Genomic DNA, 288,358 nt, shown 5'->3' with positions numbered 1-288,358 from the left:
GAAACTGACTTAATTATATTATACAGGAGGACCCTATACCAACCTTCCCTGACTGCCCTGTCTCGCACAGGTGCCAAGTGTGCCCCTGCCGTGCCTCTCAAATATACCTGCCCTGCCATCGCATCCTCCCACTGGTACGTGAGTGCTGAAACATCCCTTCCTTCACAGCCAGCATCACCCTTCTCCTTCCCACTTTCTTGCCCATCTTGCAGTGCCCTGCACCAGCAGCCAACCCCAGCCCCTGTCACACCTCGGCACAGGCTGCTTCTGGGCCACTTGGTACTGAAATCTCTCTTGAAAGTACTGGTTCTGCAACCAAAGAAGAATTTTGTTGATTAATAATAGGTACAAACATAACTAAGTGGGTTAAAATGATATCTTCTCCCTATTAATTTTGTCTTATTTATTTGGAAAATATCTAGAACAATCAGAAAAGAAAACCTGCCCATGATACATCCTTAGCCGGCAAGGCTACCCCTCTGCATGCTCTCAGGGATAGAAGGCAATGCCATAGAGGGGGAGTTCAGACAAATCCTATCCTTCAGACAGGAATTACCTTGAAGGTCTAAAGATCGAACAGATTTCTTTAGAAGACAGTCTCAGACTGAATCTCAAAATACCTAAGAAAGACCTTTCAAAAAGTGTATGAGAAACTACATGTCTGCATTTGGATTACAAGTTAAGAATATGGTTTATTCCTCAGGGTAATTTAATTGCTTTGTTACCAGGGGACACCCAGTCATACAAATGGCCTAAAGCAGCTCTTTACAGGAGGAAGGAGTAAATATGATCATGCAGCTGAACTTCTACATTTGCTGCTGGATGCCCAGAAACTAGAAAAGAGAACAGCAAACCCTACATGACACACAAGCCCCTTTCAGTAAAGGAAAGCCCTTGTTTATGTAAATACCCATTTCTAGCAATTTAGAAGCAGCTGCTAACCACAAGCGTTTTAATTGCCACTGCACTATTTCAATTACTAATCTCTGCTTTGTTCCTATCTCTCTATGGACATGCTGTAAATTATTATAATTTGTTATGATGGACAGCATTAGAATAGCATCTATTAGCACTTCTATAGTTGAGAGACCCTCATAATGTCTATTAGCAACCCTTGCAGGTGACAGCAATGATGGAGGGGAGGGACACCATCATATATCTACTGTGAGCAGAAATTCAGGCAACTGAGTTCTGAATAATTGCTCCTTTTTTTTTGTCTGTCTTTTTCCCTTTTTCTTTGTCTCTTTTCCAGACATAAATATTGAAATATGTAAGTAAACTCAGTCATGCTACAATCCCTATAATAAGGTTCTGCAATATTTTACTACATTCAAAACTATTTAAAAATCTAGCATTTTACAGACAATGAATTCCTTATATGCTTAGTGCTGATTTTTGGTACTTTGTTTCAAATATTGAAAGAGAGTAAGTTAGCATTTTAAAAGGTAGCAGGAGGCTTATTATACAATGAGTGGAAACACAGAGTGGGCTAAGGAGAGAGACAGCTTCTCTGTAACCTTGGTGACCCCTGCAAGCTGTAAAAATCAATAAGAGAATCAAACCAATTAAGGGGTACCAAGAAGTTTACAGAGGCTGAAAATGGAACTAAGGGATGCAGTCATTGATTTATTGTCATGGAGTAATCCCAAATAATAGATTTATAATTCCATTGTTTGCCATGGGATTCTTTTTCTTCTTTAAAGCAATAAAATATGAGGCCCTCTTCTGATGCAGGTGCATTAGGTAATTATCCTTGTGAAAGGTGCTTTTGTCCTCCTTGCTCTTTAAAATACTTGAAGATTCATTGAGACAAAAACCAAATGACTGAAAAGGGTTTATGGCTCAGCAGGTGAGAGCATCATTCTCACTCTATTTCTGTGTGGGTGGGAGGAAATGTAAATGTTAAAAAAAATAATCTATAAGAAATGGGCTTCCTGCTATCACTCCTTCCCTAGTCATGAATACTTTAGAGAGCAGTCTCCTGAGAGGTGTCCTGGGCTTGAATCCATGCAGAGAAGAGCACCAAACCTCACTCACCTCCACTGCATGTCTGTTCTCCTGGTGTCACACCTCTTCCCTCAGCTGCTCTGTGCTGCTGCCCTTCCAGAAGGCTCCTGTTTTCTCATATGTACCCAAACAAGATGGTTTCACTCTGAACCAAAGGGAACATTTTGCAGCAAAGCAGGTGCAAGCTTTTCAGGATTCTCTAGTTACAACAGTACAAGGCCAAACGCTTGGTGAAGGTGTACTGCTCCAGGGCACTGGCTGCCTGATGTTCAGTTCAATAGCACTGGTACAGGGTGGTGCCCTTCTTTGCTTAAAGAAAGGGACCACTGGCTTCACACTGCAGAAATTTAATCTCTTGAATTTTGTTTTTAAATAGATAACACCCTTGAGTGAAAAGGTCCTTCCCTTGGTTACACAGCTAGCTATGCAGGAGTGATAGCTGCTTGCAGTCAAGATATCACAGCCATTACACAAGGCAGCTGCCTCATTTTGCTTTGAATTAGCTCCAGATTTTGGGGAAATTTTCCAGAATTATCTCATGTTTCAAATTACTTCTCTGGCATCCCTCCTGGGTAATGTACTGGCTGTCCTCTCTCATTTCTTGGAAAATGGGATGCTCCAGCCCAGTGCAGGTGCCCTCCTTAGATGCGAGTTGCTCATATGTAGTTTTTGGTCCTCCAAACTTGGAGCCGCTGTGGGATACAGCTGAGCAATTCAGGAGCACTTTGGGAACTGAATGGCTCCAGCCTTTGCAGAAAGCCCTTTCTTCAGTTTGGTTTACATTAAAAATGTATAGCTCTACCAAAGAGGTAAGACACAAATATGTGATCCATGTCTCACTGCCCTGATTGCTCTGGTATATGACCAGGGGACTCTGTACCTGGAGTCCTACACCAAAATGCAATTTCTCCACTGAACTTTTTCTATGCTCCATTCCTGCTGCTGCCCTGCCAGTGTCCTTTTTCTTTCCAAACAAGATCTATTTGTAGTATGCAATTTCTCTGTCTTGTTAACACAAGCACAGGGGGCGTATAGAATAAAATACAGCATAGCTGACAATTGCAGTGCAGGCAAATTTAATTATTTAATATCCCTCTAAGGGAGAGGGGCTGGTGAAGGTGTTGGAGAAGCAGCTGAACTAGGATGAAGGTATGGCTGGGTTTGGGAATGAGGAAAGAGGAACAGTGAAAGGTCATTAATGCAATTGCTCTGCTGCTGTAGGTATGTGAAAGGGGGTAGTAAGAGCTTTTGGGAAAATGTAGCAAAACTCTTTTGAAAGTAATTGCTTCTCTGCCAGTCTTCACCCCTTCCTTCCTCCACACCAGCTGTTACCAGTCTGGGTCCTAGGGCCCGGCATGGGCAGAGCAGGCAGCAGGGCTGTGGCTGTCTGACAGCCTCACAGCGACCCAGGCAATTATTCACCTTGTCTTTGGGGGTCCTGAAAGTTACTCCTAAGGACACAGACAGTTCACAAGATCAAACTGGAACTTGTGTGTACAGAGAAATCCCTCATCTTAATAGAGTTTTTTCTAAAAATCTGAGCTGTTGCAGAGACCCTGAACTCTTGCCAAAATACATGAAAATGCTGCCTTGAAGGTCTAGAAACCATTTGGCTATGCATGATGGGAAGTTCTGAAGATTATTTAGTCAAATCTTTGCAAACACTTCAAAGATAAAAAATGTTGATTATATGTTACTAGCAGCAGTAGTTATACTTCTATCTTGTTCTCTTTAGTAGGGAAACAGGTACTTTAGTTAAAGCTGAGAAAGAGAAGGGAAGTAAGTACCGATGTATGTACAGATTGCTGTTGATAGCACCCCACCACTTTGCATTTACAGTCAGCCGAGATTCATTTCCTCATCTTTCAGTGATTTAACTATGTGACTCCCCCAAAGCCAGATACATCACAATAAAATTCCGGTGCATTTCCCTCACAAACTTCTCCTTAAATAAATGCTTTACCGTTTACTAAAATACAACCATTCATAAAGAGTCAATTCATCGATCCCAGTGACACTGTGCAGCTTCAGCCGTGCTAGCAGCTAAGTGGCACTAATGTCATACTGAACTTGGGAAGCAGCTTATTTGCATGGAAAAGCCTTGTTGCTCAGTTATATTCTGTAGACTGTGGAAATCAGGCAGCAGCTACTGTATGTGAAGGCCTATGAGCTTTGTATCTTGCAAAGCTTTCACTTCAAATGTGCTAGGGCAATACAAGAGCTAAAATAGATGCCATGTACCAGGTGGTTTCACAGAGCTCTTGTCCAGCAATTGGCATCATCCTGTTTGTAAAAAGACAGATATATTTGGTCTTTCGTAACATACAAATGAACTAAAGAAGGTAAAATATCCCACATTCTCCCAAACACACCAAAAGGATTAAAACCACCTCTTGAAAATAAACATCTTACAAAAATGGGGTTATGACTTGTTAAAACAGTTCAGAGTTATGACTTCATTCAGTGATATTATACGAAATCAATAGGCATAGCATATTCCTGGTGATGAACTATTTACAGTTTCCTGCTAGATACTGATAATGGTATGCATTTTCTTCTAATTAAAATGACAGTAGCTATTACTTTAAAACTATCTTAACATGACTGATGCAGTTTCATGTTGGCTAATAATATTCCTTGATTTGTTTCTCACCCATTTATATGCTACCACTTAGTGTTAGTGAAGCGTGACACTGCCAGATGTGCCTGCAGAACTGAAACGAGGGCACACAAGCAGTGAAAGCCTTGCAAGCCCTTCAGCTAATTGACATTATTGTGTGTCCAGGAGGATGGAGGGGGAACAGCAAAACAGTAGTTTGTTTCTTGGCCAGACTTCCACTGCAAAGCCACAGTCACAGCATCCTGCTGAACTGAAGGGCCTTTGTCAGGAGACATTCCCTCTGGTTTAGTGTGAACTTTTAAAGATGCAAGTTCTTTATTGACAGGAGGATTTTAATCTTTACTATATTTACATGTTTTATTAGAATCCAAGTAATTGTCCTGGGTGAGATTATTAAATTTTACCTTATCCGGATACAAGTTTTTTGAAAGAGAGAGCATGAGAAAGACACTATCCTCCCTCCACACGGCCCCCCCCCCCGCCTCATTCAAAGGACACTTTATGGGAGAAAATGCCAAATAAGAAAGACACACTTTTTGAAACCAGTATGACATGCAATTGTCTAACTTCTTGTGTTTTCTCTTTTTTTACTTCTTAAATACACAGCTGCCATCAGCTTTACATTAGAAATATGTGTGGGCACTGATGCTGAAGTCCAGAGGGGTTATTCATGTTAGGTAGCAGCTCTTCACACAGGCAGTCCCCAGCTCCAAGGGTGAGAGATGGGTCTGTGTCTACACCCATGTCTCAGAGCATGGTGGTAACACTTTCTTGACTATATGCATTGCTTTTCTCTGGGCATCTAGCCAGATGATGCCACAAGGATGCCCGCTGGCGATGCAGACAGGAAATCATCTGATCGCCTGCAGAGTTAACACACCGCCTTTGCTCTTGCTGTGGTGCTCATGGCAAGGAGCTTAATCCTCAGACTACTTCCTTCCTCCCCCAAAATTTCATGTGTTGCATGCGGCAGGGATGGCGAAGGCCAGGGTTGCAGCAACAGCCTGTGCATGAGCTGTACAGACATGACTGGAGGCCATGGAGAGGAGCTGCTTGGGGCAGCGATGGGACATGGATGGGGCACCCGCATCAAGACAGCCCTGCAGCAAGCCAGTGCTAGCTGGCTGCTACAGGGATGCAAAGGTGAGCAGCTGAACTGTTCAGCAAACTGAACAGATTTGAAATGAGGCCTTTTTTAAATAGGGAGAGTAATAAGCCATGAGAACAAATTGTTACAGATGAAGTGTCCTTGCTGCCACCACTTGAAAATGTAAACAAATCTTGGGTTTCTTTTAGAAATATTTGCCCTGCTTCCTCCAGCTATTGCAGGTGTTATGCCTGGGTAGTACAGATACTAATGAAGGGGGGGATCTTTCTGCTTTGCAATATCCACAGTCACACAACAGCGAGCACAGCAGCCTCCTTCTGCCGTTACAATAGACTGATCTGTCAGTCCCGTGACACCCATCAGTTACCGGCCACATCTCAAACAGACCTGTCAGTTTCTCATCTAACATGATTTTTCCTGACATGAGGAATGAGTGGATAACCGCTGTCTGTGTTGGCAGGAGGAACGGCACAGCAGCGGCAGAACCGATGAGTGAAGCTGTTGGTGCCAAGGGCCAGATGTCCACACTGCCTGCACCTGGGGGCTGCTTTGGGCCACCCCCAAACACCCAGGGCTGGCTGAAGCACCCAGGGTGTGCCTGCAGAGCCCAGCTTCTGCTTGGCTTCACCCACAAGGAAGACACTTTGCACACTCTTGGATTATACCACATGATAGGTGGTGATGGTTTGCATTAAACAGTGCTCTCCTCATCAGAACCCTGGTGGTGATGTGGACACACAGCCACTAACATGGTACAGAAATGATCCAGTCAAGGAGAAGCCCTGCCTATGACAATAATCATCAGTTCTGGGTCCTCAAGAAGCAGGAAAAAAAAATCACATCTTATGATTCCCATGGCCAATAGTTTAACACTTTAATAAGGAATTGCGCTTAATCAGCCTTGACATGATAGCAGGATCTGGCTACCTGAATGAGGGACATGTGTCTTTTTGGATCTCTAGGACATATGGTTTAAGTCAGTTATGTAAAAAGAAAAATATTTACATCAGCAAAACTAGAAATGCTGAAACATATGGAACGTTATTTCTAACAACCTGAGAGAAAATGTTGCCTAATAGCAGTTCTTGTCTTCTCTTTAGCAAGCCTAATCTTAGCCTTCATTTGTTTTCCAAATGACATTATTATTCACTAAATAGAATATGAAGCCAAGGAATAGAAATTGCTCAGTCCCTGGCAAACTTTCTTCTCATCTTGCTCAATAATCATGATTATAATGATTTTATTCATAAGTCACATTAAGTTTTTCCCTATGGTAAAATTAAATGCAATGGGAAGTGAATGATATGTTCCCTAAATGCAAAACTGAAAGCAATACATCTTGCTCCTACATAAAACAACCATATTTATGCTCCAGATAGTCAACGACTGAATCAGAAATAACTATTCTGATGAACCCTGGCATTCAACTCTTCCTTTTCTTTTTGTTTAATAGCAGAACAAAATGTCAATCTAATAAATTAAAGCACCGAGATCTCTATCTATGGAGACCCCAGAATGTAAGAAAATTGACACTAAATTGCTGGATGCAGAGTAATCAATGTCATCTGAGAGATCAGGATCCAAGAGTCAAGCACGACACTGAGCAGATGGATTTGTGCCCTGTTTTATTCTAAAACATGTGCCATAAACTCCTTACATTTCCACCAGACTGAAGGGGACCAGCTTTAGGACTAAAAAGATACTTTGTTGTGAAAATTTTGCTGAATTGTAAATATAAATATGTTTATATAATGTGAATATAAAAGCAGAGGCTGGACATAATTTGCTGAGATTTTCTTTTAGTAGAAAGTAAGTTCTTACAATGGGGGGGAATACTCTGAAAACCAGACACGTGAGGCAAGTACCTGGCGTCTGAGGTTAGCAAGCAAAATGTAAAAAAAATGCACCCTCTTAGTTCACTATTGCCTAGTCAAGGTATGTTGGGCTGCGCCAGGACACCTTCTGAGGGAAGCAGGATAACTGTACTAAAGCCAAATAATCTTTTCCCTTTGGAAGTGAACCAGCTGATTTTTGGAGGAGGGGGGCAAGCAGCAGCATGCTCAGTAGGGGCTTGACACATTCCTGAACCTGACAAAGGACACAGAGAACAAGAAGTAAGAAAGGCTGCAATGAGTCAAATCAAAAACTTGCAGCCTTGGGAGGTGAGTGACTGATGTGCTGGGAGGTGAGTGACTGATGTGTTGCAAAAGGCACTGCAATTGTTTTATATTTGCTTGGCATTTGTGGAGGGTCAGTATTCTGGGTTTATACCTGTCACCTACAGCAGGCTGAGGAGGTTTGAGGGAAGAAAACTTACTAATAAATCTGCTAAGGCTGTATGAGTATAAAAGGTTCTGTAATAACACAGTGGCAGCATTTATCTGAGGTATCTGCATTATTTTGGAGAAATGTTCACATACAATTTATGGTTGTGATGTTCAGCAACTCACCAAGCCCAAAACATGTTTGATTATGCTTGAATAATATATATTGCTTTAATCAAGGCTATGGCATGTCCATGACACAACTCACGGAAAACAAATGTCCCCACCAGTATTTTGAAGGCAAAATTAGTTAAATGCATGGGATCGTTAAGCGTAAAGAGGACGTGTAGTCCTATTCAGGTTACCATAATACAATAATAAAAGGAGTCTATTGGAGAGCAAAGCAATACAGTTAGGCAGGCTACATTGTGTCTGTCTCGTGAAGCATATTTTCTGTAGTACGCTGAATTTTCCTGAAGTTTTGCCAGTGAGGTCCTTTTCAGGATTGCCTTTTGTTAGCTTTGGAAAATTGATGGTAATTCCCTGGGGTAGTGTGAGACAGGGAGGCTTATGAAGACAGCGCAGAAGCATACCACCATGTCACCCTACCCTCCTACTAGTGAATACGGTGGACAAAAGCAGCTCTGAAGAAGTAGATGTAGTATAGCCTGATCTGAAACACATGGGGCTAGGAAGCCATGCTTAGCCCCTAAGGGCTGAAATGTCTTAGGTAGGCAAAAGGAAATTAGAGACCAACACCATCAAAACTGTGCTGGCCCCTGAGCAGTACTGCAAAAATAATCTCTTGGCTGGCTCAGGACTCTGCTGCCCGAGAATAAACCTCAGCAAATAATGACATCTATTTCTTTATTCATTTCTCTCTCTTGTTTCCAGCGGACTAGACATCAGGAATCCATGGCTGTCTAGTTTATGCTGAATTATTTCATTTTTATTGATGGTGGCCAAAGGAAAATGTGATCAATGTTGAAGCCACATTCCCCCAAATAAAGGAGTTAATCACCTAGTTCAACATAAAGCACCATGGAAGCAGCACATTTAAAAGAAATAAAAGGGTTTGAATAACTTACTTTCATGTATGTGTATGCATATGTGTGTGTAGTATGTGTAAGAGCTTGTATTTATTTATACCTGGTGTGCCTGTGGAGTACTAGATACCTCCTGAAGGAAAGAATATGTCCTCTTTTTGTGAAGTGAATTTACCTCTTGAACTACACGTAGAAGAACATTAAGATTTACAAAGCTATTATAACTGACAGATTAAATTTCATGGGGATATGTATTTTAATTGATAACCATAAAGGCAGTGCAGTAAAGGTTATCTTGCAACTATATTTGGAAATAGCTTTCGTAACATCACTTAATTCCTTTAGAAGTTATCTTTAATCAAAGAAACTCTTTGCTGATAGTATTACATATATTTTATCTGAAAGTGATCCTATTTTGTCTTGCTGTGACCTTATCTTATGCATGATCCAGCAAGAATGGGAACTCATTTACTTCCCACAGATCCTTTTACTTCATATATCTTGCACAGATTTTCTATTCTCAGCTAGACTAACCCAAGCATATAACCACTTGGTATGATATACTGAAATCCCTGCTCAAAAAATGGCTGGCACATAATGGTGTCCTCGAGCAGCTGACTACAAAACGTTAGAAAATTGTGACTGAAAGCTGATTTTTTTCCTCATGTTTTTGGAAAATTAAGATTTTGCAAGGGGAGGTGTGTTGGCAGAGAACCTAAATAATATTGTAGTGTCACTTAGTACATAGAAGATAGAATGGCTTTCATCATTAAAAATAGAAGAAAATAAAGACTCTAGTTTTTGTCTTGCAACACTAGGTCATGTCTCTCTCCAGCCGCAGGCAGACAGCCTACCTTCCTCCATCAGTGGCACAGTTTGCCTCCCCTCGCACTATCGGGTATCCACAACCTGAATGATGGTATTGTGAGAAACAGCAATTTAAAAATCTCCCTAGGCTGTATAAGAGCATCACCATTTCAGGGAAACATAACATCTTGGAAGGTAATTTGACCGGCAGCTTCGGCGTTTCAGTCTGTGTTTTCCCTCCTTCCTTATTAAAACGTACCGGCTGTTCAGATGTGCGGGGCTGCAGGGGACGCAGGAGCGTACGAAGGCTGTAGGGGTGGCTGTAGGGGTGGCTGCGTGACCACTGGGGAAGTCAGGGCGAGCCCATTTCCAGCTACAGGACAGACAGGAGATCCTGTGGTTTGCTTTTGCTGGGGCTGTTGTTATCACACGGCTCCTGCTCTGATGCACAGCATTGAAGAAGAGCAGTGAGTGATAAAGGTGGAGGGCCAGCACCCTCTCCTGATGCTGCTGAAGAGGGGGCAGAAAGGCAGACACCTGGGGGTGTCAGAGGCACGATGGGCAACAAGACTCTGGAAGAGGTCTCCAAACCAGGCGTAAGACACGCAGTCTACAGCCCTGGGGCCTGTGGAACGTTATGTGACGGTGTCTCAGCGGCTGGTGGGGTTCAGCCCGGTGGGTCTTAGCAGGAGCCAGGAGACCACCACTGACGTGCTCTCAGCAAGGCACTGCCAACCGTCACTTCGGCACCTCACAGTTTTTCCATCCCACCAACGTTCTGTCAAACTGATTTATTGGTGTGGGGTATCAGCAGACACACCACATTATTGGACCTTTTTCTACCCCATTTGCAGGACAGGAGGATTTGTACCATTTTCCTCACACTATTTTTTTTCTTTTTTTCAACATGACAGTTACTGTACTCGTTAAATAACATATCAAATCGTTAACAAAGAACAAGTGTGTGTTAGGAAGTGTATCCATATTGTGCATGAAAGGACAAGTGTTAGAATTACTTTCAGAAGTGAGAAGATGCGAAACAAGAGCCTTGGTAATGCTCAGGTTATTTTACCTTCAGTGCTTCTGTACAGCATGTGCCCCATACAGCCTGTGCTCCACATGCTGGTTATGAACCATCAGACTGTACTAGGGACATCTAGTACCAAATACATGTGCAAAAAACTATCATGAAAGGTCAGTGGGAATAGTTATGGAGCAAATACAGACAAACTGAACTGCAACAACTTGCTGAGACCTGGTGATTTCCAGCCAGCATCAATAGATCTAGACAACAACATACATGATGTCATGTATTTAGATATCCAAAAGTTATTTGACAAGGTCCCTTATCAGGGGCTTGTCAAGTAGTTCAGCTGTCAGGGAGGAAGAGAGATGGCCCTGGCCTGAATAAATTAATTGGTTAAAAGATAGGAAAAAGGGGATGAGAACAAATTGTCAGTTTTAACAGTAGAGGTGGTTACCAGTGGGGCCTGAGTGGTGCAGCATAGTCATAGACAATCTGGAAAAGGGGTGAGCAGGGAGGTGACATGGCCTGCTGGTGAGACAAAGTTATTCAGGGAGAAAAAGGCAAGGGCTGATTGTTAAGAGCAGGAGAAGAACCTGCAAGTGCTGTGGGACTGGGCAAAAAACTAGGGAATGAGGTTGAATGTAGATAAATGTAAAGCACAATGAAAAAAGTTTGAACTGACTTGAGCAAAAACTTGGGCTATAAGTATCCCATTAAAACTGTCGGCTCAAAATTCAATAGCAGTCAAAGAAATGCATCAAGCATGAGGAGTTACAGGAAAGGAACAGAGAACAAATCAGAGAACATGGTTGTGCCTCTCTATAAATGCATGATGCATTTGCATCTTGACTTGTTTATGTAGTTCTGGTCCTCAGAGCCCAGCCCACAGGGGACATACTGGAACTAGAAGAACTTCAGAGAAAGGGAGTAGCATGGTTATTGGTATAGTGCAGCTTCCATTTAAGTACTAAGTACACTAGGATGCTTTTGCTTGAAGTAGCAATAAATGAAAAAGGTACTCTCTAAAAGCACGAGTGACCTGGACAGGGTAAATGTAACAGTGAGGAAAGAGTAGATGGACTTCAGATCAAAAAAATCATAGGCTCAAAGCAAATCAGATGAGGTTGTTTTTCCCATGATGTACAGTAAAACTGTGTTACTCCTTGCATGCAGAATTGTGGCTTCTAAGCATTGTTTCCATAGGACCAAGAAGACAAATTCCAGGGAGAAAAATCCACTGAAAGATATTAAATATAAAGTTATTTCTGCCTCAGGAAGTTTCTGAGGTGCAAATTTCAGAGGCTGGAATGGTACAGCCAGGATGCCTCATTCCAAGTTTGCCTTATGGTTTTACTGCTCTCTAGCTGCTGGGCGCTGCTCAGGGCAAAGTCTGGGGCTGCCGGTGGTTGTGGGCTGGCCACTATTACTGCTTTTGTGAGAAAAAGTATCAAACAATAAATACACTTTTCCACATTTTACAATAATTATTCAATACAAATATAGAAAAGAATTGAAAAAGTGGTAAACTGACAAATGTCTCAGTGCAGTAATGGATCCCATGGTAGTTGCTGTCCTGCTAGGGTCTATCTGGGAGATACGTTTCTATACATTTCTGTATGTCTGTCCATCTATAGTAGACTTGAACATTTTCACCAATGATCAGACTGAAAAAACAGGGACTTTCTGTGGAGTAAACCTGCACTCTTCAGCCTGGCAAAGGAATGCAAATTTGTATTTTATAACTGACCCAGCTCCATGACTCCATCTCCAGGTACAGAACTGATGGGAGGCTGGAGGACCACCATGCTCACATTAATTTACCAGCTAGGATAAATAAAAAAATTTTGCTTATATAAGATTACCAAATTAAATCATTGCTGGCCTTTATGCTACTGTTTGCAGAAAGTACGCTGGGGCTTCATTATTCTTCTGTTATTTCTTAGGAGTGATTCAGATTAATCAGAAAGCTCCTGAAACCTTTACTTAGTATTAGAGAGATTATGCCAGTTCATCAGCATCTTTAGTCTGAGTTTTCTGACTGCATAACAAGTATATATCCTTTCACTTTCCCCTCCGGGAACTGCACTTTCAGTGAGTTAAACACATGGAGACTGAAAAGTTCAGAAAAGTAGAGATGTATTAGGGGAAAAAAGAAAACAAACAAAAATGAGTACCTGCTAAGTGACTTCAGAAGCATATAATCTCCCTTTTGTCCCAGGTTAAAGACGAGGCAGTCTTGGTGAAAACACATATGACTTGAAAGAGCAACCTGCACACTGAGAAAAATCTGTTGTAAAGAAAGAAAGGAGGTGTTGCAACACACCTTTTGGGGGAAAAAGATGTGTGTTTTAGATATGAAGAAATAAGTGTTCTCCCAAGGCTGATACTTTTACTCATCTTTTGGCACCACATGCTATGTGGTATATTTAGCATATATCTTATCTCACAATTGCTGTGGGTTCAAAAACCTTATAGAAACACATCCTACTAAATTCTGAAGAGCTTTTCCATAAAATAAATATCTTTCTCTCCCAGTTGTTTTCTTTGTATATGTCTTCTTTAAAGGTTTGTGTTTGACTAAGGCTTTCTCCTTCAAATACCAGGCATTGAAAAAAACAGCATTGCCAAGAAATCCCAATCAAGATTTAGAAGATCCTGTTGCTATGGAAATAGCCGTGGTATCATGTGTTCAATACGACTTCTGCTGCCTTAAAAAGAGGCTGAAAAAACCAGAAAACTCTGGCCTGAATAAAATAAATCAACAGAGTAAACCAATCGAGTGAATTATATCAACAATACGTTAATGGTGAAAATTTAGCATTTATTAATTATGCTTTCATTGGTTCTTTTTACCTGCAGGCAGAGGGACTGCCTCCCCAGGCAGGGGAATTGAGCAGAGAGGAATTACTTGCACCCAAGCACCCAAAATGAGTTTGCTATTTTGCTGAGTATATGTTTAGTTGGGGTGGTTGTATCTACTCTCTCGTTCGGCAGTGCTGACACCAAGGGTTGAGAGATCATGACTTAATTCTGCAAAAATTAAGTAGTTTTCAGAGAGCAAACGCACCCTGCTCTAGGGGAGTGTGTGCATGCAGGCTGCAGTCAGGGCTGCCAATTATTCTCACAAACTGGCAGGGCCCCACAAAATCACAGCCCCACAAAATCTCAGCCCCACAGAAAGCCTATGGCAGTTTATTCTACATCCCAAATTAATCCTGACACACTGTCCAGGTATCATCTCTATCCCATCAAAGTCCAAGACACAGTAGCCTGCCTTTCCAGCCTGCCCGTCTGACAAGCCCCCTGCACCAGTTTTGTCCTCTCAGCTCCCCCACGTCCCATCCATTCACTTAATTTTGGCCTTCTAATATTCAACTGCTATGCCACTTACATTGAGGCAAAAGCACCATGCTGTGCTGCAAAAATTGACCACAAGTTCACGAGTAACAGGGTCTAATCCTAAATCTATCATCACATCAATTCTTGAGACTGTAATAGCCCTCCTTCTGTTTAGTTTGATCTCTAGTTAAAAGATTACTGAATTGTCATTTGGGCCTGGAGAGTTAATGGCTTTGGAGGTAAGTCAGAGTGATTTGAACCTCTCTCTGGTCCTGACTCAGGATATTTTCCATTTCAGGTAGGTGTCACCACTTTGGCAATGCTCAAGTATGTGGAGTCAATTTAAAGATGAAAGCTTAGGTTGGGGAACTAGGGCTGAGTGGCTCCTGCCAAGCAAGATGAATAGATGCACATCCATTTTAGGGCTGTTCGTGGACATATGGAGATTGTGGGTACAATGGTAACTGAGTTCCTTACAGAATTGACTTTACAGCACTTCCACATACTATGCAGGATTGCCCTGTGCATGTATAGCTCAATTGTATGTACAATGTGCAAATGTTGCTTTTCTGGGTACCCTGCACCTGAATATCTGGTTTTAGATGTGGGCAATCATCTGAATGCTGCAAAACCTTTCTGCAGAACTATGTACTTTTGGAGAAGGATGTGGTATTTGATGTACAACATGGAAAAGCCCATATTATACAGGATGCCTAAATCTAGTGCTGGCAGATGGATCTTGAAAGTCTTTGGCCTGTGTGCTATGAATCCATGCCTTAACACCAAGATGATCCAACTTAGCTCCTTGTAAGCCTTCTTATTCCAGTGATGACTACAGGGAAACTACTTTTAAAAACTAGAACAAAATTGTCTAGTTATCTCAACTGAAATTTCGCACCTTTTAATTTAACCTGATACGGCCTCAGGAGGAAAAAAGAAACAGGAAGAGTTAAGTCCAATGTTGGTAGAAGGACATGCTCTAAAAGCCTGATTATCCAGATGGAACAGATAAATCTGTTACTCTTTCTCTAAATATCAACATTGCATAATTAGCAGCTGCTAAAATAATAGAAGCCAATTGAAGAAAAACATGGTATGCTCTACATTCATTTATTAAATACCTTATGTTTCCAAACAGAGCTTTCCATATTTGCTGCAAAACTATGTAGCTTCATGCTCTACACAACCAAGCAAAGATGACAGCACTGAAATGAGCTATTACTATTTCCATCAGGAAGATATGGGGAACTAGTCTGTGTCTTTGAGGTGAAAATATATATTCATCAAATGGAAAAGCTTTAAAAAGCAGCACTATCTAAGATATCAGCATCCCGTCTCCCTTGGAGACAGCTAAACCCCACATTTATCTAAATTATCTTGGTAATATGACAGAGTGATTGCTCACTAATGGTCAGTAACAGTTTTCTTTGTCATTTTCCTAGTCATTACCTCCTCAGAATGAACTCCAGAATAAACTGCTGATGTATCGTGACTAGAATATAAAGCGTACCGTTACAACAGAGACCATTTCTATTAAACTCACGAACCCATACATTGGACTTGTGACATTTTCATTTACGAAAAATAATACCCCTCTATTACAAACCCTGATGAGCTTAGAGATATTTTATGCTTAAAACAGCAGTAAAGTAATATTTATTTTGCACAGCTGTCTTCTATTTTCTTCCTTTTTCCCCCACAGCTACTCATACACAGGAGCCGCATTCTCTGCAAAGCAAAGAACACCATTCAGAGAAGGCTAGTTTTGTAGATACTGTATTTCATGGCCCATTCAGCTGCATTTTTTAATTTGGATGTTTAAGTCTATTTGCCCTCTTTCAGGAGCTGGAGAGAATCACTGATTACACAGTCTGCCTGAATCTCATTTCCCCTGCTGAGTCTGAGAAAAGCCCTCACAGAAAGCTTGTGCATGTGGCAGCTGCTTATTGACTCCTTCTTCTCCTCTTGAAGAGTGGAAATTTTCTGTGCTGAGATCCATTGTCTTTATTTCAAATTAAATGGAGCTGATCTGTTGAGCTGCAAAGATGGAAGAAACAAAAAACTCAAGCAGAAATAGTAAAGGAGCCATGATTTTAAAATACTGCATCAGCATAGAAAAACAGCGTTACGGCGACTATAAATGAGGATTGTGTCTTCCCCAGTGTCACACCAAACAGATGCATACTAATCCTTCAGGGAGTCCTAAAGGTTGAAGGGTTGGGGAAATGCTGTGGAGCTTCTACGCTGCATCGTCTGACCTTTTCTACAAGAGGGAGTCCTGCCCGTTTGCTGTGCAATGGGCATTGACAACATGGGCAGAGACAGAGTGACAGGGGTGCTTCATCCTGTGAGCTGTCAAATGTTCTTCCAACCTTGCCAAAAACACATGCACAAATAAGCTGTACCTACAAAAAGCTATCAATACTTTTTTTTAAACCTCTCATAATTAGGAGGGAGGAGAGGATCACAGCACACTCTGACCCCAAAGAAAGAGGGACCCACCTGAAAAGGCTGATGTTTCTAAATCATTAGGGCACAAGGACTCAAAGAGTTAGACCAAATTTCTCTTCCTCTTAAAACAGGCCAACAAGCCACATAATTTCCCTTGTTTTACAGAAAATGCCATGTATTTGCTAGCCTAGCTTGACCACGGAGTTCAGGTCAGGACCGTGGAGGAGTTCAGGTCACCTTGACCATGGAGTTCAGGTCAGGTCCTCAGTTTAGCTAATCCAGAGGTGCACAGCTTACAAAAGAAAAACAAGGCATAGGTTATGTAGAAGAGTGCAGCATCTTGTGAGGTACCTTTCACAGCTGACCCCCCAAGAATAGGCAGTGGCTATTTAAATGCATTCAAGTTCTTCCAAAAAGTGCCATCCAGCAGCATCAGGAGTCCCCCTACCCCCAGAGCACGGGAGCAGAGCCCTGGGAGGAGCAGCCCTGACCAGGGCTTCTGCACTGAGCCGCATCCCAGGGCTGTGCAGCGCTCCCCTTGCCAAGGTTTTGGCTTGTGTGTGACAGCGGATGATACAAAAAGCTTGTTGCCAGCAGCTTTCAGGCACAACTTTCCAAGCAATACAGATGTATTCTTTCTCTTTTAAAGGGAGAGAAAAAGACATGGAGCTGAAGTCTGACCATGATCAGACTCTTTGAGTCCAGGCTGCCTCATTCCTATTGCCTTCCCTGAAACACAGTGTTGAAGATTTGCATATGTCTGTGTATATGCAAACAGTAGATCTCCTTGGCAGGCAATGGATTTACCTGAGTGGACAATGAAAGACTGGCACAGAAAGAAAACATTTTTCCCTGCCAGTGTCGATGCATCATGGCTTGTCATGTCTATTCAAATTCTGTTTTCTTATTTTCAAAAAGCCGTCTACCATCTGAATGTGATCAGTCTCCTTGTGGGCTAAGAAACAAAACGGTGCATCTGTTCCACATGCTGAATGGGCCATGAGGCTAGAGCTGGGAAGTCATCCTGAACCATATGAGTCCTGCCCCCATGGGATGAGGGAGTTATGCTTTCAGCGTATACAATAAGAATTCCCACTACATCCATGGATTAACATGGACTTACTTGTTGTCTAATATTCTAAGAATAGATGAATTTCTACATTTTTCTAGATGCAGGATAAGAAACACAACAAGAACCTGAGAGTGTAAGACCCAACAGACTGAGCTGGACAAAAGCTCAGGTTAGCTCATTATCTTATCTCCAGTGCCCAGCATTGTGTGGGTATCCACATTTGGCATTTTGTGGTAGCAACTGAGTTCCACAGTTTAATTATGCATTCTCTGTCAAATTGCTTCATTTTTTGAGACTTACTGGAAATGTCATTTAATGCCCTTTAGTTGCTGCATGTGAGAAACAGTCACTATTTTTTCACCTTCTCTGTACTTCTCTATCTTCTCTCTCCCAAGTCAAGTTTTTTTAAGCTGCTCTTATATGGAACATATTCCCATAGACAAGATTTGAATGTTAAATGACTGATTTGCGAATGAAGTAACTTAATGAAATGTTTTAAAATAAAGCTAATATGCCTAAGAAGAATAACTATTTGAAGACGGAGATCAGTTCAGATAGTGCTGAGATGGGTAAAATTATTTTCACTGTTTAGTCATCTGCTCTTGGAACAAATTTAAACACTCAAAGATTTGAAAATGAATATATTGCAATAAAGAAGCAGTAAAAATATCAGCAGGAACCACCTAAGTATGTGTGGGAGAAGTGAGAAGAGGCAGGAGGAAAGGGAGAAGGAGTTTAAACTAGCATAGAAAATTCCCTGCCCAAAATCATTTGAACACAATAAGAAATTAATCTATTCTATATATTTTCCACTATAATGAGTAATTTTTGCCTCAGGCTGCCAATCAGCTCTGCTGACAAAGACCCCAAACCTTCAAATGTCTTGCCTCACACTCTTACACGAACTAAAAATTTGCACTTAAATGCAACAGAGGATTAGGAAGACATACTGTAAAACATTGCTAAATCTATTGACTAGAAAAGTGGTAATGGCTTTTCTTATAAATTATAAGAAAATAATTTAATTCTCCAAGGTGATTTAGTCTCTCTGCCTTTTATCACTGTGTCTAAGAACTTAGCAGGCTACGTAAGCAAAATAGCTCTTTTCAAAATGCACAGTGGATCTGCAGACAGATGTTTTGACCCTTATGGAGATTTTAATCTATGTTTGCACAATCCCGAACCCAAGCTTCCCAGTGGCCTTGCCTGAGGAGGGAAAAGAGGTAAAGGAAATATAGTAATATTACAAAGAAACACCACTATCCCAAACTGGCAAAAGGAGAAGTCTAGTAAGAAACTAGCACAAGCCTGGGATATGTCCTGCTGGCGTGAGACCAGGGTGCCAAAGGGGATTTTCACTCATGAGCTGAAGGCTGGGGGTACCTCAGGACATCCCCTTGGGAGGTGAGAGCACAGAGCAATCACTGCTGATCACATGCGGGATGCTTCCCTTACCAGATTGGCCTCTGAAGTGGACAAAAGGTATCTTAATTTTTAACATTACGCATATGGTTGTATTTGCAGGGAAACTGAATTTTTAGGAAAAGAAGTTTTGGTATTTTGACAATGAATGGGAGGCCTTTTTGACCTTAAATGACATACACAATTCTCTAATGCGCTCAGAAGCACCCTTGTCATGCCACACAAACAATTTAGACGAACTCCAGGCCACTCTAAAATCAGGGGGCATATGATTAGTATTAAACCAAAAAGCATTTTAATCCTGCTGCAAGATTAAAAAGGTGCTGAAAAACAAAGTGGTGTTCCTGTTTCCCTCTGAATGAAATATTTCATTCGATAACAACAGGAAGCTCTAGAGAAGAAATGCCTGCACATTGGGGTGGACGAGAGTGTGGCTGGAGGGCTTTTCAACTTTTATACAACCAGCTATCAGCTTCAGGGAGGTTGTTTCAAATGTGCATCGGTGTTGCTGAGAGCAGACCCTGCTCTCCCGCCCTCAGACCTTGCTCAGTTCACGAATGGCTTATCTGTAGCTCCCTAATAGAGAGGCTTACAAATAAGTAAGTGGCTCAGCTTGGTAAAAGCCACTTTATAAGCTGCCTGCTACAATACAAAGCTTCCTTCTTTGATTAAAAGGTACTAGATTTATAGAAAGACAGCAGTGGTAGGCCTTCCTGTCGCTTAATGAGAGCACGCTGTTTTATGAGAGCAGAGAAGCCAATAAAAATGTATAGGTAGAGTCAAAAGTACTTTGATGGAGCTGAAGAATATGATTTTAGATATTTGTAAATGATGAATTATAACCTGGACCTGGAGACACAAATTGAGCATTTTTAAAAATCTCTCTATACTTACAAACTGTGAACAAGGGGCTGAAGTTATCTTATTTAATTATGACAACGGGCTGACCATCATCAACCCAGGCTACCTCTCGGAGCAATGGGATCAAAAGTGCTCTGAAGGTGACCATTTCTTTAGGCAGGACTGAGGGATCCTGGTTGATGAGGCTTCTAATTTTTTGCAACCCAGAAAATTACCTGAAGTTCCTAAATCCAGGCCGTAGGCTGAAAATACAAGGAGGTGTCACTGCCATCCTGCCATTCCTTTCTTATTTTATCTGTTTAACTGGGTCTTGAACCAAGACTGGACAGGGATTTTTCCCTTACTATCTATCTGTTTGTGCAGTATCTATAATACATATAACAATAAGAAACAAAATCCAGAGTGCTGTGCTAAGATGGAGTACCTACATTTATTCTCCCATCCATTTTCCATAGTTCATGGCAAATTTCCATTCCAGCTAATGGAAATTATAGTATATTGATGGAAGATGATAATTCAACATCTTGCAAAAGAGGAGACAGAAAAATCAAAGGGAAACTTGCAGTTTCAGCATCCTTATTACAATATAATACTAGCAGAGCATAGCTTTTCTTTTTAAGACATTTCATTAACGTTACTTGCTTTGGATCCTTGGATTTAAGAAAAAAAATCTTAACCAGCACTTGATGGGAAATGTGCTGCAAGAGGAGCCCTGATGCTATGGTAACAGAGCTGCATGCCCGTGTGAGTCACACTGATGTGAGAGCCCTGAAACATTGGCTTTGCTCGCATTGAGTTCAATGAGAAGAGCCTCCGTGATTTCAAGTGTCTTGAAATCACTCCTTTTGTTTCTACGTCACTGCAAGATAGTCTTTCTCCAAATAATTTCCCTTCAAGGTAAAATTTTTAAGGGAGCATGTATACAAAAGCTATATGTTAAAATGACTTTGAAAAGACTTCCTTTGTTCAGGGTTGAGCACCCAGATACCTACTTCTGCTTCAGCTGCATCTTAGATTTACTTATGGTTCTATTACCCTACTTTGCAAATAGTACATGAAATGTAAGGAAATAAATATGTATGCCAAAGATCTGAAAAAGACATACACACCTTGCCCTGTATTTACCAAGTGGCCAGTGGCCTCCCGAGTCTGCATTTTCAAGGTTTGATTTCAGGCACTGTAATAGGTATGTACAGGCAGAGAGCAATTCCTTCATATTAAGCTTCAATGATCACTAGTCATTTCTGAAAATGTAAGCTGCTGACTGCGTGCACGGAAGTGCTGGTGGGATCAGGGTCCAGTGGTGACTGACAACAGATACCTTCTGAACAGCCCCCAAATCCTTAAGGAGATTGCCTGACTTGAACTATAGATCTCTTCAATTATTTCTCAGTCTGCGCTTACTTTCAGACCCTGAGATAGTTTTACTGAAAACAAACAAACTGAAGTTGCTAATTTTAAACTGATTGCAAATGCAGCAGTACAACTAATCATGGCTAATGTCATAATTCGATAAATGGGTCACGGCAGAGAAGGGGAAGCATATCTGGCAGCTCAGTGTTTCTAGGGTGAGTGTGAGGTGAGACTTAGTCTTTACTTTAGGAATTTAATTTGGGCACTGTGTCCCCAGTATTTTAGGGGAGGGATTGCCAAATCTTCCTAACTTCTGTATACCCATGGAGAAAGTTACTGTAGGTAGACACCCAGCCCACCCCGCGTGGGAGCCTCGCTCCCTGCATGGACTGGTTGGGGAGGTCTGAGGGACCGCAGGGGTCCTCCAGGCCATTGCAGTGGGGGGGTCACCCCTTCCACCAACTCAAATAGCCGGAGAGGTATGGTAGGTGCCATAACCCACCATGGGTTTGGTCTGCCTGGACCTCTTATGAGGGCTGTGCGCTAGTTAGGGCACTTCTCCAGGGCTGCAGGACTTGCTCAGCTTGGGAGGGATCAAACTCTGTCTCCCACATTTTAGGAGAGCGTTGAACCCATCAGAACAAGGGATGCGCTGATGAAATGACTTTTCTTTTGAGTGCGATCCCCTGCATGGAAACCCATGAGCCATGTAGCCCAATGAGGCCCACAGAGAAGAATGCCTGGTTGAGGACATTGGCTGCCTGAGGCAGGTGGTTGGGCCCTGTTCCCAGCTGTGCTGGTTTTGGCTGGGGTTGAGTTAATTTTCTTCAGAGTAGCTAGTATGGGGCTATGTTTCGGATTTGTGCTGAAAACAGTGTTGATGATAACACAGGGATGTTTTCATTACTGCTGAGCAGTGCTTGCACAGAGCCAAGGCCTTTTCTGCTTCTCACCCCACCCCACCAGCGAGGAGGCTGGGGGGGCACAAGGAGTTGGGAGGGGACACAGCCTGGACAGCTGACCCCAACTGACCAAAGGGATATTCCAGACCATATGATGTCATGCTCAGCATATAAAAGTGGGGGGAAGAAGAAGGAAGCAGGGAACGTTCGGAGTGATGGCGTTTGTCTTCCCAAGTCACTGTTAGGCGTGATGGAGCCCTGCTTTCCTGGAGATGGCTGAACACCTGCCTGTTGGTGGGAAGTGGAGAATGAATTCCTTGTTTTGCTTTGCTTGTGCACACAGCTTTTGCTTTACTTATTTAACTGTCTTTATCTCATCCCACGAGTTTTCTCACTTTTACTCTTCTGATTCTCTCCCCCATCCCACCGAGGCACGGGGATGTGAACGAGTGACTGTGTGGTGCTTAGTTGCCAGCTGGGGTTAAACCACACCACCAGCCTGGCTTGCTTTTCATTCATTCATGGTCCCATGCAATCTGGGAAGCTGGGACCAGAAGCCCAGCAGAGGTGAGCAGGGTATAAAGTGTAACTTTATTGTTGTTTTAACACACCTTGTTAAAGAGAAACTTACAGCCTCATGATTTTAAAATTGCTCTAGAGCAAGCCTTCTTTCATCTTTTGCCAGACAAGATAATGATTGTGGTGGTCATTTTTCCCCTTTAAAAGAAGAAGCCAAATGGAGACTGCAAATAATACTATGGCCCTTAAAAAAAATGAAGACATAAATATTGAACAGATGTAACAGCACTTCAGTAAAGATCTCGAAGTACATGAAAACCAGTCCCAGCATAATATTGGAGACAGTAAAGAAATGGGATTAGTCTTTTTCAGAGAAGTTCTTTGAAGGAAATTAATCTCTTTTTGTTTGCAAATTGATCCTTGAAAAGCTTTGACTAGGCCTGTGTTCAGCAGTAGTACTTAGGGTATCATGGCAGCGCTTTCCTCAGAAGTGAAACACAGTTTGAAAGCAATTCAATTTGAAAGCAAAACATTCGAGCCGCAACACAGCAAGTATCAATGCAGAGATGCAAGACAATAATAGGATGTTGCTCATGCAACTTCCTTCAAGTGTTTTTGCATGTTATTAGAGAACAAAATTTGAGCTCCAAGACCCTGGTGGGACTTTTCATTTGCTAAAAGTTAAGCAAATGCAAGGAGTGTAGCAAGAAGTGGGCCCATGTCAAGATAAGAATATTATAGGACATCTTGACGATATTTGTAATGACTTTCAACCCTGCCTATGTTTACGGTAGGTGCTACCCTCACTGTCTTCAGTACCCTTCTTGTACCTCCCTTGTTTCCTCCTGCAGTGCTCAGGCAGCCATCCCTCTCCTGCCTCTCAGGAGTGAGAAGCCTAGAGCAGGCATTGAGAGAAGTGCTGAGCTACTTCAAAAAGTCACTCAGAGAAGGAGCAGCTGAGAGCAGGTTCCCATTACTCAAATGCGTGTCTGATGTACTGATCTAAAAATAAACCTGTGCAGTCTGTGAGCTGTGACAGTCCTTTACAGTCTCCACCTTGCCTTTGCTTGCTGCATCCTCATAAGTTATGGAGCAGCAGAGCTTCAGAGTATCACCCGAGCTGATCAGACTAAGCCTGCCTACACCCCGACAAATAACACAAGTAGCCACTGAAAAATGAAGGTAGATCTTTGTGTGTGTGTGTGTGTGGTAGTTCAGTGCAAATAGTTGTCTAGACAGCAGCCCAAGACAAATCAATACCTGTAATAAGGCTCATCATGCTCCAATAACTGCTGCAATCTGCATAGAAAGACTCGTGCTGGACAAAGAGGCAACCTGTGCTCTTGACGGAGAAGGTACTTAGGAATAAATTCTCATTAAGTGAAAATTATTTGCTGATGAAAGATTAAGCCAGTTGGCAACTGGACAAAAGATGGTATATGGCAGGGAAAGAGCACATAATGTTTCCTAATAGAAGTAGCCAAGTTTGTGGCAGTGGTGTTCAATGTAAGCAGCAGAAAATACTGCAGCTTTGCTCCTTTCCTGTCAAGCACAGCTACTTTTTAAGAGTTTGCCTGCTATTCCTACAGAAGAAATGAAAGACAGACCTATCAGAAAATAACCAGAAAGATTATTTTTCTATCTTTAATTAACTATTATAAAGAAGTACATTTCCGAGAGAAAAATGTGCTCATATTGTAGTGTGGGGTTTTTTATCCCCAAATGTGTGGTTAGGCTATGAGAGATAAGAGCATTGATGATTTTCTATATAGATATCTGATGGAATAGCTTTTTCATTTACATTTCAAAGAAGGAATTGGATGGGTGAATCATGCAAGAAAAGAAAAGAGAGAAGAAAAATAAAGAAACCAAAGAAAGAAAAGCATCATACAGCTACAAATACCTCCTAGAGTTACCCTGGAAAGAAGAATGTTCACAGCTCACTGTAGCTTCGTGACTGACTAAGGGCAATTAAAATGCAACAATTTTTGACCCTTTTATTACAGGAACAAGAGCATGCATTGTGTGTTTGGGGGTTGAGGGGGAGGGTTTCTAATGCTTTAATTACTGAGTGTTGGCTTCACACCGCCAGTTAATGCCTCTACGTGTGCCCCTGGCAAACAACTCTTCCTTGCCAAACCCAGGGAGCAATAGACCCGTGCCAGACAGAGCCCGACTCCCATCGATGTCCATGGGTCCTATCGATGTCCTTGGGAAGCTGGACCTGACATCCCCTGGGACCTTGCAGAACTGATCACCTCTGGCACCGTGCTCCCACATTCAACGAGACTCTGTGCCATGATTGCTGGGGGAGCTGGCACAGGGGAAAGATTTGCATTCCTTCTGCTTGCTCTTGCCACAACGAAATAACTGAAACCCACGGTGGGGAGGGTGTCTGCCTCCAATGCTCTGCCTCCTGCCACCTGATCTCCCAGCCATCCAGTCCCTCACTCGGCTTTCCAGCCAGCAGCAGGCAAGAGCCAGCAAGCCCCAGATGGAAAGGGAACAGCCTGGCGGAGACAGAGTGAGTACAATGATTTAAATGGAGAAAGTCAGACAGTTGTCAATGGAAAGGAAATGAGTTGGAATCTAAATCTACCTAAAAGAAGCTACCCAGATTACCGGCACTGTAAATTGGATTAAAATTAAGTCCTACAAGAAAATCAATGGAAAGCGATAAGGAAGTAAGTCAAAATGACAGCAGAATGAGACAGGCGCTCTCTGAGGGCTTATTCAAGAGAACTGGTCAGAAGTAGAAAAGAAAATTTAACTGAGCCAATCCAAATCTAAATGGAAGAAAAAGAAAGGGAAATTGGAGAGATTAGAGAGAAAGCCCAAGGAAAATATTTTTGAGAAGATTATAAATCAGTATGCAAAACAGAAAAGGGGGGGGGGGGGAAGAAAGAGGCAATTTTAATTATGTGTTAGAACAAGTGAAATTAAGTGCCCGGGAATAATTTTTTTATACCATGCATTTGTTTACATAGAAGTAGACTTTGATTGACATGCAAATATTGTTTTTCAGAAAACGGGGGGGGGGGGGTGTGGGGGGGTGCCCTGTATGTGCAGTTACAAAATCTCTGAAATGCATGTGTTCTCACTCTATGCTCTGAAAAGCCTCCCCCCCCCTTACTCTTTTACAGGTTCATCCATTACAGAAGTGCTGTCCCAGGCTGCGGGCAGCTGGAGCTGCCTGCGCCCTGCCAGACTCCTCCAAGGGGCCAGGGCGCAGGGGGCCTGTCCCAGGGTGAGGGAGCCTGTCCCAGGGAAGGCTTTACCTTTCCTCGGCTACACCTTCAGTACCGCTGGATGTCACTGTTGTTTCATGAAAGACAAATCTTGCTGCTAGCGTTTTGGCAGATGTTTAGTAAATAAATATATATGTATTTATATTCCCCTCCCCGCAACTGTTCTGCACAAGGCTCGAAATTACAGAACGACTGTGCAACCCCCCCGGCTCTCACTCATGTTTTTGATGACCATTTTACAGTGATTGTGTTTGTAGGTCCTTTTGTGGCACCCTAAGAGGCACCTTTTCCATAAAGCATAGCTTTCTGCTGTGGTAGATGTAGAGTGTGGCAGAGCTGCCATGATGCATTTCAATTGTATTTTTGATTTTTTTGCTTCCATTGCTATTATTTCCTGGGAAATATTTTCACTCACCTCAGCTGGACTGATTGCAGCTGTGTTTTGAGTGGAGGAGTGAGCTCCCTGCCGGAGCAGCAGCATCCGCTGGTGTCTGCAGCCCTGGAAAGCCAGGCATTGCAGGGTTACCCTGGAGGTGTCTGCTTCTCTCCACCATTACAGAGGAGTGTGCAGAGACTCTGCCCCTAAATCAAGCACCTCCTGTACTAAAAGGCAGTGAGAAACTCAGACCCCGTTTCTTACAAAGGGAAAAGGCTTTTTTCCCTGCCAGTTGCGTGAGGTGGTATTCGGCCGGCCAAATGAAGACATACAACTCTCTTTTTAAAGTCAGTGAAGAGGAACAGGCAATTCCAGGAAAGCGATTCATCCCATCTGAAAAAACACTTCTAGCAGATAGGTCAGGTAGGTAAAGGCTTACAGGCACCTATTTCTGCTGACTGACACTGCAGGAGCCTTCAGTGACCAGCTGAAGGGTAGACCAGTCAGACAAGAAGTATCCTACTCATTTTACCAGGTATAGGTGCCTCTACAGCACATTTTTTTTGAAACAGTATGTAGATCTTTCCTACATAAACATCACTCCACTATTAACGATCTTTGAGCCACCTTTCTACATATTTCTCTAATGCTAAACATGCCAGAAAAGGCATGTGACCCACCCCAAGCTGCCCACCAGGAACGGCCCTAGCCTGTGCTATCCCCCCACCCTGGGACTGACAGTGCTCCAAGATAACCCTTGTTAGCCCCTGTTGAAAACACACTGGGAGCTGATCTGACAATTTGACAGTATGGACAGTGTCCTGGTTTCAGCTGGGATAGAGTTAACTGTCTTCCTAGTAGCTGGTACAGTGCTATGTTTTGAGTTCAGTATGCGAAGAATGTTGATAACACTGATGTCTTCAGTTGTTGCTCAGTAGTGTTTAGACTAAAGTCAAGGATTTTTCAGCTTCTCATGCCCAGCCAGCGAGAAAGCTGGAGGGGCACAAGAACTTGGCACAGGACACAGCCAGGGCAGCTGACCCAAACTGGCCAACGGTGTATTCCATACCATGGGACGTCCCATCTAGTATAGGAATGGGGAAGTGGGGGCGGGGAATCGCCGCTCGGGGACTGGCTGGGTGTCGGTCGGCAGGTGGTGAGCAATTGCACTGCGTATCATTTGTACATTCCAATCCTTTCATTATTGCTGTTGTCATTTTATTAGTGTTATCATTATCATTATTAGTTTCTTCTTTTCTGTTCTATTAAACCGTTCTTATCTCAACCCATGGGTTTTGCTTCTTTTCCCGATTTTCTCCCCCATCCCACTGGGTGTGGGGGGGGAGTGAGTGAGCGGCTGCGTGGTGTTTAGTTGCTGGCTGGGGTTAAACCACGACAGACAGCAAGGCATTCCCATGCCCAGCAAGGCTCCCAGCACCATTTCATTATCAGTGCTGCAGCCTAGGTGTAAAAAAATATTTCCTGTTGGTGGCAGGTACATAAAACCCAGTTTCAGCATGGTCCTCAGCTCCCAAAGGCTTATCTGGTATATTGAGGACAACAAAACTGTTGTTACCTACAACAGGACATGAAATACAATGCTAAGGAAGTGGTCCTCTATTTTCATGAAAATAGACTGGCTCTGTTAGCTGTTCTCCATCTCACCCCCATATGAATTGCAAGCAATGCTGTTGTAGACTTTAAGATTTCAGTGACCTCACACAGCACGAATGGTCCATGCAATGAGATAGCAGCTGTGGACTTACTTCTGTAGAGAAGCAGTGTATCAGAATCCAGCTCCTTTTAAGAGGTCAGACAAGTCTGAACAGCGTAAATAAGGAGAATAAGAAATTTCTAATAGTTGCCTGTATCACTTCATGGGAGAGAACTAAAAGTAGAGGCGAAGCTTGAGAATTAAAGCCTAATTATTCCAGCGAGGAGTTAACAAATTTGGGGCTAAAGGTCACGAATGCAGGCTGGCCTAAGAGATTTGCCACTTTTAATTAAAAATGATGCCAAAACCACTAGGTGGAATAATACATGCTGCACAAATTGAATAGGAGCACTCCTCAGTCCCTGCTGGTTTTAGCAGTGCTGTTTTCCTTCTGTATCCGTAAATAAAGGATTGTGGAACGACTGCCGTCATTTAATAGGTCACAGCAAAATGTGTGAATCATGCAAAGTTAGTTTCAGGGAATCAAAATGATAAGACATTTCCAAAAATAAGGCTTCTAGGAGTAACTGCTTGGAGTGGGACTCCTCTGGGATGTGACAGGCGATCCCCCCATTTCTCCATAGTACAAACATCTGCCATCACCTGCATCTTTGGGCTACTGGTACCTACAGAGACAGAGGAAGGAAACGCATCTCCCCAGTGTCTGCACAGACAGTCTAGTTGCATCTTCTGCGTCTTATTTTGATTGCCATCGGTAGGCTTGTATCTGCCAGGAGGCCTAGGGCACTCCTTGGAGGTGTGTGGTGCTCTGGGGCTCCAGCCCATGTTCCCCATAGGCACAGCCTCAGGGCAGCTGAGCGTGCCCTGCTCACCCCGCCGGCATGTTGCCAGTCATGGCTGCTGTCGAGGTGAGACTGCTGTGCTGCCTGCCAAGCCGCAGCCCGTGTGCCTGACAGGCAGAGCTGCATATCAATTATGTGTATAAAATTAAGCAGCATGCAGAGATGCTGCGAAGTGTGGGGCAGGCTGAGATTACAGCCCTCTGCCTCTTCCAGTGCTGCGGTGGTTGCACGAGAACCCACTGGTGCAGGGAGCTGAGTGACATCCCCGCGCCCTCACTTCTTCCTCAGGTCCAGGGCTCCTCAGGGCAGAAGGCAAGGCTAAAAATGTCAGGTTTTCCATATGCATCTTTATATGCATTTTTTTCCTAATTTGTTGCCATTATTCCCATCACCCAAAGCATGACTAGCGATTTACAGAAGATGGAGCAAGCCTGATCCTGCCCGGGAGAGCTTGCATATATTCACTTCCTGAGCTGTTTCATGGTACGTGTCCCTGTGGTGGCCGTGGAGATCTGCTCCGCTTCACGCTCGTGGCTCTGCCACTTGGAGATTGTCATGGGCAGGGAGCTGAGAAACATTGTTCTTTCACGCTCCATAGCCCAGGGAGGCTTGGAGACAGACGCAGCCTGTCCCGGTGAGAGGACTCACGCCGACACGGGAGCTCCTCCTCGCGGCTCTGAGCACGGAGCCCTGTTGGGAGTGTTTTGGGGGGGGGGAGTGACACTCCGAGCAGGAGTGGGAAGCTAACAGCATCTCTGTGTGGTATCCTTTCAGAAAGCTTTTTGCATTTGCTGTTATCTCCACGAGTTAAATGTATGCAAATTAAACATGGCTGGTAGCCGCTAAATAGGTATTTCTTGCCAAAAATATCTGCTCTCTGGGGTCTCCACCTCTCTTGCATTTGCAAACTGCATCAGATGCCGCATAAGTCATTCTCCAAAATGTGCTGACACGGATACCAATATCAGGGAAGAAGTTCCCAGCCCTCCCCACTATTTTCCTTTAATCTTTTTTTTTCATGATTTTAGGCTTTTGCTTTTACATTTCTAAGCAATTAATTTTTTGGCTTCCACATAGGCTCAACAGGTGTGGAATGACTGGCACGGCCCTGATACGCTCCATCTGGTTGCTGCTGATAAGGTAATCCTGTGGGCTGAGGGGCAATATCTCCAATAAGCTTAAGAGGCAGCAGCCTAATCTATTTGCAAGAGAGAACAAGCCCTGCAGCCAACATTGTTATTCCACGGGAACAATTGGGCACAGACAGCACTTTCATAGGCACAGTGGGGAGGCTTTCACCCAGCTATTTTTCCCCTGGGAGTGATGATTCACTCGGTGCAGTTGTACCCCCCTCTCAGAGAAAGGAAAAGCTTTGCTTTGCTTTGTAACTTGCCCCCCAAATCCATGATTTCTGAATCAAACCAGTTATCACTTTGCTTCTTTACCTCCATAAGCTCTTGGGTCCTTCTTTAATCTTCCCCAAAGCAATGGGAAAAGATGGCTGTCAGCTTTGTGTTGATAATAAATATTTTTTTCCGTAACTCCCATAAAACTATTGCAGCTGCTGAGATCTGAATGTGGGTGTGATGAGAGCAAAGGCGGTGTGCTCGGGGTGCCCTCTGCAGATGAAGGGCTCTGTCATCTCCTCTGTGCAGGTTTGGTTCTGTGGACGCAGCCAGGAGAGCTGTGCAGGCACGTGGAGCACCGCCTTGCCTCCGCTCGGTATGTCATCCTGGCTTGTGGCATGAACCGCGGAGTGCTGTGCCGAGAGCATCACAAACCCACGCCTGTGCCTTTCACGGTGCCCATTTTGTGGGATTTCAGCCAACAGCTTTGGGGTTTATTTTATTGATGATTTCTGTTCTTAGCTTTCCCTGTGTGCTTACCCTGTTCAAATACATCCTGTAGCTTCCCCCCAGCAAAATACACAAATGTGTGCTGCGGGTTCAGCAGGCGAGCCGCCCTGCCAAAGACACCCAGGCAGCCAGACAGCCCCGCTGTAGCTCCTTGAGGAGCCACGGGAATTAATACCCTCTCCCCTGGGCTGGGGAAAGTGCAGAGGGCATTTTTAAGCCGGCGTCCACCTAGGAAAACAAATGGGCAGTGCTCCGACAGACATGTTTCCTCACGGGCAGGGTGGCGTTATCCCACTGCCACCACACAAGGGCACTGGAGTGGTGGAGGCACCTGACTGGGGAACCGCCACCCTGCGCTGGAGTTTATGCTCCAGTAATGAGCACAAGCAGTGTCACTGGCAAACGCGGCACTGCTTGCAGCGACGGGAATTACCACATCGTTGCATCAGACCTTCTGCCTTTGCTTCTGTCAGCCACAGTCATTTCTGCTATGTGCATGCACAACAAATACACCTGCCTGCCTGTGTCCAAGAAGGCAGCAGCCAGCGGCAATCCTTCAGAGCAGGGGGGGAGCGGGGAGCATACGGGCTCTCTTGCAGGAATAATTAAGCTTTTCCTCTTTTATACCTTGAGCCGCTGCTGGTGTCAGGGACTACACCATCTGCTGGTGAGCTAAGCAAAGAAGCGCACAGCAGCGAGGGAGGGAGGATCTCTGCCATCCTATCCTCTCCCGCAGGAAGGAGGTGTTGCAGGGCTGTCTCGGCCATTTCTGGTGCCTGGGGCTCCCTGGGGAAACTGGGAGCCCCTCACCCTGTCAGCCCGCTGCGGAGGATCCCTGTGCCTCCCCCCACTGCACTGGAGAGGGGCCAAACCCAAACACACCCCCGAATGTGCTGGGGGGACCACCACCGACCCATGCAATGAAGGCACTGTGATGCCATGATGATGGCCTTGCTGCGAGATCCCGAAGTGAAGAGTTGGGGAAGACACCACAGGACAAGGGTGGGCAGGTGACCTGAGAGAGGTGGCCCTTGCAGGGGACCCGTGGTGGGAGATGAGGCTGCTCTTTGTGGGGTGTTGTAACAGCAATGCTGGGCTACAGCTGGTGCTCACCCCTCGGCTGTCGGGGCCACGAGGCCAGGAGCTTCAGTTTTAACCAAAGACACTTTTCCTGCCTCCATGGTTTATGGCATTCATGGGCTTACCAGCCGAAAAATTAAGATTATCAGATTAAATGTACATAGTTGATCCTCCAGTCAGAGAGAGCTTCATCTCTGCTGCCTCTCTTTTAAATCCCCCAGGGTTGTCTGGGCACTGAGACAAGACTTCCAGCTCCCAGTTAAGAAACAGGTAGTGCCTCTGCTAGCACTTTTAAAACTGACAGCTTGGAGATGAAAAGTGGCTCTTCCCCCTCCCAGCTCTCCCCCGTCCAGCCCCAGGGAGAGGGGCTCCAGCCGCACTTGCCTCAGCACCCCATTTTTCCAGGTCCCACAGACTCTCTGCCACCACGGAGCCCACGCTCACACTGGGCGCTCAGCTGAGGTGCTCCTGTTCGCACTGGAGACAGCAAGTGAGGAAGGAGTGAGCATCAGTAATTACATGGAACAGCTTACGTGAGGCTCACATACATGCCTTTTGGGACAAGCACAGAGCACAGCCATGATGGGAGAGGTCTGCATGCTGTCATCTCATCTCAGACAGAATGGATGAGGCCAAAATTCTGATTACTTTTGCACCTGCGTAGCTTCACTGGTGTTAATTAAGTTGTGGAAATGGAAATGGAGGATCCCTGTAAGCAAGATTCAAATCAGACACTGGTATTTAGCTCTGCTTCAGGTCCTCTCTATAGGGTTACTTCTGTCAAAGTGAAGAATGAGACAAAGAGGGAAAATCCTAAATAGTGATTAATGAAGAACAGTCCATATTTAATCACAGCTTTCAATTCAGACTTTATAATTTAAACTTCAGTAATTGTCTTCACGATTTTGGCATCTGCTCATCCCAGCCTACACATTATCTTTGAACTAACAACACGGCTTATCTTTGCAATTAGGCATTCAGTGTAGCAACAAATCTTCAATTTGGTGTGAGTCACTCAGCTGCTAAATCAAACAATGTGTCACTAAACAAACCAGTTTCCTCCTGACCTCATATGATGATAATAATGACTTGTGAAACCATCTTGAGATTTCTTTGGTATAATTTGCTGGTACTTTCTGACACACTAGTTTTCATAAATGTAATTGGGTTCTGTGTTAGAAACAGGATACAGCAGTACACAAACAATTGATAGTAGTTATTATCATGGAAATGCAGGCAACCCACCTTGAAACCAGTTGCTAAAAAAGCAAAATATAACTTTCTAAAAGTACGAGCTGTAAGTACAGGCTAAGCCAAAGGTGCAACAACATCCGCTCCAATGGGCGGGTGGGGATCTGGGCTCCAGTTATGGGGATGGGCAACACCAGGGTGTGTGCTCCTGGTGCAGATGGGAGCCCCATGCCTCCGTACACCTGCCACATGCCCACTGCTCTGCATCACAAGTGTCTGTATGTGCAGTCATTATTAGAAGTAACCCATAATCTTCAGCTTAATGCAGTCAAGGTGACATCTGGTGCCAAAAGGTTGTGGTACCTAGAAACTCCATCTCTGCACTCAACCAGAGAAGAGCAATGCTGGGGTGGAAGTTGTGATGTGCAGTCCCTGGGTGCTTAGACTTCTAGTGCTCTGTCTCCTTGGCTCTGGAAGCCACCAGAGCTCCACCAGAGCTCTTTCTGAGCTGTAGCTGAAAAACCCTGAGCGCACTTCTACTTCAAAGGTCCAGCTGTGGGACATGAAAGCAGCTCTGCGTGGGTTTTGCTGTTAGCTGCTGACACAACATGGTCAGTGGTAATCCTCATTTCAGGCAGCAGCACAGGCTGCAGCCTTGAGCTGACACTGCTGCCTGCCACCTGGGTCTGTGTCTTCAGGGCTTCCTGGACCTCGTAGAGACTTATCTAGCAGATACTCTATTGCAATGTCTTTAGTGGCATACTCTCTCCTTAGCTGAAGGGATCCAGGTAGAAAGTCACTCACCTTCTTTCCCATTCCTACCTCTGATACAGCTCTTTGTCCCTCGGCATAAGCTCCTTCCCCTCCTGTAGTGAACCTAACACATGCAGGCAAGTTCTCATGTCCACATGTCAGCTGGTGTCAGATGAATTTTACACCTTTTTCACAGCGGAAAATGAACTTGGCAATTTCAAAAATGTGGCCCAAAAGCTAGGCAAGAGTCAAGATGTCATAGTCATGGTGGCTTCCTGCATTCAGGTGAACATATTAATCTAATTGTAGTATTTAATTAGCTTAATTGGATTTTTCATTGTACTGCACTGCTTTACTTCAGGTCTCAAAATGATTTCTAAGGGTAAAAATCCTTCTTTTGTCAAAGGAGGAGCTTGTATGAAGCAACAGAGGATTCAGCATTAGATATGGGCCATCGCCTGCCTGAATGAACAGATGAACCCTAATAAATAGGCAGGAGAGAGCCACTTACTAACACAATTTCACATTTCAATCAATGCAACTAAGGTGAAGTAAAATGAAGACACTCAATTTTGATAGCAGTGCCAAGAGAAATAGGCTTCATGCTCTGTATTCCCTTTAATTATTGTCTTTGTCTGGCTCAGAAACTACATGAGGTACAGTGAATGCTATTACCTACAGCAGAGCTGCTGATCTGTAAAAAAAGCAGTATGATCAGATGCCAGCAGGGAAAAGGCAAGGGTCAAAACCCCAGTTGTTTCTTGTAGAAAGAAAACAGATTTCCGGATAGATGACATTCACCACAGAAAAGGCAACCACTTAGAGAGACCCTGAAGAGATGACAAATCTCACTTGTTTTGATTATATGCATTTTAAAAGTTTGATTTTGCAAACCTTCACCTTCATTTATACCACTGAGTTCATCAGCATCACTCCAGCAGTCCAGGCGTTCCTGGAACAGAGTCCCCTCCCAGCTGTTCCAAGCCTGCAAACGGGGCTGCTGCCAAACCATATCATTAACAGACAAAAATTAAAATGAACCACCTTATTCCCTTTACAATGGAAGCATGATGCGTATTTTCAATTTTATACCTACAGACTGTTCTTGCATCATGTTTTTATGTCTGTCTTCACAACTGTAGTAATTTTTTAAAAGGTGAAAGCTGAGATGTTCATATATCCTATGGCTCCAAGAGCTGGAAGAAGCATGCTGCATGTCACAAGGCTCGTGGTAAAGACCGGCCACACAGCTATAGGAATGTTCATGCCATTATATGTAGTCCTAAGGAAGCAGTGCTAAATAGATCACACCTCTCCCAGACATTTCAAAGAGATGATTGAAAGATACAGTTCCCTTCAAACTCATGTCAGGGGGCGTTGAACAGTATTAGCAGAAAATGAAGACATTTCATGCAACTGTCTCCAGCCAAAATCAGCTCAGTTGTTGTGAGTGGTAAGTTTGGGGTGGGAGGATGCTCCGAGCTTCACTATTTACTCATCCAGGCCACCAGACCTGGTGTGGGACAGGGGGTCATGAACAGGTGGGTGGCCGCGTAGTGCACACCCTGCCACCAAAGTCACATCCCAGCTCATGTTTTCCCCATCCCAGCTCATGTTTGCTCCATTGCCTCTTTTTCCTGAATGCCTACAGGAACCACGCCCAGTGGGAGAGGCAGCCTCAGGAAGTTTGGGTTTCATCCGCACCAGAGACTGCATGGGTGACCTCTCTACTCATAAACAGCCGTAGCTCTGTGAGGAAATCTGCCTGTGTGTGTGTGTGTCCCACCTCTGGTGCTCACTTACGATTTATTTATCATGAATACCCCCTAGGAAAAATATAGTGGCAGGCAGATTTCCTCGCAGAGCTACGGCTGTAAGCAAATGGCAGGCCCAGTGCAAGTAAGTCTTCAAAGTCTCCCTTCAGTGTTAGAAGAAAAGTGGATCAGACCTTGTAGCTTAAGTCTTCTGGGACTTTGACTTTAATTAAAGTGTAAGATACCAGTACATCACCCTCACGCAGCTGTACAATGGAGGGGATATGCTGCTATTACTGCTTACAGATGCAAAAGCCCGAGGTAGGAGCCCCTCTTCCCTGTCCACCTGACTCAAAACACACAGAAACAGCACTTTTGACATTACGAATCTGTTCAACTGGTATACAAATAATGTGCCAGGTGGAATGACGCCAACAGGGCTTTTCTTTACACTACTGACCAGAAGGAAACTTCCCAGAGGGAGATGCCATGTTATCCAAGCAGCTTTGCATCCACAAAGTACTTGGCTTTGGCAGTGCGTGATCCTGGGAGGTCCTTGAGGGGGCTACCAGGCCACTGCAGAGTGGGGGGATAAACCAAACCCCCAACCTCTTCAAGAAGAAACTGGTATTTCAGCACAAATTTCCATGGCAACTGTGTAATAAACTGACAGTTAGAAGAAATGTTGTCAAGAGTGAAGTGTCTGAGGACAGTGAAAGGCTGAGAGGGAGACACGTGTGGGATGCTGGAGCTGCTGGCAGGAACTGGAAACTGATGTCACAGTGTGTGGTGAGCTAATAGATTACCTCATTTTTACATTTCCAGGACACAAGAGTGATATCGCAGCCTAAAAGAAAAGATTTTTAACTGCTTTGCGCAATTTGTTTTAGCTTCTTATCCTGTCAAAACAGCACTTTGCTCAGCATGACAAAGTTAGTACAACTTTATGTGGATGTTGCCATGGTGTCCTACCTGTACACTGTCAACTTTCAGAATTTTTTCAAGTTTGTTTTAAAATTTTGTGTTCTTCTAAAATCTCAATTACTGGAGATAAGGGGCATCCTCAGCATTTTAGTTTCTGCTTTATTTTATAAATCTTAGCCAAAAATAATTTCAAAAATCCTCAACTGCAATATTTGAAATGCATTCTCATACTTTGGAGGATGACATCATATTTTCCAGTACTTAACTTTCAAAATATTGTATTGATACTGCAGAAAGGGCTGAAATGGTCAAATGCTATGACTGGCATACACAGCCCTGTGCAAGTATTAGTCTGTATCTAACTAGCCTGCTGCAAATATTTGCAATACCATTGATAACTTTCCTCCCTTTGCAGTTTCTAATTATCCTAAAGTTCTGGTCATTTGGAAGACATCCATTAAGTCTACTCAGCATTTGAATGAAGCCAATAAATCTGAGAGTACCCTCAAGTACACCAATAACTGACAATTTTTATATCTTATCCAGAGTTCAGTAAGTCAAGACCAGCCTGTAGCAGTAGCTGAGAGGAAATCCACAACTTATAAAAATCATATCATTAGGTAACTGTAAGTTACCCCGTAACTGTAAGTGCCCCTGTGCTGGCCGGATGGTCTCACCACTGCCCAGAGGCAGTGCTGCCCCTCGCCCCGGGGGACACGGCCACGGCTCGGGGGGACGGTGTCCCTCTGTCAGCTCTGCTGAGCGCTGCAGCGGGTGCGACAGCAGGTCCTGCCTCCCTTGCCCTGCTCCATCACCCCTTGCCTTGCTCCTCCCCACCCAGGGCCACCTTTCAGAAGCACACACCAGTTTACGCCGGGAGGTTTAGGTAACTCTAACTCAATTGCCGCAGATATGGATGAACAAAAGAATAGATGTTACCTAGCTTCAAACAGGTGACAAGAAGTGTAACGCTTTTATCAAGCCATCTAGGTCTGAAGAACAAGAGCTGCCCATTGGGTCTGGTCTTTCAAACCTCACAGTTCACATCTCTTCCCCAGCCAGAGGGGAAGGAGAACTGGCACCTTCATGAGTGGTTACATCTGCTGATGGCTCTGCTTTCCTCCTTTTACATACATAAGCCTGAAGCAAAATGCCCTCAGTATGGTGGACAGGTAGATGCTGCTTAAATATCAGCAGATGCTGCCTGGTGTAAGAACAGGAGGCTCATGAGCTTTGCAATTTTATCACCAATTTCACCTGCTCAGGAATCCAAACACATGTATAATGTGACAGAGCTCTAAAATGTTTGCTGTGGTTTATCTTCAGCCAAAGAGTAAAAGGGTAAATGGTATCAAAATATTGAGAGGGCAGCCGGCAAGGGCAGAGCTCATATACCTGGGCGGTATAGTACAGGAAGGAAACACAAATGCATCATAAATCTGTATTTTAGTGCTGCAAGGCACCCATGTTGACAGCTGGCACATTTCAGGATGTTGAATCTCTTATACTGAATACCCATAAGGATAAGCAAATTGGCGATTACAGCATCTGATTTACACTGTCACCATGCCACATGTCCTAGAACATTTAGTCACCTACTTTATACTTGTACAGAGATTCACCAATTTTAGGAGCAAACATTTAAGGTGAAGTTTTCTTTAATTACTATTTTTATATGAGGCACAGCACAGCAGACTGTATTTGTGTTTTGGGCATTGCAGAAAAGGCCATGGGCTGTCAAAAGGAAAATCTAGCTAGGCTGACTCCATCTTACTGGTAGCACAGAAAATATTTAAGATACAAGATGGAGTTTAATTTCTCTAGGGGCAACTTCAAAATGATGACTTAACTAGCTAGCACAATCCCCTTTTGAAGCCAAAGTACATCGGCCCTGATGACTCCTGCTCTGTCCCATTAGCCCTGTGCAGCCCTTCAGAATCCAGCCTTGTTTGTTGAGCATTTGGTGCCATAGTAAATTTTGCAGCTGGGATCACTTACACTCACTTGGCAACTGTGTTCTGGCACCATCTATGATTCTATGATTCTCCTAGATATTATGAAATGAGCGATGCATGGCTAGACCAGTGGGTGCTGCAGATATCCATGGTGCCAGTGTATTGACACAGGGAAATGCGTGCATGTCCCACACACAATGGGACAGCCATCCCTACCTGAAAAGTCAACTTTAACTGGGCATCAAAATCTGTGCCAGACAAGATGACAACAAAGAGAGGACTTCAAAAGAAGCAACATGAAACCGGCAGGAGCCTGGGACCTCAGCATTCACAGTGAGCTGGGAACAGGCAGGGCACGAAGCTCTGCCACAGCAGAGCAAAGCCAAGGTGCTAACTCAGGTGACTCTGCCTTTACACGTTCAATACACTGCAGTCTGGCAGAGTACACCAAATGACACATAAGCAAATAAAGACAAAATAAGCTCCACGGAGTGCTGCTTCATCTTAATCAGCCATAATTACAATATCCATGAGGTTGTGGCTGTGCCAGCAATCTCCAGGAGGAGCCTGATATACAGTTCCTAACGAAGAGCAAACATGACTGGCAGGTGGAGGGAGCTAGCCTGCCCCTGTGGGCAAACCTATACATCAAAGTGTGAAGCCCACAAACCACCTCCTACAGCAAATCTTAATGAAAAACCGGAGGAAAATGCATACACAAAGGAGAAAAGTGCTTTACACACAAGGAAATAGAGAGGGCCCATGTCTGTATTTTCTGCAATAGGCACCCAGCAAGGGCGAAGGCAGTGGCTGTGGTGCTGCCAAGAATCCTGCAGTGTGTGGGCTGGCAAGAGGTAGGCTTGGGGAGGAGCTAGAGGGGAACGAGTGAAGGGGAAGAAGAAAATCCTGGGAGGTAGGTAAATCCACTGTCCCTACTGCCCATTTCAAGGCAGATAAAACTGCCTGGAATAAGTGAATGAATGGTATAAACCACAGTTGACACTACTGCTCCTTTTTACTAACTCAGGCAGAAACTACACCAAAAATTTAGGGTTTTTTCCACAGAGCTCTTCCAGAGGTAACTTTAAATTTGACTTTTCTGTTTTTCTTAGCTGTAAACAAACACTTCTGTCTCAATGGTGGAAGTTTCTGAGTTTATTCTGTCCCTTTCCAACTGTATCCACCATAGCAAAGTCAGACTCCATTAATCTATCATCAACCTTGTGCTTCCCCAAACAGGACCACATCAACTGTATCAGCGCCAGGAGCTTTGCACTAGTGCTTGGCCAAAGATACCCCTGAGCGCTCGGACTCACCATAGCAACCCACATTACTGAGAGCAGCCTGCAGGAGGGCATGGAGGTTAAGCAGACATCTTTCCTGATGTGCACTTCAGCTCAATGGTCATGCCAGTTTTCAGCAGAAAGGGGACTAAATTCTGCTCTCATTTACACCACTGGGAAACTGGAGTTGTTTTACCAGTCTCCCTGAAAATTTTTAATGTTTAATGAGAGATTTGGGCTCTGAGATCTAGGTCTCAGGTGCAGAAATTGGTGATCTGATCATAAAAGAAAGAGAGATGTGATATGTATCTCAGATGGATGCAGTCACAAAGGTCTGCCTTTCAAACAAAAAGATAACCTTGCATCTCCATCCACATTTACACCTCAAAAAGATTAAGTCAGAAAATGCACAGAAGCTTGAGATCTTTAACGCTGCTGACAACAGTGTGGGTGCAGGAAGGATTTCTGTGCTGGGGCTACCAGTGAGCTCCAGCAGCGATAGCAAATGCTGTGTTGTACTGTGGCTCGTGGATGCATCATGATCCACTTGTTTCTATGTCTTTCAAAGCTTACATTGCCATCCGTTTGTTAGCTCCTGTGAGAAAGCCCAGGAGTTGGATTTGATGGGGTTTGCTATGCAAGTGAGGGAACTGGCTGTGTTTTCTTTCCAATCCCTGACAGGACTAGCTCTGCGAATTGGCAGCATGGGCAGCAGTGGCAGGCAGAGTGGCCTGAGCCCTCGTCCCCCTCCATGGCCACCCAGGCTCCTCCGCCTTCCCTCCTCGCTCTGCCCTTGCCTCGCAGATAAAAGATCATTCACGTTTTGTCGAATCTTAGGATAGGTCTTTCTTTGAGTAGGTCGAAATGTGAATGGTTGCATCCTTTTGGGAAAGTCTAGTTTCTGATGGGCCCAGTGTTAATCTTTTCAGGAATTAAAAAAAAAAATTGAATCGAGTCAGTGTCAGTAAAGAGTATTCCTCCACTGCTACAGTTACAGTAATACTGCAACCTGTTTTGAAAAACCTACATTAAAGGAAGGCAGGAAATATTCTAGACTTATGTGTACTTTAAGATGTTGTCCGTGTCTGTCCAGTCATCCTCGGTATTTCTGTCGTGTCCATGTCCATGTCGTTCGCAGCCTATCCCTGAGATTTCTCTTGTCTAACTTAGGAAAATCAAAATGCAAAGATTTCATCTGAAATAATCACCTAAGTGAAAAATCAGTGGATCAAGACAGGACTTAAAAAAGGCAGTTCACTCCCACCCAAGGTAGGCATTTGCAGAAGACAGGTAGCTAACCCCTCACTACAAAGGTTTCATGTTTTGAGGACTAGCATCAGGTCAGATGCCGCTCACTGTCCAAATAAGGTTCACCCCCTCCTCTGCAACTTTCTCTGCTAACCCACTCATCCTCCCCCTGCAAAAAGAAGAAACCAGAAAGGGCAACTGCACCTGAATTTTAGTTCCTTAGGAGAGCTCTGGGGAGGGAAGGGGGGAGACAAGGGACTGCTGCCTGCCAGTCCCCCTCAGCTGCTGGGAGACCTGGGGCTGCGTGCCACCTTGGGGTAGTGAGCCCAGAGCCACAGCATGTCTGGGGGCCCAGACAGCCTCTTTGTCATTTAACTGCTTCACAGCAGCAGGAGACAAAAGTAAATGTTCCCTCCGGGAGAAAGAATGTGGCGGATGTGCTACCACAGCTCATTGTCGTCACCTCATGAGGGTGATGTCCACCTGTGGTGACAAGAGTGAATGAGGCAAGTTCACGTGTTATTATGGCAAAACCGTGTCAGATTTGGCCAGACTTCACCTTCTAAAGTAGAACTTTTTGCTATTTGAATTCTGTCTTTTCTTCGCTACTGAACTGGGAAGGGGCAGAAGATGGGCACGTAACTGTGGGGGGCATAATTTTCCCCAGATCCAGATCAGGGACAATTCAAATGTCAAATGTAAACTAAAGGGGGAATGGGGAGAGGCAGCAGCTACGAAAGCAGAGCCAGCCCTGGCATCCATGCTCCTTCCCCTGGGGGACACCCTGCGATGCTGTCCCGTACCAGAGGAGAGAGGAAACCTGCACCGGGCACCCCAGCCAGCATTTGCTGTCTGGCATATGCTTCAGAGCACGACTTGTTTTACTCACCTCTCACCCCATGGACCCATGGAGACTGGCTTTAGGGAAACACCTTGCACCCTCCTGGGCAGTCACACACATTTCCAGCACTTCGCCTTCACGTAACTGCTTGTCTCTGTGGCCGTTATGACCTGGAGTTTAGTGTCTTTTAAAACTGCTTTCTTCCAGGTATTATTGTTTAGCGTCAGAATTTATACGGGTGAAAGATGAAGATGAGAAATTGCATTTTGGGTTATTCTCACTGGCCTCTCACTGAACTTCTCAGCTGAACGTCTCTTAGCAAAATCTTTATTTAAAATTATTTAAAGATGCTGTGATCTGCCTTGACAACATCTTATTAGGATGCTGGGAACAAGATAGAAACAAGATCAACAGCCGTGCTGCGATTTCCTTTTCTGTGCTGCAAGCCTACGACATTTGCTCACTCCAGCCCTCCTGCCACCACACGGTGGACCTCTGGAGGTCCTTTCCAGCCTAAGTGAGGCTCTGATTTTATGGCTGCTCGAGCTTTTATACACAGTTCTGCAGCTTGAACTGAGTTACATGTAATGAGGGCATTTGTTAAACAACATGTCCTTTTGAGGTATGTTGATGGTTTTAGATTTCTCTTCAGAGATGTTTCCTTGAATAAAGTATCCCACAACCTTTATTCTAGTCATATAAAAGATTCATGCCTGTCTTTTTCTGAGATGCGTGAAAAGAGGCATTCTGTATGGGAAAATGCGGAGCAACGCTTAGTACATTTCCTCTTATGTATATTGAAATTAACTCTAAAAAGTTTTTTATATTTAATTTATCACCATGTTACCTTCTACATTACATGTGCATGGAAAATTTAGAGACCTTCTTTGCCCCTCAGTGTTTTCATTCCTTTCTTCCTGGAAACTAACATATCTTCGGTATTTCCGTTGCTCTTTTACTCTTTCCCCAGTATAAAATAACAACTACTGTAATTTTAATACATTTTTGGTGCCTCTTTTCCATTATATAGTTTACAACAACTCAGGGTGGCGGGGCAGAATTTTCCGTAGGGAGGCAATCCTACTGGAGGAATCAGGCTCAAGCAAATGCCCATTTCCTAAAACAAAATTACACACAGTTGTAGATAAACAAGATACCAGTCATGACTAATTTGGTGGCCGCAGCCACTGTGGTACCTGGTGGGAGTGACGTGGATGAAGGTGCCCCATGGCAGCTGCTGCCCTGCCACGCAGCCGGCCCCATAGTGCACCAGAACTACACATCCTGGGAGGCAACGGGCTGACACCACACGCTTTTGGGTCATTTCAATAAATAAAGATGTTTTAATTCAGAAGTTTTATTTCACTAGCAAATGATGACATGCAGGTTATTCAACATACATGTTGAAAAAAATCTGTTCACAAACTTGTTCTTGTGGTAAAACTGTTCCAAATTTTTCTCCCTTCCAAAGAGCATTTTCCAAATATTAGTCCTTCAGGGAATATTTATCATCTCAATGAGGAAAGACAGTGACGTCCATGAAGAACTACTATGTGCATGATGGATTGGAGCCCCTGATGACCCTGTGGCATCTTGGAGCAGAGAAGGGAACCTGCTAGCTCTGTCTTATGCAGCCATCTCCCAAAGCCGATACCTTAGACAGATACAAATTTCCCTTGGAGGTAGGGACTCTGCAGAAAATATGCTCCAGCCCCTCTTCACATACCTTTCCCTTCCTGCTTCCTCCTCTGACCTGTCAGAGAGGGAATGAGGCCAACCCCGTGTCTCCATCCCACCGTCACCCAGTGATGGAAATGTTCCCAGAGTAAGTATCAGCCTTTGCATAGCCATGAATTTCTAAACCTTTCTGTACAGCGTGGGCTTCACTGGTTAATAAACCAGTTTTACAAAAAGAGAACATGTTTTTTAAGCCTATTCTCAGAAAGGAATAGAAAGTAATGCACAATTAATTGCAAGTCATAGTAATTTAGATACTTAGGGATAATCAACAAAACAAACCATACTGTGAATGCTATTCAATAAACCACAGACATTGAAGTAAATCAAATGAACTGGAGCTGTTCATAAATAGAGAGTTGAAGAAATTAAAAATTAGGACGGTGTCACAGAGCAACTAGCTCTTTGCAAGCATTTGGTTGGGAATAAACAATTTTTTATTCACAGAAGAGGGCAGTTGTCACTGTGCCAGCTTTAAATAATAGTCTTCCCTCAGTGATCCCATGGAGAAAGGAGAATTGATCTGCTGAGAACATTTTGCTTTGCAACAAAGCAGATTTGGAGCATGATTTTGAGGGCAGACTAAAGGAAAGCGAATATTCGCCATGAATTTTCTGTGGAAACCCAACTTCAGAGGTGACTGGATGCACTTGTCCTAAGCCCACATCTCTCCCTCAAAACATGACTGAAATGCACATGGTCTCATGCCCTTTGCTCAAAGACCAAACCTTGAAGTCCAAACCAATATACTCTCCCGGTCACCTGAAACCTCACTGACCCCTCCAGTTCCCTTTGCCTCCCCGGGGGTACTGAAACCCACACTGCTGGGGTCGTGGGCTTCCCCATCACCTCCCACGCCATTCCCATTCACCACGCTTTTCAGTTGTTCCTTGTGCACGGCTCAGTGGCTGGCATCCCTGCGGCTCTGCCAGGGCCACTTCTGCCACCCAAACCTGCCCATCTGCATCTTATATGGCATTAAAAATATTCTAATTTTGCTAATTTCATATAAAGTGCAGTTTTTAAAACTAATACAAAAAGAGGATATAATAGCTATGAGAGAAACAGCAGCTACTGTGGAAGACACAGCACTGAATCCACAGGTTGAATTTCAAATACAAAGAACGTGTGTGGCTCTGACAGCTTTGGCCACAGGAAGGAACGAGGGCCGCTCCTCTGCTCGCCTGTGCTGCCATTCCTGCAGTGGGGGAATAACAAAATTTAAAAAGAGCCTTCATTTTGTTTTAAGTCCTTTGTCCATAAGTTTTGCAGGATGATGCCCAGCTCTTGTACATGGAGCCATACCAAATAACCACTTGCCTTGTAGAATCTCTCATTTAAAAAAAATTCTTGGGTATCTCCCTTTGGATGTCACTTTTTCAGGCTGTTTACTCTCTTTTCAAATAGTAGCTGTTAGATACACCGATCATCTTAAACACTACTTTTTTAGGCCTATTTTATGCTTTTATTGTGTGGAGAAAGAAGGTAGCTCCAAATAATAACTCTACAGTACTTACACTGTGGCACATGACATTGCCTGCATTAGTCACTATGCTGCTGTTAATTCCTGAATATTCAGTTTTCCTCTTTGGCTGCTATCAAGAACAGGGCTGAGGTTTTTCTAGGACTCTGGGACCTTTTTCTCACTTATTCAGGGGCCATTTTACATTTGCAGCTTGTATTTTGTCTCCTGCTCATCTTCCATCCCTGCTGCATGAGTAGTGTATGACCACCTGCACCATCTGCGAGGATTATGTGGGCCCCTGCGAGGTCTGGCACCTTACTGCTATCAGCAACTTGGCATCACAAGTTTGGCTATTTGTTGAAAATTAAATCCTCCATTTTTCAATCCCACATTTGCCCTCACTAACTTGTAGAGTAAATGCCCTCTGGTCACAAGAGGGTAATGTGGTATTGAAGTCATGAGGAGCTGACGTGTTCCAGGTGTGACATCCCCGCTGTCTCTGCTCTACTTTTCATTCCTTTAGCCTGTGCGTTTTGCCGAAGGCCAGCTTTGCCTTTATGATGAGACCCCCAGAGCCATATGTGATGCTCAGATAGATGCTTTTCCTTTTCTCTCTACATCCACCCTTGTTTGGGAAGATGATTTTATGGGGGTGTGAAATGTGGTGCTCGTTAGCCGATACCTTAGACAGATACAGTTAAATAAGTCCTTCCTCCCACTGCCTACAACCAATGTGACTTTTTCATGTTTGCAGACATGTTATCATGGATGTCAAACTTTTTTGCTAGCATTCTTTACTTGCAGGGACTCAAAAAGCACAAGGACATGAGCTGTAGATGCTGCTGGTTTGTTCCATGTGATGAGCTCCCTCAAGCCTCACACCCAACTAGCGCCCTGGAACTCCACAGAGTTGCTCACAGGAGCAAAAGAAGCAGCAGGCAGCGCCTGCAGCAAAGCATGCTGAAGCTAATAAGAGTCTTTTAAGCAACCACCTTCATTTTTTACTCTGTTCTTTATCCTTTGCTCTTCAGTGCTTACAAATCCAGAAGTATGCAGTGGCAATTTGCTGTTCCCCTCCCATGCCTGCTTGGAGGAGGCTGCCACATGGGTGTGACGAAGTGCCTGTCCACACAGTGCTCTGCAGTGGGGCTGAGCGTTTGGCTCTTGGTGCCCATGCCTACCTACTGCAGCCTGGGCCACGGGGCAGCCCCCTGGTGCAGTGTGTTTCCCTTGCACTCTCATCTCCTAAAACCAAGGTGTGAAACACCTTGCTGGAAGCACAGGCAGTTCCTTTTATTCTGATTACCAAACCAGTACCTGGCAGTGAGAAACTGGGCAGTATAGTAAAGAGGAGAGGCATAAATACTGTGTAGCATCCTTATATCTTCACTCACTTACCTTGCACCTCTCTTTTCTATTATTCTGTAACCATCACATAAATAAAGGCATTTTTCCTTCCACAGCCTTCCACATCTTTTCCTTTACGTTGCAACGGGCTTAGAAACCACTTGGGGGAACTTTTTTCCATTGCAGTTAAATATAGATAAAGAAATTGTGTTGTCACAAATACCTACTGATCTGACTCAGCAGCTTTTATGAGCACTGAATATCATAGAAATCCAGCAGATTTCACTAAGAAATGTCAAATGCTTAGGACGCTTGCAAATAAAGCACTCTTTATATTCCCCACTCTGTATAGTTTGGGAAAGTTTGGGTTTGAGCGAGTGCCTAATTAAGCATTGAACCAGCACTGAAATAACTTTTTTTAAGTCTTGAACTGTATTGGGACCTACAATAATGGGGAAATGTTATTTAGGATTTTGTAGTGCTGTAAGATAACTATTGTGAACACTTAGATTGACGTCATGCTAGAAATGGTTCAACATATACCAGTGTTAATCTTCTAGGGCTTTTCCCTCTTACAATTCCTTCGTTTAAAATATTGTTTGGCCCCTCATAAGCAGAAGCTACGAGTGGAAGCTGGAACGAGCACCAAGAGCCTTCAGCGACAGCGAAGAGCTGCAAAAGACCGTGTCCTAGTCCCACCCAGGTGTGGCAGAGACGCCGCAGCATCACCAGGTGGAGCTCTGCGCCTCTGCTCGCCTTGAAAATACTCCCTATAAATGTGAGGCCATACGTCTCCATATGTAAGGCCATACATTTTACAAAATACAGTTTTTAAGGAATGTTCTTTGAATTCAATTTTCAATGCTAAATAACATTGTGCTGCTGGGCGGTGCCGTTGTGCCCACGCATGGGATGTGCAGTGAGTGGTACGGGGCCCGCGAGAGGGGTAGTTTGCAGGGAGGTTGTTTTGGGAAGGGGGACTGGGGGAGGCTCACGGGTGGGAGGCATGGGGACGTCTGTGATGGGCATTGGAGGGGTTGCAGGTAGGTTTTCCTTACCCTGAAGGAGCCGTAGATTTCATTAGACACTTTCATTATCTGCAGCGGATGTTTTCAGGGGGCTGATCCAGCTGTCCCGCCCCAGTGCAGGCACACGGCAGCCCCAGCCATGGGGGAGCCACCAGCACTGGTGGTCTCCTGGGGGCCAGGAGACAGCAGCACATCCAGACAGCTCCGACAGGTGACAAGGCCGTGGGGAAGGGTCCTGTGCCTCTCTCACTTACAGCCCTGTGACTCTGCTGACTGCTCCCAGTTTCACTGCTGAAGCCGTTTCCAGCCTGGCACCCAGCACTGTCCCAGCACCTTTTGCCCATCGATTAGTTTTGCCCCTTGGATGCTCTCCCCTCTCCTGCCCGGCCTGCCGGTGTGCGCACCCTTCTCCGGCCAGGCTGCCCAGACCACTTCAGATACCAGGATTACAGCATTTCTCATGCCGTGATTTTTCACAAAACACCAACGCAGTAATCCAATATGCTTCTAAGAATGGCAGAAATGAAAAATTACCCAGTGTGGGGCCCAGTCACATCCCTTAATGCCTCAAACTACATCGAACTCCAGAAGCAGCTTTACTTAAAACAAATGGACTATTAAAGCCTTAATTTATGCATTTTAACAAATACCTAAATCCCTTTTCCCAAGGCAAATCATGGAAACATCCACATATGTTCCAGCGAAATCAATTGAGCTAAGATGCACAGCTGAAGTTCAGCATGCAGCTGGTTGCTGTCTAGGACCAGGGCCAGTGAACACTGCTCTGTCCCGCTCCACCTCCTCCTTCTCCTCCTTCTCCTCCTCCTTCTCCTTCTCCTCCTCTTCCTCTTCCTTGTCACCTAGTGGGGCCAAGGGGAAATGCTCTGAGCAGAAGCATTTTTCTTTGTGAGGCTGTTGAATTCTGTGGCAAAGGCCCCAGTGTCAGTCCCTGGGGGCAGGGTCCAAAGTGCAAGTGGCTGGAAGAAACCAATGGACTGGTGTGAGAAAAAAAAAAAAGGAAGAGAGAAGGGAAGGGAAGGGAAAGGAAGGGAAGGGAAGGGAAGGGAAGGGAAGGGAAGGGAAGGGAAGGGAAGGGAAGGGAAGGGAAGGGAAGGGAAGGGAAGGGAAGGGAAGGGAAGAGAAGAGAAGAGAAGAGAAGAGAAGAGAAGAGAAGAGAAGAGAAGAGAAGAGAAGAGAAGAGAAGAGAAGAGAAGAGAAGAGAAGAGAAGAGAAGAGAAGAGAAGAGAAGAGAAGAGAAGAGAAGAGAAGAGAAGAGAAGAGAGAAAAGAAAAGAGAAAAGAAAAGAAAAGAAAAAAGAAGAGTCCTGCTCTTCCAAGATCCTAAGAACATCCTCAAAGAGCCTGGTCAGAGGAAGCCAGAGGGACCAGCAAAGCAGAGGTCTGTTGCTCCCCGCTGCTGCAGTCCCTGAGGAGACAAAAGGGAAGCAAATACGTGCGAGGAGCAATAGTCCCAGAGGATTTTGTTAGAAGTATCTGCCATAAGGTAACTCTCTAGCATTAAAAACAGGACAGTAAATGCCACACATATATGCAAAGATAATTCCAGTATTTAGATTTCATTCTTCTTCCTAGTTAAACACAAGGAAATCCTGATATTAACCTGCAGAAATCATTGCTCCCCTGGGAACTGTGTACCCGCAGTGTAGCTGAGACCTTCATGGTCTTGTGTAATTGAACCTGAGGCACCTCATGGTGGCTGAGTGCTGCTGAATAATCTGGGGGTGTCAGCTTGTTAAAGGCAGGAGACCATCCCTTTGGACTGTGATGAAAATTTCTAAACCACAGCCACCGATGGAAAAGAGACTCGCTAGCCCCTGGGTCACCCACTAACAACCACGAGTGGGGCAAAAGCTCCCCAAAGTGAGCAGGGAGGAGGCTGGGCATCAGCAAACAGACATGTCCTTGAAGAGAAGGGAAGGTTAGAGAGCTCAGAGGAGGAGTATCTGTCACTTTTTGCTGCTATTTTAGCACTCTGCATCCAGAAGCCAAGCTGACCAAAAGCAATCAGGACAGGGATTTCATGGCCCAAACTCCTACTTCTGTGGAAAGCGGATTTCACCTATGCCTCCCAACTGCCTAGCTATGAGAGATGCCTACCTCTGAGAGAGGGCCAAGCACAGAATCACCATTGAATATTTGGCCCTCCAGCCTGCTGCTTTCCTTGCTGAAGCCATGGCAGCACTCCTCCTTGGTGCTGCCCACAGTGTAGGGCAGCACTTCCCAGGATGCGAGAGCACCCCAAGACATGCCCTGAGTCCCCATTTAGCCACCTCCCAAATCATGACCAGTGCTGATGGCCCTTTCCTCTGGCTGCTTCTTTTTTTTCTTTTTTTTGGCATCACTGACTCTTAACATTCAGTTTCTCACCTCTATCCTTTCACATGGTAGTTTAGACAGGAATTATGCCTAATTTAACATTTTATCTATTTTTTACCTGCCATGTTTTACCATGGGAACTGTGCTTTTGGAGAATCATGGGACAGCTACAATGCCATGGAAAGGTGGCTTTCCACAGGATATGTCCTCATGGGCCTGATAGCAGGCGTGTTGCCAACTGCTCTGCAGAGGAAACAACAGTCTGGTCTGGCCTGGTACAGCAAAGGGTTTCTGGACCAATGTGTATGACAGTTGTAGAAAATGTTACCCACTAAGCTTAGAACAGAGATAGTCCCAGGAGAAGGTGTGACAAACATGAAGTGAGGAGATTTCCTTTTTCAGATGACAGAGGACAAACGGAGAGCTTGGAAATGTATAAATAGTTGGTTGTAATAGTAAGGTTGTTTTCTTGTAATAAAATATGATGTTGTGGTCTTTGTCAGGTCATTGGATAAACCTCAGAGACTCAAAGTACAGCTGGGCTTATGCACCTACCCTCGGTGGAAGGTCATCATTGGGACTTGCAGGAATTTGCACTATAAAGGCTTGGCTTTGACCAGACCATCAGGGGATTTCTCCCAAGGGAAAACAATAGATTGGTGTTTGGTATCTCCCTGGTGTGACTTTACACAGTCAACAGGAATCACCATGCTAGAGCTCAGAGGCCCAGCACTGCCCAACCACCTCTTGTCAGGGCTGCAGTTTGCCCAGCAGCATTGGGACAACTGGCAAGAAACGCCTCAGCTCCTGGCTGGGACATCTTGGGAGCCTGAGGATTTATATCAACCTATAAAATGTTTGAGTCACAGCAAACATTATATCTATTATGACAAATTTTTGAACAGAGATTGAAATGATAATTTTTCTTCTTTCTGTAGGAGTACACGTTTTTCTTTGCCTCGTAGTCTAGAGGCTTAGGGTTGCCTGGTTACTCTGACTCAGAAGCTCTGTGAGGTGTCTCTTGGTGAAGGAGCAGATACAATTTGGCAATTAGAGAAGCTTGATTTGTCATCTAAATGTAGAAATCCTTAGGAAAAAATAACCATTTGAAGAGCAGTTGTACAAAAACCGCAGTGAGAAAACTCTCAGAACGTGCATTGGTACTGAACATTGCTGTTTTGCTTATTGTAGAGGCATGAAGTTCATTAATAATATATGCAATAATTAGGATTTTTTTTTTCAGTGTTCAATTAATAGAATCCTGTTCATAGCATATATGAATTGCAAATGTGATCAGAAAAGCATTTTTGTTGAAGAATTTCCCCACGGACTAGCGCTATAAAAAGACTCAATTCAGCTGGCAATCTATTCATCTCGGGCCAGAGTTGAAGGAACATGATGTATTCAGGTGAGGGCCACAGTAGAGACATCACAGCAAGCTAAAAAGTATCTTACCTGCTTAAGTGTGCGTCTGTGTACATATATATTTATATATATTATATGTGTGTGTATAAACGCGTGCAGATGTTCTTATGACTATACATTTGTGCTGATAAACCTGTGATTGCAGAAATGGTTTTATTTTGCAAAGTATTTCCCTTAGAACTGGAGCCATGTTGTTTTAACAGTTGCTTCATAGATGCCCTTTAGTTTTTTGCATTTTGATGAATGGCAGCAAACACTTTAAGAACAAGGAGGGGCATTTAATGGTTGGAAAGGTGGGGAATGTTTGTGAAAAAGTGAGATCTGTGGACCGACAGTTTTGCTTGGAGGTCCAGGGAGCAGAAAGGCTCAGCCAGTGTAAACTCTGAAAGGTCAGAATTTGATTTAATGAACTTAACCTTCAAGAAAACAAGCATTTTTCATGCAGGATATCCCTTTAGGCTTGCTTTATTCAACTAGCAATAAATGCAGAACAAACAGAATGATGAAAAAGTCCCATTTTGTAAATCTTGCCATGTTTTTAATCAAGTGTCGCCAATTCATTTTGTATAGCCTAAGATTAAATTTTGGCTACCTAATGCCATATCTAGTAGGGGTAAGGTAAATCTATGGCATTATGATGGTTCCTTTATACCCTTGTGTTATGCTCACTACTGCAACCTACATCACCAAGGTCTGAATCATCATCTGCAACTTCTGCACCAGATGTGCTCTCATAGACTCACTTTGGACACTCCTCAGTTGGAATGGGCTATTGGCTTAAACACCTCCACGCTGTTGGGATTTCCTACTTCTCACAGTCTGCTCTTTTCAGCTCTTAAAATGCAATGGCTGTAAGAGAGAAACAGAAAGCAATAGGTGTTTGTCCTCTTATCATTAAAAAATAGGGATAACTCAGGAAAAACGTACATCACCCAGGATTATTTTCAGTAGTATATAACTGGCTGTAACAATAATTTAAAATGTGAAATGGTGAAACTGTTAGGTAACCATGATATCATGATGTTCTTGCCAGAACTTTGCCAAAGAAAAATTGTGCCTCACTAATCTCTTCCCTAAGATTTTTTTTTTTACCGGACTCAATTGCAGTTAATGAAGCAAACAATCAGGATAAATATGTTTTCAGCACAGCACAAGGTGAGCCTACAATATTCACTGCAGGAATGGTATGTAACCTGCTTACTAATTACTGTGGGAAAAGTCCAGTAAAATGAGATAATTTGCAGCTAACACTGCCCCTTCCCCCTGCCAAATTTGCATTAAAAGATGAGAAATGGAGAAGAGTTCAGGAAGACTTACTACAGTGAAGCTGGGTAAGCAGTGAGGTGGGAGGTGGCATGCAGAGTGGTGGCTGGAAGGAATAATTAGAGATAACGGCAGTCTAAATTAGTACCGCCAGTTAAAAAACAGGTATGTAGTTCAGATGCCCAAGGTCGATGGTTAGTGGCCTGTGGTTGCTCCTCTCCTATGTGCTCCAAGTGGCCCTCAGAGCTCCACCACCTCCCAGGACCAGCAGGGCCCCAACCTTGGTGGTGTTGGGTTGAACCACCACCCGCACCCTCCCCTCCGCTCAGCATCAGCAGCGGGGAAACGATCAGGGAGAATTAGATTAAGAAGAAATGGCATAAAAGAGATTACACTGAGGGTTCATTGTTGCAGATCACAAATCAGCAATCAGTCTGTGACCAGAAAAAGGATTCTAAATCCCGTCACCACAACAAAGCAGGATTTAACAACGGGAGAGCGACATCAGTGATACAGTTATTCTGAGTGAGTGGGCTACCTCCCAATAGGCTGCTGACTCTGTAATGACCTATTAAAGCAATACTTGCATCCTCCTTTGAGGATCCTCCACTTGCTTCTTTACTGAGCCAGCCTACTGGGTGAGAGGTGTATGGGAGCCAGAGATAGATGGAAGCCCGTATGACAATACTTGTGCTCCTATATTAAGATTCACTCACATGTTTAACAACATTATTCCAACCACTGTTATAGTTTTGACTGACATATGTCTTATGTTCTATTTTCTGAAGATAATATCCATGTTAACTATCAGGGAATCACAAAATAGAACGAACTTCACCAACCTGTTTTGTATGTTTTCACTGACCTCATGTATGCAATATACTTTGTCTATACAGATAGTTTATTTAGGAGGACTTAAAGAGAAAATTGCAAATCAGAGATGCATTATATTTTTATTCCTGTCTGTAAAGCCTTTTCAGTTATTAAGAATTGTATTTACCTTTAGCCAGAAATATGGTCTCTCACATCTTTTGCCAGTCATGTTTTGCTTACAGAAGTTGCCACAGTAAAGAGATACTTCACATTTCCAGGTTGTCTTTCTCCAGCTAATGGCCCAAACATGGTATTCATAGGATTTCAGTGCTCCCTATTGCAGGGGAGGAAGGACACAATAACACATGAAGTGGAAGGCCCAAGGATAAGAAGGATCTGCTTCTACCCCAAATTTCTCACAGCATCAAGTGCTTCTTTGCAATGCTGCAAGTACCATGGTACCCTAGGAAGATTCATTTAACAAAGCCACCTGAAATATACACAAACACAGAGACAGGAAAAGCTTTCAGATCCAAACCCAAATGTAACAAGTTTACAGAGAAAAGAAAAAAGAAAACACAATGTAGAGGAGACTAACTTCTCAAGCCCTGAGGGACCGACAGTCTCCTATCAGAATTGGGTAAATACAGTTGCCACAATGTTAGCCTAAACTGCAGCCCTCAGTAGGATCAGGCTGGTGGCAGGCTGCAGAACTCGTTTCTGCACTTTTGATTTAATTTTAGTGCCAGGAAAAGGATTTTAATGTTGCTCTTTCTTGCCTAATGAATGATCAAAGTTTTCCACATCTTTGGATGGAAACATGCTGGGCCGAATTTTTTTTCCTAGTCTATGCCCACACGATGCATTCACAGCCTCCCAGTGGAGTAACATTACTTGAGGCTCAGAGAAAGAATAAATAAATTAGTAAGAGGCAGTTGTATGAAACAGATATCCACATATATAGCTGTGAGGTTCTGGCCTCATACTTGGAGCGCCTTTTTACAGGCTAGTCCACAGCCTGGTGCGCTTCTGGCTTCCTACTGTGAACTAGTTTACCCCTTTTTAGTCACTTCATTACATATCTGGTGCATAATATTAATGATGTTCTCAGAAAATGAGAGGAATTACAAATACCAGTGATGACAGAGAAATAATCAAGAAAGAGAAGGAAGTTTCTAATGGGAAAATGGAGCCTCCCACAGGGAATTCTGCTTAAAATATCATCTTTTACTAATTGATATGGCCAGTGGTGTTGGAGATGTTGTCGTTTTGCACCTGATCTAAAGAGTGCAAAGGAATACCTAAATCAGACATGGAATTTGAAGTGCTTATTGTGTTTTTTTCTGAAGCAGTGTTGTAAAAAGATTATTTCAGAGACCCTGTAAATCCAGCAGTGAACACCAGCAATGAAGGGGAAAGGGCTGGGACAGTGCAGTTTCGTATCGTTAGGTGGCCTAGATACTCACCCAGGTATATCCACCTCTGCATGAAGGAGAAATTGTGATGATTGCCTGGATCCTTGCTCCCCAGAGACCAGTGCTGCTGGAAAAGGAGAAGGAGATGATGAGAATTAACTCACCTGCTCAGTGAAGGGCTCTCTCTGTGAAACCTGCAGTGGGGTGGGTATGGATTGGCAAGAAGATTTCTGAAATGAAGAGTGTAACAAAGTCCAGGCTGGGTTTCCCAGGCTCCTCTAAAGGATTGAGCGCACGCTGCAGTGGATTTTCTTGCACCTGAAGCTGTGAACGCAGAGTGACAGTGTTCACCCTTGGGGACCCTTGAATTCATTCCTGACAAAAAGTAGGCTGCATGTATGTGTTGCTGCATGTAGGAGTTAGCTGCTCCTCTGCCATGAAAGTATCCTCCTCAAAGTTATTTTTGTATAGCCGCTCTTTCTCTCAGTATGTGCAAAGCCTCAAGTTTTAATTGCCTTCTGATGTTTGAGCCTTTAGGATTCGTGTTTTTGTGACCCTCTTTGCAGCTATTTAATTCATATAAATTCATATAAACAAAAGCTGATTTTTCCACCTAATTAAGTCCCTGCATTTAAGTAAGGAAACTAAAGATACACATTTCTATCAAAGAACTAACATTTATTTCAAATGTTTTCCTGCATTATTATTTGAGGGTGTAGGAGGAGGCGGAGAGGGAAGAAATGCGTTTCTGTCTGATTTAACCACAGAGGTGTAAACCATGAGTGAAGCCGCTCCTCCAGCTCCCTTTCTAGCAAACAATGGTTCTTAGATGCAGCTTAAGATCCCTTTTTCATTTTATTGATGAATTCCTCAGCATTAACTTTGAGGAAGAGAAGTAATGCCGTGCAGCGGTCTGGCTTAGTGGGAGACAGCAGCAATAGCTACAGGAAGCTTTTTTAAACCTTTCTGAAAGCAACATATCAAAGGGCAAAAACTAAGCTACAGAGGATGCTTACTGTGCCAGGACAATAGCACAGATACCCTCACTGGCGCTGGTTAAGATTTTTTTTCATTAAGCCTTTCATATTGCTGTCAGAAAATGCCAGCCCATTGAAACTTTTCATGGCAATGTACTGATGTAACTTTCCTCAGTAAGAGCTTCTTTAATTCATCACGTACATCTGGTCAAACAAAGAGAAGATAACTCTCCATGATGCACCAACGTTGCCATGATCTCCAAGCTACAGTCACTCTTCCTAGATTTTATAATTAAACTTGAAAAGATAAGAAAGCAATGACACTCTCCACAGAGCAGGGTTTTTATTTTTCCAGCTCTCCTTAGTCCTCCCCTAATGGCAACACACTGTGTGTCGGCTCAAAGAACATATGTCTCGGAGAAGCTCTGCCAGGAGGAAGGAGGTTGGATTGCTGTTGCTAGAGGGGCAGAACTGGGGTTTCCAAGATATTTTAGCTATGCACTTCCTTACTTTCAAAAATGCTCCTATTTCTTTTACATTTAAAATTGAGGCTGAATTCATAAGTTGCTATAGGTTTTCTTGTAACTTAAACATTTTAGTTCTCTTCAGGCTGCTGCCATATATGTTTAACCTTAACCGTGTTCAGTAAGATCTTAAGAACACAGTATACTGCCAGCATCACTGAAGACTACAGCTGCAATAGCATTGTGATTTATAACACTCAGGTACAGAATGTAGAAGCATTTTGAACATTGGAAAACTCTGAATGGGAATGTTAACACCACCAGAGCATTCCTCCACTCTGGGAGAAACACTGCCAGATAGTAAACCCCAATAAACCGAGACAGAAGAAGACATGGAATAGCATCCCCTGTCAGAGTAGGCTGGAGTAGATTGGCTTCCTTTTACATAAAAGGATTTCTAGAACAAGGCTGATGTTTCAGAACTTCTTGATGTTTCACAGTCTCTTGTCTAAAGGTCTGCCTGCAAAAAGCAGCAGTTCACTCCATAGTGACTCACTTTAGTAGATATAACACAGAAAACCTCCCCAACGGCACTTTATTCTGAGTCACATTTCTCCAAAGTAGCATCTATTCAATGTACATGGACTGACTGTCTTCTTACTTGATCAATTAAAATCTGGAGCATTGCATAAACATTACTGGAGGAAAGGTATAGCCTAATGGATTTGCAGCTACAATGGTGATGGAATACATCTGCATAACAATAAAGTTAGGATACAGTACTAGCCTCCTACTTTTAGAGATTTTGTTTGTATTTTTTAAATAATTGCTTTTATATGTCAGGGTCTTTAGGCAGCACCTAGGACATAAATCAGGGATATTTGGATATAGATGTGTATGTGTGTCTATGTGTGTATTTAAATGCATTATATATATATATATATATGCACACACACCACACACTCACACATACATACATTTCTATACATATACATTAAATATATATACATATACATGCACAAACTATTTTTCTACATAAATTACTTTGGTTGGCTATTCATGAAAGTATGGTACAAGACAGCACTCGAAGGCTTGTAGCAGAGAGTTGTGGTACACTGCCAGCTGCCTACCATTGATGCTCCCAGAGGGATTCTGGCTGAAGTCAAAGAGGCTTTCATGGGGCAAGAGAGCATGTCGTAGCAAAGAGCCCAGGGTGGCTGGCAGGCAGGTGGTGCAGGAACTGTAGGCACAGGGGCAGAGTTAAGAATAAAGACTTCACTCGCCTCCTGACAGCAAACTAACTGCATTGGTGCAAACTTGAGATTCCCCCAAACTTCTATTAAACGCTTCAAGCCTATTCAAGGTAAGATTAAAATGGATAATTATAATTATGGAATATTAGGGGGAAAAAATTACAGTATACCCACAGAAGTTAAATGAGAGCTTAACAATTATAGTTATTGACAAACCTGACATAAACAGGTTTTGTTACTCATAATTAAGTAGTAATCCTGCTTAACAGTATTCTGGGAAGGAAATGTGGCTTTCTCAGTAAAGACAACAGTGGTGGCTCTTACCCTGGTTATACTTTAGACATGTACATGGTCAGCATTGATGTTTGAACTTGAACCTTAACTTCCTTCATGTTCAAGAGAGAAATTAGTATAAAATCATAGAATCATTTAGGTTGGAATAGACCCTTAAGATCATTGAGTCCAAGTGTTAAGCTAACACTGCCAGGTCCACCACTAAACCATGTCTTTAAGTGCCACATCTACACATCTTTTAAATACCTCCAGGATGGTGACTCCAACACTTCCCTGGGCAGCTTGTGCCAGTGCTGACAAGATGTGTTTTATTTGATCTCTTAGATGTGGAGTTTAGCAGGAGACTAATTGTGTCCCAGACTCCATGTACTGGTTTTGGCTGGGATAGAGTTAATTTTCTTCATAGTAGTTAGTATGGGGCTCTGTTTTGGATTTGTGCTGAAAACAGTGTTGATAACCCAGGGATGTTTTCATTACTGCTGAGCAGTGCTTACCCAGAGTCAAGGCCTTCTCTGCTTCTCACCCCACCCCACCAGCGAGGAGGCTGGGGGGGCACAAGGAGTTGGGAGGGGACACAGCCGGGACAGCTGACCCCAACTGACCAAAGGGATATTCCAGACCATATGATGTCATGTTCAGCATATAAAAGTGGGGGAAGAAGAAGGAAGCAGGGAATGTTCGGAATGATGGCGTTTGTCTTCCCAAGTCACCGTTAGGCGTGATGGAGCCCTGCTTTCCTGGAGATGGCTGAACACCTGCCTGTTGGTGGGAAGTGGAGAATGAATTCCTTGTTTTGCTTTGCTTGCACGTGCAGCTTTTGCTTTACCTATTAACTGTCTTTATCTCAACCCATAAGTTTTCTCACTTCTACTCTTCCAATCCTCTCCCCTGTTCACTGTGGGGAGAGTGAGCGAGCATCTGCATGGTGCTTAGTTGCTGGCTGCGGTTAAATCATGACACTCCATCAACTGTATTGATTCGATCTCTGTTTGTAAAGGGGACCTAAGAAGACTAATGGATAGCGATATTGGCTCTTAGTCAGATGGATACTATTTTGGGTAGTCATTGCAAAGAAAGTTCCTGATACTTCCCAGGTTTCCTTAGTTCCCTCCCTCATCCCTCCCACACACCTTTCATGGTGGAGTTGTCTCTCTTGCTGCTTTTCCCCCCAACCCTTGCAGCACAGGAGAATCATGACTCCTCTCAGTTCACAGTACAGGATTTGGCTGGAACGTGGTATGAAGGGCGGTCATCTCAGTGAACCATTGTGATCTGTACAGCAGGTTTGACAGAAGTGCTCACAGGGACTATTTCACCTGCCTGAACTGGGCTCAGCCCTTTCACCAGGACATGATGCCAACAGCCCTGTGCTAGATCTCCAAAACCAACGAGAGGAGCCTGGGCAGTTGCAGCTGAGCACTGTGGTGAAAGAGCATATCCCAAGGCTGTGGAGTCGTGTTGCCGTTTGGAAATGCTGTGCCATTACTGTGCTCCTGAATGAGGAAACTGACACAGGAGTACTGTCTTTGCACATTTAAGCAGGGTTAAAGAAAGGGTTTAACTAAGAAAGCATTTGGAAGAAGGTCAGGTCTCACCTGCACATGGGTCCTGGTACCTGTTTCTTGAGTTAATGAGGCCATCAAGGGGAATATGGAATCATGGTGCTCAACGGTGCATTACTGATGCATGTAGTTTACTACATGGATGGTTGCTATGGCCTGCACAGTTATAATGCAGGGCAAAACACAACATGCATGCACTGAGAAATGTATGGATATTCATTTCTCAAAGAAAGGGTATGATATTTAGCTGAGTGGTGTAAAAGATTGGCTTCAACAGCAGGCAGGCCAGCTATGTATCTCAGGAGGTGTGATCACGCTGCATATATCACACCTGTGCTATGGTATATAAGTTTTTGAGGAAGAGAAAGAACTTAAATGGCCAAGTAGATGTGCCGATTTAGCTCAGTGAGAAGTGTCATTTTGGGGGCAGAAAGAAGGGGTGGTTAGATTTCTGAGTGGGTTGGCGTGTGATGTACCATTTGCACCCTCACCATTGATACAGTGAATCTCATCCACTTCCCATAACTGTACAGCAGTTATGTCCAGCTCTCTGCACTTGCCTGTGTATGGAGCATCTTTCAAGCCCCACTTCATATTAAGCATGACCTGCCACAACATTAGCATTACGATCCCTACACTTCATGGATATCCATTTTCACTGTCACACGGATTTTCAAACTTGGCAAATTATAGACCCCAAATTCATCATATCCACATTTAATAGTTTCCAGTGCTGGAATAATTCTGTACTACCTAAGTCTTTATACCTATGATTAATAACCTCAATATTCACCTCACTATACACATATCTTTCACCTGATACTGATACTATGCTGCCACCCTTAATTTCAGTAATTTAAGGTATTCTTTCAATGTTTAAAAACTATATCATTTTCAAGTGAAATTGCAATCCATATATTATTTAAGTCATTTTAAGCTTCAAGTCACTTTATATGACATCATTTCAATTACAGCCTTGCTCAATATATAGAGCACTTACTTACTCATAAAAGAGAATGAGTTAGTCAGATGTACAGAGTTTTCAAGGTCACTACATTGTTAATAAAACTTGTTAACTGACACAGGCATTAGTCATAAAGCTGAGTAAATGTAATGATTAAGCCACTCACAGCTCCTCACCATTCTGTTACATCCTGTCTTCTAAAGAGAGGATTTTTATTTTAAGGCCTGATTTAAACCTACTTAAGTCAGTGGAAAAACTCCCTGTGGCTTCACTGGGCTTCGTATCAGACTGCCACTAAATAAGAGAACCACACTCATGAAAGGAGCAGACAACAGGTTGATAACTCAGGCAGACTCCTGCATATCAGCTCCTGGCACAGTTCGTAGCTGTAATGTTCATCTCAGCAAAACAGATGGAGCTTGACCAAGCTCTAGGTGGAACTGTAATTACATTTCATTCCTTCAGACATCTCTTACTGCAGAAAGCACAGAATTTCCCTGCTGCAGAGAGCGTGGAATAATTATTGTTTGGACTTGATGAGGGTTTGTTGATTCCCCCAATGGTAGGCTGTTATTCATTTGCTGTGTGCAAGGGACCAAATGAGAGTATACACACAACATGCAATGATACGAAGCGTACAGTAAACAGAGTGATCAATAACCAAAGAGACACTTCAATTTAATGAAATCTCCGCTCCGCTCCTGGGAGAGATCAAAACAGATCAGCTCCCTTTTAGTGATAAGGAGTACATTATTTCTGTATACATTACCACTCTATACTGAATACTAATGAGTACTACGTATTCTTAAAAGTGAAGGATTTTGTCTGGCTCGTGCCTGCTCTGCCTTACTCAGACAGTCATCCATGCTGTAAGATTAGGTATTTGAATGATCCTTGCCAGATGAAAAGTTGGGAGGCTGGAAAGAAGACTAAGGCATTGTCAGTGCCAATATGTACAATATAGGATGAATCACGTCCTTCGTGGGATCCCACATTTCACCTAGTATGAGACATCCTGGATACTTCTAAATCTGAGCTAGTCATCCTAATCTCCCTTGGAAAATGGAAAGATGGCAACTTTAAGGTGCCATTTAAATGACCTCCTACAGGCATTGTCTTTAGTGTGAAATGAATTACACCATCGACTCCAGTGAATATACTGAATAAATCTACATCAACCATACAAGGGTCCAAAGAAGACTCATATGTACATTTCCACATAGTGAGATTCATTCAAGACAGTCCCACCCAAAAGTATCTGCTGCTGGGTACCACAAAGCAACAGAAAGACCAAGTTGCCAGTACATATAGCCACCAAAATGGTCAGAATCCCTCCCTGGCAATGCTGAACCACTGCAATACACCCCTTAGGAAGCAAAGTCTACCACAGAGACTCAGGGAGCATGGAAATCCTCTATGAGGAGACTGTCCACTGCAGTCCCATGTAGAAGCAAGGGACTGCATACAAGAGAAAACGTCCAGTTAAATGGACAACTTGCTAAACAAAAACTTAACTTACACAACGTGTATGTAAGCTGTCTACAGACTCCAGAGAGTGAGGCATTCAATACACTAGAAAGTAGTGGGGGACAGGTAGTGCCTCAGCCAGAAAGCTGATCTGATAGAATGACAGATTGAATGATAGAATGGTTCAGGTTGGAAGGGACCTTAAAGATCATCTAGTTCCAACCCCCCTGCCATGGGCAGGGACACCTTCCACTGGATCAGGTTGCTCAAAGCCCCATCCAACCTGGCCTGGTTAGGATCAGCAAGACAGTGAAGTCTTTGTCATTAGATGGAGCTGGAAAAAACAGACTGTATGAACAGTATCATCAGTGTCACACAGCAGAGGGACAACAGCAGCAAGGTGAAAGGACTCCTCCTCTTGGTAGTAATAATAATAAGGGAGCATTTAATTCAAAATCCAAGACACTTGAAAGATGTATCCAGGAGGTACAACAGAACAGCAGCAAAGACTTTGTCCTTTAGTGCGATTCATTTGTTAGCACTACAGCCCCTGCTTACAGCCAGCTGCCACCGAAACAGCTTTTTCTAAACAAAGCAAATCCTAATCCAGCATGGTCCTAAGAAAGGAAAATCAAGGTTTTGGGAGATGGACCAGAAAGAAGCAGCAGTCCGTGCACACCGTTAGAATGCTGTCAGCAAAGCAGCTAGAAAATGGAGCTATAAAATTCTCTTAAGAATTTGCAGTTTATGTAAACAAGCATGGAGTCTTCCTACATTACTGTAGAGCAAGTGGTTCCTGAAACACTACGGATACACGCAGACTTTAGTTTAGTCAACAGAATTATTTTCATCTTTTAAAATTATGTCGATCTCTCTTATCTTTTATTTTTGCCTGAAAACACTCTTAACAAATCTTAAACAATATCTTAATAGGCAAATATAGCTGGAGAAATGGTGAATAAATTTTTTTATTGTCAGTGCTGTGTTCATTATACTCACGTGACAGTCACCCCTCTTTCTCTTTCACTTTTTTCTTTGTCTTCCCATAATCCTAGGCTGTAAGGACTAAACAAAAATAGAAGCACTTATTTTTGTATGTGCATTTTTTTACAGTGCCTGGCACAACCTAAATTGACGCAATGATACTGCCACTCCTGCCTTGTGCTGCTCAGAGAATCCAGAAAGGCTGGGGGGGACGAGGCAGAGCAGGTGGTTCAGTCAAGTGGGCAGCAGTGTCTGGAGCAAAATACACGTGTCAGTGGGAAGAAGAGAATTCAGAGCCGAAGTCAAGGTGAGGGGTGATGAATGTTTGGGATGTGAGGATGGAGCATGTGGTCTTAGCGGACATGGTGGTGTTGGGTTGACAGTTGGACTCGATGATCTTAAAGGTCTTTTCCAACCTAAACGTTTCTATGATTCTATGATTCTTTGCTAACTGAGATGGTTTTGAAGCTGCAAGTTTAGGAAAACCAGAAGGGTTTAGCAAAGGCTCAAGCGCAGGCCTAGTGGAAAAGGCAGAGGAAAACTGTAACACAAAGTTTCTGTGTCTGAGACAAAGATGGAGAAGCTAAGAATCAAAGACAAGGAAACATACAGGAGAGACAGGGTAAATAGGATTTTTGAAAACACCTAAATTCTTAGTACTTCTAAGTCTCTCTTGTTTTCAGTGTTCTACTTGGAAGCAACAGACAGAGCTGAAAAATCCCACTAAAGGAGAAGAGCTCTAATCAGGCTGAGCAAGAGCTGGACATCAGGCATGCAAAAGGGATTATAAAAGAAATCTGCAGCCATGGGTTATAGACATAAAGTGGCAAGTCCAGGAAACATCTGTGCATCTGAGCCTATGTTAGTAAATGAGCTCATTTCAATCACTCTTTGTAAGAGAAGAGAGGGGGAGAAAATGCAGTCCTTGAAGGAGATCAGTTGAGAACACCAGAAAGGAGGATCAGGAAAGGCACTTATAGCTTTCTTCAAGATCTGGGTTTACTATGAATGAAGATTGTGACAGTGACATTAAATACAAATAAACTGGTTGCTCACGACAGATTTGATCTCCACATTATGCCACAACTTACCTTTCCTCTGAGTCTGTTTACAGATCCCAGCTATTTTAGTTAAGGATGTAAAGAGGAACAGACTTTGATATTATTTCTTTGAATTTACCTGGCTCCATGGAATTGAACAGAGATGAAGAGCTGCTGAAATTAAACAGACATAGAAAACTGTACCAGACGTACTAGAGACGCAAATACCCAAGACCTTCCCTATGACATTTGGATAGTATTTGGAGAAGGTAGGAGGATTTTTGATGTGCTCTTCATGTGTACACAGCAATGCTGCGATAGCACCAGGAAGCTGTGCAGGTGGGCAAGGGAAATTCTGGAGAACTCCTGCTGCCCATGCTAAAAACCAGCAAGTAATCATTTCCAACGTTTGAAAAGCTCAGGAGACTACAAGAACTTTAATGTAGGAAAAGGTCAGGTCATTTCAACTTCATGTTTGTCTGGGTTTTATCTGTTTTGCTAAGAAAAACTGCAAATTATAAAACAGCCAAGAGGAAATTTCACATAGTATAAAAATTGCTTACATTAACCAAGCTTCCATAACTTGCAAGCTGATAATCACCTACTTTGTGAATCAATACGCATTTTACTGCCATTGAACACTATATAATTTCTTGTCATATAAAAGGTGAGGAGCACTATCATGCTTCTGTTTCTTAGTGCTATGAGGAGTAAGATTTTGACCGCATCCTTCTCCCTACCATCTTTTGGAAGTAGTCAGGTCATCCCCACACAATGATGAAAAATTAAGGCACAGGGAGCCTGGGAGCCAGGCTAAGGCCTATGTAAAAAAATCTGCCCCTAAATGATTTGCCAAATATTACACTGGAAATTTACAGCTAGGCAGAAAAATGAATGAGTGTGGCTTTGTCCTAGCTACCTCTGGTTTGGGGTGGGGGGAGGTATTCTACCAAGAAGGCTCTAGTCTGTGTGGTAGCATGTGATTTAAAAATAAAGTGGGATGTTTGGAGAAGATGAGGATAATAGTGCTGCCATCTGCCCAGGACTTGAGCTCGGGAAAGTAACTCTGGGTGATCAAAGGAAGCTGAACAGCAGGGAGAAAAAGCTGAAAAGCACTTTAGTTTGCACCACAATGCTTGTGGCCTCTGGCTGAAAAGACAGCAAAACCAAGCATAAGCCACTGGGACATTTCCAATGAAAAGGCGAAACTTTTGTACTACCTGCAGGGTGGCAAAGGGCAGTAAGCACCTGGTAGGACCACCAGCTGCAAAGCAGGGAGGTGAACGGGCAGTGGCAGCTCTTGGGAAGATGAATGCTTTGTTTTGTGTCAGGTGGATTGCTGACAGTAGGTTTCTGTTTTCCTGGTAGGAATGTGAACCAGATCCTGACTTAACATGGGCCAGCTTGTTCGGTGGCCTAGTTAAAATGAGCTTGTGGTCTCTGCATCCCAGTCTTGGTGAAAAGGTGTCTATGCTGTCAAACACATTCTCTCTCCCGTTTGGCTCTAATAACTCATTCCTTGTAGTCCAAAATGCATTTATTCTGGATATAGTCAATGTGTAGTCCTGTGTGCTGTTCAAAACAGTTTCCCACGCCAAGAGTCCACCTGGCTTAGCATCAGTCTGTTTCTCCAAGCGGTTGTACAAGCGCATGGACTCTTTGCTGACTTTGCAGATTTGCTACTGCCATTGGTAAAGATTCATCACACCATCAAAAACAATAATCTAGTCTCTCAGATTGGAGTTTTCAAAGAAGTCATGGAATTCAAAGAGGACTGGAGACTAAATTCCTTTTCTGGTGGCTTTGAAAATCAGTAATTTCTATGCTAAGAATTAACCAACTAATAGTTTGCCTCTCATTCAGTAACTTGATACCTCCTGTCCTCTAAGTCTTCCTTTGGGTCTTATTAAGTTACACTAGAAAATGTGTTTCCCACGTGAGGAGACAAGAAACAGAGGAAAGGAGGAACTCTGCATGAATAGCCCCTAAAAGCTGCATTGTTTGTTTTGTGTAAATGTATTTCCTTTTATAACCTACCTGTCTGATACTCTAAACCTGCACACACTTTTGAAGTAACAATATCCAAATAATTTACTTCCACAGAAAGGCAATTTACTGTGAGGTAAAAGCAGGAAAAGCATAAAATGGTGCCTTAATATAAACACAGTCATCCGCGGGCATGGACCTTTAATATAGGCAGACGTGGTTTCTGCACCTTCTGTTGAAATCCATCCCCACTGGGTCAAATGCACCCCTAGTAACAATTGAGTTTGGAGCAAGAACTACAAGATACATACTTGTTTCAGCTGAAATCACAAGTATTTTAAATAGATGGAATGTACAGGGCAGTATGTGCTCAATCAGAAATGTAGTAAAGTTTTCTCTAAGCTCCTTAATACTAAAAATAACAGTTCTGAATGGGAAATAAACAAAATCCTCTTTGTTTTGTTCTGTTTTCTTCCCCAGAAATGCCAGGGTTTTCACATTTTCACTATCATGTGTTTAACAAAGAAAAAGAATATGCAGTTTTATCTCATTGATTTTCTATTATTATCTGCTAGTCCATTATATTGAATTATAAAGTTGTTCCCAAGGAATGAAGAATAATATCTAAATTTACAAGGTAATGCATAAAACATCAAAACAAGTGGTTTAGCAAGTAGTTTAGCTTGTGTGTAAAAATGCTTGTCATACACTGATGAGATGGCAAATCCAAAAAACCCAAACCCTGCCTAGGCACTGTATTTTTGTCACATGACTTTGCAGTTCAGTTGTAATGTAGACAACAAACAGTGGAATGGAAAGGTCATGCAGTGCACAACTGCAATCTACAATTAATCATGAATCCTAGAAGCAAAAATACATCTAAATAACACTTAGAAAGTAATGAATGTAGCATCTTGCTAGCAGTTCTTACTTATTGCAATTTCGTTGGTCATTAGAATATATAATTAAAGTAATCAGAAAAAAAATTGTCAAAGTTGTATTTTAAAATATTTAACTATTTCTGAAGGAAAATTCCATACATTGTGAAACCATTGCCTTCTGACTTCAAACACAAAAAAAATTTGTGAGGATAATGCTGGCCTTGCAATGGAGCAGCTGAGATGCAAATCAAAGTTTTGTAGCAAGTTCCTGTAAAACAATCGAAAAAACCCATCACAGAAATAACAAAACTGCTGTCAACAAAGGGAAATTGAAATATTATAAAACAAAAGCATTAAAATGAGTAGAAACGTAACTATTAAAATACACTGCCTACAAAGGAGCACTAGCCAATTTTGCTAGCTTACACAAATCATGTGCATTTGCCAAGTACCTCATAAAACATGATGTGGGAACAGAGCTGGACAGGTGTCTTCTCCAGTGCTGCTGTGATTTTTCCTTAGTGAAGTGTCCTTGGAACCACACAGTTCTTGCCACCCTGCAGCTTCAAAAAAATCTTCATGGAACAAAGACATCATTATATGATACTATTTTTAGCACTGAGGTATGTCAACTCAACCTGTTTTTCATCTGTAGTACTGCAGCCAGTCTAAATTCCCTGTCAACATCATCTGTCAAGCAGTACAGCTAATAGTGTTCAACTCCAAACAGATCCAGGCAGCCTCCAAAAGACTCACTCTGCCCTGCTCCGGCAACCCTGCAACATCCAAACCCATCTCATTGCCACTGCTCTTGTCAACTTTTGTGCAGCAGCAGGGGAAAAGGTACAGCAGAAAGCCACCATTATGGGTGTTTGCCAAGCAGATCAACAAAATACAGGTTTTCAAATTTACTCCATGATTCCCCATCATGAAGTAGGGGCACAGGAGGCCAACAGCAAGCAGAAAAGCAAGAGGTTGCACATGTGGGCATGACAGCCCATGCCATGGTGGGACTGGAGAGGCATCTGCATTTGCTCTGCCTCAGAACATCTCCCCAACAGCCAAGAAGCAAACATGCAGGCAAGCCCTAATTTAGCACACATTTTATGCTGGTAGACCTGAAAGACACCCAGTGGTTTGAATTTCATTAGAAGACTTCCATTGAGCAGGCTTAGCAATGTTCTCTTTTAATTGCTTTTAGAGGCTGTTACCCATCTACTGAAAAACCTTGCCTTCTGCAGCTACAGAGATGTAATAATGATTCTGTACACTTGTATATTGATATGTATATCTATATTACACAGAAGATCATAAATTCACATTTCAAAAATATATGGCTATTTTGGGTCCAATGTAATGTTTTTCCATGCTTTGACACAATGAAAAATTGGACCCAACTCAAATATCCAGGAATCTAAAATCCAGTAATTTGATGGTAAAGTGTCCAGTGTTTGATTTGTTTGTACACTTTCAATGACTAAAAGAGCTAACTCATAAATAAATGAAAAAAAAAAGAAAAATCACCTGCATAAATGGAGAGATAATGTTCAATTTTCCAAGTATTAAAGAACCAGAAGATCGACTATTGCAACATGATGGCAGCCTGCCAAACCAAGTGAAACAATCAATATCTTTTACTAAATTTCTAGCATTGCTAAAGCTAATTTCAAGTTGATGAAAAAAGCTCCTTTAGAGTTGGAAAAAGTTCGCTCCAACCTGTCTGAAATACTATTTTATTAAGACAAAAAAGAAGCGTTCACCTTGAAATAACTTCTCTGCAGGGAGGCATGCAGCCCTGTAACCCTGAACCAAATCAATTGCCATTTTGAAGAATTGCACTCACAAAACGCCCCAAATTTAGAATTTCTTTAATGGTTCCTTCAGAATCCAGTACTGGTTTAAAAAATCCTCAAAATGTTAGAGAAAAACATTATCCTTTTTTCAGGATTTGGTTTTTTTTTGCAGAAGACATTCTTTCAACTCTTCACCAGCTCAAGCACTCACTCAGCATAGACAGCTAAAACTGTTCTTCCCAACCAGCTCTAAACAAAGTAATTTCCTTCTTCACTTTGTCACTGTGATCTCTCTGGACTGTGGGGATCATAACAAAAGCAAAATGCCTTTCTATTACAGCAGCTGGTGTTTGTTAAGAGGGCTTGCCCACAGTTACATATCGTATAAATGACTACATGTCCTGTACTCTTAGGCAGGAGTCAAAGCTACCTGGGGTATCCATCTGCAGGCTTTCAAATGGATGATGTGAAGAGCATGTTCTAGCAGTGAACACTGTTGATAGGATGATAGCATCATTCAGGCAGGACCTCGGGAGGTCTCCAGTCCAACCTGCTGCTCAAAGCAAGTTCAGCTACAAGATCAGGGCTTTATCCAGTTGGTGCATGAAAAGCTCCAAGGATGGGAACTGCACAGCCTCTGGGTAACCTTCTCCACTGCTTGACTTCTCATGGTGAAAAAGTTTTCTGAATATTCCATCTGAGCTTCTCTTGTTTTAATTTATGCCCCTTGTCTCTCTTCCTCCAACCATGCACCACTGTGAAGAGCCCATGTCTGTCTTCTTGATACCCTCCCCGTGAGTGCCAGCAGGCTGCTGGTGGGACCCCACCCCTCCAGCTTCTCATGGGTGGGCAGGCGCAGCCACAGTTGCCTCTCGGCTGAAATATATTTTATAATAGGAGAAGCAAGAGGGTATTGGAAAATACATCTGTTGATGATTTCCAAAGCCACAGAACTTTGGAAATCATTCCCTTGCTTCTTAAAAGCTGTGAAAATGTCAGAAGTGGAGCTCAGAAGGCCACTATTACTTTTGACATCCTGTGCCTGAGAGAGCAAAGCTGCCCTAGGTTTGAGCTGAGCCCCATGAAGTCGTTCAGGGGAAAATCTCCAGGCCTTATTTTACTGATATCTGGACTTCTTGCTTGCAAAGGACTTGTACATAGTTCATTTACTGAACGTAATTAATTCCCTTCCCCTTCTCTCCCCCTCATGTCCCCATTATACCTGATACCATGACTCAGACTGGTACCCAGACGGCAGTGTTTCAACCCAGGAGGCACTGGGAAAGGTACAAGTGAATATATGTGTGTGTGTGTATATATATATATATATATATATATATATATTGCCTGTGCAAGAACCTACCAGAACTCCTACATCAAAATGGGTCATTAAAAAACGAGGGATAACAACAGAAAATAAACTAATAGAGCCTAACTATCTGTATTCATGCTGACATAAGAACATACAAAGGTTGTGCTGGAAATGCTCATCTAGCACCAGAACCAGCAGTGGGCAATTATGGAAAGAAAACTGGGTAATTATGCAAAGACAATTCTCCTACTTATCAGCCATCTACAGATTAGGGATTTAAGAGTTTTGTATCCTCCATGTTCAGGGATCTTGATGGATTTCTCTTCCATGGCCTCTCCAATGGTTTTTGAACTCATGATATCCACAGCAATCTGTGAAAATGAGCTCCACAATTTATTTATGCCGTATGTAGCAGAAAACTTCATTTGTTTTAAACTGCTGCATAATGGCCACCCTGAGTGTTCTGTAGTTCCCGCATGACAAAACCCAGCAAATACCAATTTCCTAATTACCTTCAGACCATTTGTAATTTTATATAGGTCTCACCCCTCTCTCAGTCATCTCTCTCCCAAGCTAAACAGGTTGCAGTTCATTTAGTCACCCTGTACATAGCAGCCATTTTCTGTCTCTGATCATCTTTGTTACCATTCTTTGTACCTTTTCTATGTCTGTTAGACATATTCCAGATGAGGAATCCAGGCACGCACACGTATAGTACAGATGAGCTATAGGATTTTACAATTACATCATGACATGCTATCTATTTATTTCCTAATATGTTCTAACATTCTATTTGCCATTAAATTCAGGAGAATATAGCATGGGCCCTACAGTTTTGATCTCAGAATTGCAGCCACTACAGCTATTTCCTTAACCTGAAATCCTGAACACAGTACACATCTAGTCTAAAGGTTGATGTCAGGAAAATATGAGGAAAATTCGGAAAATGCTGACGTGATAAGATCATATAAGCTGTAAAACTCATTATTAGTTATTTTACAAGTTTAACGAGAAACCTGTTTAGTTTGGATCAGCAATGACTTCAGAAAATCACAACACAAAAGCCTGCAGACAGATTTCATATAAATGTGCTTTATTGCAGAGAAGTTACATTATTTACATGCTGCAACACATTACAACATAAATCTATCAAGTATTTCATGGTGGATGCTGTCGGTTGCCAGATAACATTGTTATAAGAACCACATTGTAAAGTGAAGAGACTTACAGCTTTATATACTCTACAACTTGGAGTAGCTAAAATGTTAAAAGTCAAAAGGCAGTGTTTTCTCAGGCCTGCCTGTTGTCATATGCATGCAAAAGCCTAAGGAGAGCAAATATAAAAGTATTGTCCAGTTTCAGGTCTATGATGCCACCAAAGCTGATGATAGGTGTGTACTGATTTATATTTTAAAGCATATAATCTTGCATAAATTATACAAGTCTAATAAGATTGGTATAAATCTAATTTATAAACAATGGCTTAGAAATAAAGGAGAAATGCAGCTTGCACATGCATTTAAAAGGACAACCTAGCAAATGTTTGTGACCTTAGTGTTTATTATCTTTCTCTTAACAGATCTGCTAGAAAACATCTTAATTCTAGAGTTGCACTTCTCTTGGCTGAATAATGACAATGAAACTCCAGAAAAAGACAACTAAGCAATCTAGCCAATATATGCTGGTGGAGAAAAATCTATGAAATACAGAACATTATTTATGTCTAACTTAGTATGTCTTCATTAAGCAATGTTTCTAGCAGCATCATAGTGAAATAGAAGAGTTGTGTGAAGTTTGGCCCCTCATTTTCTTAGGTGTGAAATAATTTAAAGTCCCAGTTGAATCTGTAGCCCAAATATCGGTTGCTAAATAAACTGGGGAAAGCTTTGTTGCTTTCTAAATGAAAGTTCTCCAATTTTATCAGTCTTAGGAGATGTGACTACAAGAAGCCTAAAGAACCATAACAGACATTTTTTAAGAAGTGAGGGAAAGGGTCAGGATGAAAGAAAACAAAACCAAACAAGAATACACAAGCCAGTACCTTCCCTGGTAAATCAGCCATCATTCTTTTGCTTGCTGTGCAGCTGGGCTGTTTTACACCAGCCAAGGAATGGGCTTTGTTTCCGTGTTTCTAATGAAGTTATCCTTAAAAAAGAAAGAAAGGGAAAAGAAAACGAGCAAGGAATTGTAGATAGATAGCGGTAGCACAGATACAGTCATGCATGAAGGGCTTCATCCTGCCAGTGATGCAAGGGGCAGTGGTACTGTGCGGACACTTTGCTGATGTGGATCCCCTCACCCTTGGTGCACGTTGCACCCCGACATGGCTGCTGCAGAGCAAGGCAGGGGCAGCGTGTTCTCGCTCGGCCCTGAAGTAAAGGATGGAGGGCAAGATGAGCGAGGGCACCAGGGCTGGCACCTGCTCCTTGTGACCGTCTGTCTCCCAAGAGGCAGTGAGTACATACAAACATCTCCTCTCATGACTACTCCATGGATGCCCACTTCTAACCTCAGCGCCTGGCTCCAACAAAGCGCTGACTCCCATTAGTGAGTCAGGGCAACCTGCCACAGGTTGTCCCCCCGTCCCCTGTTCACACAAACCACTGCTGAGATGGGCTGCAGAACCTCCCTTGAGGAGTAGGAGAGGCACGAGGTGGTCACCATACTCAGCAGGTTTAAAGTTGTGCATCTCTCTGCACACAGGGTCAGTGTGCTCCTGGAACACTCCCAGCAAGCTCTGTGCCCAGGATGGACTTCTTCCCATGCAGGGAAATTTAGGGTTACTTTCTCTCTGAAGAGCTGATCAAATCCTGACAAATCCCATGAGTGTCTGGGGCTGGCAGGGGAGAATCTGGGCACACCAGGTCTAACCTCAGCTATTCTCCACACTAAGCAGAGAGCTGGATTTGGGCTGGACGTAGGATGCCACTGGCACTGTGTGTGCAAAGTGGGTGCACAGATGTCCAAAGCACCCAGGCTCAGATGCCTGACTCCCTTTCACAGATGAACAGGGATTCTGGGTTGCAAGGGTCCCGGCCAGAAGATGTGTGTTGAAGGCAAAGACCGTTATCTCCTAGGCCATAACTACACCCTACAAAAGAGGGGTGGGAGAGTCAGACAAGCCCAGGGTAGCAAAGACCTAAGTCAGCATGACCCCATGGTGGAACTGAGCACCATCCAGGCTAACCATGTTGGCTGGGGCAGTTCGGCCACTTTAATCTGGAGCTAATGAGCAGAATTTATGAGTGAGGCCAATGTGTTTAGACAGCACTAAGACCTGAGCCAACTTGTCCCCAGCTGGCTCAGATGTCGGCATGTTTCAGGTTTGGGCTTAGCAGAGGCAGTACGAAGATCAGATCCATCTTGATCTGCCAGTGTAGACATGCCCATAGACTCCTGTCCTTTTTAAAGGACAAAAGAAGTCCTCCTCGTGCCCAGCTTGTCAAGTCCCCCTGCTCATTGCGTTTTATCTTAAGCCACTTTTTCTATGATGCCACAAAAATCAGTTTATACTACATACGTGTATGTGCATGTGTGTATTAGATATGATATTTTATATATATATTAAACATATATAAATATCTATTTTTATATATATTATATATATATTAAACAACACATTCTATTCAATCATCCTCATTTCATGTTCTTCCACTGAATCCCATCACTTCTCTCAAATTGCACAAGTTCTTTAGGACTGAGCTGTCTTTGTTTTGGAGTACTGTATGTATAGCCAATTCTAGTGAATAGCACTTTACTGGTACTGCATTTAGATGGCTGAGGGTTTTTTATTATTAGTGATACTCCTCAGAATCTTTACAATATGTCCTCAGGCCCGGATGGTGAACCATCACTAAGACTCATAGTTGTGAATGGGCCATCTATGAATAAAGCTTATATGCACGATGAGGACTGTAGCTATTACTGAAAATTAGCACTGTATTAAACACTTTCACTGTAAATGTACGTATAAATAAATTAAAAAAAAATCAAAGCATTTTGGAGAGTGGGAGAGAGATGCCATTATTTCCATTCCCACTATCTCTTACAATTGCATATATGGGGGAAGAGTAGTATTTTGGACTTCTCTCTTCACTCCAGAGGCCAAATTTTGGAGGCTTGCCAACAGGGATAAATGGTACACTGTTGTTCTATAAGAGCTAGCTAATACATTTCCCAGAGCTGTCTGGTTTTAGTAAAACAGGTGATCATTTCTGGGGTATATTTGTTGTCATTCTTGCTTGTCTTATTTAGCAGGATATGCTCAGTATGCAATACTGAACAAGATCATCACCATCGATGTTTAAAGTAAGAATTCTGGTTTGCTAGATGATATTTTCTGATTAGTAACAAACAACAGATAAGTTGTCCTAAGATTTACCAGAATATGCAGCTAAGACGACCGAATTTCCACTATTAACAAAGTCTATGAGCATTAACAGGGAAGTGCATAACAAGTAACTTACGGCGTATAAAACCCCTGAATAATACAGTATCAAACTATAAATTTAAATAACAGAGAGTAAACCAAAAAATTCACTATATAAATCACAGGAAAGGAAAAAAAAAAAATCTCCAAAGCCCAAAGGAATTTCCCAATATGAATTACGGCTTCCATAGCCAGTGAAAGATTACTGCAATTCTATATATAAACAAAAAAGTCTACAGCAGGTATTTTAACTTGCAATTAGAAGAAAGTATCTGCAGATTGCATAAATGTGTTGTTGTGTCACATAATATCAAAGTTATTTGCAAAAATTATACAATCTGGAATGCTTTAATATGAGACACAACAATGTACTTAAACACACAGTAATAAGAAAATGAGAGCAATCATTATATAAAATGTATTTTTGGGATGCATTGAGTTAGCAGTGCTATCTAGATTAAATACGTAAAGTGAAAAGTCGTCATTTTAATAAGCTGCTCATTGATACCCCTTTTTGCCATCAGGACATTTTCTGTGCCCTACTTCTGCTGGATCTTTGAAGTCCCAAGGGCAAGCTAAAGCAGGTTGTGGCATTCAGAAATAATTCAGTTAAGATCTACACTGTGCGTTTGTTACCACCATATTTTTTTTCTTTTAAAAGAGAAGTGATTTCACAAAGGCAGGTTTCTTTCATTGACACAGTAAAATCCTTGGAGCAGGGACCATATTCTGGGCACTGCTAATGACATTGTTGGCACTCAACAAATAAATAACAACAACATTAATGATAATTTGCTTTGCTTAACTCCTACTTATTTGTAGTGCTGATTCCCTTAATTTAAGTGATGCTCCTTAGGAATTTTCAGATCCTTTTGGCCTAAGTCCCCTCTGTCTTTCCTGTTGTCTTTCTTCTCAATGTTGCTACTCTCCTCAGTCCAAAAGCCTCTTATTTTCGAGGTGTTGCTGTTTTATTTGCACTTATAGCAGAGGTGTTTGATAAAGCTACACTTCTTTCTGCATTTGGTAAATCTGGTGTATCATACTCCCAAGGGCAGACTTCAGCTCGAGATGCTAAAGGTTGCTGTAAGTAACTACTTGGCTTATGGGAGTCAGATGAAAGCACATTTCCCTCGGAAGAGGCATTTTTTTTCTGTTCTGCCAATTTATTGAGGTTTTCCTTTTCTGGTGCTTTCTGGGGTAGCTCCTCCCGCTCCCCAGCACAGGTATTAGGTGTATATCTATTAACATTCTCACACTTCAGCCCAGGAGAAACCTGGGACTTTGAATTTGACTGTTTTTTCTCATTTTCAAAGACCTGCTGCTCCTGTGTCTCCCGAGTGGGTGCCTCCACCTTCTCTGGGCTCTTTTGATTTGACTGTTGACACCCCTCAGGTGTCTTCAGCTTATGATGAGTCTTCGCCTTTGGCTGGGAAGGGTGGTTTTTCTCTGGCTCTGAGGAAGCAATAGACACATGTTTTTGAACTTTAGAGTCGGAAGGCACAGGACCAGGAGTTTGGTCATATATCTCCCAAGGACAAACTTCTCCTATGTTGAAATTGTCCTTGTGCAGAGACTTACCTGGGCCTGTGTCTGGATTTGCAGGTGTTTGACTAACCCTTTGCTGTTTCATAATTCCAGATTTATGGGTTTTCTTTGTTTCCTCAGAGTGGGTAGAGTTTTTCCGGTGGGAATCCTTATGTTCCCCTTTATCGGAGGCTGAGTGCTTTTTGCTGGCCTCCTTACCCTTCTGCTGAGATTTATGAGATTTAGTGCTTTCTTCTAGACTTTGTGTTTTACCCGTTAGTCCCAGAGTCTTTTCCTTGGCACTAGCAATAACACTGAGGGATTTTTGTAACACAGATGTTCTTGGATGCAGAGGCTTCTTGTCGGCACTTAAGTTATGTGCACTTACTGATTTGCACACCAAAGGGACCGATTCAGTAGAGACAGCTTCAACTTTTTCAGGAGCGTTTTTGGTTAATTTGTTACCATTCAAGGAGTCCAGAAGCGAATTCTCAGTAGCTATAGCTTCTGTGCTTTCTGTAGTTAAGCTATTTGGTTCTTCTGTTTGATCCCTAACATGATCATAAGTGCTGTGGGACTTTTTTAAGGAAAAGACTCTGTTTTTCAAAGTCTCTTCTTTTGGCTTTGCAGAACTCGTGGAATCCTGTGGGTTTTTCCTCAGTGTGGCCATATTCTTCACAGCACTGTGCTCCATCAGGTCCTTCTCGTCCCTGGAGCACTGCCTGGTGACGGTCTCGGGGATTTCTGTAATACGTCGCATTATCGAGCGCCCCAAGCCCTTTTTAGAGCACCTTTTTTTCTGGAGATGTGGGTTATTAGCAATCATCTTTTTCCTTTTATAGATTTCAAGCTGGGCATATAGTTTCTTCAACTCATCCTGCAAAGCAAAGTGAATGGCAAAACTAGTATGTACAGAGCAAGTCTGGTCTAACAAGCAGCCTGATGAATGCATTACCCATTGCTCTAAAAATGGCATTAAACTTACTTTACTGTTTTTTCTAATTTTTGAATATGCCATTTCTCCATCAACTTGGATGACATTTTTTTCCACTTCAAAAATAAGTTCAACGCTCATGCACAAACATTTTACCTTCCACAGCTGTGCATCATACAGCATGCACAATTCATATACATTCATGCTGTATGTTTCAGATTTCACAATGCTGTGGTGTATGCTTTCCTGCTGAACTCTATAGCTATTCTTTATTCTGGGAACACAAGCCCTTTTATCATGTAAGATAGGAATAAAGTATTTTTTTCTGTTAATCATGTGTTTTTAAAATTTGATGTTATATAGTTATGTGTATGTTACATACAAATGACTAATCGCAGTGACAGCAAATCCTGTTTGCTCTTCAAGATAATTCAAAGAGCCTATGTAAACTGATAAACAGCTCTTGCTGTGGACGATTCCTCCTCTTTAGCCTCCAGTATGACTTTTACTACAACTAGTAATGCAGCTTCTCTTCACACTAGTGAATATTTTCCACGAGATTTTACATGACCTGATATCACAATCATTGAGAGACCTAAGCTGGCCTGTTTCAGCTGATATCTGCAAAAAAAGTCAAATGGATGCAATTCAGAGTTTACTTGTAGGAAAAAGTGTTGTTCTTGAAAATAAATGCTATTTAAATGAGTTATATATACCCGAATATCTTCAGGATCCAAACTATGTTCACTCCATGCTGAATTGATACTGCTGTTCAGATAGGATCCAGATCGACCCATATCAAGCTCATCTTCATAAGCTTCTGTAGCTATATCATCTCTTGGGTTATTGCTTGAATGTGAAAACTGCAATAAGTATTCATAAAAAAGATGTTGCCATCAGTGCAAAAGTTTACATCAACATCACTGTAAGAGTTTACATCAACAGTTTTTATGGCACAATGATCCTTCTATGGATTTCATGTGATTTTCTGAACTCAAAATACTAGCTATAGGCATCATTGGCATAAGTAGTGTCCTATAGAATATCAGTATTGTATGGCAGGAATTCTTATTAATGATGGCTTAACTTGGTAAATCTTAGAGATTTGCATAAGGAAAAAAACCCCACTTATTTTGATGCTTATTTGAACCTCTTTAAATTGCATTTAAATTAAGCTAGTACGGAAATAGACTTTCAGCCAGTATTCCCAATTATGCTGCTAAAACTGTAAGACTGTATTTTATATTCCATACTGTTGAATAATCCTGCAGAAAGCAATTCTCCCATTTTAGATCCTAACACTGAAAAGGAAGAGATGAGGTAGCAAAAAAGAAGAGAAAAAAAAGAAGGAAACAAATAAAAAAGGAGACAAGTTAATCTCTCTAAGTTTTAGCAAATGCTTAGATCAAGAGTTGGAGAGAGAGGTTGTCAGCTATTTATTTGTCCATATTGATTCACTCATCTGTAGTTACTATTGTCCACACAGTCATCTGGCCTCAGAACCTTCTGAATGGAACTAAACCTTGTGAATCTTCTCTTAATTCCCTGAATTCTTTGTCATGCTGGAAGAAAAGTCTGTGTAGTGTTACACAGTTAATAAGCTAAAAATGGAAATGTTGATCGGTAGTTATGAGTCAGCTTCAGAAAGGTCAACAAATTTTCTAGAATAGTCTAGAAAGACATCTTTGAAGATATGCGATAAAGTATATGAATATAAAATAGAAAATAGTAAGATTAGTGCTAAAGACCAGAAAAGTAATTGAAAATAAACCAAGGTTATTCAGTATTAAGGCTGCATCAGTGTGTCCCCTTGTTATGACTACTTAATGTATGTATATTTGACAGTTACCAGCATATCCTGTTCTGACACATAGGCAAAAGATAGGAATAGCAGCTTCATTAACCTGAAAGTGGTATCAGCTTGAACTGCTTAGTGTCCTTCCTTCATATGTAGCTTTCACCTATACTGTTCTCTTGACTTCTTGATTAATATTATTGGTCCTTTCAAAAGCCATTATAAAATCATTTGCTTTGCTGAGGTACTGTCTAAGAAGAGCGCTCCCTTCAAATCCTGTGGACTGCTGCTAGAGACAGGTGGAGCTGCCGGTGGTTCTCCTGCCCCTGGTGAGACTGACATATTGTCGCTTCGCTCCCAGCGCCTGACGGGAGGCGTGCCGCAGTGCTCCGAGCTCTGTATCTCCTCTTCCTTGCCTCCTGTCGTCCTCCATCTTCTCGTGTCCCACACACACTCATCTTCTTACCCAGCACCGTACCTGGCTCCGTACCATAGGCCACACCTGTCCTGGTATACAGCATCTGTCTGTCCCAGGCTCTGTCTCGCAAAGGGCTTTTCTTTTTCAGCCCGTAACAACTGCCTGGTTTAAATCCTAACCTCTCTATCTCATGGCTAGTCCAAGCTCCTCATTCCAGTTTTATTTAGCAGTCCATCCTAGTCTTTCTATCCCCTCACCTAAACTCTTTGCCTGATCTCAGCTAACTCTGGCAGCAGCATCGTCAACCAAATACCTGAAATAAGCATCGTTAGGCAGGTTCCTTTCCTTCTTGTATTAATCACATCAACATTTTAAGTACTTTAAACCCCTGGAATTTGGAAAGCTGAAAGAATCTTTGAAAATGTATAAGAGTTTTTAAAATAAAAAAATATACAGCTTTTTAGGCAACATAGCCAAATTTTATATCTTCCTTTTCTATCAGTTGCTTGCTAATTTTATACAGCATTGCTTCTGTGTGACAACATTTATCTTCCTCGGTCTTGGCAAAAGAGAAGAGACAGGAGATTCGAATACCTTAGGGATCAGAAGTAGCCCAACAGTGACTGTCACAGTCAAGTGTGTGTGTGCAAAAAACAGCATCAGCATCCAGTCAGACTGAAGTCTTGAAGCAAGAATGAATCTGAAAATAGAATTCAGGGTTGCAATTCACTGCCTTTTCTCCAGTGCATTACATTTAACATTTTTAGTATTCCTTAGGATTCTTTTAATTGAAAGGCCAAATGCAACTGGTTTTGTTCTGTACTGCTTTCATACAGACTAAAAATTATATCCACATGCTTTACTTACACACCACAATTTCAAAACAACTCAGAAAAAAAAACCCCAACAAAACAAGCCAAAACAAAATATAAGAAGAAACAACAGACCTTAAAGGATATTGCTTATTCCATCATTCTCACTCTATTTAGCTGGGTTTTTTTGGATGGTTTATATTGTCACAGCTTCTTTGGCCTGAACTGAGTTATGGAAGTTTACATACATTAAGGATCCGAACGGATGATTTTAGGTTAAGTAAGCACATGTACTATGATAAATTGTAGCGCACTTCAAAAATACAGGATGTCCATAGATCACAGCTACAGAGTGTGGCTGATAAGCCATCAAAGAGAGAACTGAACTGAAATGCATTTTAGCAGGGAGCAGAGAAACGGTCTTGATTGCAGGACCGCCCAGCTCGATACTGCAGGGCCCAAGAGCCCTGTGAATGCTAGAAAATAAGTGGCTGAACCTCCCAAATGAAGCAAATCCTTGCTGAGCTTTCTAAAAGAGTGGTAGAACAAGTGCTGCAGTTAAAGCTAGCTGGAGCATGCTTGGCTTATCTGCTTTAGTGAGCTCCCAAAGATAGAAATGGTAAGCAGTGCAATGGATGAATGGATGTACCACTGGCTTGTAATTTGCAGGTTTACAAAAATCATTCAGATAGAAATGACATTTGCAACTTATCCAAGTCCACAGATGTACATTTTGCAGAAGCTTTTGTTAACAGAAATAGTCTGGCATGAAACACTGGCTTAGATGCCTTAATAATACAGTCATCATTTCTTGTTTAACACTTTGTAAATTAAATGTTTCATGAACACAATAAAATATTATAATTATTTCTTACAGAGACATTGCTGTTGAGGTGTGCAGGGATATGAGGTGGCTCGGGCCTGAGGTTTAGCTAACTGAACACAACATGAGAACTATTGAAGATGACATGAGAAACTGCTGGATATACCAAATAACAGAGTGAAAAGCGAACAAAATTTACAGACAATGCTGTGAGGGATGGCAAGATTTCACAGGTGGTTAATAGGAAGTCATCTGAAAGATGGACAAACTTCACAGGTAATTGAAAGGAGCACTGGGGGCCTTTGGGGGAGCAGAACTTGCAAGGTCAGTGGTACTGATGTAACCAAATCAGTAACAGCATATAAGGCTGTGATCACCTAGCTAATGATATCAGAAATACCAAATTTGAGTACAGCTGTAGCAAAACTGAGACCAATAGGAAAAAAGTAATGTGGGGTTTGTTGTTTATTTGGGATAAGACAAGATAGAGACAGAGAGGGGCTAAGGTAGATGGGGGAAGAATAAGCATGGAAAGAAGGGGGGATAAAAGGGGCTAGTGACATGTAAGCAAGTTGTTAGTGACTGAGCCCTGCACCTGATCACTGCAATATCTCCTATCTTCTCATTAGATCCTTCTCCTAACATCTGTGTGATCTCACTTTCTACGTTGTCCATGTGTGTATGTGCAATTCACGAGCAAACTTCAGGCTGGACTAGCCAGCACGTGGGAAACCCGCACCTGGGAAGACCCAAAGGTCTCAGCCCATGACTGGCTACAGGGCCCCAAACCCAAAGATGGATATTAGATTGGCTTAAGGACTGTGCTCATATTGGAAGGACCCGTGAATGTAGCGTGCTGGTGAACCTACACAGGGTGCATGTTTCATTAGTGAGCATCATCAGCTGCAGAGGAGGAACAGGACCAGGCTGTACGTGTTGGACCTGCGCTGGTCCACGCGGCCAACCATGTGTTGCGTGTGACTGCACGTAGTGGATGGATGTGCTCAGTCACGCTAGGCCTGCAAATGGAAACAGCAGCAGCCACCTCCATCAGACAGAGACAGGAGAAAGCTCGCAGGTCCTGATGCCCACCAGATTTGGTTAACCCTTAACAGCTCCAATCCTCAAATTCTGTGAAGGCTTTTTGCTTGTTTTATGCATGAAACCATGACTGATTAAGGTATCCACGCCATACCACTGAAAGCAAAATAGCATTTGTAGTAGCCATTCAGACCTAGCAGAGATGGGGTTTCTATCTGAATGATATTTTTTCCATATAAATTTTGTTTTTCTCAGTAATACAAGAGAAAGAGCAATGCAGAAATTTAATGCTATGCTGATCTGAAGACAATCAAGAATCCTCTGTTTCTGAACTGGGAATAATACCTTGAAAGGAAAACAAAATGCAAACAGTTCAAGGTTTTATTTAGTGCTCACATCAATCTTATATGAGCTTTGGGATTTTTCAGACTGGATGGCTGCCTTGTAATAGTGGGTGTCCTTCAAGGCTCCAGTGCTTTCAACTTCATGACAACTCAGATATGTCATATAAATCTAAGCCTTCCACTTCCACTCTTTCAGTTACATCCAGAACTTGGCAGGGAAGACAGAAGCAAAAAAAAAAGTAAGGAAATGTGAACTTCAAAGAGACTGGATTAAGACTTGTATACACAGAAATGCACATAATCTCAGAAGGGATCATGTATTTCCAGTGCATTTTATTCATTCCTATCCATAAACAGTACACAATATTTCTTCAACAAACCAGCACGTATCAGACAGAGGGAAAAGAATCAATACAAAATGTACATTCTTTTTTAAAAAGAAGGAAGAACAAAATCAGCAGACCTTAGGCTGAAGGAACAGGATCCTCACTAGGATAAACTGAAAGACCTAACCCTTTTGTGTCTCCTTCATAAGGCATGTATTAAAATGTCACATTTTCCCCTTTCCCCCTCTCTTTAATCCAAGATTACTTTCATCCTGTCCTAGTGTTAAAAGAAACTTGCAGCCCACATAATAGCTCTCCTAATGCACTGAACTGTATCTTCTAACGTGCCCCAAAATATGGTTTAGGAACATTAATTAATGGGGGGAAATTTTGACTGGGAGGCTATCATATTGGTTATAATCAATTCGAAAGTATTGTAACTGAATTTTTTGTCTATCAGGAATGAAAAGAAAAATGCTTCCATCAAATACAGATTTTAAACATTTTTTGCAGATGTTTGTGTTAAGGAGTAAAGAAGAAGATTTTGAGAGTATGTGGATGTTGAGATATGGGGTTAGGAGAAGGTGAAGGAAACAAAAAGTTGCAAGCCTCAAAAGTGCTTTATAATACTTTATAACAATGAATATAGAACTTTATAACAATGATAGGGGAAAAGAGCACCTGGAAGGAATAGAGATGAAAGATTTGCTTTGCTGATGTTTACTCAGAAAAAATGATGCCTCATGGAAGCAAACATCAAGAAGGCAGAGAGAAATGTGAGTTTCAAGAGACAGACCAAGGAACAGAGAAGAGTATTTGAAAACTGTCAATGGAGCGATGTAAAAAAAAAAAAATCTTAGTAGATACGGTCTGTCAGGAGGTCAAGGAAGGCATAAGAATGTCATAAGAAAGTCATAAGAACCTCTTGCAGCATGAGATGAAATTCATGCTATCTTGCTATTTTGAATTTTCTAGGACCAATTCATTTTTACAGGATACTCTGTAGGAAAGGCATATATAGTAATTTTCATGTAGCTCTGGCAAAGACCTTTATTTATTTGTTACTATTCTAATAATTTACAAGTATGAAAGATAGAGCTCATTATAAACTTTATAAGAAACACATGCTTTATATTACTGTTACAGAATCATATGCATAAGAATTTTTTATGTCAGCATATAAAACAGTATGCTTCATGCACAAACCAGTACAATTATCTTAACATACAGCTGCACCTTGCCAGTCTGTTACACACTGGGAAAAGTCATGTAAACCAACATTCTTACCTGCTGGTTTTTTAGGGATACAAACCAGTGAGCCGTATGCAGATGACTGAAGACGGACAATAGTTTTGCTATATCTGATTTATCATACATACTGAACTTTGATCCAAGAACATATCAGCTAGCTATACTGAAAAAAACCCTAATTATACAATTACCAAGTTGTACATATTCTTGAATCCTACGGGAACAGTTTTAAGTTTAGTAATCACTTAATTTGCAGAATTAAATATTTATGAGACCTTCCATTATGCATCCTACCCCAGTCACCCATTTTAAGTTGCACCATATGAAACCTGAAAGATAAATAGTTAATTACTAGATCTACAGATCACTTGCCTAATTGTATGGAATATAGCAGAGATAATGAGCTCATTGTGAACTGCAACAGCCATATAACGTGGCTCATGAAATGCTGATGGGACTGTCCGCACTGCATAGCAGAGATAAACACCCCACAAGAGGAATAAAAATTCAGCTGTGAGAAGAACAAAAAGAAATAATTTGCAATTAGTTTTATGTATGAAAAAGGAAGGAAATTTGAAGTACTATAGTATCTTCTGTATGTGTGAGTATCTATGCAAAGACAGTATACACTCATGCATGTATATATGTACACACATAGCCATTCAAAGTCTTTCAGATATTGTCACTGCACATGATACACTTGGTTTTCATTTTACACACTTCTTTTTTCCAGATGAGGAGCCTTTGCATTCATGGTGTTTGAGTTTTTCAACTGACAAACTTTAAGACAATGTCTAATAATGTCTTGCTTGTTTTTCAAATTGGTACTATAGAAGTTTGACATCACTTAAAATAACAAGTATTTTTATTTGTAGCTCTGGTTCTTGTTATAGAGGCAGATACCACTGTTACTACTAGACTACAAGTTTTTAAAATATCAGTTTCATTTCAAAGGTTTATAACTCAGATATAACAATATATTTTGGGTTAAAAAAAACTTCCTCTGTTCATGATAGTTAATTCTGCTGGTGCCCGTAATATGACGAGTCATTTCTGAGGGCCTAATGTAATTATAACAAATGATGTGTTTCTCTCAGTTAGGAGAAAAATGAGTAAAGGAAGAAAAGAGGAGTAAAGGGTCAGGATCAGTTTAAACTATCCTGTTAGAGCTTACTCATCTGCACCCAGCAGTACTCTGACTTCAGTTTCCAGTGGACAGTCTGCTGTGACATCATTTTGCTTTTGATACAAATGAAATCATTTCATACCCATCTTGAAAAACCTCTCCTTCCAGAACTGTTCCCCCCCAAGTGCTGCCACACAGAGCTGGTGCCTGTGCCTCTTGCCTTGCAGACTGGGTTGACGATGGCTGGAAGTGGTTGAACCTATCCTGCAATGTACAATTCCATGACAGACCCCTGCAATGCTGGCACTGATCCGGAGCAGCTTCAGAAATTGAGTGTGATACCTTTGTTATACACTGCTTTTGCCTTGTGGGATTTTTGCAGTAAAAACTGCAAATGTAGTATAATAGAAAATGAGTTCTTCGTCGTGCTTATTTTTGCCAATACATGTTACTATACTGTAATTAGAACTGGTGATCAGTGACATCACCCTATGGTAGTGATCAGCAAATCATTACTGGTCTGGTTTGGATAAGGACACAAATGCTTGTGAACCCTGCCATTAGCAACAGATTGAAATAACACTTGCATGTTTCTTACTTTTATCAAAAATAGATGGCCTAGCTTTAAAACCATCGTTTTATGTAGGACCATATCCTACCTAAACCCATCAGTTTTACCAGTTACGTTAAAACAAACATCTAAAAAGGCATAGTCCACACATGCTGCTATTTTTGTGTTCTTCCTCACCAAAATCCCAACAATAATAAACATTTGAAGTTCAATAGTTTGACTTGGGACCTTACTGAGTGTCAATATGAAAAAAGTATGGTATGAATCTTCTGAGACTACGTGTCCCACCCTGGTTTTGAGCTCTACAAAAGCACGTATGCAAGTGTCTTTCCCACATCCCCCATACACTCACCACTTGGGCAAACTGGCTGCTACTTCCATTTCATTCCTAGATAATTAGCTATGCTACCAGTGAAGTCTATTACACTGGTTTCTTAAAAACACCTACACAGGAATCACCTGCCAAGCCATCTTGCTTCTGAAGTCTTCTCTGAGCAAGTGAAATACAAATTTTACTTCAATGAAATAAGATTAAAGGCTCCTTTACAAATGTTAGCAGTTTCATTTTTTCTCTTTAAGTTCTCTTGACTCGCATATGCAGAATCATGGCACTGAAATGTATTGCTCTTCAAAGCACTGACATTTATTGCTTTAATTGTTCCGTATTGATTTAGAAGAAATTGAAAAGGAGAAAATGGTTAGAATTAGGTTGCTAAAGCCAAATCACTAGATCTTACTGTCCTATGTTCTGTGAAAACTCTTCTTATTAAGTTTAGCAGGTATTCCCCAGAACATGCCAGAGAGCCTATTTCCTCTAATTTTGCCTTTCATCCAAAGTCCCCCTGCAGTGAAAAACCCAACATTAGCAGCAGAGCCTGAATAGATGAGCTAACTGTGAAATAACAGGCATACTCCACAAAACTACCCATGGTCCATTCTTCCTTCTCCTCCTCAACTGAAGAGAGAAGAGCCCCAAGTCTCTTACTGATTGAAAAGATCAGTTACAAGTGCTAACAGAGGCTGAAAGTTTGAAAAAGTTTGGCTTTGAAAGGGATGAAAATACATGTATAAAACTGCATGTGCTGAAGGTATTCCTACTTAAACTAAAGATTGTGGGCCAAATTTTGCTTATTTTTACAAGAAAAAAAAATCTGTTCTAAGTTTGAAGATTTACATGAATTAGGGTTTTTTTTTGTATACAGACTCATATACAGGTATCTCAGAGAGCAAATGAAAGTGAAAAAGCCACAGCTCCATAGTAAAAACCGGTTTCAATGAGCTGGGGTAAATAGGAGTGAAGGTAGCATGTGATCTCCAGGATCTGATTAATTCTGAAAATTCTACAGTTTCCAGTTTCACAATCATATTTACAAGGAGTTCCTAAGACAACATGAGGAGACTTCAAAGTATTAATATACTGGAGCATAACAGTAGTTTGCATCATTTAATGCATAATGCTTTTATAAAAGCTTTACATTTAGAGCAGAGTCCACAGATGATAATTAGTGTGACATCTGGTATGCAACACAAATAGGGAATAGCTTTTAAAACACAAGGTAAAATAACAGAGTTCCTATATTGCTAAGCCCAACGTTGCAATAATTTCATTAGCAATAACAAACAAAACAGACTGATAGAAAACCAATTTATTATCTAAACCACTAATTACATGGCTTAAATGTATCATGTAGAAGCTGTGCTTGAGGGGGGAAATCACGTTCATATAATTAGCAACAGACTATTAGTGCAATTTGTAACAAAAATCTGAAGGTGTTATAACATTTTGCTGTATTGCTTTTCTATATGACCTTTTTGGTTTCTCAATATAAAATAAGGTGACATATTAATGTATTTATTACACCAGTAAAAAACACAGATATAACTAATTTAAAACAGACAGATTAGACAGATAGATAATGGAGCACATCTGGCTACCATGCTGCAAGGTTCTTATGTACCACTCATCTCCAAGGCCTTATTAGTTCTGTCTATGGCACACTAGTGACTGTTTTGCGCCAAATATCTTTAATGATTAAAATCTGTGAGATGTGATATGAAATTTCTATATGGCTTGCTGAATAATTTTCCACTAAAATCCTGGTGTAGAAGAGTGACTTCCTGACCACTAAAGGAGTATCTCTGTATATTGCAAACCTGCCAAGACCAAACTCAAAGCTCAAAACACATGACCTTGTTCCTTTAGGTATGATTTATCATAAGGTTTATAAATTAGCCCATTTTACATATTAAGCACAAGAACAAGAAATGACTTCTTTTCCCCTTCTGAGCAATGATGGAAATTCCTAGGAGAGAGGGCTCTCAACAGCCATCTGGACAGAAAATGTGAAGTCAAAAAAATAAAGCATAAAAGAGCTCTGAATAAACTTGCAGTAGCTACTCTATAACAATCCAAACCAGGCATTAAGATTTCCGGTGCAAATCTCTGATAGATAAGAGAGTAAGAAAAGGCACAATTGCTTTAAAGGCATAAATGGATGTAGATATGAATGGAAGATAAGAGATGAAAATGTAATGTGACCTCAATATGTCATGTGCACAAATTAATTAATCTTTAAATATCTCTCTTCCTAGTCACTACCTATTTCTTATCCACATAACCTTTTATCTGGTCTTTGCACTATCTAATCAACCTACTTAGTTATATTCTTTGCTGCAGCCGGAACTTGCTCTCTTTTGCATATATAATCTTCAGTTAACTATATCATTTCTTAAGAGACCAGACTCATTTAACGCATGTGACAGAGCAATTCCAGAGATAAATCAAGGTTGGCTACGGAAGTAAGCTCTGTAATTTGTTGCAAATGACATTTAGATGTCTAGTGAATGAGAGAAAAGACTGCAGGGGAAAAAAAGTGGTCTTGTGCACATGCACAACTGAACTCTAACTTTGTTAGTACCTCAAGCTCCTGTGCATGTGAAAGAAGTCCCCGTTCAAGCCAAACTTTGCAGAGATGATCACAGAGAGCATTTCTCTTGCTATTTGGGTGCCAAGTTTGGCATTTTTGCTGCAATTTGCAGCAGAACTAAGCACACAGGGCTGTTTTTGTAGCCAGTGAGACTATACATAACATGTTATATATAGATTTGACTAAGCTCTGTAACTGAGCCAAAGGCATTGCAAAATGGGTACCCAGATTAAATGGGCCATATAACCCTAATCTTATTGTGCCTCAGCTCTGGCTGTGTAAAATGGGGATAATGCTACCCTGTCACTGCAAGATGACAGTAGAAATAAATTTACCCATACTTGAGAAGAGCTTAAATCCTAAACTGTGAGTTTCCTTTCTGCCATGGTTGGGAAAGGAAAATGAGTTATTTCAGGCTGTCCCGGTTGCTTCTCAGCCCTCCTATCCTGCCGGGAATGCCCTTCTCTTGTGCTTCTTCAGGCCAGCCTCTTGGTGGAGATGGCTATGGGCTAGAGCTGCTGAAAGGAGCTCCCTGGAGCCAGGATACCCATTCCTGTGCTCGGTTGCACTCTGCTGTCCAAAAGCTACCTGCAAAAAGAAGACACCCCTGCAGGATTAAAGCCCATTTTCATGACTGCTTAAAAAGCTCCATTGCAGGCCAAGCACAGGCCGCTGCTCTCCAGAGCCGGTGGGTGACATGCTCTGCATCCTTTCCTTTTACACTAACAAGGGAAAGCCCATTACAGCTGCGACTTGACTAAGTTCATTTGGTATTCTGAACTTTGCACTGTTGGCAAAACAGTACCGTTCCAACAGTTACACCATTTTTTCGTCAGGTTTTGGACACAAATTACTGATTGCAGCTCTACTTGCATCCATAACACAGCTACAACAACACATCCACTTCTCCATCACACTTCATTTCATCAGACTGATGTCTACATTTTAAATCCCCTTCACTGAATCAAAGTGAGCTACAGATCTGGAAGCATGGCTCTTCCATCCATTCATTCACTCAGGGTGCCAGCTGGAGCTGAGCATGCACCATTTTAAAATGTGAAAAAAATTTTGTCCTCGATTGCTCCTGTGTTGCCAGCCAGCGCAGTCTCTTTCTGCTTCACTGCGTCCAATCTCCTACCTGGAGAGCTGCACCATGTCATAGGAGAAGTTTTTTTCTTCAACTGACAGAATTTTCGCATATTTCAATGAACTGTGATTACATGTATAAGTCTTTAGTGTTGAGTTATTCCTAGAAAATTATAAATTACCAGAGGTTTATCTGTCTCTCTCACCATATCTCAGCATCGTTTTAATTAGCTAGGCACAGCAAGACAGAGACCTATGTATGAAGAAAGAATTAATGGTGTCAAATCCTGACTTTTTTTTCTACCAGAACTACCATGGCCTGTAGCTGCAAGGCTGAGAAAGAAGAGCAGGGGCCCATGGGCTGGTGGGGGCACAGCACACTCCATCCCCCACACAGCCACAAGACTGCCTTGCAGGTCCACTCAAAGTAACGCAAGGGACATGCTGACCCATGGTCTGTGGGCCCCATGGCTTGAGGGTGACCTAGAGATGGCTTTTGCTGGCAATGGAGACATATCCACTGATGTGAGCAAGAGCAACATGCCTAGGAGTCTCACTGCATGAAAGATATGCCCCTGCTCAGGTCTACAATCTCTAGGAACATCCCTCATTTCTCCACTTCTCTTAGCCCTTATACTTATGTATTTTATTCCTTCCTCTATACAGTTGTGCTGTCCTGCCTCATTCCTTCCACAGCCTACTGTTGTTATTAAAGTCAGCTGGCCACTCTTCTGTCTCCCTGTGTGCCATTATCCTCTTCGCTTGTGTGTGGATGAAAGAGGGAGAACAGGATCAGAAAGATCTACCAACAGCAGCTGAACACCACCTGAGTGTGGGACCTCTTCTCTCACGTCTTAAAGAGGATGCAAGCAAATGCCAATGGTATCCAAAGTACTTGGAGGGCCGGAAAGACTTGGAGCAGTACAAGAAGTGGATTCCAAAAAGGGTGGTGCAAAGACAAGAGGCAGTCAGAGCATCTTCCAGCCTCTCCCAAAGCCATCTCCTCCGGCGGGTGGCTTGCAGAAGCATCCGAATATGGCATTTACCAATACAGAAACATGTGGCTAAGGCAACCCAAATGTGGTTTCCTTAGCAGAAATACTTTGTAGAAATGGTGCCTAAACAAAAGCTGCAGGATTTCACCTGTGATGTAACAGATAACAAGAAAAAGCAATGTTACTGCAGGGGGTAATGCAACCCAAACTGTTCAACCCGAGGGTTCCAGCACCACTCATCATCTTTGTTGCTCTTCCCCATACCTTTTCCAGATTTATCATATCCTAGAGATGAGGGACATAAACCGCACGGTGATGGTGATGAGGACTGTGGGAGAGGTGTACATGGTGGCAGGAGTAGTGGGTTACAAGCAGGAAAGGGACAGAGCTGAAGGCTCCTTTGTAAAACAGGATTCTTTTCCTATTTCTGCTGCAAACAGTTTATACAGCCCTGGTCTTATCACCTAGAGTAAGCTTTTCACAAGTGATCACTATTTTTACATGATACATTTTCTGAGTATCTAATGTGAGAACTGAAGCCAGATCCTCATCAGTGCTGAATTCTAACAAGTGCCTCCTGGTTGTGTTATCCCCACAGAGGAGGCTATAAACAGTACTCTGAAAAACCAGTCCCTAGATGTCTCAAGACAGACACTCAAAATGGATAGCTACTGTTGACAATTTTGGCTTTAATCTTTGTACATCGATGCTAAGGAGAACATGGCTTAAAAACGCCCATTTGGAAACGAACAGTTCTTTATTCACTGCATGTTCTGAACAACACACCCGGAATATGGCATAGGGCCACATCAAATGGGGATAACAAAAAGAAATAATAATCACTCATTCACTGAATGCAGCAGAGGGTCTGTAGAAAATTTAATAAAGGGCCTCGTAAGGCTGTATTACAATGCCCTAGCTCAAAACTGTACAGGCAGTCTTAATGCCCAATCTGTCAGAGCCTGTCCTGGCAACTCATGCCCTCTTTAGATGCAAAGATTATATATGTTAAATATCAACAAATGAACAGTGGGAGGGAGTTCTTTTGGGAACAGCCTGAAATACTCACTTTGTTGCTTTTCCTGGCTGAGGGCACGCAGTAATCATGATGCAGCCTTGTGTTTTAAATCCTCTTGAAGCCCAAGACCCAAAGCATGACCCACCAATTAGTGGGCTATGGCAGCAGCTCAGGCCAGCTGCATAGGAGCAGCACAGCTCCTGCCACTGGGAATCAAACAGGTGCTGGGGAAAAATACCTCCCTGTGCTTAGTTAATACCTTTCATTTGCTTCTGATTTAAATAAAACATTGAAAACCATAAATGGAATGCATGGGGGTATTTTTAAAAACTACTGCTCAGATCCTATCTATGCTGGGTGAAACCCTGGCCCTGCTGAAATCAGGAACATTCATCTGCCAAGATTTCACCTCTGCTTTTTATTTGTGTTTGTGCATGCATGTTTATCTCTCTGCCTGCCTTTCTCTCCTGCCTGGGGCTTTGTTCATTAAACTTACTATTGCTTTTTTTTCTCTAGTTTCTGGGAAGTTCTTTTAAACCCTGTGCTGCTATCCGTTTCACTTATAGGATTTTTCCCTTAGGATAAAGAATAATAGTTTGATTTGTGACACTGCGAGCCCTTAGGTACCAAAAGTTTATCGCTTGGTTTTTTTTCTAACTTGGAATCTGGCTGTGACAGGTAGAGGTATAGAATATATTCAGGCCATAGGAAAAAGGCTTTGTGGGTGAGCATTTTCAAGCCCTCAGGTATTTCTGTAAAATCTCAGATTGTCAACCACGATGCCATGGCTTGTCAGTGAGACAGATGCCCCAACCTTGAAAGTGATGCAGAAATGAACACAAAGGAAATAAAAGAATCTAGGCAAGTAACAAATAAGCTACCCACAAATATCCAACCTCAAGCAAAATGCATACTAACTTACATTATGTTATGTAGACAAAATAAGATTTACTGAATGCTAGTTTTTCTCATCAGCGTATCACAGAGGCAATACTAGAAATGGTGACAACCTTTGTGTCTAGGTCCCTACATCTCTCACAGAGCATCCTCTTAAACTTAATGGAAATGTAAATATAAAACATTCACTGCAATAAAAGTCTCCGGAGATAGAGCCTAAGTAGCATGATTAGTATGGAAAATGCTTCATAAATCCTAACTCCAATAATCTCTGGTAGCATAAAGGATTCACCTCATTACAACTTTCTAACAGAGCCTTGTTAATTCCCACTTCACTAATCTGCGACCTTGAAAGTTCCCTCTCTGCATTTCAGCAAAGCATTGACAGCCCAGTGAAACAGGAAAGTATTCTAGCAAGGGCTACAGGTGACAGAATATATTCCAAAACACTCACTAGTTTTATATAAAATACTGTGCCTGACTACATTAAATAACAAGCCTTTCATAAATTATCATCTGCCATTTTTATTTTAGCATTTTAAATCAAATATCATAATCTATCAATTAATTTATCACATAGAATCTTTTGAAAGGCTGCTCTCAGTCAGTTATAGGAATAAAAGGTGTTCTGCATTATGGGTATTTCTCCTGACATACCCCTTGAGATGAAGTATCTAATCTTGGACTAGTTTCTACTCGCTGTAAGCTTTTCAGACTGCTATTACCAATAAAAATCTTGAAGTGCATATACACCCACATACACACACCTATATATATAAAAATATATATATATATATATAGACACACACATGTTAGTACAGACTTGTAGGCATACATCTCCTGGTACCACTAACATGGCTGCATAGTTTACTGAAGACTTGCACAAACATAACTCTGTTTATAAGGTAGTTTGGGTAAGAAGCCAAAATGACAGAACATAAGAAATTCTGCCCAATTTTGTTCAGGTTCAAGAGCTAGCTTTGCCTCTACTGCCCTTGAGTGTATTTTGAAAAACATTAAAAACCCCTCTAAATGTAAATATACCTTAAAAATGATCCTTGTTTTTTCCAACACTAGGCAGACAGCAAGTTAGGCAATTTATTACCAAAAAGGGACTATTGATCATAATTAGGTATTAAGAGCTGAGTTATTAATCACTACACTACCACAGCTATAAAATCCAGATAATAAAAACATTTTTTTACCATTATGCAACAACCACCACTATCAAAGTTTTATTAAAACTTCACTGTATTACTGGCTGTGAAATGCAGTAAAATTTTGATGCAAAATGCGTTAGTGCAGATGACATCATCAAGTGTTCCACATGTATAATTCTCTTTTTTTATTGATTTTTACATCATCTCTGGTGATAGTACTATTCCATTACTGCAAAGTATAGTTATATTTTCTCAGTACACCCCTCCAAAAGGGCACAAATCGAGATGCATTTCAAAACGTACTCCTTTATACTCCTCTTTGCATAGTTCACCAGTAAGCATATTGACACATGGGGTACCAGTGTGCCTGACTACCTCCAAGATCTTACACAAAGGAGAGAAGGGCAGAGCACAGAGCTGTGTGAGCTGTGTAATGCACAGAGGTGCACAGAGCACCTTAGAGCCGTTGAAAGTCCTTGGTGAAGCTGGCGGCAGTGTTTTGCCCTTTAAAACTGCTGTGCATTACCATGAGCTGGCTTTCTGTACACCACTCTCAGAGAAAACACTCCTCATACCCCCAGGCTGCTCCTATCCATCTCGTCTGCACTCTCATGTGGACCAGCCACCATTACCTCTCCCTAAACCTCAGCAGCAGGGCTGTGTCAGTGGGATGTCCATGGGGGAAGCGGGGAAAGGGCAGAGGGGTAAGAACTTATTTCAGATTTCAAAACACTGATGTATTTGAGATAGTAGGTGGCACACCTGGGCTGTACTAGAAACAACAGCTCTAGGTGCAGAAGCACCGAAGCTGTCTGGCCATTAGGAGGAAGCACATTATACTATATAACTGAACCCTGGCATGGGGAATCTACTGTTTGTTATTTTTTGTCATTTTTTTCCTTGATATGAGTTCTGCAGGGTGTCATTTTTCAGCTCCTGCCTATGCCAAGCACTGAGAGCACATCTAACAAATACATTAAGCTGGAACGTTTGATGTGCATTTCCCATTACTTTGATAGTAATTTCTTTAAGGTTATGAAGAAGTGGTCTTGCAAGTTCTTTCCCTCCTCACACATGAGAGCTCTGCTCAGTTCTGTGGTGCAGAAGCAAAAAGCCTCCACTAATCTAGCCACAATTTCTCACTTTAGTAGTGTAGAAGAGCTAGATACCTTCTGCCTTCAAAGATGAAATTTCTTCAGCACCCATCGCTTTGTTACTACAATCCAAGTTATAAACCTTTGAAAGTGATAAAAGTCTCAGTATATTTTAATTATGTTTTACTTCTCAGCCCATTTAAAAACCATGTATGCTGATATTTTATTTCCCCAGAAGCTTTTCACATGGTATTAGGCAGTCTGACAAAACTTTAAGATATTCTAGAAGAAGAAAAATGAAAAGGCAATCAACCTTTATTTTAGAAATTAAAGATAAGCTAGAAAATGAACATACCAACAGCCATCATGTAATCCCAGCGGTCTATGAGGCACATATTGAAGATCAGGTGGTCAGATGTTTGCCCTTGGCCAATGAGTGGAATGTTTCTCTCCAAATTTTGGGTTATTGCAGAAGTCCAGCCAATGAGGAACCAAAAGACTATCAGGAGAATAACAGCCAGCATCCTCATCACTCGCCCACCTGTCATGTATGGAATACGCTGAGCAGTTCGGGACAGGAATACCTTCAAAACCCTGAGAAATTCAGACAGTGCAGAATTAAGAAAAGCACTAGCAGTGTCACAGGAATTAGATTTTCAGTTTATTTCACTATCAGATTATTAAAACAAATTATCAACATTCTTTCCCCTGACAATACGTACAAAAGTGAAATTTGAAACATTATTACTTTCATATTCATCGTATTTAAATGGAACTGATTGCTGCCCAGAGAGTGCTACACAACAACAGTAGAAAATATGAGCTATGCTTATGTTAGAGACATGCATTCACATGCTGTGTTGTCAAGCTGTTTTGTACCTTCCAGCTCCCAGTGGAAGACTTCTGTCTTTGGAAAAGGGAAGGTAATTTCCATAAAATAGCAACCACGTGTATGAGATTTCATTTCATTTTGACGCTGGCTGTCTGCTCACCCCAATGGTGCTATTTCCAGAGAAAAAATTAGCACTTCTTGGATATTGTTCCCATTGAGTTTGATGCTTCCGAGACAATAACCTACTCTGCATAGAAATAACTGTGGAAGGCACTTTGCTAATTAAGTGGTTTCTGAGTTGTTTAGAGGCAACAACATGTTTTCTGAGATGGGACAGAAGCATCATAAGAAAAGCCATATCATATGTCAGGCACATATACCATGTAACAGCCACTGAACATGTAACACTCACTTTAAAAATATTTGCACTTACTATTAGGATAGGTTTACTCCTTCCAAGAACTGTTCAAGGAAATGTCACCTGCATTTTCTACCCATCATCACCTGCTAAAGCAGAAAAAGGTCCTGCTGGGAGCATTAGGGCAACCAAAATTTGAGGAAATTGCCTCGGGAAGAAAGAGTAGTAGCACAGAATATCCCACTGCAGTGCTCTGCCTTGACCCTGCCAAGCTACCAAGGCTGGGCAGTGAGGAAAGGCTATCAGAGAAGTCTTCCTGTACCCAAACCTTCAGAAGTGGATGGGCTGAAGTTTAAATGCTGTTTTAGAGATTGGGGTGAGGAGCCTTTCAAAGTGAAGAGGTGAGCTGTTTCAGTGATTTTGTCCTTAAAACCACAGTGGTTCCTGATTCCTAAGCATGAGCATGTCCAGTGAGTACTCTTGATATCCAAGAAGGGACAAATTATCACTGAGGTTTAGGGAACTCGAATTTTTTCAGAAAGTTGGGTTTTTAAATGCCCTTGTCATCTCTCAAGTCTTTTCAGCGTACCAAGCACCAAGCCACCTTCCAAGTTGTTCCACGGCCAGGCCCGCCTTTTCAGCAAAAACCCTCCACACTCCAGATTAATATTTATGCTTATATTTGTCTAAGAGAAGGCAGAAGCAACTGGCATTGCCTCTCAAACAAATAACAGAGCAGTGTCTTTTAAGGCAGAAGCACAAAAGCTTTTCCACATCCATAAAAATGAATCATTGTTTGACTACAAACACAGCCTTCACAGTGTGCATTAGGTGAAGTCAGAGATCTGAATATGTTCAACATTATTCAGCTGTTTCCCTCCCAACAGTTACTCCGCAGGGAGTCACAGTTCTTGATCTTTCCATGTTTGATAGATGTTCTGCTCTCCCTTTACAGATGCTAAGTGTTTTATGTTGGAAGCAGCTTCCCAAAGACTTCAGGCAGGATAGACAGAAAAGTCCATAGAGGCAAGGCAAGCGACTTCCCTCCGCATTGCTCAGCCGCAGCACTATTGTTCCAGGGCAGCACTGGTAAATCCTCATTTTTAGAACATTAAAAATCAGTAAGTGAAGGCTTTCCTCCTCCCTGTTGTGAATGCCCATCAGTACTTAGCTTCTTTGAAGGGAAGGAAAAGGTATTCTTTTTGTAGTGAACTGGAAAACACTGTCTTTTCACAGCTATAGTTTGCCATTTGAGAAAAATCTCATCATACGTGTTTATGAAGGTTTAAGAATTAGAGAAATCATACAAACCAGCTGAGAACTACTAGAAACTTTCCTTTGCATTTCGGATCTCCAAAGTAAATTTTTTCTCATTCTACTGAAAGCCAACATGTGAGCCTTTTCTGGGCGTAACAAGGCAGGACCCTTTACATTTTTTCCAGTACTAGCTCATTAACTGCTGACTGTGAGACAGCTTTCTAAGGGAGAGGGGTGGGCTGCTGTTACATTATTGATCTAAGCATAGCGAAACAAGTAACAGTTTGCAGTACAGCAGTCAAAACCCCTCCAATATGGATCAAACCACATTTCTTTTTTTCTCAAAAATAAGCATCCACCACCACCACCATTTCTACCTTGGACATGTAGGCCTACATGTAACCCAACCTTTACACTTTCTTTTTTCAAAAATTCTTTTTCTGAGAAGCTGTAAGGAAAGCTGGGTTAGATTTGTAATGTTGAAAATCTCCTTTCCAGAGGCTGTGGCATAAAAGTACTCAACCAGAACATGAGCTCCAGAGTTGCAATTCCCTCATCTTCCTGATGCAACGTGAATCTAGACCTGCATTGCTCACCACATCAACACTGGCTGATGGGCTCTGTCTCCTCTCATCTTCTATGTATTACTGAACATGTATCACAGCAGAGACAAATGCCCAGGAGCTTCCCCTCCCGAGAGCATGCCTAGTCACCAGGCTGGAGGGTCATTCTCCTTCCCTGTACCTCTGACTTATATACTATCAAAGTTCACCATAAAAAAAGTTGAATTGCTGCAATACGAGACCAAATTGCCTCAGCAAACACATACTGTCTGATGACTGGTACCCTCCATCAGAAAATTGGGAGTTCTTGATTCAAATCCCTGCCCTGACTTCTGGGTAGACAATGCTCAGTCCTCCTTTTCCGCACTGTTCTCTATGTATTGGGTTGAACTAGCTATTGAGCAAATGGGAGAGATTTCTCACAGGGAGGTAAGAAGTGGAGCTGGTGGGCTGCATCTATACTAGGAAATTAAATATGCCCAGGGTTGTCCCTGGCACTGATGCCAACCAGCACAGAACAGCCAGCATCCACACTATTACCCTCCAACACAGGGCAGCTGCATGCAAACTGCCCACTGCAAGGGCCTGTGCCAGCTCCTGAACCACGCTGGGAAACGACTTGGGAGCATTCAGGTTAGCATGGGCCAAGGGCAGGGCAGGGACTGCTAAAACAATTCAGCAGGACAGAGGATGGAATTCCAGTGCCCAGGAATGTTCTCTGGTGCTACTTAATTTATGAATATAGATGTAGCCTTGGATTCAAATCCCTGAGCAAATTAATGTTTAATTATGAGTATCAAGTAAGGCAATGTCAACTGTAAAGCCCCCTCATCCTGTCCTATCTACCCCCAAAACACCTGGTAGCGCCAGGCAGTGCCCTGGTAGAAGCTTAGGGCACTGTTTGAGATGCACAGCTTCTGCTCTAAGGCAGAAGAAGAAACTTAACCATCTTCCTCAGCATCTTCTAGCTCTTCTCCCAGGTAAAACCATTCAGCATATGAAATCCACTTTTATGTGCTGTTGTCGAATAATCAAACCCTCATTTTCAGTGACATGTCATCAGGCAGATCAGACAGAACACTGCAATGTGCTCTACCTGCTTTGCTGGAAGACACAGCTGCCTTCAAGCAAAGCTTTGACCTACAGACTGCTACAGGCAGCATGAAAGCTGATATGCAATAGCCATCCTTTTTACAGAGTAAACAGAAGGCACAGTTCAGGCTGAATGAACTGCCTGGAGACCACTGCAGGTAACTCCCAACTCTGCTGGCTGCACTGTCAGGTCTGGGGAGAATTAAGCTATATGGTCTGAGGGTTTTTGGGGGGGCCTGGCTCCATATAAATGGACAAGGAGAGGGCTTGGTTGCAAATACTGAGAGCTGAGGGCCAAGGGAAGCCCCGTAGCCGGGAAGAGAAGTGATGCTGCATGTGGATCCAAAGCAGAGGGACAGAGCATGCTGGTTCATGGGACTGGCTGGGATCACCAGCTTGGAAACAGCAAGTGAAGCACATTGCTGCTGCTGTAGAAGTTACATCCTGAGAAGAAATGTGTAATCTTAGAAAAGAAATAAAACCATACCAAATTTTCATGTCATATCAATGATCTGTCCTGCGAACAGAAAACATGTCCCCCAAACTATCAGCTGACTGCGTAAGTAGCAGAAACAACAGGTGAAGGATCCTGCTTTGACAGCAATGACGTGGCACGGTTTGTTTATTTTTTATTTCTAGCATCTGTCATTTTGTGGCTCTACTGAGTCATCCTGTCAAACTGTTCTGTTCCAGACTGATGATTTTTATTGTGATACGAAAGCTACATCAGAAAGATAACGGGTCAAGCTCTTATGAAGTATATTGCCCTCCTATGGTGCAGGGATTATGTCTTATTTGCTTTTTCCAGAGTAACAGTGAACATGCAACTAGTTACTTTGAGTTTGTAAACTGATGTGATTCTACTAAAAGTGAAAAGGTACTGATGGCACATGTATGGCACCATATCAATACAAAAGAGAGCCTACACTTCACACTTGACACACAGGCACACACACATACACAAATACTGAGTGCAGGTTTTATTTCCACATCAGGGAAGATGACTGAAGAAAGAACATCAACACTTAAGGCCCAAGACCTCACAAATCATATTTAGATGCACTCGTACTACCAGTTACTGGCTCTCTGCTGGAAAGGATAAAACCCAACTGAGAGACAGAAATGAACAGCTTTCTAAACCACAGGCCAGCTGAAAGTCTCCAAATTAGTCATTGTCAACTTTACAAGTGACTTCTTAAGACCTCAGCATAGAACAGAACTAAGTCCAGCACTGAAGAAGATACTCACTGAAATCAGGATGTTCTTTTGCTTTATTGAGTCTGATCATCTTCGACCTGGGCAAACCTGGGCTGAGAGCCGTGCCATGTCAACAGCATGACAACGGCATGGCAAGACCAGCATCATACGCATCACGTCCTGTCCAGTGAAAAAGTACAACAACTAGAAAAAGAAGTTCTGGCAATTATTTGGGTGTATGAATACTCCTCAGAGTCCCCATCCTCTGTGTAGCCAGCAAACTTGGCCACATATCACTGATAGCCATCAAAATATCTCAACTCCTTCGCACCACACTTGCAATAAGTCAAAGTGTAGATAACAGGATATCTCCCACATTTTCCATTTCAGGAAAGGATTTTGTAATAGACCATTGCCATGAAAGGCAACAAATTCTTAGAAGAATTGACTAACCCTTCCAAATGCACTGGATTTTGTCATTGGCAACAGAGCACAAGCTGGCTGAAGGCTAGTCTGCACAGGAGAGCACTAATGGTATCATAAGCTTGCTAGATAGTTACAAGGTAAACCCTAGGTACCAATGGTACTGGAAACACGGGGAGGGAGATTGTGCTGCAGGATTGTTTCCTCTGTACTGGAAGCGTGCAGGGCTTCAAATCTTCACCTGGGGGTCTGTGGTTAATAAATGGTAATATTCATATCTGAGGATATCCTGACAGTACATTAACAAATTATGATGAGATAATCTTGTGTATTGAGTGATCAGGGAAACAGTGGTGCCCTTTTTCCTTAACAAATTGTATTTACTTTCAAAAATGTGATTTTGAAAGTACAGTTTCCTTGATATCTTCCCTAAGGTTTTAAAGTGATTTTCTATTGTGGAAAACCAATGTAATACAAATTTATCAGATATATGGTTAGAAAAGCAAGCTGTGAAGAGGACTTAAAAAATGTGTTTTACCTCAGTGCCTGGTTAAAAACTACCATTTGTAAGCAAAGACACATGGGTCATGACTTCGTGCTAACCTACTCCATACAGCAGTTTCCTAGATTAGTTTTAATACCACATATATAAAGGTAATTCTACAGTGCTTAAATGAAAGTTCCCCTTCTGGATCAATGTATAGGAGATAAACTGTGCTGCCATAATTTCCAAGAGTTCGAGCAGATGGAGGAAGGTGGGAGGGAAATCACATGCAGTTCAAGGGAAGGTTCTGGGTATTGGAAGGCAACAGGGGTCTAATAGTTTCCCATCGCAATCAGAACCACTCACTCATTCCCATGTGAGCAGCACTGGACTCTCAGTCTTGTGCATATTTAGTAACATGGAAAGAGTCTAAGAATATGACTTGCTTTGATGAAAATGTATTGATTTGAAGTAGCTTTTGTCTGTCAATCTGTAGGTAAGCCTGGAATGAACAAACAAAATTATTTGTTATTTCTTTAAATGTAGCCTAGATTCTGATACTTTTCATGCTGTACCTACGCTTTATTTTCTCCTTTCACCTGCAAATCTAAATTCCCACCTGAGAAAAGCTCAATTTCCTGGTGGACTATAGATCAAAAAGCTTTCTCTGCCTGCAGCCAGTTCCAAGGACTGTAGCTGGAGTCTTTTGACAGACCAGCTGAGGTTTGCTTTTCCCCAGTGCCTCCTCGCTCCCCAGCTCACTGCCCTGCTGCCCGCATCTGTTCCGCCTGCCTGCTAGCTCCCATTGCAGGAGACACTGAAACTGTGTGCGTGTGTGTTGCTTTTTGAAGTGCTTTTGTTCACATCACCATATCATCCAGGTAGGTCTTACGTGAAATGGCCATTCCTCAACCGGATTTGCCCATCCTGGGTGTGTGCTGCTGGACGTACCAAGCACTGGGGAGCTGAGAGGTAAGAAGGCTCAACAAGGGGACCTGCCATGTCACCTAAACTAGGTTTCAGTGATGCAGACCAAGTCTCCTTATTTATGAAATCCTCATCTGCTTTGTGCTAATTATCTCTTCTAATAAACCACTTACTGCACTAATACCCCTGTGAATCCTGCTGAGATTAGCAGAACTACAGAGTGTCAATGAAACATCTGACCCTCTGCTGTCAAACTCTTGAGCAGGCAGAGCTCTTACAGAGCACACCGTGACTATGTAAACCATCAAATAAAAACCCCATCAATCTGTCCCCAGGCAACTAGCAGTGACATGTCTCCTGTTTGTTAACTATTCGGGTTTAAGGCTACATCACACAGTTGCTTTGGTGGCACCAAAACCAAGAGCTCACTACCGCAGAATCCTATGTTAGATTCCTAAAATTCTAAAAATTCTGGGTCCTTGGGATAGGCACAAAGCCATCTCTTTCTGGGTTTGCTACTGAATGGTTAACATAGCCATTTCAATAATTTCCTCCTGATAGCTATGTTTAAATAACTACATCCCTCACTTGGTAAAAATGAGGTCAGCTCCTCAGACATTTTTCTCCATAAGCAAACCAATCTTGCTGAGCTCTTTTCTTCATTCAAATTTGCGGTGGTTTTGTGGCAGAAACCTAATTCATAGATCCTTAAGACTCCTGCCACTAGTAGTTTAGACTGAAGATTATAAATCCTTCAGCCTATACAAGCTTTGGCTAAGCTAATTATTTGCTTCTTAAAAATCATCGGGTGGTTATTATCTTTTTGTAAATCTAAAGCCATTCAGTTCTTTACCCTTATCAAAGACTTTCAGAACAGGCAATACAAAAGACCTCAAGGTCACTATTTATCGGGAAGCTTACACTGTGAAAATAGATGCAGGAACTCCCTCCTGGTAATCCTTTCCTACAATAGGTCAAGAACATTTCCAAGGCTTTCATTACAAAATTTGCTTCACAGAGTGCTCTGGAGTCGAACGTACAAAAGCCAACTCCCCTCCTGATCCCGGCTCACAACGTTTCATTTAACAAAGGCTGATGAGTAAAACCAGCCGGGATGACACAAATTCTCCTCCTTGTTAGTGCTGCTCCATACAGGCATCCTCTCCCACTGAAAACATTCACAGGCAATTTCAACAACCTTTTCAAATGTCAGAGGCATTTTCTAGTGATCAGCAATAAGGTAGCTTGGTCAAAACCTTATGCCAAAGCTTGTATTTTTGTTCTCAAAATAATCGTACGACAGATAGGGAAAGTCTTGCCGTGGATAAAGCCCAAATCCAGGCCAAAATAGATTTGGGGGTGGCTATGTATCTTGATATAGAAAGATTTTCTTTCCTTTCTTCTCCTCCTTAGTTCACTGGCAAGCATTGTACTTCTGATCAGAGAATGATAAGCCTCACTTAAAAAAGACAGTACCTTTTCAGCACTTTTAATGTGGCCAGAAAACCAAAATACCTCCTTCTTTTTAAGCTAAAAGACAGCAGTTATTCTGATCCATTTGCACGATGTGACAAGTTGCAGCTTTAAGAAAAACAAAACGTGAAATTTTCAACAGGACCATAAGATTTAGAAATCCATAGTAGCTGCACTACATGTTTCACCAGTTTTAAAAATTTAAGTTATTAGATTAATTTATTAAGATACTATATAAGAAGAATGCAAGGCTTTTCTCTGGATCAAAAAGCAGTGAACAAAAATTTAGTGGACTTGAGTGAATTACAACTCACTCTGCTAGCTGTTGTTTATTGTGAGGACTGAACTATACATCCATAGCATATTTACAGACAACTATACTTTGCTTTTTGAGAAATGGCACTAAACAGTAGTCAGCAACTGAAGGAAAACAACATAACCATAACTTCACAGATAAATGTCTTAATGTTCATAGATGAATGCTTCATTGTTTTCCCCTTTGTATCCCATTACATGTGATTAATATGATATTGTAACTGTTAGTTCATGTGTGCTACATTGTGGATTGAAGAAGATAAAAAGATTTCACTAAAAAGATCTCATTAATTTACTTATTTTTTATCTCTAATTACACAGCAAGTTTCTATACTAAAGCAGCATAAAATGAAATGTGCTGTTACGTGATCTCTTTTATCTAGTTAGCTGCTTTAACAACTTAAAAACTATTAAAGGTGTTCTTATAATAGTATCATACAATTCTGCTACTGAATTTTCTCGAGCAGGATCTGAGATCCTACAGCTCGTAGGCCAGATGCAGCTCTTCACTTCATTTCACCCAGGCCGGGCAGTTACTAGCTGACATGCCTGGGAGCCCATTAATGCACAGACCAGTACAGGTGTTTGCACAGTTTCCATGGCCCCAGCAGTGAGAAGGTTCCCCATCCCTGCTGTAAAGGAACAAAGCCATTCATTTACAAGATCTAACCACAAAGTTTGAGTTTGGGTTTGTCATCACAGGAGCTTCAGTGACCAAATCATTTCTCTGAATACTCCACTTGTAGAAGATGAAAAGCAGAACAAAACTCATTTCTCCTTAGGAGTTGAATTGTGTTTTCCTTACACAGTTTCTCATGCTGATGAGATTTTCTTGAGGATCTTCAAACTCCATGTGACATCTGGTATTGGCTATATTTGTAAGATACTAAAGATACAATTCTTCAAGAAATGATGGGGTCAGTAGACTTCTTTGACAGAAGTGAAATTGCCCTGTCTGCCAATGGACTGCTGAGCAAGCTTAGGAGAGGATCTGGGAGATATCACTGGGTGACAGTAGGAGATGTGGAGCAGATCCAGGAGCCTGGAAACAAAATTCCCAAGAACCAGAGGAGACTGTGGAGAGCTTGATGTAACTTCAAAATTCATTAAGGTGGATCAAATCAAGACCTGCTCTGCAAGGGCATAGTACACAAGTGAAGAATGAGGCACAAACACTGTTATTTCTGGTCTGATATATCTAGTTGCCTTGTGTTTTTTCCATTAAAAAATCAGTCACCTTGACTGGTCAAACAGATGCCTAATTTTCTGAGTTTTCTCTTTCCCTTTTTGAAGGAGGTTCCTGCAGGACAAGGTGCATACAGCTCAAAGCTGTCGCTGACTGTGGGTCTAGCCGCATTGTCAGAGGATACTCAAGAGAAGTATTTTTCAGATTAAACTGGTTTAAGTATATTGCCTTGAAAAAATCCCAGTGAAAAGAAAGAAACCAGAAGAAGTACTGTATCTGTGAAGCACTCACTAAAGCACTACACACAAAATCTTTTGGCACAAAAGTATCTCCTCACAAATTTACTTGCAAGTGCTTGTTTCCTTTTCTGCCGTGAAATGACGTTCCTACACACTACTTTAAAATGGTAATCCATTATTAAAGATGCAGGAAGCAAACATCAGCAATCAAAGGGACAAAAACCTCTCCCACCTTTATAAACTTTAACACATCACCGTTTTTATGCCCTTCTGTTTCTTCCATGTCTTTTGGAGTGTGTTTTTTTCCTTTCACTTTCCTTCTGTCAGAATGTTTCAGTGCTGGAAGTTACTGTGAACTGGTTAAGAGAGGTTCATACAGCTGCTTCCATATTGGATGACCAGAAGCATGTGCACCTTTACATATCCAAATAAAGCCATACAAATATTCACATTTTTTTAATCACATCATCCTCTGAATCTTATCACTTCATTGCTAATCATACTCAGATATGGAAACCTTATTTAAAAAAAAAAATTCCTGAATTTCAGCAAACACTGATGAAATTTACATTGTGGAATTTCCAAAATTTATGCTTTTCCCCTCAAATTAATACAGTTAATATGTGCAAAAATCTCTACTAGTCCATATAAATTAACCATGCAGAGTTCTTACATAGCAGCCCTCAAAGTTATCTACCTTTTTCTAACAAAATAAGACTTAAGTACTCATGAACAAGAACAATCCAAATCTGCATTTCTTTTCAACCATGAAGACAACGAGGAGGAGGATGCACTGAAAGGTCCAGTCTTTGATGTGTTCTGCTCTCATTTACATGCATTCATTACCATGGCAGATAATCAAATAGCACAGATGTAGCAGAAAGAACTTGTCCTACTATTTTACTTCCTTTAGGTGTAAGAAAGAGTAATCACACGCACTGGACACAATCATCCTCTCAGATCCACAGTGCAGACTTCAGTACTTCAGCAGAGCTCAAGAAGAGGTGCTGGGTTGACAACACCCTTATTATACGATGCAAATATGACAGGGGTTAATGTAATGTGGTACAGAAAGCTGCAGAAAGACATATTACTGTGATATTTAGTTATAATATTTGTTGAGGATTTTGTGCCCATTTTAATAAAATAAATGTTAACCACTTCATAATGTGATTGACTGGCAGCAGTGTTTTATATCAACTCTACTGAAAAAGAAACTCTTTATCAGCATTGTGTTCTCCTTCCACTTGTGGAATAAATATTAACTTTATCTTGTGGTTGTGCATGCAGATATCATGGCTAAGACCGTCATGTATATTTGAAAGGAAAGTTTATTCTTCAGCTTGTCTGCAAAAGATAAGATTCAAACCACTCTTACAACAGATAAAATCAGAACATCTCCACCTGTCACAAGATATAGCAGTGTTACCACCAATAGAAATTGAGACCATAAACAATGCTAACTTCTTTGGATAAAATTTCCATATGATAAAATATTGTTATTATTAACAATATTCCTCTGCAAATGTGCATCTCGAGTAGATTACACTGAAGGGAATGAAAATCCTGGCAAGGGTATTAAAGCTCATCAGGCATCTGGGGAATTATTGTGTCTCTGGTCGATTAATTCACAGAATGCCAGAATAGCCAAGGTTAGAAGGGAGAGATTAAGAAATAGCCTAACCCAACCGTCCTGATCAAAGCTGGATCAATGACAGCAGGTTACTCAGGACCTTGTACAGCTGGGTTTTGAGTTACTTGTCTATGTTAAGCATCTCCTACAGTAGGGAAAGGAAGAGGCCAGTTGCTTGCATGGAGGAGCAGTGACCCTCTCATAGAATAAAAAGTCCAACATGCAAGTTAAATACCAAAGGCTTCCACAGAAGCTTCATGTCTTTCAGTGCAACTTCCAGGCTCAAAGGAGATACTTAAGATGCAGGAATAACATCACATATAAATATGCCTCTACTCTATCAATACAGAAGTGCAGGTGTGGCTATTAAAGGTTGCAGTACTACCCACAGACCTCCCCTTGCTTTGGTAGTCTTCTTATTTTACATTTTAAAATTCTCCATTCTCAAAAGCAACAATGACAAAAGGTTCCAAGCCTTCATTATTGAAAACTCCTGTCTCTTCTGAATGCAGATGATGCAAAGGACAAACAGGCATTAGTTGGTAACCAAGCTGCTAGTCACATAAATTCCCTGACATATTGCCCAACTTATTTATGCTTCCTTCTTAGCATTCACTAAGAACTTTAGAAAAAAGGAAATTCTACAGTAAACAGACAAACATAGAATTTTTTAGGTCAAATCTCACTCATACTCCAGTATGTCAAAGACCTCTCCTGATGGAAGAACAAGTGGAGCAATGACTGTATAAGAAAATGAATATCAGTATGTGCACAGCAGCTTCTCAGCTAAAGCACAAAACAAATTCTGGCCAGAGCAAAGTCAAATACAGAAGAATGAGAAGAAGGCATGTCTTCTGTTTATAATACCATAGCAAAGGAACAAATAAGATAAAAAATCAAGCAACAAAAAAGCCCCAGCTGTATGAAATTGACATCTGATAAACTGTTAAAGAGGGATGGATTCTTTTGCTCTGATTAGCCTCAGCTTGGCTCATGCAAGCAGCACGGCACACAGCAGTGCAGACCAGCCCTGTGTTTTTGCGTATGCTATTTCTGCATGGATCTGGCATGCTACTGACTATTGTCATTGAAACAGATCAGTTACATTCGTGCTCTGGAGGAGATAAATTGCATTCTGCATGTTCTTCTTCCAATTTTTTGTATAAAATACAACATACAATTAAAGGAAATTTAAAGAATCATAGTGCAGAATCATTGTAGAGTGTCAGCAATATCTGAATAAAATTAATCCTTTCATAAGCTTCCATGTTCTATTGCCAGGTAAATGCTCATCCAACTATGTTTACTCTCAATATGTTTAAGTATGTGTAGTAATCAGAAAAAACTGCTAATTATGTTAATCATGAGCACTTCTGAGGAAGCTAGTTTCCTGGAAACTAGTTTCTGAATGTCTGTCTGAATTTAAATTTTGTGAAAATAATTAAAGTTGCTTGTCTTGACAAACACTTGCTGTTCCCTCCCCTGCACTGCATAATACCACAGTGCTAGGAATCTGCCTTAACAGCTAGGACTACACCCTGAAGCGACAGCACTAATGGTGTCCTTAAAAATAACTGCTGATCACAAGACTGGAGTGCTCCACGGATGGGTACAGGCAGTTTTGCAAGGACAGACTGGAAGGGCAAGTTGCTCTGTTTGTGAGAGGGCAGCTGGGATGCATGGAGCTCTGCCTTGGGACACCAGCTGAACCAGCTGAGAGTTATGGTGACACTGTGGTGGGTGTCTGCTACAGATTGCCTGATCAGGAATACAAAGACAGCAGGTCCTGAGGTAGACCTTCTTCAGACAACTAGTGGAAGCCTCATGCTTGCAGGTCCTGGTCCTCATGAGGGTTTTCAGCAACCCCAACATCTGCTGGAAGTGCAACACAGCAGGGCACAGGCAGTCCAGGAGGCCTCTGGAATGTGCTGATAACTTTTTGATGCAAATGACTGAGAAGCCAAGGGAAGGAGACACTCTGCTGGACCTCATGTCTACAGAGAAGGAAGAACTGCTGGGACTGTGAAGGTCAGGGACAGCCTTGGCTGCAGTGATCATGAATGGTGGAGTTCAGGATCCTGAGAGAACAGAAAAAAGCTTCAAGCTCAGGAATGGACCATACGAACTTGCAGGAAATCAAGCAAAGGTGGCAAGAGGCCTGCATGGCTGAACAGGGAGCTCCTGACTAAACTCAGACATCAAAAGGAAGCATACAAGAAGTGGAAGGAGGACCCAGGTGACCCAGGAGGCATATAGAGACGCTGTCTGAGCATACAGCAATGGATTTAGGGAAACCAAAACCCACCTGTAGTTCAGTCTGGTGAGGACTGATTCAACTGGCAACAAGAAAGGCTTCTACAGGTGTAACAGCAGCAGCAGCAGCAGCAAAAAAAAAAAAAAAAAGCTTAGGGAAAATGCAGGCCCACTGCTGAATGATGCAGAGACCTGGTAGCAAGTGACACAGAAAGGACTGAAATACTCAATGCCTTCTTCACCTCAGTCTTTACTAGTAGGACTTGCTTTCAGGAATCCCAGGTCCCCAAGACCAGCGGGAAAGTCTAGAGCAAGGAAAATTTAACCTTGATGGAAAAGAATCACATTAGGGAATGCTTAAGTGAACTGGATATACTGAAGTCCATGCATGGGACATGACAAGATGTGGCCAATGTCATTGCAAGGCCACTTCCAATACTCTTTGAAACTTCATGGTGGTCAAGGGAGGTTCCTATTGACTGGATGAAAGCAAGTGTCACTCTGACCTTCAAGAAAGACAAGAAGGAGGATCCCAGGAATTACAGGCTGGGCAAACTCATCTCAGTCCTTGGGAAGGTTATAGAAATAAATCCTCCTGGAAATATTTTCCGAACACATGAAGGACAAGGTGACTGGGAGTAGTCAGCATGGATTTATGAAGACGAAATGATGCCTGACTGACCTGATAGTTTTCTGCAAGGAGATGACTGGCTTGCTGAGGGAAGAGCAGTGGATGTTGTTTATCTTGACACAGGAAGACTTTTGACAGAGTCTTCTATAAAATCTTCATAGGCAAGCTGATGAAATACAGGTGAGAGAAAATGACAGTGAGCTGGTGTGAAAACTGGCTGAACTGTCAGGCTGAGAGGGTTGTGGATTAGCAGCAAGAAGTCCATTTGGAGGCCAGTCACTAGTTGTGTACCCCAGGGGTCAATACTGGGGCCAACACAGTTTAACCTCTTCATTGATGACCTAGACAGTGGAGCAGAGTACACCCTCAAGAAGTCTGCAGGTGGTACCAAACTGGGAGGAGTGGCTGAGAGACCAGATGGTTTTCCTGCCATTCAGGGGGACTGAAACAGGCTGAAGAAATGTGCAAACAGGAATGTCAAAGTTCAACAAAGGGAAATGCTGAGTCCTGCAGCTGGGCAAGAATAACCCCATGCAGCAGTATGTGCTTGGGGCCGACTGGCTGGAAAGAAGCTTTGCAGAAGAGGACTTGGGGATACTGGTGGACACCAAATTGACCATGAGCCAGCAATGTACCCTTGTGGCAAAGGCAGCCAGCAGCCTCATGGACTATATGAGGCAGATTATGTTCAGCAAGTTGAGGGAGGTGGTCCTATCCCTCCAGTCAGCATTGTTGAGTCCACACGTGGGGTGCTGTGTCCAGTTCTGGGCTCCCTGGTACAAGAGAAACACGGACATACTGAGCCCAGTGAAGGGCCACAAAGATAATTAAAGGACTTGAGCAACTCTCATAAAGGGAAAGGCTGAGAGGGCTGGGTCTGTTCAGCCTGGAGAAGAGAAGGTTCTGGGAGAATCTTATCAATGTATAGCAATATCTGATGGGAGGGAGTAAAAAAGATGGAGCCAGACTCTTCTCCGTGGTGCCCTGTGACAAGATGAGAGGCCATGGGCACAAATTAAATCCAGGAAATTCCATTTAAACATAAGAAAAACCTTTTTTTCTGTGAATGTGGTCAGACACGAGAATAGGTTGCCAAGAGAGGTTGTGGATCTCCGTCCTTGGAGAAATTCAGAACTTGACTGTACATGGCTCTGAGCATCCTGCTCTGGCTGAGCCTGCTCTGGGCAGACTATGTGGGTTAGACTATATGATCTCCAGACGTCCTTGCCAACCTCAACTCTTCTGTGATTCTGTAATCTTTGTGTAGTCAGTATACAGATGTATAGATAGATGGAAGAAACTCAGAAGTCACTAATATTTTCTTAGTATGCTTTCTGCAACAATCTTTTTATTCAGACGTTAAATCTTAAGATTTAATATGCTTTAGAAGTGTATTAGCATTAAAAGTATAGTTAGCATTAGAAGCTCTTTTATATAACTTGTTCTATGAACTTCTTCAGAGCTTTCACTGAATATTCCACAAAGTATCACAAATTCTGCTCTCAGGGGCCCACTAAAGTACACCTTTTCACTTTTATTTTCCAAATTTATTACTAGACAACACTGTCACCCATTCTAATGAAGAGGGTAATGCAATACTCATAGTCCCCTGCAAAGTTATATATATCAGTGCAACATACAACTTCAATAAATAAATGAAACATTCTGTTCATTTTTCATTCTGCAATAAAATATTCAAGTTAAAAAAGTCAACTGCAAGAAACACTAGCTCTCATCTTCTGTGTTTCTTTTCCTGCACAGGAAGAAATAGCATCATCTGACAAGCTGAATTCTGAAAAGTGTCGCATTATGTGTTCACCATAAAACAATGAAAAAAAAAAGACTATATAAATTTTGGTCAAAGGTTTAATTGTCAAGGGTTCTAAGCCAATCTAGAAAAACAAGAATAATGTGTCTATTTAAAGATAAACTGAATTAAAATTATTCTGCTGTTCTGAAGGAGCATTAAGCAAGCACACAGGAGAGCTAATCTAAATGCCACAATTTTCAGGAAGAAAGAGGAAAGTTTTATTGCTATGAGATAGATAAAACACTCAGAGATTCTCACTGAAGTCAAATGTAAAAGATGTAAAAGATGCAGACCCAGGCAATCTACCCACATACAGCAATGAGACCCTACTGACAACGAAATGGACTGAACAGAATGAGAGAAAAATGCAACAAGCTCAAAGCTCCATAGAATCTGCAAAGATGAAATAAGGACAAAGGGTCCCAGGTCCACTTTGAGGTCACATACACATCAGAAGAGTGTTGATAGCCATGAATTTTTTTTAAAGAGTAGTTATTTAAACAGAAATATTCCAATCAGAGAGAAACCAAAATGCAGTGGCAATGACCTTGCTTTACAACCAAATAACCCAAAGAAACAAACAGTGAAAAAAGGGGGAATTAAAAAGACTCCTTCCTTATTAATAGTCAGACATTGACCCAAATTCAGACGTGGTGACATCCATGCAACAAGAGTTAATCACACAAGAAACAGATTTGGATTCTTGAATATAGCAAGCAGCTTAAATGTGGTGTTTCATATAGCATGAAGACAAAAATAAAACAAATTAGTGCAGCCTAACTGAACACAGACATAAAAGGGAAAGGAAAACATGGTTTGTTTTTACTGAAAATAGTCTTGAGATACATCATTTGGTTTCTGTATTCTATCTGACAAGTCTTGCAAATGACATTGATGACTCTGACTTTGCATGTTAATGCAGATGCATGATGACAGACCTGAGGCTTTCCAGGGCAGGGCATGCTGCCAGCTCTTCATACATCCAAGCCTGCTAGGGCTGCATCCAGGCTGCAACAAACTAAGAAACAGCTGAGCTTAAATGTTCATTGCCTTCTAAGAAGATAGTTACAAGATCTGTCTCACTCATTTTGATTTCCACTATCTTTCAGGTTACTCAATTTTGCTATTCTCGACAGTCTTGTGTTCATTCCAGAAGCCTGGGAGCCCACCCAGGAAACACTTCTGGAATTTGGGATAAATCATATTGTTTGGTTTGCAGGATGATCTCTGTCAGTGGCTTTAATACAGTCACTATACTTCTAGTAACAAGATGCAGAAAACAACTACAAAGTTCACTGACTTGATTTACAAATTCTACCTTTTTTCTTACAAAAAGACTCACATCTCAAGCCTAAAGGGATTTGGGTTGGGTTTTTTGTTTGTTTGTTTGTTTGTTTTTTCCAGAAAGCCTGTGCACTCTGGCTGGACTGCAGGTTTAACAGACACATTGCATTCTGGCCACTATGCGACTCCGTACAAGAATGCGCTTGCCAGCTGTGGGGAACTGCGCCTTTAGGAAGGAAGGTCTGGCAGAACGCAACTGCAGCTGGTGGCTGTGCCCCTCCTGTCGTGCAATGCTGACTGGATTGTGCCCACTGGATAAAGCAGACTTTGGCTCTGCACGATTTCTGAACGCTACAGAAGGAAAACAAACAAGATACAGACAACTCTTAGTTCTCTGTAGTCAGCCTATCCTTCTCAGCTCAAGAAGCAGTTTAGGTGTTTCATGGTGCCTGGAGTTGGAACTGGCAAACCCTTCAAACCCAGGCAAGCTGAGCACATGCAACCAGGAGCACTGAGGAGTGAGCAGCAGGCACAGACAATGACAGCGAGCCACGAAACTGCTACGCTGAAATTTGAAAATGCAGGACTTCCTTCATAAAAGTGGTATTTTAAACAGACACCCAAAAGACGTTTTGTAACATATCTATGGTGAAGAATTGGTCTTGTCATTTGAAGTGCAGCAGCTGAGTAACACACCTGGTTGTGGCTGACATCTGATTGAAAAAACTCAGAAGGGAATTACTAGGATCCCAGAATTAGCCCTTTAAAAAGTTGCTAGGATTTGTCTACCAAATAAATTACCTAAACAGAACTTGAGATCAGACGACCTGTGGGACAAAAAGGCATGTGGAGGAATCTACAATAAACACTGCATTGCACCTGATGGCACTAGACAAGGTGTTTGAAGAACATAGATGCCTTGTCTAGTGCCATGCCCAGTGTTCAAAGAAAGTCTGAAGAATGACACAAGTCTGCCTGCCCCAGGTAAGCACTCACACCCTGCACAGGACTAAACCAGCAACGCTGCTGGCTCCACAGCAGTGATGAATGAACCAACAAAGTATCATACCATTAACCTTAAGGCGGTCCAAGGCAGACAAGTCAAAATGGCACCTGAAATAATGCCTAGTGCTCAAAGTAAATGCACAGCTAATGAAAAATAAGGGTAGTTTTGGAGTTAAGTGGTAAGGAAATACCCTGTAAGCTGTTAAGTTAAATATACATATGGATAAATAGATAATTTGAAAAGACTCAGTTTATAGCTTTTATCAACAAAAATGCATATGATTTAAGAGGATAAAAGTATGCCTCACTCTTGGTCTCACTCAGCTATACTCTTCTTTGGAGAGGCAAGGAACAGGCAACTGAGGAACATCCTGGCAGAACATAGCAGTGGCATAAGAGTCCAAATGACCTATAGTTTTATGACATCAGTGATTTATGCTGCTTACCACATGGCATCAGCTTAAGTGGAGTGAAAGTCACTTGCTGCTATGACAAACAAGCAAGGGAATAGGTAGTTCTGGTTCTCCAGAAGGGAAATGAAGACTAGCTAAAGGTGCAACCCTGCCCCTGTGAGGCTACAATATAAGTAAGAACGTGAAAGAAACATTTGGATGCCCTAGCCAGGGAAAACCTGGAGGACATGGACTAGGCCAAATGCTGAGACAACTGTGCAATACTCTCATCTTCAGGAGACACGGCACAGACATGCTGTACAGTATCAGGACTGGAAGCACCATGTCTATATTAGTGAGGTGCGCGCCTCAGCTATTTGTTAAGAGTTTGGTTTTTTGCTCAAGTTGGCCTCAAGTTGTGCTGGGGGAGGTGTAGATTGGATATTAGGAAAAATTTCTTCACAGAAAGGGTTATCAAGCATTGGAACAGGCTGCCCAGGGAAGTAGTTGAGTCACCATCCCCAGAGGTATTTAAAAGACATGTAGACGTGGTGCTTAGGGACATGGTTTAGCGGTGGACTTGGCAGTGTTAGGTTAACAGTTGGACTTGATGATCTTAAGGGTCTTTTCCAACCTAAATGGTTCTATGATTCTATGATTGGCAGGCTGTTGCAGGGCTCTACTGCTTTCAGGTACCTGCATGACATTGTACCTTGTGGGAGAAAATCAAGTGTCAGCACTTGTTTGGTACTCCTGCACCATGCTTCAATACATGGCACGTGCCTACTGTCTCCTCTGTGTGAGACATAGGTTACCTTGGGCATGCCTAAATTTTCAGTCAGAACCACAAAAGCTGTCAGCACAAACCCCATTAATCTATATAAGTGTCATTTTGGTACAGGAAGAACTCTAGAACAGTTGTTCAAGGGTCTAAGTATCTTTGATGAGAGCTAGTGGTTCTGGGCAAAGATAAACAAATACCAGAATGCCACATGAGAGAAACAGCGAGCACAGGAACAAAGTTCAAAGAGGAGTATAAATAGACAGTGGCCACTACCATCATGTTTCCCTCCCGAAATGAGAAAAGGATGTGAAAACACATAGAATGGTCAACAAGGATTTTGTGTCTTGTCCTTATCAGCGATCCTGATGGTGCAGCTGTGCAGCAGATGTGAGTGCAAATCCCAATAAAGAATGTAAAAAACAGTATGTGTTTATTCAATGGCCTTCCAGCCCTGAGGTATCATTGTAGGAAGCAAACAAACTGAACTGAGAGCCAGCCAATATTTCCGACAGTTTCCTTACAAGAGACTGAGCCACAGACAAAACTGAACATTACATATGTCCTTGCAAACCCCTACATTTTAATACATTCAAATGGTAAAATGGTCAATGTCTCTTTTTCACAGGTATAATATGTTTTTATTCATCAGAGGCCAATGCTAGCTGATACTCACCAGAAGCCATCAATTGCTGCTTCTAAAAAGAGTTTGACAGTCACCACCTATAAGGTTCCCAGAGCAATACATAGGCTATTTTCTCAACTAGCAAAGTATGGCTTGCAAATTGAATAAAAACTTGGAAGAGATTTGGTCATTGCAGCCACATTCTCCAAAGCATTTGAAAAAGTGCAGAGGAGCGAAGTCCAGAGCTGGATTATGTTAATCCGATTTAAAAGAAAAAAAAGCCTGCCCAGTCTAAGATAGAAGGCAGACTTATTGCTGAGGAAAGATCCTGCATAAAGTAATTAAGGCTGTTACTAAAGAATGGCTGGGACAGTGTAATTCCAGCCCTTTTATCAGTTTCAAGGCTCTCAGCACTATATGGAGTTTTGTTCAAAGCCAACAAGAGAGTGATTTCTGAGGTGCTAGAGAAATATGTCAGAAGGAATATATGATGGTCATTTATGGACTGAAGGAAACCATAGGAGAGCTAGAAAATACACATTTTAATAAAAAAATAATTTCAAATATGAAGTTCAATACACAACTTTAGAAAACAAATATGAACAGTAGCATTAAAAAATTCTAAAAGCTTGCCACACACCAAAACTAGAAAGCCAAGTCAAGCAGAAGAACAGAAGATCTGCAAAAATGTGCACACAAATTTGATTGCAACATCTGGAAATAAACAGTTGCTAGATTTTTAGCTTTACTTCAGTGAGACAATGGTACCAAACAATTCCACGTTTATACACATCAACTCTCTTTTTACTAGCCCTGGTGAAACTGCCACTGTACCTTCTGACATTGGCCCTTGTTTAGAGGCCTTGAATTTACGTAGTTTGAGCTCAAGTATGATTTCAGACACGTAATGCCAAATTGCATCATTCACAATTGAAGAGTAGAAAATGATGTCAAAGCAATGCTGAAAAACATATCAGAGAAAGACCCTGGTCCACATACAGAAACAAGGCAGCACCAACAAATCCCTGGCTGCCGCTGCCTGACAGTTTTTAGAATAGAAAGCTGAAAACAAGAACGCCTGCACTGGTGGAAACTGATGCTAGAGTCAGAGGCTCTTAATGGATATATTAAAAGATAGGCAAGGAGAAACAAAAAGCTGAGGAAGATTTGTGGTCACAAGAGTGGCTGCCACTTCCCAACAACTCTGTGCAAGCCAATGCTGGAGGCCGAGGCTGCCAACAGCAGGGGCTTCACTACAGCAGCCCTGCGCTCACACAAAGTTGCAACCTTCCCTAGGCACGCCTGGGAGAAACAGGTGGCACCTCCCTGAAATCCCAGCAGGGGTGAGAGAGATTGTTTTGCTCAGAAGATCTCAGGAAAATAATAGATGTTGCTGTTGCAGAGGCCAAGTGCAGAACATGGCTCCACCAGGACGACTGCGCTGCTATGAACTGCCAGAGCACAATGGTGGTGATGGCTGGGAAGAGACCCAGAGACCCTTGAGTAACCCAGCGCTGCTAGCTAACTTAATTCACCTATTAGAAATAGGCATTCAAAATTTTACACTGATTATTAACTGCTAGTATTTTTCGATTTTCCCAGAAACAGAGGCTCCAGCTTGAAGTTATACAACTAACTGCAATTATGTACAGAGGCTCACATTGTGCACATGGAAGAGGTAGGACTCAAGTCAAGAAAATCCCAAACTCAGCTGCATGTAAAGCCCACCAGTGCACTGTACTGCAATGCTCTGCAATAGCAAAAGAATTTTAATTTTTAATACAATTTTTGGTAGTAATTTTTAATTGAAAATATTACAGATTACTCTAAAAGGTATAGCTTGATACTTGTGACTGAATTAATAAATACTGAAGCTTTCTTCAGGACCTACTGCCTATGTATTCCTGAACTTCAAGCAGCCAAGGCAGTGTTGTCTTAAGCTTTCCAGTTCAGATCATGGATCTAATATATGGCATCTAAAATTCTTATAGAACCTTGGACATCTTTCAGAAAAGCATATATGAGGATAACCCACCAATGTGCAGACTGGTACAATGCTGACAAGCTTTACCCCTGTGTATATTATAGCATGGCAACACAGTGTTTTATGTCACCAGTGGTTGGTTACTGTTGGTCAGATAAAGACTCAATTTTCAAGAACATAGTGGCAATTTTTGGCCTTCACAATAATCCAGAAAAGAGCAACTAGTATCTGAGAATATTTGGTCCAGGCACCAGTTTTCCCAGTACTAAAGATGTGCATTAAGGTAAGTGATCGGGACCAATTTCAAAGCAACTGGTGTATCCCATTAAACAGTACAACTATAAATATGTCATTTCAGTTTATAAATATGCTTAATTTTTCAATAGACCCATACTAACATGAATGCTATCATTTCTATTGCATGTTCATAAAATAAAGGCCAAATATAGGACTTTTAAAATAGAAACTCCTGTAATTTGTAGTAGTATTTAACTATAGAATATCTTCCAAGAAGGGATTCAGTTTTGATCTGAAAGCACCACAAAAAATTCCTCATTTTTCTTGTTAGATTTTTCAATAGCTAAGCACCCTTCTGAGAAGAATTTGTGCCAGATTGCTCATTTGCATTTCTCTGGCTTTGGCTCCCAGCTACCAGATCTTATTAAACCTCAGTCCAGTAGATTAAAGAGCCTTTTGTGACTACTTTTTCTCTCCTTGCTTGTTTATACACCACACAAGAATTCATCTCTCAGTCTTCTTGCTGATCTAAAAAACAGATTAGGTTTCACAGTATCAAGCACTTTTCCCAGCCCTCAAATACTTTCTGAACCACATCCATCGCACACCCCCTTTAAAAATGCATCTCAGGAACAGGACATAATGCATTTGTATTAGTCTCAAAGATGTCACCTCCTGCTGCGAAATCAATTCTCTACTGATAACCTTTAAAACTCCTCCTCAACTTTGTGTCTTTAACTAGTCCTTAACTATAATTTGCCTTTTGGCTGTATTCAAGTGTATCTCTTTGACTAAGCCCAAATTACCAAGCAATAAAGATTACTTTTCATTACTATCCTTTCTGAAACAAAATTTACCATTTCATCAAGCTTTGTGTTATTCACAAATTTTATGAGTAATCATTTTATGCTTGGTTCTTCATTGCAACTGAAAATGCTAAATAGTATCAGGCTTACTCCTGACCCTTCACAGTAGTCCACCAGAAGCCTCCCCTTCAGTCATGACTTTTCACTGAAAATCAGCGTATGTGATCTGCAAATCTCTGCTTCCTCTTAACCGTGATCAGCCCCTGTGCATGCAGTGTGAGTCACATACTTAACTTCTCTTCACACTCCTCCACAAATAGCCTATAACTCATGTATTGCAGTGCAATGCCTGGTTTCTCTTTCATGCCATAATCCCACCCAGCAGACAGCTGGGCAGCAGATACCTTGTTCCACCGACCACTTCTGTCCTTCCCATGTAACGAGAAAAAAAACAGTCTGTAGAGCTACATTACTTGTATCGCAAATGCACGCACAAACGCACGCCTACCTGGAAGGAAGATGCTGCTGTATTGCACCACAACACAAAGTTTTGCCTCCTGAGGGGGTCCTGGGCTTGGGTAAGGTCTCTGAGAGGATGGTTCCAGCTCCAGTTCCAAAGTCCTTCTGCTATCATGTAATCTGATGTGCAAAACCAGCCCTTTCTCCCATTATTGCACATGGTGCTCTTGCATGCCATCAAGACATCTGAAAGGTCTTGTGATACCTGTGGATCATTGCAGAGGGCCTCCCAACCCACTGTTGTGGGTTTTTTTAAATCATGATAGCAATATAATTTAATATTAAAACACCATATACTTTCTTTATCTTCTCTTTGAACTTTCCTTAGTCAAACTCAGTCTACTATGATAAAGCAGAATGTGTGCTATATTAAGGTGATTAAAAAAAGCAGCCCATGGAACTGTACAGCTGTATCTACAATATTTTTATATAAATTAAATATTAATAGGAATATGGAAGAGAATATTTTCAGGATCACAGTACTCTAATAATCTTACATACTTTATATGCCACTGATTTTTTTGCTTAAAGATTATGTTTATTAGTCCCACTTCTACACTGTGCTTCATCAAGATTAATTCTGCACCGAGTGTCTTTATAACAGTTGTGCTACATTTTATTAGTTTATACATATGCAAGTAGATATTTTATTCAGAAATATGAAACAGAAACGTTATGCTGTCTAGTTAAGGGTAGTTATTGCTTGAGAATGGCAGGGATACAAAAGAGCTAAATAGGGTTTTAATAATGCAGATTTTATTGGGAAAAAAGCCACAATAAAATGGAATATGACTGTTATTTAATCTAGAAGAACTACGAAAATGAGAATTTCATCCTGAATGTGCATCATGTAGGAATGCTATATGGAATTTACTAAACTCTCTAAGTTGTTGTCTAAAGACCTGGGGTTTTGTATACCATAAAAATAAATAAACAAACAAGCAAAAGTTTGCAGCAGGCAAGAGAAATGAATTATACTCAGGAAATGAATTAATTAGGTTAAGACATGCTAACAAGAAAACAGATTTTTCCATGACCAGTCTAATTAGTGAAACTTCATTCCTTATGAACTCCTACTGTATGTGCATACACTTTTCCAGCAAGTCCAACTCCCTTCCTCCCTAAACTGCATCTCCCAGCCTTCCACTCTGCCCCCAGCCCTTAAAGCCCCCATTTCTCTGCCATTTCCTCCAGCAGCCAGGCACAGGGCACAGCGTGGGAGCAGCCAGCAGCATGTGCCTGCTGACCACCCAGGGCACATCAGGTGGAGAAGGACCTGCTGATGCTGTGGGTTTCAGCCTTCAATCTGCAGGAACATTCATAAGGTTTGTTTTCCACCCCAACACTGTTTTCCATAAAGCTTTGTAGAACTTAGTGTATACAACCTCTTCTTCACTGTTACCTTTGAACTCTCTCTTTTCATAAAAAAGAAGCATCAGTGATGTGAGCTTCAAATAATGCAAATGACATAAGAATCCACGCACATTTTCCGTGTGCTGCTTTCCTTCTTCTTTAAACAAAGATGGGTAAATGTGCTACATGTGGAAAAAGCAGTGGAAGAGGACAAGGATGCCTTGCTCTCACAGAAGATTTACTTTTTCTTAATTAAATTCAGTTCATAATAAATACAAAAAGGACCTGATGCCTTTCTTTTTTCCCCATGTCTCTTTTAGCTGAAACTAGGTACCTCCCTCTCATCTGAGTCATCACTACAAGAAAATAGTGGTGATAGTGAGGTGACAGTAATGAAGGAAGGCTCTTTTTTAACCCTTATGGTTTCTGCACTGCTGCTGGCTCTGATATTCAAAGCAGCATCATGCAGCTCTCGCATGAACACAAATTGAAGAGAAATTGCAGAACAGGGAGCTACAGCTGCAAGAGCATCAAAAAGGCATGGAGCTCCAGCAGCCCACAGCAAAACATATATGGCTGTGAGCCCTTCTCTGCCAAGCACTGGCAAATTTTGGAACCTTCTTGAGTTAATTTTCCTTGTAGAAGAGAAACTGGCAGTACAAAACAAGTATCTTCTCAGCACAGGATGTTTATTTTCAAAAGTCCAGCTGCCCTTCTTCCTGAAGCTGGAACAATAACAAGCAGTGCTCAGGCAACAATGTTCAGCCAAGGCTTCGGACTGGGTGTCTCTCCCCTCTCCAGAAAAATGTCTTCACGTCTTCATCTCCCTCCCTCCAGGGATCTGCACAGATTTGTGTGCCAGACACAGCACTTACTGCTTCTCTGATGGCAGCTTCATGTCTGACCACATACCCTTCTCTTCTCCTGCTTAAGACAATGCAGTCAGAGACCAGGGAAACTGCACATTGAACCTCCTTATGTGAGGTTGCATGGAACATACAGAAACATGGTGTCACTGAGCTTTGTTTGCATTATCAGGAATTAAAGTTAATGGGGAAACTTGAGATTACAGCTTTGTTATGTAACTGCACAAAACTAACCTCAGTTTTTATCTGGTTTATCTGTTAATTCAAACCCAATTCCTACAAAAAGCCATCTCACCCAAGAGAGGAGTACTTTAAAGTTTATCAGTCTTGCAGTCAATCCTAACTCAAGTTGCGGCCTGCCTGCTTTCAGGAGGAAGAGAGGGGAAGTCACTCATTTGTAGACAGTTCCACAAATCCCTCAGAAGGAGAGGCAGACAAATTCTCCTTCCAAGGCCTGGGCAAGATTTATAGCAAGTTTCAGCACAAAGAACCATGGAATAGATCCTATAAAATACATCCATAGTGTCCACAGCAAGTTTTTCTCGGGATCGTTGGTCTTTAGAGGGGAGTTCACAGCGACAGGTCACTTGGCTTTCTTGCAGCTGATGCTGTGATTTATTTTGTGGGAATATAATAAACAGGAATAGCTGCCCCCAAGCATTTACCATAACATCACAGGAACTGTATTTACAAAATGAACAGAGCTGCATAAATATAACAAAGATCAAACTTCTCAGGTGCTAAAATACACTACTTCCAGGGAAGAGAAAGACAAATGGTCAGAATGGTTATAGTAAGGCCCTATGGTGTAACCATCTCTACAGCTTGACTAAACCACCCCTTTTCCTGCCTTGCAAACAGACTCAAACACCTAATCCTGCCAGTCAAGTTAAAGTAGTAGAAAGCCAAACAATTTCACAATGCAGTATCAGACCAGAGCTCACGACACTGCATTTCTGCAACAGCAGCATCTGCCTCCAAAACAATTTTTCCCCTTTTTTTTTTCACATGGGATAACAACCGCTACAGACCACACCCAGTGGCAAAATCCAACAGCAAAATCCCTCTGCCTGAAGCCACTTCACACTTGCTTTCCAGAAGAAAAAAGCAAGTAATTTGATAGAAATTAAATCGCCCACTTTTCTGGAGGGTTCAACCAAAATGACCACAACGGCCTGACTCATTTCAAAAACAAAGGGTAGCTCACTGCTACAGCCGATACCCATCTCACTGTCCTTGCCCACCTACTGAGATTATACAGTAACCACTACTCCGAGACAAAACTTCTCTCTGCGGTACTTCATCACTAGTGCCCCTTTTCATGGAAACATCGGGTAGTGGTGTATTGGCACTATGGAACTATCATCTATTGGCACTATGAACTGTGAAATATTGGCCTAGGGACCACCCAACTGTACAGGCTCCAGCTGCTGAGGCACCTTCTGCCCCTTTCTGCACCACGTTCCCAACAGCCACTTCTAGCTGGGATCATCTGTATGTTCTTTCCCTCCCCTAGCTACAAGAGGAGGTTACGCCATGTCCTCCTCTTTTATGTTCTCACTGTCAATGCTCACCTCCACTCAAGTGCTTCAAGAAGCAAACTTATATCTTCTTTGGTTTCTCTGCTAGCACAAGTCTCCTCTTCTGTAAGACACTGAGCCACGACACATGACATGCTGCACCACACACTACCCACACTGCTCTTCTCCTCTTTTCTTTATCACCTACAAAGACCTGTAAGAAGCGCCACTACTTTCTCCGACTGTACCAGATGGCAAGGCACAGCAATGGCAATCTTAGCACAGCATTTAGGTGAAGTGCAGAATGGCCTCATAGTGTTAACATCTTCTTGTCCCCCCCCCAACATGCCCATCCCACCATCGCTACTTAAAAAAAGACCATTGTATGTCATTGCCTTGTTTTCCATACCTGGATCATTACTTTCTCCATACCTTCTCATTCTCCTCACTTCCTCACTCTCCTCCTTTTTTTCTTACTAATATAAGAAATGGAGACTCTAAAAACTAGAGACCCCATTCCTGGGTTTCATTCTCCTAAAATGTGTGTAAGCTATCTTATGTATATACACATGCACATATACATATACGTATATCTGTATGTATATACCTATAGCTTTCTTCCATTCTTATGCTTTAATCCAGAATTAAGGATTCTGTACTGATCCTGACACCAAGATGGTAGAAGTTCACAAATTATTAAAAATAATGAGATAACCTGTTCATAAAATACAGGACTTGAAAAAGGACACAGTCTTCAGTCACAGAAATATACTGAAAGATGCAACATCACCAGCTCTTTTAAACCGAAAAGGTTAAATTTGAAGCATCATTATTTCTTGAGAGAATTATTTTGAAGAATTCACTGTTGAGGAAAGTATTGAGTTTTATGTTCACAGCTCTATAGCTAGATTTCTTAAATTAAGCTCATTTCCTTACCCCCATCCTTCCACCCCCAGAAACATCAGCTCATTATTTTAAAAATGCACAATGAGTGAGAAAGAGGCAATTTAAGATGAGGCACTGTAGAAATTGACTGTGACGGGTGTTCAAAGAATGAAGCAGTACATGACTTCCCTGTTCTTTTACTTTTCCTTAAGCATCTGCTTTGGGCTACTTTTCTGATTTCTCCTTGATGCTTGACCCTAACGAAACCTCAAAGACCTCCTCAGGAAGTGGGGAGCTACCGGAAAACAAAGCCACAAAGAAAAGAAGTGTTTCCAGTGCCTCCTACCTGGCTTTGGATAACCTTCATGCTCCAGTGCTACTCAAAGCACCTCATTTGTTGAGAAATACAGCTTTAGACTTTCTGGTTATCATTAACAGCTGCTTTTACACAATATTGGTTTTCCCATTAAATTTAGAAAAATCACAAGTTCCTTGCTAGGAATCAGTTCTTCCCCCAGGCAAGACACAGGTTACCTGCAGGAGGGAACCAGTGCTTGTCATGAATATTTGTGGTGTCTGCAGTAAGCCATTCTTCAACCCTGCAATGCCTGTGGATTAAATTAGATCTCCCAAAAATGTCTACCAAATTTCTATTAGCATCATATTATTCCTAATTACCATAACTGTTGCAAATGTATATAATAAAACATATATCTAACTTGACTCGGTCTTCTGCAAGGCACGCTCCCTGACTGAAATATTCAGTACTAAAAAAAGACCACAGTATCATGAATGTAGGAAATGAATGGTCAGGATACCTGGGTGGAAACCAAGGATAGATTCCTAGAGAAAGTAATTCTAGATTAATATACTAAATAGGTTTTTTTTTTCTCTTCATGTTTCACAAAGAAATATAGAATTATTCAGGTTGGGATTACCTTAGAAGGTCACCCAGTACTCACAGCAGGCTTAACACTGAATCCAGACCAGGTTGCTCAGGGCTTTATCCAGTTGGGTCTTGAAAACCTCCTAGTATGGAAATTCATAACCTCATGGGCAACCAGCTCCACTGCTTAATTACCCTGATAGTGAAAATGTTTTCCTTGTATGACATTGACACTGATGCTAATTTATATATTGTATAAAGTTGAAATCTCCCATTTCAATCTGTCATTGTCTTTTGTTCTCCCAATACACACCACTGTAAAGAGCATGGCTCCGTCTTCTCAGTAACCTCCTTATAGGTGTTGGATAGCTGCTGTTAGGTCCCTCCAACACATCTCTTCTCCAGGCTGAACAAGCCCTGTTGCCTCAACCTCTCCTTGCAGCGCCAGTGCTCCAAGCTCTGACCATCCTGATGTCCTTTCACTGAACTCACTCAAGTTCAGTGATGTCTTGGGAAAGTCCAAAACTGGACACAGCATTGCAGGTATGGTCTAAGGTGTGCCACGTAAGGGAGAATAATCACTTCCCTCAACCTTCTGGCTGCTCTCCTGTTGATACAGTCCAGTCTGCTGCTAGCCTTCATTGTTTTATGCTGATCAAGGCTGAGGGTGTAGTTCACTCTTGGTTTCTTATTCAATCCTTGTCCCATTTGCTGACCCTGTCAGCACAGGTGCAAAGTAACACTGAACAGCTGAATGAGCAAAGCAGAAGTGCAAGATTTTCTGCCCAATTTTGTAGAAATTCATATAAACGGAAGATCAACTGCCCTGTCAGGATATTGCTTCCTCACATCATGTAAAATCATATAAACAGCCTGTTAGGGTAGCAGAACTGCAATGACAATATGAGTCTTCCATAGTCTTAGGCTGTTTCTCTATATATCTGAGCTATAGATAACAAACCATTCAAGCAAAGTCACCAGTTCTGCTACAACTTTTCTACAGTGCTCTAGTTGTTATTCTTTTTGCATCAGAAATTGTTCATCCCAGAAAAAGGGTGTGGGATTTTCTGGATGATTTTCAATGCAAAGATGTGGCCAGACATAGCATTATACAGTCAGAGTTTACCAGCTACAGTGTACACTTGTAACAAGGGCACAAATAAAAGGGAGCTGCAAGAAGAGGCTCTATTTCAATGGGAAAGCACGGTTTTCCACCGAAAATGTGACAAGCCAATAGTGCAACATGAAACACAAGATATTCTCAGTCCTCATTCAGTTTACAAGTATAATACCAACCTCCTCTATCTAACACGCCAACACAGTAATGAAACTAAGATAAAAAGATGAGCAAGCCTACTTCATCCAAGATGTTCAAGTACCAATATACACATACTGCATGTCTCTTTGCTTCAATAAAAATACTTGCAGAATGTATCACTAAGTTTTTTCACTAAAGTTTAAAGAGGAAGAAGCATTAGGATTTTATCCAGTATACCCAGAAAAGGCTTCAGTTTTTAAGGGGACTGTAGAAGTGGGATTTGAAGTTGGGTCTCTGAATCTTAATCTCTGAATCGCATGTGAATGCACTGACAACCCCATGGAACCCAGAATTTTCCACACTTTTTGCTGGTGGGCACTGATTCTTGTGAGTGTGTAGCCTGCCTGCTGTGATTGCCTGAAGAAAGCAGCCTTTGACTTATGAGCCATAAGAAAACATAGTAAGAATATACACCACAGCATATTGTTTTACTCACCATAGCTGTATCTAAACACTTAGAAAGCATCTCTCTATGAACACTTTACAAGGAAAATTTTGAACACTTTTGAACACTCTATGAACACTTCTGTATTTTCCTATATTCAAGGAAAATATATTCACCTTCTGTGAAAAGGGGTTCTTGCACAATTTTACAGCTGATATATATATTTTTCATCAAACCCTGTCGGCATTCATAGTTCTCTACTGGGATTAGTAGCATATAATTTGAGCAGGAATAGTGAGAAGAAATACACAGTGTTTTTAAAAATCACAAACGGCGCTTGATTATAATATTTGCAGCTCTTTCATCTAAGTAACCACACAGATTGCACATACTCCCACAGAGATGGAAATTAATAATATGTGAAATACCTGTGCAGCTTGAGCGTCACAGTTCCATAAACAGTAGCAAAGCCCAGAAGACGAACCCATCTTAGGAGAACACAGCGAAATACACTTGGCTCAAAATACAAAATGACAACCTATAGAACAGAAAGATAGAGAGAGCTTCAGTACTGCTTTAATGTGAAAGTAGTTCTTCATTCAAATGCAGAATAGTTGCAAAACAGGACAGCAGACATATTTCAGCTCGTACTGCTGTATATTTAGATTTTCTAGTAAAGTGATAGGATGATCAGATCAACCAGCTGGCACAGTTCTAGGCACCAACTCCTTTTGAAGGGAGCTGGCAAAAGCCCTGTGACAGACTGTGAAGTGACAACACTTTTGAATGCAATTCCACTGACTTTTCTTAACCAAGTGAAAACATGTACCCAGAGAAGAGGATAGAAGAGACAAGGACATTTTCCTTGAGCTATTTCAGTAATGTGCAGCTGGCCTAATTCTGGTTTGATGGACTGTATTTACTAGGTTACACTTCAAAGTCACTCCTTCTAATAAACCTAGCAAAATGATAGCTGCTCATTTTTTTCTGCCAACTATTCTGCCGCACTAAAAATGATTGCACTAGCCTCTCTCTGTCCAAAACCCCAAAATCTTGATGTCCTATTTGACTCTTTCTTATTCTTCTCCTTATATTTTCCCTAAGCTATACCAAATCTCCCTATAGATCACCACTGTCTTAACAAAAATAACTTTTTTGTTCACGTACGGATTTCTCTAATCACAACAACAGAAAGGTCCTACTGGCCTTTTGCTCTATCTACCAAGTACCATGCATGAGGACAACACTCAATAAACAGTAACATAAAGCTACTTCTGCAGGTATAGTGCATATAAAAGCATCACTACCAAGTAAAATGCCACCCTTATCTAAAACAGGGCTGCTCAAATGGTGGGCTCAGTCATGATCTGAACCAGGAGTCCATTTCTTCTCATTCCAACAGACATTGTGCCGGGTGTCCGGAGGGATGACCCCATATTCTTTCCTACTTGTCCGGCCCTGCCAGGAGCCTGCTGTTCCAGGGATTTGGCTGTACACTGCCTTCATCCCACCTGCAGACCCTGCTTGGTCCAGCAAAACTAGATCCAGTGCATCCCACCCGTCTGACCAGAACCTGATAAAACCCCCAATGCACCGTAGCACAAATTAATTGGGTAATCCTGTCTAGAGAAGGAAAGCACTGAAACATTTCAGGCCATCTGCCACAGCTTCATTTAGAGTCAGTGCATTCTGGCAGTTGAGGTAGTATTGTGCCTACCGGCTGCCACATGGTATTATTTTCCCAAGTAAATGCTTTTCTGTGTGGGAATTCAAGCCCAGGATATTGGCCAAAAGCCCAGGACTACGTCCTTTGGGTGACATAGACATATTTAGGAGTGGGGGCAAAAATGGCAGACATGTGGGCTGAGAGAGATAGAAGAAGCTGCTGTGCTTCGCTGGCATGTTTTTTTACAGCAGAATCAAGCTATTTCTTCAAAAAACATGGTTTGTTGAATCAAATCATGGTGCAAAATTTAATCTGCTTTTTTCACTGTTGTTGGACTGACGTTTCAAGGTAGACATTTTCTGGGAATCTGACAAATTCTGCACGTAAGGAAGGGAACAGTGTGCAGCAAAAGGCCCACTTGTCCTTGGAAAATCAGCTGGAAAACCGAAATGCATCCACACACATATAAACATGCTTGGTAAATAGAGCATCCAGCAAGATGCTTCTAAGAAAGGACTGAATGACAGTAATGACCTCTTATCCTAATACACAGTTATACACATTAGGACAGTTGCAGAACCAGAGCAAAGTCTGTAGCAGTAACCTGCCTCCTGAGGTTTGCCAGGGGGTAGAAAACACTCTGTTTCATCTTCAATTCTTCCAAACTAGAAAAACAATGTCAAAAAAAAACTGGCATACAGAGACTCTGAACGTTTCAAAGTTGATCTGAAAGCAGAATTTTTCAGATGATTGAAATGGGAAGGTCTGAAAACTTTCCAGGCATAGAATTTTCTGAACAAGGGCAACAGCTCTCTTTGCCACGCAATCTGACACAGCAATTTTATCTGCAGTTGCTTGTTGAAATATTAACTGCTTGTGTCCAGAAAATCTCATTGATTTGCATTGAACCATTTGTATGAGCAGCTGAGGCATTTGGCTAGTTATCAACCAAGAAAACACCACTTCAAATGCAGCATGGTGTGAGCTGGCATGTGGCAGCTCACCATGAAGGCTGCAGAGGCAAGGCTCTGTTGGTGAAAACTATTCTCATTTTCCCATTTGAATGTAGACACATTTAACTACTCCTTCGCCCGGTGGTCAAGTACATTGTGGAAGTAAGACTTGATCCAAGTTTGACTCCCTTTTAGGTCTTCCTGCGTTTATATGATGGAGAACAGTTACAATGTCCTCCCAAGGGCCAACATCCATTTCTACCTATTCTTCTGTAACTTGCATGAGGTCTGGCATGGACCAAGGCTTTGAACAGCAAGAATTGCTATACTTATGTTTTGCTTGCTTCTTAGGCTTTCCAGAAGGTTATTCTAAGAATGTATCATTCCCATTCCCATCAGGGCTCACCAGGATGTTCAGGTGACTGCCCTCTCTAAGCCCTTGTCAGCATTAAGTCTCTTATAAGCACAGTGAATTTTAGTGGCACAATTTTAAAATTGAATAATCTTTAATGGATTGGAGCCAAGGGGCTACAGAAACACTGCCCTGGAAGCTCAGTACACCAAAAGCCATGCTCAAGTTTTTAATCTTAGTGGAATCGCATTCTTGCAAAGAATATGCATCTAGTGAAAAGTATGGCTGCTGCACTCCATCCGTCACTCTCCCTAGCTGAAAAACAAACAAAAAAAGAAACATAACACAGAGAAGTCTTGGTTTTGTTTCATATCAGCCTCTTCTACCTTCTGGTTACCAAAACCCCCATTTCCTACTGTTATTCCCAGAGATAAGGCTTTCTTAAAGTGACAAAAAATATGCAGCAAAGGGTTGATGAGCTCCAAGCTAGGAGCGTAGGATGAGCACAGCATTCACCCACATACCCAGGCTGCTCTCAGCAGAACAAGGGAATCCCTCTGCAGTTCTAAAAGACTAGTCTGCCCACCAAAAATTTGACAATAATTCATTTTCCCTTTTTGCTTTTATAATGCATTAGACCATGACAGCAGCATAAATCTCATTAAAAATGCTTAGAGGTTTTGCTGATGGATGTCACTGTACGTAAGGAAATGTGATATCCCCTGTTTCGCCAGCTCCTGAAATCCATTTAAATACTAGACATCAGTTTCTGTTCCTTAAACAACAAAGGTCTGGGGAAAAAATATTTGGAAACCAGAAAAAGAGAAGTCAAACAGTACCTGTTCATATACCAGCTACTGCAGCTGTGCGTGAGACTTCATAAACTGTGGCTCATCTTTGTCATTTGGACAAACGCATTTAGATGTTTGCTTTTAACCTCAACGTGTTTTAAGCTATTATTACCCTTTCCAAAACATTGTCCCACTAGTCACGCTACCACTTGTGGAGTCAGAGATGAAAAGACTTTCTAAGGTCACCAGCTAACTGTCAAGTATGTTTAGAGCTGGAGAATTACGGACATGGAAGAGAGACTTAGCTTGCTGACACAGCGATCAGCCAGCTCAGTTATTCAGCTGACATGATGAACAGACACACACGCTCTCTAAAGACAACGGCTAAAGTCGATACAGGCACCTCGCCCACTACAGCAAATTTTTGTTATCAGGACAGGTAGGACAGTAAAAGTGCAAAGAGAACTAACATTGAACAATTTAATGTTCAAAAGCATAACAGACATTGTCCTCACAAAAAATGAGCAAATAATGAGTTTTATAGCCTCAGTGCCATTGCTTCTTAAAAGATATACAGCATTTAGAAAGATTCTTTAAAAGAAAAAAGAAAAAACCACCACCCTATCAGAGCTCTATAATGTTAATAGTGAGCAATACTTCCATGCAGCACAAAATATTCTTTTGTTTTTCAGATTAACTTTACTGCGCACATTATAAGATGATTAATTTTGCCCTTCACCTTGGGCACCAGGTCCGGGTGAAAGCATTTTAATTAATACTGTGCAGTTCCCCAGGGTGCATTGAATGGGATTCAGTCTGCCTAAATCAGGCACGTAATTTTTACCTACATTGTAGGGATCTAGTAAATCAGCCCTACTAATGCGAGTTCCATAGATAACCCACGGATAAAGGCAGGTACCTTGAATAAACTTGAAGAAGTTCAGGACTTCAGCCACTTGGACAGAATCTTGGCCTCTTTCAGTCTTTAAATATGCATCTCCACCAACTAGAAAGGTACTTCAGCATTTATTTTAGGGAATTTACTTCACTATATGTCAATTAATAATCTGCATTAGGAGGACTAAGCCAAACACTCTGTAGCCAGCTGTAACAATTTTGTAATGTATTTAAGACAAGTTGCTTTTTACTTCAATTCTTAAGCCATAAAAGTCACATGAATAGATCAAAACTTCCTTTTTAATCATCAAATTTCTACACTCCACATTGAGAGGGAATGGGCAGTGCTATAATGTCTCAAAATATCAGAAGTCAAAGAACAAATATTTTAAAAAATACATGGAATTGTCACTGCTACAAATCCTAAACCTAAACATGAAAAATTCTGAGTAGGACCTTAACTCAAAAAGCCCCAAAGTGTTCACTTTTGAACTCTGCTTATTTTTGTCCTCAGTTGTAGAATCATAGAAAGGTTTGGGTTGGAAGGGACCTTTAAAGATCATCTAGTTCCTAGTGCCATGAGCAGGGATGTTATCCATGTTAGATACATGGAAATGAGATACAGAGCTTAGAATTTTGAGCATCAGCATCATCTGGTTATGGATCCAAGGTGAAAGTCACCTACTTTAGATAAAAGTGATGCAAAAATATTTTTTTTTTCTCATTTTCTAATAACCAAATTTCTCTTAAAATTGTGCCCAGTTAACCCAAAAAGCTTTACAGGAAAACTACCTACTTTTTTTATTTAACTTCAGAATTTGCTGAAAGTACTCCGCACAGTTCAATGCAGGACATGATGCAGCCATTTAAGATAATGCCTTTTGGGCTAATTCCATTAACAAGCATCTAGGAGATATTGTGAAGAGATCCATCCGATCTGTTCCACTGCCCAACACCATCTGCCCTTGCCTGACTGCAATAGCTGTCTTGGGCTGTCTCTAGGCAATTCTGCTACGGAACAAGCCATCAGACGCTTCCTCTCGGTATCCTGCTGTTCTTTGAGATGGGCAGCCTTCTCTTCTTCTGCCATGTTTCAGTAGTTTCTTTCAACACATAAAATACACTCCAGGGTAACCTAGTCCATCAAGTCACCTATTAATGCTTCAGTCCTAATACTGAGAAGGGATTTCCTGCAACAGAGATGCTGTTTGCAATGTTAGATAAGCTTGCCATCCAAACTCATAACAGTCTGGCACTATGCTTTCTAGAAAAGGGACCAATCCACTTGTATGTGGGCACACTGCCATCTTAACAGATGGGCATGAATGAAGGCATTCATGAGCCTGTGTACACTACAGGCACCACATACCACTGTTCAAAACATGATTCACAGCTCAAAGCATCTGCTTAAATATTAGTGAATGCACAACTCATTATCCAATCCTGTACTACCAACAAATATTTCCGGTGCAACTACACAAAACATTTCAGACGTAGGATAACAGCTGAATATATACTTAGGCTAATTACATAAGAACACTTCCTTCTATCTCCATCCCATTTTTTTAAACCACATGTGCTTTTTAAGCCATAACATTTTATTCTAATAGGCCTATGGACACACAGTACCATCAAACCCTGTTATCCTTGCAAATCTCACAATTTTAAAGCAGAGCTGTGCTGGATCATTAGCTCAATGCTTCTATAAAGCATGCAGTTGCTGCAGGAGACCACAGTAACTACTCAGTAGGTTTTATTCTTGCCTCTGAATTGGAACTGAATCAACTCCCCAGTACACAGCATTGGAGGCATTCTGCTGCTGGGGGCAATGCATTTCAGATAAGACGTATGTCAAAGTCAAAATACTTGTAGCCATTTAAGATCTTTTGGGTTTCTTCATAAAAGAAGACAAGTTTCTCCTAGCTGCCCACACAAAGTCCAGCTTGAAATTCTGCCTACTGAAATCCTCTTTTCCCTCCCACTATACTTTCAACTGTAGATAGGTTTTCTCCATTGCCTGTCTTAAAACTTATATTAAACCTCTGGCTGTGTTTCAGCAAAGGCATGTCTTGCCTGTAAAGTCTTTTGGAAGTCCATGACACAGTATAGTGCATAACCACCAGCACTGGTGTAAAATACAAGGACAGACTTCTAGAGCTTGATTCATCAGAATGCTTTGCTGTCACTAAGTTTTTATTATACTTTGGATTCATCCCCATAAGGCAGTAACAGCAGATCTCTAAAGCTCTTCATGGAACATACAGTGGAGCTCATTTAGCCTCCTGAGAGATTTATCTGGTGATTAAGCAAACAGAACCTTCAAGATCATTCTGGTTTGACACAAGACTGCATACTTAGAATGCCTTTCTATTGATACATCTTCAATTATTTCCCCCCCTTTTTTTTTCCTGTTCATAAGGCAGATCTCAGCTAATGCTTGACAGGGTACCTCTGAATAGGTTATTTTGAGGAAAATAAATGTCCATGTGACTTCCAAGATGCCATCATGTCTTTCCTTCAATTTGAAGAGAAAAAGTGATATGTCACAGATCATACCAGCTCTGGAAATATTCATTTATAAGTGACTTGAACACATGGCCTGAAAATGCATTTGCTATAAATTCTAGCCTCTACTTAGAGTTACTAATGATCCAGCTTCACTGTTCCTATTTATGTTGGCCTAATGAATAGTATTCGAAAGTCAAGTAATAAAAAGTTAATATATAATCCACAATGTCTTTAAAAAGAGACGTGCTTGCAGTCTGTAAACAGATTTGTTCACAAGAAATGAAGTGTTATGGCCAACAAGGTCCACACAGTAGAGAAGGGCTTTCCAGGTTTTTTTCCTAATAAAGGCTAAAACTTTGTCAGAAAACACTTCCTTAGCTTATGAGAGACATCAGTTGATGCCTGGCTGAATCAGCTATAAATGCAAAGGGTTACAGGGTTCCCCAAGGGTGAATTCACAACCAACAAGAGAAAGGGGATACAAAGAAAGACAAGACACTAATTCTGTATCCTCTTTGGGGAAAGAAAAGTATAAGAACTAGTATTAGCAAAAGGACTAGACCCCTGCCCCAGGCAGCTGTGGGAACCTTCTGGGGAACTGAGGAGAAACAGAAATCACCTTGAAACCAAGCTAAATCAAGAGACAAGTTATCACATACATTCTCTGTATCTATCTCCAAACACAGAAATTAACGCCTAGCTTTTCACTGTAATAGAATAAACTATTTATCTTTAACTGTAAGCTTCTCAAATACAAAGAGACATTTCAATGGCTCTGGCCCAGGGAGTGGTGCTCCTAAAACAGTAAAACATGGTCATTCAGGAAGTATTAGGTCTCCCAGCCTAAGGGGCTATAGGCATGGAGCTGCCGGAGGTGGCAAACTGAATTTCTTGGGGGCAGATGTTTGCCCAGGAAAGGTGTCTTCCTGACCACTGTGAGTTATTGGATGCTTCTGCAGCATCCAGTACAAGACAGGGAGAAGGTCTGAAGCTCAGACATTCCTTTGAGACCACGACAAGGTGTAGCACAATGAATAAAATACCTAACACTGAAAAACTCAACACTGAAAAAACCCTAAAAATCTATACAATAGCTCTAGTCACATCCCATATTAAAAGAGAAAAGAAAATAAAGTCTGAATTGTATACTACTCTTCCCTTGTTCTCATTGAAATCTATTTCTGCTCCACCACCACCATAGAGCAAAAGAAGCAAATAAATACTTTTCAGGAAATCCAAACAGGAATGGTCTTGGTTGGCCCAGTGGATCTTCTTATCCATCTGCTTTGATGTGCCAGTTATTTCTCCATCTTTGGTGTGTATGTATCTCTCTCTCTCTATATTGGCTCACTTCTGACAGCTTCACATTCTTTAAATACAGTTACCCTAACAGCAGCCTGAACAGCCTCAGAAGTCAGTCCCTGAGGACTTGAGAGTTGGCTGATATCAGCAGTTCAGAGACTTCAAGCTGGCCAGATGTGGACTTGGCTGGATGTCTGAAGTTTCCACTGAAATCAACACATTACCACAGAAGGTTTAAAATCTGTTTAAACAAGATTTTTAAAAACAGAAACAACTGTTGTGTTTGAAAATTTAAAGCCCACCAGAATCCATGTAGCTAACTGTGCACAGGGGAAAAATGTTTTTCCTGACTCATGTAGCTCACCAGCCTCAGCCTTGAAGCACAAAACTAATGTATAGTCATTGATCTGATTTTAAAGATACTCAGGAGCTAGCCAGGCAGTTAGGTGCCTTTGACTTCACTAAAAGGCAACTACCCAAATATTTAAAAAATATCTGGCTCCCTGTCTTCAAAAAGAGCTACAAGTGTTGAGAGCAGTGTAAATCACATTGATGCTCTGCACTCTTTCATTTGATGTTTCTTCTTCCTAAACTTATACACAAAGGCCTTAGATTACTTTCCAGTTAAATATTGAAATATATGTGAAAATGTGGGTTTCCTGATCAAGCAAATGGGCAGGTTTTGAGTGGAGATTATTAGACATGCTCTGCCAGCAGCAACACTAAAAGCAAACATGAGCAGGTGGGACATTCAGGGCTCCAGCCACATGCACGCTAAGGATGAGAAAAGAAGCAAAAGTGAAGTGTACAGGAGCTGAGCTCCTCAACCATACAGTGCTTCTATTTTCAGAGTCTGCATTACATTCAAAAAATGTAATTAAAAATTACTAGAAGTAATTTCATTAGAACATTTTCTCTAGGCAACAGGTATGTGTGCATAGGCACTCTTCAAAAATTTTTCACACCAATGCAAAATTATCAAAGTGGAAAATCAAAGAAAGTTGTAAAGTCAAAATATCTTCTAAAATATAATAAACTGCTTCTTCTACCAGTTAACTTTCATAATCGAACGATTTCTTTCATCTGTTCATATACATTTTTTTCAGTATGACATGCCACTTGGGTAGATGACAACAGTCAACTGAATGTCCTGGTTTACCTACTTCATATGTGAAAAAAATAAAAAACTTTCTTACTAGATGCCCTACTATCTTTTCTTAACAAAGATGTGGTCACCTACGAAGCAGAAAGAGAAACATTTTAAGGAGCTGAAACATCTCTAATGGAAAAGATAGACATCTATTCAGCCCAGTCATTTGCCAAATACTTGACATATTTTAACAATAGGATTAAGAATATGCTAGTTTCATTTTATGAATAATGAAGTGCACCATGCAACACCATATTTTATTAAAAACAAGGAATACCTAACAATTCATTTTAAGACCATGTCCGTGATTTTAAGAAAAAGGAACCTTTTAAAAACGTAATGGGAGAGTAGTCTATATTAAAATAAATCTTGCAAGAGCTGCAGCTAAATCAAGACATAAGACTTAAATTATTCATAGCAACTTGTCAAATATACTAAATGCAAGACACAGGTCATAAAACAGACTCACAGAGACTTTTGCATTTCATTACAATATGGCTGAAATCCCTACAAATATACAGCAGAGAGTGGTTTTTATGTGAATATTTTCAAATAGTGACTTCTACCTGGGAAAAGAAAACATGCAGCTATTTAGAGTTCCAAAAATACCTTACCTCCTGGTCTTAATCTAACAAAGCCAGTGAAGTATTTAACGTGAAGTTTGTGAGAAAAAACTACCTGATGGTTTAGGTTCTTCAGGAATACCTCCTTCCTGGCTGCATGCTCTCTCTGAACTACACGTTGGGCAGGTTCCGGAGCCAACGTAGGAATTTTATTGACACCAACTTTTAAGGTGCTTACTTGGAAAAGATAATAGGGACAGACCAGGTCTTTGAAATACCCCATTAAACCACAGCAAAGAGTAGGACAGAACTGGCTGTTACCCTCTGCAGGGAAGTTTTGTTGGTATTTATTTTGACAACCAGTAATTTAGAAAACCTCTCTCCACAAAATACCAGCTGGACATCTCAATCCAGCCAGTGCTGATTAGTTTAATGCAGACATCACTGCTGGAACTATTGACTTTTCATTTTCAGCTTATGTCCCTGTAGCAACAACAGCAGTGGGGACAAGCCAAAGGCCACGGTGTGACAAACCTCCAGAGGAAGTGGTGGGAACACTCCACCTCTTAATGTTCCCAAATCAAGAACGGATGCCCGTCTGGGAAATCTGTTTTAGGTAAACTGAAGCTATCGGCTTCAGTAGAGAGGTAATTGGGTGAATTGTGAAAATGGGTGACATACTCTGATAACATGATCTATGATCCCACTGGTCTTAAATCTACATTAACCATATTAAGCAAATTATGTATTAGCATAATTGATTATGGGTAATTAACAAAGTCCACAAGTAACCAGCCACAGCTGCAAACTCAAAATTCACTCCATAGTAAAAACTATAGAAATTGGAAAGAAACACTATTTCTCTTTCAACTGCCATTCTTAAAAGTTCTTCTATCACATGGGTATGATGAACATTGTTGCCTTCCAAAAAACTGTCAACAGTTTGCTTGGCTAAGATGGCCAGAGTGCTCATGCTCCCGGTTCTAGTCAAAAGGGAAAAAAATTGCTTTATATAAATCCAGGCAAGAAAAATATTTATGTAGTGTTGAGTAGATATTGATAAATTATTGTGACAGATAAATTACAACAGATTTAGCAAAATAAATTTCTATATTCAAAACGATCAGGCTCTTCGGAGATTTTCTCCGTGTCACATATGATCTCTAGGTGATTTTTAAAGAACAGCATGAATCAGCTCCATTCCTCTCTGTAGCACTGGAGCAGGCCAACCTGCAGAACCAGCCCTCCTCTGCACAGAGTGTAGGCACATGCACTATGGGTCCTCTTCTCTGGAAACACAGACACATCCATAGGTAAATCACTACTTACCTACAGATGGCTCAGGGATGCTGCAAAGCAGTAGTTCAATAATGGCCTAATAACGGTGAAGTGAATGTGATAAATGTATGTGTGGGATTACTACCACGGTTGCCTGGAAGAGCAGGGGACTGATCTCAGTGAAGAAGGAGACCTTTCTTCTTATATGTTCCTAAGACAACTCTTTTCCTCCAGATTTTCATTAGCAACTTTTTCTTCACAGAACTTTTATTTTGTGATGTATTTCTGCCATTCTGGTTCTTAAGCATGGACAGAAAAGAAAAAAATCAATCACCTCTATAACTAGAGATTACTGGAAGGACTACACACAAGGAAACATGCTTCTTATTTCCTCACTGCATTTAGGCTCCAAGGTGCAGGTGAATGAAGATTACAGCATAATTCCTGTCTTCCTATTTTCATTGTCAGTCAGCCATTGAAAACATACTAGAAACAAATTCTGCTACTGCACATTTGTTGTCATGAGGTTTGCCATTTGTCTAGGCTTGTAAAGCATCCACCACATTTCTGATCACTTGCTACCTAAGAAGCGCTGGGAGTTGAAGACTCTTTAGAAAAGCATCTCTTTCAGGTAGGAGCTCCCAGCTCTTGGCATCTGAATTCAAATTCAGAGGTAGCTGGGCCCTCACATTCCTTGCCATGCACATGCAAGATACTGCCGGATCAATTAATCAATAATATTTTTACTCCTTTAGAGATAGGATTTCCTATCTCTCATGGAATTTAGCCAGCACACTTAACCCTTAACTGGACAAGCCTGACTCACCAGCCTTTCAAGTCTTTGCATTAAGGTGAACAACTAGGTCTCAGGAGACATATGAATTCCTCTTCTGTCACAGAGCTTCAGAGGAGGAAATATTCTTAAACAAATAAAAGCAGTACAGAATAGATACTTGGATGGTGCAAAAATGAATGCTTTCACAAAACTTTGAGATCCGATAGACTATAGACATATTTTGACGCTATGGTGCTGCAGAATTCTATTCTGTGTTTATGGGTATATGTGTGCATATGAGTGGATAGTTGTAAATAAAACATCAAACCTTTTTTTTAAGTGGAAGTTCTACATACACAGACATTTCCTAATCCCTTCTCCAATTGACATGCATGTATGTGTGTGTTTGTACATATAACATTAACCGCATGCGTGTATGAATATTTATATACCTGTGCATTTATATACAGAAATAGATTTGGTGCTTTCCTCGTGACTTCTTTTTTGCCTGCAAAATCATGACTCTCTTTCAAAAGTTAGCTACTTTTCATACCAATTCTACAGCACATTGATTCCAAAATAGCAGCATAATTCAATTTAAGTATATCTGTGCCGACGTTTTCTTCTTTATGAAAAGCACACAGAATCTCAGTATAAGTCTCCTGCAATCCTAAGGAACCTTGAAATACACTTTTAGTGCAGAAGGGTTCACAGGGCATCTCCATGAGCCACAAAACACTCCTTCACATGGTATGTGAGAAAGTCATGTTCTCTGTATTCACTCTCCTTCACCACATTCAGCTAGGGTGATTCGATACTATAATCCCTATATTTCTATAGGGAATAGAAATCTGGAGTGGAGCTTCTACACACCTGAGCTAGGGAATACAAGTGAAACGCCTAAGTCCAAGACAGTCAGCCTAACCTCCCTCTGTATTCAGTGGGGAGCATCATAAGCAGAGAGCAACTCACATTGTCCTTCTACAGGCACCTAAGGTGGGTTACGAGCGCTGTCCTTCAGAGGTTCCTACTTTTCTCCACAGGCTATAAAGGGAGCCTTGGGGTAAAATGTGATGTTCAGAGTTAAAATTAATACCTCCCCCCCCTGCACCACAAATAGCCACTCCAAAGATTTACTCACAGTTCTCAGCAACTCTCCTTCTCAAATGAGCTCACATGCAGCTAGTAACCTGGCAGACCGTGTAAAGCCCATCCTTCAACTCTGAAATACTATAGAAGAGAACAAGCTGGAAAAGGCTTCAGAACTATTTAGCATAATTTAATATTTACTACTATTTTAAACTGGGGGTCTCAAAGGAAGCAAAGAACTCTAGGACAATTCAACTGATTTGGAAAGAAATGGGCCTGGAACAGGAGGCGTGTTTCCTGGACTTCGAGGTAACTATTAGGGAATGCACAAACACAGAAATAAGATGGCAGTGAAAGTAACAGACACTAGCTTGTTGAGGGCTATGTTCTGAACGGACAGGTGTCAGTTTCATTACAGAAGAAAAATACAAAAGTCTTAAAATGAAAAGCAATGATCTCAGACTAGCCATATTCAATACAAGCTGTCAAGAAGCAATCTCGAGCAATGTATCAGCAACATAGCTGGATGAACTCAGAGAAGCCTGAGAAGAGTTTTTCTTTACAGACCTCAGGAGGAATATTTCTTTAATAGTACAGGAACAACATACTCAACTCTGAAAGAGCAGTGTTCAAAAGCTTCAACATGTGTAGGTGGCAACTAACTAAACAGAACAACAAATCAGAACAGAAATCTCCCCTTGGAAATGCTGCATGGAAGTGGAAAGTAGGAAGGATGGATCTTGGAGCAGATCTTCAGGAAACTGAGTGTGGGCTTGAAAAACTTTAGAGTCTGTGGAGGTCACTGAGCAGTTGGTGAGAAGTTTGATGTACAACGGTGCAGGAGGAAAGAGAGGCATCAGGTGAAAGGGGAGTTGCACAATGTGAAATCATTGACTGGGGGAAACTAAGGGTAATAAATTCTCTTTCTCTGGAAAACAAAGTTTCATGACACCTCAGTGATCTGTATTGCTGCTCATCACCTGAAAAATCAGCAACAGTAAAATCCCTAAGGCATAATAGGTACATCTCATCTTCCAAATACCGCATTTGCTAACCTTTGCATATATTCTGGTTTTCCATAAAACTGCATTGGCAAATGCACAAGTAGACAAATTGATGAATTCTTAATTGTCTGACATGGGCAATTTCTTTTTCAAAAAGAAACAGATAAACCACAAAAACATTTGAGATGTAAGGTTGTACTTGATGGGCATATCTTTGATCTTTAACGACTTTTTCAGTTGTCATTAAAACTTCAGTCCTCTCTCTCACATTATATGATGTCTTTTCAGGTCCTAAAGAGTTGAACTCTAACACCCAGAACAGCATTAGGACTTGCAGTTTGTTTTGCTGAACTATGCTTTCTCTGTAACTTAGGGTTTGGGTTTTTGTGATTAAAATTGCCTTTAATTTCAAACATGTAAAATAACTGTAGAGAAATAAACTGTAGATAAGGAAAAGAAACTCAGAAGAGCCAATTTTTTATTATTTTGAAAATTTAGTCGGATTAGTCAAAACAACACACCTGTCCTCAGTGCAATAATTAGCAGGTTTCTGAGGAAAGTTCTTGACAGTTAATACTTTAGCCTGGAAAACAACCAACTTCAGGCTATGTTTTTCCAGTGATAACAGTTGAGGTCCATATGCTACTCACTGCTCATACCTAAAAATAACTTAAGCATTCCTTGGAGCAGGTATTAGAAGCCATGTCTCCCCCTTCTAACCAACAGGTAACATAACCAATAGGTAAAATACCTTCCCTACTACACTGTAGAGTTAGATTAATATTTGTGCTTATACCCATTTACTACTGCTTAACGAAGCAATGTGAAATGGAACAATAGCAACACAAGAGGCTGAACACTTCTCATGCTACAGCAACTTAGAGCCAAAGTGCTAAAACTTTCTTCAAGGTGGTACAAGTTTGTATCTTCTGAGCCAGAGAGGGGAACTGAACCTGAGTGTCGCGTTCAGAATGAAAACATTAACAAGTGGAATATTGGATACAAAAGCTATCTTTAGGTTGGGTTTTTTTACCACCTGTTCTTGGTAAGAAAGTATGGCTTGCATGGTGCATCTGAAGAGAGGGTTCAAATCTGCAGCCCTTTGTGAAGGAAGGCATTTTCCCCCCCACAAAAACTAGGCAGATCATAAACCACAAACCCCTCTCTCTTCAGCACCTCCTCCAACTCCCTGAGCTAGCAAAGCAGGCGTGATGGCTTCTGTGTCTCTGAGCACACAGCCCTCTAATGTAAAGAGTACCTCACCTGACCTCAAGGCACCAAAATTAGGCACTGCAATCTGGAGTTGCAATGCCTAACCCTATGGTAAGTTGAGTCCTTAAAAGACTTGCATGGTAAAAATTGAAGCTATGATAGGAAACATGTTCCCTGCTAATGGCTTAACTATTCAACCATCTTTGGTCTCCTCTGTTCAGAGACACTGACCAAAATAGCTATAATCAGTACCTGCTGGTTCCCTCCTGTTGCTGCAGCTGTAAAAATAAAGCATTAGAAATACCAGTCTTCCAGGGCAAGATCTCTCATTTGCATTCTTGACACGTCTCACTTGCATGGTCCACAAAATGTGTTCATTAACAGATCATCAAAATGGCAGAAGGAGGCTTTCTTCAAATCTTCCACTCCTTTCTGAGCACATGGGGAATCCTCCAAACATTTCACAGATTTAGCAAAGAAGAGGCCTACCCTCTACCAGGAGAGACATATTCTACTGCATTTTGCTGTTAGGCAGTCCCCTGCATTTAACAACAATTATTTATTTATAAGAACTTCCTTCTCCATCCTCCCTACCAAGCTGCTTGGGGTGTTGGATAAACAACTGTACAATAAAACCAGCATAAAAGCAGAAGGACAAAGTATTTAAGAGCAAAATGAACAGTTGTCACCAGAAGTAAGAATGAGATGGTAAACGGAAACCAAAATAACCAAGCTCCAGGGGACCAGGGAGAAACACAGCAATTTTTAAAAAGAGAAGTCAGGTTGGTAAGATAGATAGAAAACAAACAGCAATGAGATAAAACATCCAAGCAGTGAGACTCCATATCTGAAACTGGCCAAAACAAACACTTCAAGACCCACATTTAGATGAGGAGCTGGGAGTACTCAGAAGGCCATGACCTTCTTTTTCTTCAAGGTTCTTGAACACTTACTATATATATCACAACTATTTATGATTTAAAACAAACCCATTCAGGCAAATTTTGACAGGATTACTTGTGACATGTCTGAGAAAAATGCATTACTTTAGACGGTCTAAGGAAATTAACCTAGCAGATTCAGTGTATCATGCTACAAAATTTCATATACTTTATGAAAGACACACATGGAGGGGAAAAAAACCACATTTCTTTGAACTTGCTTAGATAACTACGAGATCTTAAGAATGTCTGCCATGCTCTCTAGACCAACAGAGTACTCAGACAGTGCTTAGCAACAGGGACTTCTCTATGCTCTATTTCTTTTTCTCTCTTTCATTCTGAGTGGTTTCAACTTTCTTTTTTTCCTGTTCTCTAACCTATTTCTTAATCAGTTAAGACTAAACATTACTTGAAGTTAGATCAAGGTTCCAAATTTTTTTTTCATCTGTTGAAAATAAAAGAATGACTTTTCTCAACTTTACTGTCTTCTCAATAATTCATTCTCTGTCAACTTGCTTGTTTGTTTCATATGATCCATATCTGGGGCCTTGTCATTAATATAAACAATAATACATGCTAATTACGGTATAAAAATATTAGTTATCTATCATGAAATTAATTTCATGTCTACAAGTTCTTGATCATCTCTGATGTCTGCTACACACACTGGAGAGTCAAAACAGAAATGAGTGCCTTTCACAGCTACATCATTTGATATGAAAAGCCTTTGATGTTATCAGGTTAGCTCGGTTTAGAGACCCTTGAGGAAAGCCTGAAATACTAAAGGTTTCTTTTCCAAATGTAGTAAGCGCTGATGGCACTTACCCTAAACAGAAAAGATATCCTGCCTGAGAAAAGAAGTGCTCCTTATTATTTGTGTTAGTCCCACAACCGCAGTAACTATGTAACCCAAAGAAAGTAATCTCAGGTGGGGGCCAAAGCAGATCAAGTTTCTTTTCCTGTAAACCTAGTAGTGTTGCATGTCTTTTAGTTCCATAAAAGTTACATAAAAAGCAGCTAAAAAATTAATTTATATTTTTTTAATATTCTTGGTGACATCAGAAATTGGCAGATACCTTATTATTACCTATATAATTGGCAAATGCCCTTATGTTACTAAATCTATTAATCTTAAGACTTACATTGAAGGTATTTAGGGTATTTTCTGATTCAGCTATCTTCCAAAATTCCTGGGTCTTCATAAAACAGAGCACATGATTGTCTAACAGAGCCTTATGTTGAATTAATGGTTGATATAGATGTTCCTTGGGGTTTTAAAAGACTTGTTATGACAGCATTTTGCCTTCTCTTCTTGTAGCAATGACTGGTGATTACTTGAACATAGAGTGCCTGCTACTACTGCAGTAACTTATTTGGATTATGATTTCAAAGATATAAATATGCCTTGAGGCTTGGAAAGTAGATAGAAGTTTAATAAATATGGATATAAATATCTAACTAAATAACCCAGCACACAGACTTTTACAGATTAGTTCTTTGCAGATTTCAAGGCAATGCTATCAATAAAGACAGAAAAAAGGATGATCTGACTCCATGTGCCAGGAAGCTCTGCCAGAGTTTCAAAACAACGTTTCAATGGTTCAGCATGCTGGTGATTTCAGATTAGGAGTTTTGAGAATACTTGCTCTGTACCCCAATGTGTACTATATTTGAGAAGGATTAGGCTAGCTAACAAATCAAGCAAGATTAGTAGATTTAACTACATACTACTGGAATATATAGAATTATTTTGGACTCTGACTAATGTGACAACTTGCACACTTGGATTGACATGGAAGAAGACTTCTGAAGACTTAATCATAGCTCCAAGGTTTAAAACCAGTGGTTATTTTAACTATTTCCTATAGAAAATTCCCACATTTAAAAGGAAGATAAAACTTTGAACAAGATACAATACTTTAAGGAAAAGTGGAAGGAACTTCCTTATGCCAACAAAACTTCCTTCACTTTTCTTCCTGAATGTCATTATAGTCTGCATTAAGTACCAGCATATGCTATAAAAAACATACCTGTTGGATATACATGTAACGGAATTAAAAACATCTTTCAGTGAAAGTGACCAAAAAAGTTTTGATCATACAGGAAAAGCAGTATCAATATGCATTTAACTCCCTAGAGGGGAGACTATTAAAGATTTCCCTTTACGACTATTAAAGATTTCCCTTTATCCCAAAATGTTTCTTCACCAAACTTTGTACGCGCAGCACGAAGTAGAACCAAACCTCTTTGTAATATGCTCTCAGACAGCAAATGCCTGCAGTGGCGATGTGCTGCTGCCTGACTGGAGCCCAGCCATGGCAGCAGCAGAGGGCATGCTTTCCTGTGAGAAATTTGTAACACAACTTTACTCCACCACAAAGCACTCAGATTTCAGCACACCCAAGGAACATGCTCTGCCTTCGTGGCGGATCTGCCCATCTGTACCAGCCCGACACATGCGGAATACGTCAGAATTAATGTGTATGTACACTATGACTATGTTTTGCATTTTCCAGTGGATTTGGCCCTTCAGATTACTTTTAAAACCAATGACCCTGACACTGATAAAGTTTTCAGGTATTCCAAATGACTGCTTAGGCTTACGGTTGCCTGCTTTTGGCTTACTGCCTTTCTCAATAGCCTTGAGTCAATCTCACACTGGACATACAAAGCAAGGACTTTCTATTGTCTGCAATATATAAGATGAGAAGAAGACAAGACAGCTAACTGGTAGTCCTTACTTGCCAAGGGGACTAAGGCATCTAAAGGATGCTGTTAGTCACAAAAACCTTGCCTAATCTAGCATGCACCTGAACACCCTCCAGCACTAGCGCCCCACACAAACCAACCCACCTAACTCATGCCAGTGCCAAACTATGCAGCGTCTAACTCCCTTCTGAGCCCTCTTCAGCTGTTAGCATGTAGGAGCCAGTCTTGCAGGCGAGGCCAGACCAGGAGACCCAGTAACCTCACTCAGGCCATGGAAAAGCAGTTTTAAATCCCTGATCAGTTTGAGAGAGTTCAAAGACCCTTATCTGTCACAGCATGCCAACCGTGAGGCAGCTGGGTGATCTGAAGCTGGCCTGTTCTCAACCCACGCTAGCAGAGCTGCTCCAGTTTACATGGAATACTTGAACGCATTCACCAGGACAGTCTGTACCTTATGAGCTCAGGTCAGTCCCCTAAAAACGGACAAATCTGAGTTACAAATTCATGGTTCCATGACTATTCAGTAGAAGACTGAAATATTGAGTAAAATTGGGACATCTTCTTGCTCTTGCCCTTTGACATTGCAAGCATTCCCACTGTTCCCCCTGCTATCTTACATCCTGCAGATTGAGGCTTTCTAGTGGGAGGGATGGATTTTCTTCTTACTATTCCCTGCTGCTTTGTTTATCATCTAATGTCTTGTCATGCAAGTTGGGTGCAGCTCCATAGAAATTAGTAGAGTAGTTTTGAAATGCAGGCCACGTGGAACTGGAATCAGGCTTTTTTCTGTTAGTATTTTTATACCTTACTTTTTTCAAGCCTAAATCAAATATTCTTAGATCATTCTCACGGAGTACCTATCATCTCTAGCAGTATAAAAACAGTTGCATGCTACCAAACTTTTGAGAAGATGAAAAATTAACCGTCAAATGTGTCCTTGCTCACACCTTTAATAAAATATTTTTAAACACTCTCTTTGTTATTATTAGTAACAGCCATTTGTAATGTGATTCTTACTCATTGATCAGGACCCGGCTGTGCACGGCACAGCTATGCCAAACATGCCTGTACCAAAGAGTTCATAATTTAAATATGAGATGAGAAACCACACGTCAATACAGAGGAAGCACAAGGAAAGAACAAAAGATTTATCTTCTACAGTTATGTAAGTGGTCATTTAGGAAAAGAAAGCTTGCAAGGAGTAGTGAGAAATAACTGTATGCAAGCAAAGAACAAGCGCTGAATGTACATTCTGTGGTTTTACAGGTATCTTCTATAACATGTAATTGTGACAATGAGAGAAAAGTCAGCACTATATCAAGGTACAAGATGTCACTTCTGTCTTGTTTTCATTTCTATACTGTTTGGTTGCTCAATTTTGGATTAATTTTCCTGTTGCTATATTAGACTTTTTGCTGTGTTTTAATTCTCAGGGGCAAAGTTCTCTATTCTTTTTTCTCATTATCATCCTTTCCTTTTTCTCTTTACATTGCTTTTACTAACTAAACAATATGCAATAAGGCTTAGGACCCTGGCTTATTTAAAAGATTAACATCAAAAAATAACGAAAATTGTGAATGATTTAAATAATTTAAGTTTGATAAATGATACACTGTAAGAGAACTGTATAAAAATATTATGTACTTCCACTTACAACTTTGTGTGTGATGAAAGAAAGTCTCATTTCATCCTCTTATTTTCTATGGTTTTTGTCCATATATATTACCTTGGAATTGCTGAAATTTTTTTTTAGCTTTGAAACCCTCCCATCCATTTCCAATAAGAGTTTTGACTGAATTGACATATTTCTCTCTTTGCTTCTTTTTTTTTCAAGAATTTGCAGAAATTACTAAACTGTATCATGACACTACAAGAAATCTACTTTGGATTCAGATTTCAAAGAGAGATCAGCACAGGGATGCTGTATATTGGCTTGGAAGGACATGATATTCCTTAATAGCTTCCTCAAAACTTGCATGTATTTGCAGATCCGTGCTTAGTCCCACAAAGGCAGAGGATCTAGAAAGCAAACAGTTTGTATAAAACAGTTTGCTGAAAATACTATTGCTTTTTCTATGTGGTCCTAATATACAGAGTTGTATGCAATAAATCAGAAGGCCTATACTACATAGGAAAAAGCTGGTTTTTTGTGAAGACTAATTGCTTGCTCTAGTGAACATCTTCTGTTCCATCCCCAGTACTACTGTTACTTCTAAAAACAGAAATCTCATCCCTCCCTACTTGATGTGCTGTAGATTTAGACCCAGGTGATACTCTTCTGAATGCCTCATTTTCAGAAATCAATCTGGCTAGTTTCATGGCAAACTTTTTACCTGCTGGCCCTCAACTCTTCAATTTTTTAACCCTGTCAAAATAAAATTTTGAATTTCTGTCAGATTACTCTATTATTATCAACAACAGAGGAAATACAGCGTATCTTATACACTAGTCCTTGTTGTTGATGTGTTTGGATAATTTTATATTGCAACTTATATTTCCTGTTGTAAAATTGTCTCTGCTTTCAGAAGTATTTATATTACTTTTTCCAGTTCCTCTCTACAAATAAAAAGCTAATTTCTTATTTACATCAGGTGATAAGTGGTTTTGGCGTAAAAGCATTGATTGAAATCCCACTAAACTCTTACTCCAGAGTTTAGAAATAAGTTTAAAAGTGCTACACAGTAATGAAAACTTTCTACTATCACTATTACAATTCTGTAAGACTTTTCCAGTGCAAAGATTTCACTAGTTATCATATCATTTTGCCTGTAAACTGAAAACTGCTTAACAACATCTAGCAGTTGGTATTAAAAACCATAGAGATATCATTGCCTTCATCTTCTTGGTTCTCAGCATGTAGAATGACTGAATAAGGGCAGTCTCATCTCTGACAGATGATACCTCCTTTCTTAAGGATCTCTTCCAAAAACATCAACTTTTCTCTTTCTCCATTGTAATGCACTGAACTTCTCCCCTCTCCTAATCATTAACCATTAATCATCCTCCATGGTGTGACACTTAAACTCTAAGTAGATGGTTAGGAAATACTGAATGCATTCATACATAAAAGAAGAGGGACTGAGAAGAAAAACCGAGTGAGGAAAAAAGCATATTTCAGTTCCTGTATTATTCACAGTGAACAGGCTTTGAGATGGAGATCCTGTCTTTCCCTTTTTCTCTGTGTTGATGCAGAGTACTCTGTCAAGTGACATAGAAGTTGATAGGTAAGATACCATGTTTTATCACTCAGCTGTACATACTACACCCATCTGTGTCTTACCTTTAATATCTCAACCTCATATTCCAAGGCATGGTGAGTTATCATACCGCCCATTTCACTCTGACAGCATGGGTTTAAAATTGCACTCAATTTCATATCAGAAATAGCTTGGTAGTATCAGATTATCTAAGTCAAGCCTTCCTTAGGCATGAACTGCTTCTGCTTTCATTTTGCTTCAGATTCTTGTTGATGCAGATCACAACAAGTCTGAACTAAGGAAGCGGGCAACAGCTGAGTCTAGCAAGTTCAGCAAGATTTAACGACAAGCTACAGGCCTTTCACTTGATGACAGTTGTTGCTCCTTGGGTCTCACATATGAAAGCATGAATAAACAATGAGAAAAGACATTTGGTGGAAAAATATGAACATGCCCCTAGCTTTCATTGAAAGACACTTGGACAAGTGAAGAATGACTGAAATTTATCTCCTACCAACATGCAGTCTCTCAGGTGCTCAACTAATTAGTGATGGTAAATCATTGATGTCAGGACTATGCCCTACTGAGAATATGTCAATGTTGACTACAACTTTTAATATTTTCCTTTCTGGCACGTTCAATCCTGGCTCATCTATACTATCAAAAACTCCTGCCTCTTTAGTTTTACAGTTTAATACAAATGTGGTATATAATTTTTCATTATCTTTCCTGTAAAAGATCTATCACATTTATATTTTGAACTAATACATGAGAGCGCCTTTTTTCATGTGTTGATTTTTTCACAAACTTAAGTCACTACAGTAGAATTCGAACATACTCTAAAACATTGTGCATATTGACTCAGTTCACTTGCCCAGTGGTCAATGTGATCATCAAAACATGTCTGGCCAAGAAAAATGTTCCTATCCTTTCTAGCTTATATGCCACAGAGATCCAACAAGAGTTCTATAAAATAAAGTACATAATCATTCAATAAGACTTTTCTCCTGTTTTGTTACTCTAATTCAGCAGAAACAGCATGGCCAAGTGAAGACTTTCACTAATTAGATTTTTGTTTCTACCAGGTGTTCTTCAGTAATTCCGTGGCTTGCCCTATGGCACTGCTGCGGTCTCCCGCTCAAGGGCTAGCCAAGCCCCTAATGGTTTAGCTTTAGAGAGCAGAGCAAAGAGGATGAGTTATTATAGCACAGTTCCAGGCATTGGTAAGGAGCACACCATGAATATTCCCAGCACTATTTTCCTCCATATGAATGTACCCACATTTCAACCTTTGATAATTTTTTGTGTCAATGCCTTCTATAATCAGAAAAGAGCTCCCCACAACTTTTACTTTTCAAATGTAGCAGGTTTTTAACTTGTGTACATGTTATTGCTCACACTGTAACAAAAAATTTTAAAAACCCTGGCTAAACATTGTGCATTGTTTTTCAGGATTGTGGTTTGGTTTTATAATACTACTTTGAAAAGAAGATGTTAATGTAGGGTCTTTATCTACAAATTCTTATATATGCAAGTAAGTGTATTCATGCGAGTTACTTCAGTGGAATTATGAGTAAAGAGGAAAGACCACAAGATCTTGCCCCGCTCCCCTCACCACAAGATTAATTTCACTGAATGAAGGGCTGACAAGACTATACTGCATAAGTCCCTGCAAGCCAGCAGTGCAAGACAGTCATTTAAAATAAAAAGGTCAATGAAAACCCAATGTGGCAGTTGGTTCAGGTCACCAACTGCTGTCCTTTTCTCTTCAGCTCTCAAGCTCTCAAGCCCTGCACACACACATATGAACCTAGATTCCGACAAATGTGTCCTTCAAACTCAGTTCTCAAAAAAGCTTTCAGAGTAGCAAAAGTAACACTGCCCTCCTATAATCCTGTACTGCACCTTTGGATCTGTGGAAGTAGGAGATTGGGTTTTGTCTTGGTATCGCAAGTAGTGTCACAAGTATAAGCGTGGGAGTCCAAGATGTGAAAAGATAGTAACATCAGCACCTGCACCTTTACAGACCTATCTACAGCCTGTTATTTATAAACCCCACATGTTCCAACAACATAACATATTTAATCACAATTCAAAAACTACAATCATGTGACTTGATTATGTGCTTGCACACTGCCTGGTTGGGTAGTCTCTATCCTTGCAGGTTTTTAAGATCTATCTGGATAAAGCCCTTAGTAACCTTGTCTTATAGCTAGTCTTATAGCTGACCCTCATTTGCGCAGGAGGTTGGACTAGAGGCCTCCTGAGGTCCCTTCCAGCTTGAGGTATCCTGTGAACACAGCACACAGACATACACAAACACACAGAACAATCTCCTCACCAAATTCCGCCTGTATAATTTCTTAGAATTGATGATGTCACAGCTCTACTGAGTTTCCAATATCCCAAACATTTGTCATATACACAGAGATACTAGTATCTAATCAAGGTCAGGAGACATATAGCTGCGGCTAATCACAGATCTAGATGTGGATAATCATATATACAACAGCTTCTAGTTATCTCCTTGATAGCAGCTGCTAGATTTTTTAGGATAGCTATGTAGATTATTGACAACAGAACCATGAAGAACTATCACACTGTGTATCTTGTTTTTCTGCTATTTCAAATACACTTATTAAAAAAGCAGAAATTCTTCAGTGTCTGCCTCCTGTTAATAAAAGCAGTCATAAACATTTTTCTTAGTGTGGTTCAGGGCAAGGACACAAGTGTTCCCAGTGCCTATGAGGTTTCTGTACTTTGAAGCACAAGCTTGTAGTACAGAGGCTACACCAGCTTAGTTTTGGCTTTTGCATTCAAAGCAAGCTGGCTCTCAAAAAAAGCTACTGGTTTACTGGTTGCATGTTAACTTCAAAAAGTATGTTCGTCTGACAAGGACATTGACTGAGAGAGACAAACCATTGCATAACCTTCTGCCTGGTTCCCTCACCTCTTTGCCCAAGCAAGACAATGTACATATAAAATTCTGGCAACATGGTATTTAAAATTTGGCTTTTCCATTGATTGGACATCTAATGAACTATGATCCAAATAAAATGGAAAGATCCTTTTCTAGAGTAATTATATGTAGTGATTATCTCAGAGCAGATAGTTACACTGTGTCCTTGGACTTCAGTGACATGAACACTATACTGAAGACAGGCATGTTCTTTAGCTACTGTGAAAAAAGAACAACAAAATGACAGGTGTTCATTGTAAAAGCTTTAAAAACTATTTTATGAGTAAAGAAGATGTAGTTATATGCTGAAAAAGAATCAAGCTAAAACATCTGGGGTATCAGAGTGGGCTTGCAGCACTAAATGTGTTGGAAAAAGCAAAATCTTTCAGCTGGCCTCAGTGAACATCAACATGTAAGGAATAAACTGACTGAGCTCTTGTAATGCATCCCTTATAGGCATATTTGAGGGACAAATGCATAAAAGCGTTATGCACTATTCTGTTTTCACATTCATTAATGCCAAAACCAGAGCTTTCCAGTGACCTGCTTGCTCTGCTCAGGGCTGTGACTAATAGAGCTACCACAGCCTAATCCTCCCAACACTCATGGCTCACTTCTTCCATGCTAACGTACATACAGATTATTTAAGGGAAAAAAGCCCACATCCACATTTAAGCTCCACTACTCCCCACTTTCTATTCCTTCTTATAACACAAAAGGGTAGGTCATTCTAGCTTGACTGTGAAAGAGGGAGTAACACAGTCCCAGAAACAGATCCTAACACCTACTACATGCAACAAGATGTCTGAGTACAAAGTTTATTCCAGGCTTCGCTACTGAACTGCTTCATGAGCATTAGGAAGTTAGTGGACTTCCATCCAGCAGCTCCATTTCTCTAAACTGATAGCAATATTGCCTTGTTATAATTAAAGGTTTGGAAAAACAAGGGATAGCAGTAAAGACAAAGAATTTGGATTCTTTAGCCAAGAGAAGAGAAGACTGAACTGAAAAATCCTATAAGTCTTTAAAAAGATACTCCACAGCCTCCTAAGCTAGTTCATCTTATGGTCTAACTGACCTCACTGTTATAAAGGTTCCTCCCCCACTGTCTAACATAACTTTCACTTGCTGGAATTTAAACCCTTCTTATCTGCTATGTCAAGAACATGGAGCAGAAATTATTCCCTTTCTCTTTGCATCATGGTACTCACTAACTTTTATCACTGGCTATGGAAATTGTATCATAATATTGCATGGATCTTGGAGTGCATTTTGGAGTTTCAGTTAAAGTAGACTAGCAGTATGGAAAATATTTAATATGTCAGATAACCCAAAGTTGCCTAAGGTGGAATTCATCACCATTTGAGGCAAGTACCCCAGGCTTCCTTTATAGTCAATGAAGCCTTGGCCATGATCCACCTCATCTTCAAGTTCCAAGTCTAAAACAAATCATAAATGGCCCAGTTTCTCTTCACTATTTGGTGAGTGCAAGATGACTGTTTCAACTATGGATGCATATATAAGAAACACAGACTCATAGAATAATTTCATTTGCAAGGGAGCTCCAGAGGTCATCTAGTCCAGCCCACCAAAGTCCAGCCCAAAGCAGGTCTAACCAGGTCAGGTCGCACAGACCTGTATCCAGTCAAGTCCTGATACCTCCAAGGATGGATATTGCACAAACTCTGGGCAACCTGTTCCAGTATTTGACCATCCTCATGGTAAAAAAAAGTCTCCTGGTATCTAACCAGAATTTCCTGTTTTCCAACTTGTGTCCATTACAGATGTCTAAAATCAGCTGAGATCTGACCCCTAATGCAATTAACAGGCTACTCTTTTACAATATTGTGCTTGTGCTCACTTTATTTGAAGGTCTTTGCAGCATGCAAAGAGTTTTCAAACTTGTGTTAATGCAAGATGTGTTCCAAGCATTAGCAAGACAGGGAGTTAGGAAAGGTCTAAAACCTCCACCATAGTCAGTATTTCTGGAAGAGGAAAGTAATGAGAATCCTCCCCTCAGATGCCAAGCATAGAAGTTAAGAGACTCCTCCATAGGACAGTCAGGTTTTGGCTCCCTATTCAAAATCTAAGAACAGGGAAATATAAGCAAAATCAATTAGAAAGCCCAGCATTCATTTGGAGGAGGTCCATCAGTGTTACTGTGAGAACTAAAGAAAATACAAGAAATGAGAGCTTCAGACATGAGAGCTACCCAGCAACTGCTGGATAAAATCTATGCATTTGTAATAGACAAAGCTCATCTACCTGCTTATAATTCAGGGAAGATCACTGTGTTGTTATCAATATAGCAGAATTTGAGTAATAAATTTTGGTGGACACCATCATTTGCACTTCCTGTTTGGTTAGAAGGGCATTGTAACAGCTGTTTTTCTCACCAAAAGCAGCTGGCTGGTGATACTATTTTTCAATTAATGATGCTACACTATGAATAGATTACTGCATGTAGACATGAAAACAATGACAATTAGTGAAAGAAATTAAGTCATGTAACAAAGTAGGTTTTGGGTTCCATTTAATTGGAGGGTAGGGAAAGTCAGAGATGCAATAAAGCCCTTCTGGACATAGCGAAATTTGTATGCTGAAGGCTCTCAAAACAATCCAAGACAGACTGGGTGAATGGATCTAGAAAAAGCGAGAATTAGGAAAGTGTAGAGGAACAGAGAGTAAAGATGCAAAAGACTTAAAGCAGTATTGAGAAAATCTACGGGGATTTTGATTTTTAAATAAGAATGTAATTTTGCACTGAATCCTTAAATGAATAGAGATTTGAGTTATTTAGAACTGCAATGCTGTCATTTTATCTCTTTACATTGTACATGCACTAAAGCAAGCTGTGTAATCCTGCACTTAGTTGAGCATGAAAGTAAAGCTTTTTGGTTTTACCTTCCAAATCACAATAGAAGAAGAGATGATACAAAAAGGAAAACAGCGTTATGTTAAAGGAGAACATCTTACTGCAGTGATGCTTGTCTGGCCCGAACTGGTGAATTCCGTTCCATATTTTAACTTGCATTTCATGCTAGCTGTGGAAAACATAGCCTAATTCGGGTATATAAGAGGTGAGATCTATATTAATTAGTCTTAAAGATCTAAAGTACTCCTCTATCGTAAAATGAGGACCAAATCAAATAGTTGAAACAACTGCCTCCGTGCTCACGTTACTAAGTTTTTAACCACAACAATGAGTTGCAGAATATTCCCAATTCTTCTCAGAAACAAATAAAACCACCAAATAACAGGAAGAAGTAAATAAACAATGGCTATGACCTAGGAAAAAGAAGATCTGCTTTGCAGGTATGTGACTTCTAACCAATATGATAAATGATAATCTATGCTCTACACCTTGCTATGAATGAACATGTGTGTGAATGTCAGCTGGTGCAAAAGAGACTCTCTGTTTAGAGCTCGGGTTTTCTTCCTTTCTCATGCCATCCTGCTCTGCTTTGTGCTCCTTTCCCAGACAATAAGCAGGTGAGCACATTTAGATACTGTCCATGTACAGCAAAAAGTCAAGACCGCACATTCCAAGGACTCACACCCCAGAATTCACACCTTGCAGAAACACAGGCTTTTCTTTAAGGTTATGTAATAGATCTCTCTGGCTATGCTTTATAGCCTTCACACATTTGTTGTTCCACTCTCTTTTCCTGGATCAGAAATTGATGACATCTTCCTTGCAGTGAATTGAGGGACAGGGATATTGAAATCCTGATATTTCTGTATCAGTCCCAATCTTCCTTGTTTTTTACAAAACCATATTCTTGTAGTTGGTGAAATCAGGATTAAATTCTCTGTCTAAACATTAATATGACCTCCCACTACCATACTCTCTAAATCCCTCCCCTAAGACCCTGAAAACAGAAACAATAAAATTTCTCTCTTTTTTGTAGGAGTAACAGCCTGATTAGTAACTACCTGTGTAAGAAAGAAAGAGAGCCCCAGCAAAGAGTATGGGAGCATAAAACTGCTATAAGACAGAAGTGAGGTCGTACACTTTGCATATTAGTTTCTAACAGAATGTGTTCTCAGTGGACAGTTTTATATAGTATGAAAATGAGATGTGCAGAGAAGGACAAGCTCTAGTCAAGTATCTACATCCCAACTGGGAGGCAGGCTAATCAGGAATTTTCAGCAGAAGATTTTTCCTCAGAATACGCCAAATTGTCATTTTGTACTTGCTGTACATTTAACACCATTAATATCAGTGAAAAAAAAAGGAGGAAATGTTTAAACACCGGCAAAAAGCTAAGGGGATGCTTTGGTTGTTGAACCCCTCCCTCCCAGCTCCATTTCCTTTCCTCTCTTCTCCCTCTGCATTGAAAGGTTGTGGATGGCCATCTCTTGCATCTAACAGTATGGTTCTTCTTCAAGTCAACTGCTGAGAGAGATGTCTTTTTCCAATGACAATATCTCAGTACCCCTGACACTGAGCACCTGAAGCCTGAAGATAGCCACCAAAGGACGTTTGTCCTTTGTGAAATACAACAATTAGAGGATCAAGACAAGAACTGGGAAAGAAACTGATGAATCAGTGACAGGTGAGCAGACTGCACACACAGCAAGAGCTATGATGAGGCTTCTGGCATACTTTGGAGTTGAGGTTATACAAACACTGACTGGTTCTTATGGAGCCTCTGCCTGGGGAAGCCACTACATGGCTCCAGGGTTCTCTGGAAAAGCAGAGAGGAGACAGCCATGGAAAGGAAACCCCTCTCATTATGCTTTATACTATGAATTTCTGTAACTGCTTCACGGCATTTCTATACCAGCTGAGGAAGCAGTGCATGGGCTTTCTGTTCTGCTCACTGGACAAGAACATGAAAGAAGCTCTGAAAACCCTGGGGAGAGGTATTGCAAGTTGTAAAAAGCATTCGTGCAATATGGAAAAAACAAAACTTCTTTCTTCCTGGCATCTGCAAAGTGAAATATGAAAAAAACACATAAACTATCCTAGAAATGCACACACTTTTTCTTTAGAACTTGAAAGGCCCACAATTAAAGAAAAATGTATAAAAATTCCATCGGGATTTGTGTTATTATAGTATTCTTCACACCTCATTCTACTACAGTTTATTTGCTACTTGTTCTGCAGCTGCTAAGGAGTTTTGTTTTCCAGCTAGTCTCTCAGAAACTACATGATGGTCTGTAAAAGCACAGAACATTCTGACTACTGAGGAAAAGAGAACATAAACATATTTTAAAATAATCCACAACTCCATCTTGGTTTCTGTCTCCTGATCCACACTCTTTCTATCGGCTTCATTCAATTTACAATTTGATGTCTTGCTTTATCTAGTCATTATATCAGGTTTATGTGGCAATTAAAAAACTCAGGTTTTCTGGGATTTTTGAAACACACCTTGCATATTTTTCCAATAGCATAGTTTAGAGAGGTATCACCTTTCAACACAAAAATCCAGCTTAACCCAGAGCACCTAAAAACTTGCAAGCAAAAAAACCACTGGAAAGTTCCCTAAACTGAAAATGGAGAATTATTACAAATATAGTAAAACATTCAAGTGTTCTTAAGAATATTTACAGAACACAGCACATTTTATAGTCAGATTAAACTAATCATTACATAAATGGTTTTGACATTTATATTTTCACCAAGGTGATTCATACAGTGTTTTAAAATGCCAGCAAGGATATAATTTTTCAGAAAACTTATAGTTTGACTTACCGGAAAATACAGAAGAAGTGATCCAAAAAGAATGGTTTCCAACAGCACCAGCCCTGAAGCCCTGATACTCTAGAAGACAAAAAACAATACAAAATATTAGAAAATTCTCTCTGTGTGCCATTTAGATGCTGGGTTCTTTGCAGAAGACACCTTCACTTTTGTCAGTATAATGCTTGCACAGTAACACTTATTAAAGCACAGTATTAAGCTGTCTGTCATATTGGCATGCTCCACATTCTTTAATTCACAGACCCATTACAATGGTTGTGTTTTACAAAATCCAATTTAAAAGAATCACTCTTTTCTATGTTAAATACTGTTCAACACACATTACCTAGAGACGTTTTGAAACTGCTAAAATTGCTCTCCAGTGTGACAAATTATGGATCATGGGAATTACAGATACAAATTTAACTGTAGAATTTGTTCTGTACTATTTCAATTTCAAGAATTCCTTCGAACACTTTGACTTATTTAATCTTAATGACTTGGCTTCTATAATATGTATGAATAATCTACAGTTTTACTGAATACAGAGCGTGCTCTTAGATTGAAAGAGTCTTTTATTTTTCCTGAAATTTTGAAAAAAGATGTTGATTCAGACATTCACTTGTCAGGATTGTAAAATATCATGCCATTTCCTCACTGATTCTAATGCAGTGTCTCCATCATAGTTTTCTTACATTTTAAAATAAAATTAAAAAAAAACAATTCTTTTTCCTAATACAAAGTGTATTCCAATAAGTTTGACGATTTATGTACAGTGCATCTGCACCTTACCTTAAAGACAAAACATCAACACTGCTTCCTATTTCTTTAACCATCTCCTTCCCCTGAGATGCTGTTTCATACACTGTTCTGGAAGAACACAGTGCTTTCCCAACTGCAAGCAATGCAGGCAGATAGGACAGCAAAAGAGGCTTTGCCAAAAATCTTTTGAAAAATCCCCTTCTTTCGCATCATAAAATCCTCCTGTGGGCTAGAATCAATGGTTTGTGGTAATCTCTCTAATGGTTTTAAATGGGAGTTGTTTATCTTTCAGAAGCAAGGCAATCATAAAAAAAAAATCTCTATCTGAATGGATTTACAGGCAAATTTCTGGTGCCCTGGGGTCCAGTTTCTGCTGGCAAAAGAGTGGTGGAATTTTCTAGATAAAAATTCACCTTTTCAGTGCATCTGTAATCTTACTCAGATTTCCTATTTCATCATTCATTTTTTCAAGTGGTCACTTTGACAGCATCTAATGTGCTGAATGTAGGTTGAAAGATATAGAGAAAATTCTCAGGAAGCCTTTTTAATATTAGGCAATTATGGACCTACCTAATTTCTAGCCATGGTGAAATTTTGCAGCGAAGGTTGTCTAAAGCATGTGTATCAGCAGAGACGTCATCAACATCCTACACAAGTGTCCACCTCAAAAATTATCATAAGAAGTTACTTCCAATGGGTATTCACATCAAAGCTTCTGTTTTGAGGAAAACACTAATATAACAACTCCAGGGGCATCTTGGTGCTACTGATGCTATTTTAGTCACAGTTAAAGCCTGGAGTGATGATTATGAATGGCTGTCCACTGGTCTTAAGATGATAATGATGGCTATTTGGTTCAACCACTGCAAGATTTTCCCAGGAAAATCTTGGGACCACACCTTATTTCCTTAATTTTGGGCCAGAATTTTTCATGTATTTGAGAATCATTATTATGGCTCCTCTTTTCTAGACCTTTCGAATTCTTCCACTTTTCCTCCTGGATCTTAACCTTAAACCTGCATATTAAGGATTGCAAAACTGTTCTGCTACCTCTCTCTAAAAGTGCACCCTGAAACTGAGACATATATATTTCTAGCAAAATTCTCATGGAACTTACATGCTTCCGTGAAATGTTTCTTAAAAAGCAAGGCAAAACAAAACAAAACACAACACAACACCAACACATAGCTAAAATACTGTACCTATCTTTCTGAATAGAATGCAATGCCTGCCTTAGCAATTGCTGAAACTTGAATATTGACCCACAAGTGCAGCTTATATTTACAATGCGTTTCTGCAATGCAAGGCATTTGTTTCAAGAACCCAAATTAAGTGTTTTGGTTTTTTTTTTCTATTACGATGTTGGGTAAAGCGTAAACACAATCCCAAATGCAAAAAGCTGGGAAACTGGTAACTGAAATGCCAGTGTCAGGTTTTTTAGGCTCAAGTGATCCCATTGTTCAATGACATATCAAATTCACCTGAGTCAGTACTTTATATAAATTATTTCTGTCACTTGGATAGATGAGCAGCCTCACCCACTAGTCTGCTAGTGTAAAGATGGTCCAGCACTCCTATACTGCATTTCCCAATGTAACAGCCCTGCCTCACTTCATCTAGAAGGATGCTCCAGAGAGACACTCACAAAGCACATATATCAACAGACAAAAAATTGCCCCAAACACATTGATTCTGTATTTGTGAGACATTCATTTGTTATAAGCTACCCTAAACATCAAACAAAGACCTGAAGGGACGATGCTATCTTTTATGGCTGCTGTAATAAAATTATGTACCCATATTTCTGTATTCAGATGCATTCAACTTTTTCAAATGGCACTATAAAAATCAATACATATAGACAACTTTTCAAAACTGCTTTCTGCAGACACTTCTGTTCTGATCTAATATAACACCAAAAAGCTGAAAGTAAATGTTTAGATGCCGGTTATGAAGTCATTAAATGGAATACTTCCAGGTTATTTTAATTAAGAAGTGACTAGACTCCCAATTATTTTATAGCTTAAATGTCTGAAGCTATGGATCATGCATACTACTTCGACATGTATAATAGAAAGTGCAAATATTTTTATAAATTATAAATGGCAGTATGAGTTATTTCACACTTCTAATGAACACATAAATTTAGCCTGAGCGAGATGTAAATTTTGTGTGCAGCAGATGAAAAAAAAAAAGCTTAGAAAGCTTAGAAAAACTTAAAATCTGCCTCCAATAACACAAGTTTCACACCTTGTGATGTCAAGTTGCCAGCACTATATCATAAATTATAAAAAAGCATTATAGGACCATGTCCACAAGATTCCTTTTGTGGCCCTGACTCTGCCGTAGCTGGCAGCTCCACACATTTTGATACAGTTTTTCTTCACATCTTTGTAAGACAACAGCACTTTACTCACTGGGAATTAATGCACTGGGGTCTGCCCAACACCATCCAAGACACTGGCAGAGGTCAGTGAAGTCACATCTCTCATGACTGATCAATACTCAAACCACTAAAGAATCTTTTTTTTCTTATTTTGTTAAATGCATCTGTATATGACAGAATGGCCAAGAAAGTAGCTGAAATGGGTATCATACAGGGAAGACAGAAATGATCTAAAAAAGCTGGTCTTCGAACAGCTTGTGTGAACATCCTTTTCTAAACAAGTCTTTCGCATCCTGATCAGTCTTTTCTTACTGAGCTTTTTTCTGGGCAGCATGATCATAAGATAACCTGCAGGGGCAAAGAACTTCAGCATTTCCAGCTCTTCTTCCAAAACAATGAATTAACCCCTGATTTTCTTCTCACCCGTGTTCCAGTAGGAACCATTTTCTGTGAATTCTGTCTATGGACTTCTGTTTCCTGCCCTAAAAGAAGAGTGACTTGCAGAGCAACACTGGAATTCAAAATTAGCTTGAATCTAGGTTTTGACTGTGCTTTTTACCTCAGTCTTTGATACCTGGTGAATGGGAGTTTTAACCCAATATTTACTGATAGCACCGCTTTTCTTAACAGGATTCTTCAGCAAATGGAGTAGACATTCTGGCAGAGATGAATGCCATCCACAGCAATGAAGAAAAGCACAAAACTTCAAATAAGAAATAGTACAACCAAAGAACTATTTTTGCATAAGTGTAGAGAAAAGAAAAAAATAAAATGGAAATGGAAATATCAGAATTCTCCCGAAACACATTTTTGAAACTCTAATTGTTCATTTTCTCTACTGCAAAGAAAAAGAGGTATTTTAACTACAAAAAAGTAACACAAAAGCTTTTGGTTTAGCAAAAAACACATACATTGATTTAAAAAATATAGGACACTTTTGTCTTCCAATAACCCCCATGATAGCCCAAGAGGTAAGGTCCAGGAAGAAAAGTCTTCATCCAGCACTGAAGCTTTAATAACAGGGAATAGCTAAAGAGAAGAAAACCAAAATTAAAGCAGGATGTTTTTAAATTAATTTATTAGATAAAAATATTCAATATTAGATAGATGGTATTTCCACCAGTCTCTGAGCACCAGGTCTTCCACTAAAAGTTGAATCCTCCACTGTACAGACTTTGCAAATACAGGCCCCTAAGGCATGGCTGTGGGCAGCATCACAAATGCTTGACTTCATGGGAATCTGCAATATACACAGCAGTGAATATGCACCCATACCTCAGGAAAAAAGCTTTTGCTGGTTTAAGAAAACAAATGAAAGAATGGAAAGAAATTATAACCCAAACCCTCCACCAACTGGTGTCCACCTACACTGTCTGCACAATTAAAATTCTCCAATGGAATTCACAGAAATCAGGGCATTTTAGGATATAGCCCTGAAATTCCACACAGTGGGATTTTCTTCTACTTGCATGTAATATTTGCTCAATTTCTTCTTCTCTTCCTTAACAGCTGCTTGGTTTTTTGCATCTGCCTTGCTTGTTGGCATTTATTTTGGTTTTTGCTTATTTATTTCTCTGGCTGTTCATCTTGTGTACAGTCTGTTTATTGCTGCTTCGTCTGTGTGCTCATTTCCCTTTTGGGTTTTATTTCTATGTTTACTTACTTGTATCAGTAAAACTGTCCTTTCTGGTTTTCCCTGTCTCACTTAATCGTTACACACTGCTGACACCTAAGTGATAACCGCAATTTATTTTGCTTCTAGCTTCATACTAACTTTCATACTTAGCTTAGCTACCTCTACCATACATCTTCCACATTCTCTCGGTTTGTTTACTTTTTAATTAACTGTGATCTTGGTTAAAAAATAATTTTATTACTATTACAGATAAGTCAAAGGAGGAAAAATAATGATTGAACTAGGCATTAGCTTCAATCCAGTCTCCATCCAGAAATACTGGAATCAAACCAAAAGGAAGCAATTAAAATAGTATGGCATGTATTACATTAAAGATCAAGACCAGGTATATGCTAGTCTCTACCATCTTCTTCATCCTAATCCCGTGTTATTAGAGAGTAGCTACCAAGCTTCAGTTCTGCAGTGAACAATAAAGTCCACTAAGACAATTCCAGCAAATCTGATGCAAGTTGCCAGCCATGAGAGAAATTCAAGTGAATTGCAATCAGGTGCTTCATACAAAGCTATCGAAAGGGACAGCTAGCAAAATGCAAGATAGGTTTAGGTACATAGTAGCAAATGCAAATAATGAAGTAGTGTGAGGACAGAGGACATAAAGGCCCCTGTTTGGCGGGCTCAGTAACTTCTGAATCACTGGGTATGTCATGCTACACCTACACAGAAAAATCAGCACACTAGAAGAGTAAAATGTCTTGCATCTGTATGTAATGTACTTCGAGAGGCATTTATGGGAAAGGTGAGTTCAAGTAAACTAGTGTGACTTAGGCAGTGGGACAGGACTCATAGCTGAGCACATACCCTCATGTTATATACAGCCACTACAGACTGGACTGGCACTCCAACTCAAGGAGGAAGACACTAGAAATATTCACAGTAACTCCTCTCAGCTGGGATGTAGCTACTAACAGTTGTGAGATGCTACTGACCTTTTTGTGTTTCAGTGACTACTCAAAGTTAAATGAGTGTTGGTGATCTAAAGTAAACTGTTAAAACTATTCACAAAGTCAAGAAATACTCACAGTCATTACCGGCTCAGAGGTTAGTTATCACCTCCATGTGAGATTCAGGATTTGATTGCAACTTTGCACACAGGTATAGGGTCAGAGTCATGGCACATGACAACACATGATGTGATGTAGCATGTTCAGTCTGTAAACAAGTTCAGGAGCAGCTACACTGAAATTGCTTTTGTAGGCTTCCCCTTGGAAGACAAGACATAATAGTGGGTCACAGTAACCCCATGGCATATTCTTTTGGTCAGTCAAGCAAGATGTGCTGATGGAAAGGAGACAGAGCCTTGGGGCAAGGGCAGGGAAAGCAAAATCAGGGTGCTGGGATCCGAGGCAGCCCTCTGAGAAAGGAGACCTTGCCAGACTTTGGTGTCATCCAAACACAGAGACAGTCAGAGGCATTCTTCTTATTAACTGCATTTTCAATACTGAAATCTCAGTTCAGCACATAAAACCATTCTGAATTAGGAAGACAAGGAAGTAGAGGCTGGTTCCTTATTTCTGCCCTCCTGTGAAGCAAACATAGCAGTCTCTCTGGAGCAATTCCTTTATGGAAAGCCTCATTCACTGTTTATCAGAGAAATACAGCTATTTTCTAACTTTATCATATATCTCTTCTCATTAACAAAAAACAACTAAAACCACTATTACAGGAGGGAAGCCAATCACCGTAGGTCTGTGCTGTTCTGTGAAGGGCAGTCCAGTTGAGACAGAAGCACCCCTTTAACACAGAGTAACTCACTGGACTCATCCAAACCAGCAGGACTGGGGCTACTGCCTGCTTTGAAAACTGAAGACTCGAACAGAAGAAAGAACAATGAAAGAGAGAGTGTGTGCCCAAGTGGAATATGTTAGATTCTTTTTATATACCTTTACTAGAAAAGGGATAAAAACCCCAACATACTACCGCAAAATACAGAAGACTGTGTGACCACTCATCAGTGCTTGAACAGAAGTAACATGACTGAGGTGCAGCTGTTTCAATACCATGCAGGTGTTTAACATGTAGATCATCCTGCTTCCGTTATGAGTTTGATGTCTATAGCTTTTCTAGGCAAGGAGCTAGCATGTAAGAAATATGCAGAGAGAAAACACAAATGTATTAATCTGAAAAGAAAAAAAAAAGTGAGAAGGAATGGGCAGGTAAAGCTAGAAATAATAAGGATCCTAGGGGTCACATCTGCAAACAAACATTCATTTGCGAAGTCTTTTGACAGGAAAAATGACAAGTCAAGCTTTTCATAGTAAGATCACCACCCTTTATTCTCTTGAATATATTAGAGAAGGAGATGTCTAGGTAGGGTGGCAGAGCAAAAATACTTACTAATCTACTGAATGGATTTGGAGAAACTGAAAGAAGACGAAATAACACCACACAGATAGTTAAAGCTGGAACTACTGACACAGGTAAAACATCAATTAGCTGATCAAAGCAGGAGTACTGCCAACACTAGATCAGGTCAGCCACAGTTTTGTCTGTCCAAATCTTGAAAACCGCCAAGAATGGAGCTGGGTAACTGATGTGTTACCCAGCTGACTCTGGTCTGGGCCTTCCCTCCTTAGTGAGAAAGTTTTTCCTAATGCCCACCTTAAACCTCCCAAGCCATAATTTGTAACTGTTGTCCCTTGTTACTTCCACCACTTGCCATTACTAAGGAGAGTTTGGATGTGTCTTTGCAATCACCCTTCAAGTAGGCTGCTACTAAATTGTCCCTTTGATTCCTCTTTGCCCTCCTATCCAAGCTTAGCTCCCTCAAGCTCTACCAGTAGGTTATATGCTCTAGTCCCCACTCGTAGACATCCGCTGGACTCTCCCCAGTTTCTCCACACTCTTCTTGAACCACGGAGCTCAAAACTGGACCCAGTATTTCAGGAGCAGCCTCACTAGCACTGAGTAGAGAGGAATAACAGCTTTCCTTTGTCTGCTGGCCATCCTCCTGTTGCCCAGTATACGTTTTTTTCCTGGATTGTGGTGAGAGCTCACTGTTGGCTCATATTCAGCCTGATTCCACTGGAGCTTCCTGGTCTTCTTCAGCCAGGCTGCTACCCAGGACATCTGATTAATGAAAAGATCAGGATAAAACAAAGACCTAGACATACAACATATGAACAGATGCCGCTGTTAAGATGATGGTATCAAGGAAAGGGGTTTTCACAGAGCCTCCTCACCCATCTCATTCCAAGACTGTGTTTCAGCCAGAGTTTTTTATCTATCTGACTACTGGTTCCAGTTTTGGATCTGAGGGAGCTGGAACTGCATGTTTCTGGAACATAAAAATGGAATTTCATTCTCTATTCTTGGTATTACCTTCAGCTACTTCATAAAGAAACTGACCAAAACAAGAGGGCAGCTCCCGGAGGAAAACTGAAATGGTGACTACAAGAAGTGAGGAGCAAGCACATGTAGTCTAACTCTCAGATGCCACTGGAGAAGAACAGGTAAAGCCAGATCACATTCATGTCACAACACTTTGAAAGCAGGATTTCAGTGTTACTGCACTGTTTGGTTTGCTCCTGAGGCTTTCTCCATGGCAGGAAGGAACTATTCCTCAGCTCCATGCGTGCCATTGCCAGTCCACCTCTCAGCTTAGAGCTTTACTGTTGATTGCCTGTGAAACTAATGAGGGGGTGGGGAGTTCCTAGGTAGCACAGGCCAAATATCCTCCATCTTACTTTCTGTTTCCCCCTACCAATTGCCTTAGCGGAGCACATTTACTTGACTAGGCCTGCAAAAAATATTTTTTGTGAAGGGCTGCTTTATGCCTTGCAATTTGCTCAGTCTTCAGTCTATCCATAAGATCTAGACCACATTAGTACCCTTTAAGACAGTCATTCCTTATCCCTGGATCTCAGAAAGTAACACCATTTCTGTGGCAAATCACATTAGGAAAGGAAAGTCATACGTGCCTCTTGGGCACTGCTAAAGGGTCATAAATAAATGCTTAATTAAAAAAAAACGTAGCCGGCCAAGTTGCATCAAGTGTAGCAAAACAAAAAGCTAAAAAGATGGATAAACAAGCATAGAAGATACTGCATTTCAATTCTCTGTGGTTCTAAGCAATCCAGGAAATACAGCAGCATTAATTAGCATTGGATTTCTGAATGTCATCACACAAAGTCAGTGATATGAATGTCAAAGTATTTTCAGAGAAGAGAAAAGAGAAGAAATTAAAAGCCATAATAAAATTAAAGTCATTCTATATCTGCTACATTGTATATTACTGAATTAGCAGAACTGTAGACTTTTGGTGTCAGTCCAGGAAGACTGCAGATTTCTCCAGGGCCACATGTCACTCTGTATTATACGAGCATGGTACCATGGAAACCTAGCAAGGGGAAAAGGTTGGCATATTTTGCTTTTTTTTCACTTTCATTAAACAGTTCTGCCACTTTCACAATATAAAGAACAACCTAGTTGGGCTATGATTTCAAGAAAATTTCCTTTTGCAAAGGTGGCTTAGCACCAGAATGTGAGCTTGCCTTACAGATAAACAAGGCCTACAAGAAATTATTAGAAAAAAATGAAGACAGATTTTGTCTTTGATCTCAACTTTGAATACAACACATTCATACTTACTAAACTGTAAAGGATATCTACCACTCAATGTACAGCTGGAAAGCACATTTGGATACATGACAGAATGATACAGAAGCAAGGAAACAGAGAACAGATACAGGTTTGCTCTGCTGTGCTAAGCTGATGCATTTGAAGTGACTAGATAAATTACTACACAAAAGTGCCTCAAAACAAGCGAAACAAAAGCTTAGCTAAATGTACATGTGATGGCGGTGCACTCGCTCTCCGGTGCTCCCAGGAGGGGTAGCTCTGGCATGACCCTTGTAGTACAGGTCTGGCAGATCCATTCTACTCTACACATGATGACACAGGAGATGTGATGGGAAGTTACTGGATTGTATTCCCAAATCTGTCTCTTACTTCTCTGAAAACCTTTCCTGTTCAAATTCTCGTTTCCTGGTATAGGTGGTTCTTTACTTCTATCAAACAACAGAAGGAAGAGGAGATTTTGTCAAGTTCTGAAGTGGAGCTGGTTGAAATGTTTTATTACCAGTTCCTTTTCTTACTAAAATATGCCTTCCCAGCAAAGAAATTTTTTCAGTATGACTATATTTTTGCTTTCAGTTCCATATGCTGTTTTTCTAAAGCCCATTGAACCTTTTTCCTGCCTCTTATCCCATATAACTTTTCCCAATTACAAACACATTGTTACCTCTTTCAGTGAAGAAGCTTTGTGGAAAAACTCAAGTGCTAATTTTCAAAAATTTCATTTCACTTGAAATTTACCTTTAAGAAATAGAATATAGAGATCTTTCTTTCTGTCCCTGAGGTTGAACTACAGAGAGCAAGATGTTTGACTCCTCTGTTAAGAGACAAAAGCTGGACCTGCCAGTTGCCAGACAGCCACTGACATTAAGGAGAGCAGATAAGAGTGGAACTGCATTTCTTTGTGGTGGTTATGTTAACACTGTTCACACCTGGACAAGGACTACTAGGGACTAAAGAATGGCACAAAAGCAACTGGAAGGAGTCCCCTGAAGCCTGTTAGGTACCCTGGAATGGTGCTGTCATGGTTTTTTTATTTTCTTGATAACAAACTCAGGGACTGATTAGGACTGCTACCCAGGAAAAGGGAAATTTCAAATACCGTAACAAGCTATACTTTAATTTTATTATTGATGGTTTATGTGCAAAATTCAAGCAACTCATTCCCAGGTAACTGCAGGAAACACTCTTCACTTCAAGGGAGGAAGAGTTGTACCTCTTTTGAAAATTTGTAAAATAATCAAGATGAAATCCTCTGTCCTGTTCAACCTCTTACCACACTGACAAATACTTTTAATGATAATTGTTCTATTTGAATAATAGCCTCATAATAGAATATGTATTGCAAACACAGTACAATTCATAGCAAAGGCCAATTTTCCAAAGATACAGTTATGTGCTGCCACTTAAGCTATATTGGCAAATCGTCAGAATTTTCTTGTATTTGCAGGTTTTGTGCAGTATTCCTAAACCAAATAAATATAATCCTCATGTTTTTTCATTTCCCTTTAATGAATACTTACACAAAGGTCAATTTTTTTTTCTATTACTAGTTATAGCTGAGCTCAAAGAGAATATAATTATTAAATTTATTTTTTATTTGAAAAAAAAATCAGGAAAAGCAAAGGTCAAGCAGGCATCAATCATGAATCAATTTCACTAAAAGTGCACAAGATGTCAGGGATCCAAGAAATCCCCAAATACTTTATTTTTCAATTCATGTGGCCCTTGATCCTTTCTGTTATACAAGTAACAAAATCCATTATGATAACAATGAAGATAAGGTGTTCTGCATTTTGAAACATGGGCCCTGCTGCATATAAGTTGCACTACACCAACTACAAGACAGATACTTGAAAAAACAGTGTTTGTTGGTGAAGAACCCTCACAGTGAAAATGGTTAATGTCCCAGGGACATCTTTTCTTATAAGAGCAGGAATGCCTTCCTCAGGGACATACCCCTTAGATCAAGATACCTGGTTCTCACCAAATAGCGATGAATATGTAGATGAAGGAAAATCAGTAATGAGGTAAATAATGCCTAAGTTCAGTTTCAGTCTATTCACATCCTTACGGTTAATTTAAAAGCTGAATATGTAAAACGACAATCATCAAAACTCTGGATGACTTAAAGTGCCTGTTTCACTAGGCTATGCATTCAATTAATGCAGAAATGAAATGAAAGGAAGATGCAAAGGCATTATGGTCTTCAAGAATAAAATGCACTTTTGATATTGATAGTTGTTTAATCAGCAAGAGATCAAACGGAATATACAAAAAATCTGATGGAATACAAAACCAAATTTCATGAGCAGGAGGTGGGGCTCAGTTAGCATGTTCCCCTGATTTAGTTTACAAATAGCTTCAGAATACCTGAACTGAATTTCAGCTTTCTTATTCAACATGACATCACCTATTACAGAATATAATACCACAGCTCACTAAAACAGTCTGTATAAATCATAGTTCAACCATGTAGAAAGAAATAGTTTATGATAAATTACAGGAGAAAAAACCAACCTGACTGCAAAGCTCAAGATTTGTGATATCTCAGAGGAAACAAACTAAGAATGATGTAAGAAGAGAAGAGTTAAAATAAATCTGATAAAGAGAAAAAAAATCTCATTATTCACATGACTGAGAAGGCAAATGAGCGATAGATGAAGATCATTATGGTATAGTTTCAAATCAAACAAAAACTCATAATTCTAAAGATTTTAAATCCAACTCCAGTTTATTTTATTCACTTTTACTTTACAAGAGCCAAGTGGCTAAACTGCTCGAAACTAATAGCTTATAATTGGATCTGAGAAATGCTGATGCCCCAAATGGTGAGATTTTTCAGCTCTTCAGAATTTATTACACTAAGTAATCTCTCATTAAGTTTAGATCATGGATTGTATGTTTCACTGCAAATAAAAGCACATTTGCCTTTGAAGGAAATATTGCTATGTATAACTTAATTATTCTTGCTACCACTGTATTGCTGAAAGCCCCAGCACCAGATCAGCCTCAAGTTATCATGGACCCTGCACAAGGAGAAGTAAAAAAGACTGTCCTTCCTCCACCAAGTTAAGAGTTTAACATAAGGCACAACAGGCGGATAAGGACAGATGGGAAGAACAACAGAACAACAAGGCAATATCACATATCATAACAAGCAATCAGTAGTCCCAGCCTATCAGTATCCCACCTGTAGTCACATATTTTGTCAGCACTTGAATCTGAAGACATGATATGGAGAGCAGGGGATGCTCTCAAAAAGCATCTACCAAGCACGAGGAAAGTATGAAGGGAACAAGGGGTGGTTTTTGAAAAATGTAATAAGATGATGATGATGGAGGCTGATGTTGACACTTCTGCATCAAAGAAATGCCATCAAAAGAGAGAAAAGCTCATGTGGGAGTTCAAAAACCAAGAGGTATAGCTCACGTACGTTGTCAACAAGGAGATGCAATGAGGACAACACAAAGTGGCAGGACAGAAAATCATTTGTAGCATCATTTTGAATAGGTAGGAGCAGGCCATGACTGCATTTGCCAAGGCCAGCTCCAAGGACACTGTGGTAGTCAAGAGACAAGATAACAAGCCGAGACAAGAATTTTAGGTCTGTGGACCAGCAGAAAACATGTATTAAAAGGGAACTCAGAAGGAGTTCAGTAAGGCTTAGACATAGCCAGAGGCAAAGTGAGCTCCAGAGTCCAAACCGATGTTAGATAACAAGCATGTTGCTACAGTAACTAAGAAAGCAGTAGCTGGGATGTCTTAGAGTGAAGCAGGAGGAGATCAAGGTTTCTTTTCAGCTATATAGATACTGATGAGAAGATGTCACAGAAAAATGTCAAGATTTTATTCCAGACAGAAAGAGGCACAGCTGGGACAGGGAAGGCAGAAATCAATCTGACTGTTCACAGCACGAAGTCCTAAAAAGAAGCTGACAGCAAAAGGCTGCTGCTTGTGAGCTATAAACCTTCACCTTTCACTCAAAGAAATGAAGAAAAGAATGAAAAACAGGCATATTTGTTAGTCTGAATGATGTGTTCAGCTTCCACCACGTGATACAGCCAAAAAAACACATAAAAAGCAGCACATAAAGTTTCTCTGAGGATGCTAATGTTAAATAAAACTTTTACAATAAAAAAAAATTCAGTAAAAAATGCAAGACTTTTCCTAGAATAAGGTTTCCAATACAGTTTTATTTCTGATATTTGAAAGTTCTCATACTACATTTCTTTCTGATATTGTTTGTTTTCCCAGTTTCTTAATTTAAACTATTTCTTCCTTCTCTGAGTGAAACTTTTTAAAAAAATTATTTTCTCATCTTCAAATGTGCTTCTGCTTAGTTATACTGGTTTTCAGCGTCAAAATGGGGTCCAGACACTGGCACCCTGGAATGCAAATCCCAGCTGCATCAAAAACCACATTTCAATCCCCAAACCTTGGCCAAATGCTTTTCCCAGAGACAAAGAGCTCATCAAGCAAATGAAATTTTGCACTATGAAAGCACTACGAAATTCTGCAAGCCTTCCTGGTTGAAAAGTCCCTCCACAAATTGGGCTCATGCTTGGAATAGTTCTTCTGAGCCTATACACTTAGACCCTTAAAACAAAAAGAAAGGCCTACTTCAGACAGAAGTCTGCTCTTGGAAAGGGAGGCATGCCAAAGACCTTGTGCAAGCCACCAGGGACTTTTCTATTGCTATTGATTGTACAAGGAAGGTTCACAGAAGCATACAACTCCAAGACAAATAGCAGGATAAATAAATAATGTCGCTGTTATTCTGCTGACATGATAGGAAGTCCCCTCCCAGCAAATCTGTAAATGCCCATTCACAAACCCAAATGAAACTTCAGGTAAATGCAACTGTCCTGAAGTTGCTGCATCAAAGAATCAGTGGGGAAAGCTTATTCCCTACAAGGGCCACAAATACAAGACTCAGCAAGAATCAAAGACAGAGAGTAACAGACAACCAAAAATCTTAGCAGTTTGCTCAGTTTAATTTCTAGCTCTGAAACAGCTTTGGAAAAATTATTCTATGCTGTAATAGTTCTCGTTGTTGGAAAATATATGCTGAAATTCAAGGATTCTATTACCTTTATTTTACATAATTTATTTTAAAAGTGAAATCATAGTGTAATACAGTTAAACTTACATATGACTTCAAGGCTAGTACAGCCTTGTCTATGGTGACAGCTATCTTCCTGGCCAGCACCCTACACTGCAAGTGTACTACTATCGGCTCCATTAATTTGAACTTCGGGGCTCTATGTTGTAGAGTTTTGTGGAGTATTGGTGGAACGGATGACAATGATTCATAGACTGCAGGGTCTTAAATAGCAAGACATCAAGGTTAAGAAAGTAAAGGCCAGGAATCAGTCTCAACGCCAAAGTGGCGCAAATGTGTCATAGCCCATGGCTGATTCGCATCACTTCAAAGGCACTGCACTCCCCGATAGACCATGTATGATTTCCAGATGGTCCCTAAGGTGCTGTGTAATTCAACTCTGTGGAGACAAATGTTGGCTTATGTCGTGGCTTAAGCCCAGCTGGTAACAAAGCACCATGAAGCCACTTGCTCACTCCCCCACCCTAGCCCTGGTGGGATGAGGAGAAAATATAAAGAAAAGCTCGTGGGTCGAGACAAGGACAGGGGGGGCTCACTCCCCACTTATGGTCACAGGCAAAAGACAGGCTCAACTTGGGGAAGAAACAAAACCAATTTAATTTAGTACAAATCAAAACAAAACAAGGATATTAGGAAGTAAAACCAAACCCTAAAACACCTTCCCCCCACCCCTCCCTCCTTCCCAGCTCAACTCCACTCCCGGTTCTCTCTACCTCGTCCCCCCGGCAGCGCAGGGGAACAGGGGATGGGGGTCGGGGTCAGCTCGCCACACCTTGTCTCTGCCGCTCCTTCCTCCTCAGGGGCAGGACTCCTCACCCTTCCCCTGCTCCACCGTGGGGTCCCTCCCACGGGAGACAGTCCGCCACGAGCTTCTCCAACCCGAGTCTTTCCCATGGGCTGCAGTCCTTCATGAACTTCCCTGGCATGGGTCCTTTCTGCGGGCTGATCTTCAGTCACAGACTGCTCCAGCGTGGGCTTTCCCATGGAGACAGGACCATCCTGGGGGGCCTCCACTCCCCCGCTCCCCTCCACGGGCTGGGGGGGGACAGCCTGCCCTCTCACCACGGGCTGCAGGGGCATCCCCTCCTCCGGCGCACCTCCTCCCCCTCCCTCCTCACTGACCTCCGTATCTGCAGAGGGGTTCCTCTCACATTCCAATCCCCCCACTCGCTACCGGTTCCCCTTCTTAAATCTGTTCTCCCAGAGGTGCTACCGCCTTTGCTGATGGGCTCGGCCTTGGCTAGAGGCAGGTCCGACTTGGAGCCAGGGAAGCTTCTAGCAGCTTCTCACAGGAGCCGTCCCTGCAGCTCCCCCCCCCCCGCTACCAAAACCCCTCCACACAAACACAAAACAGCTTAATATAAAGCTATATAGAGAAGATTGTAGCTTTTGAATCCTTAGAGCTACTGTTGAGTACTGATGAAAAGACATTTTTAAGACCTACCTTGTACATTGGGGGTAGACTGTCCAGTGAACACTGTATACATCATTATCTCTTGTTAATGAGACTAACTGAAATCAACCAACATATTTTATATCTAGATCTTTATTTTCTTCACACTTCAGTTTTTCATTAGGCCTAAAGTGTCTACAGTGGAACTAGGTTTATGTTTCTATTCACAAGTACTTAATTCCTCTAAACCATGTATTAGAATGCAAATATATAGAGATGTGAAACCTTTGGGCTTATGAAGTGAATGCCACAACACCCTGCAAACACAGGGCAATACCACCGTCACAGCCATGCCTACCAACATCTGCTGTCTTTGGGAACTCCAGCAGCCAGTATGTCATCTCTGATTCCCAACTGCTGCCGGAGGCTAACAGCCTCTGCACTTCTTATCTTTTCAATATGGCACCTGCAATTATTTATGTGAGAGTTAAAAAAGTAGAGCATCCCTAAAGGCATATCTTAACTACGCAGAAAAACGGTAAAGGACATTTTATGAGTTCTGTTTTATGAATAAAGGAAATGAGAATTCCACTAAAAAAACAACATCGCCAAAAAGCTGCACACCTCAAGACTGCAATAAACTTCCCTAAGAAATCACAAGAAACTAGGTTCTCACTGTAGGACATGATGAAGAAAGGGTGTATAATGCACCGCACAGAATGTGTGTATGCTGAGTGAACTGTCAGGTATGCCCACCAGCACAGCATGTAAAGGCAGCTGCTCCATCGGCGCAAGATCTCTTCCCTCTATCAAGTTTCCACTTCAGCTGAAATGTCAGAAATTGATGTCTAGGGAGAAGAAGGCAGAATGTGCACCAAAGATGAAAGGCATCCAGGCATAAGCCCATCAAGATGCCACTGTAGAGTTAAAAAAAAAAAGAAAGGATTGGCTGATTTACATTAGCAAAAAAGGTATGTTTGCAAAGCCAGCATGCTTTAATATTTAAAGATGTATCACACATCAATAGCCCGTGATTATCTCACTCTGAATTACTGCATCCTATCATGGCTGCAGTACGGGAGAAAAGACATTCTTGATTTCTCAGTATTAGAAAGGGGAACTACAGCATTAATTTGCATGGTGCCTTTCCATCTATGTGCAGTTTTGCGCAGTGTTTAAAATTCCATTGTTTAGGGACTATCTTCACGGTTTTGAAATCATATTTAGCAGAACACTTAAATGTATTTACACTAAATGGAAAAATAGGAAAGTGGTGGCATAGAATATCTAGCTACCCTGAACTCCAAATACTGGAAATCTGTATTCAAGAGAGCGTAAAACCCATATAAAAAGTTAGTTGTTGTTATTTGCCACATTTCCCTCAAGAGAGGTAAAATTATTTATTCTTGTTGATAATTAGTCATGTGGTCTTGTTAACTGAGTTTTTTCCTTGATCAGTGTTCCAGACATATATTTTTCTCCTCTCATTAAAAGTATTTGTATTTCTGTATTTCCAACAGTTCTTGAGTGTTCATAAATGGGGGGGAGGGGGGAAGACAAGTACAATAAAAGGTAATTTAGTTATAAATTTCTAATATTTGGGATTGGAAATGGCCTCAAATGGGGCAAAGCCCTTCATTTAAATGGGCTCTATCACAGTCCTTCATCATTGTTAATGCCATATGGCAACATCATTCCAAACTGCTGTTTTGAAGACTCTCCTCTAAGCAATTTTTCCATTATTTTTCAGAGCTGAAAACAACCTTTTCCAAGTGTGCTGGTTGCTGTCAGTTTTACCTTGATGTGCTGGATTTACACCCAGAGCTGCTGGCCACAGATACATTAGGAAGATGGAAAGACCAGATCCCCCAAAGGTTTCCTCCTGCGTGTGCCTGCAGCTCCCCTACCCACATTCTCTTCCTTCCTTCATCACTCTACTAAGTAGCAATTAGCCTCTTCCATGCTATGGCTGAGATCAACTTCTCTGGTCTTTTTGCCAGTAGTGGTTCTTAGCATTTCTTAAGAGCACTTACGATTCCTCACAGCAGTTGTATTCTACCTGACAGCTCCATGTTTGAGTTGGTATGCCACTATGTAAAGGTCAGTTATTTTCAGGTCTTCTTTCTGATTAATTTGAAAAGGCAGCCTGATAACTGATGAACTCTTTAGGTTCTTTGCAGGTGATGTCCTTCCACTGTCCAGTACTTTTATAAGAAAGTGTTTACAACACAGCTTGTTTCCTCTCTAAGGCTGTGGTAGATATTTAGCCCTTGAGATCCTATGCTAACTTTGAAATAAAAAAAAATCTGTTTTTTATTTATATTTATTTAAACATTCTGTTTCTTTCTGGTGCCATATAGCTTTGCTACCCTTACATAGCATGTAATCAGTACTGCAGTTTCATCAGTACTCCCTGTTTGATCTCTCCATTGGCTCATATAAAACTACTCACATAGATGAATTCTTCTATTTTCTTGATGCTTTTTCTTACAAAATTACTGTTCAGCTTCTCATTTTTGAGAGTATTTGTTTTAGCATCAGTGATTTCTGTCATTGCCTAGCCAGCTAATTTTATTAGCTTAGCCTCACACTTTTTGGATGTGTTTTTAGTAGTAATGTTTGCATTATCCAATCAATAACAATGCCACAGCACACAAGGATGTTTGCTAGTGTTCACCTTGAGCTGATTTGTTTCTTAGTTGTTCAACTTAGACAATGTTTTGCACCTCTGTATGCAGCTGTGAAGATCTGACTCTGTAGGGCTGAAGGTTGTTCTGCAAGATCCTCTCATAGTCTTGTCAAAGCCTTTTGAAAATCAAACAACTAAGAGGAGCCTATTCCTTTGTATACTCCTCTACAATTGCTAGGACACATATCTAGTCCATCCAAAGTGCTGAGAGACTCAGTTGAGCCTGTTCCTTGTTTTGCATCCAGTGTCCCTTTACCTCTCTTACACTGCAGAAGCCTCAACATCTCCCCAGCTGCAGTATTCAGCAAGATCAAGATCACCCTGTCAGGGTAGTCTAATAAAACTCCAATGTTTCCACTATTGAGGAAAACTCATTTTCCCAGGCTTCACTGCACAACTCCCTCAGTGTCAAACTGGTGCTGTCAGGTGCCATCAACTTTTCTGATGGGATTTCATGCATTTCCATCTCCCAGGAGTTTTTCAGCCTCCTGCAGCTTGTGTTAATGCCAGGCTCAGGGTTTTCAGCGTTCACTACTGCTTGGCATGAGGGTTGTCTAGAATAGTTAAAAATTTCTTTGAAGTGATCAGCACATCTGTTTTCCCTTCTGTATTAGCTGTTAATATTTTTTCCTTTTTTTCTTTGTTTGGCACATTTCATCCATTTACTCTCCTGCTGAAATGCCTTGTCTTTTCCCACTATAGCAGTGGCATCTGCTTTATCTGTCATCTTTTTCTGTCTTTCCCTACAATGCTTTTCACTAGTGGTTTAGCTTCTGCTACTCCTTTTGTACCTTCTTCCTAATTTTTTTAATTCTTACCATTTTGGAGTTCTCCCTTCTCTTGGCAAAGGGCCACATTTTCTGCCTGTGATTTTCTCCAGTTATGACTCTTGCAGTCTAATAACATTGCTGCTGAGCTAATCTTGGGGCAGCTGAGTCACTTTCACCTGTGTTTGACAAAGCCTCACATGAATTCCTCAGCATTGATCTGAGCTTTCTCACAGTATCTTTCTGCAGTTTCACTTTGTGCTGTTTGCCAATGCTGACTACTGCTTGAAGTCACTAATTTGCAGTTTCATTTACAGGCTGGCAATGCCACAATTTTGGTCAGTGGTACCAGTGATAGTTTGGAGTAACTGTGTCTCAGACAAATGAGTTGAATTTTGTTTTGCCACCTATCGAACATGCAAGTCTACATGAGTAACTACAATGCTTTCAAGAAGAGGCATGAAATCTAACTTAACGACTCTTTGCCAGGAGAACAAAAGAATGGCTTTCTGATTCAGACTCTAGTGTCCTACCTCAGGTCATGGCCTGTGCTGCATTATTAAAGGAGAACACCGGAGAGTGATCCTTCCTGGTCTATCTTCCCAGTTTCCAACAATAAAAATTATGGACTTCCTGCACCAGATATTTCACCAAAACCGCTGTGTTTTAACAGCCAATAATGGAAATATCCTTCATGATTCCTTCTAAACTCTATTCGAATTGATTTATGCTTTGGGATCCATGATATTCTTTGCCAATGAGTGACATAAAGCAACTAAAAGTTGTGTAAAACACCTACTTGGTTTTTTTTAACCACTTGAGAGATCCCTTGAACACCATCTAGTGATATCTTAAGAGGAACCATGAATATTTGTTCACATGTCAACATCTCCCCGTCTTACATGATTTTATACCATATTTCCTGCACTGCCTTTTCCTCTGTCATCTCTTGGTCACCTACAACAAGTGTAGCTCACCTAGCCCCTTGAGATCATAATTTTTAAGAGCTTTTGGTGGTGGACCTTGGAAAAAGTACTCTCATACCCACATGCTCATAATCCACCTTCACAGAGCTATAAATACATTTGTACAGCATCACATTCTGACAAAAGCACTTTCCACACTTATCCATGGACCTAGTAGTTCTAATTTTTATTACCATTTCTATGAATTTGCAAGCATGTAAGCTGGACCTACTGATCTTTAGTTCTTGTCACCATTACAGGAAGTCTTTACAAACACAGATGTCACATTTCCTATTTTCCATTCCTCCTCTACTGCTACTAATGTAAGCAGTAGATTACTCCACAGTAAATAATTCAGCAGTTTTGTAGAGGAGTTCTTTCAGAAGTCTGAAGAGGACTCTTTAGAGGAACCTTTAGAAGTTCTAAAAGAAGAGACTGAGAACTTCAGAGACTTCTAAAGGTTCCTCTAAAGAGAAGCCTGGCTTTTAGAAGCCAGTCATCTGGCTTGCTATAGGCTTTGCCTATTTATTACCATTTATTTTGTCAAGATCTTTCACTCATGGAACCACTTTGGTTGATATTTACCAGGTTTCCCTGTAGATCATTATTATTACATCCTAGGTCAGTAATAAAGATCATGTCAAAATGAAAGTCGTGTTGTCACATTCTGTCAATAACACTTTGGCAGTAATTGTTGAAAACATCTCTGTTCTCTTTGCTATGTTCTTTAGAAGTGGAGCAGTAGATCTTTTACCAATGGTTGACCTTTTAGTAACTGGCTTGGATCTAGCATATATTCTGCACTGTTGATGAAACTAAGCCGATGAGTGACTCTTCCACAGCAGTTTCCATTATAAGTACTGCTTGGTCATAATATGTGCAACCACTATGATCTGAATAGCTGAGATACTTCTTCTCTAAAATACTTCTGATCTGCATCTGCTCTTAGTGATACGTTGATTTTTTTGAGACCAAGGTTGTCACTTCCATCACAATCTAAAGGGTCTTTATGGACCTTTATCATTCTTTGTCTGAATTATTATACTCACAATATCACAGTCAAGGTGTTAGGGGTGTTTCTTCCCAAGGTGCTTTCTGTTGGTAGACCTTAAGTTTTCAGGACCTTAGCTTTTTGAAGTTAGTATTTACCAGGAGCCTCCATGAACTACAAGCATTAAGTAGTGTTTTGCATAGTCACTTTTACCAGAGTGGTAACCTGATCCCATTTGTCTTTCCATTTTACTGAGCTCATTTTACTGATCAACAACTGTACCCAAATGCCACGTATCTACTCTTCATTCTTTTCTGCACTGGGGCCTTAATGTAGCATTTTTTATTCTTAACCCCCACCTTTTGCTCTTTTAAAGACTTTGAAGATTGTTCCTTGATATGGTAGCAGTACAATTCTTTCTGTTAAAATGCTATATTAAAACCAACTTTTTCTAACTATTTGAATATTGTAGTGTCATACGTGGGAGAGAATCCAAAAAATGCTCTTCTCTGACACCCACCCAGCACAATAGAAATGAGCAGTTTAACATGGTAACTTTAATCATAGACAGATATACTAACCTAATTGAGGTTTGTTTCACTAACAGTTGGAAATTCTCAAAATGCAGATATTCTGAATATATTTCAATATCTGTTCTTTTATTTTCCTGACTTTCCCCCCTTGGTGGAGAGTACACAGTCAGTTACCAGTTCTCTTCCTTCACTCCAAACTTCTGTCATTATCCAATGTAACCAGCAGTTTTCTTACGTAAATACTCATTGTTCTCAGTATGTTTGCCCTTCATACAGCTTCTCATTTCATGGTAATCACACAAGATCTTTTTCTTTTTAAAATCATGCTGTACCAACAAGATAAAGAACATAAAAGGAATCCAAGAAAAAACTCAGCTGAATGACATGAAAAGCAATGGAACATCTATTTATCAGTTTCTACTCCCTGAAAACATTGATCATACAGGAAAGGATTGTTAATCACCATATTACTTTTCTGTCTCATTTTTCCTCACCTTTTCCTTGTGAGAGATATATTTAGAGCAAAGTCAACTCTCTTCTAAGGTAGGAAAATTATGATTGAATACATCTCTGTCCAACTGAATGAAATGCAATGTACCAAAGGCATCACTTTTCTTTCCAGAAAAAAGAATGTTTTGGTTTATGTCTGGTTCTTACTCCTTCAGATGTCATGATGTCTAATGGTAAGAGGTAATCTGGAAAAAAATGAGCTCAAACTTTTTCATAAAGAGTGAAAAGTTTTTTAGAAACAAGGAAAGATATGTATATGCCTCTTTGGTATTGCTTTGGTATTAAATATTCAGATCCCATCTGGTTCTTTACTCATAGCCTACTTTGGAGAAATGACTAATCATCACAAAAGTAAAAATGCACCTTTCATTACTAGCAGGTTTTGTGAAATACAAGATTTCTGTAGTATGTTTAATAAAGATCTATTTTTTTTTACTGTAGTGGATGCATATATCAGAACATATGTAAGTGTGCAAGTGCAAGAGTGTATGCAATTTTACACATCTCTGATCTCAAACTATTTATGAGAAATTATAGAAATTTCTTATAAAACAATTGGTATTTCAGTGTGGAAAAAAACAATCAAGCCAAACTTGCAACAGCTGCATATGAGATAATCTACTCTGTTCACTTTGTAGGTCTAGAGAGTAAAGTTTTTACTCACAAGGAATGCTTCTTTCATAATGTTGTCTATGACTTTAAAAGCGAGTAACATTACCATGTGGACTAAAACCTCACAAAATTGGAATAAAGTTCTTCTGCTAAGTTACTGTTAAGCAACTAAACAGATGCCTACAACAGACTTCTTCCATAATGAAAAACTTCATAAATACGATTAAGTCTGTAATTTGAATCATTTTATGCAATATCATTAAATACAAATACTCTGTCAGAAACAGAAGAGAAAAAAAAAGAATGTTACTGCTCGTTCTGTGATTTCCTGCCAGGATATTAAAGTCTTTCAAAATGAGCCATGCATTTGTAACACAGACACTGTAGGATTAGGAAGACTGTGGGATCAAGTGTTCCAAAAACCAAAATGGAAATGCTCATCTAGTTATGGAAAGTGGATGAAGCTATTAATTTCAACAATGTAGCATACTGTGTGCACACCTACGTCTCCCAAATGTAAGTAGTGAATATGTGCCAGCTTCAATTCATTTTTTTTTAGTAAATTGGAAGTTTCAGAGAATATCCTGTGTTTACTGAGGCAACAGTGAGATTCCACAAGTTCTTACATGTTAAAAGATTTTGAGTGAGGTAAAAGCAGAAAGTTCATTAGGTTAGTACATAAAACATATCCATAGCCTGCATCAGCAATTTACAGACACTCCTTAATATATTCATACTTAGAGAAAAAAAATCTTTAACCATAGAATCAAGTTTAAACTGTCTAGGAACTAGAATTATTTGGAAAGATTTTTCTTTGATATAATTATTTTCCAGCTAGTCTCGTAAATATATTGAAACCAAACATCTTTCCCAGCAGAGGTAAAACAGAAACTTTCAAGATTCCGAGACTATAAATACCCACATGCCTCCTTAGATACCTGCATAATTGGCCAGATTTTCCAAAATTACTTCTAACATAATAGGTTTCCTTGATTTTTGCTGACCATCTATAAACGTAAGCAGATTTCATTGGGAGACACAAACTGCTCAGTGTTTTTTTCAAAAACTACATAAACAATTTAGGTACGTCCACACCTAAAGCAAAGCATTCTGGTTTGGAAATCCCATCCTCTCCTTGAGTTGAGCTCCTTACCCAAGTACTCGACTGTCAAAATGAGAAGCTATACACCTAACATAAATAAGTCTGGAGCACACAATGGGCAGGAATATCAAAGTAAAACACATCCGCTTACCTTTGCCTTGCGAAAATGGTAGACTACCAGCATGCTTATGAAGTCCAGCAACATACAGAGCGTTTGGAATGAGATGATAGCCAGCCGTAAATACTTGTCCTCCTGTGCATAGCAGGGAGTATCATCTGTACAGTAAGAACATCCTTCCCTGCAGGGTAGGCAGGTGTAGACTTCCTCTGACAATTCACCGCCAGAAAAGCGATTTTCTGCATCCTTTCCTGAAAGTATCAGAAGGGTAAGGGGAGACACCTTTAGTTGTATAGCGTGGGCAGTTCATCCATACAGGAGCAAAACAGTCCTCTGCTGACTCCCTTTTCCTCCCTGTTGGCCTCTCTCATTAAGTTACAAAATGACTTGCCAGGGTTGCTTTTCTCATTTCACCCTCCTTTGTCACATTCAGAAAATGCAGACCAATTTAGACATGAGGGAAAGTGAGCTTATTAAATGTCAAATGCTTTCCCATTGTATTTAATGTGGGCTAAATCTGCACGGTAAATTCTTTGAAGGAGAATTCTGAACGGGGAGAAAAATTACCTCAAAGATTTGGGAATAAGGAAAGGATTTTACACAGACACATGAACAGACTCATTAACTACTTAATGTTCACAGTACAAGCTCTGATCCTATTTCAGATTATTCCTCAATTTCATAAAGATGCTATCTAGTGAATTAATTAGCTTCAAATTAGATAAACCCCTTCTTAATTAACATTTGTTCAGCATGCTGTTGCATGATTGCACTACTCTGTCCCCAAAGCAAAACCAGTGCACTTAACACTAAGTATAATTTTCCATTGTTCACAGATGCACACCAAGAAACCAGGAAAACCTATTGGCAAGTTAATATTTTGTCCACAAAAACCAATGATTCTTGAGCTGACATCTCATCCATCAAAGTGAACCCACTACAGGAGGATTCCTACTTTTTCTGATCCATTAACACTTCTTACCCTACAGGCAATTAATGGAATAAAAAGGTGAAAGAAAAAGGGGGCAAAAAAGAATATTGTTAAATAAGAAGGAAAATTGAATTTGCTGAAATGTTTAATATATGTTTAATAAACATATATAATATGTTTATTAAATGTTAATATATATGTTGTATATACTAATATAACAAGAAAATGTGGCTGAAGCCAAATCAATGGTGTATCAATGATGTGTTAAAATGTGCAATAACTTCTCTCACTTTTTACAAGACTAGAGAATTGCTCAAATATCTTTGATCAAAATACTCCTCTGTCAGTGAAAGTAGTAAATCATGCACTGTTTAGTCTTAACTCAAGAGACAGCCTATTCCACTGATGTTGCACATGCATATTGGCTTATAAAACTGTCTTCAGACTTTTAGCTTGAAACATTTGAAGCAGAAGGTTATTTACAAGGTTAATTATTTCTTGCTTTCTCAAATCTATGTACGAATGCGCATGAGCACACATCTGCTGAGAGGCAAAGCCTGGGAAAGGGACAAAGAAGCTGTATATCCAAGTCTGTTTACTTGGCAAGCAGTTCCAGCAATCCTGTGCTCCTCGTCCTCAGTGTAGGATGCTTCACTCCCGCATCCCGCAGTGAGCAAAGAACAGGCTGGTATTTCTCATGAAGACTGTGGATTTCTCTTTGGGGCTTTATTCTAAACAAAGATGTTGGAAACCTGAATATAGCACAGTAGTGCTGACTCATGCTGGTAGCCAGATTTTCTTAGATACAAGCAGACAGCAAGAAGAGATCTTGCGTCTTTCTGACCCAGTCTGTGGGAGGCAGGAACGGAGATGGAAAATAACCACGCCTGGGCATCCCAAGAAGGTGGAGAACCTCTAAGGAACACTAATCCTGAAGATAACCTAGGACTGGAACTTCTTTTCAGAGCAAACAGCCATGGACCTCAGCCCATTATCACTCCAAGAGCTTTGCCAGAAACCACCTTCTCCATATCTAACATTATGTCTCTGTTTTCTAAATTACAGCTAGAGCAATGGACCCACACTGTCCTGTCAGAGAGAGAAGTCACACTCTCCCACCTGCCATCTCCATACCCAAATCAAGAGTGCACCACCTACTGTCCGAGTCTTCCACTTCATTTCCTCAACACGTGCACTCACGTCAACCTGCTTTTCCACCACACACCTGTTCCTTTATCATTTCTGTAAAGAGTCATCCTTCAACTAGCCCATCTCCAAAAAGATTATTTAATCTCTTTAAAACCTCACATTTCTGAGCCACACGAGCCATTTGTTAATATGTTTTTATTGTGGTAACTAAATAAATTATTTTCAGTGTAAAAACATAACCACTGAAAAAATATCACTTAAAACCGAAAGTTATGAGATTACTTAAGTCACAAATATTATGTGAATATGCCTTGATAATTTTGCATGGTCCTAAACTTGATATTCTTACTTTATTTCTGAAATATTCAACCTTGCAAGTTGTTGCAAGTACATTATAATCCATTTTATCAAGCATTTTCTTATCTGAGTCATACACGGAAGTTTCTTCATGTGTATGCTCATCACATACTACAGGGATAACAGCCAATAAACAGTTGCATGTTGGAGTAAATATCCCAAGGATATGAATTCATAACACAACAGCAAGCCTTTGCTTAGATGTGTCTGGTGTCATGCTGTCTGCTGTATACAAAGGAAGATCATCGATATGCATCTCCTGCACTGCCAGCTATGACTGATTATCTGGTGAATATCTTTTGACTTTGAGATGATTCTTCATTATAGCTAACATAAGAAAGATCTAAAAAATTGGATCTACTTGAGATTTTACACAATATGATAAAGAGTTATTAGTAATCCCCATATTTTTTTTTTCCTCCTTGCCAAAAAGAAAGAACATTTTTCAGGAAGTTCTTGGGAAAGAACTGATCATTGTATTTACCACTGACTAGGAGCTTGTTTGTCCACCCATACCCTTGCCCTGACTATATGTCTCAGGGCACTGCTGCCCACTGCACAGTTGAACATTTCTGCCCTTTATGCCTGGCCCTGTCCCCTCACCAAAGTCAATGTAACGTCAACTCAAACCATAGACAGTCCAAGCCAAGCATGAAGTTACTGCCTCTTACAGACCACTAGACATTTCACTGTGCCATGCCTTCTCCTATCTCAGCAGCTCTTTTGGGTTACATATGCCTCCTCCAGTGAAGAAAATCAGTTTTTCCTCCCCAAAAGATGACAATAAATTTTAGACACTGGTAAAGTAGATGGACAAGAAGCCAATTCTGCTCCATGTAAGGCAGCCACGGTTTTAGCACTGACACAAATAAGATGGAAGCAAAAACTGAAAGACTGTGCTCCAGGAGTTCAAACTGAGGATGAGGAAGGTGTAAAAAAGTACCATCCTCAAGGAAAAAAGAAAAGAAAAAATAAATAAAATGCAGTAACAAAAAAAAGGATAAAATGGAAGGAAAAAAGAACAAAGAATTGGTGGAAAGCAGGAACAGGGACACAAACTAATATGAAGTATAATAAGGAAAATGCTTGAGTACTGGAAAAATAAAACAAAAAGCTTAAATGCTTCAGCTGTGTCCCCTCTACTATATTCTTTTCCTAGTTCTTCTCTCTTCTATCCTAGTCTTATTTTTCCGTCCGATCAGCCCCTCTGTTTTTGAAATGGTCTGAGGGTAACTCTTCACCAGCTTTGGTTCTCCTAAGCAGACTTTGCTATGCAAGGGGTGCCTCAGCAGCTGTGACATTGCCAGCTGAGATCTTTCTGCAAAGTAAGAATGGCACCACAGACTGCTAAGTGCCAGGGCAGGGATTGCTACCACCCCAAACAAAATCATCCCAGACCCCAGTCAAAACTCAGCAGATAAACACAGAAAGCACAGTGCACGCTGAGCGCTGAGCAGAACAAATGACTGATTCTGCTCCTGTTCTATAATAGAGTAAATTAGAAACAACACCAGTAGCATCAGCGATGCTGCAGTAACTCAGTGTGTGTGAATGTAACTGGCCCTGCCAGCATCAAAACCTGGTAATCAGCCATGGTCATAATCCTCACCCCAGAAAGAGATCACTGAAGTCAGTGACAGCCTTCATACATGCAAAGATCTGCACATGCAAGTTCTGTTGAAGAACCAAAGGCAAGGGCAGGTGTAAAAAATAGGAATTCTCGTTGAAGTGGAAACCCTTCTTGGGACTTTTTATGTGATCATAGCACCGTTAGAGACAGTAAAGTCCCATATCCAGACAAAAGAGACACTTCTGGTGCAAACACCTTTTTGCACAGGGCAGGTTCCACATCCGAACAGCAAGAGCTGAGCAGAATCTCTGCAATATATGGATGATGCATTGCTAAAGAATGAACTTTCAGGCTGAACAAAGCACTGCTGTTCTACTAAGAACCTTCCAATGCAAACCTGATTACCCTGTGAGGCAGAGAACGCAAGTGCTTTGGAGAAGGGTGTAACAAAAATGTTAAAATGTATGTAGTCAGCAGTTAGTCTATTCTACCTATACTAATAGTGCTACCTAAAAATGAGCCATTAGGAGAAAGTGCATAATCATGTACTCAAGCACTTACAGGTTAATGCAACTTGCATACATGAAATACATTTTCTTCTAAAATCAATTTCCATCCTCAAAAGAGGCCCTGGAAATATGGCAATAACTGTGCCCCACTAGTACCCAGGGTCCTCATTAACTAATGCAGAAAAAATGGAAAGGTTTTACATATTTTGGTACTGTCAGTTCTGAAGAACAAATTCAGCCTTGGGAGGGAAATGCTCTTCTACCTAGCTTCCTATGCAGTAAGAGAACAGCCTAAATTTCAGCTGTGCTCCTGACCCCCACACACTTTGGGAACTTGCAACATGTGCAACCCCCCTGGGAGCAGCAACATCACGCTGCTTTAAGTCAGAAGAGCAACCAATTTGCGGAGTCTTTCCTACAGAGGACACTGTTTATGCAAAATTCCATCTTGGCATTCAGGGCCCCAGCTGAGTTTGCAGAGGAGGCAGATAAGCAATCTTTTAACCCTTCCCACCAGCAAACCATGTAGAGTGTCCAACACCCCTGCAAAGGCATTTTATACAGCTGTCTTTCAGACTCAACCCAAAACTTTCATGTGGACCTAAAGCAGAACCTTGCCCCCGCTTAAAACTCTGACACTTGAGGCACAATCTGCAGCTGTAGTTAACCATATTTTGTTGCGGTGCAGAATCCCAGTATCATTGAGAAATGCTCCCATTTCAAGACGTAACACACTTGATCCAATTTTTCAATCCACACAAGTACAAAACTGGTCATTTTTTCTATCTATCTATCTGCTTACTTACATCTCATCTTGAGACCTGCAAATCTTTCCTGCCTCTATTTTCTTCCACTAGGAATACTTTCTAAACGAGTAACATTTTACTTGGTTTCATCTCTTTTATCACCAGACTTCACCAACCTATTTCCACAAAGAGATCTTCAGGTCAGACAGTTTCTGTTAAAACTGCTTGCAGAATTCGTGTCTAGAATTCCTGTATTAGCATCATTTTGAACATCCAAATGCATATTACAGCCGTTTTAACCATGTCATCTTTTCCTTTTTTCTTTTTACAGAATGCAGCTGGGTGACTGGGCTAAGTTCCCTTGAACCACTGGTTTTTCTCCCATTACTTCACAGTCATTTCCAGTCTCACACTAGCTGTCTCACTGTTCACTTTTTGAAATCACCTACAGAGCTTGGCAGATTGAGCTGCACCTGGATAAATTAAAGCAGTTCTTTATTACTGACTGTTTCAAAAGTCATGTTTATGTTAGCTCACAGTAACACGTGCTCAAATCAAAGTGGCCCCAGATCATTTAATTACACACCCTAAAATATCAGCATATGCAAACACTTTCATGAGACAGATTTCACTCTATGTTAGCAATTCAGAATCTAAATATCCAACCTAAGGTAGATACATAGTTAGCTATAGCTTCTATAGTAAATGGAGAAAAAAGGTTATTTGCCTGAAGAGTTACTTTTCCCATCTAAAGACAAATTCTGCCTTTCTAAAGCAGCAGAATTACCCTCCAGGGGAGCCACGCTGTTGATGCTGAATGCAGTTGAAACCTAGGTGACTAATACATACCAAGCATGTAGATATTAGACAGCTGATATGAGATATATGAATCTCATCCTTAATGATCAATGCTGTTATGATCTCTAGCCACATTATTTTTGTGTGTTCTGTGGCATTTGGCATGACAAAAATCTAAGAATGCTTATTCCTATATGCTCATTCAAGGAGTTAAATACCAACTCCACTGTAACTCACTGCACTGCAGGAGCAACTAAACATCATCCCTACTCTATCAAAAGATTCACACAGCCCAGAGAAAAAGCACTATCACAAGGCTGCCTTCGGTGACACTCCGCAATATGAAAAGAGAAGGGAAACAAACACTCACCAGGTAAACTGTTGAACAAAGACACTGTGCTATTTATGCTACATATATATACTGGAGACAAAAAATCTCTCTCTCTTATATATATATATATATGAGATATACTGAATTAGGGGTAAGATATCTTGGCCAATCTATATGCAAACCAGATTGAAACAATAAAAACCAGGTCAACCCATGACACAGGTCAAAGGATTTAATATCCGGAACTCAGGGCTGTGAACAAATAGGGAATTCTAAAGCTTTCCTAGTACTAAAAGTTACTCGCCTTTCATCTATAATCCCCATCACTTTTTATGTAAGAAAGCAGAGCTCAAGAGTAACTAGAATAGGAAGGAACTTGGAAGCTTTATTTGCAGCTCTGTAGCATGGGGGCATGCTTTTACAAGTACCATGTCATGTAATCCTGCACACGATTTACCAGTACAAAACACCTGAATCTGTATCTGTGAGTATCACAGAGGTGCACGTGAAGTGTTGAATACTAGTAGAAGTATTTTTATAGTGAAACAGGAACAGCTATGTTCACACAAGGCAGGAGATAATACACGCAGTCCTGGACCAAGCTTGGTGAAAGCTACTCATTGTCATTCCCATCTCATACAAACTGCTCCCGCAGAAGGGAGCTGACAACATCAACCTTTGGCTAAAGGATGGTGCAAAAAAGCTGGGGATGGTGTTTACTCGAAAGTAGGAGGCAGAGAAGGATGCCCTGTTACACCTTCAAGCAACAGCTTTACACCTGTGACTGCAGTATGAGCTCTACTACTATAACTGCAACAATTTTGGCACAAAATCTGCGCAGAGATTATGCTTTGGTCATATGATTAAAGTAATAGACATCAACTTTGGGCATGCAGTTTATATATTTTCCCTGCGGAGTATCAACAGAGTTCTGGTTCTCTTACTGTGAGCAACACCGTCTGAGTACCATACATTGTGTGTTCTGGGCAAGTGTAGGCTATATGTCATCCATATCATACAGCCAACCAGACTCAGCAGCCTGACCAATCTCTAATTCCTCATCAGCAAGTATTAGAGTTTGGATGCTCCTTTGGATTATCCTTTGCAAATGAAGTAAAATGAAAACAATTAAAGCCTGCACAAAGCCAGAGGCTAGGGCATTCTAGTTTGCCCTGACCAAAGAGAAAATTACTAGATTAATTCCCTCAATGCTTATGCTTGAGCACAGATGCCAGAAATCTCTAATTCCCCATAGCAAGACTTCTTTTCATGTTTTTAAATTTATTTACAAATCAAATATTCTTCAAGCGGGTATGTTTTACAGGATCCTCACGAGTATCGTGAATGACAAACCAAAGGGCTAGAACTCCTTAAGTGATTATATAATCCGAGAGTTGCAGACCACTGGGATTTTACTGTATAACCCTGATGAGGATAAAAAGGAGCCCTGCATTATTAATTCTAGCTGTTTTCTTTTTTCTTTTTTTTTTTAAACTCAAGCAAAGGCACTTACTCTGAAAGCTGTCCACTGAGAAGATGTTGGGATGATAGAATCCAGCCTTGCAAATACATTTGTAGGCTCCGAGCACAAATCCAAGGCCTTTAATTGGCATGCACTGTAAGAAAGGAAAAAAGAAAAGTCATGCAGATGATCATACAACTGCATACTCAGATGTACATTCAAGCATAAAAACATTACAAGATACTGTCAGTAGACTTCTAAGAATAAATAGGCACCCCTTCCAGTCTGACAGTATTTTCTCAGCAACTTTTCCCATAATCATATACCACTCCAATGTTTTTTCTTGTTGTTCATCACCAACAAACAGCAAAGACAGCTATAATCAAGTCTGTCGCACTGACAAACCAACCAAGTGCCAAATTTGACTCCTGTACTTTGGCTCTAGGTGGGACATCAGACAGCTGTGTTTTTTCCTGCAGTTTCCAGCACTTTTCCCCAGCATAGCAGGTGGGTTTCAGATGGCTGGAGCTCATGCCACGTGAGGAAGAACGTGGACACCTGCAGCCAAGCCACCAACCTTCTGCAGGCAGCATGTGCTGGTGCTGGTGCCCCCGCCACAATGGCAACCATAGCGGCGTGGAGACTGACCCAGTCAAAACAAAGCCAATAACTGGTTAAAGAAAATGGCTGCAGACCTAAATCTGACCCAGGTGGAAGAGAGCAAACCAACACCACAGGAGCCCCATACTTCTAAGCTCTCTTGTCCCTTTTCGAGGAAGTAATATGTGAAACAAGTTTTTTTTTAACTCAACTTCACTTTTGCTTAATTTTGACACTGGGACAACCACAGCAAGTTTATTACAGTGACAGAACATCTACTGTCAGACCATTTCCGTACAACAAACAGACTCTGCCTAGTACAGAAGGGAGAAACAGTTCAGCAACATAAAGGTAGAAACACTGGTAAAATTATTTTCCTTCAGTATAGCTTACTTCACTTTATCAGATCAAAGTAGGCTACTGTACTAGATGCTCTTCCCATCAGTATAGGTGTACGTATAGCATAGGTGCACGTATACCAACATGCCCCCACAAATAGCAACTAGACACTAGCACTTCCTCAGTGAGCAATTGAATGATTTAACTAAAACACCCTCTGTTCTCTCACTTCCTTACATTTCACTTCTTTGTGACTGTCTGTGACTTCAGAATATACTTCAATCTCTAACTGCCTGTGACTGGGAGGAAGATACAGAGGACAAGGTTTAGTAAAAACGATCTGAGTTTCAAAAATCAAATGCACACCAAGAGAGGACAGTCTGCACTGACACTTAAGAAAAACTCATTTTTTTTACCTCAAATTTCAGCTTTGTGACATAATTCTGCCTGATGGTGGGAAAGCCACTTTGCTTTTCTTTGCCTCAGTTCCCCAGAGGGCATTGTCTTTTCTTGCACCCTTTGCCAATCTGATGTCTGTGCACACAGTGCTGGCCTGTGGCTGCCATTGGAAAACAACTAATAAGCAAGAAACTGGCATGCAAAAACACTGAAAATTCATTCAGCCTTTGTATAAACATGAAAGGAAGAAAAAATGGAAAAATGGGAAGAGAAGACACAAATCATTTTTCTTCACACTTCATCTTCACCCTACAGAAATGTGACTGTTGACAGGGTGGAGGACACGAGAAATCCAAGTGGGATGAGCGTGTGTGCAAGTCCAATGACAGCAAAACCTCTTTAACCAAGCGCAAAAAAGTAGTTAAAAGTAGTAAAAAGAATTTTTCAGGGGAAAATTCTGTTCTGCCTTTCTGGCTTCTTGCTTTGTAACAGGAAGGTACACACTGCTATAGAGACTGCATTTTCTTTTTGAAGGCAAGGTAGAAAAGAAGTAGCTTCTACTGTATTCTGCGAACACTGCAGCACCCCTAGTACCATATCCATAGTCCATTCCCACTGAACAAATTCTTCACATAAAATGTGTCACAGGCTTATGAATCTGTTCTGCATTAAAATAATGCTTTACTGATGATCCTTTCACACACATCCAATACTCATTCACACCAAATAAAAGTCTGTAACTTTTATTTTATTGTCGCTGACCAGTCTAGAAATTGAAAATGAACAAAATATTTCAAATGCTGTTATCTTCCCTTGGTCTAGGATATTATACTTGTTTCCAGCCTTTGGCAGATGTAATGCACACCTTAAAAACCATTGGTCAAATTCTGTTTCTTGCAGTCCACATAATCCCATGCAAAGGTGTCATAGGGATCAGAATATCAGTCTGTTGAAAGAAGGGATAGAGAGAAGGAGAGAAAGCAGCCTAGATCCCTCTAGATGCAGTCTCAAACTCTGAAATTCCACTGTGCTCAACATTGCATGGAAACAGAACTATTTACAGCCTGACTTTTTTAAAGAAATTGCAGCAGCTAGGCAGGGAAGAACACTAAATATCACGTGGCCAAAAATGGGGAAAATACTTTTCCTGGAAAGCAAAAATTCCCCTCTTTCTACAAACGATTTAACAGTTAATATTCTATTAACCGATGGTGGTAAATATTACGGTGAAAAGGGTAATAAATAAACTAAGAGTTTGCTGGTGTACAGAAGGAGTTTAGCAAACAAAGTCCAGATTTGTTTCATCAGGGTTCTTTTGTCAGAGACAGAGGCTTTTCCTGGCTGTCTGTGGGTGAATCCACACAATACACAGCACGCACATGCAAGCAACTTTTGTCCTTGCCCTGGCAAGTGGCACCCTGGTTCCAGCGACCCCCATGGCAGACCCAGAGCCCGAGCCCTGCAAAGCTGTACTAGCTCAGCCAGGGCAGCCCACAGTTACTGGTCGTGGGCTTCAGGCCGCCAGGAGCTCAGAGACTGAGCAACCCACAACAGACTGGGTAGACACAGTCAGTAAAATATTAATCTGTTGCTAAGTTACTTAAGATTTGATCCATATACAACTCAGCACCAAAAAAAGCAGATGTGTGAAAAATATCCGCCTCCACATAAGCAAAAAAAGGAAGCATAAAACTGACCTGGTTTCAGATTTCGTTATAAACGTGAAAGCAAAGCTCTGGGAATAAAAACACCGTATTTTTTTCTTCATCAGTGGCCATCAGCTTTTTAAAAATCATGCTTTATTTAATTCATAAGAGCAGCTACATTAGGTTAGACCAGAAGCTCCACTGAGGCTTGTATCACATCTCTTATGAGCCCAGCAGCCAGTGTTGAGGCAAACAGTGAAAGATGCAGGGTGGCTATGGAGTGAGCCTTCCTCTGATATGCCCTTCAGGACATCACACTCCTAAATGGAATTTGCATTGCTTTAACCTCCAGCCATTAGTTCTTATAGATGGCTTGGTTACAATTCAGATCAGCTTTATCTTAATATTTGCTAAAAGGAGAATAATAGGCATCTGTACAATTCACACAGCACATTTATTCCTGCTGTCTGTTCCCTGGTTTGCAAGTTTATATTTTAAGCTTTCAGTATTTGTATAATGTAATGACACCCAGATTTAACATAGTATGCTTTAAATTACACAGTCGTCAGGAGGAAAAAAAAAAAGATAATCAGTGAATATTTATCTTGAAATGATTTATAAATAAATAGCTCCTGAATCAACACAGACACAACAGCTAAACCAGTTTAAAAAAGGTTGTATTGGTTTATTTTATGCTGCTTGCTGTAAAGGACAAAGCTGGAAAAATCTAATGCGATAAAGAATATATCTGCTGGAAAGAAAATAAATCCTTCAAATAACCTGTGCTTTGGAAGCCTGAGCCAAATCTTCTGGCATAAGAGAGGGAAAGCCCTTCATCAGATCTAATTAGGAAGAAATGAAGCGACAAAGTATTCAGCAGATACACAAAGCAGGTGTTACAGCCACAGCAGAAAATAGAAGGGGAGAACAGGGCAAAAAGAAACTAGTAGTTTAAGAGAAAGCATGTGGCATCATGTCCTACATGTAATTTAGAAACTTAGATAAACCACCAAATAAATCTGTCCTGTGGCATTCCGGAGCAGAGGGGTTAAAACAGTAATTTTAGAATTAAAAAAAAAAAAAAAAGACTAAAAATGCAGCCAGCCTTGACTTGGATATTTCAAGTTTTTCAAAGATCAGCTTTCAAAATCTGTATTTCCACACATGCATACAGCAATGAGGACATCTCCCTTTTCTAATGTCGACTCCTTGTTCAAAGGATGGAATGAGAGCGAAGTCATGATAGAAAAAGCTTAACAGAAATAATACAAATAAGCCCACATCTCTTCACCCTGGTTAGGGGCAGCACATACGGAATTTCTAGAAAATGCTACGTACGTAAAAGTCATTTTGTGCCTGGCGTGTGATGGCAGCTGGAGCAGGTTGGTGTCCTGCGAGACCCCGTGAGCTCCTTTCTGATCCTGTTTATCATGTTGTCAAGCAGGCTCACTCATAAAAATAAATGAAAGAAGATAAAAATCAGAGTAAAATTCTGCCTGCCAAAGTCAGTGACAGCTCTGTCATTGGACAGGCTTTACCCATTATATTTTCTCACTTTGTTTACCCTTCAGTAGCAGAGTTTTGCATTAAAATGTGCTTGCAGCCTGCTCAGAAGTGAAGAGTGAGCACATTCACGCATCCAAGGGCCTGGTGCATCACCCGGGAGCCCCCTGCTTGCCTCTGGACAGCTCGGGAGGCAGCCAGCCTGCCAAAAGGACAGGACAGGGCTGGCCACTCCATAATTTACACCACAAGGTTACTTGGTAGGCCCCCGTAGCTTTTCTCCCCCTTCTGAGTGCATCAGTGGAGTTAATTATTTTTTAAATTCAAGTCTAAAAATGTATTTTCCAACAACAAAGTACTTAAAATGACACCAAATTGTTTAAATTCTGATTCAGACAAAGCACAACAATAGCTGATGTGATTCAGCTTAGAGCAAAGGTAGCTGTCAGGACAATATTTGTCTCAATAGTTTGAAGCTTTGCTAAAAACTCCCCACTGCTTTTTGATGTGATTTTTCATTATTCTTGTCTTGTTAAGCCATGGGACCAGAGTAAATACTGATGGTAAGGAGTCTCAGTTCATTCACACAGATAATTATAAACGCCATGTGATTGTTAAAGTTAAAATGTCTGATTTTTTATTAATCTTTTTATTAATCTCTGTCAAAATAGTCAGAAAATGAAACAAGTTACTCAAGTTATGGTTTTATGTTAGGATACTTTTGTTACTACTGTCAAACCACAAACAGAAAAGTTAATCTCAAATCATCCCCAGTTTGAGCAGGAAGGCATTCCCTAAATGTAAGAGACTGCAGAGTCTTTAACTTCTAATTAACCCCTTTTGCAATGTGAATCAGTTCAGTCACCCAGCTGTATGCCTGAGGAACCCTGTTCTGTTTTGAGTCTCCATCACTCCCAAGATGCCAATGTTATCAGCCCATTACTGGACAAACGTGACAAAAATTCAAGTGCTAGTGGGAAAAAAAAAATAGTGGAAATGGAGCATTTTGCAAAGAAATGGAAGAGAGGAGATCAGAAATATATACAGATCATGGTACTTGCTTAGAAGACAGTGAGAGGGAAAAAAAGGTGAATTTAGCAGTGTGTGAAAGCAGGTTACTTGGCGGGGGGATGAGCAGCAGAAAACTCATCATCAGATGTAGACATGCATATGGAGAACCCAAGGTCAGCTTACAAACTATGCTTCCCACAGTCGAGATCCTTTACAGAAGGATGAAAGCACAACAATTATAGCAATTTTCAGAGGCTGGGTAGCTTGGACACTCAAAGGTTCTCAGCAATGACAGTGTTTAAGACTTTTTTTTCTTTACTGCTGAAAATACCTGTGCAGGCTACAATCAGGCTACTTAAAATAAAAAAAAAAAAAGAAAAAGAAAAACATCTCTTTATATGACAGATTGGAATTGTTATTGGTAACCTGAATATCATTTTAGAACACATCAAACTCCGCTTCTGATTAATGTGCTAAACAACAAAATTACAATTTCTCCTCTCCTAGAAAACCGTGCAGCAATTACAGGGGAACCTGTTAACACACACCAAAGGGACTGATAATTTTATAGCCATTAAGTAATGCAGTGTGATTAATTTGAAGACACTTTCTCAGGGCCAGATTTCCTTGGCTTTGAGGACAAATTAAGACATTTTTTACTATTAGCACAGGTTAAACTGTATTAAGAGCCAAGTCTAATTCACTTCCTTAGTGTCTTACCTACATTAGAGAGAATTCTTTTCATACTTAATCTCTATGCCTTTTTTCCTATCACTAGGATAATTTTGTGCTTTACTCATGGGCAATACTGGAAATACCGAACATTATCTGCAGAAGACCTTCCAGAAGCTGTCAAGGAATATGCCAAAATACACAGAGGTCCTTTACCTCCAGACGTCTGGTTCTGCCAACTACTTCTGCATTCATCTGTGACTTGGCAGCAAGTGTTGCAAAAGTTTGCCTGGAAGATGGGCCACACAGTAAGACGGGGGATTAAGAAAGCTTGCCAAACACTGCAAGAATGTGAGGCATTGCCAAAAACATTCGATGGGGGAAAAGCTGGATCTATTCCTGATCACCAGGAAAGGTGCAGTTCCGAGTAGTGGAGTACTCCTTCTCACCTGTTCACATTTCCCTGAATTATTAACAAACTAGCAGAATTTTACAATGTTTTAAAAAATTTTAAAAACCTCAGTTTTGTATTACTTATTGAAGTTAATTTTTTTTTACCAGATTTTCAGAGTTGGCCTACCTCTGCCAATAAAAGCAATTATCTGCACTGTGACAATACAAATGACTTGGTAGGTTCCCACAAGCTTCATGAAAATAATAGAGAAGAGATACCTTAGCAGTGTCCCTGCTGACGGAGAGACTACATCATGAGGACATACCTTTTATTAGACATTAGAGAATGCTCTTTGCAATGCCACAGTCACAAGAAAAGCTTTAGCTGGCACTGGTGCTTTCTTAGACGTCAGCTAACAGCATAAGAAAATGCATTAGGAAACCAGGCTACAATAATCTGATGTTCCTGTTCCTTGGCATTCAGTTCATCTTTAGGACAAGTTGGCCCATTTTTCCAGAGGTTTTTACTACTGAGGACTGCCAGGAGTCTTGAGTTGAGTCCAACTATGCGAAGTTGGATAAATGATGCTCCTAGTCACAAAATCATTTCTTACTGAAATTCTACTTGAGTATTTTGTGTGAAACAAGATTGAGAAGATGGCTGCATAAAGGATCCGAATTTTAATATCTTTGCTCAATTTCATTTTATATTAGTGCCAAATTAGACTGCAACTGAAGGAAAACACCCACCTCACTGGTACTTGAATGAAGAAGACACAGCATCTTTTATCACAAAACAGAGTCTGACATGGTCAATTAAATGAGTCTTTCTGTTAACTTGGCGGTCGTTAGCAAAACAAAACTCCCAGCTAGGTTCTGTCCATCAGCAGCATGCATTTTAAAAGCGTATTTCTTTCATTCAAGAAGAGAGTCAAGTCCTGCAGCAGAGTGACTGCTCTGTTCACAGCTTGATCAATATCCTTATATTAATTTTGCTTTATTCTGGATTGTAGCCTGTACAGTTTGACAATGTGTCAACTCATAAAGAAAGTTAATCTTGCTTACAAGATAGTATCAGAACTAGAGTTTTTCTACTTGTCAAACATATCTCCATCTTCCAGCCACAAGTCTCCCATCCTCAAGGTTGGGATGTCCCTCAGAACACAGAAGTTCGGAGCACAGTTTGTAGGTTTAACCTATGAACTGAGCTCTGTTAAACTACAGATTCTTCTTGATTACTTTCAATCTCATCACCCAGCTTCTTTCACAATTTCATCTATCAAAGAAAACAATGATTTTGTGACAAAGCCATCATTCCTCCTCTTGCCCAAGAACACTGCAGACCATGGTCTGTCAGACTGCCATTCAAGCAGCATCATAAGGGTCATATCACAGTCAGAAGAAGCACCATATTATTGCTGTCAAAAAAAATTCTTCCCGAACTCTCATTAGTTGACAGTACCACCTTCACACTGATCTTCACAGCCTGGAGCTGTATACTTACTCATTATAAGGCACAAGTCCCACAGAGGTGCTGCATGTCCTGCTAGCACCATGAATATACAGGACCCACTATTTTCCAGCTATTTGCTAGCTCGTTCAGCCTCTTCTTTACAGCAGGCAAGCACAATGGTTTTAAAAAATGCCTTTGGGCAAGACATACGGTTATACTTTTGGGTAACAAATCAGAAACAAAAGGTTATAACTAAAACTAATATGAAACAGCAATATACTTATTAAACTAATACCTGTCTAGTTGCCTACTGCTTCTCATCCAGGACACCAAGGAGAGATCAGCCATGAGAGTACACCATGAAATACTGTTTTTTTGCTCTGAATGCTTGCTTTCTTCTTGCAACCTTTATCAGCCTTGAGGAAAAATGCCCTAATTTTCAGTAGTAACTGTCCTATAGGTAAGCCCTCACTTCTAGGTCTAAGGCTAGCCAGAGGGCTGGCAATCCAGCTCCCTATATGGAGCCACCATATTCTAGACAGACACCTTGAAAATCTTTCCTCTGTTCTTCTGCTTCCCTTATCTCAAATCTAGATTCTTACCTTTTATCCAAAGCCAGTGTAGCCTTGATGATTCATATCTCACTCCTCCATTGCCTTCTGGAGCTGGAGGGTTTGACCATGAATGTAAATTCCTTGGAAGGCTCTCTCTCTAAATGACTGCTTTTGATACTTAATGATGCTTCTCTCTGCCCTTCATTATTTTTCCCTCAGGTCTGCACTTAATCCAACAAGGCTATTCCTGTGCCCCGGTGATTAAAAGCCACTTTTCCCTGCTCAGCCCGACTGCCACTTCCTGCCCAAGCTGAGCTCCTCCTTTATACAAAGCTACAGTCAGCCTCCATTTAACATTACAAAAGCCACCCATTAAAAAAATGTTCTCTGAAGCTCATGGTATAACACCAGCTTTGATACAGACCTATAAGAAGCATTCTTATTTTAAGGGACTGAGAATAAACTATTTTGCCTAGACATGTATATGAAAGCAAATGTTCCCTTGTCCTGTCTCCAACACGGAGTCCCTCTGTTACTGAGTCCTCTTGTATCCACAGAAATTTTAGGTGGGTGTCTGCTGGAGCATATCACCCATAGCTTAACAGGTCCCAGAGCCCTGCTGGGGCTTCGGGTCAGTGTTATGCCAGGGACCTCCACAGAGGAGTCCAGACTCACAAGTGTGTCAAGGTGGCTTAAAGTCTTGGTAGTAGCCCTCCTCCATTGTGAGAGCTCCAAGCAGGACAGCTTTCTTCTTGTATAAATCTGAAGTATAACTAATCTTTACTACAGAAGTATAGCCACATCTAATTAATCCTCCACGATGTATAACAATACACACACCAAAATTAAGGTTAAGTTCAAATCTAAGCTGGAAGGAAATACACTTCTAGGTTTAATTTGTTCAGTGCTCTGCTTGCCCTCAGTTCAGCAATGCACTGTTTTTGAGCCAAGGTCCCAAACCGGCACATGGCTTAACCAATTCTAAAATGAGTTCCCTGCTAACCCCAATGGCAGATGGCAACACCAGAGAGATACAAGAAAGATGACATTGTTCCAGCTTGCAGCGCGAAGTCAAAGCAAAGCATCAAACAAATCTCTGGAACCAGAAACTCTGGAACTTGTATTCCTTCTCCTGGCAGGGTAACTACTGATAACACTATTTGAAAAGCATGCAACTTGTCCTGGTTTCAGCTGGGATAGAGTTAACTGTCTTCCTAGTAGCTGGTACAGTGCTATGTTTTGAGTTCAGAGCGAAGAATGTTGATAACACTGACGTTTTCAGTTGTTGCTCAGTAGTGTTTAGACTAATGTCAAGGATTTTTCAGCTTCTCATGCCCAGCCAGTGAGAAAGCTGGAGGGGCACAAGAAGTTGGCACAGGACACAGCCAGGGCACCTGACCCAAACTGGCCAACGGTGTATTCCATACCATGTGACGTCCCATCCAGTACAGAAACGGGGAAGTGGGGGGCAGGGATTCGCCGCTCGGGGGACTGGCTGGGTGTCGGTCGGCGGGTGGTGAGCAATTGCACTGCGTATCATTTGTACATTCCAATCCTTTCATTATTGCTGTTGTCATTTTATTAGTGTTATCATTATCATTATTAGTTTCTTCTTTTCTGTTCTATTAAACCGTTCTTATCTCAACCCACGGGTTTTGCTTCTTCTCCCGATTTTCTCCCCCATCCCACTGGGTGGGGGGGAGTGAGTGAGCGGCTGCGTGGTGTTTAGTTGCTGGCTGGGGTTAAACCACGACAAACTGCAAATTTGGAAGCCAGTTTCCTAGGGATCATTAAGAATGTCAGAAAATTCAGCAAGTTTACTTGCACTGTAGTTATTGCTTCCTCAAGTACTTGCAAGTATACAGTGGCAGAAGGATAACACTAAAACATGGGAATCAAAGTGGCCTTCAGGCAGTAAGGTACCTATCACCCACCAATTCTATTTAATGAACTTGCATGAAAACAGGGCCTAATGAATAGCAAGTACCACGGTACATCCACCAGAGAGAAAGCAAGCTGGAGTTTTCTCGCTATTATTCAGCAGCTGCCAGGAGCTGGTTCACAAAGCATGATGGACTGGATCTTTTCTGACATCGTTAAAATTAAAAAGGAAATTGTTTTCTATTATTAATTATAGAAATGTACCTCTTGGTCTCAGAGCTCTCAGAAATGGTGAAACAGCATCTGGTAGCAGTACATTGTAGACAAACAAACCTCAGCAGACAATAAGATGCTTGGAAGAGTTTGCCTCAGACTCAGCAAAATGTCAATTTTACTTTCCACCTGGCAGAGCAAACCCATTTTATTGGAAGCCACTACAGAAATAGCACCAAAGACCTCCTAGCCTTAATGTGACACATGCATGTACACACAAAAGCTCACCCTCACTCCGTATCATCTCACTTTTTAACTGTCACTTTGAAATCACTTGAAGAGGTTGCAACAGTTATCACTTCTATGGAGAGGCAAAATCCCTGAGACCAGTGAAGCTAAAGCCAGGACAAATGAAAGCAGAACCAGGTCCTGTCTCACATGCATAGATTTTAGTTGGTAACACACAGATCTTATAAAGGTGACAATGAAAAAGGAAACAACTTTTAGGTTAAGAGAGAAAATGTTTGGTTAGTAATTTCATTAACGTGGAGTTAATGGCATCACATTTTGTTTCATATTTATAAATAAATAATGCTCACCTGTCTTCCTGGGTTAACAATTCCACAAGAATGACAACATTATAGCTTGTAAAATTAACTTACTCTTATGTTTTGTGTTACTGCTCTCCCCTCTCTGTCCTTTCCACTCTTATTCTGCTGCAAAACGAAACATGTCACCAAGGACACGGGACTTGTGACCCACCTCCCCAGAAAGTCTCCCACCTCACCCCCAGGAATGACACAGACTCTCCATTTGTCTTACTCCAACAGACTCTTATTCCCAATGCTTATGAAGCAAGAGGCAAATCCAGGCACCAGCCTATTCAGTAGTCTGAAGAGCGTTCCCAGTTCAACTACATTAACCAGTACTTTTCCAAATCCTCTAACAGCACAAATGGGACATAGATCAGGTCTCCCAAATTTCTATTCTGAGACTTCTAAAATGCCATCTTGACCATTGACTTCATTAAAACAAAAAAAACCTCCTGAAGGTAAATTGTATTAACGCATTTCTGTATGGTAAGTGAATGATAAACCAGCCAAGTCTGAAGACAAGAGTTTCTATTGAGTTTTCTTGAGTCTGAGGCAAACTCTCCCAAGTCCTGTCATTTCTTCATAGATTCCAGGAAGTTTCTGGATTCTATATACAAAAGTTATAATTCTATAATACAGTGAATACAATCCTCTAATATGATAACTATATCCAAAAGTTAAAAACTTAGTTATCATATTAGAGGATTGTATTCACTATATTATAGAATTATAAAGCTGCATGAATGGACCATGGCAGAAGCTTATGGTGAAATCCTACTCTCACTCACATCAATCTTCCAGAGAGTCAGCTGCAGAAAATGTAATGAAAACCCTAAAACCCAGAAGCAATGTTTTGAAAGCTCAAGAAAGTCAGAAACATCAGGTGAAAAAGCAGAGCACTCTCTATTAGCAGCACGAGAGCCCTGCCGACCTACAGAGCCTGCACGCTTCCAGGTCAAGTTTGGAGGTTCTTGATAAGGTTCGAAATGCTCAGAAGTTCCTAGGAATCTGCATGGTCACTCCAGAACAAATACGTCAGGAGACTGGCAATGTGACTTACCTACTAACAATCCTTACCTATCTCTCACCAGGAAAATGTTTCCTTTGCTTATTTACAGTCGTCTTTTTTGCTTGTCTTGCAAATGATACATCTTTTTCTTATCTATGGACTTCTCAGGGTGGGGGACTTTCTTTTTTGATCCCACTTCCAAATCCTCAAGGCATCTCAAGATTAGGCATTTCATACAGCTTTGTACCATGAGAAGTGTTTTGGTGAATTAATATAAATACCAGGATATTTAGTCAGTATTGTACCCATAAGGAAATTCTGAGAAAAAAGAAGAAAAGAGAGGATCCTTGGTCTAAAAAGTAGTAACTTGCTCACTGTAATGTGAATATTATTAAAGTATTCCCATGACATTGAGAAGGTTACCTGACAAGCTAAATTGTACTTGGATTTTGCCATAACTCTTTGCTATCTTTATTACCTCATTTGAGACTGGTATGCCGCTTATAATTACCCTGACCTGTAAAAACACCCTGTTAATATAGGCAGCGATGCTGGTACTGGCAGAGCAAGTTACAGACACTGAAGTTAATTATATTCAAACTAGAGTAAATTTGGGAAACATATTGGGATGCACTCAGCATTTGGCTACTTTTCAAATTACAATCTACTGTAAACGCACAATTTCATCTCCCCAATGAATGTTTATAGACTTGTGTTAGAACAATTAGCAGTTTTGTGAAGGAAAAGTTCCCCGGTTAAGGACCAAATGTAAAGAAGTGAGGGGGCGATTAAACACCTCCACCTACAGAATGCATCCTTCCACCAGCAGCCAGGTGAGTGCCAGTGCCCCTTCATCTGCCTCCAGCTGTCACATGTGAGAGGGGGGGAAGGATGGGCATTTATATACTGCACCCATCATGCTTTTTCTCATTATAGTTTCCACAGCTTCAAGACAGATGATTTAACACAGAAACACTACTTTGCAACATATGTTCTCACTGAATCACATCTTAGTGCATATAGTCTATATATTTTTCATTTAATATCTCTAGGTTACAAATCAGCAAATTTCAGAATTGTTGTTCTAATTGGTAACTGCTGACTTGCTCAGTCAGTACCCTCATGGATTACTTCTTATACTCAAGTCAGAATTTGGATTAAAGGATGGTTTGGCAATGAGAAATTTCTAACTGTAAGAATGTAATATAGAACAGTATCAAGCAAAATTCCAACAAAATGTACATACAATCTAATATAAACATGTCATCTGGGGAGGAGAAGACGGGAACAAGTCTGTAGCCAGAAGGCAGCCCACTGGAGGAGCAGTCAGGGCTGCAGCCCAGCTGTGTACCAGGGTGGTCTCCTTGCCTTTCTGCACCAAGTTAAACAGAGCTGATATGAGCCCTCTAAAAAATCACATCAGTTGAACGAGCACTTTTATGAAAACCTCCTTCCATCAGAAAACAGTAGCTAAGCTCCTCTTATTTTAGTTTCTCTCACATCAAAATTAACAATATAGAGGAAGGGGGGAAAATTTAGTATATCTTATTATCCCAGGGACCCCATCCAGTATCTTCCTCCCTCATACTCCTTCCCCAACCTTGTAATCTCTAAATCTTCCAGACAAAGCCAATTATCCTCACAGGCAATTGTGCTGCTGAACCTCAAACTACAGCTGAGGAAACACTTTTGAAAGGCAAACCAGCTTCTAGTGGCACAATGTCAAAAGCAGCTGAAAATACACAGCAGTTCATCAAAAAGGACAATTCTTCAGGAAGTGATTAGTGGTTATTTTCAGAATCACAGTAACGTGCTCAGAGCTGCACAGAACAAAAGACGTATACAATCTCAGTCACATGAAGTTTATTGTAACAGACACTTGAAAGACAAAATGAGAAGGATCCAATTCTGTTCTCATTTGCCTTTACTTTAAATAAAACAAAATGCCAGTGACTCCAGTGCTTCCAGTCACCGCACTGAAATTACTGGCTAATGATGCTAGAATCAAATCCACTTTGCTTCATTCTGCTTTTATACTTTAATATATACTCAGTTCCTTTAATATAAATTCATTTGTTGAAACTACTAAGAAGTTATAAAACCTAAAGAACGAAGACCACCGTAGCCTCAAGTGCCATCCACGACACCAGCTTCCAGCAGAATCCAGAAGGACCAGAAGGTAGGGCAGCCCTGCTGCTATTGCCAGTTAGCAAATAACACTCATTAAGCCACATGATTTCCCAGGTCCTCATCAAATTCCAGCTTTATCAGTGAATACTTTCCTAAAACTGTTTAATCCTCAAATTTTCAGTCCACAGTTTCAGCAAGCCCCTCTCCTTGCTGTAAAGTGTAGAGTAAACTTGCCTTGAGATGCCAACCAATTGCCAAGTTTTACCACTGAAACAGCTGGATTTCAGCGTTAGCTGGTGGAAAAAAACCCTGAGCTATTCTTGAAGTCAATAAAGTGGACTGTGAGATCTTTGAGGGAGGAAGAGAGTTATAGGATTGTATGATTGTTAACAGGACTTGAATTATTTTTGCTGAACACCCTACTCACCCTAATCAATACCAGAGAGATTATGAACACAGCCTGAACTTCACTGGTAGGACTAACAAAGATAGGCTCTTTCCAAGAAAACTGAAGATCCTTTGGAATATCTATTTGTAGCATCACTTAAGATTACAGAAAAAGCTGCCTCAGAACATAACACTGTGCCATGGCCTAACTGATTCACATCTTTATTAGACAAGCAAAATAACTATTAGGTTGCAAAAAGCCCCTGTCTCAAAAAAGCAGTTCTACTGGCAGAACTTCTGACAGCCCAGAGACACCTTTTTTTTCACTTTCAGTAAATTAGCCAATTTTTATGCAGCAGTAACTCACTGCTGAGCTATGACAATGTCACTGTTTCAATAATCACCCAGATCTCTCTATAGACAGCATCCTCTCCCTTTATTGTGTAAACCCACCATACTTGCAATGTCCTAACTTATCTTTCATGCAAACTGCCCACTGGACTGGAAAGGCCACCTGCCACAACGTACAGGTTGGATTTGCCCTTTCCCCGCTCCTGCCTGCAGCCCGGTTTGCTTCCTTGGGAGGTTTCTCTATCTGTGCAACCTGAAATGGTGCCAGTTAAAGCTCTCTCTTCTCTGTCCTGCTTCACATATTCCTTTATTCCACTTTTCTTTTTGGTCTAAGACACTCTTCTTAATTTATAGAAAAACTGGGGGAAAGTTGCTAAATGTTTTTAGGCCGTCATCCTGGCATTCACATTCATTACACACATCTCCGTAACTGAATGTGTCAGGAGCAACTTAGAAATGCAAATCGTTAGAATATTATTCCTATTAAGATCACACAGATTTCAATCAGGATGCTTATTATGAAACTTCATTCTTTAAAATAACTTTGCAGAATTCTATTAAACGTATTGCCCAAACAAATTACCTCTTTCACACAGGTAAGAGGCACTCCCTACTTGAAGACGCTAACTTCAGATACATTTTCTCCTCATTTGCTCTCAGAGAAGTAGGTGTCATAGCCACATATGTCTTAAAGCTACAACATAAATTCCTTCTTTACGTGGCAGATTCTGCCATCTTCTCTGTCCTGGTTTGCTTCTTACTCTGAAACAGCCCCTCGGATTTTCATGGTTGCTTTGCTGGAGTAAGAAGCTACCAAAATGAGCAAGACAATCAAAATATAGCCCTATAACAGGGTGTGTAACAAAGCTGTTATCCTGTTATCTGTGGAGATGTCAAGCGTTCCTCAGCTTTTGGAAGAATCATTTACACAAATATTTAAGCCCTCAAAGCCAACACATTTACAAATCATTTAGACATAATCATCTTGTCACTTACATAAAGCTCAACAAACATGTCATTGGGGAAACCCTACAGTGTAATTAACATTGGGTTGAATGACAACTGAAGAAAAACATTATAAGCATTTTCATTCAAACCCGAAAGGCAATATCTAGTATGTCAACACTCGCTTCACCAGGAAGATTGATTTCCCCCATTATTATTCTTAATTGTACACATGTAGCTTTCAATTTAATTTCACTGAGTATTTTAATTGTGGCTTGGATTTAAGGTTTTCTGTTTAGCAGTGTAGTCCAAAGTTTCATTCTCAGGAACACAAGAGATCAAGCTGTGTCACCTGATGGCACAGTTAAGAGATCTGATGATCAGAAAGGAGAGAAAAGAAAGAGAAAAACTTAGTGTAATTTTTACGAACCTTCAATTTTGTAGGTAAAATCTTAAAAAGAAACAGTAAGTGCCAGTTCCACTCCAATAACCACGATATTTTCCTAAATATATTGTCCAGTCTTCCAAAGGGAAGTGTGGCCGCAAAAGGTCTTCTTTTGCTGTCAGTGTTGTAAAATTTCACAGAGCGAAACAATTTGCAGTCACGTTTACCTGTGTTATAATATATTACATCTACACTGACTGCAGAGATGTAAGCAGAGCTATCTGTCAATGAATCATTTTAAAATACTCACACAACTGTTCTCTAAGCAGCACAACAGCCCGAAGCTCCGAGATGCAGCAAGGTCTCACCAGCACATCTGAATTCTGCATAAAGTGCTATTAGTGTCCGATTAAATATTAATTACAAGAATGTAGTTGTACAGCATTTAACTGGGGAAAGGCCATTAGCAAATTGCAATTTTTCTGCCAAAAAATACCTAGCACAGCACAATGTTACTTTCTGCCCTATTTAATATGGAGGAAGTAAGTGGCCTGAAAGCATCAGTCCCACCCAGTGGCAAAGGCTGTGGTCCGCTGTCCTCCCCACTTTTAACCAGACAAAATCCTGGCTAAAAAGCATGCCTGGGAGACATAAGTACTATGTGTTTCAACAGGAGCAAGAGGAAATTGTACACTTTCAAAGAGAAGCCAAGCCTGTACGCAGGGAGCCAACGCCACGGCTGCTCCCGACCTCCCCTGTGCTCCCCCTCCCCTTCTGCCTGATGGAGGTTTCGGGCGCCTGCCCTCACACCCCAGCTGCTAGCCATGTGGGGGTCCCCGCCAACCGCACATGGACCACAGCCATCCTTCTCCAAGAGGGAAGGACCATCTCCAGCTATCCACACGTAGTTGTTGCAGTCATCTTAACCAGGAGACCAAGCTGAGGACCCTTCCCATGCCCCTTGCCTTGCTCAGCTGCCGCCTGCCCTATCCTGGGGAAGTGCACCAGCTCTGCCCACGAGCAGTGCCAGCAGCTACGCAGCTGTGACACCCCTTTTTGCCCTAGCAAAATTATGGCGTGTGATGGATATATCACAAAGACTTGAATTCTACCAACTGAGGAGAGCAGAACTAGCGCCTCTGTTGAAAAACTGGGGTTGTTCCTGTTTTGCTAACTTACAGTGATGAGATATGGGCTGAAGGAAAGCTCTAGCACTACCACGGGCAGGGCTGAGCAAATACTTTTCAACTATTATTTGCAAAATAAGAATTGTTTGGGTCATATTTAAACTACTTAACTGTCTGAATCCACTCCAGTGTAAAATACTGGTGAGGAGAGGGAGAGTTTAATTTCCGTATGATTAAAACATGGGTTCAACAACAGCTGCAGAAACGGTAGTCTCCCACTGGGCACTGAAAAACCAGGAGTACCTACACCTACCATGGTGCAGCAGGCATCACAGGTCCAGGTCCTTCCCCTGTGTTGAAGGAGCCGAACCTGCATCTTGCATCCCCAGAGACTGCTCTAGCACTTAGCACTCAGATTGTTCTGGGAGCAGTTCCTCTCAGACTCCACCGGAACAGTGCAAGATACTGATCTCTGGGCATTTTAGTTCAAGTCTCTGAATGCACCTTAGAAAAATCATCTCACCTCTCAGGTGCACCCTTTAGCTACCAGGCTACTGATTCATTCATACCTCCTTGGTGCTTCCATGCCTCATAGCAGCACTTTATTTAAGTGATTTATTAAGTGACACCAGTGGGGTAGAGTCGAAGTGTAAAATTTACTTCCCATTTCCTCACACTGAAACACCCCTTTTACATTTTTTTTTCACACCTGTTCAAGGTGCCCTCTAGGTTTTCACATGTTTCACCAGGGCACTGAAATATTTTATATATTATAGCACTCATGACAGCACCAGATGGCAGAGACACATGATCCCTGCCCAAGGAACTCACAGCCCAGAGAAGCAGGCAAGGGTGAGGCAGCAGTACAGCGGGAGCAGTTCGGTGTCACAATTTCTGAGCTCGGGGAGATGCCCTTCCTGGGCTTTCCCACTTAGTGCTGGGTCCTGTCCTGTCTGCCTTCTAGAGCCTTTGCCTTTCAGGAGGCATCTTTACAGCCTTGAGCTGTGCCTACAGGAATTGCTCTGCTGATCTTTTTTTTTTTCCTTTTTTTTTTCCTTTTGATCAATGAACGAAGGAGAAACCGAATCATACTGTTCTTCCCCGTAACACAGGACATGTGAAATGCTTAGAAATTAAGAAGTCATCAAACAGAGGTTTATGTCAGCTAAATATTTTTTCAGAGAAACCTACACAATCAAAAAAGGACACTACCTCAGAAGCACCTCTAGGTTGGCTGGAGAAGCTGGGCATCCTCAGTCAGGATGAACCAGCTCCCTACAACCCTGTACCACTTCTGTCAGCTTTGCGAGGCACTTCCTCTCAAGCAATCGGTATGACCACATTTTCAGTTCTTTTTGTGTCTTCAGAGCAGTTCTTAATGGAAAGCTGGTAACCTCCAAGAGGATTAGAAACAAGGCATGCAAGCTGGTAGAGCACCATCACATTAAGAGCTCCCAAGGGCTCTGTGGGAAGTGCTTCTCCCACCTGGGGCCCATAAGAAACAGCGCTGCAAATAGCACTATGTGCAGAGGTATGAAACTACGCTTGGGGACAGAATTTGAGAACATTTTTTCACTCCTTTCATTCTTTGCCTGCAGCTGCCTTAAATACATGTGAAATTGCTCCATGTGATCCAACTTCCTCAGTTTTTACATTGGGTTTTAGAGAAACGGAACAAGCTGAGCTTGTGATGTTTTGCTTTAGTTGTTGCCTCTGCATTAAATAGCTTATGCTGAATGCTGAGGGAAAATGAAGAAAAAAGATTTCTTCTTCGTAAGTGTTGTCAGCATAGGATTAGCCTACTAGGACATGAATGCCAAGAAACCTCTCACTGGGCAGCCTGGATTCAGGCACTCTCGAGCTGCAGACACCCTGGGAGAGCACAGGCTTTTATTTGCAGATACACTTGATCCTAGCTTACACTTGTAATTATTTGTCACTGCTCATCTCCATAGAAATAAAAGGATTTACATCTTTTTAAATAACTGGTTTAGAATAATAGGTAAGGGTTTGATGAATTTTCAAATGTATCTTACAAAGACAATTAGAAGCATTCAGTCTGCATTATCTAAAAAGCTGCTAGAGCAGAGAAGCAAGCAAACCAGTATTATTCCCCCTTCTTTTACTAATGCATTTTTATGTTCTGCATACTTCGATATATAGCTATACACTTTTTAAATTGATAAATGGAGAGCTGCAAGCACTATTTGAACATTACATCTAGGATTACTGTGCCATTTCTCAGGAGTCACAGGGAAGATTTTTAACACGTGTTTTCTTCTGTAGTGTTTCTCTCCTTTCCTTTCCTATGTTCTACAATTTTCTACTGCAGTCTTTGAAAACAAAACTGACCAAGAAAGCTGAACAATTAATTCCAGAAGTGGTGATTGCAATAAAAAGTTGGTTTAATAGATTTAAAATAGGCTAGTGCTCCAATGACCCTGCCTTTCACAGTCAACAGTCATAAATCCTAACTCATTCTTTGAAATCAGAAGCAGGTTGCTCATGCAGACAGCTCCAGTTTCACCTGGGAGGTAATGAGGTGAAGTCATTGCATGGGAGAGAAGAAAAATACAGCCAGCTGACTATGCACCACTTAACTCAATGGCTCCCTAGTGGGAAGCATCAACAGCAGGGGTGCAGCTGACAAGTGAAATGCTGCTTTGTATAACACTTTACTACCTATTTGTGTGCTATCGGAATAGCAAATAGTTAAAAGGCCACAGAGGAACAGAGCCCCATCAAAGCAATCTGTAGAGGAACCCTTTGTGGTTAGTAGGCAAGAATTTGGTGAAAGGCTTTGTCCCCTGAATTTTGTTAGAAATTAGTTTTCTCAAAAATGCCTGCCCAGACTGTGCAGTGCTTTATAGCATTGACAGAATATAAAGTCCTTGCTTTTAGGCCTTAGACTATATAAAGGATGGGTGACAACAGGATTTAACATCTCTCCTGCTACTCTGGATGCCTTTGTTACCATCTAAAAAAAAGTTCTATAGGCAGTACAATGAAGGAAGTCGGGTTTCTTAACAGATGTACCTCATGTTTCACTGTGAGCTCTACTTAAATCATCTCATGTGGTTGGGACACTTACAACATCTTCTGCACTTGTGCAACTTCTCCTGTCTGAAACAGGTGAAGTCACCCCATGCCCTTTCCCTCATGGAGAGGTCTCACTCTCCTCTGCTCCTTTCTCTTCACTAAACATGCAGGACTGTAACATATTTGTGACCTCCATCCCACTGTCAGTGGGCCAACTGGCTCAAAATTTTTCTGCATGAGAGACAACCCAACAGTCACACAACACAGTCCCAAATGCATCTTTTCCATGGGAAACCAGGCTAAATTACAATAGAAATATATCCAACAGTAACACAGCTTCCTCCCACTCCTGTCACTCGCAGACCCTAGATTCTGTGCTCATTACTCACTGAGCTGCAAGATTGTCCCTACTTAACCTGGATGGCTGGCCTCCAAAACACTTCCAGCGGATTCCCTGTTTAGCAACACTGGGGTGTTGGAGTGTACCCACAAGTCTGCCAAGGTCTGACTCTATCCCAGGGCAGGACTGAACACCATTAGAGAGTCCTCAATTTCAGCACTTTTCTGTTGTTGTTGAGCTTGCACATCTCTACAATCACAACTGTATGACCTAGACAGAGGTGACTGTAGAAATGTGAGTTTCCAATATATTTGAGACTTTACTGATTAAAAGTAGAAATCACCAGAAGAATCATTCTTTGTCTTAGAATTGTTTGTCTCCACCATAGCTTCCGTGTTTCTCCAAGCACTGCCACAGCTGCAGATAGCTTAATCTCGCTATACGTATTCAAAAGCATGTCTCTTGTGTCCAGTACCACCATGAGTCACGTACAACAGATAAAAGTCATGACATCAGCATGCTAATAGCCTCTGTAACCATCCAACAGCAGAAGAAGATGGGCTCCTAGTGATTGACGGTGTCTTGAGAAAAGAGAAAACCACCCAACACTTCATGCTTTCTGAGCAAGGGGAGTAGAGTATCATTTCCAACCAGTCCCATCCACTTCTCAGTCAGCCACAAGGAAGCCAGCAGCACCAGCTCACCACTGACCCCAAGCAGCTAACCATCAACTGCTTTACTTGACAGCACTCCAAGGCACTCGCGCCCACCACCACTGCCGTGACTTGTACTTCCCAGTAAGGCTCCTGTCCTGTTCAAAGCAGCAATTAAGCAAGGATAACAATATAATCCTAACTGCTTATTGATCAATAATTAACTTCATCATCATCATCAGAAACCAGCTTCCTGAGCAAAATTTAACCAGTGGCCTCACCATCAGATACTCTACCCTTCCCTCCTTAAAAAAAAGCATTAATAATCGCCATAAGCATATAAGTTTCTTCATGGACATTTCCCAACCAGAGGTCACTTGTCTGCAGCCTAAAAGAATCTGCCCCAAAATCCAACGGTCCAAAGGTTATACAAAGCTGCCTAATTCAGCAAGCACCACTGACCTATGCCCAGCCAGAAAACACAGTAGCATTCGATTCATCATCTGCCACATTTGTAGCCTTGATAGCAAGCTGGGCAGCCTTGACCTGCATCATTACAATTTGAGAATCACTGGAAATTTCCTCACAGCTGGGGTCCGCTGCACCTTGTTGAGACAGACATTGTTAATCAGACTGTCCTCGATCTTAACCAAGGCTGTAGTTGCAACTTTACGGATATAATATGAGGATAGACTAGAGAGAACTGCTTATAAAAAAAATGTACTTTCTAATCTCGTATTCCCGATGGATTCAATTCAAGACATTCTGATTTGCTATGTTGAAAAGCAAGCATACAGCAAGAAACTTCCCCACATACCAGAAACATGTCTTTGCTGTCCCCTAACTAGTGCAACAATGGTGTGAAAAGATTTCTAGGAGAAATAAGAGTCAGAGTCTAGGACGCAGGCAACATCTATCTTCTTTTTCCTCTAAGTCGCCAGAGTTTTAATAATTATTAGATGCCTTTCCTAAGAAGGAGTTTCAGTGTCAGAACAGAAACATATAAATAGCAAGAAAATGCAGGAATTGAACTGTCAATTCACTAAGGTCATTTTTTCATTTAAAAAAATAAAATCAAGTTCAAGGTTGAATAAACCACTATTGGGTTTTGCCATTATCATTACCGACAGATAAAAATGTCTTTGATTTGTGTGCTCCTAGTCTTTCCAGTGAAGATATGGGTACACATTTGCATTTGTGCTTAGCCTTCTGTTTGAATTTAAGATTTGCTTTTTGGTGTACTGGGAAATTCTAAAAACATTCTAATAAGATTTTTAATTAGCAGATATGTATTTACACTTTCAGCTAAATTAAGGATGGGGTTTTTGTCTGGGAATTACATGGTTTTTCATTTCATTTCTCAGTGGCTGTGGACTGAAAGCACGCAATGCTGATACTTCTCTCAAAGTGGCTTTCCTTAAAAGAATTTAAATTTTATATACCTTCTTCATTTGCAGTTGTTCAGTTCAAAAATGCACTTACCTAGAAACTAATGAAGTGTTTATATTAGGATCATTGTATTGCTTTCATAAGTAAGAAATCATGCTTTCTTTAATTATCTAGCAATAAAAATAGCTGTCATTCCAAATATCCATTATCTTTATCATTCATAACAACGGTTTTAAACCTTTAAATGCACTTATTGATATCTTTTCATCACGTTTTTCACAAAATACTCTGGAATGATTAAAAGTTTCAATGAATCTTCCCTTAACCAAACTCCCACATATAATCAGCCAAGCAGTTCAACAACAGAAATAATGATGCAAACAATGAAAATCAAATGACAAATGCTGAATAGCTAGACATTTGTAATATAAATAAGGGTACAGAACATATGTGACAAGCACGTTCTAAGAAAACCAAAAGAGATGGCTTGAATTTGGAATATTAAATTGTGGAGAAAAGCTAAGGTAAACCAAGAATTAGCCACCAAAATATTTTGTGAATGTCTCTGAAAAAAACATACCTAAGAAGTCAATTTCTAAAACTAGCCTATGCGTTTTTCAGTTTTCTCAGTTCTCATTAGTATACATGAAATAAAAGAAAAAAACAAAAATACTGAAGTTTTGCAATAAAGAATATAAGTCAAACACAGTCAAAGTTAGTGGAAAAATTCCTCTTGCCTTATTACGATGTTTGAACCAAGCTTTAAATAAATATCAACATGAAGACACTACACAGATTTCTGAAAAAATATAGTCCATAGCATTCTAACTGCATTTTCTTTTTATAGTAGATAACTTGGTTGCACAGCATCTTTGCTGCTTGTCTCTTACTCCTTCCCCATTTCATTACTCCTTTACACCACTAGGCTAAGGTTACTCAAGTAGTGGTAGTTTCCTTCTTTTATTTTTTTTTCCTTCTGTCCCAAGATTAATTGCATATTCATATATTACCACAAATCTTCCCCAGACCATATGGGAATAATTTCAATCTGCCCCAGGATCACTTCTGTCATTATTGGCTATTCATTCCCATTAGAAGCTGTTACCCATCCTGTTATTCAACATAAAAATGAAATCCTCTATCATCTATTCCCTGCATCACAGTGATGCTGGGGTTCGCCTCCTGCCGTTTGAGCAGTTTGTGGCAGCGACAATAAGACCACCACTCTGAGAAAGTTTGCAGAGGCAGCTCCTCTGCTCGTTCAACAGATGGTGCAAACCAAGTCACCTCACTCATAATGCACATAATTCTACCAACTGTATTATTAGGATTAGGCTGTCAGGAGTGGCATTATATATATAAACCATTCTGTATTTGACAGCAAAGACTCAATTGAAAAGAGGTCAGTGTTTACAACTCCAGTAACAGTAATAAATAATAAAAGAAAAGGAGCTTTTTTTAAGTCTCACTGGTACAAATATGCAAGTGTTCAGCATGGTGAAACCAGGCAATGACATTGCTTCCCAGTAACTAACTGATCCCGGAGCATGGAAACCTGACTTACTTTCTGTAGGAAAAAGAAACCTAACTTTCTCTCCAGAGAACAGCCAAATGACCTTTGCCCACAGCAATTCGGGGAAGCAGAGGCTGTAGTGAGAGATCCACGTCTATCCACTGCTCTGGACTTCTGACAGTATTGGGAGAGGCCCATGGAAGGACAAGTGATCAGTGGTCTATACACCCCCTCTTCTAGAATAAAGAAAATCTTCTTCCCAAACTTTGAAAATCTGCTCACACTTTACTTGCAGAAGATATGAGTCTGTCTCTAATGCAATATATACCTAATAGGTTGTATTTCAAAGGACTACAGCATAACCTGTGAACTGTCTTCTCCAAGTTCTGACCAGCTCTGCCACAGCTTCTGACCGATGGGAAGGAACAACAATTCAGGATGTGTTTTCAGCCCCAGTCCTGCACTGTACCGTGGCTCCCAGGAGCCTGCTTGCTCAGTCACAGCTTCTTCCTACGGGGAACATCAATCAGAAAGGTTGCTCCGGGTAAAGTTGGGGAGAGCAGACTGCAGCCTCATTCCCCTCTTGCGGTTCCCTTGGCTTTCTGACTTTTCCAACACAGCTCACCAAGACCAACACCATGCCAGCAGGTGGGGGCCACTCCTGGCCTGTGACTCCAGGGAGTGGGGGCCATCACTGCCCTGTGATGCTCCTGGTGACACTCCAGCCTTGGTGAGCCACATATACCTCTCCATTGCAGACTCCCTGGACTGTCCTTTCACGGCCATGTCATTAGCTGCATTTCTGAATGCCCTGCACTGGCTCCTTTCACCACCATTTTATTGAGCTATGTACCATAAATATTACACATCTGCTTGCCTGTGAATTCATGTGACTGTTACATTTTACAAATCACATCCAGCTCTATCCTGGTGCCATTTCCAGCTAAACCACTTGGCCTTCTTCTCATTTATTTTTATTTTTAGCAATAGACTTTCTGGGATGACTTGTCTGACGCTGTCTTCCACCTCCACCCCATGGTCCTGAAATTCATATTTCTGTGACCCTTATAGCACTGCTTTATCTGACACCAGAAGCAAGGAGAGGAACTTAGGATGGCCCAGCAAACACTGAGACAAAGAAGAGAATCACAGGACACTACCTATAACTGCATAATGCCAGGCTGTCACCCCTTCTTGACTCAGGACACAGGCTAGATCTGGACTTGGGACAAATCTGGTGCTTACTGACGTGCCTGCTGCCTGAGTAACCCTTGCTTCATCTGTTGCAGTAGTTGAGCAGTGCACTAAAACCAAGGCAAAGCATTAGGGGACTTGCAAGATGATTCCATGATTCAGATAACTATGGACTTCCCTGGAGAACCTGTTTCTATCCCTGCCCCGGCTGCAAAGGGTATGCGTAGTTGATCTGGCAGACTGGAGCTCACCCTGCCCTTTCTCCAGGTCAACATGAGCTCACCCTGCCGGTGAGCTGATCCAAGACCATGTACATCCACAGCACGAAGCCCGGGCTCATATGCCCCACGCAGGAAGTCAGGCACTTGGCCGCATGTAAGGTGCCCGAAGTTAGTAAAGTATTTACTAAGAACGTGAGTTTTTCTACTGAGGTCCATTTGGTTGAACCCCATCATACCTAGGGATAGCTCGTGTCCTGTCTCAACAGCTGCCGCAAGGAAGGTGTGCTGCTCAGGGCAGTTCTCCTGAGTTCTCCTGATAGCTATCCTATCAAGACAGGAAGCAAAACAGAGTTTTCCAGGAGGCAGAGATCTGCTCAAGCCTGGGCACAGTGGACTTTGGTTAAACCAAAGTCAAGAGAAGCAAAGTGGCAGAGATCAGAAGAAAGAAACAAGTTCCAAGCAGATGACATTGGACTCGCACTTTTTTTGCTGCTGGGGAAGGAAGCCAGCTGAAACAGCTTGATAACCACACGTGGTATGATCAGCAACTTCAATGGTTAGCCAGATGGGAGCAGGGAAGAAGAAAAGATGGCATAGAAACAAAGCCTGTGAGTAAATAATGGAAAATAATTCCAGCAAGAGCTGCCTTAATAGTTCCTCTAAAACTTTTGTGTATAGTCCTCCAAAGGCCGCCTCACAAGAAATCTGAAATAAATGCTAGAGTGCTCAGCAGCCTGCAGCTATTCGCAGGTTGGAAGCATCCTGCATGCCGAGCACCAGGGTTTACAGACTGAAGGGGTGCTTGTTCACCCTCCCAGCCGCCCAGCAAGAGGCACAAATCCTGACACCACTCAGCCCCAGCAGCAGGAGCAAGCTCTGCTGGCTTCACTGCACACCCACCTGGTCCCAAAGCACCCAGCACACATCATCTCTGTCTTGCATGGAGGTCACCTCTGCCCCTGGCTGCCACCTTTGTCAATGGATAATAACTACTCCAGTTCTTCCTATATATTTGTATGCAATAATACTGCTCCACATATTTCTGCATGGCCTAGCAACCACAAGGTGTGTTGCACACTTAGTTCTACTTGCATAATGCTACATCTAAACTAGTATTCCCAACGGTGTTTTATAGTTGAATTAACCTGTAAATATTCTAGGAGTCAAAACACTAAAAGGATGCACACTGTGCTGTTTTATTTTTAAACAGGCAACTACTGCATTTCATTTTAGCAGACATTCCTCTTCATTCTCATTAAAGGGAAAAAGCTGTTTTCACAGGGGTTGATAGAAACTGAGTAAAGGATGCTTTATGTCCTGTGAATCCTATGTAATTCCCAGCTTTCCCAAGCCTTCAGAGTTAACAAAAAATAGGAGACACCTAGCCAACATTTCATATAATTTAGCCAAAAAAATCAGAAATGAGTGTTGGGGGTTAATATGCTCTGAATGACTCTAACAATAACCTTACAATAAAGCTCTGAACAGAGTTTGATGATCAGATGGCATGCACCAAGGTGACAAGAAGGAAGTGTCCTCAGACACCGCAAGTCATTGTTTTTCTCCCCCTTCCTATGATCTCTGACCCTGCTCTGCAGTGATCATATGCTGCAGCTTCTCTTTTATCTAAAAAAAATCCTAGAGAAGGTTACAATAGGTGAAGCGATAATACTGTAGACGTAGCCTACTTCTTTTGTGTGGCAGTTCTCTGAAATACTCATAAAATATGCATGTTTTAAGCTTCTTCGTGGCACTGACTATTGTGCTAGTTACCTTGATGAAACCAGCACAATTTAAAGGGACACTGCCAACTGGTTTGAGTCCTTAAAAATAGTTTGACTCAAATTCAGCATGTGTGTCTGGAGGTGTTGGATGTTAAACAAATCTAGTAACTACAGAAATGCATGTTGCAACAAATATCTTAAACTTTAATTCAGAATAATTTGAATTCTTTCAAATTATTTTCCATAAAGTTGTGAAGCCCCTTCTAAAACATGACTGTGCCAAAGTAAGAATATAGGAGAAGGAACTCTGCAAACTCTGTAACATAATCAGAATGATGTAATTTTTTAAAATTACTTTAAATGTTTCTCTATTTTTGGATAAACATCCCCAAGCAAGGGTCTTTGCCTATTCCACTGTTGCTATCTTCTGAAAAGATGGTTCTAAACTAAAGATAATACTGCAGGGAAGTTCAAGTGTCTTGGTTAAGTCTGAAAACTTCCCAGTCTTGGTGACAAAATCTTCAGAGAAGGTAACCCCAGCCTTCAGCTCTGAGTATCCATTACCTCAGTCCACTCAGAAACACGTTCAAAAAATGGCAGGTGGACTTCAGCCTTAACACTTCTTCCATTACTAGCCTTGATGACCCACCCGCCCATCCCCTGCAAAAAAAGTGCAGAACTAGGGTTATACAATACTGAAGGCCCTAAGCCTGTTGACAGTGTCCCTTAATAAGAGCTAACCAGGCATTTACACTCTTTCAACAGATGCTGCCATCTGAGGAAGGTGCAGAAGCTTAAGTACTCCTGACCTTACTCCCCCCATACCTGGTGTGCAGCCTGGCAGGCACATGAGTACCGACAGAAGCAGGTTCCCTGCAGAAGGCACCTGCTGCAGTTGCCTAGTTGAGCATCTGCCTCTCTCCCCCATTTTAGTGATAGTTTTTGGGTTACGGCAGTTGCACGGGACATGGAAAGACATAGGTTTAGGTCCCTTTTGTCTGAACAAGGTTCAAACCCACACTTCATAAATCCCAAGAAAGAGCATTAACCACCAGACTCTGGACTCTGCACATGTGAAAGGAGACAAAGGGCAGGAAGGGGTGGGGATTGCTCCTCAGCCATGTAGCTGAAGCATTATCAAACAGAACTAAAGATTCATTGTACAAGACAAAGAAAATACGTATGCAGCAGGAAGAAGGCAAGTCTCCTCCGTATCTAGTGAGGTCCCTGACCAGTTGGCTACAGAACAGTGCTTTCCCCAACCCTCTTCTCCCGTCCGATTCATCTTGAATCCTGGGTTACACAGTGGCGTCAAGTCAACAAGAAGATGAGCATCCCAGCTAAGAACAGCATTAGCCTGGTGGCAGGTTACTTACTCCTCTGATCTGAGTGGTTTTGTATTCACTCAGAAAGGAGAATATTGGAATCTGGTCTCCTTCATCCTGGGTGACAGCTTTAATTACTGAGACATTGCAGAACAAGGATACCAGCAGCAGCTCTTCCTCCAGCTGTGTTTTAAATTAAAAGAGTGAGGCATGGTGAGTTCCACGGGAAAAAATAAAAAAGGCTGCCCATAATGAAGCAGAGGATTAGCAGCACGTAAGGAAACCTCTCTGCTGCCTTCAGTGACTTGCCAGAGGTCATACAATGGGTCAGGAGCAGAGCAGGGAACTGAATCTAAATCTGCCTCCTAACCCAGTGCCCTTTCTGCTGCATCTTCTGAGCCTCCAGCTTCTGGCGTTGAAGTAGAGCTCAACCGCTCAAGATTCCCCAGCTTTACATGAGTTAGCCTTGCAGAGCACTGAAGCCCTTCAAACACATTTCATCTTGGACAAATCCAAGAAGACATACACACACTATTCCTCCCGTGCTGGTTTTATGTCTAGGTGCCATTCCCCTGCTTTGAGGAAAAGGACAAAGCAGAGAAAAAGCCAAATGGGGGAAGATTCAGAGAGACAACCTGCCCAGACTCTGGGGAGCCTTCTCAGAGTGCATGTCTACAGTCAAATGATCAAAGCAAAACCATTTTTGCTGTTACCACTCTTCTCTGAGTCCTTTGAAGAAAAGAAATAACAGCTCACAAAAAAAGTGAGTATTTACTCTTGCAGTTTACATAGTGTGTTATCGCTATCCAGCTTCTTTGGCTTTTGCTACAGCTGCTGACATGCTTCCTACAGCTATTGGAGGGGAGGAAATGCTTCTTATTTTCAGACATCAGCTATTTCAGCCTTTTAAGGACTTCTCCCTCTCTTTCTCACAGTTAACCAGCGAAGAGCCTCTCCTAAACACCATCTTCTGAATTGCTGCCCACGGAACTTGGCAGTCAAAGGAATAACATCTGCTAACGTCACCAGAATAATCTATACTTTATCACCTCCTTCCACTTTCCCCTCTCCCCCAAAAGGATAAACCAAACTGACCATCACTTGCTTAAGGATTTTCCCTCTCTTGTTACCCCTCTCTAATGTCTACTTACAACTGTGTGGCTCAGAACATTTCTCAGTGTACAGCAGATAACACACTGATAGACAGTAGGATAGTCTTAATGCCAGAAAATTTGGAGTGACTCATCTTCATGAAAGCAAGCCATGTGAGTCACAGCCATGATGACTCAGAAGCCTGAGGAGAAAGCACCTTTCTGGGACGAAGAATTGAAATTGTCCTACTTTTCCAAATATATAACTTAGAGAGGAGCTTCCCATAGGGGTAGATCTGGGGGGAAGGAGTGAGGGGAAATTACATTATCAAAAAGTAAAGAGACAACATGTATACTAATAGCACAAAAGAAAACCACCAGTTGCATTGTGACTCACCATATTTTCATTATTAGACCTCCTATTTAATAAATAACATCCTTTTTTTCTTGTTATGGCAAATTAAATTGTGTTAGGCTTTTTGTTGAAGTGCTTGATTGCCTGACTTCATTGACCATTCAATAATGGTTTCATGAGTGACCACAGGGAAAGTAAAACTTGGAAAACCTACAGTTCATTAAAGCTGTCAGCAGAAGTGGATAAATATGACACATTGAATAACAAATTGTAATGTTTCTAGACATAAATGTGATAAGGCATTTATCCATCATGCTTCACTTAATGGTAGCAGAAATATCAGATTGGATCATCTGAAACAAACAGTATGAACTTATAAGTCTGCTTATCATAATTTATATATAAACTATAAATTATAACTCTGCTTATCAGAAATTGTGCAAAGATCTAAATTAGCAAGCACCCAAATGTGATGGCAGAAGTCATGCAAATTTCCATCTATGGATCACATGTGGTCCAGGCTACATGAACCACAAGGCAAAGCAGTCTTTGTTTACAGAAGTTACGAGTCTTTTCTTTCAGGGTCTTACGCAGAGCTACAGAAGAGAGAAAATTCATTAGATAGAAAAATTCAGTGACTACAAAGACAGGTAAGTTAGAAAACTCCATCTAGTTATCTGGTTTGATCCATCAAATTTCAGCTAACCTATCCACCTGGTGCTGAAGCAGGTGCCTCAAAATGGTCTCTCATACCCAGGACCTCACTGCCAGGACGAATGGCTCTGTGCCAAAGCTGAGGGCATACTAAACTGCATCACACAGTTGTTCATTTTGTTGCCTGATTAACGCACTCCCCTCCCTCATGCTCTTTATCTGTCTTTTTTGTCTGTCTTTTCTTCCTTCCATTGTCCTTAAACAACTCTCTAGGTAGCCTCTTCTGTGATCTCACCCTCAAAGTTTTTAGTTTCCTTTTCTAAACTCTGTGAAGATAGTCTCATTCATTTTTTTTACTGCTGCCAATAGGATCCACTCTACTGTTGAGTAAACTGTCCTTTGAGTGCTTCCAGTGTTAGATCGCTTTATTTTTCAAGTTTCAGCCCTTGTTGCCAGATGTGGCTTTAGAAATCTGATTTTTCTTTCTTCAAATTGACCATCCTACCCATGGCTGTTCTGGCCGTGTCCTTTAAGTACACTGTCACGTGGACTAGACTAATCAATGGCTGTCTCTAAATTCTCTTCAACCTGCTTCCCATTCCCTTGAATTTCTTTTTATATTTCAATTCCCCATATTTGTCTTAGAGTTATGAAGTAATGCAGCTTCACTTAAAACCTCAGCAAAAAGGTTTAAGCTAATACATTTTATTTGGGAAGACAAGGAAAATGCAAATTAACTCCAGAGGTCCCTTCCAATCTGAATTGCTCTGTGAGTCTATCAGATTGATAGTTCCAGTGCCTTAAATAAAAAGCAGTAGTTTGTTACCCCACCATAACTTAGCTATTTGTCTGAGACTGCATCGCCATTTGAAGACACAGCTTACAGCACCTACCTACAGCACAGGCAGTTACACAAAGAGCTGCTTTAAAAGCCTGTCAGTGTTCAGATACTTCATAAGGAGAGGAAACATATAAACATGCAAAACAGACAGGTTTTGCAGGTGTTTCTTGGAGAACCCACCTGTTGGTAATTATTTTGAATATTTAGCCTGACAGCCAGCAGGGCTGGCTCTACCTGCCACTGCTGGGGACACTGCTGCCCTGTGTGTTTATTCTGTCCCAGCCACAGATGAATTACTCAGCTCACACTCTGGCCTTACCATCACCAGCTGGTAAAGGTGGGTCGGCATTAAAACTCAGGATGGAAAACTGATGCAGGTAAAATACCTGCCTATAATTCCTTGTTGGCACCCTGCAGCAGGGGTGCAGGTCTCCGACAGCAGGGACACACAGAGGGCTGGGGGCAGTAGCGTTTCAATCTAGCACATGTAGGTTTGCCAGCAAACATCTGCCACAGCCTGGAATTTCCCTGGCCTTAAATTCAGATAATTGTCTTCCTATGGATGCAGGCAGAGCACTGCTCCTCTCCCACATTTCTATTACTACCTCAAAGGTATTTATAGATCTTGGCAACGTTTTCCACAGCAGCCAGCTCTTGTACATATTCTGATTTCAGAATGCCTCAGCTCGATTCACCTGAAAAGGCCCAGTTACCAAATGCACCAAGTGCCAGCTCTCTCCAGAAGCAGGTCATGTTGAGGTGGCTGAGCTCCCTGGTCCCTCCGCACAGCCAAAACACTTGATCCATCTCCCTGACTCTTCCTCTCTGTCAGGCTAGATCTGTGGCGGGCGTGAATCAGCAAAATTCCCGCTGGCTAATAGAAATTTTAGTACCATCTTTTTACAGGTTTTCTGCTTCAGTTGTCACAGACATATCGCCCTTCAGTTTTCTCTCAGTTTTCCATATTTTTTTGTCACCTCTTAGAAACAAACTTGAGGTCACACCACAGAGTACTCACCTTGAAGCAGAAAGTAAGGCCAGCTTAGAAGAAGAAGCAGCAGCATAAAATAGAAGTACAAACCAAGCCAAAGTGACTTGCTGCTCTGTGTGTATATGTGATTATATGGTATTGCTACTTTTTCTGACGTACGTTATTAGAGTCAGTGGTCTGGGGGCTGCCTTCAGAAAGAGAAGCAATTTATTAGAGATCCACAAATTCCTCTGACACAACTGTGTTTATATTTATAAAAGTCCTATTTCCCTGAGCACAGGAGGAATCAAACAGCAGGAGACAGTGGGTGTGTTGATGCTGCAGGACGCAGTGCAGCATAGAGATACCATCTTTAAACAGGCTGGCGTGCACACTGGGAAACCGCACTGCCGCAGCAGCGCAGAGCTCAGGTTTGGACCAGCACATCCACCCAGGTTTGCATGTTAACTCCTTAACGCTTTCAAAAATTTTTTTTCTTTGGTCCCTGGCTCCCTGACTGTAGTGTTAAAAGTCAAAGAATACATGATGAGAGCAGGCTGAAGCAGGTTGCAATGGTGCTGTTCTCAGCCAGCGTGCAAGCCCTGTGGAGCTGCTTGAGGAGGGTTTGAGTGGTGGCAGAGGCAGGGAGCCGCCTGCCCAGGCTCTCTGCAGAGCAGCCAGGCACCACACCCACGACTGAAGTCCAGGCTGCTCCAAGAAAGCACAAAAGTTTCCTGAGCCACAGTGACTCTTCCCTAAATCGGGTGCCCTTATATTTAAGCGTCTCCAGTGCCACCGCATGTCTTGCTGCTATTATTTCTCGTACTCACCCAGAATGACTTACATGAGACTTCGGGAGCTACCGCAAGACTGGATATGGGAACAATGTAGTCACTGTAGCTTAGAAAACATATTTACACCTTAGACAAATACACGCATACTCTTAAGGAGTATGAATAAAGGGAACTTCAGCAGCTCCAGGAGCTAAAATCTGGATTAGGCTCAGGCTTGTCCATACCCTTGGCTCAGTCCGTGAGCCCCCCTGTCTCCCAGTGCCCAAGCATCTTTGCTCTTTCCTTAGCTCTTGTCATTCCCGCTGGGAAAAATCGCTCAGAGATGCTGAGTGAACAGTGAGGAGTTATTATCCCCTGCACCACACCCCACCTCTACAAGCTCCTTCTGCAGGCAATTGATAAGATCCTGAATTACATCAACAACACAAATGGGCATTGCTGCACAGCAGTGTTAATGCCTCTATTAATTAACAACCCCCATGAAACCAAGGCCAAAATTCACGGTCATCACTTACAGGAGACTCCAGACACAGCCCAGATCAGACATAATGAGCAGACTGTATCTCTAATGATAAGGTGTTGACACTATTTGACACTGAAATTACTTCAGAACCTCAACTCACAAAAGCTATATATTTTAATTATAAAGTTATTTATAGCCTTGATAAGAGGATAAAACTAAGTCCCTTCTGCCTATCCCTGGTTGCTGAGCACATGGATGTTAAAGATCCCCCTTGTGTACAGGGATCAGGATAACCCATCTTCTCCAAAGTAACGTTGCTCTCAAAACTAATTTCACAAGTGTTGACTTTGTGCTTGTCATCACGTTTGAATATAAATAAATAAATAAATAAATAAGTACCATTAGGGACAATTGCCTACACCTTAAGGTACTAGAGCAGTATAATGTTAAATTGGGAATAAAAGTTTATTGTTCAGTTTTCGCTGGTTAAGAATACAGCTCAGAATACAACAGTTAGTACAACAGTTTTATACATAACAGATACATAATCTTAAGCATTTGTTCTGATCTAAATAAAATTAAAAGTAATAGTTTTTATAAAATGCTGTTTACTACAAGAATAAAGATGCACAATTAGATTATATTGTGCTTTTTCTTGTGTACGCAGCCAGCTGAAACATAATGCAAAGTTATGTGGATAAAGGAGCAACATATTTGAATTTACCTCTCAACATCCTAGACACAGGATTGCACTGCCAACTGCAAGGACCCGTGGAAACCAGCAGTACGTCAAATTCAGAAATTATCTCTATAAAACCACTTGTACAGCTTATTAATTCTGACAGAGTAGTTGGCTGTACCAAAAATGGTGCCACCATATTGCAGGCTGGAATTACAGTGTGATACTCATTTGTAATCAGATTTTCAGAGAGAGAGAGAGAGAGAGAGGTGAGACAGATGGGTGACATCGGGAAAAACACTCCCCCCCCCCCAAAGTATTTTTCTATTGCAAAGCATTCTTGAGTTCAGTATCCAGAAATTGTAACTGCTTCTTCCAAAGAGTTACCAAACCGGCAGGTAGGAGTTAGGGAGAAAGCACAAAATACTGAGCACAGCAGAAAAGAATCCTGCTAGACCCAGAAGTCAGAGATGTGCCTTTCAAAATCCAGCCTTGCTAAGCCTACCTGAATTAATAGAGATAAGCTACATACCTTCCTATCACCTTTTCCACAATTCCCAGTTCAAAATATAGGTTGGTTGTGCAGTCTTAAAATCCCACTTACTCTGCAAGAACTAACGTCTTCCTCCCTGTGCAAGAATTTTGCAAAGAGAGCTTCAAGAAATACCCTGCACGACAAGCAGAAGTTCCAGAACATTTGGACGGGACTGCTCAAATAAACATTAAGGACATCTGTTCTGAAAACTAAACCAGTCTTTGTGGTCTTATATGAGTAATACACTAAAAATGGATCGTAAGTGGCCAAATTCTGTTCTCAAACTTAAACAACTTCAATGATTTCAACACCACTACCCTAATTATCTCAGTTGATATGCACCACTTCTGTCCATTGGCAAAGAAGCTGCAATATTCACTATATTACAGGATAAGGTGCTTTCTGCAGTTGAAAGTCTCTCCTTTCATTGTCTCTTCACTGGTAATTTTATTTCCTGCTAGTCTTCGGTCTACTATAATTTATTCATTTCATTTCACTTTGCACATTTTTCATCAAGTTGAGAATTACAGTTTGAAAAAAGTGCACGAGGAGAAAGGTAGAAATGGAGAAAGGCTAGCATTGGCACACATGTCATCCACTCAAATCAGACCTCTGTTCAGCCCAATAGCAGAGTATGAGCTAGTCACAGCCATGAGTAACACAGTGGAATAGATTACCAAAGGAACTAAGGAATTTCTCATGATTAGAGTCTTTAATTTCAGACTGTAGGTTTCTCTCAAAGACATACCTGAATTCAGCTACAATTTATCCTCCTTGACAGCTTTTACTTACATGCTAGAAAGATGAATTTCCTCCACAGCAGGAATTACTGAGTGACATTTTGTGCTTTGAATTATGCAGGTGATCAGACCAGTTATTCATATCTTCTCTATGTGGCCTTGAAATAGGTGAGTCATGGCTGAGACTACGATATCTGATTTGATGTGGCCTAGACTTTCCAAATGAATATTTCACTTTACAGGCTAGTCTCTGCCTAAAACAACTGTAAGGTGGCACAGTTCATTAAGTTACCAGGTCCTGGCTGATTCCAACTCTTAGTATTCTTGGATAGGAATATGTTTCTCTGCTTTGGTTTAATCCAAGTCCAAAATTAGGAAACATTTCATGTATGCACAAGCCATAGCCCTAAAGTAATAATCAGTTTTAGATTGTATGGGGGAAAGAAAACAAAACCCATCAATATTTTCTTTCAATAACATTAATACATTAATTCTTATCACTGCTAACGCAGTAATTTTGAGACAGAGGAATACTAAGTGATTTTGCAATCTTTACTGTATTCTTTTTATGCCTTTGAAGAACTCAAAGAATAAAAAATACACTAGTGCAAGACTCAGTGAATTCAAATTTCCACAGCTCCCCACAGAAAATTGTTTGAGGCTGGGGAAGTTAATATCTCACCGGTCATCATTAGCAGAACATCCCTTGCGCTAATGGAACACAGCAGTTCTCAATTACCAAATGGTAGAAAGCATTTTATTCTATTCCTGGCAAGTGGCACAATATCAGACATCAAAATCACATAATTTCATTTTTATAACATTTTTACTTTCCTTCCCCTTCATTTCAATTTGGATGTGATATTAGCAACCAATAATTCAAGAGCAGCCAGAAATAGAAATCAGATCCTTGTACTATCCAAGAATAGCTTAAAAAACATTTCAAAGGCTATGAAGCATTAACCTTCTCCTTTAACTTTTTTAAAAAAGTATTATATACTAGATCCTTAAGTCATATCTGAAATGGGAGAAGACAAGATTAGAAGCAGATATCAAAGGGTCACATCTCACAATTCACAGTAAATAAATACTTTGGCAAAGGCATAGATAATACAAGGTTACATAAGAATTTCCAAGCATTATTTGTACCCTACAATCTCTTTCAGTAGCAGCACTGTAAAGCACCCTGCAACCAACTGCAATGTATTCCTTGTCTCATTGCTTTTTACACTGCAGTAACCAGCGTAATGAAAAAACTATCATTAAGGCTAAATTTGATCAGGGAAAGTAAACAGGGACCAAATTCAGTCCTTCTGTGAGTATCACACTGCAGTGGCAGCAAAAGGGGATAAATATGAGGCTCTGTTTGGGCCTGATCTAGAGGAAATTGAAGTCAGTGGAGTTAAATAAAATTTTTATACTTTCTGTCTCACTCTAAAGGATTCTCAAAATTGACAAAAAAAGATTAGAAACTTTTCAAAAACTTCATAGAAACAATACAGAATTTGTAGCAAACTTCCAGTGATACTACTACACATAAAATTTGAAGTCTCTAGTGTTTCAGTAACTAGACAGAGATTTTTTTTTTTTTTAAAAGGACATTTTTTCACATAACACCTTGACTTTAGCAGTCTCATTTTGTTCCACCAGTGGTCTAAAATGATATTCGGAATTTTGTAGTGCTACTGTCCAATCGAAGCTACTGTGAGAAACCATGTTCAAGTCTCTTTTCCAACACAATGCAAACCCAACACCATAGGAGAACCCAGAGCATCTCTCCATAGCAAAGAAAGGATTTGCCACCACTTTTACATTACTGCAAGGACCACTGAAGGTCTTATGATCTCTTGACCATTTCCACTAAAGGAAACCACTTAAAATGACTGTGGGATGTTGCCAGCTGAGAATATGGACATCAAGCAGTGGGATTTTTGGCTGTGCTATTATCACAGCTCAGCAAGGTCTCAGGCACCTTGATATTACATGCATTAGAATAACATGTAGTACATCTGCCAACAGGCAAAATTGCTTTACACTGAAAAGGGACTATGCTAATTGCACAAGCCTGTAGACAACCTAAGCACTAATAATAATGATCCCAGTAGTACTGACAGGGTTGAGTAAGCAGGTAGAACTAACAAAGCTAACAAAGAATAGGATGCTTTCAATTAAATTGCTGTATTTGTGGTTTTAACTGAAAATAACTACATCTGGAATCAAGGTACATATTATTTGCATACCATAATAATTTGAAACAGCTACAGGTTTGTGTACTTTAGGTGTACACAAAACATGAAGAAATAAAAGGAGCAAATTTGGCACCTTTTTGCACTGTGTACAGATATGCATGTAGTGTATGAAAACCTTAGTTTAAAAAAAAGTACCAAATGCATGATACAATGTACTGGGATGCATACTGAGTAAAAGGGGAGCTATAAATCAACTTGCTGGATAGGGAAACTGAACCCATGTGGGCTGCCTGAGGTGCTGCAGGTGTGAGCAGTAATTCTGCTATTGAATCATGTTCATGGCCTAACGGTCCTGAAATAGTAGAGGCTAGAAGACAAAAGCAAGCTCACACCTTGCTGTGAAAAGCTGTATCGTGCAGAGTTACTGCTCAGCTCCAGAAAGACAGTATCTGTGTGTAGTGAGTGTTGCAGACAAGTTAGTAAGACCCCTTGTTGGCAGGAGTTACTAGTTCAGGACAGCCAGCTCAACAAAAATGCAAAGAGAAAACAAGAAACTGTCATCTTCTCACTTGTTCACCCTGGAAAATCAGGGTTGTATGAAAGAGCCTGTATCACCTGCGGCACAGCTCCAGACCGAGCAGCCCAGTGGGCCAGGCAGGCATTAGGAACCTCTCCCTGACTGAAGGACAGCACAAATTGTCTGTAGCAGAACTCAAGAAGCTATTAGCCATCCACTATCAGAAGATAATCACATATTAAGTAGACTTAGCAGGAAAAAATGTAACTGCACTCAGCAACGGGATAAAATCTCTTAGTCTGCCTGTGTATTTTTCTGGGAGCTGTAGTGTAGATTTCCAATTTTAACACAGACCTTTATAATCCCTTAGTTTCTAGGAGATCGCTGTGTGTCCCCTGTCCAAAATGATGCTTGTAAGAGGATCTCTTGGGAAAAAAAAATTGCATAGGTTTAGGACTCAGTAATGTAGGGTGATAGGCAGAGAGCAAGGGGAGACTTCAGAAAGCTAAGCAAAAGAAATTCATTACTGTTTTTAACCCTTCCCATTCTCCATAAAGCTAGAAAGCTGCAGCTATATGGTGCCAGCAACCACTCCCACTTTCTGTTCCATACAGCTAGGGACCTCAGCTGGTTTTCCTATTATGAGCATCCTTTGAAGAAAGCCCTCAAGAGCACAGGAGAGCCACATGAAATCAGACCAAAGGTGCAAAGGCACCTAGCATCCAATCTGGCACTGTGGCTAATTGCAAATGTAGGGAAGGAGTGGAATTCAAGACTGGAATGTAGGGAACGACTGGAATTCAGTCCATGAAGGACTAGAATCCAGTTCTGTAAGGACTGGAATAATATACAATGATACTTCTTTACAATACTCTCCCAACTGCCAACTCGGGGTTAAGAGGTGGTATCATTGGATTTGATAATCCCCATTTGATTTTGCTTCCTTTCATGTGTCCAGAGAATTTTTTGAACATATGTGAACTGTTAGCTTCCACAGTGCTCTCTGTCAAAGAATTTCAGTGCTGAATTATTCAGCACACAAAGGAATCCTTTCTTCTTTTTGTCACCTGCTTGATGCATTTGGAATCTTCCTTCCCAGAATGTCATTATTATGGAAAGAGGAAGTATCTCCGGTACCTAGTCACCACTTGTGGGGGAAAGAATAAAAATAAAATAAGATCAGACATATCTTGACCTCCTTGTATACAATAACAAACCAGGGCTGGAAGAGAAGTTTGATACAGGATGGTGTTCTCCTAGCAACTTGAAGAAACAGTACCCTCTTCTCCAGAAGACAGCTGTATCCCAAAGGTTACAGCAGACCATTAGAGCTGGTGGTTTTAACTGTAATTGGTAGCAGAGACTGCAGGGCTCTGCCTCCCTGGGGTCTCGTAAGAAAGTCAAGTCATTGCCACAGGTATTGTAGCCAGTGAGGAACCTGATTTGTTTCTGGGTTTGCCAGCCTGTTTGGGTGGATGGGAGGCAACACTGAGTCCACTTAACAAACTAATCAATAAAATTACTCACATTCAAAGGAGTTATGTGCATGCTCCAGTGTGTATTTGTATCCAGCCATTTAACAAGATTTTTATGTAAATGTTGAAAGAATACTCCTGAATAAAACAGAAATGTACAATATATTTTCATGGAAAACTCCTTACAACTGCATTTCTCATGTGAACATGGCAGGCAATTAAATAAATATGCTAGGGTCAATAAGCATAGACTTAGGAAAGTTAACTAATATAGAGCTAGTGCCAAGGAAGGGAGCTGAAAGTAATAGGAAATAACCACCCTACAACAAGAAGCAAATTGCAGAGGTTTTGTCACCACAGGCTTCCAATATGGTCATACAATGGCATATAATCCTGGGAGACAGACAGTAGACCCTGCTTAAAAGTAACCACTGCTATGAATACACAGTAAGCAGAGCTGATCTGTACCAGACAGCCTAGGAAAGGCACAGTCTTGTCTGATGGCACTGGGAACAGACAACACACTTTGGGCTTGGAGGCAGATGTCAGCCATCACATGCGTTCCTCCCCCATGCCAACAAGGAATGCAGCCTGGCTGCACTTCTTACACACTCATACACAAAATCCCTAATAGACATCTAGTCCATACTGTACAGAACTATTGTAAAAAACCCCTGAATTTAAGAGATATTCACCTATTTTAAACAGAAAGCTCCACTTTGATTCTGCTACATATCATGTTTTAAGTTTTAATGTTTTTGCATTTTTCTCTTTCATTATTTAAGGAAAAGATTAAATGTCCTTTTCTGTTAACCTTTCTTTGAACAACTGTTTCTCCAAAATAAAATGCAAATCTTCAACAGCTATGTTATGTACACATATATATACATACACAAAGCCATGCCTTTTCACATCCGCTGTTTTTATTAAAGAGCCCTCGGTCAAAATTAGCCACATTCCCAAGCAGATTTTCAACACTCTATCCATTTAATGAAGAATCAGGCTGTTTTCACTAATACAAACAAGAACACAGATATACTTACTAAGGAGTCCAAGATCTGTTACTTTTCCTCTTACACACCATCTCACTTGGCTATTAATTTATTGAGCACATCACACCATGTGCTTCATCAACACAAAATTCAATTTAACGCTCAAATAAGAAATAAAAATAACCAGACATTCATAACTAGAACAACTTCAAATTTTTCATTCTGAATTTTTTTTCCCATTGGATTTAGTTCCGATTACTAACTGCTTACTTTTTTAGCAGTTGATTGAATTTGGGAATGATGCTTGCTGACAAGTTGTACATTCTGCTTATCCAACATTATCCAGTGCATTCTCCTGGTGTTTACCATACCAGACATGTGTGTCCAAGTAGTGTTTTCACAGACTTCTTTTTAAACTAGAGAGATCATTATCTGAAAAATGTATTTAAAAAACAGTGCTAAAGTACTGGCCTTCATATTGTAAATCCTTTTAAACATTAGTTTAAGGACAAACAAGGGCAAAGGGGTTGGAAGGGATCTTTAAGGTCCCTTCCAACCCAAACCATTCAATGATTCTATAATTCCATTCTATATACTCAGTGCTGTATACTGCCACAGTGGACTAGGCTGTAAGGGTCAAAGTGGACTTCAACGCCAGCTAGCCACCACCACACCACCTGATGCACCTGATGCTACCTACCACTCCAGGCAATGCTTCTGAGGAGGTAAGGGGAGGAGGCTACAACCCTTTTAATCTTAGTTCTCATATACAGCCATGGTCTGCTACTTGGGTAAAGATGCTAACATCAGCCCTAAAATTAGAAACACTTAATAGCTCAAATTATATTTTCAAGATTAAAATGAACTATGGGATAGCTACTTTAATTTAAAAGAAAAACAGCTTCCATACGGATAGGCATTGCCTCTCTATGCTGTAGTCTATATTCTTACAGTAGAATACAGTGTATTGATGTATACCCTGAATAATAGCACAGTTGTCAAGGAAACTACTGGCAATTGTAGCCGAAACTCTACAGTTCCTGGCCTCAATAAGCACAGAACCAACCTCATGGAAGCAAAGTGGTCAGCACAGGCTCCTGGTGCCTTCTTAGGCAAGGCACACCTGTGCATCCAAGTCCAAAGAAGAAAGGAATGGAAACGCTTTGGACCCTGTGGCCCTGCCACCTCTAGGCACCACTCCTGATGGAGAAAGCTGAGAGTGCTTCTGACCTGTGCTTCTCATTGGACCTTCAGCTGACAGCTCCCTTGTGCCAAAAGCAATACTGACAAAGCAAAAAAAAAATTAAGGAGAAAATGTACATGAGTGTGAGGAACAGAACAGAGTGGGACTCTCCAGCTTGGAAAAGACATGCTTCATTAGAGGCATGATTCAAGTTTATAAAATGACAGCCACGGAGAAAGTGAACAGGGAGGGACAACTTGCAATTTCATATAACACAGCTAGAGGCAGAAGAAAACCACTTTTTCCCTGCAAAACATGCTATACTAAGCAGAGGCTGGGAGCCAAGCCATTTTACCCCAGTCAAGCCAGCATTTAAGTCTGATCAGCCTTGTAGGATTTTGTGTGCGTTGGCTCTCATGGAGAAATCACAGACACAAATCTTAATAAGTAAAGTTAGTGGTTTTGTTGTTTTCAAGATAGCAGAGTATCAATTCTAGGAAGACTTCTCCAGAAGAGCAGAAACAAAACTTCACAAGACTAAAGGGCTTTCATTTGTTCTATAGAATTATCTTTCTTCTGTTACGTTAGTGACAGCCTAAGTAGATCATATTTTGCTTTCCTGAAGCTTTGAATTGTGTCTATCAAAATCTATTACCACAGCAGCAGCCTTTCCTACTAGAAGCCATTAGCCAGCAGGAAATAACAAAACTGTTCAGACACAAGCAAGAAGAAACAGCAAAAATTAGAAATGTGCTAAGACAAGAACAGGCTAAAAATATCAGTGAGCAAGTTTCCAGATATAACTGAAATACAGTCATAGGAAACACATCCAGCTCCCAACAAATGCTGATGTTTGCTCTACAGGGGCAACGGTCACTAACTTGAAGCAAAATATTACACTATATAAGAACAGAGTAAACTCTCAGAACTTGGTTGCAAAAGCTAAGAATACTTTTGAAGATAGTAGCTTTACTTTTTCTGTGCTAATAGAGGAAGATCTGCTTCTCCCAGGCCAACAGTCACATACCAGCATGAAGAACTGTCCTAACTGTACAGACTGAAAAGGATTCACCGTTTTTCATGAAGTCATCACTTTAAGTTTATTACAGGATTTATTTTGACCCTCCAAGTTAGCCCTTTGGTAATATTTAACTGTATCACAGAGAAGAGAGGGAAGCATTTTACTTTCTATTTGGATGACAACAGTAGCTCAGGGCAGATCAGCATCTTCAGGGTAAGGGAGATCCAGCTACTCTATTTGGAGTGTACTGGGCCAAGACACCCAGAAAAGTCGCTGGAACAGATGTAGACCTAACCACCCTGTGAATCGTTCCCACTGCTGGCCATGAATGGTTCAAGCTGATGGGATTTTTAACCACTTATTGTGACCTCCACACTCCAAAATGCTGACTGCAGAAAAACACAGGCACTGCACAGCAGTGCCTATGGGTGTATCTAACACAGAAGCAAAGGGTTGTGATACAGGCTACAAAGCAGACAGAGGAACAAGACAGCTCAGCCTTGCTGTGACGCTGTGTATCTGTAATTCGTCATTAATTTGGCTGGACCTTACTAATTTGTAGGTCTTCAAAAATTAAGTGCTGTCAATTTTAAAAGGCCACAGAACATGTGATAATCAGTTTTATGAAGAAAGATTTATAATGAACAGTTAACAGCTAATATTTAGACACAACTCAAGCCTTCAATGAATAACCTCAGGAATTTGCAATAGAAACACGAAGTCATTTCTTCTGTTTCTAAATACATGTGCTTTTTTTTCTGTTTGGGATTTTTGTAAAATTTTTTTTTTCTATATTCTGTATAGCCACTTGGTGCATGTGACAGAGACCTGCTCTTGTGTCAGGTTCCATAACACAACACAGTGCACATATCACAGCTGAGGCTCAGAAACAGCTTAATTCCTACAGCTGCAGCTGGGGGGTGCAGTTTGTAGAAAAAAAAAATCTCATGCCCTGAGAAAACATCAGGACAAAAACATCCTGACCATTTGCATCAGGATGCCAGGACATTCTGTTTTCAGAACTGTCTCAGCCAGACAGGGATGTCTAGACCCGTCATGTAGCTACTACAAACCTGAAGCTTTACCTGTACCCCTGTTGCTCCTGGTGCCAAGTTACTGCTGAAACTACAAAGGAAAGAGTATATGTCCAACAGGCCACACTGCCCTTCTGCTACAGAAACATCTGCAAAAATGTCTCATTTATATGAGCAGAACAAAATTTTACCCAAAATAATGACGCAAAATGCTTCAGTTCTGGATAACAAAAAGCATTAACTCTTAGTAGCAAGAAATCCAGGGCCAACAGTCCGGGTAGGGTTATTTCAATCTTCTGACACCTAAACTAAAACCAGGCTTGGGCAGGTAACTCAGAGAGTATGTCGAAGATACCTAATTTGAATGAATAAATTCAGTCACCTTCTTCACCTAATATCAAATGCGTAAGTAGTTAATGTAAAAAAGCATTCAGTTTGAAAGAAGAGCAGAGATATTTTTTCCCTTCTTAACATATGGGAAACTCCTCCTGGTATCCTAAGAAATGGAAAGCCAAACTTGGAAAACCACTGTTTACAAGAAGGGCATAATCGAAAACAAGTGCTACTAAGATTACACAGGAAAAAAACCAATTTCACAGCCAGTTAAGGAAGCTCATAGGACATTCAATTTAGCATAGCTGTACCTGAAATTTATACCTAAAGGAGCAAGGAGCTAAGGTAGATGAAGGACAGTGTTACAGAAAGCAGTTACACAGAACATGACTGCAGTTCAGATCTTCAGAAAAAACTTAGGAGTCTGATAACGATTGAACTTGAAATAGGGGAAAGGAAAATCTCAAGGACTTCTGAAGGTTTAGAAATTAGTGATCAAAATTCATCACCAATTACTCTTGACTGCTAAGACAGCAGAGTTGATCTTGGCATATATCAGGAGATGAATACTGCAAAAGTGAAGATACAATGTTAATATCATACTATCGCACTCATGAGGCCATAATTGAAAGACAGTGTCCTGTCTTAGCATCCAAATTTCAGAAAAGATATGGACAAATAAAAGGAAGAAGTCAAAAACAGCTATAGGAATGAGTCAAAGGTTGGGAAACATGCACAATGATAGTCTAATTTATTAAAAAATAAAATAATCAGTTAGTTTCATAAATACTTCTCTGCCAGACAGACTTCTAGTACTGGTTGCCTGTTTATCCAACAAAGTGGCCTGACTCATTCCAATTATTAGAAATTGAAGTTACATAACCTCAGAATAGAAATAAGTTTATTATTTTTGCCAATTAAAGTCACAAACTTTTGGAACATCCTGTCATCTCATGTGGTTGGTTATAAATCACTGGAAGAAATTCAACCAAGATCAAATACCTTTATAGAAACCTTGTTGAAACTGAATGAGTAATTACAAACATGCTGTAGAGACAAATGAAATTGTTTAACCGGAATTATACAAAGACAGTGGTTCTTCCCACCCCTAGTAGACAAAGCTATTTTAAAAGTTTCAGATTTCAGTCCATCAGGGCAACTCCATTGATTTCAGATAATTTAGCCAAGACTCACTTCAATAAAGCTGACATTAAGCACTGGCACAGTGACTCTGAGTAACGCACTAAAGATTACAACATCCAGTTCAAACTGAAGTAAACATATTTGGAAAGTTTTAAGGAAAACTGATACCTAGGCATGCTATATTGTTGAATATTGCCTCTGAAGGGTGATAATTAAAACCATTTGGTATTATGCCACCTGCTATTTTCAGTGGCATGTTTTAAGTGCTGCAAGATGTAATAGACATACCAGCAACAGGCCAACCAACAAAATAATAATGGCTGGTTCAAGTAAGTAACCCATTTAGGGAAGCATCCTAGGTAAATACTGAAGCATCACAGATCTGCAGGCACAGCTCACTTCAAATTTCCCATTCTTTTTCTTTTTGATATCAGCTACCGATATACAAACACACTACTTGCAGATATTTCACATTTCAAATTCTTAACAGTGGCAAAAAAATGAGTAAAAATATCAGTGCATACAAAATTTACAAAAATCACTTCCTATTTCACTAACAGCTACATTCAGCTCACAGTTTGGGTAAAGATACCACCTTCCCCCCCCCCCCCCCCAAAGTTTTGATCCACTCAGAAGTCTAAACATGTTAAAAGAACAAAGGTAAACATTCCAGTCACCTGAAAGACTAAAAGAGAACACAATCTTTTAATATATTACCAGGAAAAATATCAAATAGTGAAGTAGGGAGATTATATCATCTCTGAATTCAGCAATGGTGAAGCACATTCTGGGATATGTGCCTATTCCTGGTGTATACATTCTGTGAATGATCAGTGGTAGACTGGAGTAAATTCAGGAAAAGATCCATAAAAATGAGCTGAACACCAGAAAATGGGCTTTACAGGAAGACTTCTTCATGATAAAAAAGATTGAGTTGTTCAGACTGAAACATTTTCACAAAGGTGGCAGTTTTTATTTGATTACCAACCAAGTATCTATAGTGGAAGAAGTTAATCAATAGTAAAAGAGATCTTTAGATATGTGGCACAGCAAGGCTGATATTTACATGTTATCTCTGAATCTGCTTATGAGATTCATGATGAAAAACAAACTGAAGCTAGACAAATGCAAATATGGAATAAGAGACTTATTGTCACCAGAAAATCTATCATGCCACTAAACAGGTTATTTACCATTTGAAATGTAAAAACAAGAGGGGATCTCCCTCTCCAAGTCATTGCCTTGTAGTCTACCAATTTCATGCAGGAATTCATCGCTAACTCTAGGTAACCCATGCTGCACAAGGGCTTGGTCTTTTGATTTCTTTTCTCAGGAAATTACTGCACAGAATTGTTTCACAAGAGATGTAACAAAGAAAGCATCTGGGGTACTCTCTTTGAGTAATAACATAAGACTAGAAGGCTTCTTGTTCAGTCCCTATGCCTGACTCTATCAGTTAGCAATTCAGTTGGTGCCTTTGATTTTTGTTTGCTTCACCTTGAAATACTTACAATCTTGGCATTCTGCAAAGGTAGAAGACTGTGAAAGAGCAGCTGCAGTCTATTACAATGATAATACAGTGAACACAACCATGAAGACTTTCCTGAAAGCAAGAGAAAAATGATCTGAAATAAAAGTAACAGCAGACTGATGGAACATGGCTGTTCCTTCTGTAAAAATGGATGACAGAATCCATTAGCTTTTTCTGAGTTAAAAACATGACTCTGCTTTTAATGTTCACAGTAGGTAGGGCTAGTTGGGACTAGGGTGACAGCGAGAATCATTTCTCCTAAGAAATAAAAAATTATTCAGCATCACTATTCATTTAAAAAAAAAAGAAAAGAAATAAATTATTTTAGATGCCAAAAAGACATGCATAAAACTATGTATTTTTCTTGGTCTTATGAAACCTTAATGAAAAATGCATCTTTATCCAATGGCAAGCCAACTGATCTTAATCAGAACAAGCTGTGGATGCAGAGGGTGATGGCTCTTATCTGTGTTAACCACCCAGTAAACATTCCTCTTTCCCTTTTACGCAAGGAATCCCTTGGAATCAGCTAATACCAGACCCTGCAAAAAGGACTGTCCGGACTGAAATGTTTCTATGTTGTAAGAAACCTGGAGACTGCCGAGATGGAGACTGAAGGTGGAAGAACAAAATAAAAAAAGCTTGAAAATAGCTTTTAATCATTTCTGATTAAATAAAAATGGATGGTTTAAAATATACTTTATAGTGGGTGACAAAGAAATGAGGATTCCTAGATTCTGCAACTCTTACATTAAATAACACTTTTTTTCTAACATCACCCCACTATACCCAGTAGAGCTGCCTGTGTAACTGAAGTAGAGAAGGGTAATAAGCATCTTTCTCAGAGAATGCAATGGGAATGGTCCTGTATTTCATTAAATTTATATTCATCATGCCTCTAACAACAGAGTTGTGATACAATTTGTGCATCATTTCATCTTTCTACAGACGTAAAAAGATTTCCCTGTTTCTACTAAGCACTGGTAGGGACCTATACAGTGGTCCACATCAACAAGAAAATTCCAGTATTTCTTTCTGCTCTATTAAAACTAATAATCAGTTCTACTGCTATGACAATGCTGACAAGTTAAAAAATGTGAATTTTACTCAGTAGGGAAATTATCACTTTTGCAAGAGAACTGAGACTGAAGAGATTCTCAGTAGATAACAAATGAGATCCACAGGGCTCAACCCATCTGTTTGATTTCCCCAAACCTCTGTTGTTGTCCCTCCTCACCCATGAAATGAACCCCAAACACACGCTGTTTTCTTTGCCTGGGGAGTCTCACCAAGCTCACTGGATGATACATAAGCACTCTTAGCTTCTTTGCATGCCTTTATCAGTCTTCAAATAAAAATGACTTGCTTTGTGTCTGTCAGACCAGAGAGGTTTCTAGTGTTCACTTACTTGGACAAATACTGACACATCCTTTTGATTAGCACAGGCAAGATTATGCCATTCGTCATGGCATTTTCCTCACCTTTTTTTCTCTTCATATAGTTCCTACTTTTTTGACATTACTTATGAGGTATGGTGTCCTATAAGTATTTATGCAACACTTGGGAAATCATGTCTTCAGCATGAAGAGGAAACAACTCAGCTACCTGTACTTAACCAGGCAACATACAGACAGCAGTAAATTGGTGTAATCTGTCCCAAACTCTGTTACCTATCTTTCTTTGCTACTACAGCTACCCGGGCTAGGTAGATGGAAGTTGTCTTATGGACCAACTTTTGTCACTTTTGTCCTCATTTAAGTCTGAAAATACCTTTGCCAGAAAAGAGTGACACAAGATGGACCTATCAAACAACCCTTTTCAGTCAAACAATCCTACACAGCCTCCTGGAGGCATGTAAAAAAATTCACTACAAAGATGGGTAGCCCACATACCCAAAGAGAGTGGTCTTGTACCCTTTTCTGATTGAAAACAAGTTTTACAATATACTGACCTCATTTCTTCAGTCCCTTCCAAGCCACACTTCATATCAGGAACGCACTTAAGCTTGTGCTGAAAATTAAGGTGGCATTTCGGTACCATTGAGGTTTAAGTCCTTCTGTCCTGTTCCTGATGTTTTCCTGATCTAGGACCTTGAACCAATCTGCAAACAGATTCAAGTTCAGAGTCTTCATCTGAGGGCAAAAGACTTCAGACAGCCAACCTTATTGTTGGCTCCTTTATTGCTGGTTCTCTTGTTGTTGTTTGCAGTGTTATATGGAAACAAGGCTCTCAAGCCTTTCTTCCCAGCATTGCTTTTTTAAAATAAGGTCATTAACGTCTAACAACCCTATAGCCACTAAAGACAACACAGGTATTGTCATTAAATTCCTGAGAAATATAATTCCTCAATTTTTCACTACATTCTTAGGGAAAAAACCTTCAGAGTGCTCAGCACCTATCAGTCACAAGAGAACTGAACTTTCAAAGTCTCCAAGAGCTGAGCTCTGCTTCCAAAAACAGCTTGTATATTTACAGTCATGCTTTTTGACCTACTTTTCTTATTTTCCAGTGGGAATACACAACCTAAAAAAAATTGGAATTTAATTATAGTAATGGTTCATAAATAAAAATTCCATTTTGGTACAGCCAACCATACAGGGTAAGCCCTGGAGGTCTTTTCACAGACTACACGTGCATATTAGTTTGCTTACCTTTCATTATTGGCATTGCTACCTACTGATTAATTGACAAATATTGTAGACAACGTGCATACAAATACTTGGGAAAAGCAATGTCAAAACAACATTTAAACCCAAAACATTAAAAAACTGAACTTGAAATTGTTTAGATACATGCTTGCATTTAACACTCAGGGTTAAAGTCAATACCAAATTGCTCAAACTATTTGTAAGTTCGGTCCTGCTATAGAGCTGGATGGGAGGAAAGATGGCACTTTCTTACCCAGGAAATTTTTTCCCCTCATTTTAGCAGTAACACACACACACAACTTTGGAGGAAGATGGTCCTCAAGTACCTTAAAGACCAAGTAAGTTAGTTTCAAATGGATAAATGAATTTCATTCTTATTTCTGAATTCAGTCATTGGTATCTACATGACACACTAATGTGGTTGGACAAACATGACCCTGATTTTGTCTTGTATGAAGAAGCAAGAGCACATATTAATTTTGAGATTTCAAACTGAGTTTGTATGTGTGGAAGTTAAAGTGAAAACATCTGTTAAGACATCATGAATACAGAAATTCGGTAGTAGCCACAAATATAAAACAGAAAGGAAAGAATAATAATTAAAAAACCCCTCCGAGTCATGTTTGGGGACTTTTGGGGGAACTAAACACCCTACATGTGACAGTTGCTAGACCAATGCCTCTAGGTTGAAATTGCTCAAAAACGCAATGATGATTTGAGAGTCTAACTTGGAAGCAGTTCCCTTGGAGTCTATGCAATCACATTCATATAAACCCTGTGTAAGCAGGAGGAAAAAGTAACCCTTTATTAAACTGTCACTATTAATCCTCAATAATCTTCAAGTATTCTATTTCCTCCTGCCACGGTAAGAGTGAGACATGAAACAAGCAGCAAGATATGCTCCTTACCTGTGGGAAAATAATGGAAGATTGGCGAGGAGGGTTGTAAACACACTCAAGTGACTTGCAGCTGGGGTGTCAAAAAACACATATATCATACCAATCGTTGTTTAGTCTTGTGTGCTTGACAAGTAGAACATCTGTGTTCAGGTAACATAGGCCTGTGACAGACTCCGAGGCACCCTATCGAACATGCTTGAGATTCCTGCCCTGCTGTGGGAAAGATCAAAGCACAGTGCAAAACTACGCCTGCAAAAATCCCTGATATACAGGCAAAAGCAGCAGGTTCAAAATCTCTCTCTCTCTAGCATGGACCAAGCTCCACGGTGCCTGCATTCCCGCTTGTGTGCCCCTGCCCGGCTGCTGCTTCGGAGATCTCCTGGTGCGCGAGGTAATGAGAATAAGTTTACTCTTTGCATTTCATCCATGGGTTTGTGGTTGTTCCTGCATCCTGCCTGTGTTGGTTCACTCATTTGGCATAGCGGCAGGATCCAGGAACAGCCATGCCATGGCTGAAAAAGAAGCTGCAGACTGGGGAGGCCACAATGGTGACTCCCTGTATTCCGGGATGGCCCAGTATAGATGACTGGGCCCCCAAGGCCACTTTCCTGGCTACATGGGCTCTGCCAGAAGCATGGTCTGAAATAGATGACGGGGTGGTGGTTACCCCCCAGACAACTGAAACAGCTATGTGCAGGTTGCCATGGAAAGCAGCATCATCGGATTCTTCTCACACATTAGCAGGGAGATTGGGATGGTTGTTAGCTACCGGTCTTAGAACGCTTCACCACGAAGTTGTTGCATTATGGAGTAAAATGAGACTTAGAAAAGGAAGTTGGGACTTTGTAAGATGCAAAAATGATCATGCAAGAAGTAATTACTATTCAAGCAGAGCAGTGCTATGGGCTGCAAGATAATGTAGAGCAGTTGGTAGCACATATTGCTAATAAACGAAGGGACAAATATGGAAAAAGCAAGGTTTTGATTTCCCAAGTTCATGCTCTCACCACAAAGCGGTCATGGGATCCCAAGGAATGGGATGGAAATATTCAGAGTGAATCCTCCGACTCCGAGATTGAGTTTGAATTTGATCTAGTCGTACAAGGCAGGGAGGTGGTGGAAGTATGACCCCTCATACAAATGACGAGGCAGCAGTAACAAGTGGACAGGGGAGTGCAGATCACACATACTTACACTCCGAAAGACTTAAGAGAATTTTTAAGAGATCTGTAAGGAAAAGAGGGGGGAAGGCATACTGGCATGGATTCTGCGAGCTTGGGATAGTGGAGCTGCATCTATTCATTTATTAGCAGGTGAAAAAGATTTATTAAGCCCTATAGCCAATGATGATCAGATACAACAAGGATATGCTCAGCTGCAAGAGATCCTGATGGGAGAGACATTATTGCAGCTATGCTATATCAATGGTTGTGTGCAGCAGTTTTAACAGCATATGCAGAACCTGTTGAATTAGTGTCATCCCTCGGAAGCTTGTGTACAATGGAAGAAGGTATTAATTTGGTGTGGCAGATAGGGATGGCTCATGCGATGGTTGCAGGATCCAATCCGGACAGTGTAGCAGTAACGAGAAGTATCAAAACACAGTTTTTGAGAGGAGCACCCGCCTCACTAAAACCCTTGATTATACCAGCAGTGACAAATGCTACCGGCAATGTAGGCGCCCTAGCAAATACCTTGAGGGAAATTGGGGCTGTAATTTCAGGGCCATCTGTTTGGGTAGTGATTAAAGGAAAGACAGCAAAACCGGAAGGAGTTACATCACGGGTGACAAGGAAACTAATGTGGAATGATCTTGTTCAAGCCAGTACCCCACAATCAGAAAGAGATGGGATCACAACATCAGAAATGTTTTGCCAATGGCAAAAGTTAGCATCTATGCAAAAAAGCCGACTGCCCCTGGCCCCACTGCCAACTCCGTGCCCACCATCCATGCCCACCTGCCACATCAAGGCAATGCACTACCTGGCAAATGCCAAAACAGCAGAAATGAAGGTTTGGCAGGTCCTCCAAAATTGCCAAATCCTATTTGGCCTGTTTGAAAACCAGATGACACTTGGAGAATGACTGTAGATTATAGAGAATTGAATAAAGTCAGTACCCCACTTGCAGTTACAGTACCAGACATGGTTACTCTTATAGAAAAAAAACCAGCAAAAATTTACAACCTTGGAAGGTGGTGATGGGTCTTCCTAATGCTTTCTTTTTGACAGCCATTACATATTTATAAAGCATGTGCACATAATTGTACTATTTGTATGCAGTTACATTTAAGGGCATTATATAGGCCATGGGAAAAGATAAAAGAGGGTCAGTGGGCCCTGAATACTTGGCAGGTTGATTACATGGACCCCCTGCCCCTGTCAAGGGGGTGGCGATATGTATTCACTACTGTGGATACAGTATCAGGACTGGGTTTTGCTAAATGCACCAAATATGCTAATCAACATAGCACAATTGAAACATTAGAACAACTCATTCTCTCCCAAAATATTAACTACAGGGGAAATGGAATTGTTTACACCAGCGGATCGTGTGGTGGGACCACGACTTATTAGCCTAGAGGTGAAGATTCATATAACAACCCCTGAGAATGCCATATGGTTCTGTATCCCAACTTCTGCTCCTATTTTACATCCTCTATTGATATCAGATTCTCGAGTTCTTGTATTTCAGGTATATTCAATGAATACTTGCATCTTATCTAGAGGACATAGCATTGAAATGGTGTTATTGATGTCGTGAACCCAACATTGAATTGAAGTTCAATCTGAAAAAGCACAAGCCATAGCTCTTCAACCTGTGTGGGCAATTACCCCACATGAGGTTATCAAACCTGTAGTGATATTAGCTAAACAAGCTGGAGAAACGGCATATGTATTACCACAAGGAGATGATACTCCTGTTTTCCTCCCTTATCATAGGTTGACTCGTTGTGCTTTGTAGTCTTGTACTACAAGCACATGCCCTGGATGCACTTCCACAAGATAACAGGTAAATACTTGGATTTAGTTAGCCTCTACTGTAACTAACTCATCTGCCTTTTATATTAAAGGAAGATTAACAACTGCAGAGCTTTTGACGTGTTTCATTGGCGTGCTAACCCCAGTAGCTGTATTACAGAATTATACTATGCTAAGTAATTTTGATATTAATGTTTCTCATTGCTATCTTTTCTGAGTAGGTAAACGGCTGTGTGCCAATGAACATTACAAAATTGATTGACAGTGGACTATTTCCTCCTTCGGCACCATAAATGCTGCTTTGATTTTGAAGGCATATGTTGCTTCAACATAACTGATGAATCAGCCAGCATAGAGGATGACATTCAACATCTCCAGGACTTAATGCATCAAATGAAACAATCTATTGATGGTGCCTGGCTGGCTGAGTGGTTTAATTCCCTGACAGGATGAATGGGACACCTGATTCAAAGCATTATTGTAGAGATACCTTTATTCCTTTTTTCTGTGTTTATTGCATGCATTTGTAAATTACTCTGTGCTACACCCCGCAAGCCCAAATGAACACCTCCAGCTTTGCCAGCCCCAGCAAAGTGGTCTCTTGAGCAAGGGGGTGGAATGTGGGAAAATAACAGAAGATTGGCGAGGAGGGTTGTAAACACACTCAAGTGACTTGCAGCTTGTCAAAAAACACATATATCATACCAATCGTTGTTTAGTCTTGTGTGCTTGACAAGTAGAACATCTGTGTTCAGGTAACATAGGCCTGTGACAGACTCCGAGGCACCCTATCGAACATGCTTGAGATTCCTGCCCTGCTGTGGGAAAGATCAAAGCACAGTGCAAAACTACGCCTGCAAAAATCCCTGATATACAGGCAAAAGCAGCAGGTTCAAAATCTCTCTCTCTCTAGCACGGACCAAGCTCCACGGTGCCTGCATTCCCGCTTGTGTGCCCCTGCCCGGCTGCTGCTTCGGAGATCTCCTGGTGCGCGAGGTAATGAGAATAAGTTTACTCTTTGCATTTCATCCATGGTTTTGTGGTTGTTCCTGTGTCCTGCCTGTGTCAGCTTACACACTACCACACAGTATTTCAGTTGGGCTCTTTCTTAAAATATCTAGTTCTCAAACCAGAAGTTTTTCTCACCCCATCCAGGCACGCAATTATATAAAAGCAAGCTCAGTTGCCAACTGTAGCAGTAAAACAATTCTTGAAAATTATGTCCACTGCTGGAGTTTCCAATTTTAAAACTAGGTCCAGCCTTTTTACTTTGGGTAAACTGGACACCCTGACCCTGATCTGGCTTCTTACAAGCCAGTACTGGGAAGAAAATTGTTAAAATAATTTTAAAAAAAGCAAGCTACTTAGTGCAGGATCAAGGGGTTTTTAGCTTCTTCATTAAATGGAAGGAAATAGATCATATACAAAATGCATGAACTGGGAGCGACACAGATGAATAATGTATCCATTACTTGTTTGCATAATAGAGTTATTTGATCTACTTTGACTTCTCAGGCAGAGCAAAAGTAAAAGTAATGGTTTTCCCACCTTCTTCCAAGAAAGCCCTCAGCAACTCAAGTCCTCCTAAAGGCCACAGGATGCTATAGAATACTAATAAACTTCCAGCTGTTGTGGGGACACCTGTAAAATAGCATAGCAGATGTTGCCACTTGCATTGGGAAGATACCAAGCACCGGGCATCTGCCTGATTTAATGAAAGAAGCTCAAGCACTCATGCAGAAGGTGGCAGACAAATGTCCATTTGTGCTCAGATGGCAAGAAGAGAGAATTTGCATGGGGGAGTGAAGAACAAAGGTATTTCAGAGAGGCCATTTTAATGGATTTAGGGTCCTTTCACCCATAAACGACCCATACTCTTGTGAACTTTTAATACAGTAGTTTCTCCCTAAATAAGCATTTTAGAAAGCTTTGGAAACATCTAAATGCTTTCAAAAGCCTTAATCATTACTTTCAGAATTCAAAGACCGTCTGATAACATTCAATCATTTGCAGGATAAAGTTCTGCAGTGAGAAGTTCAGTCCTAAATTGAAGTCAACAGCAGCACTGTCCAATGAGGAGCAAAGCTGAACATCTCTCAGACCTACACCAGACCAACTTCTGTTGATTTTACGTGCAGTAGCCATACTTGTGCAGGTACACATGGCACCACCAACTCCTATGGTCTTAGTGCAACTTTTACACAACTGCAATGGTTTTAAAGCTACAGGTCTTGGAGCTCCTGCAATTAGATCTCTCCAAACACTTTTTCACTCCAGTGTGCGAACCAAAAGTACTTTCCTTGAATTGGCCTGAAATCTTCCTTGGGCTGTGGATGGCTAAAGGAAGATGGGGAACACTGATTTTCCTGCTGAAAAAAAGCATTCCCAGTTCCCACCACCACCCCAAGATAAATAAAATGTGTTACTTTTGTTTGAAACGCCAAAAATGAAAGCAAAGCACTATCCACAAAAATGATCAGGAAGATGGTTATGTCCGGGATTTTGGGTTTGGTTTTTTTTTTTAAATCTTTTAAACTACTCTCGAAAGGATTACATTTACCTAAAAACCAAAAGACACACTTCCTATGTGGTTCTTCTGCAGTAATATTCTGCAGAGAGGAAGGGATTTTCAGCTTCTCAACTAAAGTTACTCTGCTTCCATATAAAGTAACATAGTATTTATGCAGAAATCTGTCAGGAATACAAAGACATTTCTGAATACAGAAAGAATTTCAGAATTTCCTCTGAAATTGCAACCAGTTTTTCTACCCACACTCAGTTCAATATCACTTTCTTTCTGGAACTCCCTACATAGTACTTGTGGGAACTATTCCCCCTGGGGTTTTTTATTGGGGTTTTTTTTAAGATTACTGTTAAAATCAATGCACAGAAATAAAAAATAGTTTTCAATGTTTTCCAATTCAAGGTGCCCTTAAGACAAAATATCTCGTACTCTGAGTAATAATGCCAGGTTTACACACTAAGAACAGTTTTTTGCATTCTTTTAGATTTACACAGTTAATTCCTTCCTCCTAGAAACTTCAGCCACGAGCCCTGAGATTTAAAAATGACTTAGTAGTATGAACTTTTACAGCCAAACGTCAGTGAGAAAAGAGTAAAACAAGACATAACTGTTCAACCATAGCAGACTTTTTTGTCCTCATTTCATCCCAAAATGTAAGTTAATAGTTGCCAAATTTCTGTGGTCCTTCAAATCATGCTTGAAGTCAGTACCAGATCCCTCAGAAGGCTTGGTCCAGCAGCTGAAGAGGACTGCCTGGCCTGCCCAAACTGTCACCATGGCTCTCATGCAGGAACCTAGGGTGCGGGTAGATATGGTGTACTTGAAAACCCTGAGATCACCTGTGGACAAACTAACTTTATAGGTGCTTATTATCATCTCTATGGGAACAGCTTCTTGCTCTGCTTTTTCTGAAAATTTCTTAGGAATCCTTGTCTCCTCTAATGACAGAACTATACTCCTACTGGGTAAAAAAATGTCTTATTACAGAACAGCTTTGGCATTACTTTTGTTCTGGATAATCTAAAACTAACATTAAAACCAGGGATTTTCCAGTAAAAAAAATGCCTGATAGAAATTTAGGTACAGGAGAAGTCTAAATTTAGAGTCTAAAGAATAAGTTAGTTCTAACTTACATTATAACAGCTTCTGACATAGTGCTCTACTGAATAAAAATGGTTCACTTACCTTAATGAAAACAATTAAATTAATAGGACTGCATTCTTCTCAGTGTTTACATATTTGAAATTTAATGAAATGGCTTTTTCCCCATCTGATTTGTTTAGTTAATATCCTCACTATGGTCTCTCAAATAATTACATCAAGTAAGAGGCTCCTGTTGTTTATCTTTCATTACACTTATATTCTTTTTAGCTAAGAAGCCTGCTGATCTCTTTTCCTCATTACTTCTCATACCTAAAAACAACTTTTATTTTATCAACAGAATATTGTTGTAATTTTTAAGTTCTAGGAGAAAAAAAAAAAAACTAAGAAAGGATCTTCTCATTGTGATCTAGAAGATGCTGTGTTCCACAAAGCAATAGCATGTAGCAAGGCACTATGGCAAAAGCACATGATTCCTCTGTCAGAATTCACTTGGGTATACTGACAAACTGGGCATTAATGCTTTAATCACTTCAAAGTGACTGTATACAGCCAAATACAAACCTGCTTTTAAATTACTGTCCTTATACAACAACTAACTTAATGGCATGACTTTCATGGACAGAGGTTGATGTAGTTCAACAAATGTTAGCTTTCGTGACTATAAATATTTTCAGTGCAAGTCATAAGAAAGAGCAGTTTGTTTCCAAGCTTCCTATCCAGCATCCCTGACTTCCTATCCAGCATGAGGAAAGGGATCACCCAAAATTGCCCAGCCAGGTCTAAATCCATCCCAGTATTGTTAACTGCTGCCCTAAAAACTTGCTTTGTTATTGATAACCTGATCCATTACAAAACATTAAAAAAAAAAAAACTGGAAAGAAGAAAAACAGGAAAACCATGGGCCTTTCCCACTAAGTGGGATGTTTTCCCTATCATCCTATCCCTTTTCCTTGGCTTGAATACAGTCTACTTGATTGCAAATTTTTCAAGTCTGATTTACATTTGCTTTTAGGAACATTTACTTACATGAAAATAAACATGTCTGTGTTCCTTATATCTGTAACGTAGAACCCATCACGTATTTTCCCAGTACAAGTGGGCCTTTTGGGGGAAAATTTCTTAACATTTGTCTCTGTAAGAACTAGAGCAACTCTGGCACATGGTATCACATTACAGAACACATACTCATCGTCATCTCTCCTGAAGAAGCTATACCGGGGGCCCTTCCTGTGAAGATCAGATTGTGCCTCTACATTCAGGACCATCAGATCTGAAATGTCAGTTAATGGCATTTTGACAGAGACAAGAAAAAGCAATTCTTTATGAGAAAGGGGAATAGATAAAAACACCACTATTTTGAAGGAGTGCTGAAAAAATACTAATTTTGGAATCTACATTGTAAATATCTTTAGATGTTTTGAAAACTCAACATCCCTCCAATACATAATCTTTACCTTTCAGTCAGAGCAGTTTCTTGACTCAACTCTCACAAGATCAGTGTTAGCAGTGGCTTAAGGGAGAATCTACTTTATACAAGTAGAGAGAAAAAGAGAAAAAGACAAAATTAAAGAAGTCTAATGTCTGCTGTTCTGAACCTGGACTTTTTCCTTACAAATGTCTGGCCACAGTATTTTGAGGTGAATGTGCAAACTGTGCAAGTTGCTTTAAAAAAGCTGTGCTGTTTCTAAAACCTGTTGTCTTCTGCATAAAGATTGTCTAAGACTGTTATTATGAGGCTCCACACTTCTTGTATCTATCCTGAACAAGATCCACTCAGTTCACGTCTGTAGCTTTTCCTCTCCAAAAGCCCAACTGGCAGTCTCAGGCAGGCATCCAAAATCTAGTTGTTGTTTTTCTTCTTACAGACTATCTTCAGGGAGAGAGAGATGTCACCAGTCCAGTGGTGCTCTCCACAAGGCTCTCAGGCTGCCACAGCACCCCAATGCATTGCCTTGTTTCTCTCAACAAGATGCGATGTAGCAAATAAACCAGACTAGTTCTGTAATCAAAATGTAGCAGGGATATTTAAGAAGGTGCAAAGAATATTGTCAGAGGCCTGCTGGACATCTTCCCTTGATTTTCATTACAGAGACAAGCTTAATAGGAATTAGGCTCTTAACTGTCCACCAGGTTAACAAGTCTGAGGAAGATGCATGAAGGAAAAAAAAAAGGTTCTTCTACTACTGCTCTATTTTTGTTTGGCTGTGCTAAGAAGTGTTTCCATATATATGAGCAGAACTGGTTCAAAATAGAGAGGAGCTGCTGATTTGGTGAGCCAGATGCTGCCATTTCTGCATTTTCACCTCTCACAGGAGAGGCAGAGACCTTCGCAGTACCACCCTGCAGCCACTCGTCCTGTGCAGCCCTGGGAACGTACTGGCCTTTGCTCCACAGTCCAGCAACCAGGAATTCTAGAGCAACCACGTTAACTCCTGTCTTCTTGAAATTCATTACAGAGTAGTAACATTTTAAAGTTTTAAAGAAGGTTTGGGTTTTTTCCACCTATGCTATGCTGTTAATGGCAAAAAGTGCACAAATGTCAGTGGCTGAAGCAGAAAGGAAACCAGCTCTGAAGTAGGAATCTCTCTAATGGGGTTAGACTAAATAAAATCGTACCGGACTGTTGTGTAATTGTCTGGGTTTGGAAGATTCTCAGCCAATTTAGTTTAGAAAAGACATCAAAGTGGGGGGAGACACTTACTTCAAAAAGCCTCAGCAACCAAAAGAGTATCAGGACCAAAGGTACATGTGATGAAATGATTCAGCACTTCTGTGACTTTATTGACTATATTTTAAGGCAAAGAGCAGCATTAGGTAATATAATCTGACCAACTATATAATACAGACCACACTGCTTCAAAAAGAACACCTCTGCCTGGATCCTAAAAGCATGTGAATGGTTAATAAGGGTCTTCCAGAAAGGTATCCGGTCTGCATTTGAAAACCAGAGAGAGAAGAGGTTGGACCACATTTGGATTTGATTTTCCTGGTTAACAGTGCAAATATCACCAGCCTACAATGCATATGCACTCATTGTGATCAGGGCAAAATAAACAACACAAACAAATGTATAATTCTACCTTCACACACAGACACACACCCCCCCCCTCCAGTGGCCTGGCTATCAGACAGCAGAAGGGATTTCACGTAGATCAGAGAAGAGGAAGACCCAGGTCCAAGGGAGGATGCAGCAGTCTCCTGCTCCCTGCACGCCTAAACACTCACACATTTGTACAATACACAAGTTTTTGGTGGTTTCAGAACTCACTTTAACCCAATGCATTCCAGCATATTTACCAGAGGTGCTACATAAGCTGGTAAGAAAACAAAAATAATAGGAAGAGAATAATAGAAGAGATCAGAAATATAGTTAGAAAGAAAAGCTGAAACTCCAAAGCATTTCACTGGATAGTCATTCTAGAGAGGAGAAAAGCAAAAACAGATTTAAGGCAGAGTTGCACACAAATAGCTTCATTTATATCTGCATACTTCCCAAAATAGGGAATACAATCTAAAACTAAGGCTAGGCTAAGCTAGAGACTCCCATTTAAAATAAGACTGCAGACTCAAGAGCACAAATTTACACACTTGTTTGGGGTTGGTTTTTTACCAAAAAGGCAAAGTGTGGTGTGGGATTTAGTGGGGGGAGAAGGTAAAAAAGGGAAAGGGTCTGATTGTCCCCATTAGGACACTGTATCAAAAGGTGAAAACAATTATTGGTAACATCCAAGACAGCCAAACAGCCCAAGGGTCCCATTGCACCAGGTGCTAGACAGAGTCAGATTTCACCTCCACTCAAATAAATTGCCAATGAAAGAAAACATTAAAAACACATCACTACAGTGGTGGCTATCAATATAAAGCTGCTTCTTAAAAGGTAGAATATGACCACTGTGATATCCGCAGTCATTCCAAAAATGAAGGGAAATGCTGCTAGTAAGGTAAGTGGTTATTTTATTTCAGAAAATAAAAGGGGTCTCTTTTCCAAAATAGGAAGCAGAAACAAGACTTTTTATAACCTGCACAGAGGTGCTCCAGAAATCAGAATGAATGCCTGCCAGAAACCAGTCTGACCTCAACGATTTGGACCACGTCCACAGAGCTATACTTACTAAGAGTACGTTGCTTGTACTGATGGTTAAATTGACAAGATCAATAGTACCTGAGAAGGTGAAAAAGGGAGAATGATCTACTGAATGGTGAGCTGATCAGCCTTTGTTGCAAGAGGGAAGAACATATCCCATTTGCTTTCATTCTCCCTCCAAGATCTAAAATGCCTTGCTACAGAGGATACTTGAAAAAGCTGGTCATAGAACAAAGCACAACAGGGGCTCTGAGGGCCAGTGCAACAGGTCAGCAGCTCTGCTCACCTTTGCAGAGATCACAGATTACTGCCTCTGTTCTTCAGGATCAAACAAGGATTAAAATCATATTAGTGAGAACTGTCTGCATGCTCCAGACTGAAACACCAATTCCTAATGTAAAGCTATTGTTATGAAGTCATACAGCTATGGAACATCTGAATGGATAACTATAAACATACTCACACTTGCAAGCCAAAATTATTTGGGACTTACGGCAAGAAATAATAGGGAAAAAAACCAAGGACTGTTCTTTGTAACAGTGTTTATGTCTTTAGAGAAAGCAAATGGACTGGAATATAAGCACAGGCAAAGTCAAACATTTGATGTTTGCAATCAACAAGTGAGACACTATTTCATTGTAAATAAGAGTTAATGTTAACAATGTTAACAGTGTTATTCTTGTCATGTAACTCTTACTAAGAAGGTAAGTATTCTGCTGTTGCATAGAATTCATCCTTTTCAAGCCTTCCTCTTCTTTCATCACTCTCTTCTCAATAGGACGTTGGAGCTTGTAGCTCTAGCTTAATAAGGGGAAGGGGGGGGAGCCTTCTGCAGCCATAGGATCCCACTGACATACGCAGTGCTTCACATACACACCAACTTTCCTTTCTTTCATACATCTGTGAGATGTGGCAGTGATTCCTTGTGTAACATACATATACGTTTAAACATAGAATTAACTCAAGGGCTATGGAAAACTCAATGAGAAGTGAAGACCTCAAAATTGATGCATCTCTTAATTATTCCAGGTGTTCCAACATTTTCATCATTTAGCAGTGTAATAACAAAGTTATACAAATAGGGAAAACACTTTTAAATTTGGTGCAGTACAATACAATGATAAAGATGCAAAATGTGACTCCTTATAATCACATAATCACCGAAGAAAATATTTTTAGGTTACACTTGTAACAAAAATGACTGCCATAAGGTATCATTTTTGTTAAGCAATGTTAGAAAGCAGCTAGAATAATCCACTGACGCATAATTAAAAGCAATTCTCAATCACCTATGGAAATGAAACATAACTGAAATACGCACTAAACCTGTAAAAATAATTCTTGTTTAAGTGGCTTACTGAGTAATACTTCAGAAAAATCGCTTTTTATAATTACACAGACTATGTAGCAATAAAGTAGTCCCTTAGAAAGCAATCATTATTATGGAGTCCTAACCTGCAAGAAAACTCAAACTTCAAAATTAAACTTCATTCCATTACCAGGAAAAAAAACCTAATTGGTCTTGGAATTTTTCACAAAAATATTCCAGAAGATTCATATCAGGACAATTGGAGCATTTTATTTAGACATTTATTTCAAACAAGCATCCATTAGTTATCCACATAAAAATTCTGTATAATTGAACTACCAAGAAATGCCTCCTTCAGCTAGTGTAATGCAGTATTCACTTTGAAGGGCTCTGGAACAATATGAATTCAAGAGTTTAAGCTCTACAGGGCAAATGTTTGCTCTCGCATGCTTAAAACCAATTTGTGCCATGTCTTGTACATATTGGAATATAAAGATGTTTTATCATGTCTTGTAAAAGTTTACAAGGTCTGGAGTGCTGCTTTATTTGACTTCCCTTCTTGGAAGACAGACAAACTGTTTTGGTTTAGCTAAAAACCACAATGACTATCCAACAGCGTAAGACAGATATGATTAGCGATGGAATTGGACAAATGGTATCAAAAGTTTCTAAAACTTTCAAGAAGAAAAAAGGACATGTTTTTGGTGGTGCTTTGACTGGCACATAGGTTTCTAGAATTGCTCCAAATGTTATTACCAAGCCGTTTTTCATTACCATACAACAGGACTTTCTCAAAATGTCTTTTTCTCATTTTTTCCCCATAAGAAAAGATCAAAACTAATGCACATTTTTAATCAAGTTTTATCAGTCTTTCAAATTATACAATTTCCTAGAGCAGCTCCCTGAAATACATATTTTTGTATTTCAAAATTAATACTTTTTTAAAATGTTAATTCAGGAAAATGCACTGCTGGTGTTGGTTTCACTCCATTTCAGGATGAAAACAAGTATCAAAACGTCATAATTTCAGACTAACCAATAACAATTTACTGAACAGCCCTAGCAATTCTCCTCTATCTCTAGGACAGTATCTTATACATTGTAGACTAATTTAGTCTGTTTAGAAAACTCACATTTTATAATGCAGTGTATGTTGTCCAAATAAATCCCACTACCATGTCTATATTACAGATCTTCCCCCCTTTCAAAGCTTTAACCATTAGATACTTAGATAACATACACGAAGGGATAAAAATATTTCAACTCTAGCCCAAGCAGCAAGTCAGTATCATCATTCAAAAATCTTAGTGTTATCTCTAGTAAATCAGCTTTCAAAGTTCTGAAAGTAAATAAGTAGATATGTTTGCAGCTATTAACTAAAAAATAAGAATCTGAATATACTTACTCTATTTCTTCTATTGTAGTAGGAGAAAAAAGTGTTGAACTTGTTATAGAGGAAGTATCAGAGATAAATGATTTCTCAAAAAACTCGCATGCACGTCTTCACACACTTATGAGAAGTTTAAAAGAAACAACTGGTGAGGAAAAGCAGTTAGCAATGGAGGAGAGTCTTGACACAAGCATGAATAAAACAGAGTGGAAATACAAAGCTCAAAAGGGATACCATATTCTCCAGATATAAATCAGACAGGAAAAACGAATCATGTGAAAGATGAAAGAAGAGCTGACCACAGAATCACACAGCAGCTGAGGCTGGAAGGCGCCTCTGGAGATCATCCAGTCCCAACCCCTGCTCAGAGCAGGCCCAGCTAGGACAGGTTGCCCAGTGCTGTGTACATTCAAGTTCTGAATATCTCCAACAATGGAGACTCCACCATATCTCTGGGCAGCCTGTTCCAGTGTCTGACTACCCTCACAGTGTGAAAAAAAAAAAATTCTTTTTCTGTTTCAGTTTGTGTCCATTGCCTCTTGTTCTGTCACCAACTACCCCTGAGAAGAGCCTGGCTCTGTCTCCTTTACACCTTTCCATCAGGTATTTACACACACAGATGAAATCCCCCGAACCTTTTCTTCTCCATGCTGAACAGTCCCAGCTCGCTCAGCCTCACCTCGTTCAACAGGTGCTCCAAACCCTTAATCATTCTGGTGGCCCTTCGCTGGACTAACTCCAGTACATCCATGTCTCTTGAACTGGGGAGCCCAGAACTGGACTCAGACCTCCGGGGACAGAGCCCTCCAGATGCTCACCAGGCTGGGTAAAGATCATCTCTCTTGACCAGCTGGCAACGCTCTGCCTAACACAGCCCAGGAGGCTGTTGGTCACCTTTGCTGCAAGGGCACATTGCTAGCTCATGGTCAACTTGATGTCTACCAGGACCCGCTGAGCCTTTTCTGCAAAGCTGCTTTCCAGCCATTCAGCCCTGCAACCTGTACTGGTGCATAGGGTTAGGTGAGAGACAAGGACCGGTATCTCCCCAGCCTTTGTAACATCTCATCACAGAACAGTTCTAGCGAAAGGCCTATGTGCAAACAACCAAGTCATTCACAGTTCCCTATATATGTATATACAGGCATGCATGCGTGTGCATTTATATGATGTTCATACATATGCACACACATACACAGATTAGCTGTAAGTAAATGTATATATAAAAACATACACACAAAAAATATTTGAGGGTTGCTATAGAGAAAGCTCAGTTTGTTTCTCAGGTCAGGCCAACCTAGCTAGCTTTATTTTCAAATGTAAGAGTAAGACCATAGCTGTTTTAGATGAAAGTTACAGGACTCACTTTGCCTAAATTAGAATACACAGTTACACCACTCCATGAAATTATTTTTTTCCCTAGCCAACCATATCTGAAAGATTAAAAGATTAACAGAAATATTAGATGGAATTAGTGGTATAAAAGAAGTAACTACTGTATTCTGACATGAAGAGTGGAGCTCAGTAAGCAAATCCTACTATCTATTTTATGCAAGTAAATGGGAACTGATTGCCCTGCGAACAATAGTTGTGGTAAATCTAGGGACTAAATTTAACTGCAGAAGAATTCTGATCCTGCTGCAAGAATAAAACTGTGCAGTATTACAAATATAAAATTGTCTTATTTGTCTCTACAGTAACATCTACTTTTCCTCACCATCTCTTCCAAGTAAAGGAGGAATCAAAGACAGTAAATATCTTACTTAAGAAGTTTACACGCATAAGGTGTTGGGGAGAAGTGTGTTTTCTTTCACTACTTATTCACTGACAGAAAGAAGAGTAAAACCCTTAGAGGAGATGAATAAGAAAGAAAAGCAGTAATGCGATGAAGCTCAGTAATGACTTATAAACTAGCCAAAATATAAAAAATAAAAGAAGAAATATGCAAAAAGATAAAGATCAAAAATCAAGTGTTCTGCATTCCCATGTTAGTACTGGTGCTTAATATATTCATGATCTAAAATAGCACAGGGCAACAAAAAGAAACACAAAAGAAGATATTAAGTAGGTTAGTAAAGACTGAGAAATTTCGAGGAGACCAGGCCCTGCTCAGTGAATGGATGACCTGATAGCCATCAGTTTACAGTACTGGCAAATGCAAACTAGAAGAACAAATCATGTGAATCAATGGGATCTAAACAAAAGCATAAGTAAACCAAAAGCAGTTCTTTTTCATTTGCAAAAAAAATTCACCTCCTACCAGAAGTCACCAACAAAAATGATGGTATTTGAATGTCTAGCGCTATAAAATTGTGCTCCAAAAATAAAACTAAATGAGTTTGTTTCCATTCAGGCTATTACTATGGCTCAGTACATTGCTTTGAATATGAAGATTCAGCAGCTATTCTCTCTAGTTTTTCATCTTGGGATCTTTAATATGTTTTCAATCTAATTTTAATTTGTTATAGAAAAAGAGGAATTAACTTTCTTCTCAAGGCTAAACTTGTCTCTTGTGCAGGTATCATGAAGTATAGAAAAAGCAGGAGGAACAGTTGCTGCATTTTTAAAGTTTTAATTAAATAAGGCAGACAAGTTTTCTTCCATTAGTTTACTGTTTCTCAAGTCCATGTTTTTTCAACAAAAATAATTAACTGTAGAATATGTGCCACGCATGAGCAGAATTTTCATATTTTAACAATCAAAAAACCCCCTGCAGTATATTGTCTGAGTAAGCAAACAGCTAAGCATGCAAGTCAGGAACAGAGTCTGCACAGTTCATAGGACGCTGGTGTCCTTTGCAATGACAGCAAGTGCAGAAACAGTGCTTTTAGCTAAGAGGAAGTTGGGTGACTTCGTTTTTGACCAGAATGCTATCACAAATCAAGATCACTAAGAAAGCTATGAAGCTGGTCTGACACAGGTTTGAAAAATACATCAGGATGCTTAACCCTTCCTGGAAGTATCTGAAGGATGGGGTGGATGCATCCTGTAATGCACCCCAAAATCCCACTCTGAAGATGATTCAGCCTGGGCCCTGGCTGGAGCACATCAGGACTCCCTTCCAGCTCACAAGCTTGGCATACCTTTACTGCAGAAACCAAACTGTGCAGAGGGTAATTTGCGCGCCTGGAGATCACACCTCAATTTGAGTCAGGGTGTCTATCAGTTTAGATATAATTTTGCCTCTGTGTCCCAGCTGTAAGATGGGTTAACAGTCTTTATATTATCTCACAAGATATGGAAGTAGTTGCGTATCTTCCCAGATAAGTGTATCAAATCTCACATAGGATGGACCAGATGCTTTGATACCAAAATGCTGTATATTTATCTAATTGCATATATCTAATTGTGCTTAATGCTACTAGAGACATTTTTCAGATATTGTACAGTCCTCCGAATGTAGTGATAAGAAATGAGTGCCTAGAATGAAGCTGTGCTCTGTTTATACCTACATCCGATACAGCTACTGGCACTTCATATCTGGGAAAGGTAACTCGCAGCCAGCCTGCCAAAGGAGAACAGTCCAGCCTGGTTACAGTCCCCAGGCTCTTTGCTGCAAAGTCTTCTGTGGCTCCCAATAGACCCTGATCTTCTGTCTCTTGCCCCAGTCACAGTCAGTTTCTCAGTCTCTCTCCAGGGAAGAGCTCTTCCCTGTGCCCATCCCCCTCTCTGCAACTTCCCCTCTGTGCCCACCAGGTATATTTTGTCCATGTCCCTGCAGCTACCTAAACTTTTGGGCCTCACCTCTTTCCTTCCCAAACAGATGCAGAGAACCACCAGTTCTGCTAATTGGCGTTGCCTAATAGGATGCTCTGTCCAGCAGAGAAAGACCTGAAAGCTGTAGCAAGAGATCTGAAAGACCTGGTAATTGATGCAATGCTATCATCGCCTGTCAGCTGCGAGAGAAACCAAACACCTCCCTGCTATTTTAATTTTTGTCAGCATCATTCAACCAATCACCTACTGCTTTTCACTTTTTAACTCTGGGGGAAGGAAAACAGCAGCAAATAGAACTGACCTGGATGAATTTAAATGCTCAAGTTAACACTGCTAACTAGGATGAAAGGAATTGTTGCAAAGGTTTTCTTCTTTTGAAGAAAACACTGATAACCAAGATTAGCTCCTGCAAAACACAGAATCATTTAAATTTTTTTCTTAAAAGGCAAAGATGCTGTAGCTAAGCAACCTGCCTCTTCCTTAAACTGAAAGTTGGTTTTCATAGCACCTTGTTTATCACTAAAAGCTCTGACAAACCTCCACCTTATTTTATGTAATTGTGTCTGGGGGAATGCCAGATTAGATATGGTATACTGTCATAAAGGGACTTTTCCCATGAATGCAGATGATGCAAAGTTATTTTTAAAATAGCATCTGAAATGTGTTCTTTGTGTCACTGCATGCTCTTCAAATACACCAAGTTCTGTGAGCAGCCATCAGTCTGAGAGAACAGATATGCCTTTCTGCTTTTGGATCCAAGAAGTGCTGGCTATGTTTTCTTTATCTGTGTACTGAACTGAGCTGCTCCCCCTTCTGTCTTAGATTGCCCCTTTAGCCCAGGATTTGATATAGCATTTAATATTTGTATTCTACCACTAAAGAACTTGTTTTCTTCTAAGAGGAAATACATCCTGATGTACGCTCTCTATCCTGGTTTGGGTACTTCTCTTCCCCTATCTTGGATGCAATCTGTAGCTGGGTACTTCTCTTGCCCCATCTTGGATGCAATCTGTAGCTCCATGGATGATGATTATTTCCAAATTAGAAGTTAACTATATTCCATAAACCCTGTTCACTCAGATTGAATCACCGAACAGCTTTCTTTTCAAATTTTTCCTCATTCTGAATGCATCTTTCCTAATGGACAGCACAGAAAACACAGGCAAGTAATAAGCAAAACCAGTAATACTGGGCATGATCCACTTAGTTATGACTTTGGATGTTAATCTCTTGTCATGCTTCCCCCCCCACAGAATATGTGCATTAATATCCTTTTCCCAGTTTGACAAGGGCACTGGAAAGCATCTGTTTGAAAAACCTGCAAAGTGCTGGGTTTTTTCCTCTCTCCCAACTCAGATCCCATTACAATTTTATTTTTAATAAGCCCCCGCCTCCCCCTTTTTCAGTTGGTTGTCTGTAACACTACATACAGTATAATAAAATATGATGGTCCCAAATGTTTTGCTAAACAATAGAAAAAAGATTTTGGCTGTACTGATAATTTGTTTTCCTTTCTCAATTGGTTTTGTGTTTGTGCAGAATAAATACACACACAGTAGGCCTATGCATCTTTCTACAAACACAGATATACACACACTATATACAGACAGCAATGCCACTTTTTTGTTTAATCTGCCTCTCTCATTCCCTCTAGATATTTTTGCACGCTGTCATTTGTGGAATACTGTTGAAACCCAAAGGGATGTCAGCTGAGCCTGCCTCACATTGCAAGCTGTTGGCAGTCTCATTAAGGATGGGGGAACAGCATGGATTCTGCTGCCATTTTTCACAGAGTGATGCTACTGGTTGGAGGCATTTGGCGGAGCTCAATGGACTATGCCGGCTGATTTCTTCAGATGCTCCTCAGCCTTGATTTTATTGCTGGTGTCTCAACACGGACTCTAAAGTTGTTACTAAAAGTGCCAGCAGCTGCTGCCAGCATGTATGGGGAAGGAATTTAATATATTAAAAGAAAAATCTTCTATGGTTTCAAACAGGGTAAAAAAATGAATGTTTTCTTACCCCCATAACCAGCTTTGCCTGTACAATGAAATTACTTTGGATTTGTTATTGGGTAACTATATTTTTCCTATGTTTGTTAATTTCAGAATTATCTGCATCATTTTGTTCTTTACCCAATTCATTTTAATTATTTCTAACCCTGCAGATATTACCTGTCTCATCTGTTGCAGCCCTACAGAATCCAAATCTCTTGCCCATGTGTTTTTTGGGGGAAACTGTTCCCTATTTGGGTGTCAAGGTAGAGGGCAGGAAGGAGAACGTAGGTCTCTGTGCTTCACCATGAGCTGTGCCTTCTTCCCCCAGGTCAAGAAAAGAACACCTGGCCATCAGCCTCTTTTTGGCCTATACAATTTAATAAAAAGAGAGAAAAAAAAAAATCACAACTGAAATACACTGTAGCCACTGCTGCAGTTTGGCTTTCCTGTGTAAGGTCTCACGTAACTTCCTGCCTAATTAGACTGGGCAGTTTCCAGTCATCCTGAGGTTGAAAGAGGGCACTCTTGTTCTCCCAGTTCATCTAGGCTGCTATGAAATCAGGGATATATCGGTCCTGTGCACAAAAGAGAACAAATCAAGAAGAAATATGACTGTATATTAGGAATTTAGGTTGTCAATTTAAAAATGGGGAATCTAAAGCTCCCAGCTCTTGCTTTTGTTTTGTATTTGAGGGCACCATACATAAAGCAAGATATTTAAGAGTCACCAATCCATCTCCTGAGGAACACCTAAATCTAAGGACAGGTGGCAGTTAAAGGAGGAATAGTAAGTATGTCTAAGCATTTTGTGTATTTGAGTCATAATATTCTTTAATTCCCCAACCACACATTATTCTTCTTTCAAGCAAGGACTAGGACTAGAACTATTCCATCACATAATAAGGTTACTCTTGATGACCTTCCAAAGCCAAATCCCAATGTCACTGTTAGCATAATCTCCTAGTGATCCTGTGCCAGAGCACGTGAAGGCAATACAGTACTTTCAAAAACAATCTATTTATTTTCTGGTAGAAGTTGGGTCCCATCCATTCCTTCTTTTTTTCTATCTGGCACATACAGACCACTGGTTTACTATATGTTTACATTCACCGTAATGCACATCCAACTCCCCCCTTTCAGTTGATTTTTATTGAGAAGATAAACACTTCAGGACAGCACAGAAAGTAGGAAAATTTGTCAGCAATGTGTCTAGTAGATTTTAGCCACTATAAAATTAACTGAAATAAAAGACAAAGTAAAGAAGCATTTTAGTAATCCGTAAGTTGTTTTTTTTTCCTCCTCTTGTCCATTCTCTAAGACACTCCCTTGCCCTTCTCTGTCACTTGCTATATTTTCATAGTGTTATGGAAGAGGGGAGTTTTCTCTCTGAAATATTTAGTTTTGTGCCTTAGCTTTAAGGGCACTGGTAGCCCAGCCACGTATGGGCTATTCAGTAAACAGACTTTCAGAGCCAAATCAGAAATTCACTATGGCAAAGGCTTACCAAACAGTCTACAGAAAGGCTATGCTGCACTAAATACTCAAGTCACCTAAGAAAACTAAAGAGAGGAAGGTGGGTCTAAATTAAGCAGAACTGGAAATCCAGAGATGTCTGTTCTCTTCCTTACTCTGCTGGAGACAGTCTTTGTAATCTGGGACAGAGCATTCCAGCATCAGCAGGTATTTCTGTATCTGCCTCTAAGAAGATAAAAGAGGGGATGGGGAATGTAATTTCATTAGCATTTATAAGGCAAACTGTGTGGAAAGCATTGTTGCACAACTATGTAATTTACCCTTATTCCACACAGTAGATTCCAATGAAACAAAGTGTGAAGTGCAGAATATGGGACCAGCTTGTAAAGAAAGAAGTCCCCATCAGACTGAACTCTCCTAAAGTGGTGACTATAGGGTAAAAGAAGAGAAACCTCTATAGATTGTTCCCAGCAACTCCCCATCCCCAGGTCACTGTTATTAAGCAAGGAGTCTCATCCTCTTCAGGCACAATAAGGAAAGGCACTCCCTGCTTGCAAGTTTCATTTTGGAGGAGGTCTGTATTACCTATATATCCTTCTCTTAGTCATGAGAGCCTTGTTGATTTAACACTCTAATAAGAGCCATGGAGAAGGAAAAACAGCTGGCAGGTTTTTGCTCTACATACAAGTTGAAAAGCCATTCATGAAGTGGCATTTGTCTCCTTACCCATGTTATTAACACCTTTAGGTGTGAACATGAGCCACTCTCACATATACAGCATCACTCATTAAAAAACTTCTGCCCTGGAATGCGTATTTTAATTCCTTTTTGCATCACAGGAACTCACAGACTACAGCATCGCAGTAGGCCTACTAAAACAAAACGACAAAACCATACAACTGTCCAGTATGAAAAATAAGACATCCTTTGTAACACCAGCAAACCTAGTGCTTTCTATTGTCAAAACAGCACAAAGCAGCTCTGGTTTTACACTGATATATCAGGCTGGACTCAACAGTAGTAGAAGTGCTGTACAAAAAAAAAAAAGATTATTGTAAACTACGCAGAGCAGTCTTTGTTAGCTCTAAAGAACAAAAAAACCACTATGCAGAATAAACAGGGACAGGAAAAAAAAAAAAAAGAAGTAAAACCAACAGTGCAAATGAGTCTGGTAAATAAAAGCTCTGCAAAGAAACTTACTTGAGCACAGCCAGCTTTACAACAACACAACCCAGAATCCCAACATGAAGAACTGATCTGTAATGTACCTTTTAAGTAAAAGAAATGTTATTCTCTCCTTCAGCAGATCAGAAATGCCTACCATCCTCTCAGCAGGAGAGTAAAGCCCAGAATGCCAAGAACCCAGTCCTGGTTCAAAGCTGGTGGAGACACCATCTCTGCATCAGTGGTCCATGACAGCCACCTCAGTTTCTCATGCACAGTAAGAATCCACATCATAGAGGTGAGATTTTCCAGCTTGCCCACTGAGACACTAACAACTGTGGAATTAAAATGTTTTTGCAAGTCATAGAAAACTTGCTGTAACCCTTAAGGTTGTCTTTCATGCAGAATTTCATTCTGCACTCAGTTTCCTAAATGACACTCCGCTTGCCTCGTGTGCAATAATAAAATGGAAGATAGATTTTCCTAAATGTCATATTCATGAAGAAAACCCCTTTTCATAATCAGAGTGAATTCCAGAGAAATAAAAACTACTTTTTACTCCCCTGAAAATGAATTGTGAAGAGTAAACAAAAAATCCTTTTATTTACCCCCTTCTCAACAAATTCTTCCAGAGAGAGTAGCTTTTTGCATTGTTCTCTCCAGGACACACTCTTAAGGACTTAGATTTGAAAGGGGAGTGTATTTGTGGAATTATATCCGGTTTGATTTGACTCAGATTCTGTTTTCCTGTATACTAAGAATACAGACCACGATTCAGAGCACATTACAGCAAACAGGCTTTGAACCAGATCAAAGCTGCATTAAAGCCCACCATAGATCTTTCTTAATTTTCTCCATTTTACTTTTGCTTTCGTTTTTCTTAGTCTTCTCACAGGGATTTTTTTTCCCCTCTTCTTCTTGGTTGCAGGAAGAGATGCAACTTACAAACCCACATCTCTGCTGACAATTTTGCTCATAAGACATTAGGAAAAGGAGAAGCACTTGCCAAAATATATAACAACATTCAGGATAACTAGCATATGTTAGAAAACAAGGTTTACTAGATCTCATGGGAAACAATATTGTCTTCTAGGAAGAAAAATGAGATATTAAAAAATTGAATTCAGAAGTCAAAAAGTACTTGACAAAAAAAATCCTTTTTTTTTCCATTTGCAGAAATATTTCATTTAAAATTAGTCTTTATCAAAGACTACTTGATTTCTCATTTCAAGTTTATTTTAAGAAAAAAATTCAAGTGAAAAATAACAAAAAGGATGTTTACAAAACTTCTGAGTTTTTCTTGCTCAGAAATGTTAGTAGACGAATTCATCAAAACCAATTCTTTTCCTAAATTTAGATTTGGCTTGGATAAACTGGAATTTTATAACAAATTAGGCAAACATCTCCTAACTTCTGATAGACAACCATCAACTTTCCCTACATTTTAGTTGTCCTTTCTGAAAGCACAGAAGTGCCCGAGGTGCCTTGTATCACAGAAAACAAATGTGTGACTTTGAAAACAACATCATATGCCATAATAAAAAGAAAAATCATTGAATGCATTTTGTTTTAAAGTTTCATTGAACACATATGACTGGCCAGGCTGAATGATCTATGATATGCTGACAGACCGAGCCAGACACAGACCTACAGAAGAAAGGGGAAGCAGGAAGGAGCTGAACAGAAACATTTAGTCAGCTCTGTCAAAACGCTGGCTTTTCTATTAAGAAAGAATTACAGTATCCAACTCTGTCTGTTATTCTGTATCCTTCTACCAAAAGCCCATGTTTTTCTGAATAATTATTATTAGCATTTGAGCTACTTTCACTGTATTTTGCAAGGCTGTCCAGTCAAAAGTGATGCTGACATTAAAAGCCTATTTTGATTTTGAGTGTAAAATAATTGTTTGACTTACAAGCAGAACTTCATAAATCATTTCACTAGTAATACTCTTTCCCTACAGCTGTTATTTCCACACAATAACTTAGCTTCTGTTTTATTTAATGCCAATATTCTGAAATGCAGGCATTCCTGAAACTCATGCATACCATAACACCTTGCGCAGAAAGATTTTTTTTCAGCCTACAAACGACATTTAAAGTCTATAAAATAGATAGCGTTTATACTACAGAAAATTATTCATAGTGGAAAGACTTGTTATTGAAGTGTAGCTCAGTCCCTTAAGGACAGACATACCTCAGAATTGTTGAGATGACACCTGTGCGTCCCCGAGAACCACCCCTCACTCGAACACTGGTCAATGTCCACCTTCTGTAGATTGATGTCGACTTTGACAACACCTCTGAAAATAAAGAAAAACAGCCTTGAACACAAAGACTACAGAAATAGGTTCAACTTCTTTATGATGCTGTAGCCTGCAAAGCGGAGCTACATCTTTCTTCTAAATACAGAATTTGATGAAAAGTCTGAAAACAGAGAAATGTCATGTTCCCAAAGCCACAACTGCAGAGACGCATTCTTACATTAGACCTTACTGAGATGTATTACAAAAGCTCAGTAAATCTAATGCACTGAGTAAGCGTAAGGTGGCAGGTAAGAAGTTATACACTCAATTTAATGCCCTTCATATTTTACAATGTAGCAAAGAACTAAAATACAACAAACAACCTGCACTACTTTTTCCGAGGCCAGCAACCTCCCCAGCCGACCCCAAGTACGGTACGAGGCACTGCACCTTAACCCCATGCCCGGTGACAATGACATCCTCCCCTTTGCTCCAGGGAATGCTATTTACCAAAACAACTGGCAAAACCCTTTTTGTACTCTCCTCAGAGACACCCCGACCTTCAGCGACTTCAGACCTCTTCTCCACGGCTCAGCGCCCTCCCCCAGCAGACACCCAAACCCCTCTCTCCCCATCTCAGCCAGCTGGCACTGGTATAATACCTGATACATCAGAAGGGCAGCACAAGCCAGGAGTAGGCTACTGATGTCTGTGAAACCAAAAAAAAAAAAAAAAATTTCCTACACACATAGGTCCTCAAGGACTGTCTAAACTGTATTAGTTCCATGCCAAGAATGCTCAAGTTTTCGTCATCAGTAGTTTCCCTCAAATTTTTTTGACTGAAAAGCTAACAACTCAATTTCAAAGCCAACGCTCTGTTTTATAAACAACTCTGAAATCACCAAAAGAAAAAAGGCTGTAAGACTGTAGTTGCATATCTTAAAAAAAGCCTTCAAAAATTTCCTTATTCTCTCTAAAATAACCTCCAGAATGACTTTGTACATAGAATATTTATAGCATCATCTTGTGAGAGCACATATCTAACTGCTTCACTGCTGTCTGGACTTAGCAAAAATATCAGTATGCAACTTTGGATAGTTAAATCATTACACAGACTCACTCGTAACAGATGAGTGCTCTGTAGTGGTTTCTTAAATCTAGGGTGCCACTCCTTTTAAGTCAACCATTTCAGCCACAAGTTTTGATTTCCACAGCCTGAACTTCCATGACTACAAACACCATCATCGCTCCTTTCAGGCTGTGGACTACCAAGGGCATGGCCCAACCGCTATCTCAAGAACACCTCGCTCACCTCAAAGCATGTTGCCTCTTTTAATTAAAGCTCAGTATATATTATTATTATAGAGCTACAGAGCCATATATCTGAGAGGCCACTTATGAACAAAATCAGAATAGGCATAAGAAAGCAAGCTTGATCAAAACCAGGACAATACTGCTCCCTCATCCCTGGCCCCAGTACAACCAAGTGCAAAGTGTCCACAACAGCTATATTTGGACATTCATCTTCAGACATGCTATATAGTCATTGGAGAAACACAAGCACATCATTTAAGTGACCTGAAGAAGAATGCATTAGGAAATTGTGTAGGCTAGCCAGTAGGAAGTTAGACAGTATAGGTGCACTTCATCTCCCTCTGTCTCCTGTCTAAAATCTAAATAATCTGATGCTGGGCACACTTAGCAATGACCTGAAATATTTAAGTGCTGGCCCTAGTAAGTTCAATTTTAAATAGCACACACCATGCTTCTAGAATATTCAGAAATATTTTTAGTTTACAGCTTTATGCCTTTCCACTCTTGTTTTGAACAACAGCTTCTCCACGGACTGCTAAAACTACACTTCCATTCCAATGAACTGTTTTTTCTGTGTTCCAGGTGACCAACAACCTCAAGGGAAAAACTGCCATACTGTACAGACTAACTCTTCATATGATGTTAGTGGATTATCTTAACCTGATAACAAGGTATCCGTCTCAGATGCTCATAGGAATAGAGGTAACTAATTCCTCATCTGTTCACATGCAGATCCCATCAGGTAGGTTTCTAGTATTTTCTGGACCTGAGCATAAATATTAGCATGTGGGCTGGGGACAGGACCTGTTCTGCAAGTGAATAATCTCACCATGGCTGCATACAGGCACGAAGCAGGCAGTAGGACCAGGACCAACACTACTCCTTGCTCTCCTAGTTTATGTTATCCAGGCACCTTGGCAAGGATCTCTCAAGCATTAGCATAATTCTGACTACTCTAAAGAAATCAGTTTATACAGTAGAAAAAACAGTGGTGATTCATCCTTATTAGGACTGCAACAGATTCACCTGGGAGACTCTCAAGCACCTTAGGGAAGTAGATCTTTATTTCCCTTTACATGGAAAGCTTTTCCCTTGTGTACATTTTGTTTTTAACTGATAGGAGAGGAAACCCCCCTTTCCCTCTACAAACACTTCCACAAAGATAGAGGTACATATTACAAATTAAGGGTAAACTAATCACTGCTAGGAAAGGAGAAACACCTTAACAGTTTGCTGTGTGGTATCATGAGCAGACCCTGTAGAAGCACCGTGTCAGTACAAAGGGATATAAAAATTTTCAAAAGAAAACTTACCTAGAGGTTACTTCTGAGAAAGACAACACATACAAGCCAGAGGAATTACAGACAGTAAGCACACTGAGCAAGCATGTGAGTATGGCCTTGTATCAGACATGCTGCAATTTGAAGAATTGGTGGCATGTTCTAGTGGGCCAAGAGGCAGAAAGCAGGATAACATCCTAATGCTCAGAGCCACGTGATGGAAAGAAAGAAAACATACTTCTGAAATTTCACATCAGAATTGATTAAATAACTTGTATCCTTTGAAAACTCTTTGATACAATTGTTTTGTTCAAAATAGATGTGAAAAATCATAGATTCATACAACAGCTGTCATTGGAAGAAACCTCTTGTGATCATCCAGTCCAACCACCTGCTCAGAGCAGGCTCAGTTCAGTTGGGTTTTTTAATACCTCCAATAATGGAGACTTCACCACCTCTGGGAAACCTGATCTAGTGTCTGACCACCCTCACAGTGTCAAAAAAGGTTTTCTGATGTTTAAATGGAATTTCTTGTATTTCAATTTGTGCCTCTTGTACTTTGTCCTTTCACTGACTACCCCTGAGAAAAGTCTGGTTCTGTCTCCTTTACACTTTTCCATCAGGTATTTACACACATGTGTAAGATCCCCCTGGAGCCTTTTCTTCTCCAGGCTGAAAAGTCCCAGCTCGCTCAGCCCTTCTTGTCTGTCAGATGCTCCAATCTTTAATCATCTTTGTGACCCTTCACTAGGCTCACTCCAGTACATCATGTCTCTCGTACCAAGGACCCCAGAAGTGGACACAGCACTCCTGATGGAGCCCCACCAGGCTGGGTAAAGAGGAAGGATCACCTCCCTCAACCTTTTGGCAATGCTCTTCCTCTCATAGCCCAGGAGGCTGTCAGTCATCTTTGCCGCAAGCACACATTGGTGATTCATGTCAAACTGGTGTCCACCAGGACCCCCTAGGCCTTTTCTGCAAAGCTGCTTTCCAGTCATTAAGCCCCTAGCCTGTACTGGTGCATGGGGTTACTCCCTCACAGGTGCAGCACTTGGCATTTCCCTTTGCTGAACTTCACAAGGTTCTTGTTTGCTTCTTTCTCTAGCCTGTTTCAGTCCCCCTGAATGGCAACACAACCATCTGGTCTCTCAGCCACTTGTCCCAATTTTTGTCATCTGCGAACTTGCTAAGAGCACACCCTAGCCTATTGTCCAGACCACTAAATGAAAATGTTACAGAATTGGCTCCAGCATCAACCCCTGGGGTCTATCAATAGTGGCTGGCCTCCAGCTGGACTCCAGTCATCTATACACAGAAGGCTATTGGGTTGGTTAAACACTATTTCCCCTTCATTAACCCACACTGACCACTCCCAATCACATTCTTCTCCTTCGTGTGTTTCAGAAGTGGTTTTCAGGAAGATTTGCTTCATCGCCTTTCCAGGGATTGAGGTGAGGCTGATAAGCCCGTAGTTCTTGGAAGACATCAAGTACCTCTGCCTTTTCCATGTCCTCTGTCACAAAGTTCACTGCCCCATTCAGCAGCAGGCCCACATTCTCCTTAGCCCTAGTTTTGCTGCCAGCGTACTTACTTCTTGTTGCCCTTCGTGTCCCTCACCAGATTCAGCCCCATATGGGCTCTGGTTTCCCTAACCCCACCCATGCATAGAATCATAGAAACATAGAATCATTTTGGTTGGAAAAGACCTTTAAGATCATAGAGTCCAACCATTAACCTAACACTGCCAAGGTCCACCACTAAACCATGTCCCTAAGCACCATGTCTACTCGTCTTTTAAATACCTCCAGGGATGGTCACACAACCACTTCCTGGGGCAGTCTGTTCCAATGCTTGACAACCCTTACAGTTAAGAATTTCTTCCTAATATCCAGTGTAAATCTCCCCTGGTGCAACTTGAGGCCATTTCTCCTTGTCCTATCGCTTGTTACTTGGGAGAAGAGACCAACCCCCACCTCGCTACAGCCTCCTTTCAGGTAGTTGTAGAGAGCGATAAGGTCTCCCCTCAGCCTCCTTTTCTCCAGGCTAAACAACCCCAGGTCCCTCAGCCGCTCCTCATAAGACTTGTGCTCCAGGCCCCTCACCAGCTTCGTTGCCCTTCTCTGGACACACTCCAGCACCTCAATGTCTTTCCTGTGGTGAGTGGCCCAAAATCAAACACAGGATTTGAGGTGTGACCAGTGCCGAGTACAGGGGAACAATCACTTCCCTAGTCCTGCTGGCCACACCGTTTCTAATACAAGACGCTCATGTTCACAGCCATGCCCAGACCACGTCTCCACATTCCTCCCAGGTTACCCGACTCTGCTTCCACCTCTTGTGTGCTTTCATTTTATGCTTGAATTTTGTCAGGAGCTCCCTGTCAAGCCTTGCAGCCCTGAAAATTATCTAATTTCAAAATATTTTCATAATACTTCTAGAAATACTAGACAATTCTTCCATTTGAAACTAAATGCGTTTTTCCCTTTGCTTCTCTTGTGTTAAAACTTATCTTACAAGAATGTTTGCCTTTCACAAAACCCAGTCTTCATGAACTCAATACAAACATTTCTACCCACACTCTTCTCCTGTCTGCAGCTCTTCTGTAGCACAAACTGAACTTCTGATATGATTAAATTGTTCTGCTTTTTCCTTTTCTGAGAGCTTTACGAATTTCTAGGGTGAAAATCTACAGGAAGGAGTAACAGTACACTCCAGAAGCAGGCATATGAAAACAATCTCTCCTGGCAGTTACAATCTACCATAGGCTTTCCATTTTTTTCCCCCATGGTGCACATGTTGGGTTTTTTTCACTACACCTCTGCAATAGATGTTCATGCTTCATGGTAACATCACAGTTCTGGTGAGGTAGTAACAGGGTCTGCAACTACTTGAGGATATAATGCTTTCAAAAGAAAAGTTTCTTTAAGCATACATGTGGCATTTACAGAAACCATCATGATGGTACAAGAATTCTACTGCATTCATTTGGGATGCTTTGCCATTTTAAACACCGTCTCAGACTTGTACCCCACCGCTATTACCCAGAGAGTACACCAGTATGTACATGATGATATATTTCTGAAATTCATCTGTGATTAATACAGTAGCTGGCACAGCCTGTTTTAGCCACCCACATTTTCAGTTATTTTTGATTCAGCATTCGGAAAATGGAACATATGGAAGAACACATCCTCCTAGAATGTATATGGACCAACTACCTGTATTATATTTATTGAACTAACTGGGAATAATTGCAGCTCTGCTATCTTGATAGAACCAATCAAGACAAATATCAACAGTATAAGAGTAGACTCAGCTTGTCAGCATAACACATTCATCCACACTGACAATGCTGCCTGGCTGAACCCAAGCCACAGTGATAAGTTAGTAACAATATTACTGGTAATTGGGGACCATCTGGCAAGTAAGTAAATTTTGTTAATCTCCTTATAACAATAAATATTTATTTTCTGCCAGAATTTTACAGTCCTTACACAAAATAGATACTTAAGGAGTGCACATTCTTGTTTAACATGTATTTAAGAAAGAATTAGTTGAATTGTACATAATAGATAATCATTGAAGAATGATGTCATCAAGGATTTTCTGTCGGGTCAGAGGTTTGTTTTAAGAGGCTTTCATGTCTGTCTTAATTTCTAGTACCACTGTTTGTTGGCATGCTGTTTGCCTTGAAATCTGTGCCAGAAATTGATTTAAGCTTATTTTCCCAACCTACTAGCTATCTTGATAGTTTCAGTAGTTATAATATTTCATTGTAACAACATGTTGTAAAACCTATATCTACAGAAGAATTTTTTTTTTGCCTCTACTGTTACATCATAAAAAAAAGCAGAAGGAGCATGTTCTCTTTCACCCAGCCAGCTTAAGCCAGAACTGCACAGAATAATAGCCTGCCAACATTTAAATGGTGATAAACAGTATCTTTGTCCTCTAGATCTTCAGAAGCTTTTTGACACAGAGGTCACCACAGCTTAGCTAAACAGGCATTCAAAGTTTGTCTTCTAAGTTTGTACACTTATTTTTGCACCTGTAAGCATTGCAAGCAGCCATAATTAAGGTATAAGACATGGTTATCACATGCTGAAGCAGACATCATCCCCCAAATCTAAATGCCTGCCTAGATTCTTGCTGCCATATCCATTCACCCCTCCATGCTGTCCTTCATACGTCCTCCTTACCACAAAACAAGGAGATAAGAACAACAAATTCTCTACAGCCATCCCAAATCTGCAAATGCCCACACCTCTAGATAAATGCACACTGTAATTAGTATAGCCAGTGTTTTCAGGGCAGATACCTTTTCTGACCATTCTCATTTTGGAGGCTGACACTCTCAAGAATGTTAATTTTCAAACAGTGCATACTACCTGACACCTGAAGCTCCTTCAATGTACCATCAACTGAGCATCCAAAAATAATCCTGGTGTCAAATTCATAAGTGAGTGACTTTCAGCCATAAGTCTTACTGGAATCAGCAGCTTCTGCAGGTTCAAGTTGCTTTTGAAAGTTAAAATTTAGGATTCTGCATCACTTAAACGTTTTTAAAACTACTACCTCTGCATATCCAGCCAGATTCACAAAAGGCTACTGGGGTGTTACATACAACATGATTTTGATGTGGTCACGCAGTTACCACTAATTTCTTACTAACAGGACAGAGACAGACTTACCTAATTCCTCAGCCATAGCATGACTGCTGCTTTTCAGCACACATTTTCACAGGAGAGCCAGCTTTCACTAAAACGAAGCTTAACTGAAGAGTAAGGTATAGCAGTGTGGGCATATGAATTAGGATTCACCTGCAAAGAAAATCCCTTTAGGCCATTTGGAACAGTACTACAAGGGCGGAATACTTAAAGATGAATCCTCTGTTGTCTGAAGAATTATTTCAGATTTATGGCACACAGTGCTGCCTCTCTGGGGATTTCCCTGCAGTTTAGTCAGAGAGCTTCCTAGATACTTCGAGGGGCGGTGATGGTTTTTTTGCTTGAGGATGTTCAAGTTGCTGCTAGCATCTTAACTCTGTCACAAAGCATCACATCATATAGGAATGTGAGGTGTCAGTGATGGTGGGGTACCACTTACATTAGATTCTCCCTAGGAAAAAAGGTCTTGGAGCCAAATTCAAGCTATTTAGTAAGAAACCAGTATTTTTTTTTTTAATGCTCCCATTACTATCCATGGGGTCAGAGACAGGTGGAAAGAAAGGGCATCAAGGAACAGTATAGAAAGTGATATAAGAAAAGAGGTTAGGAACAAGAAAAGCATTTGAATTAGAAGGATCCTACACAAGAGAGATGGCCTCAGCCTAACTATACCCAATCTTCTGACACTGAAGATTTATTTAAAGGTAATAAGGGAATTTTAAAACTGAAAAGCAAGCAGAATCCAACATTAAAAAAAAAAAAAACAAAACAGGAAAATGGAGAGCCATAAACCTGGGCAAGGAACATAACAAAACTACAAGAATGTAAGACAAAAACAAAAGACGTTTTTAGAAGCAACATGTTGAAAGCATAGGGTCTACTAATTAAAAACTTTTCAAATACCTCACAAAAAGGAAGCCTGAAGTAGAATCTGTAAGGCCAACAGACAACAAAGATATAAAACTTGCTCAGAGTAGAGACAGCCTTTGGAGAAAATGAATTATTTTCACCACTGCACACTTTAGAGCCAGGAAGGCTCCAACCTTTGAGCCACTCTTGAGAGTATCAATGTGACAAAACTGAGCTTTCACATGCAGGGAGGTTAACAAGCTGGGCACCACAACTATCCCTTCTTTCTTCAACACATTCACAGATGACCACAAATGGGTGACCAGTGACAAAGTCTGCAGATGCTAAAAATACTTAGTATAACCTACAACTAAATCTGACTGACACAGAGAAGATGAATGAACACTTTCTAAAGTGTTTTTTATCACAAGAATCTGGGATCTCCTAATGAATTTAGATTCATAGAGCAAATTTAAAAACAGAAGAGAATTTCTTTTTCTCCAAACAGTTCATAATTATATTATGGAATCCAATGCCAAACTACATTGCAGAAGACAAAAATGGGTTAAAAAGTGAATTAGAATCACAGAAGTCAGTTTAATCCAACACTCATTCAGATAGAGTCTGAAAAACAATTTCTTTTTTTTATTGGTTATTATTTGTAAATGGGATATAACCAAGACAAGAGAACTTGGCACTTCTACTGCTCTTACATTCTTCCCTAAGCACCTGTCAGAAGCTGCTTTTGGAGAAAGGGCTAGGTAAGCCTTTCATCTGACTTAACACAGCAATGTTTTTTTCTTACCTTTAGGAACATTTCTCTATCTCAGCCCAGGTTCATGAATAGACAGAATAGGAGGTGACAGTCCTGGAACTGAATCTCAGATAGTAAGGACTGTCACACGTCCATTCCCTTCAAAAGAGCTTTGACAGCCTGCTGTGCTGGAAGCCTTGCCCAAGGGGGGTGGGGGTAGAGAACAGAGGAGTGGAAACAGCAGTTTGACCCCAAAAGCTAGTTCCTTTTATTGCAACCTACCTACCATGTGCTACATAACTGTGGACATAAATACAGTATGTGTTTCAGTCCTCTGCTGGCCATATTTAACTTCTCTTCAAAGACCCACTTCTGTTTCTCCAATAGTGAAGAAAGCTGAATCATGTTTCTAAAAAAGAAATCCCTACTTATTGTTCCTTTTGTTTCATCACCATCCAGTTTTCTATCCTTATCCATGACCCCGTACAAAAAAGTCAGAGACATAATTGATTGTCTAGAGAATACTTACAACATACTGGGGGTTTCTATAAGCAGACAGTAAATCATAGGAAGACGTTTCTTTGTTCTCACCTCTTTTCAGGAATATAAATCCAAGACTTTCAGAAGTTCTAGGAAACAAATTATTCCTTTTCATTTTTAAAACCTGTTCTAAATCCACCCACACCTTCAATCATGTTATATGGGCCAGGGGGTGTTATAGAAAAAAATTTCAGCCTCACCATTTTAAAATACTTTCAGGATTATACAACTAATGTATCGTCACAAAAAATTAGGAAGTCTCCTTAAACAGTTAAAATGAATTTTCTTTCTTAGTTTAGTACCGAGACTAAATAGACATTGGGGGGAAACTAAAAAAGGGGGCTAAAGGAAGAAATTAAACCACATTTAAAAGAAAAAGGTTACTAACTTTTACAATCTCTCTTTTTTTATGTCTACTTTTATGGTTATTTGTCATGGTCTAACCCCCGCCAGCAACTAAACACCATGCAGCCACTCACTCACTCCCCCCCACCCAGTGGGATAGGGGAGAAAATCGGGAAAGGATGCAAAACCCGTGGGTTGAGATAAGAACGGTTTAACAGAACAGAAAAGAAGAAACAATAATGATAATGATAACACTAATAAAATGACAACAGCAATAATGAAAGGATTGGAATGTACAAATGATGCGCAGTGCAATTGCTCACCACCCACTGACCGACACCCAGCCAGTCCCCGAGCGGCGATTCCCTGCCCCCACTCCCCCCAGTTCCTATACTGGATGGGACGTCCCATGGTATGGAATACCCTGTTGGCCAGTTTGGGTCAGCTGCCCTGGCTGTGTCCTGTGCCAACTTCTTGTGCCCCTCCAGCTTTCTCGCTGGCTGGGCATGAGAAGCTGAAAAATCCTTGACTTTAGTCTAAACACTACTGAGCAACAACTGAAAACATCAGTGTTATCAGCATTCTTCGCATACTGAACTCAAAACATAGCACTGTACCAGCTACTAGGAAGATAGTTAACTCTATCCCAGCTGAAACTAGGACATTATTTTACCAAACAACTTAATAGCTGTGAAATATTTAGCAGAAGATGAAATCATGTATATTCCCTAAGAAATTACTTATTTGTCATATATACTTCTACCTCCATGGTTTAATTTGCTTTCTATGATGTTTCCTTAACTAAAAGCCCCATTATGGCCTAACACTGGAGTGGTCTGAGTCATTGTTAATAGTTCAGTGGAAATCACTACATTACACTGCCTTTAGGGAAGAAACAGCTAAATTTAGCTGTGCAATAAAGATTAATCTTTGCACCAAGGAATACCTTTCCAATAATTGAGAGAAGTACCAAATGGCAGGAAGACAAAAAAATATTATGAGGTAACACTTGATTCAGCCAAACTTCAGAATAAAGTTATCTGCAAATGCTCCAGAACACATCATGGTTCAAAAAAACAAAACCAAACAAAAAACCCCAACTTACTCAGCTTGCTGATTTTGTACCTTTCTGCCAAAACAGCCATTATTCCATTGCATTCTCCCAACAGTCCTTAAAAAAGATTGCAAATACTGCCCTGGATTTGGTGAAAAAACTACCTGGCCTTGTTGGAACATGGTGGGAGGGAAAAAACATCCTTGTGTCCTAAAGATATCCTGACCTCCCAGATGAAAAATAGTGCGAGTGATGACCAGTTCCCAAGATGTTGACATATTACAACACAACATTAAAGAAAATGAGAACAGCACGCAAGAGAATATTTTGAACTGCAAAAGCAGCAATTCATTCATCAGAGTTTGGGGATAACTGATGTCATTGCACAAGGATGAAACATTGCACATGAATCTGACTAACAGCATTCAAGAAATACTAGAACAAGACTTGAGAAGAGGGACCATGGCAACAGAGAGCTTATAACAGGAGACTAGAGAAAGCTGGTTTGTGTAGTCTAGTAAACAAAGGTGGAGAAGGGACTGCTGCCTACAAATAGGTCAGGGCAGTAAACATCAGTGAAGAGTGCTATTTCAGATAGAAAGCAGTTCTGGAACAGGAATAAATGGATGAGAACTGACTGTGAATAAATTTAGATCAGAAATCAGAAGCTATGCAACCATTAGGCCTGGCATGCCAGTGGAGTGGCAAGTCAAGAGGGAAACTTACCTACTTTAAGATGGAGATTGGTCAGCTGATGACATTAAGTGGGCTTGTGACAGCAGGAGATCAACTCAATGACTTCGGAGGACTTTTTTTTTTTTTTTTTTTTCCTTAAACTTGTATGTTCCTAGTAGCTAACTACTTGCACATCTTTCTTCCAGATCAAGGAGTGATCCTCCCCACTGGCCTCCTAGACTGCTAAAGCAATGAAAACCTCCCGTTTCCTCTCCAGGGGCCAAGCAAATACTTATAGAGAAGGAAATGTACTCACAACATGCAGCTTCTCACACATTTCCACTTCCACTGTAGGGCTGCAAAGAGACCAGCTGGATCACCATGTGCCATGGAATATGATTCATTCTCATTGTGTAATAGGAAGTAGCAGAGGAGGGTCACAGAAGATCAGTGACAAATGCTATCATCTACCCTCTGCAGCACTAGAGTTGTAGAGCGATTAGGCACATAAGATGGTGAATTCCAGCTGCAAACTGCATCAGCTTAGACTTTTTAAGAAAGGATAAAGGAATGATTAATATCACCAAGTGATTACCTCTACTCTCTGTGGATCCTCATTTCTGAATGAGCGCCTACACTGTACTTTGTAAGCAGGTGGTAAAGTTCTCTCCCTGCACTTTGGGCAGACCAAAGACCAGTGAATGCAGACAACAAAACACCAGCAAGCACTGCTAAGAAGCTGTGGACAGTCAGCACCGCTCGCTTAGCATTGCACTGGGCTAATGTGGTCCCGCTGGGCCTCAACAGCTTCTGTTTATCAAGTTGTCTTTGGTTTCTCCATTTCATCGGAGTATTGGCCTACAGTGCCAGCCTTGGCAAGACAACTTAAACAACCATATTCTCTTGCCTGCCTTGGCCTTCACTTTGGACAGTTTGGCTGTCATCTCTTGGGAAGGGAGGCAGAGGGTGGGAGGTGAAATTAAAGACAGATAGCAAGCTGTTTGTGAGAGCCCCCTGCCTGTAACACTCACTTCCTCTGGCAGAAGGCACTATAACCCTTCACAACATGAAGAACAAAGCTTTTTTTTTTTTGGTGCGCTTTCAGAATGTCATTGACAACAGCATTGCAGTAGTAGCATGCATTGAACATAACCAGTAGTAATTATTAGTATTGCCTTCATTAAACTCTTTCCATTGCTACACCACATGACATACCCATCTGTTACTGCAACAGATGAGACACCAAGAAGCAGGAGCAACGGCTTTCCTTCTGTAATCTGTAAGAACTCTCTTCCCTGGAGATAATGTGTTCCTCAATGTCTCTTACCCTAATGTACCATGCCATAAACCTAATGTCAGCAGAGAAGAAAGTACATAAACTGTTAGAAGAGTATTAAAGGGACATGCATTAAATTACCATCAATGACCTTATGCTAGACTATTAAATGGAAAGAGCACATAAACCGATCCATTAACATGTTCCTAACAGATGGTTCAGAGATCCTGTGTTGGGAGAACCATTGTAGCTTTCTCAAAAGATGGAGGTTAATACATACTGCTTTTTACCATTTGGGCCTTAAACAGGAATTTGAAGTTAAACCATTGTGTCACTCAAAGACAGGTGGTGAGGGGAAATAAAACTTATTTCAAGAGGCACCTTAAAGTAATTAATACTAATGTTCTAATAACATTAGATGTCACATTTTTATTATATCACATGCTTATACTTTAAACCATTTCTTAAGAACTCACATTGAGGCTTGTGCCCATCAAATATAGAAAATATTGTGCAAATATTAAGACATCCCACAAGTCTTAGGAGAAGTATATTTTGTTTATAGTATTTCCTATGTAGCTGCAGAGTTACTTTTTCAATATCCCAAATAATAAGCTTTTATTAGAAGCCCATCTTTCATGTAACATACCTCAAACCAGGAAGACGGGAACTATCATTTAGCCTTGCCAGAATATGTGCATGTTTGTGTGTGTGTATATATATATGTCTATGTGCATATACTTCTTCCACCTGCTTCCGTATTCAGTTACCAAAAACTTACTGGCCCATTTTCTCAGAAATGTTTACCAACTCATCTCTGGTTTTGATACAACAAAACTTTGTTAGTTTTGTCCTAACTGTTCAGTACAGCAACAATACAACACTTTGAACTTGCACAGCATACCCCATCACAAGATCTTCTAAATAAAAGGAGGTTCTCCGAACTTAGATGTGCTTAGCAGGTGCCCTTTGAAGTATCAGAGTTACAACAGGTTATTTTATTTCTTCAACAGAAGTGACTCCCACATGGTAAACAGAGGCTGGGAAGCTGAGGAAGTGAAGGCAGTACTTTGTACTGCACCCAGGAGGACCTCTACTGGTTGCCTTGGTTGGCCAGGGTTACTCCGAAATGGACTTGGTGTGTTCTGCACACCAGAACTACCACAGCAGAAACCTGTACCACTGAGATGCTTCCTGGCATCACAGGATCTCAGCACAGAGCTGAGATTGAAGCTTTACACTCTTCTGCTTAGAGGACATGTCTCTTCTCTTCTCTGAAGTCAAGACTGAAGCTTATTTAAGTTAAAGCTTTGTATCAGGATCTAAATTCTCAGATAGCTGGTTAGTGGCTGCCATCCCACCCCCAGCCTGGTGGTTCTTCAGGTTATGTGAACCTCCATCCCCAACAAGAGAGTATCAGCCTACACTAGCTTTCATCTGCATCCTGAAGTTCATCAAGTGTGAAACACCACATTTCAATGATCTATGAGAAGTTTCCTGAACTTTTCTGGACCCCCTGCTAGGGTCCAGAAGAGCTCTGCAGTAGAGCTATTCTTGGGTTTTGGTCTCGAGACAAACTCAGCAACAAACAGCCTGCAGATGAGCTCATTTTACCTTAACCCTACCAGCCCCATAAGTGTGAAAATTTCAGGGCAAAAGGTAATTCAATTGAGAAATAAGCAGCCACTCTTTATTCAACAGTTTCTGGTTTGTTCGGGTTTTGTTTGGTTCCCCCCCCCCCCCCCAAGGATGCATGACTGCATTCACACCTATTTGATCCCACTGGATTTCAGACTAAGCCAAGAAAACCAGTATTCACAAACACTATTGCCTTGACACCTAGGTGTGGCAAAATCTCTTCAGTGTCTGCTGTGTTCTTGTCTGTCTCTACCTAGTGATTCACAGCACAAAGCAAATTCTGTGCTCCTCTCTCATCCCCTGAGGAACACCAGCTGCTTCTGGGCAGTGCGCATTCCCCAAGGGATAGAGTTACCGGTGAGCCCCACCACAGAAGTGCCAGTGGGAAAATCTGGCATCTCATACCCCACAGGTTGCCCTCATTCTTTGGAGAAATCCCTCTTTGCTGTCAAAATACAAAGGCACAAGAAAAGACCTTTTTATATCCTCCTCCCTGCTAGCTGCAGCCCAGTGGCAAAGTCCTGGTGGTAATGGCAATAAAAAAAATAAGCAATTCTTTACGTATGCCAGGTAGCAGCTCCACAGCTATGTAACCGGGGCGTGTCCTAAGGAAAGCTTTCCTACTGCCAGTTCAGGTTATAGCCACATGCACTATGACAGAACTGCAGTCTCAAACACTTATTTACCTACAATCATACTGACCACTGACCAGGCTCGAGCAACCCACAGTGGATGTGCTCTGGAGACCAGAAATCACAGTTTAGTGGCATAAAAGTCTTGTTTCCCAGCTGGTTAAAATCATAGCTGAGGTCAAGCTAGGTTTAATTACACAGCGTAGTAAGAAATAACACCTCAGTAAACATTTTCTTTTTGCAGTCAGAAATAAACTACAACTGGCAACTGCTGCTCTTCTCTCCCCACCAGAAGCACACCAGGAACATAACCCACATGCACACCTGTTTCAATGGGAGCAGGTAAAGCAAACACTGTCTTACAGATGGAGATGAAAGCAACTCTTTTACCGAGCAACAGCTCCCTAAGGCACACAAAGGTAAGAGCTCAACAGGAAGGCCTGAGGTTGCTCTGCAGTGTGACTGAGCAGCCCATCTGGCAAGGGTTGATCAGGTCACTCCAGAGCCACAGCATGCCTTCCCTAGGAGGGGGGCAGAACCAAAACCCCATCCTACACCCTTCTCGATAGAAAGCAAGCAGAGGAACACTCCTCCTACCTGAACTCGGGGAGGAGGTTTGCCCGCAGCCCATAGAAAGCCGCCGAGAGAGTCACTAGCCAGCCAGGTTTGTAATTCCCATTCTCACACTCCAAGTAAGGCGAGGACCACCTGATGTGGTTCTTATCCGCAGTGAAGCTCTCCCGCCTCTTCCAGCTGTTCTCCAAAGTTTTGGGGCCCGTGTTTAAGACCTTCCTGTGCAGATGTGGCCTCCACTTGCGCTTCAAGCTGTGGAACCACTCTGTTTCCACAGAGGCATTGGCCAGGCGGTGAGCCGAGGAGGACAAGTCCTGCAGGAGGACCTGGCTCTCATGCCTGCTGGCCTGGAGGAAAACCTGGGGGGTGGAGGAGAAAGGCTCTGTGCTGAAAGTGATAGCTGCCCTGGAGATGTTGGGGTCCCCCTCCAGCAGGCTCCTGATCAAGGCGCGGTACCACTCCAGGTCCTCCTGCAAGTTCTGCTCCCGCGACTTATTGCTCTGGAGGATCACGTTGAGGAAGTTGGTGGCGTGGGTGAGGGTGTCCAGGGCCCCGTGCAGGGTGGGGTGCGAGGTGAAGCGCGACTTGCCGGCGAGGCTGGCCAGCTCGTACCGCCCGGAGCAGTTGGCACGCCGCAGCTCCCGGGAGTCGCCCGTGTAGAGGAACGAGGCCACGTCCTGGGGCACCTCCTCGGCGAGCCGCTGCGCCAAGATGGTGCTCTCCGTAGAGCGGCTCCGCGGGGCCGGCGGAGGCTCCCGGCTCTTGATGTGGTTGTAAATAGGCTGCCTCCCTCTGAGCGCCCGCTCCCGGCCGCGCACCGCCTGCCCTTGGCCGGCGGCAGCCCCGAGCCCCCGCTGGGCGAGGAGCAAGAGGAGAAGGAGCCGGAGCAAAGCCATGTCCCCCGGCGCTCCCGGTCGCGCAGGCACGGCGAAGTGGCTGAAGACGGGCTTCGCGCAGGCGGCCGCGGCGCAGGGGCACGAACGCGCAGGGGCGGCCGAGCGGCAGCGGGACGGAAAGCGGCCCCCGGCCCGCGAGTCACCTGTGGCGGCGGCGCCGCCCGCGCCTTCCCCAGCGCGAGGCGCCGCGCAGCCCCACCGCCGGCGCGGAGCGGCTCGCAGCCCCTCCGGCGACGGCAGCGGCGACCCCGCCTGCGCCTCCTCCCGCCGCGGCCACCGCGCTCACTGAGCTGCCGCCCGGCGCAGCCCGCAGGGGCGGCGGCGCCCGCGCCCGGCGCAGCGGCGGGTCCCCCCGCGGCGCCCCGCCGCCGCCCGCGCTCCGCCGCTCCGCATCCTTCGGCTGCCGCTGCCGGAGGGGGGGGGGGGGGGGGTGGCCCGCGGCGCGGGACTGCCACTTGCTGCGGAGATCGGCGGGGGCTAGGCAGGCGGGGCTGCTGCCGGGGAGCAGGCGGGCGCCCGCCTCCGCGAGCCGCTCGGCTCTCCGAGCGAGGACCCCCGCCCCGGCTGCGGGCTGCCGCTCACCGGGCAGCTCTGCCGCGGGCAGCCCCTCACCGCCCGGCACCCCTTCCCCGCCGGCCCTTATAGGTGTACGCCAGGCAGCTGCCGCCCTGTGTGGCCGCCTCGCCTGTCAGTCAGCCGGCAGCCATTCACGGGGCAGGAGGACGGCGCCGTGCGGCGCTGAGGGAGGCGGTACCGCCGCCGCCGCCGCGGAGAGGCGTCGAGGCACCTCGCTTCACCTGCTGCCGGCTCAGCTCGGGGCGGAGGCGGGGGAGCCGCCCGCCGCACCGGCAGCCGCTCCGCTTTCCCCTCGGCCGAGGGGCGGGGGTCGCGGGCGGGGAACCGGCCCGCGGGGGGGGCTCCACCGCGCCGCCCCCGCCGCCCCCGGGCCGGTGCGGTGCGGCGCGGCGCGGCGCGGGGCTTGCCCGGGGAGTGTGGCAGCGACACCTGCTGGCCGGGCGTGGAGCGCGCAGGGGGGCGATCCGGCGGGAACCGCGGCCGGGCAGCGGCCGTTGGGGCTGAGGGGCGGAGGGGGGTGCCGGTGTTAAAAATATCTCCGCCTCCCACCCCGCTGTGGGGCGGGGGGGATGACGGCGGGAGAGGCCCGGCGCTCTGGGGGAAGGCGGCTACAGCGATGATCCGCGGAGATGGGCTGCGTGCCGCTGTGAGGAAGGCGCTCTTGCCTCAAGCGGTGCTGGGGGAGGGTGGCAGGGAGGGCATGGGCCCGCTCCTCGGCTTCCCCCGGGACGCGTGGGGCCAGCCGGGCTGTCCCGGGAGGGAGAAGGGAGGCGTTTGGTGGAGGGCGTGATGTTTGGGTGGGAATGGGCAACTTTCTCTTCTGGGGCTTCCGGGCCCACAGCCAAGATACCCCTGTGGTCTGCAAGTGCTGCTGCATTCCCCGGGCGCCTCGCGTGGGCTGCCCCACGTGTCTCCCTCACCTCACGCGTGCCGCAGAACAGCCCAGACACGGAGTGCATCCCGCCGTAATGGGAACTGAGCCATTTCCCTCTCCCTTCAGCTACAGTGGCTGGCTGGTCGTATTTCTGTAACCATAATCTTTCCTCCTTTTTTCCCTTGGTGTTTTAACTCCACGATGCTAATTCCTACTCCTCTCTTCAAAACTAAGCCCTTAATCCAGTGGCTTTCAACGCTGACCTGCAGAGCACCTGCATGGAGCCAAAGCAGCGCTGGCTGATCACCTCGTGCTCTAGCTGAAACCACCTTTGGAAAAACACAAATGCATTGAAGATGTAGTTAGGATTTTCCAGATAAGCCATCAGTTGTGGGGCCATCATGATCAGTAATACGGATCTAGTTTAGCAAAGCATTTAAACATATGTTTAACTTTTTGTGCATTTCCTTTAGCAGAAGTATTCACCTGCTCAGTATCTTACTGTTGGATGAGGGGCTTGTGATAGGACGCTGTTAGCAAAGGGTGAATTTTGGAGGAGGTAGTCCACAGCAAAATCTCCTAATTACAATTACTTCCATTCTGTTTTAATATAAAACTCCATTTTGGAATTCAAAAGTGCAGATGAAAAGAGTAGTAAAAAGAGGATCCTTTTTTTTTCTTTCTCCCCCACACACATGTGCATGCACATCCTATAAGGAGCAGATTTCAGTCATGCAGAATATATGATCTAATTTTAAACCACCGACAAGATATATCTGCTCCTTAAGGCATACTCTTATTTTAGAATTATTTGAAACGATACTTAAAGGAATAGTCATTCTAATATAGCTAAGTGTAAATTATGTTTGCAGTCCATATATCCTAGTGATGTAATGCACTTTGCCCATGGTCACCTTTAATAATTATCATGTAGATAAGAGAGAAAGTTATAAATACTTTTTTTTTTTTTCTCGCTGCATGCAGTTAAGGAGGATATTCACTGCTTAAGAATAATTTACTTGTACTGAACTTTCCTTCAACTGAAGAGCCTGTGAGATTATTTAGAAACCGCATATACTGAGCAACTCAGAAACTGGTATTTACAGTTTCGCACAGCACAGGGAGTCTGTGCTTCCAAGTCTGCACTGAAAAAATACCTAAAGATGCATTGTTTGCTGTGGATAAGTGGGAACCGGGGCTTTTGATAGGAGCAGCTGTCAGGACTGAGCTAGGCTAACATGGGATCAGTTACATGGGGAGATGTCAGTGGCAACATAAATAAACAAGCTTTTTTTTTTAACGGTGTGCCTGTGCTGATTCTCTGTACTGACTGTCAAAGACTGCTCTAAAGGAAAGATCAGTTCCCTGATGGGAATTCGCTTCCCCTACTGTAGCCTGACTACTAATACCTATATCTAAATTGCACTAGGCCTACTAAATGGCCATGTTCACACGTTCTCAGGATAATCAAATATCCCTTTAATGTACTTGCATAGCAAGTTCCTTCTATGTCCTGATCTCCTCATGGTCCTTCCAAATACCCTTTTCTAGTAGCACCCACCGCTCCCCCGCCCCCTTGTCCCTCACTAACACCTCCAGAAGCTGTTGTTCTTAACCCAAAAGTTTGCCAGGAGCAAAGACCCAAATGGGTTACAGCACAACTCCAGCTGCTGGAAGTGTCTCCCTTATCTCAGAGTCAGAAGGCTCTCTTTTTCCTGTCTCATCAGTTTGCTCTGTGTTTGTGCTGTCTGTGCTACCGAGTCAGAGGGAGAGGATGAGAGGTTAGCTGGAGGACTTTCTCATTAAGGGTGCCAGAGTCATTGTTCAGTCATGTACAGCTGTATCGCAGAGGGTTCAAAGAGCCTTTCTTTATCCTCTAGGGCTTCCGCCTGCAGTCAGTTCAGACCTGCTCCCAAGCAGCTATTGTGTGCAGCCAGGTCCAAAATGAGGCACAAACAGATTTTAAAGCCATTGCAAATGTGCATTACCTTACAGCTTTGCAAAAACTATGCTGTGGGACCCAAAGCCTACCATTCATTGCCCAGATCCAGGGCACTGGCAATATGGAAAGACAGCATCCTCCTAGATTAAAGAAATCCACCAAATATTTTATTTACATGATGTTACCAAGGATTGGAAGAGATGTAGGAACCTTTGATCATTGTAGTTTTATTTTAATATTAAAATGCACTGATGATTCTGGCCTGTCATTTGTAATCAGTTGACTGTGTCAGAAAGCTGTTCAGCTGTGACCAGTACACTGTGAAAATGGACAGGGAGTCCCTGAGACACAAGATTACTGTGACTGAATAATGTTTCCTCTGCTTCTGCCTCAGTTCTGCCAGAGGTGCTGCTTCAAGCCATCCAGCAGAGAGGAATCAAGAGGCATCTGACCACTGTCCTGCCTATTTCTGAGTTGTTACAACTATCACCATTGCTGCATGCAAAGTACCAGTACATGAAGGTCTCGATTGATTGTATTACCTATCAGGCTAGAAGTCTGCATTTAGATGTCACGTGAGCTCAACCTGACTCTAATTACAGTGTAGAAAAAATAGCAGTGCAAAATGTTAGCAGTTTTTAAAAGACTAGAGTAAGTGTAACCTACTTTCTCCAAGTATGACCTATACAAAAAGATCTTGGTTTATCTGAACTATTTGAAATGCTAGAAGCATCAGAATTATTGCATTGTTTAAACCAATTGGAACAAAGGAAAAAATGTTGTAGCTGTGAAATGTATTGAAAAACTCAGTTACTTATTAATTTTTATCCTAAGCTAATTAGGTGATATACAGAGTATACTCAGCAAGAGTAAGTGCTAAAACTTTGAGAATGATGTGTTGTATTTCTCTCACAAAACAGAAACAAAATGTTTATCAAAATCATTGCTTATGGTATTCAAAACCACAAGAAAAATAAAGTGTTTTTAAAATAAAAGTACTCTTATTTTTAGCTTGATTACCTAAAGAAATCATGTTCTTGCAGTCATATTTTTTGTCTGTCTGATGAGTCCTTTCTGTCTGCCACTAATTTCTGATCCCATTAGTTCATTTCAGCTAATTCTGGCAGCAGTGCGAAGATCTCAAAGTTTCTGCAGGCATCTACAAATGTTGTGAAACTCACAGCTGGGTCAAAGAAAGCAACCCATGTTCATTTTCGTGCTGGGGGGAAAGCTGCAGAGTGAGTTCAAGAGTTACATTGCCTATGGTCTTTCATTTGGCCGCTCATGTTGGCCAGTAAGTGTAAATATACCCCAAAACAACTGGAGCATGTGCTGCTGCCTCCCTACCCAATAGACAGGGAACAGCAGAGGGGGCTAGTGGGGGAGAACTCAGAAAGTCAAGGGGGAGCTGGTAGCACTGTTGGTGGTGGGCACAGTGCCACAAGGCTTTAAGGTGCGATACAAAGAGTACACAGGGGCTAGGAGAGATGCTGGGTTTATTGCAGCAGAGGGTGAGAGACAGAGTGAACACAAATCTATTTGAAACTAGGCTTCCTTAGTTCTCTTGTTTCCTCTCACAAATGAATTAAAACCATCACCTAAATATTTCGGAGAAATAAAAAAGAAATATGAAATAGCCAAAATGCAGAGTACAAAAGTTCTTACTTAGAAGCTGATGGAAGCAGCAGCAAGAGCTTAACTGTCAATTAATGTTCACTTATAGTGAGAAGTTCAAACCCACTGGATATTTTCTTAGAAACATTGAGACAGAAGGAATCTCACAGAGGTTACCCAGTACAGCACTCCTGCATTGTGGCAGCATTATGTAGAGCATGACTGTCTCTGGCAGGAGTTTATCTACCTTTCTCTCAGAGAACTTCCAGTCAGGTAGACTCCACAGCCAACTACCTTGTTCCAGGTTTCATCACCTTAGCACCAAGTGTAGGGTGAGGGGGTTCCCTACTATACCAAAGTCTTTACTTTCTTTGGTTCTTTGCTTGCTTCTTCTCAGAGCGCAATCACCATAAGCTAGCATTTGTCTGCAAAAGACCACTTTGACTTACTCTTTTTCTTCCTTTCTCTGGGCTAAATTAATCAAATTTCTTAACAGACTATGCTTTCTAAAACTGTTGTTGGTTCTGCTGTTCTCTTCTTGACTGTCCATTTTGTTAGCCTGTTTCTCTAGGTGTCCCAGACAAGGCCTCCTGCTATGCATCTTCTGCAGGCTATGTAAAATTCTCTTTTAATACACCCCACATTGAGGTTTGCCTGCTTTTTCACTTTCACCATAGTATTGACCACTACTTGAGTCTGTAATGCTATGTAATCCTCATAACCTTTCAAAACATATTGCTTCCTAGTTATCCCTTATCTATTTTTATTTGAGGATTTGAGCTCTGCTTCCTCTGGGTAGTACTTTGCACTTGTCTGTTGAATTTTACCTTACTGATTTAGGCCATCTCTGATTTTTCAAGATTATCTTTAATTCCTATTCTGTTCTTCAAAATGCTTTTAACTATCTCCTTGTTTCTTGTAGTCATTTGCTAATTTTATGACCTTTTATTTCCTTATCCAATTTGTCCATTAACCTATTTAATAGAATGTAGCTGAGATCAGAACACTTCAGGAACCTACTTGAAACATCCTCCTGGTTTGATAGTACACAACTGATACTTAGTTTTTGAGAATTACTTCAGAGGCAATCGCTTACCCACTCATGACCCACCTACACAGTATTTCCTCAGCTTAGTGATGAGAACCTCATGCTGAGTATGTAATGAATGTCGCTGATGCAGACATATAGCACATCTACCGCTTCATCAGTATCCATGAGGTCAGTTATGAATCAAAGAAAAAATTCAGTTTGTTTCATATGGAGTTTTGTTGACAATCTTACATTGGCTTATTTTAATCAATTTATTATTTTCTAGGTGATTACTAAAAAGTAGTTTAATAGTTTTTTTCTGAATCTTCCTGGTGATATTTGTTTCATGAGCTTCTTTATAATCTCTCTCTTCTCTTTTTCTGAAAATACATGGTATGATTTTTTTCCAACCTTAGAATCTTCCTCCCAAACACTTGAAATGGCAAGCAGTAGTATATCTTTGAAAGACCACATCTTATCTCCAACAGAAAATGTTATTCTAGATTAGGAGAAAACTGTCTGTCAGACAACATAGTGATGGCCTTGACTCCTAATTGTTTATGGAGAACTTTCGTCTGATATGCAGATGTATCTAATATGCAGATGCAGACTCTGCATTTTAAATAAACACTATTCAAAAGCTTTGTAAGCTTGTTCACAGTTGGGAAAAGATAAAGCGATGCTGAAGTTAAGGTTGCAAACACAGTCCCTTCTGCTTGTACTTTACAGAAATTATTTGAATGCTGGGAGACATTGCCCACATATAACTGAGAGCTGTTGGTGCCTTCAGACTCCATTGCAAGGACACGCAGCATAATGCACTTACACTAAGGAGAGCAAAACTGCAACTCAGGATACCTGCTAATAGCAGTCAGATCCCTGAGCCAGTTTCCATTAATTTCTCTATTTTAAATTAAAACAAAGGTAAACCAGAAATGTCTGTGGCAATAAAGGCAGAGTACAGCAAATGGAATACATTACTAGCATAGTACCTAGGCTGCCTTCGCAGAGTGAATCCCACTTCCCTGTAATTTCCAGTATAAATGTTGTGCTAAGTAAGGACATTAAGTGAGCAACACCCCTAATAATGGTAGAAGACTCAGTGCCATATCCAAAAGGAGATTAATTAGTGTTTCAGTCACTATGTTATGAAGCCTAAAAGCTAGCCTAAATCCCTGGCCTCTGCAGCAGAGCGAACAGCTGAGCTCAGCCACTCAGCCATCCCTGGGAGAGCTGTAACATACGTGGAGGGGGAGTGCTCGCTCACCTGTTAGTCTGTTTTAGCTGCAGCAAGAGCGTCGTTTAACTGCAGCCTCTCATTCAGAGGGTAAAAATACTTCTTGTGCTTAGCCACTTCAGTCATGTATTTGGATACAGAGTAATGGATGTCTGCTAAAGCCCAGCTAGACATGGTGGTATTGCTCACCTTCGGATTAATAGCTCGCGCCTAGAATGTTTCTGTGGCAAGTGAGAGATGGAGAACCTTCTCAGCAAGAGCTTCAAAACCACAACTTTGAGAAGACAGCCTAACAGCAAACTGGCAGCTGGTCAGGGCAAGAATGGAGCAGGCAAAAAATGAATAAAATGTAAATGCACTAAAACAAGATAAAGGAGGAATCACCTGAAAAGTAAAGTTTAAAAAAAAATTATAAGCATCAGGAAAATTAAATCTAAACTACAACATGTTATGTTGAGTAGCTAAGTTTCCTAGAAGCACCTTGCCTTCAGTAATGAACCAGTTGATTATAATGAGCATCCTAATCAATACAATGCTTTTTAACAGCTTAATATACATCCTTCAGAACTATCAGGGAAGAATAATCTGCTGGATAAGAGCACAGGCAAGGCAGGTTTCTTTGTTCTCTTATGACAAGATTAACATTCATAGTATTTCCAGCAATATCTCAACAAAACTAATTCTTTTATCAAGCAATAA

The 288,358-nt window shown here is 41.0% G+C and overlaps 1 protein-coding gene across 2 annotated transcripts; it reads right to left on the bottom strand.

Moving 5' to 3' along the window:
* Window positions 1-70,706: 70,706 nt before the first annotated feature.
* On the bottom strand, window positions 70,707-280,655 carry GPR158 (G protein-coupled receptor 158). Of its 2 annotated transcripts, XM_052804519.1 has the most exons (12): window positions 279,515-280,655; window positions 263,845-263,950; window positions 188,884-188,986; window positions 181,013-181,230; window positions 156,771-156,839; window positions 126,149-126,258; window positions 94,557-94,795; window positions 83,700-83,838; window positions 79,325-79,430; window positions 77,234-77,380; window positions 75,638-76,460; window positions 70,707-75,511 (listed from the first exon to the last, which is right to left on the bottom strand). In XM_052804519.1, exons 1-12 carry the CDS (start codon window positions 280,384-280,386, stop codon window positions 75,006-75,008), a joined length of 3,438 nt encoding a protein of 1,145 aa, XP_052660479.1. In that variant the 5' UTR covers window positions 280,387-280,655; the 3' UTR covers window positions 70,707-75,005. The 2 variants fall into 2 exon arrangements, with proteins under 2 accessions (XP_052660479.1, XP_052660470.1); XM_052804510.1 differs by having other exon boundaries at window positions 70,707-76,460.
* Between the last annotated feature and the right edge of the window lie 7,703 nt (window positions 280,656-288,358).

The sequence above is a fragment of the Harpia harpyja genome, chromosome 1, assembly GCF_026419915.1.
Source record: "Harpia harpyja isolate bHarHar1 chromosome 1, bHarHar1 primary haplotype, whole genome shotgun sequence".
Taxonomy (NCBI): domain Eukaryota; kingdom Metazoa; phylum Chordata; class Aves; order Accipitriformes; family Accipitridae; genus Harpia; species Harpia harpyja.
The sequence above is the reverse complement of the archived record's forward strand: the minus strand, read 5'-3'. Positions and strand labels throughout refer to the sequence as shown.

What these genes read in the sequence shown, in the direction of transcription:
- GPR158 (XM_052804510.1), bottom strand. Translation starts at nt 280,386, where the DNA reads ATGGCTTTGCTCCGGCTCCTTCTCCTCTTGCTCCTCGCCCAGCGGGGG. An exon ending in ACCATTTTCGCAAGGCAAAG is followed by an intron (nt 156,840 to 181,012) that starts GTAAGCGGATGT and finishes TTTGTCTTCTAG; the next exon opens with AGTATCAGGGCTTCAGGGCT. An exon ending in GTGACGCTCAAGCTGCACAG is followed by an intron (nt 94,796 to 126,148) that starts GTATTTCACATA and finishes TGAATTTCTCAG; the next exon opens with GGTTTTGAAGGTATTCCTGT.